Genomic DNA, 269,220 nt, shown 5'->3' with positions numbered 1-269,220 from the left:
TTTTGCCATGCGCAGGGACAAGGAATTCTTTAAAGGTTGCACATTCCAACCAGATTATCTGCCTTCGCTGGATGAGACATCCCTGGGTTATGTTTAAATTGTGAATCAGAGGAATGGGATGCTAAAACCTTTTGGTGACTCAGGAACATGTTATATACATTCCCCATCTTTGCAAAATCCATGCGGCAAACATACCCTCACTCCCACCCTGTCTAAATCAGTCCCCTTTCGAGCTTGCTGCTTTTTTTTTTTTTTGCTTTTTTCTTGGGATAAACAGCTTTTATGAAAAGAGATTCCTTCTTCAGAAGCCCAGCTCACTTATGATTCTATTACCGTATTTTGCGCCCCATAGGACGCACCGGCCCATAAGGCGCACCTAGTTTTTTTGGGGGGAAATAAAGAAAAAAAATTTATTCCCCCCCCCCAGGTGCGGAGCTGGGGGGGGGGGAAGCCCGAGCTTCCCCCGACCCCAGCCCCCAGAACAGCCTGCTCTGCGCAAGCCGTGGGAACCCTCCCGTGGCTTGCGCAGAGCTACCCAAAGTCCTGACGTGACTGCCCAGCGCGCCCAGGCTTCGGGATAAGAGGCAGCGCTGCGCAAGCCGGGGGAGGGCTCCCGCGGCTTGCGCAGTGTTTCCTGAAGCCTGGAGAGCGAGAGGGGTCGGTGCGCACCAACCCCTCTTGCTCTCCAGGCTTCAGCGAAAGCCTGCATTCGCCCCATAGGACGCACACACATTTCCCCTTCCTTTTTGGAGGGGGAAAAGTGCGTCCTATAGGGCGAAAAATATGGTAATTTATTTGGATGTGATTGAAGAGTACGTACATAGCCTCCCACTACCTCTTTTAAGGGACACGGGTGGCGCTGTGGGTTAAACCACAGAGCCTAGGACTTGCCGATCAGAAGGTCGGCGGTTCGAATCCCCACGATGGGGTGAGCTCCCATTGCTCAGTCCCTTCTCCTGCCAACCTAGCAGTTCGAAAGCACGTCAAAGTGCAAGTAGATAAATAGGTACCGCTCTCGCAGGAAGATAAACGGCATTTCCATGCGCTGCTCTGGTTCGCCAGAAGCGGCTTAGTCATGCTGGCCACATGACCTGGAAGCTGTACACCGGCTCCCTCGGCCAATAAAGTGAGATGAGCACCGCAACCCCAGAGTTGGTCATGACTGGACCTAATGGTCAGGGGTCCCTTTACCTTTTACCTGTTTTAACCCATAACCCAATTTAGTGGTTCATCACATCGGACAGTAGCCTGCACATCGCATCGGACAGTAGCCTGCAGATTATTTGTTCTCTACACCTCCTGGTTATCTATTTCAGCTGTCTGTGACCCTTTGATTCTAGCCCTTCCCTTCCCCCAGAAAAACATTTCCAAGAAACCATGCCAGTCCACTTTGCTTAGACTAACAAGCTATCCACAGCCTTGGAGAAGCCAAGTGGGAGATGAAATGAGGAATAAACACTCCTGGTGAGATAACCTCTTTGAGATGCTTTCTTTGCAACCATTGATGCAAAAGGTTTTCTGTGTGCACATACAAGGTTTTCGTCCCCCTCAGTAGCAACTGATTAGCCAAGCGGAGGAATGTGAGGGAGGCTGTTTTGCATAGCGGCCCCCAGAGACAGAGAAACAAAACTATAGAGAGGAGGTTTTTTTCTAGGTGCCAAGAGGTATTTAACTCTTTCCTGTTTGGAGTTCACCCTTTGGGCTAAACAGGGAGATGGAGGACTTCAACTCCCTCCTGCCCCGGCCAGCATGCCTAGTGGTCAGGGACAGTGGTAGGCAACAGGAGTTGTTAGATGACAACTGGAGAGATGGGGGAAATTTGTTCCCGTGCACCTTTTAATGGGAAATGATTTAATTCGCACTTCTTGAAATGATACATAAACCAGAATGAAGCCACTCTTCCAAACTTGCACGTCTCTGAATTTTGCGATGCAGTTCACAAACCAAGGGATGTGTACAAAAATTCTTATTCTAGGGTAAAGCATGCTTGAAAATAACTGACGAAAATGCCTCACGTTAAGGAAAATTGCCCTCCAATATGAGTATGTTGGATAAAGCTTGCCTACAAAAATGTATATACAGTGGTACCTTGGGTTACATACGCTTCAGGTTACAGATGCTTCAGGTTACAGGCTCCGCTAACCCAGAAATTGTACCTCGGGTTAAGAACTTTGCTTCAGGATGGGAACAGAAATCGTGCTCTGGAGGCGCAGTGGCAGCGAGAGGCCCCATTAGCTAAAGTGGTGCTTCAGGTTAAGAACAGTTTCAGGTTAAGAACGGACCTCCAGAACGAATTAAGTTCTTAACCCGAGGTACCACTGTATATGGAGAAATAGGCACTAAAATGCTGTTGAATTTTTGTGAGGACTTTTGTTTTAAAAAAATAAAAATTGCAAACTAATGTAGAAATCTGGAACAACTGAATTTAAGATGGGGGGGGATGAGGAATTGAGGCCCCATCATGAAACAGCTATGGCTTCCCCCAAGGAATCCTGGGAAGTGTAGTTTGTTGAGTTGTTAGAAGGCCCCTGTTGCCCATCTATCAGAGTTCCCTGGGAAGAAGCAGTGACTGTTAAACCACTCTGGGAACCGTAATTCCCAGGGAACGCTGGGAATTGTAGTTCTGTGAGCTGAGTAGGGGCCTCTTAACAACTCTCAGCATCAAGCAACAGTTCCCAGGATCCTTTGGGGTGCCACGCCCATTTAAAGTGCTATCACAGTGCTTTAAATGTATGGTGTGAAGGTGGCCTGAAGGAAACCGAAATGGACAAGTTTTCCCCCTCTGGGCTGTGGCGATCCTTTGAGTAGCCATGCTTAGTTGTCTGTGTAGGATAAAGATAAGTGGTTGATCCACAGTGTACCATTGACATGCATCACCTGCACACTGAAAGCTCATGACTCCCCGCAAAGAATTCTGGGAACTGTCGTTTGTTAAGGCTGTTTGGAATTGTAAGTCGGGGGGTGGGGAGAACCCCCAACTCCCAGGGTCCCTTGGGGGAAGTCACATGCTTGAAATGTGCATTGAATGCACTTTAACTTTAAGGTGTGAATGTGTGCTAAAAAAGAGACCCTTTTGTACACTCTCGCCTGCCGTGTTTTGACGTCGTGTTTGTCCCAAATCAGCAAACAATTCGCTTTGCAGCTCAAGGGGCGAAATAACTGTTTTGCTTCTCTTCATTTCATGCCTGAGGTTCTGTTTACGGCTCCTTTAAAAAATCTCCCCCAGAGTTTCAGACACTGAACAAAAAAGTCACCGCCTGCAATCTTCCTTTTTGTGTGTGCCTGTTGTTTGTTTGATGGCTTCAAGGATGTCTGGCGAGAACACAAAAACCAAGTGCCTTGTCTTGGAAAGAGCTTTTTTCCTTTTCTTTTCTTTTCACCGTTCAGTCTCCAGACGAGTTAAGTAGCATTGGGGAAGTCTCTTTCTTTTCCGAGCCAAGAAAGCATTTAGATGCTTAGTTCTTGCAAAACATAAAATCCCAATTGGATCTGAGACGAGAGGAGAACGCTTCCAGGGAGCAACCGCTCTTTCTCAAAGGCAAGACAGTCTGAGCTGCTACTGCCATTGAAGAGGAAGGAGATTGCCACCTGCTATGCTCCTGGATCTCATGGCGACAGGAGTTAGCTTCAAGGGAGGCACTGCTCTCTATTAAGGGCAAGAGAGCCAGAACCACCCCTGACATCATCTGTAAATAATAATAATAATAATAATAATAATAATAATAATAATAATAATAATAATAATAATAATAATTTATTATTTACACCCCGCCCATCTGGCTGGGTTTCCCCAGCCACTCTGGGTGGCTTCCAACAAAGATTAAAAATACATTAAAATGTCACACATTAAAAAGCTTCCTGAACATCTTCAGATGTCTTCTAAATGTTAGGTAGTTGTTTAATCTCTTTGACATCTGATGGGAGGGTGTTCCACAGGGCGGGCGCCACCACCAAGAAGGCCCTCTGCCTGGTTCCCTGTAGCTTTGCTTGTCGCAATGAGGGAACCGCCAGAAGGCCCTCAGCGCTGGACCTCAGCGTCCGGGCAGAACGATGGGGGTGGAGACGCTCCTTCAGGTATACTGGGCCGAGGCCATTTAGGGCTTTAAAGGTCAGCACCAACACTTTGAATTGTGCTCGGAAACATACTGGGAGCCCAATGTAGGTCTTTCAAGACCAGTGTTATGTGGTCTCGGCAGCCGCCCCCAGTCACCAGTCTAGCTGCCGCATTCTGGATTAGTTGTAGTTTCCAGGTCACCTTCAAAGGTAGCCCCACGTAGAGTGCATTGCAGTAGTCCAAGCAAGAGATAACTAGAGCAGTGTTTCCCAACCTTTTTTGGGCAAAGGCACACTTGTTTCATGAAAAAAATCTCGAGGCACACCACCATGCCAGATGGGGAAAGGTCACTTTTTACTTATGTAAAAAAAAAATAAAAAAATAGTAACAGCATAGAAGGTAATGGTTAGGCTAGCATCCCTCTTCCAAATATGCTAGGTTTTTATTTGCAGGGACTGTTCTACATGGGAAAGCATTCAGCACTGTCATTCTCCCATCTGCCATCTGAATTGGTACTATTCTGGGTCAACTTACTCTGCTGCATGTGTAGATGAAAATGGCACCAAGTGTGGGGGAGGGGGCAGAACAGGTTTCAGATACAGGATATTAAGCATACACGTACTTCAGATTGAACTGGTTGCTTGCTTTGCAAGTTTTCATTTCCCAAATGACTGCCTTGGCAAGCGCAATACCTACCAGGCTCAACGCCGGTCTCGCGCTGCCGCTTCCCGCGCTCTCAAGGACCCGGGAGGAGGAAGGCGTGAAGGGAATCCCGAAGGCGCAAAAACCTCGTGCATGCGCAGGCCTTCCGCATGCGACAGCCCAGTAGGCCGGCCGAAGCGAGCGGTGATGGGATGTGGGAGGGAGCTCGCTCGCCGCCCCGCGTGTGCCTATGTGGGGCACGTTACAGCCCCGTGACGTCAGCGCCACGCAGGCAGCCAGGCAGGCAGACGGCGAGAGCCCCGCGCTGGGCGGCCTCTCCTCGCCGCCGCCGCCCCGCCTCTCGCCGCCCGACTCGCCCGCCTCCCACGGCACACCAGGCAACGTCTCGCGGCACACTAGTGTGCCGCGGAACACCGGTTGGGAAACACTGAACTAGAGCATGCACCACTCTGGCGAGACAGTCTGCGGGCAGGTAGGGTCTCAGCCTGCATACTAGGTGGAGCTGGTAGATAGCTGCTCTGGATACAGAATTGACCTGCGCCTCCATGGACAGCTGTGAGTCCAAAATGACCCTCTGCCTGGTTCCCTGTAGCTTTGTGTGTGTAATCCAGAGCAAGGGCAGTAAAGTTGTTGCCGCCGTTGTTTTCAATCACACCAAAACAGCTGAGTGAACCAGGACAAATAAGGTGGTGGTGGTGGGAGCTTTCCTTCAGAGAACATTTGAGGTGTTCCCTCTTCCCATCAAAAATGTATTCCCGGAGAATTCCTCCAAAAACAAGCAAACATCCCATTGCAGAAGAAACCCAATTTGTACCTTTTCTCTTCAGGAAGTTGAAACGACACCGTCTAAGCCAGTGACCCTCACCGTTTCTGGTGGCAGTCGGTTCCGCAAGTTAACTCACCTTCCTTGTTGTAGCTGACTCTTGACCTGCTTCCTTAGGTTATCCCCTAACACCAGTTAGGGACAAAGGGATAACTGCGGGATGAAAGGGAAGGGAGGCCAGAAATGGGGCCAATTTTCTCTTTGGACAGGTGCCTTTCTTTAGCATTAGTCATTGCCATGAATATATGTATGTGTGTATATACACATACATATGATATATAATGACTTAACAGGCTGTGTGCCATTCATGTGCTTTTCTCTCCATAGTTTACATTTGAGGCTTGGAACGGCTAGTGTTTGCTTAGCATTTAAATGGCATCATTAATTCCAGCGCTGAGTCCCAGGCTGGATTTCTTCTCCCTCCCTTTCTCTTTCTCCCTCGGCCTCTGTGTGTGTGTGCTGTGCAGTAAGTAACTCCTCCATCCCCTCCATCTCCATCCATCAAACGTTGCTCATGAAAATGCCGTCACGGACAGGCCTCCGGCCAGAACCGAGCGCTGTAATGAAAACACCATTCTTCTCTGCTCAGAACCTTGCCTCCCTCCGGTGCCTGGCTGATGCATTGGCTCTGACTGAACTCGCTTTCCAGCTCAGATTGGGGGGGGGGGACCTGCCATGACGAGCGAGAGGCGACAAGACAAAAGTTCGTAAAAACCAGGCGTAGGGTAAACTTGAATCTCCCTTTCTCCTGGCGCCAGAACTCACAGGCACCCGAAGAAGCTGAACACTGGAAGATTCAGGGCAGACAAAAGAAAGCCCTTCTTCACACGCTGTGTGAAACTGTGGAACTCAGTCCCACAAGAGAAGCAGTGATGGCCACCAACTTGGACAGCTTTAAAAGACAATTCATGGGGGATAAGGCGCTCAACGGCTACTAGCCATGCTGGCTATAATGCTGAGGCAGGAATGCTTCTGTATGTCAGGATTCAGCTACATTAGAAAGAAACAGCCATTTGAAGGTGCTATAAACATGCAACACCAGATGGCGCAAGAGAGCAGGAAATTTTAAAACACGATTTTCCATAAAGATTTTTTTTCTTTTGCTATAACAATCTAATTTCTGTTTTATTTATAGCGGGGTTTTTCATGTGTTTAGATCCACCCCCAGTTGCTGGAGAAATATCGATTTACATTGTCCAAGCTACTCATTTTCCTAATCTTAATTCAGTTTTCCGCAGTTTGCCACAGTTTGCCACAGAAATTTGTGGGGGGTTTTAAAAATAAAAAAACGTCATGGAAATTCATTAGCATTTTAGTGCCAATTTATCACAATTAACATATTTTTGTATGCAGTTTCAACTAATATACATACACCTCTGCAAGCAGTCTCCCTGAATACAATGCACTTTTGCATGTTATTTCCATTAATATAATGCATGTTTATACCCACTTTACTCTAACGTATGCATTCTTGCACAAATGACTGGAAGGTGCGTTGCAACATTTGGAGGAGCGTGCATTTTAAAAGATCGCTGCGTTGCACTTCACACATTGTTTCAAGACATATGAGTTTTGGTAGGTTTGCCTTTAAAATGTGAACATAATCTAATTTCCCCCAATCTCAACATCTCAAGGGTTAATGTGTGTGTGTGTATCCAGAATACTCATTAAGGTGTGTTATTTTTTTTTTGTCCTGTTCAAGACTTGAACAGAACAAAAGATACAGCACAGCTTAGTAATTATAACTCACTTCCAGGAGGTTCTTCTTCCCTCCCCCGCCATCCCAAAAGTAGCCCATCAGTAAGAGAACAATTATAAACCTGTGAAGCCATGTAATTAAATAAGCCGTGAGTGCTTTTTCCGCAATTAGCTTCCCTGTTATTATGGGGGTGGTAGTGTCATCCGTTTTCAGAGACTTCTTATATGCTGGATTTCAGCCAACCCATTTCCATATACTACACAGCCTTTGCTTTAGCTCAGTGTTCCTCAGCCTTGGGTCCCCAGATGTGGATGGACCACAAAGCCCATCATCCACAGACACTTTAGCCTGATGCTCAATGATGATGGGAGTTGGAGTCCACACTCACCTAGGGACCTAAGTTTGAAGAACATTGTTTCAGCTTGAAGTCAAGGCTCCTTGTTTTGAGTCCATTGGCTGCTTTGGTTCACCTTCCCATCAGCAGTTTCTTCTGTTATTTTTTATATGGCCATATGTTATTTTGTATATACGTTCAGTGCTTTTCTTTGGGGGGGTGCTGGTACTGAGTACCCCTGAGTACCCCGGAAAGAAAAAAGCACTGCAAATGTTTTATGATAAATGCAATAAAAATTATAAAAGTTGTGTGGTGTGTGGGGGTGGGGGTTTAGGCTGTACGATAGACATCCCTTCCGCTCCAAATCATTTTTATTTGATTTTGCAAATATGAATTTATAACCATACCAAATACACATCCGTATAAAGAGATTACTCTGAATCTAGGGACTTCCCCGCACCCCCTCCCTCGGTCCTATTGCCCACAACTGAATATTATTTCGTAATATATATTTTGTGTCTATCCATATTCTCCATAGTATTCGTTACATTACAAGTGAGATTAAAATCCTGCTAAAGTTTTCATCTGCTTACGGTGGGCTCCTAAATAAATTATAAACTTTCCCCATTCTTTCTTGAATTTTTTGTCTACTTGGTCTCTGAGTTCCCTGGTCAGTTTTGCCATTTCAGTGTAGTCCATTAGCTTAGTTTGCCATTCCTCTCTGGTAGGGACTCTTTCATCTTTCCATATCTGGGCTAGTAGCATCTGTGCTGTTGTTGTCATGTACATAGTCTTTTCTGTTCCTTTGGGTACCTATAATTCCTAAGAGAAAGGCTTCTGTTGTTGGTGGTTTTTTTACACAAGTTATGATAGCCATCCCTTCCAATTCCTGGATCCAGCAAGGGTTAAAATCTAATGGAGGATCCCATTGTTGAATTATATAGAATATAAATATAATTTTTTATTTATACCCCGCCCTTCCCGGTTCAAAAACCGGGCTCAGGGCGGCTAACAACAAATTTAAAACACTTAATTATAAAAGCAGTATAAAATACAGTATAAAAACATGAATAACAATAAAATTCAAAAATCAATTTAGGGGAAATAAGCATTAGATAATCCCCAGGGCTAGCTGACTGAATTGGTCCTACTTGGACCAGCAAGGAGGCCAGGGGAGAATTAGCTGTGGGGTCTCAGAGTGGGTGATCTTCATAAAAGGGGAGGGGAAGGGAAGGGAAGGGAAGGGAAGGGAAGGGAAATAAAAGATCAGGCTGAATTCAAATTAAAGGCCAGGCAGAATAGCTCTGTGTTACAGGCCCAACGGAAGGAGGTTAAATCCTGAAGGGCCCTAGTCTCATGGGACAGAGCATTCCACCAGGTCAGAGCCATCACTGAAAAGGCCCTGGCCCTGGTGGAGGATAGCCTGACTTCCTTAGGGCCCGGGACCTCTAAACTATGGTTATTCATGGACCTTAGGTCCTCTGTGGGGCATACCAGGAGGTGCAGTCCCATAGATACGAGGGCCCTAAGTCACAGGTCATTTGTACAAGAAAGGAAGTTGCTTGGTGCCAGAGGGCAAATGGCAGGGGCCCCTCCCTCACTTGGCTGGTAGTTTTAAAGTCAATAGCCAGCATAGGCTAGAAGCAGGCAGAAGTCTGAGAGTGAGGGCCATGCTTGATTTCTGCTTGAATCCAAGGCTGTTGCTATGGGAGAAGCAAGACCTTCTGGGGTGCCAATGCTGTGAGCCCCTGCATCATAGGCTCAGGTTGTAAAAGGTAAAAAAGGTAAAGGACCCCTGGATGGTTAAGTCCAGTGAAAGGTGACTATGGGATTGTGGCGCTCATCTCAGGCCGAGGCAGCTGGCGTTTGTCCACAGACAGCTTTCCGGGTCATGTGGCCAGCATGACTAAACCACTTCTGGCGCAACAGAAACACCATGATGGAAACAAGAGCACACAGAAACACCATTTACCTTCCTGCCACAACAGTACCTGTTTATCTGCTTGCAGTGGCGTGCTTTTGAACTGCTAGGTTGGCAGGAGCTGGGACCAAACAACGGGAGCTCACTCCATTGTGGAGATTCGAACCACCGATCTTCTGATCAGCAAGCCCAAGAGGCTCAGTGGTTTAGACCACAGTGCCACCCTCATCAGGTTGTATAGGTGTGTAAATAAACTATAGCGCATAAAGACACCACAGACTCTGTTGTCCCTCATTCCAAGGAAACCAAACCCTGGGTAAATACCTGGAACCCGTGAAATCTCACACTGCTTTGAGATTGGAGTGGCATACAACAATATATAAAAGCTATGCTGTGAGTGAAACACACACACACACACACACACAGAGAGAGAGAGAGAGAGAGAGAGAGAGAGAGAGAGAGAGAGAGAGTGGTACCTCGGGTTACAGATGCTTCAGGTTACAGACGCTTCAGGTTACAGACTCTGCTAACCCAGAAATAGTTGCTCGGGTTAAGAACTTTGCTTCAGGATAAGAACAGAAATCGGGCTCCAGCGGCACAGCGGCAGCAGGAGGCCCCATTAGCTAAAGTGGTGCTTCAGGTTAAGAACAGTTTCAGGTTAAGAACAGACCTCCAGACCAAATTAAGTACTTAACCCGAGGTACCACTGTCTCTGTGTGTGTATAGTGTCCATCCTGAATTTACCAACATTCAGCTTCTTTGTATATTCACAAATTCTAGTGTTATGAGAGAGGGAGAAAATATCCCCTCTGTCCACTTTTGCCATGCAAGGCATCTAGTCTAGTATCTCTTTCTCATAGTGGTCAACTGGATAGTCCTCTGAGAAGACCAAAAGTGGGGCCTGAGTGCTCCTGTGCTCTCCCCACTTGCAATTCCCAGCAATTGGCATTCAAAGGCACCTTTCTCTGTTAATACGCTCCCTCTGGTTATCTTCCTCCCCCCCAAACCCTGCTGCATTTATTCTCCCCGCCCCCCCCCCCTCTGGAGGCTGTGTCTCCAAGCAGTTCTGGGAACCCATGACATGAACTACTGGCCTCATAAATACCGTATTTGGAGAATAACAAGCAGCCCACAAGTAGGTGAAACTCTCCTTCCTTGCCAACCTGTGTCCTTGTGTTTTATCAGAGATCTGGCTTCTTGTTTCGCTGCTGAAGTAAACAAAAGCTCCCTTGAGATCTTCACGCTCGCAGGCTGTTTTGTAGCAAAAAAAAAGGAGTGGGGCCCGCTCTCTCCGCAAGCTGCGTCATTTGTAAGGGGGTGGATGGAATAGCTCCTTCGCCTCATTGACATTTCCTTTGGGGGCCAAAAATGACCCAGAGAGGCTCAAGAACAACAGATGCTTATGAGCAAAAGAAGCATGAATTGTCTGGCTTTTCCTTTGTGGGTGAGGTGGGGGCACCCAAAATTTCCCCTTCCCTGCCAAAAGAATGGGAAACATTTTTCCACTATGACATGGGTGAAAGTCAAGGTTCTTGGTAAAAGGCGAAAGATTTATATGATCTGAAGAGAAACCAGAGTATTAGACAAACTAACAGGAATTAGACAAACTAACAGGAAGGATCCGAGACCGGCGGGACCAGAGGTTTACCGAAGACTGGACTAAATTTACTGAGTATTTGAAAAGTATTTGTGATGATCAGATTACGTTTGTAGGACTACAAAAAGTTCTGTGAGGAGTAATTTAAGAAATATTGTAAAAATGGAAAGGGAGAAATGATTTGTTAGAAAAGGTAAAGGCAATATTAAGTTAAGAATTGCAGGAGAAATAATCAAGACGGAAGGCTATCAGAGATGCTGAAGGAAGTCCAAACAAGGACATATGTATAATAATTTGTGTGGTATGTCTTAAAAAATTTTGTATGCTAAAAATAATCAAAAATATTTTTTTTAAAAAAAGAAAGTCAAGGTTCATGACTTGGTTTTGCGTTCAACATTGGTCTTACACAGAGTATACCCACTGAAATGAATGGGCACGGCCAACTTGAGCCCATTTGCACACGTAAATAACTTCTTCTGTCTCTCTAGCCCCAACGTCAGCTTTAAGAGAACCCGTTTGTGGCAGACATTGCTTCCCGATTCGGATTGCCTTGAACCCTCTCTGGAGACATAGACTTAAATGCCCCATTCAGGGGAAGCGAAGGAAGTCACAGTAGCCTCTCCGAAGGTACTCTATTTTTAACTTTTTGCAAGACTCCTTCCTTCTCAGCTGGGCTCCTGGCTTTGCCAAAGGAAACACAGAAACTGTGTTGCATGCATCCCTCTGGGGCTGGTTTGAAAGTGAGCGAACAGAGTCTGAAAAAGGAACTGGGCATGCCAGCCTAATAAAGAAAAGTTCCAGGGTGGCAGCAGAAAGCAAACTAAAAATGCTTTTGCAGTTCATCAAAACTATCCAGCAATATCAAGTTATAGGAAAACTGGTGATATTAACAGTAATCCTTCTAGTTGGTTAATTGGTTCGGCAACTTCCATGCACATGATGAGGGATGCTAATTATTTCCCCCAAGAGTTAGGTAAAGGGACCCCTGACCATTAGGTCCAGTCGTGGCTGACTCTGGGTTTGCGGTGCTCATCTCACCTTACTGGCCAAGGGAGCCAGTGTATAGCTTCCGGGTCATGTGGCCAGCATGACTTAGCCAAACCAGAGCAGCACATGGAAATGCTGTTTACCTTCCCGCCAGAGCGGTACCTATTTATCTACTTGCACTTTGAGGTGATTTCGAACTGCTAGGTTGGCAGGAGCTGGGACCGAGCAACGGGAACTCACCAATCACGGGGATTCGAACCACTGACCTTCTGATCGGCAAGCCTGAGGCTCTGTGGTTTAACCCACAGCGCCACCCATGTCCCAAGAGTTAAATGATAGCTAAACAGAGGCAGCGATGACAGGAGAGCTATGAGATTCAGGTGAGGGTCAGATGCCTTGTCAATCCCAGCAGGTATATAAGAGGACGACCCGGCCTGCGGCCAGGCCGCAGTTTTACTAGAAAACCAGAGGTTAAACTTTCCAGCCCCGGGAGGAGCGTGGGGAGTGTTTGTGTGACACACCTACACCCTGCAGTTGACACACTAATGTGTCATGACACACATTTTGGAAAGCTCTGCTCTAGACCTCTCTCCCTGGTCCTAGGTGACTACCCAAATCAAGAGTCCCACTCCAAGCCACATTGCTGACTGGCTCTCCTTTGCACCTCACCTTGTGTGTTCCTGCCTGGTTGAAATGTGTCCTGAGAATACCTCTTGCTCATTCGGATGGAGGATAGAGAGGGGCGTGTGAGCGTGTGTAGAAACTTGCCTCCTGTACTAAGGTGAAATCTGCATTCCTTCCTCCACCCGTCTCCTCCTCAGGTGCCGCTCGCCACTGGCATGCGGCCCTCAGAAAGTCGCCCAGAAGCAAATGCAGCAGCCAACGTTCTCCCACCTGGAGTCATGGAGAAGAGTGGGGAAAGACAGAGGAAGTTCCCATCAGATCCAAAAGAAAACAAAACAAAAGCCTTGGCCTCGGATAGCCCAAGAAGTTGAGCCTCAGATGCCCTGGAATCTTGGCTCTGATCTAATGGAGTTTCTGAAGCGTGAGGGGAACTTGGCTGTGCCTGAACAAGCGAGGCTCACCTGAGTCAGGTGCCTGCCTTTAGTCTTCAGCGCCACAGCCGCACACACCCCTTGTCCCCGGAGGGGATTTACCTCATGCGGTTTCCATGACGCTCCCTGCTCGGGCCTGGGCTCACAACCCATGTGCCCTTGGCTTGGCTGCTGAGGAACAAGTTGGCCATTATATTTTCATCCTGGCTGGGTCACAGCCCTGCTAAGCGGAGCAGGCAGGAGAAAGGGGAGAGGGCATGGAAAGGGGACCTTTTGCCCAGCCAAGGTCACACAGGGCATAGAGTTTCTGTGGCGTCTGAGCTCTGGTTTCCCAAGGGCATTACGTGGTCAGCTTCCAGAGCCTTCCTCTTCTGAGCAGAGCAATGACCCTGGAGGAGCTGCTCTTCATTATGGCCAAGCACGTACCTGCTGTTTAGCCACTCTCTTTGCGTGCAGAAGATCCCAGGTTCAATCCCATGAATAACCAGGGCTGGGGGGAAATTCATACCCCAAACCCTGGAGAGTTACCACACAATAGAGAACTTGGTGGGCCAAGGATCTGACTCGATAGACTTAATTAATTTTTATTTCACAAGATTTATATGCTGCTTGATTGTACAGTGGTACCTCGGGTTACATACGCTTCGGGTTACAGACGCTTCAGGTTACAGACTCCGCTAACGCAGAAATAGTACCTCGGGTTAAGAACTTTGCTTTAGGATAAAAACAGAAATCGTGCTCTGGCGGCACGGCGGCAGCAGGAGGCCCCATTAGCTAAAGTGGTGCTTCAGGTTAAGAACAGTTTCAGGTTAAGAACGGACCTCCAGACCAAATTAAGTACTTAACCCGAGGTACCACTGTGTGTGTGTGTGTGTGTGTGTGTGTGTGTGTGTGTGTGTAGTGTCTATCCTGAATTTACCAATATTCAGCTTCTTTGTTCATTCTCTGGAATGAATTAAGTTCTTAACCCGAGGTACCACTGTAGTAAAAACCTTGAAGCAGCATACAAAAAGATAAAACGACGAAATCAAGAAAAAATGACCACAATGCTTGAAAGTATACAGAAGTTAAAATACTAAAACCAGTTAAAATTACCTCTACTTTCTAAGCATCTGGGGAGGCTTGTCGAAACAATCTTTTTAGCAGGCGCCAAAAAGAGTACAGGGAAGGCACTCAATCGGCAGGGAGTTCCAAAGTGCCAGTGCTGCCACCCTAACCAATCAGATTCTTACATGTGGCATCTTCCTGTGTTTCCTATACTCAGTGGGACTGGTAGGGCAGAAAGCTGACCCAAATGATAGGCAGGGCGGGGCCAATGAATTCTAGTTTTGTCCCCATCCTCCTCCTCCCTGTCGGTGATCATTAGGACTGGTAGGGCATAAAGGCAGGAGGCCAACAGTAGGTGGCACTACAGCCAATGACTGGCAGAGCCAAGTATTTCTAGTCCCCCCTCCTCTACAAGGGCAACACTGAGGCTGAGGAGGAGGAAGCTGGCAGCCAAGGCCAGCCCTTGAACTGGATGTTAGTAAGAAAGCAGGCCAGTGAGGACTGACTGAGGGCAGACTGAAATTGCTGGGGCAGTGCCCCTTCTGCCCTAACGGACCAGCCTTCACTGCCGGCACCATAGAAATGGGAGAGCAGAGCAGGCAGGGAAAGAAAGGAAACATTAACAGTAAACTGTGGTTGGCCCACACATTTGGGAGCTCTGAAGACTGTTGGAGTGCTAAACCATGGTTAGGGAAATCCATGGTTTGCTGTGTTTTTTGAACTAAGCCTTTAGACAGCATCTTATAAAGCAGAGATATCACCTTGCCAACAAAGGTCCGTATAGTTAAAGCTATAGTTTTCCCAGTAGTGATGTATGGAAGTGAGAGCTGAACCATCAAGAAGGCTGATCACCGAAGAATTGATGCTTTTGAATTATGGTGCTGGAGGAGACTCTTGAGAGTCCCATGGACTGCAAGAAGATCAAACCGATCCATTCTTAAGGAAATCAGCCCTGAGTGCTCACTGGAAGGACAGATCCTGAAGCTGAGGCTCCAATACTTTGGCCACCTCATGAGAAGAGAAGACTCCATGGAAAAGACCCTGATGTTGGGAAAGATGGAGGGCCCAAGGAGAAGGGGACGACAGAGGATGAGATGGTTGGACAGTGTTCTCGAAGCTACCAGCATGAGTTTGACCAAACTGCGGGAGACAGTGGAAGACAGGAGTGCCTGGCGTTCTCTGGTCCATGGGGTCACGAAGAGTCGGACACGACTAAATGACTAAACAGATCTTTTCTGCCATTATTATGATGACTTGTTGGTTCCCTGGCACCCACCACCAACATTTGAGCCTCACAGCTAGCTTGGTTGCATGACATGGGAAGGCAGAGTTCAAGCAGAATTCCTGAGCCTACTTCACAGCTGACCATCAGTCAATCAAGGCATCCGTTTACATTCTTACGGCCCCGGTGCTGAGAAACATTTGCTCAGAAACGGGGAGCCTCTTGCCAAGAATGAAGCGACTCGCAGGAAACATTTCCTGTCGAGAGAGCCTCGGTGCTCATCAGCCCGGCAATTAAAACATGCAGATGTTCACAGCCTCGAGAAATTACGAGATGGGCCTGCCACAATGAAATGCGAAACCAGCTTTGATTTTCAGAAGGGGGTTTCCAGCATCAGATCAAGGTCAAGGCTGGGACTGAATATGGTGCCCTTCTCACTCTGCCTTCCCTGAGCCAACCCTGCTTTGGTAGGCTGGCGTCCTTCCAGCCTTGCAAAGCTGCTCAGGGCTGACGTCACTTTGGTGGCCAAGGCTGGGCTGGCGTGTGGCGGGCTCCCAGCCACGGTGAAGGCATGTTCTGCCACTGGACGGAAGTGCTCTAGGATCCTGCTGGAGCCCTTTGGGTACCTTCTTGCCTGCATTTGAGAGACAATGTGAGTGCAGGGGTGTTGGTGGGCAAATTTTGGCCTGGCACATGGCGCCATAGCATACCTGCCATCCCATTTTTTTCAGGCAAGAATGCAGTGGCCATTTTGAGTGCCCCCCAAAAAGCTCTTTTTGGGAAGACTGCGATCTTGCACAGCTCCCCCTAATGCACATCTTTGGGTTCCGTGTGAGATTTCGCCCCGAGAAAAGCACTTTTTTAATGGCAAGAGCAAGGCGCAGGTCATGTGACTTGCCCAGGGGCACGTCCCGGAAGACGCATATCCCAGTTTTGGATGGCATGCCGTAGTACCCAAGTCCATCAGTGCTTGGGGATCCCTCTCCGGGAACCTAATGCGGAGGCAAGACTGTTGGAGGGTTCATGCTGGGAGCCCCTTCACCCTGTGATCAGGTATTTTTCTATGTGTGTAAATAAGACCATATATCCTGTTATAAGGAAAACTGCTCCCTTTTCCTTTATGGGGTATTCTGGAGCCCGTATAGAGTCCTTAAGCGGATTCCTTATCGGTAAAAGAAAACAGAGGCCAACCAGAGAATATTGAGAAGCAAAGCGGCTAGTAAGCCTCATCTTTATTAAAAGAAATAAACTGTTGTAACAGGGTCTCCATTCACCGCGCACAGGGGGCGAGGAGAATCCTGAACAATGGTGTGCAAGCCCTTATATAGACCTTTGAAATTGCCCACCCTGTAGCCCAAGACCACCCCCCGAAATATCATACATACATCACAGAAGGAAGCGGTCCACAGCAGAAATCCTGTCTGCCAGGATACCTGACAATGGTCACTGATCGCTTTACCTGGGCAGCCTGGCTATCCTTTTGTGATGGTTAATGATTTAGTTCCTGAATCCAGGTCACAGGCTCACCCTATTCATACACAAATATAGCCTTAAGACAGGACTTGCAAGCAAAAAGATGATGGGAAGGCTTTCCCCATTTGCCTCCCTTACTGCAGAGGAATATTTGAGGTCATTGGGAGAGTCAAAATGGCTTCAGGATTGCTCTCCCATACTATTTCAGACACATAGTTCATATATTTAGATATGTGTGCATTTATGAATAAAGGTAAAGGGACCCCTGACCATTAGGTCCAGTCGTGATCGACTCTGGGGTTGCGGCGCTCATCTCGCTTTATTGGCCGAGGGAGCCGGCATACAGCTTCTGGGTCATGTGGCTAGGATGACTAAGTCGCTTCTGGCGAACCAGAGCAGAGCAGGAAACGCCGTTTATCTTCCCACCGGAGTGATACCTATTTATCTACTTGCACTTTGACGTGCTTTCGAACTGCTAGGTTGGCAGGAGAAGGGACCGAGCAATGGGAGCTCACCCCGTCACGGGGATTCGAACCGCCGACCTTCTGATCGGCAAGTCCTAGGCTCTGCGGTTTAACCCACAGCGCCACCCGCGTCCCTCATTTATGAATATTTACCCTATATTTGAGACCTTAAAATTCTTAAAACAATCCTAAACACATCACAGCTTCCACTGACCTTCGTTCCAAGGAAACCAAATCCTGGATAGACACAGGAACCCTTTTCACCATTTGAAGATTGGGATGAGCGCAACATTATATTCTCTCTAGGCATTTGTGGGGCTGCACAAAACACACAGCCCTCCTGGAACAAGAGTTCAACGCGCTCGCACAATGCAGCTAAATCTTCCTCTTCTTGGCAGACAGAGGAATAAATAAGGAAGGCTGATCGCCAAAGAAGGAAGCAGAACCGGCAACATCCCAAAAAGATCCCCACCTGGGAGAAAAAAATACAGTGAGCTGAGTCACTGTCGTAAGGCACAGAGCGAAGAACAAAGGATCCTGTCCCAGCTCTTTTGAAACTCCCTGATGTCTGGAGTTTGTCGCCAAGACCACCCTCCTCTCCCAGCATGGTCCCTGGTTCTCCAAGGTCCTGAAGGGTCTTGAGGAGGGTTCTTTCATCTTTGATTTATTCCTTATCACAGCAAAATGACAATAAAATAATATTTAAAAAAAAAACAGAAGGAAAAATGTAAAGGTCACTTTTTGCAGGACCTGCCGATTTCATCCCCTGGGGGTTGGGTTGGGGCTAAATGAACCAGCTGCAGCTGGGCCTCATCCAGCCTGAGTAAATATTGAATCTGGCTGGCGAAAAGAGATATTTCTAAGGTGTAGGTTGTTTAACTGGCTAAATTGGGATGTGCCCTCATGCCTTCCACTTTCTTGGTTTTTTAAAAAAGGAAGAAGTCTTTTTTCAGCCCTGGGATATTAAAGGCCCTTATTTGTCCGTATCATGGAACCAAAGAGATTCATAAGATATGTGAGAGATATGAGAGCCAGTGTGGTGTAGTGGTTAAGAGCGGTAGACTCGTAATCTGGTGAACCGGGTTCGATTCCCTGCTCCTCCACATGCAGCTGCTGGGTGACACTAGCTGCTGGGCTAGTCACACTTCTCTGAAGTCTCTCAGCCCCACTCACCTCACAGAGTGTTTGTTGTGGGGGAGGAAGGGAAAGGAGAATGTTAGCCGCTTTGAGACTCCTTAGGGTAGTGATAAAGTGGGATATCAAATCCAAACTCTTCTTCTGTTCTGTCCTAGTTGAATTACGTTTTAACTCTTATATTTTATGTGTTTTAGCTTTCTGTATTTTATCCATATGGTTTTTACTTTTTCCTGGTCTGTGAAGAAGAAGAAGAGACTCCTTCGGGTAGTGATAAAGCGGGATATCAAATCCAAACTCTTCTTCTTCTTCTTCTATGTGACATCCTGCCGCTCCCTTCCCATCCTAATCCTTGGGAGACTTGCTTATTGGCCAATCACATCGGAAAACTGCAGTGTGGTCATCGATAAGATCTATGCCACCATATGGAATCTGCAGAGGCTGGTCCATTAGGGTGAAGGGAGCACTATCTCATCAACCCGTCTCTGACTCCACTACCACAGTCCCTCGTTGAAATTAATGGACCCAAGGTAGTTATGTCCATAATATCCACTGGGTCTGCTCTGTTACAGCCATAAAAGGATTTCAGTGGATTTTGACACTTACGGTCTACAGCTATTCTTATAGTTTTTAATTTATACATGACTCAAAGGGACTTGCAAACACAAGAGAAACACTAAAACCAATTACAATAAAGACAATAAAAAAACCCAGGGGGAAACCAACAGCTATACAAATAGGCTTAGATATCCTTCCAGGCAAATGAGTCCACAAAGCCACTTCCGCACTAAGGAGGAGGTGGGGTTGCAGGCTTCATGGGCCCCCCATGCTTGTAGCGGCCCCACATGATTGGGGGGATTCCTGGCCGCGTCACCCCCTGGCCGGCCAATCGGCTGGCTTGGGGGCGGGGCCTGCCCTATAAAGGCAGGACACGGCCGGGGATCTCCCTCTTTGCCGCCTGCCAGCTGTTCCTGTTTATTTAAATACCCTTCAAACGAAGAGCCAAAAGCCCAGGTAGAAAGGAAAGTTTTCAGCTGGTGCCTAAAACTGGACAAAGAGAGTGGTAGGCAAACCTCCCTGGGGAAAGCATCCCATAAGTTGGGAGCCGGCCCTGAAAAGGCCATCTCTTGTGTTGCCATGGAGGAGGTGCATGGAGAATAGCTTTAGGTGATGATCCTGGGGTCTTGGTGGGTTCATATGGGGAGAGGCAGTCCTTGATGTGTTGGGGCCCTGAGCCACATAAGGCTTTATAGGTCAAAAGGAGCACTTTGAACTGGGCCCAGAAACTAACTGGTAAACAGTCAGGCCAGGATTGGTGTTAGGAGCTAAGACCGTCTTGCCAGGTGAGAAACCCGGCTGCTGAATTCTGCATCAGCTGCATTTTCTGTACAACCTTCAAAGGCAGCCCCATGTATAATGCACTGCAGTAATCTAACCTGGAGGTTACCAGAGCATAGCCTACCCCTGCCCAGACTGGGGAGTAGCTGAGCCGCTTGTCTAAACCAATGGAAGGGACTTGTGTCACCATAGGCAACTTGAGCTCCAAGTGATAGAAGCACCCCCCCAAACTTTGTACCTGATCCTTTGGAGGGAATGTAACCACATCAAGACCTAAGCCAAGCCCAAAGCCTACAATGAATGAGACCAGTCTGAAAACCCAAAGAGCTAGTGCCAGCCAGCACAGCCTGCAATGTGGTACCCCTCCAGATGTTGTTGGGCCATTGGCCATTCTGGCTGGGAATGATGGGAACTGGAGTCAACAACATCTGGAGGGCACCCTGGTGAACAATTCTGTCCTAGATGGTCCAATGGTCAAGAAGTTTCATTTAAAATAACTTGAAATAATGGATGAGAAGAAGATATACCAGTAGTTATGAATCTGATCATGGTTCCTAATTTGGGAGAATTACATAAGGAGAGAGAGAGAATCCTATTGGGCCCATCCATGTTGGTGGTCTGCTCACCAACTCTTCTGGGAGCAAATCCCATCCTTTCCAGAAAAGGACAGGCAGCCGCTTTTCCCTTCTCTCCTCTTTTATCCCAAGTTGGCCTTCATTGTCACTGCTTTACCCTTGTACACAATGCAGTGTTTGTCACAGGAAGCCTCTGTCACCAGCTTCCTCATATTTGAGGGCTGCCGGAGCACACCCAAAGGAGTAAACATCACACAGTCATCCCTCGATTTGTGCCACGTTTCCTGACATGGCCGGGTCATTTGTTGCCGTAACATCCGAGAAGGAGAACAATACCCCAGCATTAAAATCTGCCCTCCAGGTGACCTGCAGAGGCCGGGTGTGCTGGTATCCTGATTCTATATCTGTACACAGAACACTGGAGGCTCAGGAGGTCTTCCCGGGTCTTCTAACGGTGGAGTCAGAAGACGGCACATCCTTAGACACTGGCCCTTCCAGCTTCGTCTGGTAGCAGGGCCTCTGAGGAATAGGGATGGGAGGTCCTCACCCTCAGGTTTGGAGCCGTCACAGGACAAGGAATCTGACCCCTGACTCCTGATGCTCTCTTTGTGTCATCATGATCATTAATTTATATCCTGCCTTTCCCCCCATAACTCAAGGCGGCTCACAAAGGCACTCTACTTGCCATTGCTGCTGCCACCAGGGCCACACAGCGGCAGGAAATGAGATATCAGCTGGGGGCGGTGGTGGGGACACCTTCCTGTTTCACCTTCCTGTTTCACCTCAGGCGCTGGAACAGAACAGGACAGGCCATGTGATGGCCTGGGATTCGGACTCAGATGCTGAACCTGAGGGATCCCAGCCTGCATAGGATTCCCTGCCTCCAGAACCAGCTGAGCCGGGGCTGGGACATGAGCCTGAAGAGTCCTCACCTGTGCTGGATCCTCAGGTGCAGGCATCAGCTGAGTCTGCTCTGGCTCCTGAGGTGATGGAGGACCCATTGTCTGCAGGTGCTCCACTCTCAGCCCCATCAGAGGAAGCTGAGGTTACCTCTGGGTCCGGTAACCCTCCAGTTTCTCCTGAGCTGCAGAGGCTCAGGGCAGAGAGGCAGAGGGAACTAAGTTCCCGCAGGAGGAGTGCTCACTTCCAGGCCAGGAGAGGCGAGTCACCAGAGGATCGGGGCTGCCCTATGTCTTGGGGCAGATAAAAGCCAGCTAGCCCCAGTCCCAAGTTGCGGGAGCAACATTGTGGTTGCTAGTTCCTGCCTGAACTCCTGACCCGCCCTGGCTCCCTGCTTGCAAGCCTGTTCCTGACTTCACCTGACTCCCTGCCCTGCACCCAGCTTCAGCTACTACGGACTGCCTCCAGGTTGCACCTTTGACCACGGACCGGACTTGGCCCTCTCCTCTCGGGTAACCCACGGGAACAGCACAGGCCACCCCTGAGGGGCCTCCTTAACAAATGACACTTCCCAAGATTCTTTGGCAGAGGCCATCACTCTTGAAAGTACAGGGCCAATGGGGTCTTGTTTTAACCTCAGCCAAATTCCCGTCTCATCTCCCGGCCCCTGGTTTTTTGTTCAGAAGAGTTTGGCTCTGTTTCAGGAGCCTTTCACTGCCTATTTTATAGCCTGTCGTCCTCTTCGACCGCAGGCATCTCATTTATCGCCCGGGAAATATACCAAGATTTTTCTTATTCTTGTAAGTTGAAAGATTTGGACATGGATCCCAGGGAACAATGGTTTGGGCTGCTGAAGAGGAAAGAATCCCCGAAAGAAGCCAGTCTGCTGTGTGCTTATTTCAGAGTCTATCTCCCACGCCCCAGACAGCTCTCGAAGACACAGGCCACTTTCCCCCCTTTAAGTTACATCCAGATCGTCCATTTAAAATGTTCAAACACTCAAGAATCACCTCCAAGGATCCTAGAAACTGTAGTTTGTTAAGGGTGCTGGGAGTTGCTAGGAGAACCTTATGAAACTATAGTACCCAAGATTCTTGGTCTGGGGAGCCATGATTGTTAAGTGGAATAAGAGTGATTTAAATGTATGGTACAGGTATAACCTTGAGGACATAAGAACATGATAGCTCAGTTGGCAGAGCATGAGAATCTTACAGCAGTCTTGAAAGACCTACATTGGCTCCCAGTACGTTTCTGAGCACAATTCAAAGTGTTAGTGCTGACCTTTAAAGTCCTAAATGGCCTCGGCCTCTGAAGGAGCGTCTCCACCCCCATCGTTCTACCTGGACACTGAGGTCCAGATCCGAGGGCCTCCTGGCAGTTCCCTCACTGAGAGAAGCGAAGTTAGAGCAAACCAGGCAGAGGGCCTTCTCGGTAGTGGCGCCCACCCTGTGGAACACCCTCCCTTCAGATGTGAAGTAAATAAGCAACTATCCTATCTTTAAAAGACATCTGAAGACAGCCCTGTTTAGGGAAGCTTTTAATGTTTGATGCATTACTGTATTTTAATATTTTGTTGGAAGCCGCCCAGAGTGGCTGGGGAAACCCAGCCAGATGGATGGGGTATAAATTTATTATTATTATTATTATTATTATTATTATTATTATTATTATTATTATTATTACAGTGGTACCTCGGGTTAAGTACTTAATTCGTTCCGGAGGTCCATTCTTAACCTGAAACTGTTCTTAACCTGAAGCACCACTTTAGCTAATGGGGCTTCCTGCTGTCGCTGTGCCGCCAGAGCACGATTTCTGTTCTCATCCTGAAGCAAAGTTCTTAACCCGAGGTACTATTTCTGGGTTAGCAGAGTCTGTAACCTGAAGCGTATGTAACCTGAAGCGTATGTAACCTGAGGTACCACTGTATTATTATTATTATTATTATTATTATTATTATTATTATTATTATTATTAATCTTAGGGTTGTGGGTCCAAGCCCCACACTGGGCAAAAGTTTCCTACAACAGATTCTCCTTCCAATTCTATGATTTTGTGAGAAGAGCCCTGCTGGATCAGGCCAATGGCCCATCTAGGCTGCATCCTGTTCTCACAATGGCCAACCAGATACCCATTATGGGAAGCCCACAAACAGGACCCTTGGCAGGGGGTTGGACTCGATGGCCCTTGTGGTCTCTTCCAACTCTATGATTCTATGATTCTATGACCCAAATGCCTAACTCCCCACTTGCAATTCCAATCCACTGTTATTCAAAAGGCACAAGGTCTCCAACTATGGAGGCAGGGCAGAGCCATCAGGACTAGTAGCCATGGATAGCCGCCTCCTCCAGGAATTTGTCCAACAATCTTTTAAAACCGTCCAAGTTCGTGGCCATCACTGCCTCCTGTTTGACTATGCACTGTGTTCTGTTATCTGTCCTAAATCTTCCAACATTCCTTTGGATGTTCCCGAGTTCTAATGTTATGAGAGAGGGAGGAAAACTTTTCTCTATCCCCGTTCTCCATGCCATGCATAATTTTATAAATTTCTAGTAGCAGCTGCTGGGCTGAAGGAGGGAGAGGGCATGCCCCCCCCATTTGGGGCCCCAAATCTAACTTTGTTATTTTGGATGTCAGTGTGTGTTGTGGTTGCTACATTCCAATGTATCTGGGGTTGCAGCCCAACTCAAAGCAGGCCCACTGAAATTAATAAGCGTGACCCGTTGATTTCAGTGACCCTACTCTGAGTAGAAATTCGCCGGCAACAATCCTTGGAACCCGTTTTTGACAACTGAGGGGGAAGCTTTAAGGACGATAAATCCATTCTGATTTGTACCTCTTCTCGTTGTTTTGCTTCCACATGTAATTTTGAGTTCCATCAGAAACAAAATACAACATTATTTTTTGTTTCTGGAATACTTTTATGCTTCGTTTAGATGTATGTTATTTTGATATGCCCTAAGGGCTAATTCAATAAGATTCTATTTTATCCAATGCTATTAATAGAAGGCTGTCATGTTAATTTTGCAGAAGCAAATTAGAATGTTTAGAGATAGATGCTGGAAAATAGCCAAGAAGGAAATGGTCCTCACTGTTGGTTCTGAGCAGAAAGTTGGTAAGAAAATCAGTTCAGTTCACAATTTAATGCAAACTAATTCACATTTCTTTTTTTTAAAAAAAAGGCTGGGGGGAGGATATGCTCCTGAGAGAATTGTTTAGCTCAAATCCTGCTTGATGATGCCCTGTTCTTGCTGTAATGTTTACAGCTAACAATGCTTAATCTAACAATGTTTATTCTTAGGTTAACTATCCTTGACACTCTTTTAAACAATCAAGTATTCAAAATATCTTACATCCATTATGGTAATAATCCTTAAAACAACATTTTACGCTGAACTTGTAGTATCATTCCCACACTGCAGACTAGAGGCTGTGCCTCTGCTCACATTGCTTGCCAACCTTGCCTACCCCCCCATGTCAACCCCCCCTTACATCTCACCAAACCCCATACCCCTCCCCTTACAGATCGCCCAAACTGTGCTCCCTTCCCTTACAGATTACCTAAACCCCCATCCCATCCCTTCACAGATCACTCAAACCTTCACCTATTGGTGGCTATGCAAAATGCAGCGTGACAACAGCCTTACAGTTTTATTATTAAGTAAGATAGGGGGACTGAGAAAATACCATCTTCATAGAATCACAGAATTTGGAAGGAGACTTTGAAGGCCATCTAGCCTAGTGAGGGAGAGCCAGTCTATTCCTCTAGGGTGTATATGGGTAACCTGTAGCTCTTGACATGTTATTGAACTCCCATCAGCCCCAGCCAGCACGTCCAATAGTCAGGATGGGAACTATGGTCCAGCAACATCCAGAGGACCACAGGCTCCCCATACCTGCTCTAGGGAATTGGTTCCATAGTCCAACTGTTCTTACTGTCAAGAAACATATCCTAATGTTCAGTTGACACCTGCCCTCCTGCAGATGAAGCCCATTATCAGATCTAGACCTGACCCCTGAGGCAAGTAGCAAACAAGTCACAAGAACATCATAAGAACCTGCAGGAGCATGCCTGTGCTGGTCCCAAGGGTTAACCGTGAGGCGAGGTCCGAGTCCAGTCCGAGGTCGAGGGTGCGGTATGGAGGCTGTCCGTCAAAGCTGAAGCTGGGTCCAAGGCAGGGAGTCGGGTGAGGTCAGGAGCTCCGGCAGAACAGCAGGACAGGAGAGGCTGGAGGATTACCGGACCCAGAGGCAGCCTCAGCTTTCCCTGACGGGGCTGAGAGTGGAGCACCTGCAGACAATGGGTCCTCCATCACCTCAGGAGCCAGAGCAGACTCAGCTGGTGCCTGCACCTGAGGATCCAGCACAGGTGAGGACCCTTCAGGCTCAGGCCCCAGGTCTGGCTCAGCTGGTTCTGGAGTCAAGGACTCCTGTGCAGGCTGGGATTCCTCAGGTTCAGCCTCCGAGTCCGCATCCCAGGCCATCACAATGCCAATGGCCCATCTAGCCCAGCATTCTGCTCTCACAGTGGCCAACCAGATGCCTGTGGGAAACGCTCAAGCAGGATTTGAGTGCAAGAACCTTCTCCCATTCTCAGTTTTCCAGCAACTGGTATTCAGAAGCATTACTGCCTCCAGTCACAGAGGCAAAGCCAAGCTATCGTGTTTAGTAGCCATTGGTAGCCCTCCATGAATTTGTCCAACGCTGTTTTAAAGCCATTCAAGTTGGTGGCTGATCGCTTTCCCCTGCGGGAGCAAGTTCCATAGTTTAACTATGTGCTGTGTGGAGAAGTAATAGTAACAGTAATTTATTATTTGTACCCCACCCATCTGGCTGGGTTTCCCCAGCTGCTCTGGGCGGCTTCCATCAAAGATTAAAAATACATTAAAATGTCACACATTAAAAACTTCCCTGAACAGGGCTGCCTTCAGATGTCTTCTACATGTCAGGTAGTTGTTTATCTCTTTGACATCTGGTGGGAAGGCGTTCCACAGGGCGGGCACCACTACTGAGAAGGCCCTCTGCCTGGTTCCCTGTAACTTGGCTTCTCGCAGGGAGGGAACTGCCAGAAGACCCTCAGAGCTGGACCTCAGTGTTCGGGCAGAACGATGGGGGTGGAGACGCTCCTTCAGGTATACTGGGCCAAGGCCGTTTAGGGCTTTAAAGGTCAGCACCAACACTTTGAATTGTGCTTGGAAATGTACTGGGAGCCAATGTAGGTCTTTCAAGACTGGGGTTATATGGTCTTGGCGGCTGCCCCCAGTCACCAGTTTAGCTGCCATATTAGTTGTAGTTTCCGGGTCACCTTCAAAGGTAGCCCCACATAGAGCGCATTGCAGTAGTCCAAGAAGTGCTTTCTTTTGTTTGTCTTCAACTGCCCAACATGTCCAACTGTCCAACATCCAACCATTGGATGTCCGCAAGACTTTTAGGTTCCCCATCGCTTCTCTAGCCTTTTTCAGCAGGGTTCCCAAGCATCCACTTTGCTCTTTCTCGGTATACTTTCCTTCTAGAAGCCGAGGTAGGAAAACACAGCCTTGCCAGGCACTCGCTTGGCTGCCTGCACCTTCTTGGGTGTCAGCCTAATCTATTCAGACAACAACTTGCATCTGCGGTGAAGAAGAGGAGGACATGGATCTGTTCTGACAGCAGGTCCCTTTACAAGTTCTACCCACTCAACAGGGCTAAAAAAAATTAAAAATCACATAGATGGGAGGAGGTGAGAGCTTCAGCGAAGCAATTCTCTGGCTGACCTGGAGAACAGAGAACCTTTCAACTGCATGACTTGAGTTCTTTTTGCTTTACGGCTCTTGCTCATTGTTTATTTCTCTGGATTTTCCTTAGTTTTGCAATAGCCCTGCAAGCATCACAGAGCTGGACCCCTGCTCTCCTGACGATGTAGCCGCCTTCGTTTTTGGCAAACCATTGGTCCATCTGGCTCAGTATTTGGGGGACCATTTTCTAGCCCAAGGGCCAAATTCTCTTCTGGGCAACCTTCTGAGGGCCACATGTCATGGGTGGGTGGAGCCAGAGGCAAAAAGTGGGTGGAGCCAGAGGCAAAAGATATTGGGCATAATATAAAATTTTCATCTTGGGAAAGGTTATGGAGGGAAGATTTAAAATCTACAGCTGTACGTTGAAAGAAAACTATGGTGGTACCTCGGGTTACATACGCTTTAGGTTACATATGCTTCAGGTTACATACTCTGCTAACCTAGAAATAGTGCTTCAAGTTAAGAACTTTGCTTCAGGATGAGAACAGAAATCGTGCTCTGGCGGCGCAGCGGCAGTGGGAGGCCCCATTTGCTAAAGTGGTGCTTCAGGTTAAGAACAGTTTCAGGTTAAGTACGGACCTCCAGAACGAATTAAGTACTTAACCTGAGGTACCACTGTATATGAAAATGATGTACCGTTGGTATCTAACACCTACTCAATAAGCAAAAATGCATAGAACTGCTTCAAATATTTGTTGGAAATATAAAGAGAAAGAGGGCACATTCTTCCATATGTGGTGGATGTGCAAATTAACAAAAGCATTCTGGGGAATGATATATACTGAGCTGAAAAAAATGTTTAAAATAACGTTTTTGGGGAAAAACAGAAGCTTTTCTATTAGGAATTTTAGGTGCAGAGATACCAAAGGAACAGAAAAGACTATTTATGTACGTGACAACGACAGCACAGATACTTTTGGCCCAAAGGTGGAAGGAAGATAAAGCCCCGACCAGAGAAGAATGGCTGATAAAGATGATGGACTACGCCGAAATGGCGAAAATTTCCCCCCATCTTCTGGGAAGATGAGAAATCAAGAAGATAGAAATTTTACTAAGGAATGGGGGAAATTTATAACTTAGCTCGGAGAACATTGTAAACAATTAAAAACTTTGGCAGGACTGTAACAACACTTGTAATGTAACAAGAACTATGAGAAGATAGGGAATTTTAAGAAAATGGAGAATACTATAAGATGCAGTGGGAAAAGGGAATGTAAATGGAACCCATGGAGGGGCAGAGGAAAGTCCAAGGATTCAGGGGACCCTTTATGTGTATTAATATTATTTGAATATAAATGTAAACTGCAAAAATCAATTAAAAATTGTAAATTAAAAAAAAGGCGGCAAGAGGCATGCTCAGAATTTAAGGGTGTGTTTCAACCAGGCAAAAAAATACTATCATGGTAGAAAGTACAGTGGTACCTTGGGTTAAGAACTTAATTCGTTCTGGAGGTCTGTTCTTAACCTGAAACTGTTCTTAACCTGAAGCACCACTTTAGCTAATGGGGCCTCCCGCTGCAGCGCGATTTCTGTTCTCATACTGAAGCAAAGTTCTTAACCGGAGGTACTATTTCTGGGTTAGCGGAGTCTGTAACCTGAAGCGTCTGTAACCTGAGGTACCACTGTAAGGCCAGTGAAGGTTCTGTCCTGGATAATGTTCTGAGAGGTAGAGAGGCTTGGAGGATTTTGGCCGCTAGCCTGGGGCTCCCCACTCCTGACCTAAGCTGACTGGCCACACTCTTTCCCATCGTTCCCAGTTCTGTCTATAGATGCCAGGAATAATCTGGGGTTTTCTGGGCACAAAGCATGTGCTCTACTGCCGAGCTTAGAGCCCCCGCCTTACAAATGTAGCAGCGCTCATTCTCTTTCACCGCTTCGTAATCCTTTCGCTTCTCTTTTGCAACAGGCTGCGGAGGTAAAAATGAAAGTGAGGAAATGACAGAGCGCTGTAAGAAGAACCCCGCTGGATCAGAACAAAGGCCCATCTAAGTCCAGCATCCTGTTCTCACAGCAGCCAGTCGGATGCCCACAATGGGAAGCCTGTGAGCATCAATGGGCAAAGAGATCACATCCAGTTTGCCTCTCCTGTTTTCTCTAAATGTCCTTCAGATTCACAGACTCACAGAAGTCTCTGACTTCAGTCAAACTGACTGATTCACTGAGCAAGGCAGGAGAAAAGAAGCAAAGGGGAGGATAATTTATATATAGGGCCAGTGCTTTTTTTCTTAAAAAATATATATTTAGGGGTACTCTCATTTTGACTCAAGGAAATCACCGTTTTATAGTTCAAATCAGGGAAAATAAATACAATAAATGGACAAAAATACAAAGATTCACAAAATGTTTAGGGGTATGTGTACCCCTGGTCCCCCCAGAAAAAAGCTATGTGCAGTGGTACCTCGGGTTAAGAACTTAATTTGTTCTGGAGGTCGGTTCTTAACCTGAAACTGTTCTTAACCTGAGGTACCACTTTAGCTAATGGGGCCTCCCACTGCTGCCGCGCGATTTCTGTTCTCATCCTGAAGCAAAGTTCTTAACCCGAGGTACTATTTCTGGGTTAGCGGAGTCTGTAACCTGAAGCGTCTGTAACCTGAAGCGTCTGTAACCTGAAGCATCTGTAACCCAAGGTTCCACTGTATAGGACCATCACAGTATCTCACCCAGACACAATCCATACTACCTGAGGATGTTGCTCTGTCAAAAGGCTCTGAAGACTCTGCCCCAAACTTTCAGAAGAGGTGTGGTCTTCCCCACTTCATTGGAACTGAATGTGTCAATTTAGGTTTCGCTCAGTTTTCCAGTTTTCCATTCTGAAGTTGCTCTCTCGACACCTCTACAACAGTTTGCAAAAATTATTATTTTTGAAGTCCCTATGAAAACTCACCAGCACTTTTAAGATAGATTTTCCCCATAATATAAACATTTTGGGGTGCAATTTTCCCTAAAGTGCACATTTTTGCAAAGTGATTTCCAATGAGCAGTGCCCACTCAATTGCTTTGATAGGCAGAACTGGCGCTCCTGCAGCTGCCACATAATACCCGTTCCACATCTGTAAGAACTCAATCATTTAGTGTGGCAGCATCTACTCTTTGGAACTCCCTGCCCATTGAGATCAAGCAGGAGCCTTCTCTGTACTCTTTTCAGAGCCTGCTAAAATCATTCCTGCTTAGAAAATCCTACCCAGATGCTTTGAAAGTTGAGGCAATTTTAACCTGCTTTAGTATTTTAATTTCTCTATGTTTTAAAATGTACTTGATTTTACTGTCTTATCTTTTGCAAACCACTTTAAGGTTGTTGTTGTTTACAATAAAGTGATGTATGAATTTTATGAAAAATTAAATATAATATAATGCACTTTTGTAGGTTGTTTTCAGCAACATATGCATTTGTATGCACACATTAACCTAGAATTGTTTTTATATTCCTCACTGGGCTGTAGAACTACATTGAAAATTCAGAGAAGTGTGAATTTTAAAAGATGGCTGAGTTCAGTTCGCAAACTAAAGACCGCAAGTCTGGTAGGTTTGCCTTTAATACGTAGGTTTGCCTTTAAATCAAATTTCTCCCCCACCTCTCACTGGAGCCAAGGCCTCCAGAACTGAGTAGGGCACATTTAAGAACCAATAGCCTTTCGGGTGGTGCTGTGGTCTAAACCATTGAGCCTCTTGGGCTTGCCAATCAGAAGGTAGGCGGTTTGAATCCCCACAACGGGGTGAGCTCCCATTGCTCTGTCCCAGCTCCTGCCAACCTAGGAGTTTGAAAGCACGCCCCAAAGTGCAAGTAGATAAATAGGTACCGTTCCGGTGGGAAGGTAAATGGCGTTTCCATGCACTGCTCTGGTTTCAGTATTCCATTGCACCAGAAGCGGCTTAGTCATGTTGGCCACGTGACCCAGAAAAACTGTCTGTGGACAAACGCCGGCTCCCTTGGCCTGTAAAGTGAGATGAGTGCTGCAACCCCAGAGTCGACTGTGACTAGACTTAACTGTCAGGGGTCCTTTACATTTTACCTTTTTTAGCCTCAGCACTGGAGGTGGAGCTAGAAACCCTGACCTCCCTGCAGCCTGTTTACTGCCTCAGTCGTTTTTGAACCTTTGCTGAAGCAACATCTTAAGTCTGCTGCTCTTGGCTGCCTCCCTCCAGCCCAACTCCTGTACTGCTCTGCATGGAGCTGTCCATGGTCCTAAGTGGCCTCCAGAACTTTGCTGAAGCAACATATTCTACCTGCTGCTCTCGGATGCCTCCCTCCAGCATGATTCCTGCCTATGGAGCTATCTGTGGTCCTGTTCCCTCGCCTGAACTCTTTCTTCACCATCCTAGGCTTCCGTAAGCCCTCTGCCAAGAACAGGATAACAACACAGGATGTTCACATGAATGCTCTAATGTGTTGAATGAATTTGTGAGGGGGTTATGGGGCTGAACTACGTAACTGCCCTCGCCCAGTAAAGAAAAAGGGAACCAAAATGACCAGGGAGCAACTCCCCTAGAAGGAAAAGCTTCAGTTGGTTTTTGTTGTTGTTGTTCATTTAGTTTAGAATGGGGTGCCCTACAGATATTGTTAGATTACAGCTCCCGTCCTCCCTGCCCATTGGCTATGCTGGCTGGGGCTGATAGGAGTTGGAGGTCATCAATGACTGGGGAGCACCACGTTGGCTATCCTTAATTTAGATCACAGAGTCATCCAATGAAACCATTTGGTGGAAGATTCGGGGCAGAAAAGTGAAAGGACTTACTCATACAGCATGGAGTTAAACTCTGGGATTCGCTACCATGAGATGGGGTACATGGGTTTCATACACACAGGGGAACTTGCTTTTTACAGTGTATGTGGTTTCCCCTTTTCTCCTCACAACAACCCTAAAAGGTAGGCTAGGCAGTGAGAGAGAGAGACTGGCCTCAGATTAACCAGTAAGGGGTAGGGCCAAATGCAACCAAGAGGATTCAATTGTCTCCCCCACCCCATTATTTTATGTGTTTAATTAGGGTTTAAAATCCAGGGCTAGATCTGGGACAGTTGTCCTGGCAGGAGCTGGCTGCAAACACTCTGGCGGGGATCTGCCCTCCTCCTCTCCCAATTAACCTCCATCTCCAGGGCCTGCCTCCATGACATCACCAGGGGCCACCCCTAGGTTTCAGGCTGGGCTCTGAAACTTCAAGGCCCAAGATGCTCCTCACCTCACAAGCCTAGCTGCACATTCCAAGACAGTGTAATCCTCACACTGGTTTAATGGCAAGCCAGTGATGTGGGAGAACTTCCTCCAATGTTCACCCATCCAAGAAGTAGCGAGATCAAGTGTGACAACCCCAGCTGCCATCCACAAATCCAAGGCCTCATTTGTTCCACACAATTTGCAAGAATCCTGGATCTTCTTCCAGGCTCTGCTCAATAAAGCAAAAAAAACAAACAAAAAAAACCCTTATTCCAGCACGTTCAAATTCCAAATCATATAGACTCTTTGGAAGTTCTGGAAGCTGTTTTGCTCTGCAGACGCAGCATAAACTTGGCACAGAGAGGCCTCCTCTGATTTGGGGGTTTGTTTTCTTCATAGGTCTGCCCCCCCTTCCTCCTTTGTACAAAAAGCCCATGGTGTCCTTTCCAGCTCAGAATGAAATCATGTGTCGCTTGCTTGCCTGCCTTCAAGACAAGCCAAGAAAGCATCTGTGTCTGGAGGGGATCGTAAATATCGCTGGGCACGTCCCTCCCTGCTTTTGCCAAGCTCCTCTTTCTCTCAAAAGGACACAGATGCCATCCATAAATGCACATAAATTGCTACTGGTGGCGGCCGGCCAACCTTGCTGCTGGAAAGAGACAATGGGGATGTTCTGGCATAAAAGGAACAATCTACACGCACAGGCCCCCAACAGCGGCAGACACTCTCCAAGTGCTGCAGTGGCGGGGGCTTCAGCGGAGATGAAATACTCCACAGTACTCCATTGTGAACCAAGCAGGGACAGAGGGGGAAAAACCAGTTTAGTTCACATTTAAGGGTGCACCGAACCTAATTTGCCGAACCTCCAATTGTCCCCATTTTCCATGTGCAGTTCCGGATTTACAGAAGCCATCCTGGTTTCTGATTTGGTCCTGGAATGTCCCGCTTTTCCTTATGACGTCCCTATTTTCATCGGAGAAATGTTGGTGGGTATGGAGTTATGCGACCCCCTGAGCCAAGGAGATAAGTACAGTGGTACCTCTGGCTGCAAATGGGATCCATTCCAGAGCCCTGTTCACATCCTGAAGCAAACACAACCCGCGACTGCACGTCTGTGCGTGCGCGGGTTGCTTTTCACCGCTTCTGCGCATGCGCGTGACATCATTTTGAGCGTCTGCGCATGTGCTAGCGGTGAAACCTGGAAGTAACACATTCTGTTACTTCTGGGTCGCTGCGGAGCGCAACCCGAAAACACTCAACCCGAAACTACTTCAACCCGAGGTATGACTATAACTATACAACCTTTAGATGACATCTGGAGGCAGCCATGTATAGGGAAGTTTTTAATGTTTTACAGTGGTACCTTGGTTTAATAACAGCTTAGTTTATGAACAACTTGGATGAAGAACGCTGACAACCCGGAAGTAGGCGTTTTGGTTTGTGAACTTTGCCTTGGAAGCAGAACATGTTTGGCTTCCTGTTGAGTGTGTTCCATTTGTAAATTGAGTCCCCCGCTGCTGTGGGAAAGCACGCCTTGGTTTAAGGTCGCTTTGGTTTAAGAACAGACTTCTGAAACTGATTAAGTTCATAAACTAAGGTAACACTGTATTATGTTTTTATATATGTTGGGTGCCACTCAGAGTGGCTGGGGCAACCCTGTCAGATGGGCAGGGTAGAAATAATAAAATCATTATCATGGAATAGGACATCCCTATTTTCACTGGAGTAATGTTGGAGGGTATGAATTTGCAGCTCCAGAAACAAAGGCAGGTCCTGTGGAAATAAAATAAAAAACCAACCATGCACAGATTCACCTTAGCTCTTTACTCAGGTACCTGAGAGAGTGGTCTCCAACCCCATGGGAGTCACGGAGTCCTCAGCACGTGTAAAACGCAAGGAAGATTTTGCAGATTGTTTGACACGTGAGGTTCGACTTTTGCTTCCCCAAATTGTGCTGGAAAAGCACAAAGCAAGTTTCAACTCGCTTTCAACCTTTCCTTTAAAAAACTGTTTGCTCTGCATAGCAATAACCTTCCCGTTCCAGGCAGTTTGCGGTTACACATGTAAGAACATTCTCCACGATATTTGTTCCTTTCACAGCTAAGTGGTCAACTTCACCTTTTGTACCAGATCATGCTGCTTCACATTTTAACTCCCTGTTTTAACTGGTTCAGTATCTTGAAATCATCAATCCTAAACCAAATTGATTGATTTCCCTGACATAAGTTTTCAGTGTTCCACCTCCAGTCAGGAAGCTCTTTGTTCTTAAATGGTTCCTGCTCAGTTCTGGAGACCTTGGCTTCAATCAGGGCTGGGGGAGAAGTTTGATTCCATTTGCATTTTCAGGCAAACCTACCTAAATCACACTCTCTGAAATAATACAGGAATGAAATGGAATATACTCGGAGTCAAGTGTGGATTTCATGCTCTTTATTCAGCTCATAGTGGTGAGGAGGACTGGAAGTTCCCCCAGAATGTCTGCTTTATATACATTATTTACACAATGGGCCCCACGTGATTGGCTAATTCCGGGATTCACCTGTAGGCCAATCAGGTTGCGGATTCACTACCACCTGGAGCTGGATTGGGTGGCTCCTGTGGACCAATCAGACTGCTGCATTCTGAATCCTATTGTTCTAGGACCAATCAGACTGCTGCCGTTTGGATCCTATTCAACTAGTACATAACACGAAACACAGCCATTCTTTGAAATCTGCATTTCTCCAAATTTTGCAGCGCAGTTCTGCAGCCATGAGATGTGTGCAAAATTGCATATATTGGGGTAAAGAATTCTTGAAAATACATCATTCAGTGAAAATAATGTACAAAAATGCAATATGCTGTGGGATATGGCTTTGGGGGGAAAAAGTGTATCTGTTACATTGACGGCATAAGAAAGAAACATGTATATTAGCAGTAAAATAATGGTGAATTTTCCTGAGGACTTTTTTTTAAAAAAGTCACAAAACTAATGTGAAAAAGTGGGAAATTGAACTTAAGGTTGGAAATGTGAGAAAGTGAGAGAAAGTGAAATTGGCAGATTCACCTGTGCCCAAACTAACCTTACCAATGGATCTTTGGGCTGATGGATGTATAGTAAATAGATATAATCTCTAGTCTTTTCTTCACTTGAATCAGACCAATAGCATTTCTGCTACTTTCTATTATCTATCTATCTATCTATCTATCTATCTATCTATCTATCATCTATCTATCTATCTATCTATCTATCTATCTATCTATCATCTATCCACCTAATGTCAGCCAATTAAATAATGATAGGCTGTTTGTTCATCCAACGTTCAAATTAAATGCATTTGCATATAGTCAAAGCATTAGTGTGGCTGCTCTTTTTGAGATCTGGAAGGGCCTGTGCAATCAGATGGAGGCTGTTTTGCCTAACACACCACTGGAAGGTCTGCCTGATCCAAAATTTTCCTTGAGGGATTGCTGCAGAACTGTTTCTTTGCCAGCTGTAAACATCTGTCTTAAATCTTGCACAGTGGGCAGCTGTGGAGGTCAGTCACAGCTAAACACTAAAACCCTTTGGACTTGTCAATATTGTGTCTTTTAAAGTGTTGGAGGATTAAGCTTCTCTCAGTAAGTGATTATTTTCCCTTGGCATTTTTTTTGGCCGCTGTGCTGGGATGGGGGAGAGCTTGTGGCCTTGCAGATGTGGTTGGACCACAACTCCTGTCGTCCCTGAGCATTGGCCATGCTGGCAGTGGACTGATGAGAGCTGGCGTCCAATCACATCTGCAAAGCCACAGGTCCCCCATGCCAGGGATGATCAAATATCAGAATGTAAGAAGATTGATTCTGGACCAGAGCAGAGACCTGCCTAGTCAAGCACCCTGCTCCTCAGCCTTCATCATGTAAAGCCAGAACTGACATAAATATGCAATAATTATCATGGAAAACGAGCGAGGTCCCAACTAAAGAAGAATGGCAACTTAAGCTGATGGAATACGCGCAGCTCGCGGACTTAACATACAGAATAAGAGAACAAGAAGAACATAACGTTTAGAGAAGATTGGAAAACGTTTATTGAATATATGGGGGGAATTGTGTGCGCTTGAAAACGTTGGCAGCATTAAGATGAATTCAGCAGTGTAAATAACTTTTGCTGGATGTAATAATGAAATACTGAAGGGTTCCGTTTATGTAAAATATGCAGGGATTTATGATATGCAGGATGAACCATGGAAAGAGAAGAAGGGAAGTCATTGATATTTTTAGGATGTTTAAATGAGCATTCTAAATTGTAAAAGAGAAAATATAATAAAAATTATCTAAATGAAATAAATAAATATACAGTATTTCTCTGCTTCTCTGGTCAACAAAGCAGGATTGTCAGCTGCTATGTTTTCAGGACCAGACTCAGCCTCCAGCAGCTACATAGGAACCCTGCAGTGGTGTGTAGTGAAATTTTTCATAGGGGAACAGTTAGCGTCAGAGGCACCAGCTTGAGAGGGCAATGGGGAGTGATGTTGTGGTGTCCTGACGTTGCATGTGTGAGCATCGTACCTTCCTCCCTGAGCCAGGCAGAAGCTGCTCCAGGGGGACATTTAAGGGATTAGCCTAGTCTCCCTAGTCCACTGACCACCCGCCACTGGAACCCTGGATTGTTGATAACGCATGATTTGGGTTTGGATCTAGGTAGGTTCACACCCCTGGTTCCATCCTGACCCTAACAGAGTGAAATCTAGACCAGGCTTCCTCAAACTTAGCCCTCCATATGTTTTGAGACTACAGTTCCCATCATCCCTGACCACTGGTCCTGCTAGCTAAGGATCATGGGAGTTGTAGGCCAAAAACATCTGGAGGGCCAAGTTTGAGGAAGCCTGATCTAGACAAAGCAGGACCGCAGTTACCTAGGGGAAAGGCTGCAGCTCACCTGCCCTGCAGGCAGAAGGTCCCAGATCAAATCCCTGGGTTCTCCAGGTAGGGCAGAGTTGGAGGCAGGAATAGTTCTTAATACCCATTGCTGTATTGCCACAGGAGGGGGAGAGTTCTCTTGTGCTATAATCCTGCCTACAGGTTTCTCATGGGCATCTGGTTGGCCGCTGACAGAACAGGATGCTGAACTAGATGGGCCATTGGCCTGATCCAGCAGGCTCTCCTTTTGGCTGGGGATACCCTCTTGGTACGAACAGCTTCTCCCTGTCAGTGTAGACAGTAGTGAACAAGATGGACCAATGGCTTGACTCAGTACAAGGCAGCATCCTGTGCTCCTATGTCTTAAGGGACAGGCTGTCGCACAGTGGTAGAGCCTCTGTTTTCCATGCAGAAAGCCCCAAGTTCAATCACCAGATATGGCCAGAATTGCTCCCTTCTTGAACCCCTGGGTGCCATGATGCAAACTTCTGCTGAAAGTAGTGAATTCTCTGCTCACAAGGTGGTGCACATTCCATCAACGGTGTCACTGAAAAAATCTCTGAACTTTTTTTACACATCACTGGGGAAGATAGGCAAACTAATGCCAGTGTACTGGAAGAAGCAAAGATCACCAGCGTCAAAGCAATGGTTCTTCAACATCAACTTCGTTGGACTGGTCATGTTGTGCGGGTGCCTGATTTGTTGTTGTTGTTTAGTTGTTTAGTCGTGTCTGACTCTTCGTGACCCCATGGACCAGAGCACGCCAGGCACTCCTGTCTTCCACTGCCTCCCGCAGTTTGGTCAAACTCATGCTGGTAGCTTCGAGAACACTGTCCAACCATCTCGTCCTCTGTCGTCCCCTTCTCCTTGTGCCCTCCATCTTTCTCAAGATCAGGGTCTGTTCCAGGGTGTCTTCTCACAACAACTACTCTATTCCGAACTTTAAAATGGAAAGCGTAACGCTGGTGCTCAACAAAAGAGGTTTAATAATAATAATAATAATTTTTTATTTATACCCCGCCCTCCCCAGCCAAGGCCGGGCTCAGAGCGGCTTACAAGCAATAATAAAAACAAGATGAGTGATTACAACTTAAAAACAAAAATAAAATACAACATTAAAATAATGGAACATTAAAATATTAAAATGGAGCCTCATTGCAGGAGAAGGAAAAGAAAAAAGAAAAAGGGGGTGGAGGGAATCAAATTGGCTCCAATCCAAAGGCCAGGCGGAACAACTCTGTCTTACAGGCCCTGCGGAAAGAGATCAGATCCTGCAGGGCCCTGGTCTCATGAGACAGAGCGTTCCACCAAGTTGGGGCCAGTGCTGAAAAGGCCCTGGCTCTGGTTGAAGCCAATCTAACTTCCTTAGGGCCTGGGACCACTAGGGTGTTGTTATTTATGGACCTTGAGGCTCTCCGTGGGGCATACCAGGCGATGCGGTCCCGTAGGTACGAGGGTCCTAGGCCGTGAAGGGCTTTAAAGGTCAAAAGCAGCACCTTAAATCTGACCCTGTACTCCACCGGGAGCCAGTGCAGCTTGAAAAGCACTGGATGAATATGCTCCCATGGCAGAGACCCTGTGAGGAGCCTCGCTGCAGCATTCTGTACCCGCTGGAGTTTCTGGGACAGCTTCAAGGGCAGCCCCGCGTAGAGCGAGTTACAGTAGTCAAGCCTGGAGATGACTGTCGCATGGATCACTGTGGCCAGGTCGGGGCGGGAAAGGTAAGGGACCAACTGCTTGATGCGGCGAAGGTGGAAAAATGTCGCCTTGGCTGTTGCTGTGACTTGCGCCTCCATGGAAAGGGAGGCGTCAAGGATTACACCCAAACTCTTAACGGAAGGCAATGGCACTAATTGGGCCCCCGCAAGAGAAGGGAGTTGGTCCCTCATCCCCATGCTATCCCGACCTAGCCATAGGACCTCTGTCTTCGAAGGATTTAGTTTCAATCGGCTCCCACGAAACCATCCAGCCACAGCTTCCAAGCATCTGGTCAGTGTGTAAGGGGCCGAGTTGGTGTGGCCATCCATCAGTAGATAGAGCTGAGTGTCATCAGCATATTGATGACAGCCCAGCCCAAAGCTCCGGATAATCTGGGCAAGGGGGCGCATAAAGATGTTAAAAAGCATTGGGGAGAGAATTGCGCCCTGCGGCACTCCACACACCATGGAGTGGCGTGACGACATTTCCCTCCCTAGTGCCACCCTCTGTCCCCGACCAGAGATAAAAGAGCACAACCAAAGTTTAAAAAAACCCTCTCATGCCTGTCAAAAAAAAAAAGTAGTATAAACACCGTCAATTGGGCAACACTGGCCTGTGAGCGCTCCAGTTGGAGAACAGCCTTTACCAAAGGTGTCATGGACTTTGAAGACGCTCGAACTCAGGATGAAAGGGAGGAACGTGCTAAGAGGAAGGCACGTTTGGCAAACCCTCACCTTGATCAACTCCTGCCCAGAAACCTATGTCCCCACTGTGGAAGGACGTGTGGATCCAGAATTGATCTCCACAGTTACTTACAAACTCACTGTTAAAACCGTGTTTATAGAAGACAATCTTACTTGGCTACAAGTGATTGCCAAAGAAAAAGAAGAAGCACATTTTGCGGAGCGTGTGTTTGAGTGCAAAACTGCCCACATTTCCAAGAACGTAGCCATTGCCTTCCTCTCCTTTGGAGAGAACCACCTGACACTTATTTCACCCTGCTTCTTCTCATTATCGGTCTCCTAATCTGTTCCAGCTGGTGGGGGGGGGAGAGAAATCAGGCTGTCAACACACTACTCTTTCCTGGCCTCCTCACAAGCTTCTGTCTTGGGTTGTAAATATCCCCATCTATTTTGAAATGGAAATAAAAAGCCTTTGCATTATTAATTTTTCCCCCAAAAAAAATTGTGCGAAGGGGAAGAATGCACTCCTCACAACCTTCCATTCCGTAAACGAAACATCACAACTCAAATCAATGTATATATTTTTCCATTGCTGGGCCCGGAGGGGCTTGTGGAAAAATGTGATCATTCTATATAGGCTGTGTGACTGCGCTAGACTCTTTCAGCAGGCTGCAAGGAAGAGAAGTTTGGGTGGAACTTCGAGATTTTCTCTCCATAGGCAACAAAATAAACCTTAGGTCACATCCTAGCCTCAGGAAAACAGACAATTTGCTTGGCTGTCGCACCTTGGGAAGTCGACCTGAAATGTGGAGTCGATTTGGAAGCACATAAAAATGAATCAAGGTGGAATGGAACAATAAACACAGATCTCACCATTCAAAGCTTTCTGCAGCCAATATTTCTTTCCCCCTGCACTGAGACGTGAGAACTTGAGAACAAAGGTCCACCTACCTCTGAGTTGAGAACTGCGTGCTGGACTACAGCTAGGAAGGGGGAGACAGATTCGATTCAGCTTCCATTTAAAGGCAAACCCAAGTACCGGTAATTCACATTTTCTGAAACAATATGCAAGTGGAAATACACATTGCAAGAGGCGTGGCCTACAGGGCCTTTCAGTCTCTTCCAACCCTACATTTCTATGAAACGCAGCTATCCTTTGAAATTCACGCTTCTTCGAATTTTGCAGCCAAACAAATGGATGCAAAAATATACCAGGGTAAAATGTGCATATAAATTCATCCATTGGTGAAAATAACATAAAGGTAAAGGTAAAGGTAAAGGTACCCCTGCCCATACGGGCCAGTCGTGTCCGACTCTAGGGTTGTGCGCCCATCTCACTTAAGAGGCCGGGGGCCAGTGCTGTCCGGAGACACTTCCGGGTCACGTGGCCAGCGTGACGAAGCTGCTCTGGCGAGCCAGCACCAGCGCAGCACACGGAAACGCCATTTACCTTCCCGCTATAAAGCGGTACCTATTTATCTACTTGCACTTTTAAGGGTGCTTTCGAACTGCTAGGTGGGCAGGAGCTGGGACCGAAAGACGGGAGCTCACCCCGCCGCGGGGATTCGAACTGCCGACCATATGATCGGCAAGTCCTAGGCACTGAGGTTTTACCCACAGCGCCACCCGCGTCCCGAAAATAACATACAAACAGCCATTGTCTTAGGGGATGTTGCTTTGCAAAAAATGTGTGCATTAGGGGGAAAGTGCATACAAAAATTGTTGCTGTTGGTGGTGGTGGTGCTAGGGTGGGTAAAAATTCAGAAGAAAAGCAAATTACAGCCACGGGAAAAGGGTGGGTCCTGAAAACACCTCTCAGGTGTCAAAGGCCAGGTTAAAGAGGTGCATCTTTTAAAGAGGACTTCTTGTTGTTCCTTTGTCTTAAGGGAAGGGCTGTAGACGGTCTGCTTTGCGTGCAGAAGGCCTTTGGTTCAATCTCCAACATCTCCAGGTAGGGCTAGGGGTGAGTCCCTGTCTGATACCCTAGAGAGCTGCTGCCAATCAATGTAGACCAGGGTTTCCCCAACCTGGGTCTCCAGCTGCTTTGGGGGTGTTTTTTTCAAAAAAAAAATCATTTTATAACACAAATAAAGAACACAAACAGAAAAACAAACAATACAAACAAATTCTTATCATATCCTTATTTTCCTAAACATTGTTAAGTGGGCTTCCCCAAGTCCCACCTATCTGATTTTCATTTTACTTCATCTTTAGCAGTTTACAGTGGTACCTCAGGTTACATACACTTGAGGTTCCAGACTCTGCTAACCCAGAAATAGTGCTTCAGGTTAAGAACTTTTCTTCGGATGAGAACAGAAATCGTGCGGCGCTGCGGCAGTGGGAGGCCCCATAAGCTAAAGTGGTGCTTCAGGTTAAGAACAGTTTCAGGTTAAGAACAGACCTCCGGAACAAATTAAGTACTTAACCCGAGGTACCACTAAACATATATCATAGTTTCTAACCATCTTTTTTTTATAATACTTAAATTAACTTCACATTTTATCACTTACAAATAATATTATTTTAAAATACACTATCTTCAGCTTCTAACCCTACAGCCTATATCCACTTCCAAAGCTAGTCTAAGATTTAAATATTAACATATTTTTTTCAAATATTCCTTAAACATCTTCCAGTCTTCTTCCACCGTCTCTTCTCTCTGGTCTGGGAGTCTCCCAGTCAGTTCGGCAAGTTCCATATCGTCCATCATCTTCATCTGCCATCCTTCGATAGTTGGTAAATCTTGTTTCTTCCAATTCTTCGCTAGCAATATTCTCGCAGCTGTTGCGGCATACAGAAAAAAAGTAACATCCTTTTGGGAGATTTCACCCCCCCCCCCACTATACCAAGCAAAAAAGGCTTCTGGTTTTTTAATAAATGTGTTTTTCAACACTTTTTCCAGTTCATTATAAACCCTTTCCCAGAAGTCTTTTTACCTTGGGGCACGTTCACCACATTCCAGCTGTTTTTTTGGACTACAACTCCCATCATCTCTAGCTAGCAGGGATGATGGGAATCGTAGTCCAAAAAACAGCTGGAGACCCAAGTTGGGGAAACCCTGGTGTAGACAACACTGAGCTAGATGAACCAACTGTCTAACTCAGAATAAGGCTGCTTCCAATGTTCCTAGGTAAAGACTCTTCCTTATTCAGTGGTACCACCTATACAGTGGTACAGACGCTTCAGGTTACAGACTCCACTAACCCAGACATAGAATCATAGAATCCTAGAGTTGGAAGAGACCACAAGGGCCATCGAGTCCAACCCCCTGCCAAGCAGGAAACACCATCAGAGCACTCCTGACATATGGTTGTCAAGCCTCTGCTTAAAGACCTCCAAAGTAGGAGACTCCACCACTCTCCTTGGCAGCAAATTCCACTGTCGAACAGCTCTTACTGTCAGGAAGTTCTTCCTCATGTTTAGGTGGAATCTTCTTTCTTGTAGTTTGGATCCATTGCTCCGTGTCCGCTTCTCTGGAGCAGCAGAAAACAACCTTTCTCCCTCCTCTATGTGACATCCTTTTATATATTTGAACATGGCTATCATATCACCCCTTAACCTCCTCTTCTCCAGGCTAAACATGCCCAGCTCCCTTAGCCGTTCCTCATAAGGCATCGTTTCCAGGCCTTTGACCATTTTGGTTGCCCTCCTCTGGACACGTTCCAGTTTGTCAGTGTCCTTCTTGAACTGTGGTGCCCAGAACTGGACACAGTACTCCAGGTGAGGTCTGACCAGAGCAGAATACAGTGGCACTATTACTTCCCTTGATTTAGATGCTATACTCCTATTGATGCAGCCCAGAATTGCATTGGCTTTTTTAGCTGCTGCGTCACACTGTTGGCTCATGTCAAGTTTGTGGTCAACCAAGACTCCTAGATCCTTTTCACATGTACTGCTCTCAAGCCAGGTGTCCCCCATCTTGTATTTGTGCCTCTCATTTTTTTTGCCCAAGTGCAATACTTTACATTTCTCCCTGTTAAAATTCATCTTGTTTGTTTTTGCCCAGTTCTCTAATCTGTCAAGGTCATTTTGAAGTGTGATCCTGTCCTCTGGGGTGTTAGCCACCCCTCCCAGTTTGGTGTCATCTGCAAATTTGATCAGGATGCCCTTGAGTCCATCATCCAAGTCGTTGATAAAGATGTTGAATAAGACCGGGCCCAAGACAGAACCCTGTGGCACCCCACTAGTCACTCTTCTCCAGGATGAAGAGGAACCATTGATGAGCACTCTTTGGGTTCGGTCAGTCATCCAGTTACAAATCCACTGAGTGGTAGCATAGTCAAGACCACATTTTACCAGTTTCTTAACAAGAATATCATGGGGCACCTTGTCAAATGCCTTGCTGAAATCAAGGTAGGCTACATCCACTGCGTTCCCTTCATCTACCAGGCTTGTAATTCTGTCAAAAAACGAGATCAGGTTAGTCTGACATGACTTATTTTTCAGAAATCCATGCTGACTATTGGTGATCACAGCATTCCTTTCTAGGTGCGCACAGACTGTTTGCTTAATGATCTGCTCCAGAATCTTCCCTGGTATTGATGTCAGACTGACTGGGCGGTAATTATTTGGGTCCTCTCTTTTCCCCTTTTTGAAAATAGGGACAACATTTGCCCTCCTCCAGTCTGCCGGGACTTCGCCTGTTCTCCAGGAATTCTCAAAGATGACTGCCAGTGGTTCTGAGATCACATCTGCCAGTTCTTTTAATACTCTTGGATGCAGTTCATCTGGCCCTGGAGACTTGAATACATCTAAACTGGCCAAGTATTCTTGTACTATCTCCTTAGTTATTCTGGGCTGTGTTTCCTTTGCTGAATCATTTGCTCCAAATTCTTCAGGTCGGGCATTGTTTTCCTTATCGGAGAAGACTGAGGCAAAGAAGGCATTGAGGAGTTCAGCCCTTTCTGTGTCCCCTGTTTGCATTTCACCATCTTCTCCTCTGTTTCTTTGCTCTTCCTTTTGCTACGAACATACCCATAGAAGCCTTTTTTGTTGCTTTTAACCTCTCTAGCAAGCCTGAGTTCATTCTGTGCTTTAGCTTTTCTGACTTTGTGTCTACACGTGCTGGCTATTTGTTTGAATTCCTCTTTGGTGGTTTCCCCCCTTTTCCATTTTTTGTACACATCCTTTTTTAATCTTAACTCAGTTAAAAGTTCTTTAGATAGCCACCCTGGCTTCTTTAGGCACCTTCCATGTTTCCCTCTCATTGGTATTGCCTGACGTTGTGCTTTTAGTATCTCCCTCTTAACAAACTCCCAGCCATCATGAACTCCCTTTCCTTTTAGTATTACTGTCCATGGGATCTCACCCAGCACTTCCCTAAGTTTTATGAAGTCGGCTTTCTTAAAGTCAAGAAATTGAGTCCTAGTATGCTTGGCTGCTCCTTTCCGCTGTATTGTAAACATAGTACCTCGGGTTAAGAACTTTGCTTCAGGATGAGAATAGAAATCGCGTGGCGGCAGCGGGAGGCCCCATTAGCTAAAGTGGTACCTCAGGTTAAGAACAGTTTCAGGTTAAGAATGGACCTCCAGAACGAATTAAGTTTTTAACCTGAGGTACCACTGTACCTGTCGATTCCTTCTCTCTCTGTGCTTATCCCACCTCCATCCCAGTGGCTCTGGCGTTCCTTTGTGACTCAAAAGTGGAACGTGATTTCTCTCTCTCTCTCTCTCTCTCTCTCTCTCTCTCTCTCTCTCTCTTTCTCCGCTTCCCCGTTCTTCTTCCCCAGCTCCCTCGGAATGCCACGTCACTTTGGGTTTTGCCACTCGCCCTGAGTGGTTGGCATGGTGTGACAAGCTGGCTGCCCTCGGGCATCCTCAAGTGGCTGGCACTCTGATCCAAAGCGATTTTGCGGACCCGCCACCCGGTGCCAAAGGCAAACGGGAGACAGGAGTGTGCAGGCCTCTGTTCACTTTTCTTTGCTAGGGAGTCACTCAAGGGGAAGCAGAACTGTAGAAGTGTCCACCTAAAATAACCCCCTCTTCAAAAACTATGCATCTTATTACTGCTTCCTTTACGAGGAACCAAAACCCAGGTTGGCTTTCTTAGCAATTTTACAATACAGTGGTACCTCAGGTTACATATGCTTCAGGTTACATACGCTTCAGGTTACAGACTCCACTAACCCAGAAATAGTGCTTCAGGTTAAGAACTTTGCTTCAGGATGAGAACAGAAATTGTGCTCCGATGGCACGGCAGCAGCAGAAGGCCCCATTAGCTAAAGTGGTAGCTCAGGTTAAGAACAGTTTCAGGTTAAGTACGGACCTCCGGAACAAATTAAGTACTTAATCTGAGGTACCACTGTACTTATTAACTCCTACCCTGCACCATTAAGGTCACAGAGTGGGTTGTAACTAAAGACAGGTGAATATGTCAATTTCAGCTTTTCATTTTTCCACTCTTAAGATCATAATTTTGATATTTTTTTTTTTAAAAAAAAGGTTTAGGAAGTCTTATGAACGTAGAAAGTTGTCTTCTACTGAGTCAGACCTTTGGACTATATACCTCAGTATTGTCTACACCAAGGCCTCATTTGTGACTAGACATTTAATGCAGTATCTTCTTCTCCTCTCTTCTTTGGCGATCACTCATAACTGAGTAAGATTGTCTTCCATAAGCACGGTTTTAAAAGCGAGTCTGTGATTCTCCAGTGTTTGGACTTCACCCCAAGAAGTGCACTCCATTGTCTTTCGATAGAAACAGGTGCCAACAATACCTCTTTAAACAGTCATGGCTTCCCCCCAGAGGATCATGGGAGCTGTCCTTTGTTAAGGGTGCTGAGGGTTGTTTGAGGACCTCCATTCCTCTTCCAAAAGTTGTGTACACACTATACATTTAAAGCAAATTCTTTCCCTCGGTGAATTATGGCCACTGTAGTTTGGTTAAGTTGTTAGCAATTGTAACTCTGTGAGGGGTAAACTACAGGGCCCAGAATTCTCTGAGGGAAAGAATGTGCTTTAAAGGTAGAGTGCATAGAATTTGGTTTAATGATCAACCCCTCTTCCAAGGGAACTCCAGGAATTTTTGCTCTCTGAGAGTGAACAGGTAGCATTCTAACAATTCTCAACGCTCTTAACACACTACACTTCCCAAGACCCTTTGGGGGAAGCCATGACTATTTAAAGTGGCATGATACTGCATTAAATACATAGTGCAGATGGGACCTACGCAAACCCTCCACTGTCCCTATTTTCCAGAGACAGACCCAGATTTGCAGAAGCCATCCATCCCAATTTCTGATTTGATCCTGGAATGTCCTGCTTTTCCTTAGGACGTCCCTACTATACAACCTAGGGATGCGGGTGGCGCTGTGGGTTAAACCACAGAGCCTAGGGCTTGCCGATCAGAAGGTCGGTGGTTTGAATCCCCATGACGGGGCGAGCCCCCGTTGCTCGGTCCCTGCTCCTGCCAACCTAGCAGTTCAAAAGCACGTCAAAGTGCAAGTAGATAAATAGGTACTGCTCCGGCGGGAAGGTAAACGGCGTTTCCATGCACTGCTCTGGTTCGCCAGAAGCAGCTTAGTTATGTTGGCCACATGACCCGGAAGCTGTACGCCGGCTCCCTTGGCCAATAAAGCGAGTTGAGCGCTGCAACCCCAGAGTCGGCCATGACTGGACTTTGACGTGCTTTTGAACTGCTAGGTTGGCAGGAGCAGGGACTGAACAACGGGAGCTCACCCCATCGCGGGGATTCGAACCTCCGACCTTCTGATCGGCAAGTCCTAGGCTCAGTGGTTTAACCCACAGCAGATGTACAACATCATTATTTGGCTTGGGGGTGTCTCGGGGCATCCACAAGCAATTAAAAATAGTTTTGGTGGACCAGCCCAAGAGTGAGATCAGAGTCAACGCTGTTTCTATGTTCTGAGGTGTCACCTTTCAAACTGGTGCCCCAGCGGCTTGTGGGGGAACTTATTTCATTATTTACGGGCAGAGTTGGATTCCACGCGAAAGTGATGACAAGTGACCTGTCTGGACTTTGACACTTGTTGCCAGAAACATTGCGACCTGGTTTTCACCCTGCTGTGTCATTCCCTGGGTGATTAGTTTACAACTAGGTTGTCCATCATCAGATATATACGGACGGACGGACGATTTATTTCGTAGTTATTTCAACAATTTATATACCAACAGAGACTCCTTCTCCTCAGAGTATTGCGAAAGAATAATGTCAATCAACATTTGATGATCTCCTTCTACCGGTCCACAACAGAAAGTGTCCTTTCATACTGCATCATGGTGTGGTACGCTGGTTTGACATCAACTGATAGGAAGTGGCTACAGAGGGTGGAGAATACAGCACAAGATATTATGGGCTGTCCCATGAATCCACTGGATGAAATAGCGGAAGAACGTTTCCTCAGGAGCGTGAGGAAAATTCTCAGGGATGATTCACAATATGCTGGGTATGTGCCTTAAAGATAAAGGGACCCCTGACCATTAGGTCCAGTCATGACCGACTCTGGGGTTGCAGCGCTCAACTCGCTTTATTGGCCAAGGGAGCCGGCGTACAGCTTCCAGGTCATGTGGTCAGCATGACTAAGCCGCTTCTGGCGAACCAGAGAAGGAAACACCTTTTACCTTCCCGCCGGAGCGGTACCTATTTATTCTACTTGCACTTTGACGTGCTTTCAAACTGCTAGGTTGGCAGGAGCAGGGACCGAGCAACGGGGGCTCACCCCGTCGCGGGGATTCAAACCGCCAACCTTCTGATCAGCAAGTCCTAGGCTCTGTGGTTTAACCCACAGCGCCACCCGCATCCTGGTATGTGCCTTACCCCGTTGTAAAGCGTGGAGGAGGAGAATTATGTGTGGGCCACCTTGAGTTCCTTAGAGGAGTGGTGGGAGTCAAATATAAGAAATAAATACCGGTACTACATGTGAGATTCCCTATTTCTCTCTCCCCCGTTTAACCCTCTCTCAATAGAGTGCTTCCTTAAATTTGTGGACTTATTTTGGCTGGTCTGAATGAATGGGCATGTGAGTCTGAGTCACTCAGATAGTATTACTGAACTCAACATTTGACCGAGCCAGCTGCCACCCTAGGCCAACTCTGCAACCTGTGATTGACTTCGTATCATAACAACCAAAGGACAGGGCGCTTTTGAGTGCCACCAATTATTTGGTTTCCATCTTTTATGGGCTGCCTCAGACATGCCCATGAGAAGCTTGGGAAAGATTTCGGCAGCTCAATCTCTGGCACTTAGGCCGCAATGAAAACCTGCAGTTGCCAGCTTTTCCACTGGACTGAAATTGCATCTCTCCCTCTCTCCAGAGCAGGTTGCGTTGTTCTTTGTATCCTATCCAGGAATCTGGATTTGGCAACCCCTACCTGGATCAGGCCACGGATAGCTTGCAGATGGTACTGTGTGCATGCCAGTTTATTTCCAGGGACTTGCCCTGGATTGCAATCCAGTGCCTAATTTTCTAGAAATGTTCTGGTGTCAGTGTTTACTAGCAGATCCCCTGGGGACTGTGGGATGCCCACACTTCCACCCTAAAGTCCAACCCATACTTGAGGGAATTTAAACACTTTAAAAAACCCAAAACACCCTAAAACAAACCCTTTCATATTCTCAAAACCAGAAGGCTTTTAAAGGGGGAAAGTCAGTTGTTAAAATTCCTCTGGAATTTAATACCAGGAAGTTTGTGTTGACAAAAATGTCATTGGGGTGTGTGCGAAAATATGATCCGTCCGTAAGGCCTTAATATGTTTTTATGAAGGGAGGAGATAGGAAATTATGACAACTCTTTCAATGCCCAGGATGGATTTGCGTGGGCTGTGAGCAGAGTTTCTTTTAATGGGTTTTCTACTGGGGGAAAGTAACACGGAAGAACAAGCTGCAGATATGGAAAGATTTCTCTCCTTTAAAAAGGAAGTCAAAGGCCTTGGGATATATTGGGAGGAAAGGCAGAAGTGAAGTCGAAGGGAGCCAGGCTTCACTCCCAGGGAGATTATCAATTTTGCCCAAAATTCTACCAACTTTTTTTCAGAAAGGGCTCCGATGCATTAAGGCAGTTGTATTGCAAGCAGAAACCCATCCTGTGTCCTCACTGTGTCTCCACGCCAGGAAAAGCTTCACCTGATGAGTAACACTGACTTCCCTAGGTGCTGAAGGCATAGGAGCTTTGCCACAGGGGAAAGTTGGCAACCTCAGGACCGTGATGACACGTGTAGTCTCTTGGGAAGTAAAACCCCACTGAAATCAGTGGGAATATACCTCCAAGAGAAGAAACACACTCTCTCACACACACAAAGGTTTCAGTTGCACCAGGGCATGTTGTAGGTTTGCCATCTTTTTTAAACCAGCCAGGTTCCTGTGTATTTAAAAGTACCTGTTAGAAGTGTAGCAGGCAGAGTAGTGCAAACAACACCAGGGAACTTCACCAGCTACCAATTTTTTAATTTTTTATTTTTTTAATCCCTGTGTGTCTTAAAGGCAACAATTGCCAACTTTTTCAGTTGCTAAAGGCACTGGAGCTTTGCCAGAGGAAAAAGTTGGCAACCATTTGTGAACCTTTCTTGCAGAGGAACAACAGCTGGGTTTACAGCATTTAGCAGGTGACACTTAAAAAAATGTAAAGATTTTCCTAATGCAATTTAAGTACCCCCCCAAAAAACAACAACATTAAAACAACCCCTGAAGCACAGACATTAATTGCCTATTAATTGCCTCAAATCGAGCCGCTGCTCCAGACACAGCTACAGAATCCAGGGGGGAAGTTGGCAACTCTACTCAAAGCGCAGGAACTTTTTCTCTTTTTCTTTTTTCCAAGGCTAGCATCCCGAGGGACTGGCCTGACCATGCCTGGTTTTTAGCTGTCCGCAATTCCGCGGAGGCTGGCCTAACTTTTTTAAAAAAGAAAAAAAAGTCAGCAGCACCCACAAGAGGGGAAGGAGGGGGGTGTTGTTCTGCAAGCCACTCCTGTCAGAAAGGATTTACGACTTGGAAAAAGAAAAGGGGAAGAGAGAGAGAGAGAGAGAGAGAGAGAGAGAGAGAGAGAGAGAGAGAGAGAGAGAGAGAGAGACGGAGGAAAAAACTGACTTGGATATTTCGCAAGAGAGCAGGGGAGATTTGTGTTCTCTCTCTCTCTTTGCAAAGTCTGGGAAGGGTGGGCATCTCAGCTCAAGGCGAGAGTGGCACAGCAAGCACCAATCTGAATTCTCTCTGCGTGGTCCTCTTAACATGACTGCGCCCAGACTTCCCTTCTGTCTCTCCGGCGGCGTCAAGGTTCTGGGTTTAAGGTAGCTGCGCTCGCAGGAGTTGCTATGAGTTCCAGAGCCCTGCTCTTCCTTCTCTGGCTTCATGTTGCGCTGGGACAAACCCTCCTTCAAAGAGGTGAGTGAGTGGCTGGCTAGGAGAGCGTCTGCTTTCCTCCAGCTCTGAGTTTTGCTGCTTCTTGCCTCTGTGTGTCTTTACTTCATCTTTTTTTTTAAAAGAAAAAGGTGCGTTGGGTGTTCTCCAAAGTCAATACTAACTGGAGTTGCTTTCGCACACAACTGCGCTTTCTCTCCTAGGAAATGCCAAGGGAAAGAAAGGGTGCTTAACTTCTATTATTTATTTGTTTATTGCATTTATATACAGTACCCTCTTTTCCTCCAAGGAGATCAAAGTGGCATGCGTGGTTCTTCCCTCCTCCTCATTTATTTAATTTAATTTTTCAATTTTTTTATACTTTCCAAGTTTATACATTTCACTAATTTTTCAATCATTTTAGCATTTCAGAACTTGACTTCCTTCCCCCTCTTTGTGCGGTTCCTTCAATTTATTTTTAATATCCTCTGCATATCCAAATTAACTCAATTTGCTCATTTATTCTTCTACTTTAAATATATACTCTTATAAAACTGCAGGTTATTACAACATGGCAGGATTATTCCCCCTCCTCATTCATTCCCCGCAACAACCCTGTGAGGGAGTTTCATCTGAGAGGCAGGGACTGGCTTCCAGTGAGCTTCAGGTCTGAGTGGGGATTTGAACCCTGATCTCCCAGGTCCTGGGAATTGTAGTTCACCCCAACAGAACTGCATTTCCCAGCACCCTTAACAAACTACAGTTCCCAGAATTCTTTGGGGGAGCCATTAACTTTCAATGTGCTGTACAGTGGTACCTCGGGTTACATACGCTTCAGGTTACATACGCTTCAGGTTACAGACTCCGCTAACCCAGAAATATTACCTCGGATTAAGAACTTTGCTTCAGGATGAGAACAGAAATTGTGCTCATGTGGCGCGGCGGCAGCGAGAGGCCCCATTAGCTAAAGTGGTGCTTCAGGTTAAGAACAGTTCCAGGTTAAGTACGGACCTCCAGAACGAATTAAGTATTTAACCCGAGGTACCACTGTATTTGTTTATTTCATTTATATCCCATCTTTTTCTCCAAGGAGCTCAAAGTGGCATACGTAATTCTCCCCCTCCTCATTTGTCCCCCACAACAACCCTATGAGGTCAGCTGGGCTGAGAGTCTGTGATTGGCTTCCAAGATTACACGCAGTGAGCTTCATGGCTTAGTGGGGGGATTTGAACCCTGGTCTCCCAGGTCCTAGTCTGACACTCTAACCAATGCACCACACTGCCTCTTCTTGAGACAGCTTCTTATTTTCCTAACACACACCCCCTCTCACTGCACCTATGCTCACAGTTAGGAGTGTAACGCTCTCAGAGAAACTGAGATGAAAAAATGCTGTCCGTTATTTACGCAGTGTCGGCCACATGCGCAACGTTGCAGAGAGTCACGTAGGCAAACAAACAACAAATCTCTGCCCCAGTGAACTTACAGTCTCTGCTTCCTTGGTTCCCACCACCAGAGGAATGCAGGCCAATGCAGTGACGTGTATTTTACAACTTTGTTTTGGTGGGTGATCGTTAAGAGGGTTGTGTCTTGATGGGAGACTCAAGGATGCTTCCAGGGACTTGATGCTATTTTGCAGGTGTGATTTCATCACGTCTCGGGAAATTTAGGCTGTGCCATGAAAGTTGCTTTGGTATTTCCCCACCAAAACTGAATTTGTTTTTTTGCAATAGGGAAAGTGATGGGGAGATGTGCGTTAAGGTTTCTCAAGGCAACACCATTGAACCCCTCTGCAAACATATCTGGAATGAACACTCAGTAAATCGCTGGCAAGTTTTGTGCAAACAAATTGGGCTGAATTCTCAGTCAACAGGTCGTTCTGAAGCACTAAGGTGCTTTTTAACAAGCTAATAAGGCAGTTTCTGAACATTTGGCAAAGTCCCTTTCAGTTAGTCCAAGCCAAACAGTTTGCTGCCGGAAGATAAGTCCCATCTGCTGTGGAATTTGACATGGCCACATGTTGTTTTGTGGGTAAACCACCGACAGCACCACAGCTACTGGTAAACAAGACATCCCTGCTGGGATGGTTCCTGCTAGGAATTACAGCCAGTGTGGTGTAGAGGTTAGACTGCCGGACTAGGACCTGGGAGACCAGGGATCGATTCCCCACTCAGCTGGAAAGGTTGGACCAGTCACTATCTCTCAGCCTAGTCTTCCCCACAGGGCTGTTGTGAGAATAAAATGGGGGAGAGGGAGAACCCAAGGCACCGCTTTGCACTCATTGGAGGAACGATGAGCTATAGATATATTGAATCAAAATAAATTAGGAGACATCGAGAATCATAGAATTGTAAAGTTGGAAGGGACCCCAAGATTCACCTAATCCAACCCCCTGCGATGCATGACTGCTTGAACACGTAAAGAGAATAATATCAATAATAATAAATGTTGTTAATAATAAATATAAATCATAATAATGGGTTATAGCCGATGCTAGTCCTGCTGGGAGTAGACTCATTGAAATTAAGGAACCTTAGTTAGTAAGGACCATTGATTTCTATGTGACTGAAACTGATCTCAAACTGATTTTAAATAGTATGGGTTGTATTCTGGTCCTAGTCAGAGTAAACCCATTGGAATTAATAGCCATGACTCACTTAAGTCTGTTGATTTCAGAGGGGTTTGTTCAGACATTGGATACAACCCATGTAAGAATAATGTAACCATGTAATAAAAATTAAAAAGAAGGAGACTTTGCAGGTGGTGGTGGGAATTGAGAACAACTTGTTGAACGTGTAAAGTTGGACAGGGGAGTTCCTGCTAACTCTCACCATTTAGAGAGAGCTTTTTAATTTGGCATTCTATGCATTTTGTCCTCAGTGGTTCTCAAACACTTTGAGGCTACTCAGCACTATTTTTCTGGGAAAAGAGGTGCTGGAACTTATCAGGAACACCTCCCTTGCTCTTTTAGAATGGCAATGGCGCCCACCTGAGAGGTGCAGGAACTGAGTTCCTCTGAGTTCTGGCTGACAAAAAGTCCTGGGGCCGCCACCCCCTTGGTGCCAGAAAGTCATCCTCACTGGCCCCTACCCTATAAAAAGCATTATTCAGAATCGCCGTTTGGACAACCTGCTGAGGACGATAACAGCACAATAAAATTCAAAACAGTCACAGTTAATTGCGCACTTATTCAGAATCCAATGAAAACTATTTAGTTTAATGAATTCAGCCAAATTGAGGGACTTGATCCAGTGATACATGCTTTCCAAAGTCTGATAGTCGTTTACACCTCCGATGCCCCCCTGCCACCCACTTGCCTCTTAGCTGCCCCCTAAATAACCCCACTGCCCCCCCCCGGCAGGTAGTACTGCCCCCTTTGGGAAACACTTAGAATCATAGAATCATAGAGTTGGAAGAGACCACAAGGGCCATCGAGTCCAACCCCCTGCCAAGCAGGAAACACCATCAGAGCACTCCTGACATATGGTTGTCAAGCCTCTGCTTAAAGACCTCCAATTTTTTAGGACCCCCCCCATTTTTTTTATTCATTTTATAACACAACTAAACAACACAAACAGAAAAACAAACAGTACAAACAAATTCTTGTCTTATCCTTATTTTTTCTAAACATTGTTAGGTGGGCTTCCCCAAGTCCCCCCATCTGATTTTCATTTAACCTCATCTTTAGTAGTTTACATATATCATAATTTTAAACCATTTTTTTATCACGCTTACTTTTACCATAAAATCTTCACATTTTATCACTTACAAATAATACTGTTTTAAAATACACTATCTTCTATGATTCTACTTCTAACACTACAGCCTATATCCACTTCCAAATCTAGTCTAAGATTTAAATATTAACATATTTTTTCAAATATTCTTTAAACTTCTTCCAATCTTCTTCCACCGTCTCTTCTCTCTGGTCTCGGAGTCTCCCAGACAGTTCGGCAAGTTCCATATAGTCCATCATCTTCATCTGCCATCCTTCGATAGTTGGTAAATCTTGCTTCTTCCAATTCTTTGCTAGTAATATTCTCGCAGCTGTTGCGGCATACAGAAAAAAGTAACATCCTTTTGGGGGATTTCACCCCCCACTATACCAGGCTTCTGGTTTTTTAATAAATGTGTTTTTCGACACTTTTTTCAGTTCATTATAAATCCTTTCCCAGAAGTATTTTACCTTGGGCACGTTCACCAATCTTCTTCCACCGTCTCTTCTCTCTGGTCTCGGAGTCTCCCAGACAGTTCGGCAAGTTCCATATAGTCCATCATCTTCATCTGCCATTCTTCGATAGTTGGTAAATCTTGTTTCTTCCAATTCTTCGCTAGCAATATTCTCGCAGCTGTTGTGGCATGCAGAAAAAAGTAACATCCTTTGGGGGGATTTCAACCCCGGGAAACACTTCTTGATAAATAAACATGTGGTCATTTAACTGGAGATAGCAAGGAATGGATTGACCTTGGGGCCTTCCTTTTCCAAAGCACGGGCTCTATCACTCAGCAAAATCCTTCAAAGGGGTCTGAAAGGTCCTCAGATTTATCAGGGACTGACCTGGAGATTGTGACCCTGATACAAGGCAGGCCAGTTTTGCACACAAAGCAACACTGGTTCTAATATGCAGCCAGACCCTTTTTGTGCAGTGTGGAAATACAACTTATTTTGCAACCAGTGATGTGAATCACAAGGAACTCGGTTGTGTACTTAAAGCAGACTTTGCCAATCTGGTGCGTTCCAGATATTGAGGAGTACAGTTCCCGAAAGGTTTTTCTGCTCTCCTGCAAATCTTGGGGGCTCCTCCTGTTAGCAACACCACTTAAATAACCCAGACAGTGCCCAGAGAGAAAAGAAATCCTGACAACGCTTTACTGAGGAAGCTGAACAAAAACAATATATACTGTGAGGGGAAAGGAACAAAAAAAGGGTTTGCATTTCTTAGCTCAGGCCTTGTCCGTAGCTGGGAGACATTCAGAGGAAGGTTGCAGTGCAATTATTCTCCATTCAAGCAATGTGTGCAGAAAAGTATATATTAGGGGAAAGTGTGCATATAAAGTAGGAAAAATAGTGAGGGGTGTGTGTGCATATTTGTCAAAACTGCGTACAAACGTGTGTTTATCTGGAGAAAATTGCAGTAAAATTCTTAAGAATTGCAGTCATCATCATTTTATTATGTATACCCTGTTTTTCCTTAACATGAAGGTTCACTCCACAGATGAGGAACCTTTCTTAGACTGAGAGCCGCATTCCCTTCTGGGTAACCTTCCAAGGGCCACATGCTGGCGGTGGGTGGGGCCAGAGGCAAAAATGGGCGGAGCAACGACTGTGAAATTCTTACCTCTGTACATTCCTCTCTCTCTGTCCAAGCAAGAGTTCAAGGGCCCATTCCAGCCAGGCAAAAACCTTCAAGGAGGGTCCGGGACAAGGCCAGTTAGAGAGGTGAGGCCTGAGGAGGGGGAAGAGTCCTGAGGGCCAGCTAGAGAGGTCTGGAGGGTGTCATCTGGGTGCTGGGCCTGAGTTGCAAGGAAAGGCCAGCAGAGAATGAGCAGAGGGTTAGGGTTGAATCCTGACAAGAGAGAAGTACTGTTTTGGGGGGACAGGGGGTTAGCAGGTGTGAGAGATTCCCTGGTTCTGAATGGGATAACTGTGCCCCTGAAGAGCCAGGTGTGCAGCCTGGGAGTCATCTTGGACTCACAGCTGTCCATGGAGGCGCAGGTCAATTCTGTGTCCAGGGCAGCTGTCTACCAGCTCCATCTGGTACGCTGGCTGAGACCCTACCTGCCCGCAGACTGTCTCACCAGAGTGGTGCATTCTCTGGTTATTTCTTGCTTGGACTACTGCAACGCGCTCTACATGGGGCTACATTTGAAGGTGACCCGGAAACTACAACTAATCCAGAATGCGGCAGCTAGACTGGTGATTGGGAGTGGCTGCTAAGACCATATAACACTGGTTTTGAAAGACCTACATTGGCTCCCAGTACGTTTCCTACCACAATTCAAAGTGTTGGTACTGACCTTTAAAGCCCTAAACGGCCTTGGCCCAGTATACCTGATGGAGCGTCTCCACCCCCATTGTTCTGCCTGGACACTGACGTCCAGCGCCGAGGGCCTTCTGGCGGTTCCCTCACTGCGAGAAGCCAAATTACAGGGAACCAGGCAGAGGGCCTTCTTGGTTGTGACGCCCACCCTGTGGAACGCCCTCCCATCAGATGTCAAGGAAGTAAACAACTATCTGACTTTTAGAAGACATCTGAAGGCAGCCCTGTTTAGGGAAGCTTTTAATGTTTGATGTTTTATTGTGTTTTTAAGATTCTGTTGGGAGCTGCCCAGAGTGGCTGGGGAGACCTAGCCGGATGGGTGCAGTAGAAATAATATATTATTATTATTATTATTATTATTATTATTATTATTATTATTATTAGCCTCGTAAACTGAGCTGCTTCTGTGCTTGTTTTCTGACACCCAAGAGGGGATAGAGCACACAGCTCTGGCGCTGTGCCGGGATTCCTCCCGCCTCTGGCTGCCCACATTGCTGTTGCATTGTTGATTGCCCTCTGCCACCCATTTGCCTGCTATTATGGAAACACAGATCACTGGGCTGATGCAGCTGTGTTTTGCAACAGAAACCCTTAGCCCGGCAGCAGAAGTACATTACACATACAGAGAGAGGGAGAGAGACAAAACTGAGTTGCTGCACCAAAACTCTAAGGGCTGAACAAGACTTCTGTAGCAGCAGCTACAAAATTACTCAGCGTGGCACTTATGTGAGTGGAATTGACTGCAGGGTTTTTGTTATGTAAACTTCAGCTGCTGGGGAAGCCTGAGCACCCTCAGGACTATAGGGGTGGGTGGATGAAGAGGGTTGAATTTAACTCTTCATTTTCTTTACATGGTCACAACAAATATTGCCTCTCCTCTTGTCTGCACTTCTTCCCACATGCTTGAAAGGCAGGCAGCAGGTCATGGAGACAGTTGATATTGTGTCTCCCTGGCAGGTAGAGAGATCTGCTCAGATTTCCTCAGGACTATTTCTGTGGCATGGTGGTTTATAGCGCTGGACTAAGTCCTGGGTTCAAATCCCCCGTCTAGCTGGATGACCTCAGGCCAGTCGCTATCTCTCAGCCTAAACTACCTCACAGGGTTGTTGTGAGGATAAAATGGGGGAGTGGTGGGAACCATGTACACCACCCTTGAGCTGCTTGGACGAAAGGCAGGATGAAAATGTAATAATAAAAATAATAATTAAAAAGATTACAGGAAAAAGCAACACATTCCTTCAGCTAATGTTGTGTCTGGATGTCAGCTAGAGAAGCCACCAGACTAAGGTCCACTTTTAAAGTGGTATCATACCACTATGAAAAGTCATGGCTTCCCCCCCAAAGAATCCTGGGAACTGTAGTTTGTTAAGGATGCTGAGAGTTCTTAGAGCTACAATTCCCAGAGTGGCTTAGCAATCAATCCCTCTGAGAATTGCAGTATGTAGTGTGAGGGGATTGGTGGGGGGGAGGGATATCCTGACCAGCAGAAATGAGAAAACAAAGGATGAGTACAGCCCTCCGTGTCTAATTGAGCTTCAATGGGTGCCTGGATGTCTGCAGCTTGTCTTTCCCCGGGCACTGGCAACCCACGCTATGTCACTGAACAAAAGTCCTGCTGGATCAGAGCAAGTCTCCATTTCCTCCCAGTGTCCTGTTTCCCACAGTGGCTTCCACGAAAGAGGCCACGAAGGCAGCCACCCTCTCCTGCTGTTGTTCTCCAGCAATCGGTATTCAGAGATAGGCTGCCTTTGAACATGCAAGATCTATTTAGCCATACCTGGCTCACAGCCAGAGGTGCACTTTTCATCCTCTTTGCTTTCCTCTGCTTGATCTCGGCCGCTTTTGCCACGCATCGCAGCAGGGAGGCCCACAAGTAGATAAATTATTGTTCCATCCGCCTCGCTCTCAGATCAGCTGGCAGCATCAGATCAGATCTGGCTCTGCTCTGAGATAGTTGTCAACATCAAGCATCATTAGAACAGACCCAGCTGCTTCTGTTTGGGGGGCTTTTTGGAAAACCCGACCGTTCCTTCTGGCAAGGCTGAACTCCAGGACTGGGATCATAAAGCACAGCTCCCAAAAACACCAAGAGCCAATTGGCTCCAGGCGCACTTCGCAGAGCAAGAGACCGCTTTGCCCCCTCTCTATATTATTATGGGGAATGTGACGGTTTAATTGGCAGCCAGCATCCTGGAATCATAAAGCTGGGAGATGGAAAGCCAAGACATTAATGAAGTGGGCTTTTCATCCTCCAGAATATCCCCAAATTAGGCCCGTATAGCAGCTTCTAGTCAGCAAGTCTGGGCTTCCAACCCTATAAAAAAGAAAGGAAAAGGAAACTCTCCCTACTGGAGCCACAGAACAGCTCATCTCCCCCAACTGGGGTCTGTTTTGCTTACAGCATGTTTACATGGACAGATGTACCACTGCATCAGCTGCAGTGCATCTGCTTTGCATGCAGAAGGGCGCGGGTTCAATCTCTGCCATCTCCAGGTAGGGACTAGGAATGGTCCCCTCTCTCAACGTCCAAAGAGCTCCTGCTTGTCCGTGTCGACAATACTGAGCTATCTGTGTGACGTTGGCTACGACTTGCCCTGTTAACCCACAGACACCTTCGTTCAGTAGATGAATCAATTAACCCACTAAGCCTTGCAGAATTGGTCAAACGATCTTTCATCCGTCCTGGTTTTTAAAGCATGTCATTGTATTGATCAGGGAAGTGATGGAGGTTTGAGATAGCTTTGGATATGACAGAACAGGAGCGGGCCACCTTTTTATAGACAGGGGGCCGTATTCCCTTCCAGACAACCTTCCAGGGGCCATTCACCGCTGGTGGGCGGGGCCAGAGGAACAAGTGGGCGGGACAGTAAATGTCAATGAAGGCTGGTTTCTACGCACCCCTCTTTCTATCCTTGCAAGCAAGCAAGAGGCATTCGTAGAGTTTAAGGACATGTCCCAAGCCCTCAAGCGGGGAAGCAAGGCAGTACCGTAAGCGGTGTGCCACGGGGAGAGTCCTGAGGGCCAGACAGAAAGCCCTGGAGGGCCAAACGTGGCCTGAGTTTCCTCTTCCCTCTGACAGAACACAAGTTTGAATTGTGTTCAAGTTGCCGCTTCAAACAGACTCTGCCTTCCAGCAGGCAGAGGTGGCTGTGATAGCCCGAGGCAAGGAAGAAACAGCACCTTCTGAGGTTCCATGATGGGATATCAGGCAGTTTGTTTTCTGTTCTTCCTCATCCTACTATCCCTGCTGCTCCCTGCGGAGCTTTGTCATGTAGCTGGTATGCCTTCCTCCCCATCCTTTGATGATTAAGAGACCCAACCTGGAAAGAGGTTAATTAAACAGCTAGGTGGGGCAGCTTCCATTGCCTGAGGAGGGTGTGCCATTAACCGGGGTGGGGTGAGGAACGGCATTGCAGTGATCCCAAGACAGCTGTGTTTTGGGGTCGAGTATTAGGAAGAACCTTCTGGTGGTGAAAGCTGCTCAACAGTGGAGCAGATTCCTTTGGACGCTGGTGAACACTCCTCTATTGGAGCTATTTTAACAGAGGTTGTAGGGCCACCTGTCAGCGATTCTTTAACTGTGATTCCTGCATTGCAGGGGGTTGGACTAGATGACCCTTGGTGTCTCTTCCAACTCCATGATTCTGTGATTCTGTGAATGGGCTTTTCTTTATTCCAACTGCAAGCTCTTCACCTAGAGCAGTCTTTGTGATCCTGGCAGCTTCCAGATGATTTGGGACCTCAATGCTCATTACAGTGGTACCTCGGGTTAAGAACTTAATTCGTTCCGGAAGTCTGTTCTTAACCTGAAACAGTTTTTAACCTGAAGCACCACTTTAGCTAGTGGGGCCTCCCGCTGCTGCCACGCCAACGGAGCACAATTTCTGTTCTCATCCTGAAGCAAAGTTCTTAACCCGAGGTACTATTTCTGGGTTAGCGCAGTCTGTAACCTGAAGCGTATGTAACCCGAGGTACCACTGTAGATCCCCACGTTCCTCTGTAGATTAGAGCTGCAGAACCTGAAGAGAATCTCTTTGGAGGAGAATTTGCTCTAGCTGGTTTCGCCTGCATTCAGCAAGTCTGCTCTGGGTAGGGCTAGCATTCATTGGACACAAACCACTGCCTCCAACATTGCTTGGATCCTGCTTGGTTGGGGCTTGGTTGGAGACTATGTGGGGCTGCCCTTGAGACTGACCCAGAAACTCCAGCGGGTACAGAATGCTGCGGTGAGACTCCTTACAGGGTCCTTGCTATGGGATCGCATTCACCCAGTGCTATACCAGCTGCACTGGTTCCCGGTGGAGTACAGGATCAGGTTTAAGGTGCTGGTTTTAACATTTAAAACCCTCTATGGCCTAGGACCCTCATACCTACGGGACCGCCTCTCCTGGTATGTCCCACGGAGGACCTTACGGTCTTCAAACAAAAACATATTGGAGATCCCGGGCCACAGGGAGGTTAGGCTGGCCTCAACCAGAGCCAGGGCTTTTTTTGGCCGTGGCTCCAATCTGGTGGAACGCTCTGTCACAAGAGACTAGGGCCCTGTAGGACTTGACATCTTTCCGCAGGGCCTGCAAGACAGAGCTGTTCCACCAGGCCTTTGGCCAAGGCACAGCCTGACTCCCTCCTTCGGTAATCCTCACAGAACTCTAGCCCAATGGTTGCCATTAATTTGATTTTAGAATGAGTTGATTTTAGAATGCATTTCAATTAATTGATTGTGATTTTATGTAAATTATGTTACTTTTATTGTTGTTAGCCACTCTGAGCCCGGCTTCAGCTGGGGAGGGTGGGATATAAATAAATTATCATCATTATCATCATTATTTGGTTGGCCACTGTGAGAACAGGATTCATGGCTTGATCCAGCAGGGCTCGTCATATGTTCTTATGAAACTGGAAAGAGAGCAGAGCCATTGCTGGTCTCTTAAGTAGAACAGATGAACAGGGCCTGCTTCCCTATATTTCCTCTGCTGCCAAGCTTGATGGAATAGCTGCTGGTATGGCCACATTCTAAACATGCAAAGGATTGCAAATTTAAACCAGCACTTTAAATTTTGCTGGCAAACTGATAGCTAGCAAATGCAGATCTCGTAAGACCAGGGCAATGCGATTTGATCTTTGGACCTCATGTAACAACGTGCTGGCTGCATTCTTGACCAAGTTGACATTTCCAGGCTACTTTTCAAGGCAGCCCCACAAGAAAGCAGAGAGAGCTTATCTTTGAAAGGTCAGTCACACAGTCTGAAGAAAGATCGGGGCGGCTGGGCAGGAGGGAATGCAGGCAGGTTGCAAACTGGGTCAAACTTTCAGCAATGGGTGGTGCAGGGGAATGGAATTTTGGACTCAGGAATTGGAGGCACCCCCTGGCCTCTCTTTCCAGAGCTTGGGACTCCCCACAAGTGATGCTCCTTGCCAGTCTCCCTAAGTGCTTTCCACCTGGCTGGAATGTCTTTTGAACCACAAAGTCCCTTGCTTGCTAGTACAAAGGATGGAATAATGTTTGTGTGCGCAAGAAGTAGTGTAGCAACTTCTGACTTAAGCATGGTCTACCATACAAGGCAAGGGTGGAGAATAAATTCAGTTCTGTTCACACTGAAAACTGAATCTCTCAAATTCACACTTTCCGGAATAATATATGCACAGCCCTCCTTCAAAATTCTCACTCATCTGAATTTTGCGACCAAATTCTCCAACCGAACGATGTTTCTAAAGGTGCATCTATCAAGGGAAGGCGTGCAGAATTATGAAGATATTAGTCTTGGGCATAATCTGCAAGAAAATTGCTGTAGGAATAAGGAGAACTGAATTTAAGATTGGAAGAAAATGAGAAAGTGGGAGAACTGAAGCCAAAAGATCCTTCCATCCCTTGTACAAAAAAACAAAGTTGCATTTGTAGTTGCTCCACCCACTTTTGCCTCAGGCCCCTCCCACCATGGACGTGTGACGTAACAGTGGACGGTGTCCCAAGAGGGTCACCCCCTGCTTCCACTTGTGAAAGGTTGAAGGGTATATTGCATTTCTCTTTCCTCCTTTCTTCAGGTGCATTTTCCCCTCTCGTAGTTTCTCCATCAAATGTAATTTAAGGTCCCCGAGAGAGTCTGAGGTTTTCTCTACAGCTGCATACGACCAACCATCCATTTCACAACTGTGGTCAGTTTCCTTCATCTTCCTCCTCCCAGCACACACATTCTTGGCGTGGTAAACCTGAATCAGTTGCAACGCCAGCGCTGAAACAATATCCCTGTTTTCCTTCTCTCCATCTCCTAGTGAGGGGCGAATCTATCCGTGTGTGTGTGTGTGTGTGTGTGTGTGTGTGTGTGTGTGTGTTTTTCTCAGCTTTCCGTTCTTCCAGTTCTAAGTTCCATTTTGCACACCAGCTTGCAATTTTTCTGAAAAGTCCTCATAAAAATGCAGCAGCATTTGAGTGTGAATTTCTCCTGATATGCATAAGAAGCTGCCTTATACTGAGCCAGACCATTGGATCCATTTGATTCAGTATTATCTACACCACGGTTTCCCCAACTTGGATCTCCACCTGCTCTTGGACTACAATTCCCATCATCCCTGATGACTGGTCCTGCTAGCTAGGGATGATGGGAGTATTGGTCCAAAAACAGCAGGAGATTCCCAGGGGTTGGGAAACCCTGTTCTACACTGACCAGTAGCAACTGTCCAGGGTTTCAGACAGGGCACATTCCTGGTTCTAGCTGGAGATACTGTGACTTGAACCCGGCACTCTCTGCATGCTGAGCAGATTGTGATGGCCTGGGATTCCGAGTCTGAGAGTGAACCGGAGGAATCCCAGCCGGCACAGGAGTCCCCGCCTCCAGGGCCGGCTGAACTGGGGCAAGGCCTAGATGCTGAGGAGCCTGCACCTGTGCCAGATCCTCCGGGGCAGGCACCAGGTGAGACCATTCTGGCCCCAGAGGTGCTGGAAGACTCAGTGGCTACAGGTGAGCCTCCCCCGGGGCCCAGTAACCCTTCGGCCTCTCCTGAACTGCAGAGGCTTAGGGCAGAGAGGCGAAGGGAACTGGTCTCTCCCAGGAGGAGTGCTCGCCTTAAGGCCAGGAGAGGCGGGGCTCCTGGGGGCCGGGGCCGCCCCCGGCCTTAGAAGAGGATAAAGGTCAGGCAGCCCCGTCCCAGGTTGCGGGAGCAACGTCGTTGTGGAGTACCTGCTTTACCCAGACCTAGATCTGCACTCCCAGTGTGCCTGTTCCTCGCCCGGCTGCCCGCTGCTGACCCACCAGTGTTCCTGTTCCCCGCCTGGCTCCCCGCTTCTGCTCTACCAGTGTTCCTGTTCCCCGCCTGGCTCCCCGCTTCTGCTCTACCAGTGTTCCTGTTACCCGCCTGGCTTCCTGCTGCTGCCCTACCAGTGTTCCTGCTCCCCCGCCCGGCTCCCTGTTTCGGACCTCGCGTCTCATCTAGTGATCGTCTACCCTGCTAGTGACTCTGGACTGAACTTTGGATACGGTATTAGTACCTTTCCCCCCCGGGACCAGCACAGTGATGCTCAAACACTGAGCATCTACCCCCAAATTCTTCTGTGCAGTTTCTTCTAACAGGCTCATTTTTGCAATCTATTTTTTTCTATTATAGACGTCTCCCTACACACTTTACCCTAGTATTTGCATTTCTGTACATATTACAGTGGTACCTTGGTTTAAGAACAGCCCTGTTTACGAACTATTCAGTTTACGAACTCTGCAAAACCAGAAGTAGTGTCCCGGTTTGCGAACTTTACCTCAGACTAAGAATGGAATCCGAACGGTGGAAGGGCACTGGTGGCAGGAGACCTCATTAGGGAAAGCACGCCTCGGTTTAAGAATGGTTTCGGTTTAAGAACGGACTTACAGAACGGATTAAGTTCGTAAACCAAGGTACCACTGTATTTCTATTTCTCCTTAGAAAACTCAAGCAAAATCTAAGAGAATCCTCTTTTGACTCTGGTATTTTGACTCTCACAGTTGGCATGCAATGTTCGAAATTCGCCAGGCTCCAGGCACATTTTGAGCCTGGCTATTGGCCACTTGCAACCCCAGGATGCGGTCTGATGTCTTCACCATCTGGAGACGTATGCCTGGGGGTCCTTGGATCTTGACTGTTTTCACACACTAACAACACATCCTATAGTATTCTCCCCATGGTATTTTATCTGCACACTCAGAACGGATTTCAGGAACCCAAAAGTCATATTGAAAAAATACGACTCTCAAGCTGTCTGGCTCCAAAATGGCAACTAGATATTATTCCAGTTTGGCGACTGTAACCCTAGTTTAAGGAGCCATTTGGTGCTTAGCTTATATATCTGAGTTTCTCACACTGTTGACATGTGGTCTCCAACAGAAAACAAAGTTGCCCACCCATAATCTAAAGCAGCATTTCCAAAATATTCCCTGGGTGGAGTGAAAGGGTTTCAACTGGCAGAAGGTGGAATAATGTATTTATTTGTGTTTTTAAGCTGCAGAAAACAATTCACGGTATTATTAGAACTACCCCCAAATGTTGGTGACACTACCCCTTCTCAGGCAAATATAATTTGGGGGTAGGTTTTCCCATATCCCGCAGCAAACCCCGCTTACAACTGGAGCAAATTGACTTTAGCTTCTTCTCTCCTGTTGACACATAGGCTGAGGGAACCTATTCCCAGCTTGGGACAGTCCGTGGCCCAGCAAATTTCTTGCCTCCGGCAGAGTATGTGAGAGGATATATGCCAGGAAGTTTATGGCTGGAGACTTAAATTGCCTTTCATCGCTTCCAGGCACGATTGTCTAGCACAGAGGAGGGAAGGGATTAGTAAAAGCAAGGCACCTGTGGACACGACTTCCTTCAGACTCTGTCTGTTATTCATTGACAAGGCCTCACTGTTGGCTAAGTCATGAGAGCTATATTGTTCTGCATGGTTCTCCACGAGGCTATACCAGATCCATTTCCTTGTGAGAAGACACGTGCTGGATATGTGTGTCCCTTTTTTCGTAATACTATTTTTATTTTGAATAATAGATATTTATCAGAGGTGGGAAACTTCAGTCCTGTGGGGCCAAAAGTGGCCCTTCCAAGTCCCTCGATCAGGCCCTCAGAACTCTCCCCAGGTCGCACCCAAATCCCATTTTGTACCCTCTCTCAAGTTTTTTTCCACCTGCCTGGTGAACTCTAGTCATGTCTCTTATCCTCCTGGAGGGAAGGATTTGCTGAAGAATTGATTAGAAATTGGAATACAGAAAGGGGAAGTATGAGGAAGTCGGGGAAGTAAATTATAAGAAAATAAGATTTTGAAATTGTACCTGTTTTTTGTTTGTTGTGTTTTATTGTATTGTCTTGTTTTGTTTTCGTTGTTATAAAAATTATGGAAACTCTAATAAAAAAAAATTTTTTTAAAAAAGAAGGATAGAGAGGGGTGAGTGAGTATGGCTGAAGAAACCAGCCTAGAGGGCAAAGGTAAAATTTGCATTCATTGCTCCACTCATTTTGTTTGTTTTTTAAAAAAATATTTTTATTTGGTTGTACATATTGAAAATTATAATCACACCACAACATATCCACAGTTAAACGATTCCTCCGAAACTCTGGACTTCCCACCTTCCCCTCCAGGGATTCTGTTGTTAAACCTTTTCTGCTGCATCTTTTTTCAATAATCCAAATTTTTTATAACTCCACTATGTCCATATTTCTTGTTACATTACAAGTGTTGTTGCAGTATGCTAGTGTTTTCATCTGCTTACAGTGGTCTTTAGGGTAAATTATATTTTTTCCCCATTCCTTATTAAAGTTTTGGTCTTCCTGGTTCCCGAGCTTTCCGGTCAGTTTTGCCATCTTGGCATAGTCCATCAATTTAATTTGCCATTCTTCTCTGGTAGGGACTTTATCTTCCTTTCATTTCTGGGCTAATAACATCCATGAAGCTATCGTTGCATACATAAAAAGTCTTTTCTGCTCTCTTGGAATTTCAGCACTTACAATTCCTAATAAAAAAGCCACTATGTTGTTGTTTTATAAAAGTTATTTTAAACATTTTCCCCCAATAATAATAATCAGGTAGTTGTTTATCTCTTTGACATCTGATGGGAGGGTGTTCCGCAGGGTGGGCACCACTACCAAGAAGGCCCTCTGCCTGGTTCCCTGTAGCTTTGCTTCTCACAATGAGGGAACCGCCAGAAGGCCCTTGGTGCTGGACCTCAGTGTCCGGGCAGAATGGCCAAGGCCATTTAGGGCTTTAAAGGTCAACACCAACACTTTGAATTGTGCTCGGAAACGTACTGGGAGCCAATGTAGGTCTTTCAAGACTAGTGTTATGTGATCTTGGTGGCCGCCCCAGTCACCAGTCTAGCTGCCACATTCTGGATTAGTTGTAGTTTCCGGGTCACCTTCAAAGGTAGCCCCACGTAGAGCGCATTGCAGTATGAATTGCGCATTGCAATTCATTATATATCATTTCCCAGAATGCTTTTACACATCCCCCACATATGCTAAAAGGTGCCTTCTTTTTCTTTACATTTCCCGCAGATATTTGTAGTCTTAGTCTTAGACATTTTTGCTAACTTACTAGGAGTTAGATACCAACGGTACATCATTTTCATATAATTTTCTTTCAACGTACAGCATGCCGAGAATTTTAAATCAGCTTTCCATAACCTCTCCCAAGATGAGAGTTGGATATTATGCCCCAAATCCCTCGCATTGCTCTGCCCATTTTGACCCCTGACCCTGCCCACTGCCACTATATGGTCCCCAGAAGCTTGCCCAGAAGGGAATGTGCACCCCAGCCTGTCAGAAGGTCCCCCACCCCTGTTTCAAGGGTGAGAGTTGGAGAGGAGAGAGACTTTGTCCCCCGCTTTGCCCCACTTTCTATCCCTGAGAGCTTTCATGAGGGAAAACGCTTGACGGGACTTTCTGGCTTATTGGGCTGAGGCTTAAAAGATTTTCTCTCTCCCAATGCAGTGTCCTGACTCTCTGTTGATGCCACATGGTGTCAGAAGTGGGATATGGCTTGGGGAGGAGAGTGGCCAGGGAAAAGTCTTGAATGGCCAGGCATTCTGTCCTCCAGGGCCTGGAGGTTCCCCACTCAGAAACAATAATTCCCCCCATAAACAGTCGGAGAGTATGTTGTGGCGGGGAAGGAGTTAACGTTGCCTGGAATGGCAATATGTCCAAGGGGGGAAAGGCAGATGGGATGGAGAGCCTGGCTGGTTCTCTAAGGGGGAAAGGAAAGACCAGGTCACAGGCAAGGAATCACAGCAGCCACAAAACATCCAATCACTGCAGCTGGGAGTGGCTTTTTTTGGGAGCGGAATATTTTTATTTCATTTTATGATGTACAGTGGTACCTTGGGTTAAGTACTTAATTCATTCCAGAGGTCCATTTTTAACCTGAAACTGTTCTTAACCTGAAGCACCACTTTAGCTAATGGAGCCTCCAGCTGCCGCCGTGCCGCCGGAGCACGATTTCTGTTCTTATTGTGAAGCAAAGTTCTTAACCTGAAGCACTATTTCTGGGTTAGCAGAGTCTGTGACCTGAAGTGTATGTAATCTGAGGTACCACTGTACATACGTAAGACAGAGAGAACAATGATAACAAGAGATGAAAATCTAAAGACCAAACCCCCAAAATATGCACGTATAATAAGTGCAGTTTCAACATGGGTTAAGTAATGGAGTCTGAGCAATTAAAGAATAAAGAAGGAATATTTGTGCTATTTGATTGAGTACAGTTCCAGATTTTCCAGACTTGCGACGGGGGCTGCCTTGAAAATGGCGGTTCCGCTCTATATGTGATAAAGCAGTCATATTTTAAAAGCGTCTGGAGGTTCCAGACCTTGTTGAAATCTAAAATTATGCGTCATTTTCTCCATTATCACTATATCCCAAAACCAGTGTTGCTGGGAACAATTTGACCCAGGCAGACCACTTTGCAACAGCAATGATGAAAGATTGTATTACATTTAATGCATGAATTGAGGCAACCGGGAACCTCAGATGGTTGGATATTTTTTTCCAATCCCTAACAGAACTTTGGATTGAGTGGGTGAGGGAAAAGGTTTGATTTGAGGCCCAAAATCCAATGTGCAAAATTTAAGATTCGTTGCTCAAACAGGTCAAAGGCCCTGTGCATGTTTAGTCCGATGTAAGCCCCTTTGATCTCAACGGCTCTTACTCCCTAGTAAGATTAGAGCCTACATGTAATTTTTTCTTTATGCTCTGCTTCATTAATTCTCTTATGATTATTTGTAAAATCTTTTTTTATTAAGTTTTACGTTACAAATTTAAATTCAAGCATTAAACACCAACATCGTCATTTAGGATTCCCTGAATCCTCTGCCCTTCCATGGTTACTATTATCCATCTTTTTTCAACTACTTCACTTATTTTCTGTTTTTCTTAAATAACCCATTTTTTCCTTAGTTTTTAGTACATTACAAGCATTACTCAACTGCTGCCAAAGTTTTTAGTTGTTTACAGCAGTGTTTTTCAACCACAGTTCCGCGGCACACTAGTGTGCCGCGAGATGTTGCCTGGTGTGCCGCGGGAAAAATTAAAAAATTCGAAAGATTTTTTTTTTAAAAAAAAGTCAAATTTTCGATTGGGGCGCCGTCCCCTGAGGGAGGCGGGCGAGTCGGGTGGTGAGAGGCGGGGCGGCGGCGGCGAGGAGAGGCCGCCCAGCGCGGGGCTCTCGCCGTCTGCCTGCCTGGCTGCCTGCGAGCTCGGCGGGCAGCGCCTCCGTCCGCAGCGCCCGCCTCGCGGCTCTCATTCCCTGCCCCTGCCAAAGCTCACCCAGCCAAGCCGCGCTCTCCTTCCTGCCTCGCTTTGCTGCCTCCTCCCCCCCCACCCCCAAAGCTTGGAGGTTCCCCGGCGCCGACCCGCAGGTTTGACCCCATTCTCACACCTGTTCGCGCTCCTTGCATGGAATGGGGCGGACGGGGAGGAACGGGGCTCGCCGCTGCCTCCGCTCGCCCTCCCCCCCTCCGCCGGCGGTCCCGCGATTCTTGGATTTTTGGCGGTTGGCACAGAAGGAAGGCAAGGGGGAGGGAAAAAATTGAAACTTACACTTTCGTGCGTCCCTCCCGGCGTGACGCTGCGCGCTGACCTCACGGGGCTGTAATGGTGGTGTGCCTCGAGATTTTTTTCATGAAACAAGTGTGCCTTTGCCCAAAAAAGGTTGGGAAACACTGGTTTACAGTGTTCTCTGAGACACATTGTAAATTTTCCCCGTTCCTTCTTAAAGTTCTTCTCTTCCTGGTTTCTGATTTCCCCGGTCAATTTCGCCCTTTCTGCCCCATTAATTCTCATCCTGTGCCTGTTCTAGGTCCTCGTCCCATCACTCCGGATTTAGAAGGGGACCTTCTCTTCCTCCTGGACAGCTCTGGTAGCGTCTCCTACTACGAATTCTCCCGGGTCAAGGAGTTCATTGCGGACCTCCTCAGGCCATTTGCCTTCGGCCCACACGATGTCCAGACTGGGGTTGTCCACATCAGCACCATGCCCACGATGGAGTTCCCCTTTAACCGCTACCTCTCCACCGGGGCGGTCCAGCATGCCATTCGCAGCATCCAACAGGTGATGGGCGACACCAATACAGGCAAAGCCCTCTCCTTCGCCAAAGACATGCTTTTCAGTGGGAAGGCCGGAGCGCGGGCTGATGTCCCCAAGGTGATGGTGTGGGTGACCGACGGCTTCTCTACAGATGACATCTCCCAGCCAATGCAGCTCCTGAAGGACATGGGGGTCACGGTTTTCATCGTCAGCACCGGGCGTGGGAACTACTTGGAGCTGTCCGCTGCTGCCAGCCAACCTCCGGAGAAACACCTGCATTTTGTGGACGTGGACGACCTGACCATCATTACCAAGGACCTGAGAGACTCCATTGCAGGTAATTGGGTAGCGTGTCAAAACAAACAAATGCCCGGCCAGATCAGAACTAGATCTGTTGGGTCTTGTCTCTGGCCTGCCCAAGTCCCAGAATGCAGTTCGGCGGAAGTCCCAGTACATTGTGGGTACATTAAATTGACACATACACAAAGCCTACTATAATACATAAAAGGTAAAAAGGTAAAGGACCCCTGGACGGATAAGTCCAGTCAAAGGTGACTATGGGGTTCATCTCACTTTCAGGCTGAGGGAGCTGGCGTTTGTCCACAGACAGCTTTCCGGGTCATGTGACCAGCATAACTAAACCGCTTCTGGCACAATGGGCAGTGGCGTAGCGTGGGGGGTGCAGGGGGGGCCGGCCGCACCGGGCGCAACATCTGGGGGTTAGGGTTAGGGGGCGCAAATCCACGGGTTAGGGGGCGCAAATCCATGGGTTAGGGGGCGCAAATTACTTGCCTTGCCCCGGGTGCTGACAACCCACGCTACGCCACTGACAATGGGACACCATAATGGAAGCCAGAACACACAGAAATGTCGTTTACCTTCCCACCGTTTACCTTCCCACCGCAGTGATACCTATTTATCTACTTGCACTGGTGTGCTTTCAAACTGCTAGGTTGGCAGGAATGGGACAGAGCAACGGGAGCTCACCCCGTCGCGGGGATTCTAACCCCCGCCCTTCCAATCGGCAAGCCCAAGAAGCTCATCAGTTTAGACCACAGCGCCATCAGGCTCCCTTGGCCTGAAAGCAAGATGAGCGCTGTAACCCCATAGTCGTCTTTGACTGGACTTAACCATCCAGTCCTTTACCTTTTTTTACCTTGTAATACCTAACTATGAATTAAGAATGACTCTCTCAATTTCATTCCTGCAGTTCTGCTTTAAGAGTGGAATCCCATTCATGTCATCTACTTAGAGGTAAATTCCACAGGGTTATCTTCAGTTAAGTCCAACTCAGAGCAGACCCATTGAAACAGATGAACCTAAGTTGGTCATGTCCATTAACATCAATGGGCCTACTCTGAGCAGGATCAGCATCCGCTATACCCCATAGTTTCCAAACTGTGGGTTGTATCCAGTGCTAGACCCATTGGAATGCCTGAGTTAGGCCACATTCACACCATACTATTACAGTGGTACCTTCTTAACCTGAAACTGTTCTTAACCTGAGGTACCACTTTAGCTAATGGGCCTCCCGCTGCCGCCGCGCCACCGCCACACAATTTCTGTTCTCATTCTGAAGCAAAGTTCTTAACCTGAGGTACTATTTCTGGGTTAGCAGAGTCTGTAACCTGAAGCTTCTGTAACCTGAAGCGTCTGTAACCCAAGCTACCACTGTATGCCACTCTAAACAGTTATCTGCATCGTCATCATTTGTACCCTGCTTATCTGACTGGGTTGCCCCAGCCACTTTGGGTGGCTTCCAACATATGGCTTCCCCCAAAGGATTCTGGGAGCTGTCATTTGTTAAGGGGTGAGGAGAGCTGTTAAGAGACCCCTTCCCCCTCCCCTCCCAGAGCTACAATTCCCAGAGTTCCTAGGGGGAAAGGAAGGACTGATAAACCACTCAGGAAATTCCAATGGAAATGGCCAGTGTTTGTGTATCTGCGCCATGCCCAGAATGGAAATAAATTCAACAAACATGATCAGCGATCAATCTTGTCATTGCTTTTAGTCCGCAAACAAGGCACCCACCCACAATTTGAATTACACGTCCTTTGCTTCGAAATGAATGGGGCAGAATAGCATGACAGTGTCGCTTACATGATCCGTTACTTGAGTTACATGATTTCAGCACAGCAGACGATGAGAGGAATAACCTAACTTTTGGCAGAAGACAAATTGCAGCACAATGGAAACTGGGCGCCGAGCGCAGGGCAGAACAGGAAAACGATGCCTTCTTAAATCTCTCTCTCTTAAGAGGTCCATCTTTCGAGAAGGGAATCCAGCACGCTCCAGATCACAAGCCTCGTTCCCCAAGCAAAGGCCGAAACCCCTTGATCCAGCTTGCTTGCATGTCTATTTCCCACAAGGCACCTCCTTGATCCTTTATTGCTTTCACTCTGGACATTTTCACTGCAGCTGCAGGCAGTTCTTGAGGCTGCTAATGGTTTGGAAACTCACGAGGGTTACCATGGAGCTGGGAAAGCTTCCACCCATTCCTTGGCACCTTTGTGCTCCTTAATCTTAGGGGATGGTTTTTATTTCATGTATTTTTATTATTTTTAAAAGTCCCTTCTGCAGCTAAAGTCTTTCCTCAGCCTTGTTTTGCTCCACAGCTCTGGCACAAATTCATTTCACCAGGAATAATAATAATAATAATAATAATAATAATAATAATAATATTTTTATACCCTTCCCATCTGGTTAGGTTTCCACAGCCACTCTGAGCAGCTCCCAACAGAATATTAATAATGATGATGATGATAAAACAACAAAACATCAAACATTAAAAACTTCCCTAAACAGGGCTGCCTTCAGATGTCTTCTAAAAGTAAGGTAGTTGTTTATTTCCTTGACATCTGGTGGGAGGGCGTTCCACAGGGTGGGCGCCACCACCGAGAAGGCCCTCTGCCTGGTTCCCTGTAACTTCGCTTCTAGCTGTGAGGGAACTGCTAGAAGGCCCTCGGCGCTGGACCTCAGTGTCTGGGCTGAACGATGGGGCTGGCGATGCTCCTTCAGGTATACTGGGCCGAGGCCGTTTAGGGTTTTAAAGGTCAGCACCAACACTTTGAATTGTGCTCAGAAACATCCTGGGAGCCAATGTAGGTCTTTCAAGACCGGTGTTATATGGTCTCAGCAGTGGCTGCTCCCAGTCAGCAGCCCAACTGACTTTGAAGGACACCTTCAAAGGTAGCCCTAAATAGAGCACATTGCAGTAGTCCAAGCGGGAGATAACCAGAGCATGCACCACTCTGGCAAGACAGTGCGCAGGCAAGTAGGGTCTCAGCCGGTGTACCAGATGGAGCTGGTAGACAGCTGCCCTGGACACAGAATTGACCTGCACCTCCAAGGACAGCTATGAGTCAGTCATGGCCCAATTGGGGCCCACTAATCTTTGCCTCTCCAGCCATGTTGCTGGATGATGATGTCACTGGGTGATGACAGCCAATGTGACGTCAGCTGATGGGCAGGGCTCACTCCTCCTTGACCAGCAAGTTTGGACTCTCCACTTGTCAACTGGGGAGTGGAGGGTCTAAATCCTGTGGGAAAAGCACTTGGGAGTTAGACTCCTCCATCCATCCCTTGGGTCAAGTCTAACAGATGAGCAGGAGCGCCCACTGATCATTCAGTCAGCTGACATCATGTGGCCCTCCAAGTTTCCCTCTCTGGCCCTCAGAACTGTACCCAGGCCACACACCCTTCCCCTCGGCTCTCCACACCCTCCCTGCCCCACACCTCCAGTATGGCTTTCATGAGCGTCCCAGAACTCTGCTCCTTCTTGCTTTCAAAGCACTTAAAAACCATTCGAGATTTAAACGTCTCTCAGCAATGTACAGCATAAAAAGAAGGAACGGCGTCGTTAACACAGAATGACAGCAAAAATACCAGCAAAGTAAAATCATGCAAGAATAAAATGAATAGGAATTTAAAAGGATAAAAAATATATATATCTTGCTTCTTTGGATGTAGAATAGAGACGGGGGGGGGGGACTGTTAGTCTGTATGAAAAGCAGCTTAGTGCCCAAAGGTGCTGTAATGGGTATGAGTTACTCGTGCGTAAACTGGTGCCTTTCTCGGTTAGTTTGCCTTATTAAACCTTTTTGACTGCGCAGCCCTTCACTTCGTGGCTGCCTCAGTCACTGGCAGAATCCGTCAGTGGGCGTTTCTTGAACCTCTTCCAACATAAAAGTTGTTTGACACCCAGTCTCCTCCTCCTCTCACTGCGCGGGAGTCTTCTGCGAAGGGAAGGCATGGGTAGCGGAGGACCTGGGCTCTCCTCACTGATGTCCAGTGAAGAGTCCTGGAGCCCTCCCTCCAATTCCCCCCGTCTGCCTCCCTTTATCCCTGGTGTCGCGCTGATTGGCTTCCCCCTCTACTGAGCTGTTTCTCCCCCTGCTGCTGCGTCCTTCGCCAGCATCATCTGGGAGCCTCCCCTTCGCCTCTCCCTCCGATGTCAGTTCCCTGACAGGTAATAATCAGATTTGTTGCTCCCCCCCGCTCCCCCTTGGATGGAGAAAGGTTCCAGGAAACTGTTCTCTGTCCATTCAACCACTCTGTTCAAGAAAGGTCAGGCCTTGGAAGGTTAACAATCTCCACTGCCATGGAAACTTCTGTGGCCCTTGACTCATTTGCAGCACATGGCTGCGGCCTTCAGAGCAATGGGGGGGGCTTCCATTTTTCACCCCAAGGCCATTCCCCATCTTGCACCCACTGACACCCATCAGGACTCCTCTGAGCAGATAAAGCCGTCCTCGCCAAGCTGGTGCCCTCCAATATCTGGTCTCCCAAACCCGCTGGAGGGCACCAGGTCGGCAAAGGCTGCTGCAAAGCCACAGATCAGAATGATGACCAGCTTCTGAGCTGCGGGGCTGGGAGGGCATCCGAACCACCCAGACATGGCTGCCCAGGAGGACGCCCAGAAGTTGCACTATGATATCATAGGAGGCCTTTTTTTCAAAGGCCCCCTTTGTCGAGAGGCACAAGGCGGGCATTGTTCCGTCAAGCTGGGCTGGTTTCTCCTTGAATTCCCCGCATCTGCCAGCAGCTGGTTGGCATTGCCCGCAGGGCTGGCTCAGCTCAAGCCAAAGCTTCCTGGCTGCCCATCCCTCCCTGCCCCTCCTCCGTGGACTCCCTTAACCTGGAAGAGGCAGAAAAGAAGAATTCTCCTCGGCTGCATGTGATCTGCGCAAAGCAGAAAGGGCAGCTTGTGCTTTTCAGAGATAGACACACCACAGGATTTTGGCCTTCGATCAGAGCTGGATTTTGGAGAGCACAACCAGTTTGCCCATACTGGGTGCTGAGCTGAGATGGTGCCGCAACCATGACAACAACGGAAGGCGAGAGGCAGGAGGCACCAAATTCTGGCATCGCATAGCGAGCTGCTGAAATTTTCAAGCCCAAACTCCATCACTGCTTCCATTCCAGGGTGCAGGATTCTCCCAATACTTTCTGTTCTCTGTCTGCTGTCCCACAGGTGTAAAGAAAGAGAGGGAATGACAGGGCAGGCATAGAATTCTGAGGGTTGTTGAACTCACAGGCTGAGATATTATTACAGTATTTTGAGATCTGGGCAGTAGTGCCCTTTGGGGCTGGTAGGATGGAAAGCAGGGAGCATGACAGTAGGTGGCGCCAGAGCCACTAAAAGGCAGTGCCTACTGGTTCTAGTGTTGTCCCTCTCATCCTCTTCCCTGCTGAGTTCCACAAGGGGCAACACTGAGACTGGACAACCTCTTGGACTGGTTGTAAGAAGGCAGGCAGGTGGGGGCTGGCTTGGTGGTGCAGAACCTTTAATAATAATAATAAAATAATTTTTTATTTATGTCCCGCCCACCCCAGCCAAAGCCGGGCTAAGAGCGGCTAACAACAGTAAAAGTAACACAGTTTACAGAAAATCACAATCAATTAAAATACATTCTAAAATCAGCCTGAGGACCACATCTCCTTCCAGGGGCCACATGCCAGTGTGTGGAGGGCCAGAGGCAAAAGTGGGCGAAGCAACCAATATTGCAGCTGTCAGTCTATCTGAACAACTGTGAACGAGGTGCCCTTGACATGGTATTAGATCAGATCCATGCCATAGATTAATTGAAAGCATGTGGCTTCTCCCAAAGACTCCTGGGAACTGGATTCTGGGGATTGGAGCTCCAGGCATTTGCAGGTTTCTAAAGGAGCCATGGGACGTGGGTGGCGCTGTGGGTTAAACCAATGAGCCTAGGGCTTGCTGACCAGAAGGTCGGCGGTTCAAATCCCTGTGACCTCCCATCGCTCGGTCCCTGCTCCTCCCAACCTAGCAGTTCAAAAGCATGTCAAGGTGCAAGTAGATAAATAGGTACCACTCCAGCGGGAAGGTAAACGGCGTTTCCATGCGCTGCTCTGGTTCGCCAGAAACGGCTGGCCACTTAGTCATGCTGGCCACATGACCGGGAAGCTGTGCACCGGCTCCCTCGGCCAGTAAAGTGAGAGGAGCGCCACAACCCCAGAGTCTGTCACAACTGGACCTAATGGTCAGGGGTCCCTTTACCTTTTTAAAGGAGCCATTTCCTCAGTTTGTGAAGACTGGCTGCAAGCAGGCAAGCAGGCCGCTCACGTCGTGTCCGGGGCGCCTGCCAAGGTTTGATCACCAAGTTGACAGGGAGGCAGGGCGAGTGTCATGCCGAGAATGAGGTGCAGCAGGAAGGCACGGCCTGAGGTTCACATGCCAATTGCACGTTTGACCACCTGGATTCCACACCCCCCCCACACACACACTTGTAGCTGCTTCTTCTCAGGCTGAGTGATGTCACCTTTCTTCCCTGGGGCTGTCTGTGTCTGCAGCAACAGACCCGGCCGAGCGAGCACAGACAGCAACGGTGTAATCTCTGTTCCCCTTCCTTTTATAGCAGGGGAGCCCCCTTCATCCTGAGAGCCACCTTCATTTCTAGGCAACCTTCTGCGGGGGGTGGGGGATGCCAGGGGTGGGTGTTGCCAGAGGCCAAAGTGGGCGGAGCAAGAAATGCAAATTTGGGTTTTAAAAACATGCTAAACTACCATATTTTTCGCTCTATAAGACACACCAGACCACAAGACGCACCTAGTTTTTGGAGGAGGAAAACAAGAAAAAAAATATTCTGAATCTCAGAAGCCAGAACAGCAAGAGGGATCGCTGTGCAGTAAAAGCAGCAATCCCTCTTGCTGTTCTGGCTTCTGGGATAGCTGCGCAGCCTGCATTCGCCCCATAAGACGCACACACATTCCCCCTTACTTTTTAGGAGGGAAAAAGTGAGTCTTATAGAGCAAAAAATACGGTAGTTTCTACACACGCGGTCCTTCACTCCTCCTCATTCTTCAGCCAGGCAAGCGATGGACATGATCAGAGTTCCAGCCAGGAGAAAACACTCAAGGAAGTTGCAAAGCGTGTCTGGTGAGGGGGCGTGGCCTGGGGAGAAAATGGGTGTGGCTGGCGAGGGGTGTGGTCTGGGAAAGGGGTGTGGCCTGGATAGAGGCGCGTGGCTGGTGAGGAGGCATGGCCTGGGTCAATATTAACTCAGCGGCAAGAAGGAGGGAGACTAAAAGCCAAATAGAATGTCGAGAAGAAAATGCCCTAGAGTTTGGTTTTTTAAGAGATGCTTTGGAAACAGCTGCTTCAAGGAGGGAGAGAGCTGTTCACCAGCTCAAAGAGGAGAAACAGCACAAGAAAGCTTTAAGACAATGAGGGTTTGAAGCAGAAAGAGCGAGGACGCTATCAGGCAGAGGTGGTGAGCCTCAGTCTGAAGGGCCAAATCCGGCCATCGGGACTCTCCCCAAGCCACACTCTTCACTGACCTGGCTCAGCAACCTCCTTGGGTGTTTTCACTTAGCTGGAATGTGTGCTTGAACTCTGATCATGCCTCTTGCTTGTCTGGACAGAGGATAGAGAAGGGTGTGTTTAGAAAATAGCCTGTTAAAAACTTACATTCATTGCTCCGCCGCCTATTACCTTTGGCCCCATCCACCACTTCCACACTTTTCAGTGCAAGTCCCTGACACATCCCTTCCAACAAAAAATAAGGTAATTCCCCCACCCACCCACCCAAAGCATTTTTTTATTTTTATCTTTTTTGCACAAGAGCACCAAACCCACTTTAACTGAGCACCCTGCATTTATTTGCCTGTAGGCAGTTGACTCTCATCTGCAAAGTAACCACAATATGGGTGTACCCATGCTGCAGATGAGAGGACTGAGGCTAAGAGAGAGGAGAGGGACAGGGAGAATTTATGCATCGCCTACAGCTAGCTAGGAAGCAATTAAGTTCCGGTTTCCAAATCTCAGCTACGGAAATGAATGAAGCTTTCGACGTTCTCAGGTTTGTCAGAGGGCTTGCATCTGTCTGGACGCCTTGGGCGGGGAGGCAACGTGATCCTGCACAGTTCTAGCAACCTGGCGGCCCTCTGGGGTAATGTCTGTACAGTTTCAAGGCCTGCCGAGCGTGCTGGAGAGATTTCCGTGCCTTGGCAGGACCTGGCTTGGGATGGGCTGGAGCCTGTCTCTGTACAGTAGCGAGCAGAAAACTAGGCAGGCCAAACGCAAGGAGCTCACACGCCCCTGGCCTGCCTAGTGCCTGATTATTATTATTTTTAACTGAAGGCAAAGCAGGCTTAAAGCTTCCTCCAGACCTGCAGCAAGCCCCTTCCTCCCTCTTATTGATTTCCCTCTTTCACTGACAGCCATCAACAGGCCTGCTTAGGAGCTTGGCAGCTAAGGGGGGGGGGGTGAACAGAATATGTCCTTTAAGGGGCACCATAGGGCAGGAGTTTGAAGCATGAAACTGGGTCCCCATTCAGCAGAATAAGAAAGACATCCCACCTGCCACTATGGCAGGGCTGCCTTACAACGTATGGCGTAATAAACATTGCTTTGTTGTATCCAGTGCTAGACCTTCCCAAAGTAGACCCATTGAAGTGAATGGGCATGCCTAACAGAGGTCCATTCATTTGAATGGGTCTACACGGAATGAAACATCCCATCGCCACCTAAAACAGGGGTGAGGGACCTTTTTCACCCCCGCGGATCAGGTCCTTTTCTCTCCCACCCCACCTCTCGAGGGCCAAGTGTCACTGGTGGGCTGGGCTGCCCACCTGTCAATCAGCTGGTGTTGCACTGATGTCAGCTGACCTTTTCGGCACATTAAAGTCTGGTTTGCTGGCCTCTCCTGGTGTCGCACTCATAACCAGGAAGGGATTTAACTTGAGGGTTAATCAAGGTCTTGCTTGGGTCTGCAGGGAGATGTTCATGCAATTGAATAGGAGCCAAGGATGAACATCTGGCCGTTCACTCTAGGAGTTGGGAACATCTAACTCTCCAGATGTTGCTGAGCTGCTGTTCCCCATCACCCCCTGCTAGCATGGTCCAAGGCCAGAGGGATGCTGGGAGTTGGAGTCCAGGAAAATCTGGAGGACCACTGGCTCCCCAACCCAGTGTGGTGTAGTGTAGTGGTTAAGAGCGGTGGACTCGAAATCTGGTGAACCGGGTTCGATTCCCCGCTCCTCCACATGCAGCTGCTGGGTGACCTTGGGCTAGTCACACTTCTCTGAAGTCTCTCAGCCCCACTCACCTCACAGAGTGTTTGTTGTGGGGGAGGAAGGGAAAGGAGATTGTTAGCCACTTTGAAACTCGTTTGGGTAGTGATAAAGCGGGATATCAAATCCAAACTCCTCTTCTTCTTCAAACCTATCCTAGACCCAAGATTTAAATGCAGTGATTTAAGAGTAGCTCACAGCCCCGAGAATAGTCCCTAAAATCCAATTCTCGGGCCCAAGCTTGAGATCTGCAAACCCTGCCCCCTGGAATATCCCCAGGTGTTTATTTATTTTTATTTCATTTGTTGAATTTGTATATTAGGCATTCTCTCCCTAATAAGAAGGGAAGAGACCCACCAATTTCTAACTTTCAGATTGCTCACACTAATGTAGATGATGTTGTCTCTGCTTCCACCTGCTGGTCTTGGGGAAGAGATGCAGAGAGCAGAAACACACTTGGGGGGGATGGGGCATGTTTGACTCACCTGAGCATCTCCTCCTCCTTAATAAGTACTTTTAATCTAAACATAATATCAAGTTGTGGGGCTGTCTGCAGCACTAGTCTTATTCAGAGCGGACCTACTGAAGTTCATTGCTATTATCAGGGTCTGGAAATGTAATCGAATTGGTTTCTTTAATGCAGTGGGTCTCCAATATTTTTTTCTCTGGGTCACACTTTAAGAATAAAAATTTGCTCACGCCACACCAACGTTTTTATTGATAAGAAATACGTTGGAAAACCTAAAGAAACAACCCCCAGCAGTGCTTGATTTATAACAGAATACAACTACAGTACTTTACAATATGATCATGGGACATTGATAAAGTATAAAGCAATGCAGTTACATAAGAACACAAATCATTTCTAAAATACTATAAGCAAAGCCTCTTACATGTGCACTTTAGTATTTCTACAAACTCAAGGAGATGTGTGAGCTTGATTTTGCTGGGTAATTTCATTTATATTAGGTCTAATTTGAGACAAACATCTCCTCATCAACAGAAGAAAACCTTTCTCTTTTCTGATCTTAATAATAGTAGTAATAAGTATAATAATTTATTAATTGCATGCCACCCACCTGACTGTTGCCCCAGGTGGCTCCCAACAAATTATAAACCAAAGTAAAACATCAAACCTTAAAAACTTCGCTATACAGAGCTGCCTTCAGATGTCTTCTAAAAGCCAGGTAGTTACTTATTTCCTTGATACGTGCTCTCTCTTCGCAACAATATGTCATGGAAAACTGCAGAAGAATAGCCAATGTGTGGGTGCTGTTTCTGGTTGTAAATCCAAACAAGATTATTTTGATACTATAATATCAGTGTAGTAACCCTGACATGTTTAAATGTTTCTTTGATTGTCCTTCAATTTTTCCACCACACTTTCCATCCTCTCCTGCCACACCCTTTGAGAACCACTGGTTTAATGGCACAGTTAATTGGTTGAACAAATGGTGGCTGAGAGGAGCAAGTCGGTTTTCTTTTGCCTAGTTGTCTAATCATATTACAGTGGTGCCTCGCAAGACGAAATTAATTCGTTCCGTGAGTTTTTTCGTCTTGCGAAGCATGGTGTCGGGAAAGTTTTGGAAAAGCTTCAAAAATCACCAAAGTCTTCAAAAACCTCAAAAAAGGCTACCACACCGCGTGCTATGAGTTGCTCCTCGAAGTCAAGTCGCAACTGTATTAACGGTTTTAAGAAAAAGAAAACAAACTTGCAAGACGTTTCCGTCTTGCGAAGCAAGCCCATAGGGAAAATCATCTTGTGAAGCAACTCAAAAAACCAAAAACCCTTTCGTTTTGCGGGTTTTCCGTCTTGTGAGGCATTCGTCTTGCGAGGTACCATTGTATTTCAATACGCTCTTGTTGATTTTCATTTGTCACATTTTACCGCTTATTTTGAGGTTGTTTTGTTTCCTTGTTTGCCATGAATTTCCCTTGCTTTCGTAACTGATTTTTACATGCAATGTTTCTTTTCGTACTAAAGAAGATGCTGTACTTAATTGTGCTTCACGAAATGTAGAAACCCTCTGATATTTTGGGTGTTTGCTGTTTATTTAAGGTACCTTAGCCTATGTTGCAAACTGCTCAGAGTTTTGTTTAAACAGAAGCAGTGTGTAAATCGTCTAGATAGGCAAATACAGTGGTACCTCAGGTCAGTGGCGTAGCGTGGGGGGTGCCAGGGGTGCCGGCCGCACCGGGCGCAACATCTGGGGGGGCGCGCTCGCTGCCTCCGGAGTCGCCGAAGAGCCTCGGTCGCAGGCTGTAGTGGAGCCGCATGTCTCGCGGAACCGACGAGCTGTGCGCGCGTCCGGGCTGAAGGCGCCCAGCAGGCAGCGGCTCTCAGCGCTCGCTGCGGAGGACGCGTCAGGCAGCCCATCCTCACAGCCCCGCCTCCGCCGCTGCTGCTGCAGCTGCTGGGCCGTTGCATTTTCCTCGCCTCTCTGCCCCCCTCCTCCTCCGGGCAAGCGGCGTCATTTGGGCGGCAGCGCCAGCGGCAACTCGCAGGTTAGGGGTTGGGGGGGCACAAATTACTTGCCTTGCCCCGTGTTAGGGGGCGCAAATTACTTGCGTTGCCCCGGGTGCTGACAACTCACGCTACGCCGCTGCCTCAGGTTAAGAACTTAATTCGTTCCGGAGGTCCATTCTTAACCTGAAACTGAAGCACCACTTTAGCTAATGGGGCCTCCTGCTGCCACTGCACAATTTCTGTTCTCATCCTGAAGCAAAGTTCTTAACCCAAGGTACTATTTCTGGGTTAGCTGAGTCTGTAACCTGAAGGGTATGTAACCTGAAGCATATGTAACCCGAGGTACCACTGTAAATCATTTCATGGACATGTCTAACCCAGAGAAACTGGAACGGATATATTCACCCTTCCCTACCTAAGGAAAAAACATTGATCAATGAATCACTGTGCCTTTCTACACTCCAGGTGTCATCCAGGCCAAGCGTCTACGTGCGACCGATATCTCAACAAGCAGTTTCCGCCTCATTTGGCCCAAGTTTTTGACACGGGAGACGGGTTATTATGTCCTGGAGTACGCCCCGACCGGAGACCCCAGGCGGAAACTCACCAAGCAGCTGACAGGCGACCACACCAGCTTCCTGGTGAGCAACCTGGTGCCCCAAACCACGTACGAGGTCGCCCTCATTCCCGAGTCCAACGAGAGATACATGCCACCCCAAACCACCAGGGTCACCACCTTGGAAGGTAAGACAAAGAAGGTCTGGAGGGGGTGGGCACAATGGAAAGCCATCCTAACTGAGCCAGTGGCCAACTGAGAGGGAAAAGTTCTCTGGCCATTCTTTTTGGTTCAGCTTTCACTTCCATACATCACTGCTGGGGAAACCATAGCTTTAACTCTGAATAAATAGTAATGAATAAAATAAATTGTCAGAGTTCAAGGATACATTCTAGCCAGGTAAAAATTCTCAAGTAGCGGCAAAAGAGAATCAGTGAGGGGTGTGCGGTCTGGGGAGATTTTCAAGGGCTACTCAGAGAAGCCTGTTGGACACATTTGGCCTCCAGGCATGAGGTTTCCTCCTGCCCCAAAACTAGATGGTCACATTATCTGATGGGACATAATGCCCTTCCAATGTTCCTATGGAATTTTTTAAAAATTCCATTCAATTCATCCTTCCCAATGTTTGCTGATCCACGCAATAGATATGGAAGCGATTGGTCATGTTTTCCTTTCATTCACTGCAATGACAGCTCCAGGATTTTAAGGGCCGAGAAATAATTACCTCTGCTTCTACTGGGATAAGCAAGTTTTCACGTCAGGCACCTAATTCTTGCCATTGGTGAATCTCCTCTCAGTAGGGGGGGGGGGACCAGGAAGCAGATGGTGAGATGAGGTTTGGCACGGCTCAGTCTCTGCATTGTGTTGGAAACTGCTCTTAAGGGGGTTATTATGGGATGCTAGTGCCATTCCACTTTGGAGCAGCTCTTACACTTTGTTCACTTATGTCACAGCTGGGATAGATAAAAGGAAGGACTTCTTCATGCAGACAAGAGCCTAAGTATGGAATTTGCTCCCATGAGAGGCAGTGAAGGCCTATAACTTTTGGATGGCATTAAAAGAGGGATAGAGAAATTCACGGAGGAGGAGGAGGCTGTTGGTGGCAGCCAGCCACAGTGGCTATGACCTGCCTCAACTTTCATTTATACCTAGTTTGGGAAATAAATTAATAATAATAATAATTTTATTAATCATACCCTGCCTATCTGACTGGTTTTCCCCAGCCACTCTGGGGCAGCTCCCAACATGTATAGAAACATAATTAAACATCAAACATTGAAAACTTCCCGATACAGGGCTGCCTTCAGGTGTCTTCTGAAAGTTGTTTAGTTCTTAATCTCCTTGACATCTGATGGGAGGGCGTTCCACAGGGAGGGCGCCACTACCAAGAAGGCAACTGCTGAAAAGTTGTCACAGGAACCCCAATATCAGGAGTCCTTGCTGCAGGTTCATATTCTACGCTGTCATAGATTCCCTGAATTCTTCGCTCCTAGAAGCTATCAGTATGCAGCAGTGGCCACACCCCAGGAAATGGCTTTGACTGGCTGGCTAAACCAGATGAGGGCACCCTATGGGTCTCAAACCCAAGGCTAGGTGAGTTACAGATCTCGCCTGTCTGAGAAGACATGCTCTGGGGGATTGAGCAGACAAGACCAATACTGGGTCCAACGGTCAAGAAGATGTTTTCTGCACATGCTGTAGAGCAGCGGTTCTCAACGTGTGGGTCCCCCAGATGTTGTTGGACTACAACTCCCATCATCCCTGAGCTCTGGCCTTGCTAGCTAGGGGTGGTGGGAGTTGTAGTTCAGGAACATCTGGGGACCCACAGGTTGAGAAAGGCTGCTGTAGAGGGAAGTGAGGGGCAGATGGGGCTCATCAACCTGTGAAGGGAGGCCACCTATGAGAAGGAAGACTCAGGTTCTAAACCTCCACTGCCTTTTGGGATATCTTTGGGAGAAGAAAAGGCTAAGGAGTAAACCTTACACAAATCCAGAGTGGAGTCCCTAAGATGGTTGGATGGTGCCTTGTATAATAATAATAATAATAATAATAATGATAATGATAATGATAATGATAATGATAATAATAATTTACTTATACCTTGCCCATCTGGCCAGGCCTCCCCAACCACTCTGGGTGGCTCGTTCCGCCCAGAGTGTATACCTCATTCCAGCCAAGCAGGTGCCAAACATATTACTCTGCTTTCCTTTGGTCTACATCACTGAGGCTGAGTGGGAGGGCTTGTTTTCTGGGCAGCCCAGGAGCCCCTTACACTGCCCAGGCTTGTGCCCTGCGGGGGTCACTTTGGTGCTGCTAATGCAGGTGTGACTTCACCCCCGGAGCGCACTCCATTGTCTCTCAAGACAAGACAGATGCCGAGAACAATAGGCAAGGAGTGGCCAGGAGTCCTTCTGTTGTTGTTGTTGTTCGGAATAAAATCTTATTCAGTTGATACTACAGATATGGCCATGATTGCCCTCCTCCCATCTTAACTGAGGGAGTGTGTCAGAAGTTGCCTTGCACCAGATCTGTCTGCACTTGTCAGGCATGAAGAATCGTCCCCTCCCTTCGGTAACTTCACAGATCAGAACTAACGAGCAGTTGATAGGTTTAAAAAGGTAAAGGGACCCCTGACCATTAGGTCCAGTCGTGACCGACTCTGGGGTTGCGGTGCTCATCTCGCTTTATTGGCCGAGGGAGCCGGCGTACAGCTTTCGGGTCATGTGGCCAGCATGACTAAGCCACTTCTAGCGAACCAGAGCAGCACACGAAAACGCCGTTTACCTTCCCGCCGGAGTGGTACCTATTTATCTACTTGCACTTTGATGTGCTTTCGAACTGCTAGGTTGGCAGGAGCAGGGACCGAGCAACGGGAGCTCACCCCATCGCGGGGATTCGAACTGCCGACCTTCTGATCGGCAAGTCCTAGGCTCTGTGGTTTAACCCACAGCAGCACCCGTGTCCTTTTATTGCAGCATCATGTTGCGAGCACAAATATACAGCTCTCCACAAAGAGGGCAGTTGGCAGGTCTAATCCTCCTTCCGACTTCCGCAGCATTTTAGGCGCCAATGGGAAGTTCCTCCCTCCCTCTGACTCCTTTGCTCTATGATACGTTCGAACCACCGAGTCCGTGGTGAGTGGGGGAAGGGTCCCCCACACTCTCAAGAGACGTCTCAACTAGCTGCCCCCTCCCTTCTGGTTCTGTTGGCATTATCTCATAACTGAGTAACTCCTCTCTTCTTCTTCTTCTTGTTAGAACGTTTATTAATTTTCCAATAAAAGGCATCCAATTAACATATCAAATCATAATCCAATAAAAATAAAAATCTAAATTAAAAAAGTTCCAATTATCTTCTGAATTGTGATTTTTAATTTTACAACTTCCCACAGTCTGAACCTTGAGCATATCCAAATCTCAGTCCTGCCTCTCATCGATATTTCCATATCTCAATTTTATCTCTCCAAACTTCTTTGTCTCTGGCTCTGTGATCCTGAATCATGTCAGAAATCAGATAACCTTTCGTCCGTCGAGTGCAGATTTATTTGTGCAATGTACCTTTTCAACTGTTGTCTGGGTGACTCCTCTCTAAGCTGTCCAGCTTCTGTCTGTCTCTCTCTCTCTCTCTCTGCTTCTGAACACACTGTGAACAAGGAGGGGGCGACTCTTCCCCCTCCAGCTCTCCATCAGAGAGAAGCTGGTCTTCATTCCCCAGTCCTTGTCTTCAGACCATTCCCTGACAGTGCCCCCTTTCCAATCTGTCTACCTTCTCTCCACAGAGCCCATCAGCCCAGCAAGAGTCCTCATCTCAGATTCCAGGCCCCACAGCATCCGGGTCAGCTGGGCTCCCACCCCGGACAGCGTATCCGCCTACCAGGTCCTGTATGGGCCCCTGCCTGGGAATGCAGTCAAGCTGGTGGAGGTTGACGGGAGCCTCAACTCCACCATCTTGGATGACCTGACTGCCAACACCACCTACTTGGTGACTGTGTCTGCCATTTATAAATCGGGCAAGGAGAAAGCTCTGTCGGCCAAGGCATGCACGGCAGAAGGTGAGGAGGTACCCATGTCCTCCACAGGGACAAAATTTGGAGAGAAGGGAGGAAGAGTAGTGCTGGCAAATTAAACTGGTGGCACAGATGCATTTTCTACATGCTCGGCCCCAAACCAAAGAGAATGTGTCTCAAGATGCTGAAGAAATATGGATTTTCCCCTTTCCAAAATAGCCCAACGTGTGCCGTCTAATATGTGGCAGCCGAGGCCATACAACAATGGTCCTGAAAGGCCTACATTGGCTCCCAGTATGTTTCCAAGCACAATTCAAAGTGCTCATGCTGACCTTTAAAGCCCTAAATGGCCTGGGCCCAGTATACCTGAAAGAGCATCTCCACCCTCATTGTTCGGCCGGGACACTGAGATCCAGTTCCGAGGGCCTTCTGAAAGTTCCCTCCCTGAGAGAAGTGAGGTTACAGGGAACCAGGCAGAGGGCCTTCTCGGTAGTGGCACCCACCCTGTGGATTGCCCTCCCATCAGATGTCAAGGAAATAAACAACTATCTGACTTTTAGAAGAAATCTGAAGGCAGCCCTGTTTAGGGAAGTTTTTAATGTTTGAATTTTTATCATGTTTTTAATATTCTGTTGGGAGCCGCCCAGAGTGACTGGGGAAACTCAGCCAGACAGGTGGGATGTAAATAAATTAATAATAATTAATTATTATTGATGGTGGTGGTGGTATTGACAGATCTGCTTGTCCCACGGCAAAATGGGCGTGGTTTATGAGAAGGGGCAGAGCTTTGGGGACTAGGCTGCCAATAGCATACAGTTATTTCTGTTGACATTTGCTGATGGAAATGCGCTCTTTCTTCTTGCTGGGCAGAGAACTCCAGAATAAAGCACCTGCGCTTCGAAGACCTGAGCCCCACCACCGTGAAGGCCTCGTGGGAGCCTGCTGACGGCAGCGTCCTGGGCTACCGGGTGAGGTGCCGGCGGCAGGCTGGTTCTTCGACGCTCCTCAGCGTCTCACCGCAGATCCACAGTGTGCTGCTGTCAGACCTGGCGGAGGGCAGCACCAACAAAGTGTGCGTCAAGCCCGTGTACAGGAACCAGCAAGGGAAAGGCGTGTGCCGGATGGTCCACAAGCAGCCAGGTAAGCTGTGGGGAGACTGCGACGCCCTCCAACGTGGATGGCCTTGCCTGAGAAGGGGATAAGATGGGTCCATGGAGGAGAAGGCTGGCAGCATCTACTAGTTGTAGATGCCATTGTTGGAGGCAGTTATGCCTCTGACCACCTGTGACTGAGGAGTCAGATTTATTCATTTATCCCATAAAATTCACAAACCCCAATTTGCTTGGAACTTTGTGATATCAGTATATTAGGTTTGATTTTGGTATGGAAATCTGCTCCTATGTGCTTAGCTCTAGACATCCCCATTTACTTAATTTTATTTGGCATCTGTTACTAGTCTTTGTTATGGGATGTGGGTGGTGCTGTGGTCTAAACCACAGAGCCTAGGGCTTGCCGATCAGAAGGTTGGCAGTTCGAATCCCTGTGACGGGGTGAGCTCCCGTTGCTTGGTCTCAACTCCTGCCAACCTAGCAGTTCGAAAGCATGTCAAAGTGCAAGTAGATAAATAGGTACCGCTCCGGCGGGAAGGTAAACGGCGTTTCCGTGTGCTGCTCTCGTTTGCCAGAAGCGGCTTAGTCATGCTGGCCACATGACCCAGAAGCTGTCTGAGGACAAATGCCAGCTACCTCAGCCAATAAAGCGAGATGAGCACCGCAACCCCAGAGTCGTCCACGACTGGACCTAATGGTCAGGGGTCCCTTTACCTTTACTATACTTTGTTACACACATACATAGGTATAGATGTACGTACATGTTTCACAAAGAGAACAAAACAATAAAATTATCAGTAATAATAATAGTTTTATTATTTATACCCCACCCATCTGGCTGGGTTTCCCCAGCTGCTCTGGGAGGCTTCCAGCATATATAATAAAATGTAATAACATGTCAAGCATTAAAAACTTCCTGGTACAGGGCTGCCTTCGGATGTCTTCTAAAAGTTCTGTAGTTCTTTATCTCTGTGACATCGACAGGAAGGGCACCACTGCCAAGCAGGCCCTAAAAACCATAAAGCAAAAGATATAATCAGCAATGAACTAAAAACAGATTAAAGAGTACATCCGTATTCTACATAGCCTGCATAGGTCGATCTAAGCAAAAACGTTCTGGGCAGGCACTGAAAAGAGGACAATGGATGTGTCAGCTTGGCCTCAATAAGCAGGGAGTTCCAGGGTGTGGGTGCTGCCACACTAAAAGATTGCTTTCTTACAAAAGTGGAAAAGGTATTCCGTGGCACTCGTGACAGTGACAGGTTCCGCCTGTCGGCATGGCAAATGTCAGGGACCATGGGAGTTGTAGCTTAACATCTGGAGGGCAACAGGTTGCCTACCCCTGTAGGCCAGAAGAGCCAAGGAACTACCTTTCTTTTTTCACTTTACAAAAAGTTTGGGGCTTAATCGCCTGCCTGTCCCTTTTGCTCGCCCCAGGCGAAAGGCCAAATAGTTGTTTTGCATGTTCATCGACTGCCAGAACTAACCTCCTGCGCTTTCTCCCCCGTTTCCAGCTTCGGCAGTGGGAAGCTACAGGCACAGACAGAGAGTGTGAGAGTTAAAGAGACTCAAGGAGCACCTCTGCAGAGCAGAGGGAAATACTGGACAAGGTGGAAGGCCGGAGGAACCCGTACGAGGTGGTCACCCTGCCAAGCCTGCTCAAGCCCCCCCTGAAGCACTCTGGCTCCCTCCCCCCGGCAGCCATCTTGCCTACAAGATCCCAAGCTCCAGTTTGGTGTTCAGAAAAAGGGCTCCGTCTGGAAGATGAGATTCAGCTGCGGGGATGAGCAAAAAAAAAAGAGACTGGGACTCAAAATTCCTCTTTCCTTACTGTATTCTATTTATTTGTGTTTTAGTATGTGCTGTAGCTGGGGAAGAATGTCACAGGACACCCATCCCCTACCCTTTAAGCCAACATTTGCTATATGATGTGCTCCTTAACTGATACAGCTGCAATTCAGTCGGAGGCACGCAGTGTAGAGGTGCGAGGAAGATAAAGATGGATTCCATGAGGACCTAGTTAATGCCAAAGTTAATTAAGGATGGGAGAAGGCATCCCTTTCCATTCCGCCCTGTATTCATTGCAAGCAGCACTGTTTCCCTTCTGCTGCGGTTGGCCTTCCTCCAAACTCTACATCATTCATCTCGCTGTCTGCTGTGCCGAAATTCCGCAACTTCTCTAATTCGCGTAATTAATCATTACATAGCTTATGTTGCCGTTACTTTATCCCGCTCTATTCATTTCAGTGCAATGGAAACACAATGCAAATGGGGGAAATGTAATCAATTTCATACAATTTGCGGACTGAAAGCAGCAGCAACAGCGAATGCCTGATAGTATTTGCGGGATTGATTTCCGTTCTGGCCACGGGACAGATAAGAAGATGTCAGGCCTCCAAGGCAGATGTAAACCCTCATAGCATGTATTCCATAAGAGCTCTTTGGAGAGGACGACCTGGATTTTCCCTGCATCAAAAATGTCCCCTTCCTTATTCATTCTTGTAAGCCGGAAAGCGTTTCACTCTTTTGCACAACTCTTCCATGTGTTGTTTTGCTAATGTGGTAGAGATTGCCTCTCTGTCTCCTTATAATGCACCCCTTTGGAAGTCAGTGAATTAAACAAGAGAACAAATGACCTGTTTGATTTGGAAGGCATTTACAACTGGGACCTAAGCTAAGTGCTGGTTTCACCCCCTAGCTTTCAAATCCAGTATTTTAGGGAAAATATATTTTGGAATAGCATGGTCCATGAAAAATGATTAGTCCAGGGCTCTTGGATGGTGGCAGACAGGGGCAAGGAGAGAGTACAGGGCCAGCCTAGATTACAGTAGAATCCCAGATGAATAAATTGCTGCACTCTAGCGCCACCACTGCAGGTGGCCACAGGGTAGTATTGCAGGTACCGAATTATTACGATTATGATTTGAAATAAGGTGGGTCCTAAAAATATACACCTCAGGTGACACCCAGGGTAAAGACATGCAGCTTCAGCATTTGCCAGGAGATGTATAATGAATGTTCTATGGGGTTGGAGTTCCACAGGTTAGGAGCTGTCACTGAGAAGGCCCTTTCCCAGACCACGGACACCCCTGAGCCTCTGAGGGCAGAACTGCCAAGAGGGCCCCCTCCGCCCATCTCAGCACCTGAGGGTCTGCAGAAGTTGTTCTTTTAGATATTGAACAGGGATCAGGTGATACGAAGGACCGGTAGTTCCAATAGTCCTATAAAGCTTCTGCTTTCAGCCTTGTTCTTCAGTGTGCTCAGACAGAGGCTGGACAGCTGGGCTATCCTATCTGCTCAGTCATTTATCTAATGAGTGATTTGCCCATTCCCCTGTTCTGTGGTGTTACTACTTGCCTAGTAAGGGGTTGTGGGTACCTGTTTCTCTCCTGACCAACCGGCTTCTCAGTGGAATGGGTATAAAATATAAGACAACTGGTCAGACTATTTCAGGTCATTATTTTGTTGGCACTTTCTTGGGTATACTTTCGAGTATTCTTGGGTATACTTTCGAGTATACTTACGGTGCCCCCTGGTATAATTCTCAGTGCAAACAAGCAAGACAGCGCCTTCGTGCTATATATAATGCATATAAGACCTCAGATGCATCTACTCTGCCAGCTAGTTATGCACAAGCCAAGCAAGCTTACAAACGCACGCAGAAAACTGCCAAACGCGAGTGGCAACACAATCGCTGGCAGGCCTTGATTACCGCTTCAAAACCACATAGATCCAGGGAATTCTGGTCTTTGATTAATAGAATGGTGAGGAAATACCCAAGGGCAGTCATCCCAGCACCGACATGGGAATTGTTCCTGAAGAAATGTTTCTCACAGGCTGATGCTCCCTCCGACCATCTGATGCATCTGTTTTCCCACCTACCTATTTGGCCTCCCACCGATCCGGACGAAATAGCCAAGCTAATAGCCCAGCTGAAACCGGGCAAAGCCCCAGGGCCCGACCTGATCCCTGCTGAAGCAATCAAACTACACCCAAAATGGTGGGCTGACATCTTGGCCAAAACCTTCGACGCAATCAACGCTTCTGGTCTCATCCCCAAAATATGGAAGGAGGCCATTATAGTACCAATTTATAAAAAAGGTTCTCCAATGGAGCCGGAAAACTACCGTAACATCAGCCTCCTTTCGATCATAGGGAAAATTTATGCCAGCTTTTTGCTGACTAAACTATTGCGATGGGCAGACGAGACTAACCAGATTGGTCACGAACAAGCAGGGTTCAGAATTAAACGTTCTACAACCGATCATGCGATAGTCCTTTACCATCTGGCACGGAAGTACTCGTCGTCCCCCCGCGGCTACCTTTGTGCTGCCTTCCTAGATCTAAAGGCAGCCTTTGACAGCGTTCCTAGAAATATTCTTTGGGAGAAACTTGCGAAACAGGGCATCGATAGAAGACTCTTATGGCTTATAAGCCAGCTCCACGAAGGTACCCTTGCCAGAGTGAGACTTACTCCTGCGGGCGACCTCACAAATTCGATACCAATAAACAAGGGAGTGCGCCAAGGATGTATATTGGCTCCCTGCCTATTCAACCTATTCATCAGCGACATGCGAGCACCCCTAGTCAACTCATCTCCAAGTACACATGCGCCTAGACTAGCGGATTACCGCTGTCCACTCCTTTTATATGCGGATGACGCGGTAATTCTATCTTATACACGTGTTGGACTAAAGAGAGCTCTGAAGATCTTTGCCACGTATTGTCAACGCAACCAATTAACCATCAACCATGCTAAATCTAAGATTCTGATTTTCGCCAGAAGTCGGAGATTATACGAATGGAAGCTTGGTGGAGCAAAAATAGAGCAAGTCCTAAAATTTCAATACCTCGGAGTTATTTTTCAATACAATTTGGGGTGGAAAGCACAAATTCAACACCTACTTAACAAGGCCAAAACACTGTCATATGCGCTCCTCCGATTTTTCTTTTCGGATGGAGCTTTGCATGTTCCCTCGGCCCTAAAGGTGTTCAAGGCAAAAGTGGTTCCCGTGCTTGCTTATGCTGCCCCGCTCTGGGCCGTGATGACAGATCTTACTCCTCTTGAGACTCTGCAAAACCAATTCCTACGTCGGCTCCTAATGCTCCCCCTGTGCGTAAGCAACGCAGCCATGCGATTAGAATTGAAGATCGCGTCCGTAGAAACTTGCCTGTGGAAGCAAGTCTTCAATTATTGGTTATCATTGTGGCACAGATTACCAGACCATTACCTTGTCCAATGCTTATGGCGAGATGAATTCTCCAGCCTTTGGACTAGTAGAATTCATGCCAAACTCCTGAGTTACGGAATCTCTCCCTTAGATTCCCTTAATCTAGATCTAATCACTGCTCAAAGACTGATCCGCCAAAGACTGGACGACATCGATTTACAGCGAAACTATACGCTGGGGGGAGGTGTTTGCTCGCCCCAGAACATTGGTATCACTTTAACTTACTGCGTTCCATCATACCTCTCCTCCCTTTCGTCTGTTGCCCATAGGCTGGCCTTCACCAAAGCGAGGTTTAACGTTTTTCCCTCCAATGTCCTGAGACATAGATTCTCAAAGGGACAAGCCTCCGCCATGTGCGAATGTGATAGGGAGACGCCGGAGTCGCTTCAGCACATTATGTTTACTTGCCCCTTGTTCAATGTGCCACAGGCAAATTTGTTGGGATCAATCATACAGAAGCTAGCGGGTACCCCACCAAAATTCCACCTTGCCCAAATCCTGCAGGATAAGGATATCCATACGACCCTGAAAGTGGCTAGGTTTCTGGTCGCTGTCCTTACCCAAAAGCGCTGCCAAGGAGCACTACAAGCTAATTAAGGCGCAGTATGTCATTCCATCTTACAGTATTTTATTGTTATAGTGATGTTTTAGCGGCTGTTTTTTCCCACGTGCACAAGCTGTTATTTATGTCTTGTTTTTATCTGTATGGGCCTATGGCCGTAATAAATATCTATTCTTTCTTGGGCTGGAAGGTTCATCATCCAAGTCGCCTTTCCAGTGGTTCAGGATGAGATCAATGCATGTGAAATCCCAGTGAAATGGAGGACTGGCTTCTCAACTCAGCAAATGAGGAGAGAGAACAACCACAATTATTCAACCAGAAATCTCAACTTTGGATGAAACTCGGCTGACCTGTTAGCCCTGAAAATAATTGACTTGTACAGTGCTGCTACAAAGACACCTTGGGGGATCTCAAAAGGCACATTAAAGGCTGGCTTGCTCATTTGTTTATTTATCTGGAGAAACTGTACCCCGCTCTTCAGCCAAATAGGCTCCCAGAGCAATTACATACAATCAAAACAAGGCAGTCCTTACCTGCAGGCTTACAAGCTTAATAAACACACACACACACACACACACACACACACACACACACACACAACATAGAAGGGAAAAGGGACAAGAAGGGAGGAGGAAAATGAAAATGAAAAGCTCTGGCAATCATTTCTGAACAGTTCTCATAGAACTGTAGAGTTGGAAGGGACCCTGGGGATCATCTATCCCAGGGGTCAGCAAACTTTTTCAGCAGGGGACCGGTCCACTGTCCCTCAGACCTTGTGGGGGGCCGGACTATATATTTTTTGGGGGGGGATGAACAAATTCCTATGCCCCACAAATAACCCAGAGATGCATTTTAAATAAAAGGACACATTCTACTCTTGTAAAAACACGCTGATTCCCAGACCGTCCGCGGGCCGGATTTAGAAGGCGATTGGGCCGGATCCGGCCCCCAGGCCTTAGTTTGCCTACCCATGATCTAGCCCAATCCCCAGAAATGCAGTTGTTAGGATCAAACCTGTGACCTTGGTGTTCTCAGCACCATGCTCCAACCAACCAGCAGTAGTCAAGTTGTTCCCATACTGACCAGTCTGTACAGTTCAGGGGCAGGAGGTGCCTGGTGTAGAAGGAGCTCCATCAAAGCTGATGAAATGAGCCTTCTGCTTCATCTCTCTCCCACGGAGGCAGCCTGATGGCGTGGCTGCCCCCAAGTGACAGGGGAGGGGAGGCCCGGTGGGTCTGGTCTGTCAATGCGGAGTGTAACTCTCCTGGTATCACACTCATAACCAGAGCTACATAAACACTAACTGCTTTGCTGCACATAAACATAGCTTTGCGCAATCCAAAATCATTTGTGCTTGACCTCAACCTGCTGCTTTTAATAAAAAATTGGTCTAAGATCCTGTCATCCCACCAAGGTGGGTGTGGTTGGTTGAGGCCAGGTCAAGGCATTGGATGGTTCCCCCAAAGATTAAATTTGTTTGCCTATCCCAACTGGTGGGCCTCTAAATATTTTGGACACCCACCAGCCAGCATGGCCAATGGTCAGGGATGATGGGAATTATAGTCCAAAATTGCACCATTCAACACCATCCCCTCCAGGAGCTGCAGACTGCAACGCCCATCCTCCCTAACTGTGGACTATGTTGTCTGGGGCTGATGGGAGTTGTAGTCCTCAACTTCTGGAAGACATCCCATTGGTCCAAGGCACCTGGAGGGCACCAGTTTGGGGAAGGTTGACTTGCCCACTCATCGTTGGACCTCCACCAGCGACAAGGAATAGAGAATCAAGATCCTTACCCAACAATGCACGTTTATGAAGACTGATCTTTATTCGTGGGATTCCAGGTGGGTGGAGCAGGGCTGCTGCCGGAACTCTTTGGAGGCTGTTGCCAGCTCATGCCTGTAGTCATAGACGGACTGTACATCCTGGCTGTTTCTCAACAGTTCGTTATTCTTGCGGGCTTCATAGTGGAACTGAGAGTTCCGCATCTCGTACCTTGAGACAGGGGTGGCGGGGGGGGGGGGGAGAATTGAGTCACTTAGTCTGATCACAAATTGGGATTTCCTGAGGTTAATTCAGGCAAAGTCTCAGAGTCTGGCTGATGGTCAGGTAGGCAACCATGCAGGTGAGAGGCATGGAAAGGAAGCCCAGATCATTATACCTGTTGGATGTCAAAGCAAGCCACACAAGTCCAAGCCACAGCAGTTGGAACAATAAACCCACAGAACTGAAGCTCCAGGAAAGGCCTGGTGCTTTGATGTAAAGGAAAGGTAAAGGGACCCCTGACCATTAGGTCCAGTCGTGACCGACTCTGGGGTTGCAGTGCTCATCTCGCTTTATTGGCCGAGGGAGCCGGCGTACAGCTTCCAGGTCATGTGGCCAACATGACTAAGCCGCTTCTGGCGAACCAGAGCAGCGCACAGAAATGCCGTTTACCTTCCCGCCGGAACGGTACCTATTTATCTACTTGCACTTTGACGTGCTTTCGAACTGTTAGGTTGGCAGGAGCTGGGACCGAGCAACGGCAGCTCACCCTGTCGCGGGGATTTGAACCGCTGACCTTCTGATCAGCAAGTCCTAGGCTCTGTGGCTTAACCCACAGTGCCACCCACATCCCTTGCTTTGATGTAGGGAGGACCGGAAATGGGAAAGGCTCCTCATTTGCATAGCCCCACCTATGAAGCAAGTGGGAGGAGCAACCCATTGTCCACCACGGAAAGAGAAAAATGGAAGGGATCACAGAGGCTCTGGCTACACGTCTCCTGGGTTCTTAAAAAATAAATAAATCCCTGCTTATATTCTCACTCCATCATCATACACATCTAATCTCTCTAATTCAGACAAGAGAAAGAACAGGGGCAATTAACTACGAAAGTAAATAAGGACAGCATAAACTGGACATGGGGAATGGTGGCTCATGGCTCCAAAATCTCCCCCAGATTTCTCTGCCTGCCTCTTGGGTGGCCTTACAATTCATCAAAGGCAAAGCTAGTCTTTATGTGACTTATGCCAGCCATCGCCTAGGAATTCTAAGAAACCAAAGAATCAGTGCAGTTCTGAAAACAGTGGTTAAAATCAGTAAATCAGTGGAGTTTTGAAAAGTTCAGTCCGCCGTCTTAATTCAAAATGGCACCCAATTGTATCCAGGCATAGAAGAAAACCTGCTTCTTGGCCTCAGGAACCATCACACACAATTTCGGCTACAATATATTAAGTGGTGTCCAAATGCATACTGTAGTGACCAAAACAAATACATTGCAATCTGTATGGTAGCTATAACAATGAACCTCAGTCCGTACCCAAGAAATAAGTTGTTCTGAAATGAGGAACCAGTTAGAACCTTTATAGCTCCAAGCAGCTTTCCAGTGACCTCTGCAAAACGGGAAGCCACAATAAAACTGTCCTCCACAGCGATTGCAGCAGAGAGCAAGTCAATAGCTCCCTCTGCTGCCCAGTGATCTACCTGCCAGATTTCCTACTTTTAGACTCCCCACACCTTACCACTCCCCCACAGCCCCACCCCAAAGCTTGACAACCACCACTTACCATTTAGGCTTGGGACCTCGGGTCCGTTCCAATTCCTGCTGCCTCTTCTGCTCTAACAACCACGCCTCTTCCATACGCAGACTCTCAAGCCGGAGGCGAGCCAGCTCTTGCTGGTACGGAGACATCTCAACCAGGGCTCTGCCAACATCACCTTCAGCAATAGTTTGCAGGAACCTATGGAGCCAATGAGGCCTTGTTACAGTTTCTGCAAGGCCTCCAAGCAGCCTTGAAAGCATTTGACACAGATTTGCCAGGCAAGTGACTCTTTTCAAACCTGCTTTCAAAGCCATCTCCTAAAAGCAGTGAGGCGGGGATATTTTGCAGGGTGAATTGTTTGTTTCTTGTGGACGATAAATGACTAATGCAAGCTAGTGGTTTTTTTGGGGGTTGCCAGACCCTCCAAGTGTCCCTATTTTCCAGGGACATCCCTGATTTAGAGAAGCCGTCTCGGTTTCCTGGAATGTCCCACTTTTCCTTAGGATGTCCCTATTTTCATTGGAGAAATGTTGGGAGGATATGGGCTGCTGGGGGTTAGTCAAATGTTTTCAGGCCTGACAACCTATTTGCTATGCTGTCCACAGGGTTGAAGAGAGGGGAGTATTTCACAAATCAAGGAATTCCCCAGGGGACTTTCCTTTCCTTTCCTGAACATCATGGCACTCTAGGCATCTCTCTCTTTGGCCCTTGGGACTATCACTGGCCTTGCTTCACACCCCAGGTGTTTTTGCCTGGCTGGAATGTGTCTGTGAACTCTGATAATGCCTCGTTTATATGGATAAAGAATGTAGGCATAGCCAAACTTGGCCCTCCAGATGTTTTGGGACTACAACTCCCATCATCCCTAGCTAACAGGACCAGTGGTCAGGGATGATGGGAATTGTAGTCCCAAAATATCTGGAGGGCTGAGTTTGGCCATGCCTGGAATAGAGAGAGTGTGTGTGTGTTTAGAAATCAGCCTGCTCCACCCACTTTTGCCTCTGGCCCCACCTACAACTGCCATGTGGCCCCCAGAAGGGAATGCAGCCCTCGAACTGAAAAAGGTTGCCCAGCCCTGGTTATACAGCTAGATAATTCACCCTCTGAACCTTTCAGGGAGGGGGGACATAGAGATGGGCCTCGGATGACAAGCACAGAGTCCGGGTCAGTTTGTATGCAGAGAGGCGGTTCTTAAGGTATTGAGGTCCTAAGGCATGTTGACTGCAGATGCTGACTGCTGCTACCATCAGCCAGGATGGGCAACAGTAAGGGATGATGGGAATTGTGGTCCAGCAATACCTGGATAGCCATGATTCCTCATCCTTCCTTTAGGACATCATAATCTAGACTATCACAAGAGCAGAATGGAGAATTGTTGAGGGGTGAAGCCGACTGGGCGTTGGTGGCAAAGGTTTCCACTTACCGTTCATTGAGCTCCTGGGCTGTGGGTGAGGAAATGGCAGCAGACGGCAAGCTGTAAGGAGTCCATGGATTGCTCCGAGCTCCCCTCTCAATTGCCTTGCTGGGAATCCAGGATCTGGAGGCTAATGTCCCTGGCCTGTATATCCTTGACCGTGAACGCCTACTTGACCCGCTTTTGCTACCATTTTCCCTGGACTTGCCAAGCTGAGGTGGGGGCTGCGCACAGGCATTCGCCTTGGCCGAGTTGGGTCTCCAGGCGGGCTTTGGAGACTGAGATCGAGATCGGAGCCGGCAGGTGCGTTTGTTGGCAGGCGAGAGCGAACGCTCACGGTTGGTCCCAGAGGAACCGAGACTGAGCGAACGGCCTCTGTCGAGGGAGGAAGAGGTCCTTTTCAGCAAGGATGCTCTGACTGGGGTCTTCGGAGGCAACAAAGACTTGACGCCAATCACATGAGGGGCTCCGAGTTTCAGGGGGAAAGCAAAATCCGCCGAGGGGTGCAAAGAGTTTTGACTTGCAATCTCGCTCCCCAGCAGCCCTGCCAGCCGGTTCACTGGGGACGTGGTAAAGGTTGGAAGGCCCAGGCTCGTCAGGGCTGAATACTCTCCTACGGATCTGAGCAAGTGTTTTGGCTTCAGGAACCACTCCGTCTCCACCGGGGTCTTGGCTGGGCCTCCAACGCCTGATTCCATATAGCTCCCAGTAGGAGCCGCTGGCCACCTGGAACTGAAAGGACCTGAGTCAGCTGCAGGGTGCAGGTCAACAGTGCGTTGGTGATTTGGGTGTGAGCGGAGACTGGAAGCCAAGCTATCCACTTGGAGCTGAAGCTTCCGCAAGCTTTCTTCCAAGTTGTCAATGCTGGGGATCTCCCCCATGTGGCAAGATGAGTAACTGCCTAGGTGGAAGGAAAAGCCATTTATATAGAAGAAGCAACAACCAAGAAACGGTCAGCAGAGCAAACCTGACACTGCTCCAAAACACCTGGTTTGCATAACACCCTATGCCATGGTTTATAAAACACGGTTTAGTTAACCACAGTTAAGAATTATTGTCCAAACCCAATGGGTTAATGATGGTTTACTAACTGTAGTTAACTGGCATTCATTAACTAAGGTTTGTAGTCAGGGACGCGGACTTATAAAAAATATTGGGCCCCCCCCCCGGGAAAGCTCATGAATAATAAATAAGCTCATGAATATGCAAATAAAGTGGGTGGAGCTTTTGCTCGGGAGGGAGGGCAGGAGGCATGCAGCCCGACCCTGTGCATTTTGGGCTGGGGGAGGGGCGGCGATGGCGCTCTGCTGGAGGGGCGCCGGAGATTATTGGGGGGGCAGAGCCCCCCCAAACGAATTTTTGAGGGGGCTCGGGCCCCCTCAAGCCCCATGGAGTCGGCGCCTATGTTTGTAGTTAATTTACCCATTTTTATTCAACAATATGAGGGGGGAAATCATTTTTGATCAGTTTTGCTTGTAACGGAATATGTGTGAGACTACATGTTAATTTCATAGATGTTTTGTTGCATCATTACATCAGAGGTGAGCAGGTTACAAATTGGTTTAAAGAGGTATGGCAGATTGCACTACAGTGGTACCTCAGGTTAAGAACTTAAGTCATTCTGGAGGCCCATTCTTAACCTGAAACTGTTCTTAAACTGAGGTACCACTTTAGCTAATGGGGCCTCCAGCTGCCGCCGCGCTGCCGCCACGCGATTTCTGTTCTCAACCTGAAGCAAAGTCCTTGACCCGAGGTACTATTTCTGGGTTAGCAGGGTCTGTAACCTGAAGTGTCTGTAACCTGAAGCATCTGTAACCCGAGGTACCACTGTATTACAAAAATTGACAAATAATTCAAGACTTGCATGAGGACAAATAAAAAAAAATCACTGCAATCTGGGTTAACTTTATAGATTTTTTTAGTCGAACATGGTAATCTTCTGGCATCATCTTCATACAGACATAACATTCCTAACTTCTGCTTCTTTGGTGAACTAGGCTCACCTATGGGGGGGGAAATGGGGGACGCGGGTGGCGCTGTGGGTAAAACCTCAGTGCCTAGGACTTGCCGATCGCATGGTCAGCGGTTCGAATCCCCGCGGTGGGGTGAGCTCCCGTCTTTCGGTCCCAGCTCCTGCCCACCTAGCAGTTCGAAAGCACCCTTAAGTGCAAGTAGATAAATAGGTACCGCTTTATAGCGGGAAGGTAAACGGCGTTTCCGTGTGCTGCGCTGGTGCTGGCTCGCCAGAGCAGCTTCATCACGCTGGCCACTTGACCCGGAAATGTCTCCGGACAGCGCTGGCCCCCGGCCTCTTAAGTGAGATGGGCGCACAACCCTAGAATCGGACACGACTGGCCCGTATGGGCAGGGGTACCTTTACCTTTTTATGGAAAAAATAACATCTCTTATACCTCTAGGTGGTGCTATAGTTATGTAAATATTCTGAATTAAGGTTTCATTATTTTTGTTACTTCAATCCATCTCAAAGAATTTTTTTATTTTAAAATTTTGCACCATGGTTTGGTTTTGTTTCATTTTCTATGTGTATCATGATTTAGTATATAATATTATTAGTTTGATTAGTTTCTCAGCTTTCCAGGGCTCTCTCTCCCAGACCTACCAGCAGATGCCACTGGGAACTGAACCTGGGACTTTCTGCATGCAAGGCAAATGCTCTTCCAATGAGCTATGGCCTTCTCTCCTATCAGGCTAGAAGAATAAATCCCACCCCCTTGACTTTTACAAAGCAGGCTGACAGGAGAGGGACCCCCACCTCAGTTTGTCCTCAGCACAGCTCTGTGAGGTAGGTTAGGTTAAGAGATGATGACTAGCTCACGCTCATCCAATGTCCTTCATGGCTGAGCGGGGATTTGAACCTGGGTCCTAGTCCAGTCTTCTTACCATTTTCTCCTTCAACCAGTGATGATCTTCCCTGCTTATCAGGAGCCTGGTATCTCCCTAGGCTTGAGAAGCTAAAGTTCTGTGTAGTGTTGGTTCTTTGGCTGTTGCTAAAGCACACTTTTGGCACCTCCCTTTAAAAGAAAAAACAAACACTGTTCACCAACAATGTTCGCCAACATTTCCTGTCACCGTAAAGAAACTACTATTTGTATTAGTCACCGTAAAGAAACTACTATTTGTATTAGTTTTTATAGTGCTTCACATACTTGCCCTGTCTCCATGGGGTACCACTGAAAAAGCCCACCCATGAGTCCCCAGCCGATGGACTACTAAAAGGGTTTACCCACAGATCTTTAACACAGTGGCAGGAGGATATGGTATTTCATTTACCTTGGACCTAGTTCATTTAGAGCTTTAAATGACAACATAAGCGCCTTAAATCTGGCCCTGGATATCTGTATTTAGACCATCCCAATTTAAATTCTGAGTAGACATACATAGGACTGCATCACAAGCCTTGGTGTACTCTGTAGGTTGTAGCCAGTGTTAGTCCTACTTGGATTACACCCAGTGAAATTAATGGAAATGGCTCATTTTGGTCTATTAATTTCAATGTATCTACCCTGTGTAGGACTTAGTTGGCGGCAACTGGGATTTACTTCTAAGTAGACAACATACACAGGATTCCACTCTCAAATCGGAACTGAAAGAATGGAGCTGAGAGATCAATTCCCAGAAATTCCCCTTAGATTTAAAGCCTCAAATTGGGATAATGTATCCCTCCTTCCTAAACCAAGTCCCAGCTTTTTTTTTAAAAAAGGGGGAGTGTCTTTGCTTGTAATTTTGAGAACTGTAAGGGCATGTGTTTGAGTTTGCTTTCCCCTCTACCCTCCTATTCCTATTTTCCTCATGTGTCATGACTTTTTAAGACTGAGGGTCAAAAACAGACCCAGGAGCTGATTTGTAATACATCCTGAAAGCCATTTTTGGGGTAAATGCAGTAAATATACATAAGAAAACAAAACATACCCACCTCCATTTCTCCTATTAATTTAGTTAAATAAATAAATAAAACATACAATAAATAAAATATAGCCTTCCCAGAATCGCCCGTCCCTCTCCCAGCACCTGAGGGTGACTCCACTGCCCCGCAACCGCAAAGCTCCAGCCTCCGCCATGCGCGCCCTTCTCTGCAAAGCATCACTTTGCATCCTCCTTAGCGACAGCCTCAACATTCCCGTTGCTAAGGAGAAGGACCGCCTCCTTCTTTGCTTCAGGTTGAATTCCCCTCCCTGCCTCTCTCTCTCTCGTCCCGCCCTTCTGTTCAGATCACCCAATCGCATCACTGTTCTCCGCGGGAAGGGTGGGTTTACTGTGCTGGGAGCCAATAAAAGACGAGAAGAGTCAAAGGCACGTGATTTAGGAGTCCCGCCTTCTGCTTCTGCTTCGGCCCAATAAGCATTCCTGAAAGGGAGAACCCGCAGAGATAGTAAAAGTATAGAGCAGGCATCCCCAAAATCAGCCTTTCAGATATTTTTGGGACTACAATTCCCATCATCCCTGACCACTGGTCCTTTTAGCTAGGGATGATGGGAGTTGTAGTCCCAAAAAAATCTGGAGGGCCGAGTTTGGGGATGCCTGGTATAGAGTGACACGTTGAATAAATTGCTATAGATATATTTATATTTATATTTTTTCTCTCTCACACACACATTCTCCGTCCATCCCTCCCCTAGCCATGTCCCACCAGCATGGCCAATGGCAAAGGATCCATGGGAGTTGTAGTCTAGCAAATACTCACAGGACTTCCGGTTCTGCGTCCTTGGCTCTAAAAGGAAACTGTACAGATGAAGCCGGAACGAGCCCGTCTGTCCCCCAACTCTATGGTTCCTCACATTCTTTTTTTTTTTTTTTGCGCGCCTATGTTTCCCACCAATGGCAACGCGCCGGGAACCGGAAGGGGCGGAGACGGCGCCTGCGCAGTGTGAGCGGTGCTGGGTCCGCGTGTGCTCCGCTGCTTGCTGCCTGCCGGCTGGGCTGCAAAAAGCAGAGCGACGCTCATGTCGTGGCTCTTCGGGCTGAACCGCGGCGGCGGCGGAGATGCGGGCCTGGGAGCTCCCCCCGGGGCCCCGCCGCTGCCGCCTTCGCCGGCGGGGGCCTCTGGGGAAGGGCCGGGCGAAGGGGGCCGCCCCAAGGACAAATGGAGCAACTTCGACCCCACCGGCCTGGAGCGCGCGGCCAAGGCTGCCAGGGAGCTGGACGCCTCCCGTGAGTCGGAGGAGGGAGGGGAGGAAAGCCAGCGCCGCGGGCAGGCCTAGGCCCTACTCGGGAGTAGACCCGCTGAAGTTAATGAAGGCACGGCTAACTTGGGGCCATTGATTTCAGTGGGTCTACTATGAATAGGACTTAGTTGGATGCACACACAAAAACACCCTTTAATACGTGGGGCACGAATGCATGAGCGTGTGGTGGGCAGGTGCTGGGAGTGTATGGGTTCCAGGTGGAGCAGGGAGATGACCGTAGTGTAGAAGGAAGGTCATGTGTAATAATAATGATAATTTATACCCTGCCCATCTGGCTGAGTTTCCCCAGCCACTCTGGGCAGCTCCCAATCAAATGTTAAAAACAGTACAGCGTTAAATATTAAAAACTTCCCTGAACAGGGCTGCCTTCAGATGTCTTTTAAAGATAGGATAGCTGCTTATTTCCTTCACTTCTGAAGGGAGGGTGTTCCACAGGGTGGGCGCCACTGCCGAGAAGGCCCTCTGTCTGGTTCCCTGTAACCTCACTTCTCGCAGTGAGGGAACCACCAGAAGGCCCTTGGCGCTGGATCTCAGTGTCCGGGCTGAACAATGGGGGTGGAGACGCTCCTTAAGGTATACAGGACCGAGGCCATTTAGGGCTTTAAAGGTCAGCACCTTTGTAAGGGGGGGGGTGATAGGCTGGTTGGATCTACAGGGCTGGAGCGCTTCTTTGAAAAGCAGGGTGTGAGGGCAATAAGAGTGTGTGCGTGTAAAGGGTTAACTGGATCTAAAGGATGCCCACCCTCAAAAATCCATTCTTTAAAACGCTAGGGTGGCAAAAGCCACATGTGAGCTGCATCTGCAAGGTCCTCTCTCGTGTTCCCCAGCAGCTCTGTTTTTACAGGACAGAAATGGGAAATTCATAAACCAGGCTCCAGAAACTGCTGCAAAATGCCAGAAATGTGAGTCTGAGGGCACATTTCTGAAGCGGCGTTTGTGCCCTCATGTTTCAAACTCTGGAGAGCCGTGTTGCAGTTTCCCCAACAGTGGTTGCATCAGTGCTCAGCCGAGGGAGGGTTGCCCTTTGACCTTGCATCTGTCATGTGACTCCAGCAGGCTCTGTAAATGTTCAGCAAATGTTCAGCAGCTCTAAGATCTCTTTGTTACAGCAGAGGTTAGCCAGAGGGGCTGCGTTGCCCCAGAATTATTGCTATTATTATTTTATTTATTTACTTTCTGTACCACCCTTCATCATAGGATCACAGGGCAGTTCACAATATAAAAACACAAAAGCATGTAGCATAGTAACACAAAAACCCAAAAGGTTGTATAGAAGAGAATGAGGCCCTCAGGTCAAAAATTTTCTGAAACTCCTGATTTATAGGTTTGGTCCATACTTAGTTATGCTTAGAGTAGGCCTATTGGAGTCAGTGGGGCCTGGGAGAAACCTGCTCCGTCTTAACCTCAATTACCTTTGAGAATTACAGTGGTACCTCTGGTTACATACTTAATTCGTTCCGGAGGTCCGTTCTTAACCTGAAACTGTTCTTAACCTGAAACTGTTCTTAACCTGAAGCACCACTTTAGCTAATGGGGCCTCCCGCTGCTACCGTGACGCCAGAGCATGATTTCTGTTCTCATCCTGAAGCAAAGTTCTTAACCCGAGGTACTATTTCTGGGTTAGCGGAGTCTGTAACCTGAAGTGTATGTAACCTGAAACGTATGTAACCCGAGGTACCACTGTACTTATTTCTTGTTATTTGTGCTGCCTGAAAACTGTGCCTCAATGTCTGAACTGCAGATGAGAGACAGTGTTCCAACTTCACTCACCTACCTTGAAGGGCCAGCGCAAGCTTTGCAGAGGAGCTTTCATTCCTAAGAGAAGACTGTGAGTTAGGCTCGAATTAGGCTGTATCTGCACCTTACATTTAAAGCAGCATCATGCCACTTTAAACCGTTGTGACTTCCCCAAAAGAATCCTAGGAGTTGTCGTTTATTAACGGTGCTGAAAATTGTTAAGAGACCCTCTATTCCCCCTCACAGAGCTACAATTCCCAATGTTCCCAGGGAAGAGGGATTGATTAAACCACTAAGGGAACTGTAGCTGCTGGGGGGGTGGTGGTCTCCTAACAACTATCTTCTCCTGTGGGAAACCATGCCTACTTGACGCAGTGTTGATACTCCTTTTAAATGTATAGAGCAGATGCTACTAAGGGAACTGTAGCTGCTGGGGGGGGGGGTCTGATCAGAACCTTTGCTGTGCTCACACTAGGCTGTGGTCACCCAGCTCTTGTACAGAGGAATGTCAGGTGGCGGTGGGTCAATTTCTTTACAGCTTAAACGGACTAACTGGGACACGCTCTTTTCTAGGACATGCGAAAGAGGCCCTCCACATGGCCCAGTTGCAGGAACAGACCCTCCAGTTAGAACAGCAATCCAAGCTGAAGGTAAGCCCAGTTCTGGTACCCAAATTGCACTGTGTGATCGCCTTTACCTTTTGTTGTTGTTTCTTTGTGGCGTCATATCTCTGTTCTAGAGGCCATGCTCTCAGATTCTGTGTCTGGCATCTTCAGTACCAAAGATCACAGCAAGGCTATGAAAGACCTTTGCTTTAGCAGACAAGCCATGGCTTAGTTGCAGGGCATCTGTTGATGTGCAGAAGATCCTGGGTCTAATCCCTGGCATCTCCAGGTAGGGGTAGATCTGAAACCCTGGAAAGCTGCCATTCAGCATAGACAATCCTGATTCAGTATAAGTCAGCATCCTACGATTCAACCCTCAATCGCTTTCCCTTTAAATTTTGGCGGAAGGGCCATAGCTCAGTCTACGGTTTAGTCCCCAGCATCTCCAGGTAGGAATGAGATAGACTCCTGGCTGAGATCTGGGAAGATACTGCTGGTCAGCGTATTCAATGCTTGGGTAGATGGACAAAATAGACCAAGCATAGGCAAACTCGGCCCTCCAGATTTTTTGGGGCTACAACTCCCATCATCCCTGCCCATTGCACGTGTTGGCTAGGGATGGTGGGAGTTGTAGTCCCAAAACATTTGGAGGGCCGAGTTAGCCTATGCCTGAAATAGACCAATAGGGGAAGGGCTATAGCTTAGCAAAAAAGCACCATGTAGCATGAAAATGCCTCAGGTTCAGTCCCGGACATTTCCAGGTACAGCTGGGAACACGCCCTGTCCAAAGCGCTGGAGAGCGGCTAGCAGTTAGTGCAGACTATACTTGGTTAAAGGCAGATTCCCGTGTTCTTGGAGAAACCCTCAGAGCTTTTGCCAATGAGAAAAGACAGTGAATAAAGCATTTTTTATTTATTTTGCAGAATATTTTTATCTCATGTTGCTTACTCTGCTGCCAGTATTTTTGTTTCGTTTTTAAGTTGGCTTCATTAGTTGTTGTTCTTTAGTGTGTGTTTTTTAGTGTATTAAATGCGTTAATGTATTTTATTATTTCTGCCTGTGTTTGTCGATTTGGCATACTCGTATCCTGCTGTCGAAAAGGCTTGCATGACAGTTACTTAAAGCAAGACAGCCCCCACCCTCACCCTGGCTTAACAAACTAAAAACTACACAACACTAAAGGAAAAAGGAATGAGGAGGGAAGAGGAAATAAACTTTGATCCTAATTCTTAAAAGTTAAAACAGTAGTTATTTTAATGACTGGGTGGAATGGATATAGTTCAGGGACAGGAGGAATCTAATGGGACTGGACTTTTCCCACTGTGGCAGCCTGCTGGAATTCCATGTTATCATTCATATGATATATAAATGAGGATCCTTCAGCATTTCGAAAGGAAAGGCGGTGGTGATGACAATGGTATTAAGTTAAGATAATTGGCACCTGGATAGGGTGCTCCAGTTTTCAAAGCCCTTCTAGTGCATTATTTAGTTGTAATTCTTACAGCAACCTTGTAAGGTAGATCAGTATTATCTCCCCATACAGTGGTACCTCGGGTTACATACGCTTCAGGTTACATACACCAGGTTACAGACTCCGCTAACCCAGAAATAGTGCTTCAGGTTAAGAACTTTGCTTCAGGATGAGAACAGAAATCGTGCTCCAGTGGCGTGGCAGCAGCAGGAGGCCCCATTAGCTAAAGTGGTGCTTCAGGTTAAGAACAGTTTCAGGTTAAGTACGGACCTCCAGAACAAATTAAGTACTTAACCCGAGGTACCACTGTACTGCAAATGGAGTGACTAAGAGAGAGTGAGAGCACTTTTCCTATGACCACCTAGAAGAGCAGGTGTGGGGAAACCTCTGACCCACCAGACATTTGTGCTGAACCACAACTTCTATCATCCCCAGCCATTGAATAGGCATGCTGGGGTTGATGGGAGTTGTAGTCCAGCAACATCTGGAGGGCCAGAGGTTCCCCACACCTGACCTAGAGAGTTCATGGCAGAGGCAAGATTCGAACAGGGAACTTCCTGATTTACAGCTCATTAGCCTCCAATATTATCCTTTTTTTCCAGCGAGGCACCCCTCCCCAACTGGAAAAGAATCCTTGGGGTCTTTTCAGAGGTTTGTCATTGACTAGGACCATAATAGTGGACAAGGTTCCATGAACAGGCCGTGCATCTCCTATTGATCTTTCTCTTCCTATCCAAAGGAATATGAGGCTGCCATAGAGCAGCTGAAGAACGAGCAGATTCGTGTGCAAGCTGAGGAAAGGAGGAAGACGCTTACCGAAGAGACAAGGCAGCAGCAAGCGGTACAAGGCTGGCTTTTGTTATTTATTTCGTTAGTAGCATGGATAAACTTTTATATTTGTGTGTGTGTGTAAAAAAATCAATGTGTAATATATTTATACACATGTTTGTTAAAAAATACAGTATCATTAACTAACATGGAAAGGCAGACGGGAGTAAAAAAAAAACCCCATTGATAGGTATTTAATTTTATGTTGTAATGGCTTTGAAGGCAGGGGTTTTTTGTACTTAACAGAATTAATTCATATTGCTATTTTAATTTCATCATAAAGGTTTGAAAAAATTCATAATCAAAGTTTGAAATTTTATTTTACCTTTATAAAAAATGCTTGAAAATTATATATATTCCATTAATCCAGAGGTTACTTCGCAAAACCGTGTTTGCTTGGTTCACTGTGTTCTTGTGTATGGAATTGATTTTCCATGTATGTTTTTTCCCCCCTACCACCATGAAGAGAGCGCAGTACCAAGACAAGCTGGCCAGGCAACGCTACGAAGACCAACTGCGACAGCAGGTCAGTCCCGTCCGTCTCCTGAAAATGTCCTCCCATTTTTCCATTTGTGCTTAGACTGCCGTGAGTTGCAGGGACAAAATCAAAGCTTTTGTTGCCGGAAAAGAGGGAAGGTCTAGAATTCTTAATTGAAATATGCCTCTAGAGCTAGCAACCCTGAACCCATCTACTTCTTCTTTGAAAACGTTGTGCAAATAGGGTTCCCTGCGATTTATCAGCATGCTTTGAGTCATACAGTCACTCACGCAGAGATGCGGCAGAGAGCTTCCTTTCTGAATGCACTGTTATTTGCAGGATTTATGTGCTGTTTCTCGGAAAGACTTCACAAAGAAGTTTCACCAGATTATGAAAGGAAAGCATCAGCTTGTTTGTTTTTTAAAGAAAGTTGCAAAAAAATGGAAAAAATAAGTTGTTTGTTTAGAAAAAAAGCTTTTATTGCTGCTTCTCCCCCTCAGGGAAGGACGGTCCTTCAGGTGGTAGTTGGGAGAAGAGAGGCCACGATGGGAACTGGTTGGCAACAGTTCCTGCTTCCATTAGCCTTTGGTCCAGGGATGGGGGAACCTTTGACCCTCCAGATGTTACTGGACTCAAAGTCCCATCGTCCCTGACCCCAAGAGCCATGCCAGCAGGGGCTGATGGGAGATGGAATTCAACAATATCTGGAGAGCAACAGGTTAGGAACATATGAAGCCCCCCTTTTGCAGAGCAAGGACATTAGGCCTGTCTACACTGACTGGCAGCAGCTCCCCAGGATTTCAGAAAGGGGCTCTCTACCAGCCCTACTTAGGCATACTTGGGATTGAAGCTGGACCCTTCAGCATGCAAAGCAGATGCTCTACCACTGAGCTGTGTCCCTCCCCACCCACTTTAAATGGAATCCGTTTAGCGCCTTCCCCTCCTTCAGGCTTTGAAACGACACTAAAGGCTCCCATCTTAATTCAGAAAATATGTGCTTCTGCTGTCAAGAGTTTGGGTAGCCCTGGATTCGCATTTTCCACTGACCTTTCAACTCCTGTGACAAACTTAGAACACACAAACAAGTGCCTATAAACGTAGACTCGCCATGCACAAATTTAACGACACTTGGAATTCATTTTTTATAAACACTGTATTAGGTTACATCAGGGGTCAGCAACCTTTTTCAGCTGTGGGCCAGTCCACCGTCCCTCAGACGATGTGGGGGGCCGGACTATATTTTGGAGAAAAAAATCTGAACGAATTCCTATGCCCCACAAATAACCCAGAGATGCATTTTAAATAGAAGCACACATTCTACTCATGTAAAAACACACTGATTCCCAGACCGTCGGCAGGCCAGATTGAGAAGGCGATTGGGCCGGATCCAGCCCCCGGGCATTAGTTTGCCTACCCCTGGGTTACATTTAGGTAAACTACAATAACAATCATGTAATGTTTATAAGTCCCCCCCCCCCTTTTTCACATCTTATTTTACCTTGTGCCCTTATAACTTTGTACTTCTTATTTCTCAATAAAGAATATAAAAGAAAACCTCTTGGTTGACCCCACTTTGTGATTTCTCTCCCTCCAGCAACTCCTAAATGAAGAGAACTTGAGGAAGCAGGAGGAATCAGTCCAGAAGCAGGAGGCAATGAGGCGTGGTAAGTGTCAAATCTTAGGAGTGGGTCCTCTTTGGCGGCTACAAGCCACAATGGCCATGCTCTGCTGCCACAATGGCTATGCTCTGGTATATGCCTCCATATACCAGCTGCTGGAAAACACAGCTCTTGTTCTCGGGTCCTGCTTGTGGGCTTCCAGTTAAAGGCGTCCAGCTAGCTACTGCAAGAACAGGATGCTGAACTAGAGGTGCAGGGCTATCCTTGCATTCTGATGACGCTGGAAGCAAAGCAATAGGACTCCCATAGCCACGCAAAGAGACACCATTTGCTCTTTCAGTTACGGTTTGGGGGCGAGGGTGTGCCACCCACATTTTCTGAGCCGCGAAGAGCAAAGAGCCTCCCACAGGCCCAAGGAAGGCAAAGCTGTTTCCTTTTTCTTTTCCGGGTTGGCGGGGGGGGGGGAGGGACAGCTCACACAGGCTAGTAGTTGAAAAACCACCTTTAGCATCCTTGGTGGATGAAGGCAGATGCTAGCGGTGCCTCTGTCTGCCGTTCTTCCAGCTACCGTGGAGCGGGAGATGGAGCTCCGGCACAAGAATGAGATGCTACGGATCGAGGCCGAGGCACGCGCCCGTGCGAAAGCCGAGCGGGAGAACGCCGACCTCATCCGGGAGCAGATCCGGTTAAAAGCAGCCGAGCATCGCCAGACGGTGCTTGATTCCCTCAAGTACGTTTGAACAAACCTATTTCATTCCTTTGCATGCAGGCCTGTGGTTTTGCAACTGCAGCGTCTTTCCTTTCCAGACACCCCTCCTTCCTCTTCCAGCTCCTCCCCATCTCCCATAATTGGGAGCTGCCCTCTTCTCCACCATCAAACTCTTTACAGTCGTACCCTGGATCCCGAACGCCTTGCGAGTCGAACGGTTTGGCTTCCTAACACCGCAAACCCGGAAGTGAATGTTCTGGTTTGCAAAAGTTCTTTGGAACTAAAACATCTGACAGGGCTTCCGCAGCTTCTGATTGGTTGCAGGAGCTTCATGCAGACAATCGGAAGCTGCGCCTTGGTTTGTGAACATTTTGGAAGTCGAACCGACTTCCGGAATGGATTCCGTTCAACTTATGAGGTACCACTGTATTCACTATTATTGATTAATTAAATTTGTATACTGCCCTGTACTCACAAGTCTTGGGGCAGTTCACAACATAAAATCACAAGATAAAAACACAAGATACGTAATAAAAAATAAATAAATGTACAACCCAAGATCCAAACCCTTGACTGAAATGAACTAATCAAGCCACCGAGTTTATTTATTTATTTGATATATTTATATTCCACCTTTCTCTCAAGCTTGGATTCAAGGCGGCCTACAGCATTTAGGAACACTGGCTATAAAATGCAGAGTAATGAAAACGAGCTAGTTGAGAACAATAATCAAAGTAGAGTACGGCGTATCTGATACCAGGGATTAAAATGTAATTTGCCCTGATAGCAGCCCAGAGACCAGCATCGTCTGAACCTTAGTTTCCCATAGGCCTGTCTGAACAGGAAGCACTTAGGCTGCTAGTGGAAAAGATAACAAAGAAGGAGCCAGTCTTAACTGTTCTTGGGAGGAAATTCCATGTTGTGGGAGCGACCACGGAAAAGGCCCTGTCTCGCGTCATCACCAACCATGCTCCTGGTGTTGATGGGACCGAGAGGAGGTGCTCATTTGAGGATCAGTTCCAGCTTGCGGCCTGATGTGAGGGTGATGGTAGCTCTCTTTGCCTCCTTCTTGACATCTCTTGCTCGTTTGTCTCCCTAGGACTGCTGGGACGTTGTTTGGAGAAGGGTTTCGTGCCTTTGTGACTGACTGGGACAAAGTGACAGCTACGGTGAGCCAGGGTCTGGTGGGCAGAGGCACTGTGCAAAGGTCAAATACTCGGTTTCTCTCTCCGTGGCCTGGGAGTGGGAGGTGACCAGGGAGCTGCTGAAGTAGAGAGAGAAGGGAAGCAGAAAGAAATTGGGAGGGGACGTAGCTTACTGGCAGAGCACTCGCTTTCCATGCAAAAGGTCCCAGGTTCAATGCCCACAGCATCTCTCTTAGTAGGTGGGGAAAGCTGCTCTGAAACCCTGGAGAGCTGCTGCCAGCCAGTGTAGACAGTACTGAGTTCGAGGGTATAATAAGTTACGAGAATACTCATATCAATATACTTCACTGGGAATACTTTTAAACGTTTATCTAGTTAAGTTCAGTGTAACAAATTTTATTCCTTCTTCTTTATCTCTCTGTTTAGTTTTTGTTTTGCATTGTCTTTGTATGATTGCAAAACAGTTTCATGGTGGGTGGGATACAAAATGTCTTTATATTAGAATATATACCATTTATTAGAACATATAAACACACACACACAAATGCACGAGATCGGACACAGTTTTGCACAGAAGGTAGGCCATGGCTGGCCCTCCCATTATAAGAAGAGCAAAATCTTCACACAGAGAAATAAACAGTCCATCTGTTCTCAGCCAAAGTCTTTCCCACTTCTTCCTTTGGCTTTTCTTTAACTCATCACACAGCATTAAATTCCAAGCTTTAGCATAGGGTAATGCTATATAACAGTTTCACCAAATCATTGAAACACACGCAATTAAAATGTGCAATAAAAACCAGCCCATTGCAACAGCGCAAGGGTTTAGAACAGCAATTAAAACAATTAAAGCAGGAGGATTTATGTTGGGAGATCAGGGGGATGCTTGTCTGAACAGGTGCATCTTCAAGAGCAGATGGGATGTCAGTAATGTATTTTCAGCCGGGAGAGCTTAAAGAGCCTGTTTAAAAAGATGTAAAAGGCTGGGACAGTCACAGGATCAAGTGTTTCCTTGGCGTATGTATAGTTCTGGGTTTTTCCTAGCATGCTGCCCTTATGGTGGAATGAAGTCAGCCTTTCCAAAAAGGGCCTTGAGTCTTCCTTGAGATGACATTCTTTTTTATTTTATATCCTGCCTTTCTCCCAGTGCAGAACCCAAGGCGGTTTGTGGTATAAATTAAAATGAATACAGCTAAAGGCACACCATACATATTTTAAAAACAATAAAATAAGTAATGCTATGAACAATAATAACCATTGGAGCAGCACCCAGGTAAGGCCTAACAATGAGGGCCTGACTCTACCAGGCCTCAGGTATTGGCCTGATCAAAGCCAGAGTAAAATTATCTTTTCACAGATGGTCACTGAAAAGGCCTGGACAGAAAACATAGCGTGTCTGCGGCCTCAGCATTTATTAAACCACAAACCTCATGTACTGGACCAATCAAAGCGGGCATTAGCCTGAGAGCATAGGAGCCAACTCCTTGGGGCCGAGGAGTTTTCATCCCCCCTAATATATTTGAGGGGGCCGGTGCCTCCCCAAAGTTGATGAGCGTTGCCATTCAAATGGTGTGTGCGCACTGCATCATGTGATGGATTATGTGGGGTGGGGCTTCCCTGGCCCCCTCCCCCAATATTTTATTCAGCTTGGCACCCCTGCCTTACAGTAATATACGGTCCTTCAGATAGATATTAAGCGCTACTTGAGAATGTGGGCCCAGACCTATAGGGTTGGGTGGAGGACGGTTTCAAACTGGCTCCAAGCAGTCCCTGTTTCATCAGATATTACGCTGGTGGGAGCTCTATATTTTCGGGAGCGCTAATCAAATGCTGGCTGGTAAGACATAGGAAGAGAATTGTGTAGCAAGCAGCTCTTCCCAGGGTTTTATATAGGAATAGAAACAGGCTTCCCAAAATCCTTCCATGTCTGTTGGGAGTTATTTATCTGTTACAAGGGCGTTGGAAGCTGCCTTACGGCGAGTCATACCATTGGTTTGCCTAGTCCAGCATTGCCAACACTGACTGGCAATGGCTAGGGTTTCAGGCCCAGAGTTTTTCCTAGCCCTAGCTCTGGAGATGCCAGAGATTTGATTTGATTTGATTTTTTTTGAGATGCCAGAGATTGAACCTGGGCTCTTCTGCACACAAATCAGACGCTCTACCAACTGAGCTGTGCCCCTTCCATTCACACTTCCTCCAACGAGTTCAAAACAACGTGCAGTCGTACCTTGGAAATTGAACGGAATCTGTTCTGGAAGTCCGTCCGACTTCCAAAACGCTCAGAAACCAAAGCGTGGCTTCTGATTGGCTGCAGGAAGCTCCTGCAGCCAATCTGAAGCTGCGGAAGCCCCGTCGGACGTTCGGGTCGCAAAGAACATTCGCAAATCGGAACACTCACTTCCGGGTTTGCAGCGTTCAGGAGCCAAAACGTCTGAGTACCAAAGCGTTTGGGAGCCAAGGTATGACTGTACTTGGTTCTCTTCCCCAGCTCCCTCTCTTCTCAAGAACCCTGCAAGGTAGGCGAGGTGGACTGTGACTCCCAGTAAGTCATTTGATGAGTTTCATGACCAAGTGGAGAGTTTTGAGCTTGGGTTTCCCTGGTTGCAGTCCAGCAATCTTAACCATTATAGTGGTACCTTGGGTTAAGAACTTAATTTGTTCTGGAGGTCTGTTCTTAACCTGAAACTGTTCTTAACCTGAAACACCACTTTAGCTAATGGGGCCTTCTGCTGCCGCCGCGCCGCTGGAGCACGATTTCTGTTCTCATCCTGAAGCAAAGTTCTTAACCTGAAGCACGATTTCTGGGTTAGCGGAGTCTGTAACCTGAAGCATGTGTAACCCGAGGTACCACTGTATACCACACTGGTGGTTCCAACAAACCTTTACAATGGGGCAAAAATAAAAAAAAAGGTTTCTTAGAGCTCGTATTTCACCTTGCAGATGGGACACTGAGAGAAGCATTCAGAGAGATGACACTCTTAAACAGGCTTCCTCAAACTCGGCTTCCAGATGTTTTGAGACTACAGTTCCCATCACCCCTGACCACTGGTCCTGCTAGCTAGGGATCATGGGAGTTGTAGGCCAAAAAACATCTGGAGGGCCGAGGTTGAGGAAGCCTGCTCTTAAAGATGGGAGGTCATTGGGGTGGAGAGACATGGTGCGACCTGAGTTTTCTATCCCTCCCTGCATTGGGTTTTTGATACGAACCGTAATTGCATTTTAGGCACACTAGGTAGCGCCTTTGCCGTTTTAGTGGCGCGATCCACCTGCACACAGTCACTACTCCTTCCCCCCTTCCTCCTTTTTTACCACTGCCGGCCTGGTAGTGGAGCTCGAATCGTGCCTTTCGGCTTGCAACTGATCATCAGCTGCTGCCGCAGCGGGAAAGCTGTCGAAGCAACGCTTTTCCCCTCTCTCCCCAATGCCAAAAATATAGCCCTTGTGTAACACTTCGGGCATTAAATGGAACAGGCATCTCTTGAGGCTGCTGGTGTTTCGGATCCCAGCTCCTCCTCACCTCCAGCTCCTTCCCAGCCTGTTTTTGCCGAAAGCCGATGGGCAAGGGAGAGAAGGGGGCCTGCCGCAGTTGCCAGGCAACCGCCAGAGGATTTTCCGCAGCTGCTTCTTGGCCCAGGAGACACTCCCTATCTGTTGTCTGTTTCCAGGTGGAATGAGAAATCCCTTGTGGTGGGAAGACTCAAGCAGCCTAACCCCAGAAAAGGCCAAGAACGGCCTCAGCAGTTTGCTGGGAAATGCACCGTGAATCTCTTGTGTCTCCCCCAAAGGTTGCAAGATTCTCAGGGCAGGTCCCCTCTTGCTTACGTGACTTTGCCAGGCAGGAGTGGGGAGCCTCAGGCCCGGGGGACAGATGTGGCCCTCCAGGCCTCTCTGTCAGGCCCTTGTAACTCTCCCCCAAGCCACACCCCTTGCTGGTGCTTTTTTCACAACCAGAGTGCTTATTAAGCCTGGTGGGAATGCAGCCTGGTAACGCTGATAAGGCCTCTTGCACATTTGCAAAGCTAAGCAGGGTCCGGTATGGTTTCACAGTGGATGGGAGACTGTGTGTTGAGATCCCTGCGTTGCTGGGGGTTTGACTTGATGACCCTTGGAGTCCCTTCCAACTCTACAATTCTGTGATTCTTTTTGTAAAATACAATTTTTATTAAATTTTCAGAATTTCACAAAAACTTAATCACATCTTCGTTCATAGATAGACTTCCCACCCACACCTCTGCAGTGTTTTTATTCAAACCCTTTCCTACTGCATTGTATTTCAAGCTCTTTATCAAAAAACAAGTCCCTCTAATACAATTATTTTGTCATTTTTCTTCCCCTGCTCATATCTCAAATCATGCCAGTGATTTCATTTGACTACAATATTTTTTATAATAGTCCACAAATCGCTTCCACTCTTCTCTAGAAAGTTCATCATTTTGATCAATTAATTTTGCTGTTAGCTTTGCTATTTCTGCTCCGCCCACTTTTGCTTCTGGCCCCGCCCACCACTGCCATGTAATTCTCTCTCCCAAAGGCTGTCACTGCTTTGTTGCCTGTGATTTAGCAACTTGTTTCTAGCCACACCCTCTTTCCAGGCCACACCCCCTTCTCACATTTGCTTCATACCCTCCTTGAGAGTTTTTGCCTGGCTGGAATGTGTCATTGAACTCTGAGCATTTCTCTTGCTTGCCTGGATAGAGGATAGGGAGGCCTCCTATTCTGCTGTGCAACGCTAAAACATATTCTCATTGTTCTGCCCAGTGGCATGTGGCGGAAGGTTGCCCAGAAAGGAATGGCAGTGACTACAGATCACAAGTAGGGGGAACAGAATGCTGGACTACATGTGTCAGTCGCCTGATCCAGCAGATCTCTTCTTATTTTCTCAGTGCAGTCCTTGAGGTGGGGGGCGAAAAAACTCTGTAGCGTGCATGTCAACTTTATATACTGTCTTCCAATGCTTAATGTGCAAGTTGGAACCACTTCAAAACTGACAACAATAAAACAGCAGTATGAAAATCCCCCAATTAATCCGCAGTAACGTATAGAACAGGGGTCAGCAAACTTTTCCAGCAGAGGGCCAGTCCACTGTCCCTCAGACCTTGTGGGGGGCCAGACTTATATTTTGGAGGGGGTGGGAGAACAAATTCCTGTGCTCCACAAATAACCCAGAAATGCATTTTAAATAAAAGGACGCATTCGACTCATGTAAAAACACGCTGATTCCCGGACCGTCCACGGGCCAGATTTAGAAGGTGATTGGGCTGGATCCGGCCCCTGGGCCTTAGTTTGCATACCCATGGTATAGAACAACGCAACACACTGTTCATAACTGGCAAGGACAGTTCAGTGTCGAAAGCCGTCCGTTAATCACCTCTGCAACTTTTTTCTTTGGAACCATGCGATGAAAAGTATTCCTAAGCAGTCAAGGAGACACAAGTTTCGAGATAATTAAACAGCAGCAATCCCTTTTCCATTTCACCAAAATATGGCAGCCAGCTTCTTCCTCCTTAGTCTAAGCATTGCTCTTGTAGAAACCGGCAGCGGGGAGGAGGATGGGGACAGAACTAGAATGAGTTGGCTCTGGCGCCATCTTACTGTTGGGCTCCCTGCTTTCTGCTTCTGAATATCAGATGCGGGAAACCGCAGGAGTAGAGAATCTTGTGCTTCAATCCTGCTTTCAGACTCTGTACTTGAGAGCAGTACATGTGAAAAGGATCTAGGAGTCTTGGTTGACCACAAACTTGACATGAGCCAACAGTGTGACGCGGCAGCTAAAAAAGCCAATGCAATTCTGGGCCTCATCAATAGGAGTATAGCATCTAGATCAAGGGAAGTAATAGTGCCACTGTATTCTGCTCTGGTCAGACCTCACCTGGAGTACTGTGTCCAGTTCTGGGCACCACAGTTCAAGAAGGACACTGACAAACTGGAACGTGTCCAGAGGAGGGCAACCAAAATGGTCAAAGGCCTGGAAACGATGCCTTATGAGGAACGGCTAAGGGAGCTGGGCATGTTTAGCCTGGAGAAGAGGAGGTTAAGGGGTGATATGATAGCCATGTTCAAATATATAAAAGGATGCCACATAGAGGAGGGAGAAAGGTTGTTTTCTGCTGCTCCAGAGAAGCGGACACGGAGTAATGGATCCAAACTACAAGAAAGAAGATTCCACCTAAACATTAGGAAGAACTTCCTGACCGTAAGAGCTGTTCGACAGTGGAATTTGCTGCCAAGGAGTGTGGTGGAGTCTCCTACTTTGGAGGTCTTTAAGCAGAGGCTTGACAACCATATGCCAGGAGTGCTCTGATGGTGTTTCCTGCTTGGCAGGGGGTTGGACTCGATGGCCCTTGTGGTCTCTTCCAACTCTATGATTCCCAGGGGCCTCTGGCTGGCCAGTGCGGGAGCAGGACGCTGGACAAAATGGGCCATTGGCTTAATTCATCTCTTCGTATGTTCAGCCTGACCATTGGGGGGTAGATGGGATTTGGAGCCCATCAAATCACAGTGCCGTTTTGAGCAACTTTGCTGTACTGTTGCTTCCCCCCTCCCCTGTTTTCCGTACCTCCTCTTGATCCGGTGTGTATTTTCCTTTAACGAGTGCCGCCGGGCATCAGGAACCTTGGCAAGGGGAGAGAGTGTTTTATGTAGCAGCAGCCAGCCTGAGACTCTTTGATGGCATCGGAACTGCCCGTAGCGAAACAAGGGAGGTCGGGCACCCCATCGAGCCCAGCCTTGCAACCCCTGTGACAGCCGTACCCTGGAGGCGGGTTGAGGAGAAAGGGGGCACGGGTTCATTTGAGCGTGTCGTGGAAGAGAAATCGCCTCTGGTGGGCGCGAGGAAGGAAGCGGGAGACCGTGTTCCGCATCGTGCCTGCGACTCTGGTGAAGTTATTCTGCATAACTCAACAGGCACTGCGAACATCCTGCCAACTGGGACCCTCTGCCTGCAGCTGTAATTTGTTGATGCTCGTGTTAAAAGGGAAGAGAGGAGAGGGAGAGAAGCTCTTAGCGACATCAAAATGGCCCATTAATCAACCCTGGCCTCCCTTTGTTTTTATTATGATTCCTTCAGCTTGAGCAGAGAAGCAAAGAGCATCTGCAGTGGAGGAGCTGGCAGGTTTTTGTTCTCCTAAAGGACAGGAACTGAGATGGAGGGGGGTTAAGGGGCCTTGCAGCATGCGTGTTTCGGGAGCAGAAAGGGGGGAGCAGGGGCTGTGATGAGTCATGCACGCAAGAGACCCGTAAGCCTATCATTTTTGTGCGCATGCACACACACACCAGCAATTTAGGATTGGCTGGCTTAGATTGGAAGTCTGAGGATCCTAGCGTTTTGTCTTTGTCTCAGGTTTCTAGTCCTCACTTTTGCGGTGCAAAAAAATAAAACCTAAGAGGGTTCTTCAGGGCAAGACTTCCACCGTTTCAAACAGAACCGCCTAAGGAGAGCTTTTTCAAACAGCCCAATAGTTTCTTGTCGCATTGCAGGGAGAAAGGTGGGGTGGAATAATAATAATAATAATAATAATTATTATTATTATTATTACTATTATTATTATTATTATTATTATTTAATACTATATCATTTATTGGACTTATTAGTCACATTTTAAACAAAATATAAACTTAGAGCGACTTCAAACATAGAATAGGTGTTATCCATTGGGTGGTATCGAACTTCTGCCCAGCATAGATCCATTGAAGTTAATGGACCTAAGTGAATTATGTCTATTAATTCCAGTGGGTCAGCTCTGGGGGGTGCAAGGCAAACTCCAGAATTCCCCACTCCACCCCAAAACGAAGGCTTTCATTTAGTTTGTATGAAATTCAGATTTGCCAATATCTGCCCATGCCACCCCCAAAAAAGTCTGATTTAAAACATGTTTGTTTGTTTTTAAAAGAACAACAACCATCAGGCAGGTTTGGGGGTTTGTTTGCTTTTTCGTAAATTAACCTTGAACAAAACCGGCAAATCTTCTTTTCCTTCCTTCCTTCCTTCCTTTGACAGGTGGCTGGCCTGACCCTCCTGGCTGTTGGCATTTACAGCGCCAAGAACGCAACTGCGGTCGCTGGACGGTACATTGAGGCCCGCCTGGGCAAGCCGTCGTTGGTGAGGGAAACCTCTCGTTTCACCATCCTGGAAGCTCTCAAGCATCCCATTAAGGTAATCCTTTCTAACATACTGCACGACTCCTCTCATGAGGGGGTGGAATAACCAGGTGGAAGGTACATTCAGCGACATCATAATCAAACGCATTTGTACTTAACTTATTTGTGGCATTTATGTTCCACCTTTTCCCCCAAAAGAGTTTGTCGAGTTCGTGGCCATGCCCTGCCACTACAGATACAGGCAGGAATGCTCCTGAATACCACTTGCTGGAGCCCTCAGGAGCGGAGAATGGTCTTGTCCGCGTGGTCCTGCTTGCAGGTTTCCCCACACACAGTTGGTTGCCCAAGATGCTAGACTAGATGGACTTGATCCAGCAGGACTGTTAGGTTCTTAATTTTCAAGCCCAGGATGATTCTGAATTTATAAACAGAAGGGATTTTACGGGCTGAAACTAATGCACCTGTTATTTAGTTCTATATATGTATGGAGACTTCACTCCGGATTTGTGTAGGGTCTACTCCTTAGCCTTTTCTTCTCCTGAAGATGTCCCTCAAGACAGCAGGTACATACCGTATTTTTTGCTCCATAAGACACACTTTTTTCCTCCTAAAAGGCAAGGTGAAATGTCTGTGTGTCTTATGGAGCGAATGTGTCGATCGCTGGCTCCCTTTCTGGCCCTACCCCCTTGCCCAGGCCTCCATTGCTGAATGTTCTGCAGACGGAGGCTGTTTGTTTCCCCGGCGACATGTGACTGGTTGATTAGATTATCTGTGTGTAAACTGTAGAAACGGCTCCCTTTCCTTTCCTAAAGAAGCTGCAGAACTGTGAGTTGAACCCCATAAAAACAGGATTGTTTCCCTTTGCAAAGTAAGCTCAACAACTTAGAGCTGATCCCCCCTAAGACGGGCTTCCCCCCTTTCCTCCTCTAAAAACTAGGTGCGTCTTATGGAGCAAAAAATACGGTACCTCCTTCTGGCAACTCCTGCAGCCAAGCTGGTGCCAAATGTATTGCTCTGTTTCCCTTTGGTCCACATCAACAAGGCCAAGAACGGGGTCTTGTCGTTTGGGCATCCCAGGACCTCCATACACAGCACTCCAGGTTTGCACCCCAGAAAGGTCATTTTGGTGCTGCTAATGTTGCAAGAACAACATGGGAGGCAGCAGCTACAAGTTACCAGTCACTACAGCCGCAGCAGGTGCTGTGATCCTCAAGCGGCTTGCCTTCACCCCCGGAGACACAACATAGAATCATAGAACTGTAGAATTGGAAGGGATCCTTAGGGTCATCTAGTCCAGGCATAGGCAAACTCCAGCCCTCCAGATGTTTGGGGCTACAACTCCCATCATCCCTGACCACTGGTCCTGTTAGCTAGGGATGATGGGAATTGTAGTCCCTAACATCTGGAGGGGGGGAGTTTGCCTATACCTGATCTAGTCCAAACCCCTGCCATACAGGAATAGGCAGCTGTCCCATTTGGGGATCGAACCTGCAACCTTGGCATTATCAGCATTCTCTCTGGAGACAGACAGATGCCAAAAACAAGATATATGGAGATTAGTCCTATCCCGCCACAAATACCTTTCGGTATTCATATCGCCTATAGATATGTTGACAATATAAACTGAAGGGGGAGGAGCTTAAGATATCGTTTATGTGATTGCCACCTAGTGGCCAAAAGGTGAAGTGTTATAAAGTGAAGGGGAGGAGCTTAAGATACCGTTTATGAGACTGCCACCTAGTGGCCAAAAGGTGAAGTGTTTCGGGGGGAGTTGGAACAGCATGCTGCATAACAGAAATTTAAGAAATTAAAAACGGGTATTGGTGTTGCCTGCGTTACAAAATTCACGGGGTGAATAAGCTATATTCTACCGCCATTGTCGGAGGTAGTGCGACTCTGAAGACCAGTTGCTGGTGCAAACGGCCAACCAGATGCCCCGTTTGGAAGCCTGCGAGCAGCAGCAACTGTCCCCACCTGCAGTGACCAGTAGCTGGTATTCAGAGGCATCCTCCCTCTGGCAGTGGAGGTAGAGCAAAACTATCATAGCTCATGGCCACTGGCAGCCTTCCGTCCCATGAATTTGCCTAATCCTCTTTCAAAGCCATCTTGGTTTGGGGCAGTGTGTCCCCACCAGTGGGAAATAGGCTTCTCCCATGCTCTTTGTCCATCTCCCACCACAACAGGTAACCTGACTGCCTTCACTCTCTTTCCTAGCTTGGCAAGCGGCTCACCAGCAAAGCCCAGGATGCCCTTGAAGGAGTCATTCTCAGCGTGAGTAGTTTTTTAAAAAAATTAAAATTAAAAAAGACTATTTGTATAAAGAAGGGGTGGCTAACCTGTGGCCCTCCAGGCATTCCTGGACTACAACTCCCATCATCCTCAGCTAATACATCCAATGGCTGGGGTTGGATTAGGTGGGCCATGGCTTGATCCAGCAGGGATGCTTTTGTGTTACATTTTTGGGTCCCTGCCCAGAGCGGTGTGATGGGGAAGAGGTGCCAAATTCCAACAGTACCTCGGTTTTGGCCGAATTCGAGCCACATCTGCCAAGGGGCCATTGGGAGTGCACACTAAAGGCTTTAATTTTCCTGTGCCAGCCATCAGCTAATTCGCCAAATGGTGTGAATTGCCCCCAATGGCCGTAGGATGAAGGTTTCCCCACCTCTAGTAAGTTCTCAGCCAGGGCGAGATTTGAACCTCGGCTTTCTGCTTCAGCTGTGCCAACTCCTGAAAGAGGAGTTGGTCTTCTCCTTCTGCTCCCCTTGAAGATTGCAAAAGCAGCTTCCTCGAGGTCAAAAAAGCGTTTCCCAGCTTTGTTTCATTGCCAAGACTGTTGGAGAGAAACGTCGCTCAAGAGGGGTCGAGTGAGTCTTTACTCCGAGCCAAGAATCCACATGTGGGGAACCTTTGCTCACCTCCGCACAGCAGCCAGTGAAAAAAATCCCTGAGTCAGCACTCACAAGCTTTCCCCCCCCCCTCTTATGCCAGCACCTTAATGGGCTAATAATTTCTGCCCGGGCGCCGCTTGTCGTGGATAATTGTGGGAATAACGCCACAGTCTGACGACTCTCTTTTCCAACAAAAAAGCATGCTAGTCAAAGTTGAGGCTGCCCTTTGCTCTCGCTTTGTTGTTTAGTCGTATCCGACTCTGTGTGACCCCATGGACCAGAGCACGCCAGGCACTCCTGTCTTCCACTGCCTCCCGCAGTTTGGTCAAACTCATGCTGGTAGCTTCAAGAACAGTGTCCAACCATCTCGTCCTCTGTTGTCCCCTTCTCCTTGTGCCCTCCATCTTTCCCAACACCAGGGTCTTTTCCAGGGTGTCTTCTCTTCTCATGAGGTGGCCAAAGTATTGGAGCCTCAGCTTCAGGATCTGTCCTTCCAGTGAGGACTCAGGGCTGATTTCCTTCAGAATGGATAGGTTTGATCTTCTTGCAGTCCAGGGGACTCTCAAGAGTCTCCTCCAGCACCATAATTCAAAAGCAACAATTCTTCGGCGATCAGCCTTCTTTATGGTCCAGCTCTCACTTCCATACATCACTACTGGGAAAACCATAGCTTTAACTATACGGACCTTTGATAGCAAGGTGATGTCTCTGCTTTTTGTCTCTCACTAATGGCACCTTATTCAGGAATTTTGCCATTTCTTCAAAAAGAGCCATGTGTCTACACTTAAAAGCAAGGGTGGGGCACTGAGTCGGGCTGACGGGTCGGACAGTTATCTCCCCCACTGCTTGTGGGTCACTTTTGGCAGAAGGGCATCAGGTGTCTGACCGGATTGTATGGATCACTTTGCTATAGGGCTTCTCAACTGATTGTTGGGTCTCGCAGAGCACTTTGCAAGAGGCTCCACAGAATCCGACCACAATCAGCTGACTGCACAGGGGCTTGGCAAGACCCTCCAGTCATCTGTCTTGTCAGAAGTTGCACAGGGTTTGTGCCTACGACCCCCGTTCTGGCTCACCTGGTGTCAAGTATAGCAGGGCAGGCAGCCCGCAGTTTGGTCAAAACGACCTTGCGGGCCAAATGCGGACTGATTGAGCCTGCCAGCTGGAGGTTCCCCACCCCTGGCTAAAAGAGCCCTAGGCATTCCTTTTGCCAAAAAGCTCCAAGGATACTTTGCGAGAGCATCACGCACAGGAGCCGCTCCCGCCACACATCAGCATACACCTTCGCTGTTCAAACCACCCACAAGCAAGCCTGCGCATTCACAGGAGCAAGTAAATGTAAACAAGGCCATAGGCAAGAGCATGCCATCTGTTCCCAGCATGCACCAGGAGCTGCTCATCCCACACGCTAGCAAGCAACGAAATGCAAGCGCGTTCATTTATTTATTTTTAGTGAAAACTGTTTGCCCCTCGATTGTAAAGAAAACTGCAAGGTCGTTTATGGAAAGAACAAAACGATGCAATTGCTGGGGAAAACAGCTATTTAAAACATTTTTTTTTCCAAAGTTAAAATCAGTTATAAACTATACATAGATCAAAACAAGTGTCAGCTCGCCTAAGGTTTTTGAGCAGTACAGTGGTGACACCTGCCTGGTGTCAGTAGGCAGGGAGTTCTAAAGCGAAGATGCTCTCTAAAAGAATTATTTCTTACAAATGCAATGCCATGCAGCCGCTATAACAGCGCCAGATCCACAGATCAAAATGGTCAAGTGGGCAGATATGGGGGGAAAGCACTCTCACAGGTCCCAAGCTGCTCAGGGCTTTACCTATTAATGGTAACAGCTTGGTAGCAAAGAGTATGCTGTGTGGGTCTCTGAGCACAGCTACTCCATGCCGACCAGGTCTCACTCCTGCCGGCAATCGTGCTGCAACATTCTGCGCACTCTGCAGCTTGCGAGTCAAGCACAGGGGAAGCCCCACGCTGCTTCTGGCATGCATCACAAGAACACACGCATGAGCAAGCACCAAAGACGGTTTCCTCCATGCCCTGATTGTGGGCGTCACAGAGGCATCACGACAGAAACAGGATACTGGGCTGGCTGGAAATTTGGCCTGAGCCCAAGGGCTCGTGCGTGGGTAGAGTCCCTGACCCACCCGGTTTTTATTCTGTGTCTTGTTAGTTCAAGCTTGCCCTTTTTTCCATATATTTTTTTGCAGCCAAAGCTGGAGGAGCGAGTGAGAGACATTGCCATTGCGACACGGAACACGCGGAACAACAAAAGCTTGTACAGGAACATTCTCATGTACGGCCCCCCTGGGACGGGGAAGACTCTCTTTGCCAAGGTAGTCCCAGTGGCATCATCGCGATGTGATCACTGCCAGCAGCTCAATTGACAGCCTCTGGGGTCACCGCTCCTGAAGGCAGGGGAGAGCTCTTCGCATCAGGGCACACTTATAAATCCTGCTCTGGTCGGCATCAGACCTGAGGGTTGGGGACCTCTGGTCGGCTTAAAGTTGAGGGTCGGGGGCTTCTGGCTAGTCCTAGTAACTAAGCCTTTGATAGGACCACCTGAGAGTGTTTCTGTGACCTTTATTCATGAGGGCTAGGATGCTTTTTAATTTTTTTGTAAATGATACTTTTGGAATTTGGGGTTTTGCAATAGATTCTACAGAGATGTGTAAACACCACAGGGCAAATGTTTATTATTTATTTATTTATTTATTTATTTATTTATTTATTTATTTAAATTCGTATACAGCCCTATACCTGCAGGTCTCAGGGCAGTTTACAAGACAAGATCACAACATAAAAACACAGAATACATAATCAAAATAAAAACAAAAACAGTCCAATAACTCCCCCCAGCCCAACACATTTTAAAGGGGCTTTGGGTGTCAATGTTTATCGTTGCTTGATTTTCTTTCTCTCTCCTCTAGTTGCTGAGCCTTTGATGGGGCCCCTGAGTATGTTTCTGTGTTGTTTAGATATGAGGACTAGGAGCCTGCTTTTTTAAAATATTTTTTTTAAATAGTCATGGGAAGATAGTTTGTAGATTCTGCGGTTATGTAAATATAAAGGTAAAGGACCCCTGACAGTTAAATCCAGCTGCGAATGACTCAGGTTTATAGGCTGAGGGAGCAGACGTTTGTCCGCAGACAGTTTTTCCGGGTCATGTGGTCAGCATGACTAACCCGCTTCTGGAGAACCAGAGCCATTTACCTTCCTGCCAGAGCAGTACCTATTTATCTATTTGCACTTTGATATGCTTTCGGACTGCTAGGTTGGCAGGAGCAGGGACCGAACAACGGGAGCTCACCCCATTGCAGGGATTCGAACTGCCAACCTTCTGATCAGCAAGCCCAAGAGGCTCAGTGGTTTAGACCACAGTGCCACCCACGTCCCTTTATGTAAATATCACAGGGCAAATGTTGATTGTTATTTGATTTCTCCCTCCCCCCCCCCCTTTTCTCTACTCCAGAAATTAGCCATGCATTCTGGCATGGATTACGCCATCATGACTGGTGGTGACGTCGCCCCCATGGGGCGGGAAGGAGTTACTGCCATGCACAAGGTCTTTGACTGGGCAAACACAAGCCGGAGAGGGTAAGCTTGGATCTGTTTCCCACGACTTTCTCAGATCAAGAGTTCCATCTTGCTTTTACACACACACACACACAAAAGATGTCGCTTTCCTTTCAGTACACAATCCGTTGCAGTTGTCAGTTGCTTCATTTAATCTCGGTGTGGTCTGGGCGGCTTCCAACAGAATATTAAAAACACAATAAAACATCAAGCGTTAAAAATCACCAAGCGGTGATTGCAGAACTGTTCATGGGCCGGATCCGGAGGGCAATTGGGCCAGATTCGGCCCGCGGGCCTTAGTTTGCCGACCCCTACCTTACACCGAGTCAGGCCAATGGTCCATCTAGCTTGGTTCTGTCCACACTGACTGGCAGCAACTGTCCAGGGTTTCAGGCAGAGACACTCTCCCAGCCCCACCTGAAGATAGCGTTCGGGATTGAACCCGGACTCTTCTGCGCACGCAGCGGGTGCACTGCCCCTGAGCCACGGCGTTCCCCCAAAACTTAAAGCCTACTGTGCAGAGGTTAAGTTGACCTTCTTGGCCCCGCCCACTTTTGCCTCTGGCCCCGCCTGCTGCTCGCATGCGGCCATCGAGTTGAAAGAGGTTCTACAGCTCTGCTGTTGTGGTGCCCAGCATGTTCTCTACAATACAGTGGTACCTCGGGTTACATACGCTTCAGGTTACATACACTTCAGGTTACTGACTCCGCTAACCCAGAAATGGTGCTTCAGGTTAAGAACTTTGCTTCAGGATGAGAACAGAAATCATGCTCCGGCGGCGCGGCAGCAGCAGGAGGCCCCATTAGCTAAAGTGGTGCTTCAGGTTAAGAACAGTTTCAGGTTAAGAACGGACCTGCGGAACGAATTAAGTATTTAACCCGAGGTACCACTGTAAAGGGAAAGCAAATACCTTCCGCAGTGATGGTGCTGTTTGGCTCTTCGTCTCTTCTCTCCTGAACCTCCCAGAGACCCATTAAAACCGAGTAAGAGGAACTGGGGGTCCGGCGCTGTGTGCCTATGCCGTCCTATTTTGTGGGGGGTGCCGAAGGAGGGAGGTTCGGGGATGGCGCTGAACGTGGCTAATTGATGATGTATGTGTCCCTTGATTGGCTCCGACAGACATTCGCTCCCTTTGTCCAAACTGATACGCAGCCACATTCATCACCAGAATGTTTCTATTTTCCACCTTTTTCTTTCCTTAAAAAGAAAGGAAAGGGGGGGGAGAGAGAGAATGGAAAGCCACCCATGAAATGAAATATTTAGAGCACTGCAAAACAAACTTCCTTTTGCAGAGGGTTTTTCGTGGCCCACCTTTTTGCGGGGGGAAAGGGCAAGAAAAGCTGAAACGCTGCATGTGTTTAAAAATGCATTGGCGGTCCGTGTTAAATTATTCACCGACTGGGGGGGGGAGAGAGAAAGCCAGCAGAATTGCAGATCCCAGAATGTGACAAAGCAGCCTCTCATCGCTCCCTGAGTGACTTCTGAAACCCTCCTCCCCTTTGGTACTTTACAAGCCAAACCCTAGAGCTATGGTGTGTTTTCATGCTATTCCATCCTTAAGGAGTCTTTTTAAAAATAAAAAAAGCATTGTGGTTTGTATGCCAGGGAGCATAGTAACACAGAAAAACATATCCATGGTTTTATCAGTCTAGTTCACACCTGGCCATTGGACATGCTGGCTGATGGGAGGAGTTTGTTTTTGATCTACAACTCCCATCATCCATGCCTATCGGCTGCGCTGGCAGATGCTGGCGAGAGGAGCTGTTGCTACTGTTGTAGTCGCTTTATTTATTTATTTGAATTGTTTCCGTGCATTGTTGTCGCTGCTGCTGTTGTTATTTAATCTCAAAAGCTGTTGACAACCCAGTTTAAAGCACAAAGTTAAAAAATTGCACAATATCAGAACGAAACCTTAACAGACGAAGCTTGCGTATATAATGTGCCTTTAAAGCAGCGTAACGGACCAGAAAGCAAAATTCTCTCTTAGACCGTATCATGGATAAAAATCGAAGGCTTTCATGCAGTCCTCAGAGCTGCCCCATGGAAATTAGCGGACCTAAGTTACTCATGCGCGTGTTAAATTTTAACGGGCCTACTCTGAGTAGGACTGACTAATGTGGGCGACAACCCAAAAGCAATAGATGCCACAAAATCTACTCTGAGCAGATGTGTTGAATGAATGAACTTGTCTAACTTAGGTCCTCCAGTGGGCACGCTCCAAGGAGGTCTTGGTTAGGCACAACCCCATATTTGTTATTTTTTTACACCCAAGCGTATTGAGTGAACTTTGGATTGGTAATGGCCCAACTCTGCAAGGATGGTGGGCCCATTTGCTTGACCTACTGCTCCTGCCAAGCTCACCCAGGTTTTTCATTTTCTTTAACAGCCTCTTGTTGTTTGTGGATGAAGCTGATGCGTTCCTGCGGAAGAGGTCTACGGCAAGTACTTCACACTCCCTTCTCTCTCTCTTTCTTGCATGTTGTACACATGCTATCGTTTAGTTTTTAGTTTTCCACTGCTTTTTGTGGAATGTTTCGCAATCGTAGGGTGGGGAACCACGAAATAAAATAATTAAAATATGGCTATACAGAAAACACACACACATTTAGTTAGTTTCGTTATTACCTGCTTGGGATTGTGAAATATTCTGTGAAAAGCAGGTTATAAGTACTTGATAATAGCTAACTGAAGGAGTATGTGTTTTCTGTATTTTTATATTTTAATGCATGGTTAATTTAATTGTGATTTCTCCTCCTTGCAGGAAAAAATCAGCGAAGACCTACGAGCCACGTTGAATGCCTTCCTGCACAGGACGGGGCAGCACAGCAACAAGTAAGATTCAGGGGAAACATAAGAGCCATCTTCCAATATCTGAAGGTGTGTCATGCTGAAGATGAAACAGAGTCTTTGGGTTGTGTCCAACATTTGTCCTACTCAGATTAGATCCATTGACTTCCAAGGTCGCCTTACCTTCTATATACAGTGGTACCTCGGGTTACATATGCTTCAGGTTAAGAACTTTCCGCTAACCCAGAAATAGTGCTTCAGATTAAGAACTTTGCTTCAGGATGAGAACAGAAATCAGGCTCCGGCGGCGCAGCAGCAGCAGGAGGCCCCATTAGCTAAAGTGGTGCTTCAGGTCAAGAACAGTTTCAGGTTAAGTACGGACCTCCGGAACAAATTAAGTACTTAATCCGAGGTACCACTGTATAGCTCCACCCACTTTTGCCTCTGGCTCCGCCCATGTGGCCCCTGGAAGGTTGTCAAGAATGGAATCTGGCCCTCAGGCTGAACAAAGTTTCCCCCATACCATAGACATATGCATTACTCTTGGATTTTGAGCCTTCTCTGGGCATAGCCAACCCATTTTGTTTTAAAATAAATAAATGATGAAATGGGATATTATCTCAGCGTTGCTTTCCACTGCAGAATTCCTTATTGCCCGCAGGCCTGTCTAATTATACATTTGGCTTCACTCTAGTTATCCTGTTTTGATGGTTCTACTCTCCCCCCCACACACACACACACAAAAAGCAAATTTGATTGGTGCATATCTTCATTTAGGGAATAGTTCTGGGTTCCCTCTTAAAAAAACAATGTTCTGCAGAGCCTGTAAGGAATTGACTCCAGTCACTCAACGCCACAGTAACGGGAATTGTAGTCTAGTGACATCTAGAGTTGGAGAAAGCCAGTCTATGTTGATAGGCAGCATCTCTCTAGAGTTTGTGGTCAGGGTCTTCCTCAGCCCTGCATGGGGATTTGAACCCTGATCCACGGCCCTCCTGGTACCTGCTGTTCAAGCCAGCCACTCTGAGGTTCTTCATTTCAGGGCCTGCACTAGGAGTGTGCTAAATGTGAAGCGGAACAGCTCCAGGACAGTCTAAATAGTTTTCTTGCTCTTATACTTTGCCTTAGGCTGGAAACATTAAATAATAATACTACAGATTCTGCTTACGTTGGTTGGGAAGGGAAAGGGAGGATGTTTCCAGTTTGTACCAAGTGTGCACATCCCTAATAAACTATTTATTTATTGGCCGCTGTATAAGCCAAGCTATATTTGTGGCCATCTTGCCACGGATTAACTGGAACAAAATTTACAGTAAATCAGTATAATGCAGTTTATACACCATATAATACGCCTTGTAAAATAAGGTATCACTATAAAAAGGCAGAAGAGAAGGAGATTTTTGTTGGGTTAAAGCCATTGAAATGAAAGGAGGAGAAATAAAAACTCAACCGGGCTGCCTTTGAACTGTAATAATGCTTCTTGCTTGCCTTGTTTGTGAGTCTGTGTCGTGTGTGTGTGTGTGTGTGTGTGTGTGTTCTCTCCCACTCCAAGTAGACCCCTTGAAGCTAATGCATATGACTAACATAGAAATAATAATTTTGTCTGCTCTGAGTAGAACTTAGCTGGATGCAACGCTAAGATTTCTGCATGAGTTTTGCATCGGGAAGGGTGAAGTCCATGGCTCCACCAACTTTTGGCTCTGCCCTTGCCCAGCCCTGTTATGTGGCCCCCACAATGTTGCCCAGAGGGGAATGTGGACCTCGGGCTGGAGAAAAAAAGTTCCCTACCCCTGAAATAAATAAATACATTCTGGGGTTTATTGTCATTATCAGAAACAGTCTGTTAAATATTGTGCATGTTAAAAGGATGTTATTTAAATACCGTATTTTTCCATGTACAAGACTATTCCCCCCCCCCATTTTTTTAGTCAAAAATTGGGGGGTCGTCTTATATGCAGATTTATACGATGAGTCTTGGGTGAGCTGGCGGCTTCTGGCAGCTCCTGAGTCACTTGACTGCCAGAACAACTTTTTTTGGGCGATTTTCAAAAGAAAGAAAAAGCAATTTTGGGCGATTTCCTCCAAAAGCTCAACTTTAAAATACTGATTTCTTAATTTTGGACTCCCCAAAGTAGGGGTCACCTTATACATGGGGTCATGTTATACACGGAAAAATACGGTAACAGGTAAGAAATTGCCCCCTTTTTTGTCATTGTTGTCTGGGAAAGCATTTAGGACTTTGGGTCATTGTGTCTGTCCCTCTGGGATCTCGTCAGGGCTGCGTAGCCGCAAGCCAGGAATGGGGAAATCAAGAAAAGTAGCCAGTTTCCGAATGAATGTGGAGATGGTGGCACCCCCCCTGGCCTCCCCCCCCTCCCCCCGCTGACCCCAGGGGGGCCATCTCTGAGCAGATGGTGAGAGTGTCGCCGCCAGCGCCCATTAGGAAAACAGGCTGATTCAAATCATAATGCGCCATTAAATCAGGGCTTATTGTCAGTCGGCGAGAGAGAGGGCCGGGGGTGGTTGTGGACAGAAGAGAGGTGGCAGGCGCTGGCTGTGAAGCAAAAGGATGCTTAAAGCACTGCGTGAAGTTTTGGGACGGAGCTGGGAGCGCTTTGAGAGAAGTAAAGGAGGCAAGAGAGGGTGTGCCTTAGTCTGCGATGCTAAACACACAAGTCCTGGGAAGTGAGACCCATGGGATATAAAATAATGAGTAGATAGGCATAGGATTTTTGCTTTTAAGCTTCACCAGCATACACTCATTGTGTGTGTGTGTGTGTGTGTGTGTGTGTGCGCGCGGCGCGCACGCGCCTTTTTTTTTTTTTTTTGGTAAACCACTTTGAGGGTGTGTTTTTTCACCTGATAACAACACAAACAACATAACAGGCTATACAGTCCTACCTTCGGTTAAATATGCTTCAGGTTGAGCGCTTTCTGGTCGCGCTCCGCGGTGACCCAGAAGTAATGGAACACGTTACTTGCGGGTTTCGCCGCTCGCGCATGCGCAGACGCTCAAAATGACAGCATGCGCGGAAGCAGTGAGTCGCGACGCGCAGGCGCGGATTACGTTCGCTTCAGGATGCAAATGGGGATCCAGAACGGATCCCGTTCGTATCCAGAGGTACCACTGTATGTGACTATATAAATTCTTTTTAAATGCAATTCAACATATATCAAAATATATCATTCTGTAGACCGACATGTCATATAAATGAAACATATTATGAGAAATTAAAGTCCAGCAGATTCATCAGGAAATACAATCTATTCAGTTCTTATATTGGCAATATCCACGGTGTGGAATTCTTATATCGATCTTGTACTGTTCCACATGAAGATGCTTTTAAGAATTCTAGCGTTCCTTGTATGCAGATACTTCATCTGATTAGTGTTGTTATCGGTTTTGTATTTACGTGACAAAGGGTATGGTAGTGTTTTGAATGAGGTTTTTTTGGGGGGGTTAGCAGCAAGTGGTGTATAAATTTTATGAAATAAATAAAAATACTTTGATTCTGCAGAAAAGCAGGATGTGGTATTATTGGTTAAGAATGAGGGAGAAATTTGGTTTGATTAGCAGTAGTGTGCTGCCAAAACTTTCTGCAGTGGGAGGAGTGTGTGTGTGTGTGTGTGCGCGCGCGCATTTATTAGGGACTGCCTTTTAAAGGGAGGTGGGGGAGGTGCTTCTGAGAGCAGTTGTTGGAAGAACCTCAAACCCTCTGTTAGACCTTCCTGCAGCCTTGCATAATCGAGGGGACAGGCAGTTCACTGCAGCCATATGAATTGCATCCTGACAACAGCCTGACATTTTTATGCCTCTATGAAGATATTATGGGTTGTACCCAACCAAGTCCCATTGAAATCAGTGGACCTAAGTCCGTGAACTTCAGTGGATCTCATCTGAGTAGGGCTGGCATTGGATAAAAGCCTACACACACACACACACACACACACACACACACACACACACAATGTGTGCCTTTCTGTATTGAACGAATGAGTATTGAATGGTTTTATGGTGTTTGGGGGATGCGCTCTTGATCACTGGTACAGTCCCTCGAAGTATTCCCACCCTCCCTGCGTGCACAACTCTGTTTGAAGTGGAAGGGGTTGCTCATGTGGAGGATGAATCCCAATAGAACTGCCTTGCTTTATAAGAGAAGGAAAAAAATGATGGTTCTCCTCTCCTCTCCCCAGGTTCATGCTTGTCTTAGCCAGCAACCAACCGGAGCAGTTTGACTGGGCCATCAATGACCGGATAGACGAAATGGTTAATTTTAAGCTGCCAGAGCTGGAAGAGAGAGAGCGTCTGGTCCGGATGTATTTTGACAAGCACGTCCTGAAGCCAGCCACTGAGGGAAAGCAGTCAGTATATTTATTTTTTTAATTAATTGCCATATTTTTCAGTGTATGACTAGGTTTTTTTCCCTTAAAAATAATGTCGAAAATTAGGCATCTTATACACGGATACATCTCCCCCCATTTTCTTAAGTCTGAGTACCTCGAGTTACAAACGCCTCAGGTTGCAAACGCTTCAGGTTACAAACTCTGCTGACCTGGAAGAGTTACCTCAGGTTAAGAACTTTGCTTCAGGATGAGAACGGAAATCGTGTGCTGGCGGCGCAGCAGCAGCAAGAGGCCCCATTAACTAAAGTGGTGCCTCTAGTTAAGAACAATTTCAGGTTAGGAATGGACCTCCGGAACGAATTAAGTTCATAACTAGAGGTACCACTGTATTCGCATGAAGTCAGGCCAGGGTAGGTGAGCAAAAGGGAACGACAGCAGTGGCTGCACAGGAGCATTTTGTTACAGGCCTAGCTTTGAAGGTTGGCTAATGTTACTACTGGGCCCTGCTGCTCCCAAATATATCCTATTTGGGATATAAAATCTGTTGAGAACATGAGTCACTTGTCATCGTTTGCAACTGAATAGCGGAAGCAGAATTGACAAGAGGATTCCCCCTGTATCGGGCAAAGATCTCTTGCAACAGGGAGCGCATCTTAAACCTTTTCCGGTCCACTTCATTCAAGATCCCGCAGGAGTGGGAGGAGGGGTGGCCTTGTCAAGCTCGTCTCCTGCAGTCGCGTGGTCTACCCAGGCAGATTTTCATTTGTACAGGGCCGGAGTTGGCTTGGCATCAACAGTCCCTGTCTGAGTAGCTACAGCCTCTTGTGGGAGCGAATTCCATCGTTCTAACTATGCGTGAAGAAGTATTGTATTTTTCGCTCCATAGGGCGCACCTAGTTTTTAGGGGGGGGGAACAAAGGGGGGAAAAATTATTTCCCCCAGCCCCAAAGAGCAAAGAAGCCAAGATAGCGAGCGGGATCCATCCTGCTGGCTGTCTTGGCTTCCTCTTTAGCCGCGCGCAACCTCTCCAGCCGGGAGAGGCTGCGTGCGGCTTTGGCAGAAGCCAAGACAGCCAGCGGAATGGATCCCGCTCGCTGTCTTGGCTTTGTTTTTAGCCGAGGGGCTGGGGCAGGGGAAGCCCAAGCTTCCCCCAATCCCAGCCCCCAGAACAGGTCCGGGAGCCGCGGTAAGGTTGCGCGCAGCCTTGCCGCCGCTCCCAGAGCTTGCGGGGCTGGGGGCACGCTCCTAAGGCTTGCGGATAGCTGCCTGAAGCCCGGGGAGTGCAGCGGGAGTTGGCACTGCGCTCCCCAGGCTGCAGGCTGCTATCCACAAGCCTTCGGAGTGTGGTGGGAACTCCCGCCGCACTCCGAAGGCTTGCAGATAGCTGCCTGAAGCCCGGGGAGTGCAGCAGGAGTTGGCGCTGCGCTCCCCGGGCTGCAGGCTGCTATCCGCAAGCCTTAGTACTCCCGCCGCAAGCCTTCGGAGCGTGGTGGGAACTCCCGCCGCTCTACTAAGGCTTGTGGATAGCTGCTTGAAGCTCAGGGAGTGCAGCGGGAGTTGGTGCTGCGCTCCTCAGGCTTCAGGCAGCTATCCGCAAGCCTTCGGAGCGCGGCGGGAACTCCTGCTGCGCTCCGAAGGCTTGTGGTTAGCTGCCTGAAGCCTGGAGAGCGAGAGGGGTTGGTGCGCACCGACCCCTCTCGCTCTCCAGGCTTCAGCGAAAGCAACAAGAAGCCTCCGGAGTGCGGAGGGAGCGCTCCCTCTGCGTTTTGGAGGCTTCCCGTTGCTATCGCTGAAGCCTAGGAGCCTGCATTCACTCCATAGGACGCACACACATTTCCCCTTCATTTTTGGAGGGGGAAAAGTGCGTCCTATAGAGCGAAAAATACGGTACTTACTGTTGTCTGCCCTGTATCGGAAAGCAATATCATAAAATGGAGTTCCCCATAAATTCAGCTGGAGGACATCTGCTTGGCATGCAGAAGGTCCCGGACCATCCAGCATAGGCAGTACCTAGGAAGCTGGACCACTGGGCCTGAGTTGGCATAAAGCTTGCCTCACGGTCCCTCCTTTGTTAATCCTCACAACAGTCCTGCAAGGCGGGTCTTTCTGAAGGAATGACGAGCCAAGTTGTTGCAGACTGAGCAGGGGTTTGAACGTGGGTCCTAACCAAACTGCTGCACTGGCTAGCAAATCATATAATAGATTTATTTACTGAATAAAGGGTTGCATCCAACGTTGGCCCTACTCAAGAGTGCTTTCATAAATTAATCAAAGTGATTTAATTTATTCCCGTTAATTTCAGCGGGTGAACTCTTTTGATGGCTACGTAGTTGAATACAACTTATAAACCCTTGACCGGGTTTTTCCAAACTTTGGTCTCCATCTGTTTTGGGACTACAATTCCTATCATCCCTGACCACTGGTCCAGCTAGCTAAGGATGATGGGAGTTGTAGTCCAAAAACAGCTGGATACCCAGGTTTGGGAAACGCTGCCTTAGACCCTACCTACGGTGTTTCCCAGCAGCTTGCAATAAATATAACATGGCAGTGTTGATGCGAACTGGTGTGCTTTTTCCTGTCCAGGCGCCTGAAGCTCGCCCAGTTTGACTATGGGAAGAAGTGTTCAGAGATCGCCAAGCTGACCGAAGGCATGTCTGGCCGAGAGATCTCTCAGCTCGCCGTGGCCTGGCAGGTAAGTCCAGCATCCTATGACAGAGCCGGTGCTTCGACCGCAGTCTTGCCTGCTCAGACCAGTCTGCTTGGTTTCACCTAGCTTTGGCTGAGCTCAGCACTGGGGAACCTTTGGCCCTCTAGATGTTGCTGAACATGCTCTTTCTTCCCTGTAACCATAACCCCACATACACCTGGGACCAGGAGAAAATTGCTTCTGGTAGCCCACTTCGCAAAATCATTGTGATGATGGAATGGAGTGGGGAGAGCTGGGTTTGCTGCCTTGACCTTGGAGGAAAAGCAAGATATAATTGCAGTAAATGCATGGATTCAACACAGGAATGGGCTAAGCACAGAGACTGGCTTCCAGGCAGCATTGCTTTTTTGTTGTTGCTAACTCTTGTTGCCTGGAGGGAGACTAGAGACGGGAGTATTTGTTTATTTTATTTTGCTATTTATTAAATTTGTATACCACCCTTTACCCATAGATCTCAGGGCAGCTCGCAACAGAAAAACACAATGTGAAAAAAGCACAAAATACATGATCAAAACAAAAACAAACCCATAGCTTTCACCCCACCCCCTCCTACAACACATTTAAAAGGGTATCGGGTGTTAAGCAGCAAAAGGCCTGGTTGAAGAGTAACGTTTTCGCCTGGCATCTGTAGAACCCTGGTAAGACTGATGAAAACGTTCCGTGCAGTTTATAAATACATTTTGAAAAATAAAGCAAGCCTTAGGCAGGGCTGGTGCTGCCACACCTCATCCAAAATATTGCAGGTTTTCTGTTTGAGAGTTCAGTAAGGTGCGCGAGCTTGCAAATTTGCTGTGCGCAAGCTTCAGTTGGTCTTTTTTTAAAAAAGAAATAAAACACTGCCTTGGCGCATCCAGCCCCTTGGGACCGATTAAGGCAGCCGCAATAAAATTGCCCATTGACTCCTTTTTCCAAAGAGCCTCGGGTTGCGTAATGCCTCCTGAAAACTCTTGTTTCCATCTCCCATCCTCTTGTCGTATGCTGAAGACAGCACCTTTTTACTCTGGCCTTAGACGTGTGAGAGAGGAGTTTGTGTATACCTATATTCTTTATTTTTAATATTTTGTTATTCGTTTGCAAATTATTATGGAACCACAGGGGCAAGTAAACAATAACAAAAATTCAACATGGATATAATGAGGGGGCATACCAATGTACCTGAACATATTAAATAATAACACCCAGTCTAAGACCAGAACAACCATATTATCTCTAAAAATAAATCCCCACCAAACTGGATATTTATTTATTTCATTCATATCCTGCCTTTTTTCGTCCAAGGAGCTCAAGTTGGTTCCCCCCACCTCCTCATTTAATCCCCACAGCAACCCTGTGAGGTAGGTTAGACTGAGGGAGACGGTGGGTTCAGGTTGTACTTTCGAGTTAACGGTATAATTTGTGTGTTTTATGTTGTAGGTCGCTTAGAGATTTTTAAAATATTATAAGTGGTTTATAACAATTACGAAATATCAGCAAAAAGTAAAGACAATGTGGGCCAGATAAAACTGTATAATTAATTTTGAAAAATACATTAATAAAACAGCAGCTTAAACTTCAGTAAATAAGACATGACACTAGAACATTCAGCATTCTCCCGGGGCAAATTTGTTTTTAAATAACCGCTTGTGTTGTCGGGGGTCAAACATCAGCAACTCCACAGATACAGAGCTTGTGAGATTTCACACGCTTTCAAACAAAACTTTGCAGTCGTAAGGACTGCTTTTGGAAAGAAGAGAGAGCTGACATTTTCTACAAGTTCATTTCCTTGCCCAGTGTTACATTATGTTACATTGCAAGAGAGAGCGCACTTGTGAGATTTCACATGCTTTCAAGCAGTCATAAGGACTGTGAACGTAGTTTTGAATAGAAAAGAGAGCCGAAACTCTTCATAAGTGCAATTTTGTGCAGTTTTTGCTTCTATGGAATTGCATCACACACAACTGACTAGTGCTGAGATGAAATCCCTCCCAAATTCATCACCCCAATCACAACCATGGGGAGAATGGGGGACTATTGGTGGTGGCGGGGAGGTCATGAAGAGTTTCTTGTGTGGTGACAGGAATTCTTGCCGCCAGTGGGGGTGTCACTGGCAGCAGTGTTGTTATCCTCGGGGGGGGGGGGGGAGAGAAACAGCCAGCCATCATCAGGAACTGTGGCAATTATATATATAGAATTTTGGGGCACCCCTTAAGAACCTAAGATGAGCCCTGCCGGATCAGACCAAAGGCCCATTTCATCCTGCATCCTGTTTTTACAAGAGCCAAGCCCCCGACGAGCAGAACCTGAGCACCATGGCACTTTTTGAGGGGTTGTTGCTGTTTAGTCGTGTCCGACTCTTCGTGACCCCATGGACCAGATCACGCCAGGCACTTCTGTCTTCCACTGCCTCCCGCAGTTTGGTCAAACTCATGCTGGGAGCTTCGAGTACACTATCCAACCATCTCATCCTCTGTCATCCCCTTCTCCTTGCACCCTCCATCTTCCCCAACATCAGGGTCTTTTCCAGGGAGTCTTCTCTTCACATGAGGTGGCCAAAGTATTGGAGCCCCAGCTTCAGGATCTGTCCTTTTGAAGGGAGGGGAGCCTAAATCCACAGGGGGAGGGAAATCAACCCCTGAAATTTGGTCTTGATCCAAACCCATAGGGTGCTGGGCTGGGGAGCCTAAGCCCTCCAGACATCGAGGGACTACAAAGCCCATCATCTCTGCCTGTTGGGTCCAGGCTTATCTCGAGGGCCACAGGTTCCCCCAGCCCTTCATCCTAGGGCTAGGTAGGGATTGAATTTAGAGGGGAGGGGAGGCTGTTCTTTGCCTCTTCTGAGAACGCTGGACATTGACGCCCGCCAGTTTGTGACGTTATTGGGTGGCGCAGAGTGACTTTGTCACCTTCCCAGGTCCCTTTCCCTCCTTGTGAGCGTGCCTGCGTTTCCTGATCTTGACAAACAGCAGCTGTGGCGAGCCAGGTGCGGCTGTGCGTATCCTTCAAACAGCCTTGACGCAAGTGGATGCCTCGTGGAAGGTGTTTTAGAATTCCTTCCCCTGCCTCAGTCTCTCTCTCTCTCTCTCTCTCTCTCTCTCTCTCTCTCTCTGCCTGCCTGCCTGCCTGCCTGCCTGCCTTGGTCTGTTTCCGACAGCCTTGGGGCGGGGAAAGAAGGGCACTGCGGTGCTTTAAAAGAAAAGAGTGTAACCAGGAATGAAAGTTCACAACCTGTTTTTTAGCCAGCACCTCAGGTCAGCGAAAGCCACGATTTCTGCCTCCTGGAGCCAAACGATTTAATGAAGCAATTTCTCAAACCTTCTCTTGGTCAGAGCACCTTCGATATAATCCCAAAGGGGGGGGGGAGGCTTAATTGCTGCTAACGACTGCTGCTTAATTCACCTCCAATTCGTATTTTCAATTACTTTGCCTCGCCACCATCCACACTGCAGCATTCTCTCCCCCCACCTCATTTTGCAGGCTTAGAAAACCTCTCTGGCAGACTACAGTTCGGTCCTACTCTAGACCAATGTAGGTTCATAAAAGGGCAGCCAGAATTATCAAGGGACGGGGCAGCACTTCTGTACGTTGCAGCATCTGGGACTTTTTAGTTTAGAGAAAAGGCAAGTGGTGTGAAGTAAGTTCACTGAAATATGCATATTATGGAGAAAATCGGTAGAGAAAGGTTTTTCTTCCTCTCTCATAACGCTAGACTTCGTGGCCATCCAACGAAGCTGAATTTTGGGATGAAATAAAGTAACTTATCTATGCATCCCATGGTAGGGTTACCATATGTCCTCTTTTTACCGGACACGTCCTCTTTTTCATGAGTGTAGAGTCATCACAGCGATCCATAGTTAAAAGTAGAAGTCGGCAGATGTCTCCTCTTTTTTGCTCTTCAAAACCCTACCAGTTAAACTATGTAAGTTTTCTGTGGAGGTTTTCCATAGGCATCTCAGCCGCTTTGAGGACAGTGGATTAGGTGGGACATTGGCCTGATCCAACAGGTTCTTTTTATGTTTATGTTCTTTGGCAACTAGGGACGTGGGTGGTGCTGTGTTCTAAACCACAGAGCCTAGGACTTGCCAATCGGAAGGTCGGCAGTTCAAATCCCAGTGACGGGGTGAGCTCCTGTTGCTTGGTCCCTGCTCCTGCCAACCTAGCAGTTCGAAAGCACGTCAAAGTGTAAGTAGATAAATAGGTACCGCTCCAGCAGGAAGGTAAACTGCGTTTCCGTGCGCTGCTCTGGTTCGCCAGAAGCGGCTTAGTCATGCTGGCCACATGGCCCGGAAGCTGTACACCGGCTCCCTCGGCCAATAAAGTGAGATGAACGCCACAACCCCAGAGTTGGTCACGACTGGACCTAATGGTCAGGGGTCCCTTTACCCGTTACCTTTACCTCTTTGGCAACTAATTCCTACTCAGAGTAAGCCCATACGAAACAAAGGAACATGACAGACTTGGGGCAATTGATTTCAGGCAATCTGCTCTGAGCAGGGGCTTAGTTTGAGGCAACCCATTGAAACGGATGCGCTTGGCGAATCCAGGTTGATTTCAATGGATCTGCTTCAAGTAGGACTTAATTGGGTACTGTGCCCACCCATCAAAGCTGGCCCATGGAAAGGGTTGAAAGAGACATGGATGGGTGGCACAGCAGAGCCAGTTCCCTGCTGTGAACCCTCTTGGGGCTGACAACAATGTGCACTGGATAATGCCGTTGTTTCGTTGCGCGGCGTGTCAACCAGACCAGGAAATCTCATATGATTTATTTATGATTCCTTTTTTCTTTTCTGCCCTCCCTCCCAGAGGAGCCCTGTGCGGGGAAGGCTCAGAGTGTTCAAACAGTGCAATTTTAAAATAAAAAGGTAATTTAAAGCATTTCAGAGCCATTTAGAACCGTTTGACACACGTCAAACGCATCTTATGAAAGCTGCCGCGTGCCCTCACAGTTGCACCATTGCAAAGTTGCTCTGCACGGTATTTTGCAAGCATTTGGACAGCAGAGCAGAGCAGCAGCTCTCTCCTCCTGCCATGCTGACTTTGCTTCTTCCTCCACCATGGGCAATATTTCTGAATATCAGTTACCGAGAGTCACAAGTAGGGAGAGTTGCTTTTGTACTCAAGCAGGCTTCCCATTGGTATTTGGTTGGTTAGATGAGCTGGTGGCCTCATCCAACAGGCTTCTTGCTGCTCAGTGTGGTGTAGTGGTTAAGAGCGGTAGTCTCGTAATCTGGTGAACTGGGTTCGCGTCTCCGCTCCTCCACATGCAGCTGCTGGGTGACCTTGGGCCAGTCACACTTCTCTGAAGTCTCTCAGCCCCACTCACCTCACAGAGTGTTTGTTGTGGGGGAGGAAGGGAAAGGAGATTGTTAGCCGCTTTGAGACTCCTTAAAGGGAGTGAAAGGCGGGATATCAAATCCAAACTCTTCTTCTTCTCTTCTTCTCAATTTGCATACTTCGTGCAGGCCTAAATGTCCTCTAGTTGCAGAATATATCTCTCTCACACACATAGTACAGAATGATGTTCTTTGGGGAAAACTTTACAACCTTTTACTCGCGGAAGAGGCGGTGGTTGAGGAATTGGAAGCCAATGGGGCAATTGTTCTGTGTTCCCACAGTTCCTCTGTGCCACACAAAATCCAGCTTCTTGGAAACACAGCTTTTATGGTTGTTTCTAAGTTTGTAGCCCTCGTTATTAGGATGATAGAAGTAGAAGGGGGGGGATTGTTGAAATGACAGGATAAGAAGTCCCAGAGCCTTTTTGTCTCAGTGAGAAGTCCGGCCTGGTGAGTGGTGCGGTGTTTGCATCTTAAAAAACGGTGAAAAAGCCTGGTGTGTTCAATTTCAAGGAGTTAAAGCTCCTCCTGGAAGGGGCATCTGCTTTCTCCCACTCCTTTCCTGACAGTCGGGGCCCCAGGCAGGTCTATTTTTAGAAAGTCATTGAGAGAACCAGCCAAGCGTGCATCGCACGGCCCCAGCTGGAGTCTTCACAATAAAAATTTGCAGGCGGTCTGGCCGGGGGGGATGAAGGTTGAACCCTTGTGTGCACACACACACACCCTGCAAAAAACACAGCAAAGGGAAAGCACTCGGCAGCCATTGAACAAACACTGGATTCTTCCTGGCGCTGAGCCCCGTCTCGCCAGGGAGCACCTGCATTTTGCAGCTCCATTAGTGACGGGCACCTGGGCAAGCTTTGAGCATGCCAAGCCATCAGTGGCTGCCTGCCCCGGGCATCTTGCATTGTGAAGTGCTCTTTTGAGGCAGCGGCTCCCAAGCATCATTGGGCTGTCACTCCTCTAGGTGACAAATCCAGGGTGTAGAATTCTACAAAATGTTGCATTGCAGAGTGCCCGTAGCCCAGGTTCCCCCTGGCCATACCCTCTCATGGGCTACTCCATTCCATTCTAACCTCTCCTAGGCTATTTCATTCCATTCCTCCTCCCTCTCCCAGGCTACTTCATTCCATTCCTCCTCCCTCTCCCAGGCTAGTGCATTCCATTCCTCCTCCCTCTCCCAGGCTATGCCATTCCATTCCTCCTCCCTCTCCCAGGCTATGCCATTCCATTCTTCCCCCCTCTCCCAGGCTACTCCATTCCATTCCTCCTCCCTCTCCCAGGCTACTCCATTCCTCTCCCCTCTCCCAGGCTACTCCATTCCATTCCTCCCTAGTTTTCTCAGATTTTTTTCCTCCCCCCCCCCAACAGTTGGTATGAATGTCAAGCCCGCTGTATGCCCACAGACAGACCTCAATGGGATTTTTCTGGGGTTCCCACCCTTTAAGGCTCTCTCTGGAAAATGGTTTCAATTTGTACTTCTCCAAACCTTCTCCCTCTTGCTCTGGGGTGCGCGCTTGCGTTTCGTCTACACCAGGATCCATACACTTGAGGAGGAGTTCGCTGTTAGTGTGCAGCAGAGCGGGAAATGGTTTTCAGCCTGAGGGCCACATGCCAGTGGTGGGAGGGGCCAGAGGGAAATGTGGGCGGAGCAATGGGTGTAAATTTTGCCTTTGTGCGCTGGGCGGTTGGTTTCTGCGCAACTCGAACCCCTCTCTCCATCCGGCATCCAGGCAAGAGGACACATTTTAGAGAGGCATGAACACTCAAGGGAGCATGCAAAAGCTAGGCCACTGTGGGGTGCGGCCTGCAGAAGAGATCCGGGGGCCAGACTGAGAAGCCTGCAGGGCCACCCCCCTGCTCTGTGTTGGGGGAGTGGCAGCTTTGTAAGTCAGCAGTGAAGGATCCTGGGACAGAAATGAGGCTCACTTAAAAGGCTTATCGAGGAACTGATTTATCCATGCCATGCAGAAAACATTTTTTTCCACTTCGCGGGTGCCATTCAAGGAATGACCAAACCAGGTTTATTTCCCTCTCCTTCTCCTCTTCAGGCCGCAGCGTATGCCTCCGAGGACGGCGTCCTCACGGAAGCCATGATCGACGCCCGGGTGGCCGATGCCGTTCAGCAACACAAGCAGAAGATGGAGTGGTTAAAAGCTGAGGGGGTGGAGCCGGGCAAGAGCCAACCGTTGCCTCTCACGATGGGGAAGGGCCTATGAGGAAGCTTTGGGGGTGGGAGAGGGAAGGACAGAAGAGAACGGGGAGGACGCCACAGACCATTGCGACGTGTGGAGCAAAGGATGCTGGGGAAACCGACTCTCGCTTTGCAGCCGCGGTCCACCTGGAATCATGTCGAAAGTGAACACAGCGTCGCGCTGGTGAAAGGGAGGGCCAATCTTTGGCGTCTGCTTTCTTGGGGGGGTTTATATATATATACCTCAGGGTGACACCTTGAATAACCATGTGCGTGTATGTGTGTGTATCAACCAATACATTAAAAAAAGAGAGTTCTTTTTGCCAAGCGGCACCCCACCTCAGCACCTTGTTCTTCTGTGTATCTGTTTCTTTTGAACACGACCCCCATGAACCATCTTATGCAGTCTTGGTTTAGATTCTGCTTGGGAAACAAAAGAGGCATTTTTCACTCAGTAGATTTTTATTTTTATTGGTCTTTTCGTTGCAGATTAAGTCTTGCAGGAAATTCATGGAGCCATGGCAGCTATATTTCTCCCTCCTCTGTTGGAGGCAGTAAATAGAAGACATCTGAAGGCAGCCCTGTTTAGGGAAGCTTTTAATGTTTGATGCAATACTGTATTTTAATATTTTGTTGGAAGCCGCCCAGAGTGGCTGGGGAAGCCCAGCCAGATGGGCAGGTCATAAATAATAAATTATTATTATTATTATTATTATTATTATTATTATTATTATTATTATTATTATTACCTCTGAATGCCAGTTGCATTCAGAGATCAGCTCTTCTGCTCGTGTCCTGTATGAGAGCTTCCCGTCTGGGGCATCTAGCTGGCCACTGTAAGTGCTGGACTAGAAAGGACACTGGCCTGATCTAGCAGGGATTTTCTTCTGTTCTTAGCTTTCTAGCTAGGAGCCCTGGCATCACAGTTAATCTAGCTCAGTTTTATTTACAACAACTGGCAGGATTTTCCAGCCCTACCTAGAGGCCTTGTGATTCCACGTGGGGCCTTCTGCACGCAGATTTGCAGCTCCCCCCAAATTTTAGGATTGCAGCACCAAAACATAGGAAGCAGCCTTCTGCCGGGTCAGACACTTGTTCCAAGTAGCTCAGCATTACCTACACTGACTGGCAGCAACTTCCTGGGGGTTGAACCTGGGACCTTTTTTTTTCTTTTGCATGAAAGCTGTGGCTTGTACAGTGGTACCTCTGGATGCAAACAGGATCCTCTTCTGCACATGCGCGTGACGTCATTTTGAGCCTCTGCACATGCGTGAGTGATGAAACCTGGAAGTAACCCGTTCTGTTACTTCCGGGTCGCTGCAGAACGCAAGCTGGAAAAGCTCAACCTGAAGTGTCTTTAACCCAAGGTATGACTGTAGGGACGCAGGTGGCGCTGTGGGTTAAACCACTAAGCCTAGGACTTGCTGATCAGAAGGTCGGCGGTTCGAATCCCCGCGACGGGGTGAGCTCCCATTGTTTGGTCCCTGCTCCTGCCAACCTAGCAGTTCGAAAGCACCTCAAAGTGCAAGTAGATAAATAGGTACCGCTCCGGCGGGAAGGTAAACGGTGTTTCTGTGCACTGCTCTGGTTCGCCAGAAGCGGCTTAGTCATGCTGGCCACATGACCCAGAAACTGTACACCTGCTCCCTCAGCCAGTAAAGCGAGATGAGCGCTGCAACCCCAGAGTCGGTCACAACTGGACCTAATGGTCAGGGGTCCCTTTACCTTTATGACTGTATTATGAAGCTGTCATACCAGTTCAGACCACCTAGCTCAGTATTGCCTTTGCTAACTTAAGAGTGGCTCTCTGGCTATTACGGTTTTCAAAGAGGTAATCATTCATAGTCTTTCCTGTGCGTAATGGCTGTACGGAACTGCCACGTTCAGTGTGCCTCAATGCCAGAGAACAACAGAAGAAGGTTGTTGCCCTCATGTCCTTTTGGGTTTAACAAAAGGCATCTGCTTGGCCTCTGAAAAAGAAGATTCTGTACTAAATGGTGCTTTCAGCAGGGCTCTTAGCATTGATTTCTTGAAGCTGCGGACATGTCCCTTTGATGTGAGGGCGGCTAATCATTCCTCTCTGGACTAACAGCCTCATAGGCAGCTGTTTATGTGTTGCAGGGCAGCTTAAGAAAACAACTACCTCTTAATTTGGAGTTGAACGCAGGCTGACCCAAGAGTTCCTGGGGGAGGAAAGCATGTTCCTTCCTTCCTGCCCATGCCATGCAACTTTTTATGTTTACCTTCCTTACCTCTCTGCCTCCCACACACACCTGGCATCAGATTTTTAGACTACTACACTAAGTGACAGGGTTCTCTGCTCTGGCCACTTTGCTGAGAAGTGCTGGACAGCTCTGAGGAAATTGGCCTTGACAGGAGCTCTGGAAGGAAGCGAGGAGGACAGCCGAGGGCAAGTGGAAATAACTCATTTGGCACCTTTCTTGCATAATCACGAAAAGTAAAAAAGTTCCACTCTTCTCCACAGCACAGAGCCTGCTGTTCTGGTTCTAACACTAGATCATACATGACCGATATATCCAACCCTTGCTTAAAAACCTCCAAGGAAGGAGAGTTCACCAACTCTTGTGGGACTCTGTTCCACCATCAAACAGTACTTCCTGTTCCTCCTAACGTTTAGTCAGAAACTTCTTTCTTGTGACTTGAATCCGTTAGTTTGGGTCCTACAGGCTAGCTTCCAGGAGGCAACCCTTCAGATATTTGAAGATGGTTATCATATCATCTCAGTCTTCTCCAGGCTAAACAAACCCCTCCAGATCTTTTTTCATCTTGGTCACCCTTCTCTGCACACATTCCAGATTGTCAACATCCTTCTTAAGTTGTGGAGTCCATAACTGAACACAGGACTCTAGGTGTGGGCCGGCCGAGGCAGAATAGAGCGGCACTATTGCTTCCCTTGATTGGGACACTAGATGTCTGTCAATGCAGCCTAGAATAGCATTAGCCTCTCTCGGTGCTGCATCACACTGTTGACTCATGTTAAGCTAACGGTCTACTAAGACCCCTAGATCCTTTTCACATTTACTATTGGCATGCCATGTGTTCCCCATCTTTTATTTGTGCAGCTGGTTCTTCCTGCCTGAGTGGCTCCAGATCCTACATAATGCAGAATGTACCTCCTGATTTACCTTTTGAATTATGGTGCTGGAGGAGACTCTTGAGAGTCCCCTGGACTGCAAGAAGATCAAACCTATCCATTCTTAAGGAAATCAGCCCTGAGTGCTCACTGGAAGGACAGATCCTGAAGCTGAGGCTCCAATACTTTGGCCACCTCATGAGAAGAGAAGACTCCCTGGAAAAGACCCTGATATTGGGAAAGATGGAGGGCACAAGGAGAAGGGGACAACAGAGGACGAGATGGTTGGACAGTGTTCTCGAAGCTACCAGCACGAGTTTGACCAAACCGCAGGAGGCAGTGGAAGACAGGAGTGCCTGGCGTGCTCTGGGGTCCATGGGGTCACGAAGAGTCGGACACGACTAAACGACCAAACAACAACACTGGCAAGCCAGGTATTCCCCAAATTACATTTGTGCAGCTGGTTCTTCCTGCCTAAGTGGGTCCAGTTCCTACATAATGCAGAATGTACCTCCTGATACCATAGTTTCTGTATGAGGCTCTCACCTGCAGTGATCAAATGGAAAGATGAAATGAGATTAACTTTCAGGGCTCTGTGTACCAAACGCAGCACCTTGAACTTCACTCAGTAGCTCATTGGCATCATCTGCCTTGGTCAGGGTAAGACATCACCACAGATTCTTGCTCCTCTGGCCGCCAACTAATATTTTCAGGGGGCCCTCACCCCCCCCCAAAAAAAATAATGCACCAAGCATCTCTCCAACAAGGCGTCGCTTGGCACCTTAGAAATAGGCCAATGTTGACCTGGCTTTGTGTTTCTGGCTTCCTGGCACCTGCTACAGCAACAGATTGCCCATCTTTTATACCTGCCAACGTTATCCCGAGCAAAATACAAGCCTGTGATTGATGGCGAAGCCGAGAGGTGGCATGAGAGAAAGAGAACCAATTAGTCTGTCTCCACGATGTGATGCTATCCCATGTCAAAGGTACATTGAGCTGGTATTGGTGGTGACTGCTTGTGATGGATAATCTCATTTCCCTCACCTCTTCCCCACATTCAACCAGCTGGCAGGGAATACAGTTATAATAGGCTTTCTCTACAAGCTCGTAAGTCAAATCATGTCTCCAATTTCAGAGGAGTTCTTTCTCTCTCCAGTGCTGGATTACTTCCATCCTGCTACTGGGCCTGCTTATTTGGTAGTCAATTTAGCACCCCGTTTTTTTAAAAAAAAAACGGAATCCAAGAAGGAAAAAAACACTCCAAGAAATTAGACCCACTTGGATAATTTCCGATCCAGCTAAACTGGAGGGAAGGAATGTTAAAGCTACAATCCTTTAGTGCCTGGAAGAGCCAGCCTTTGCTGGGCAAAAATGTAGACTCCCAATATTTTAGTAAGCAGAGAAGGCAAACAGGAATTTGAAAGGTATTCAGCCTGGGGGCCACATTCCATCATAGGCAACCTTCTAGTGGTGGGTGGGGCCTGGGGGAAGTGGGTGGAGCAATGGATGTGACCTCAATATTATAGGCTAAATTTCAACCACACACAAGTCAGAGAGATCCATACACACAGAGTGGGGACTCTCACCCCCTTTCCCGCCCTCCACCTGGCCAACTCCTTCCTAAAGGGGGAACCATCTCACTTTAGACTTCACCTTTCCCTTCACAACTCTCTCAAACCTCTTTTAAGGAAGGGGGGAGGAGCTTCGGAGAGTGGTTTGGCAAACAGCTCTTTGAAATGCCTTCCCCGCTTGCCTGGGCTGCCTGCTACCTGCTTGTTCTCTCACCTGGCATTCTGTCATCATGCTGGAGTAGAGGTGGCCGCATGAACTGCTGCGTGACGACAGCCTTGCCTTTATATATATATATAGGAAGATAGCGTACTAGAAGAGCATCAAGCAGCACTTTATGCAAGCTTCCTCTGGATTGTCGGGGATCGCAGTTGCTCAGCCTCACTTATATACACACACAAGTGGCTGTGTTTTTAATCCTGCCACTAACACCCACTTCCCTCAGGAGGCTTCGCGACCTCTTAGGAACGTGGCTAGGCTTGATGTTGGATGTGAGATGAACACCACTACCAGAGGCAGGATAAATTTACAAGTGGGCTTATTAAGGGGATCTTTATACACAAAGGGAAAAACTAATATCCATATTGGGGACCTGGATGGCACTTTCCACATACTCAAGAGCCACTGCTACTGACTCTAGCCTCTGAATGTCTAGTGCCTTAAGCTAATACTCCACCTCAGCCAATTAAGTTCTACACCTCTCTCCAAACAGGCATCACTGTTCAAGGATGCCTTCCTGCCAAGCAAAAGCAATAGTGTGCTGCAGGTTGGGTGAGGGGTCTGGCCTGGGGAGCCGGAGGGCAGCCCAGGGAGAGTTCTGGGGGCTGGATGGAGAGGTTTGCAGGGGCACATTCAACCCTGGGCTCAGAGCATTGGTGTTTTCTCATCTCCTCACTGCAAGAACTGCATCCTCCTAGTGGCAGCAGGGATGTGGGTAGCGCTGTGATCTAAACCACTGATTCTCTTGGGCTTGCTGATCAAAAGGTCAGCGGTTCGAATCCCTGTGACGGGGTGAGCTCCCGTTGCTCTGGCCCAGCTTCTGCCAACCTAGCAGTTCAAAAGCACGCCAGTGCAGGTAGATAAATAGTCAGTGCTGCGGTGGGAAGGTAAACGACGTTTCCGTGCGCTCTGGTTTCCGTCACAGTGTCCCGTTGTGCCAGAAGCAGTTTAGTCATGCTGGCCACATGACCCGGAAAGCTGTCTGTGGACAAAGGCTGGCTCCCTCGGCCTGAGATGAGTGCCACAACCCCACAGTCGCTTTTGACTGGACTTAACCGTCTAGGGGTCCTTTACCTTTTTACCTACCTCCTAGTGGTGCAGCAATGAAACTGCTAGCACATTTGCAAAGCTAAGCAGGGTCTGATGGGGTTGCAGATTGGATGGGGGACTGTGTGTGTTGAGATTCTTGCATTGCAGCGGGTTGGGCTAGATGACCTTTGGGGGGATCCCTTCCAGCTCTATGATTCTGTAGGCCTGAATGTTCGAAAGAAACGACTTCTTCACTCAGTACCTAGTAACTATGGAACTCACTCCCAGAGGAGGCAGTGATGGCCACCAATCTATGCTCTTCCTGCACAGAGGCAGTATGTTTCTGAATACCAGTTGCTGGAAACCACAGGTGGGGAAATGTGCTCTTGTGCCCAGGTCCTGCTTGTGTGTTCCCTTTTAGAGCATCTGGTGGGTTGCACTAGATCAGGGGTCAGCAAACTTTTTCAGCAGGGGGCCGGTCCACTGTCCCTCAGACCTTGTGGGGGGGCCGGACTATATTTTGAAAAACAACAACGAATTCCTATTCCTCACAAATAACCCAGAGATGCATTTTAAATAAAAGGACACATTCGACTCATGTGAAAACACGCTGATTCCTGGACCGTCCATGGGCCGAATTCAGAAGGCAATTGGGCCGCATCCAGCCCTCAGGCTTTAGTTTGCCTACCCATGCACTAGATCTGTCAGGACTCTCCTGCCGAAATCACCTTCCATCATCCCCTTTTTGATCCGCTCCTCGCTCTCGTTGCATCAGAGCACTTTTAATGTGACGGGCGTTTTCTTAATCCTCTTCGAGGAAAGCCAGTTCCTTTGAGGCTGCCTTCGGAATGAAAACAGATGTACTTCTTTATGACTATCCTTGGAACCAAGATCCTCTGCAAGCACCATTAAGGAGAGCTCACAGCCTGGGCAGAAAAAAGGGGCGAGTTGGCACAAAGGCCCTTCCCTGGCCACCAGGGAGCTGGCGCAACCATCGCCTGCCCGTTCAGGTTGCCAAATCGTGACGCTGTGGAACAATCGTACACCTTGAAATCTCCTAAGAATGGCAGCAGGCAAGTTGGTGGTGGTCTCGCCTGCCCATTCCCTCCACAGCCAATGCACCTGGAGAAGGGTAGCCATGCAGATCTGCATAATATTTGTGCATGTATTGGTGTGTATACGGAAGCACTTGCCATCATGTAAACAGAAGGGCAGTAAATCTTAGGGGAAGGCATCCTTTTTCTGTGCTGAAGGACCAGGCACTCTCACCTGCTTCCTACACCACACACACACCTGGCCAGCTCCTCCCACCATTTGGCCCCCAGAAGCTTGCCCAGTAGGGAATGTGGCCCTCAACTATTTTTAAAAATGAGGGTGCTGTTTGAAGTAAGCCCTGCAGATGGAACCAAGAGGGAAGCAGGTCTTCAGACATGTCCCCACCCGCTCCTTTCCAACCTGCTGTTCCACCCTGCCCTTGTGTTCTCCATCTTTCTGTTGCTGAAGCTTTTTGACGTTAGTGTGTGTGTGTGTGTGTGTGTGTGTGTGTGTGTGTGTGTGTGTGTGTGTATCCCATGATCAAGAACTTCTGGGCTGCTCTGACAGTAGCATTCACCCCAAGGCGAAGGAACTCTCTCTTGCAGAAGCAGAGAAGCATTTTTCTGCATGGCGTCTTGCGAGAACATAAGAAAAGCCCTGCTGGATCAGGCCAAAGGCCCATCTACTCCAGCATCCTGGCCAACCAGATGCCTCTGTCGGAAAGCCCAAAGCCCGACCTGAGCACCACTGCGTTCTCCCCAACCTGCATTTTCCAGCAACTGGTATTCAGAAGCATAGCTGTCTCCTGCCATGGACCAGGCAGAGCACGGCCATTGCGGCTGGCAGCCCTTGAAAGTGTTACGTCTCCATGAATTTATCTCATCTGCTTCTAAAACCAAATCCAAGTTGGTGGTGCTCCTGCAGCAGCGAGTTCCATGGTTGAACTATGTGCTACATGAAGAAGTCCTTTCTTTATCTGACCAGAAACTTCCAACTTTCAACTTTGCTAGGTTTCCACAAGTTCTGTCACGAGGAGAGAGGGAGAAAAACTTCTCACTTTCTCCAAGCCATGGTGCCGGCCTGCTTTACCTCTAGAGCAGCAATTTTAAGGAGAAAGGTTCATGGGGATGTTAAATTGTTTTCCAGAGGAGCAAGCCCTTATCTGACAGAATGCCTGGTTTTAATAAATATTCTAATTGTGTGATATGTTTTATTTTGTAACGTGTTTTATTTCGTCTTATGTCTCTGTCTCTCTTTTTTGGGGGGGTAAAGCCTTCGGCTACACAAAAAAACAATATTTTTATTCATACCCTTGCCATACATAATGTTGCAAACTTCTATTGTGCCCTCTCAGTGGCATTTAAAGTGAGCTTTGAAATTCCAGCGGTGTGCCCTGTGCAACACCAGAAATTTGGCGCAACCCCCTACCTCTCACCTTCCATTGTTTATCATTGTCACAGTGTCCTCTCGGCTTGGCACCAAGTGTGGGAGAACCAGTTCTGCACCCCTAAATCCGCTTCTGGCCCTCCTTCCCTCTTCTTTTCTCTAAACAGAAGAGCCTCAAATGTTGTAAGGTTTCTTCACAGGAGTTGTTCCACCCCCTTGATATCTGTTTTCCCCGTTCCGAACCTTTTCCAGCTTTTTCCCCTAAGGCGGCTTCTCAGCAAAATACCGTCCTTGCCATTGTTCCCTGACAACTATATTCAGTGGCAATCTGTGACATAGGCTAAGCTGAGAAAGACTGTCTGGCTTGTGAGGTCACCCAATCAGGTTCATAGTTTAGCGGGAGGATTTGAACCCCAGTCCCCTGGGTTACAGTCCCGACACTCTAACCACTTACACCACCCTGGTAATAATGTATAGATAAATATATATATAGGATATCAAGAGACGAAACAAAAATGTAGCTTTTATGCAATGGGTTGCATATAATTCTACTCTGAGCAGATGGATCAGAATTAATGGGCATGGCTAACATGGGTCCATTCATTTCAATGGGTCTAACTCTGACCTTGATACAACTCCAAACCTTTGGAGTAGCCTTCCACATCACACACACATTCACAAATCTGCTCTCTGACAGGAACCATCGAATCAAATGAGCCGTCAGATTCATGGGGTTAACTTTGGCAGTAGATTTCTCGTGTTTCATTTTGTTTTTCCTTTTAATCACAGACACTGCAATCAAACAATAGAGTAATCACAGACATTGTCAATATTTTTTTCAGAAGGAGGGTCTGTCCAATTCCCCCCCCCTTATTATAATTTTTTTGGTAACATTTAACAAGGGGGCAGCTTCTCTTTCTTTTTTTTTTTCAAAACACAAAGCCTGCAACATTTTAAATCATAATAACAATGGTGGGTTCCCCCCCTCCTTTCTTTGCCGTGTCTACTTGAAAGTGAGAAGGGTGGAGAATTGGGTTTCAGAGCCCTGATCCTAAACAGATTTCACTCGGAAAGTCCTTTGTACTGGACGGACCTTACCTCCAAGTAAAGCGGACGCACAAGACGAGAGTTAAATGTGCTTAAACCAGAGCAGCCACCGGGTATATTTAATATTTATTTGGCATTCCCCTTATCAGGTGTTTGTCTTCAGCAGACCAGGTACTTTGAGGCAATGAGAAGATTTATTTTTATCAAATGTATCAGCCCGCTAGTCCTGATTGGTGCATCTCTGTCCTCCGGAAATATGCAAAGAATGAGAGGTTGGACTCTGCAGAAGCAAAACAGCCCCAGGCAGAGAGACCCATTGGATAATTTTCTTTAAAAAATAAAATAAAAGCAAGCCCCTTTCCCTCTTCCTATTGCACTGGTTCAATCCTGCGAACTCCCAAAGTCTTTACTAGGTTACTCACCTCCACACCCAACCACCCAGAAACCAGCTCCGGCCCTACTTCCATGGCAAACCTCAGATTTCGTACATTAACGCTGCCTCCATCCCTTCGTGGCAAGAGTGTGTACACTTGTTGCTTCGGAGGGCATTTGTATACAACAGCCGTAAGAACAGGCACACAGACCGTACACTCATTGAGCACCACGTGCAAATAACTAGGGGTACACAGCTTGCACAATCTGTGTTCGCAGATTGTACACATTTTGGACGTAAGGTATAAACACCCCTCAGGTGGAAAGCTATCATTAGCATTTGCCAGGGCACACGTAAAGCCACTCAAATCAAAGGCTTAAGCACACTCAACTCTGTGTCAGATCAGGGTCTTCCGCTCCCCTCCCCACCCCACCCCCCAAAAACCCCAATTCCCCAAATCAGCACAGAGACAACATTCTCAATATTGCCTGGCGAGGATGTTCCTTGTTTTAACATGGGTATTCATCCGCACTAATGCATGCATGCAATTCCGTTTGGATTATTATTGATTTTTTTTCTTTTCTGTATAATTGTAAGCCACCTAGAGTCTATATTTCTTTATATATATAAAAAGAAAGAAAAGTTAAGCGGGATATCGTTTCAAATTTCAAAAATAAATAAACGGTCGAAACGGTTGGCTGGTGGGACATCCGGCATTTGGAAAAAGGAAAAGACGACAGATGCAAATGGCTTTGTCTGCATTCAGAGTGGGAGGAGTTTGTGCCTGGCAGACAGGAATTCAACAGGTGCAGTTGCTTCCGCTTCCTTCCCCCCCCCCCCAGTAATGATGGATGAGTCAGCACCTGTTTGATATCTGCCTGCCACATAGCTCTTGCAGGTATGGCAGCAACTTTAATGTCTGGCGGTGGAATTTCTGCCTCGTAACAAAGTCCCATGCCCCTTTATGAGCCAGGGCAGTCAAGAGACCACCCCCTGGTTGGATGAGGCCATCTGACACACAAAATGGGACCAAGCCTTTCCCCATAAATACGCATTAAAAAAATAAATAAATCACTCTTCATATGAATCCTGGTTGGTGAGTTAATAAACAGGCAGCAATGGAACTGGGAGTTATCTCCGCATGCATGAAAATGGCAGGTGCCCACTTCATGCGTCCAAAAGAAGAAATGAGGGATAAAGTGTCAGAGGACCAGCACCGTTCCTAAAGTCCTCACCAACTCCACCTCTCACCTTCCTGCAAGGAATCTGGCTGAATGAGCTCAGAAGCTGCCTTGCAATTGAGCAACTGACTGAGGATGCGGGGAGCCCTGTGCCACCAAGGAATGAACAGATCTGTCCATTTCCCCCCTTTCTCCCCAGCTTTGGACACCCAAAGATTTATATTTTTTAGGACACAGCTTATTCTCTGTGGCTGGAAGCTGTTTTAAATGCGTTTTAAACATGGCATTCCCATTGTTGAAACCCGCCCTGCAGCCTTAGAAGGTGAAGAGCAGGTTGTTACTATCACTATTCTTATTATTCTTAAGAATAATGAGAATTAATAATTTCACTTCCCCCAATTTCTCCTTTTTCCAAGCCTAAATTCAGTTCTCCACATTTTCTGCTAATAATTGCGATTATTATTTTTAAATCCTCACGGAAATCTGTAAGTCTATAATCTATAAGTGTAGAAGTGGCTGGGGAAACCCAGCAAAATAGGCAGGGTATAAATAATAAAATTATTATTATTATTATGAAGAAGAGAAGAGTTTGGATTTGATATCCCGCCTTTCACTCCCTTTAAGGAGTCTCAAAGCGGCTAACATTCTCCTTTCCCTTCCTCCCCCACAACAAACACTCTGTGAGGTGAGTGGGGCTGAGAGACTTCAGAGAAGTGTGACTAGCCCAAGGTCACCCAGCAGTTGCATGTGGAGGAGCGGAGACGCGAACCCGGTTCTCCAGATTACGAGTCTACCGCTCTTAACCACTACACCATGCTGGCTCTTAAGTCTTTCCAAAATTCATACGCAATTTCCCCTGAAATCTGCATGCAAATTTCCTTGAAATAATGCATTTTGCTGGGTTCTTTAAAAACAAAAACCCTAATATATGCATTTTGATGCAGGCTTTCCCCTAATGTACACATTTTGTTATGCACTGGAGAACTGCATTGCAAAATTTCAGAATTCCGAAAGGCAGCTGTGTCTTGGTTTGCATCCTGTTTTGGGAAGTCCGAATCAGGTAGGTTTGCATTAAAATCCTAAATGAAGCCAATTCCCCCCCCCCCGCCCTTCGTTTTCTCGCTCACACATAAACTCCCTCCACACTTGATGCCTCACATGTCCTTTTGAGTGCATGAAAAGGTCTACGGCCAACTCACACAACGATGGTTTGTTCCTTCAACATCCTGAAGCCACTGCGGAGTTAAGCCTTGGAGGTAGCTGGTCTTAGAAATGCTACAATAGTTAGAGATGGCAGTCCCTGACTGTCTGGTCCAGGCGTAGTCTCAATCTCCAGCTCCCATCAGCCTCAGCCAGCATTGCCAATCAGGAATGATGGGAATTGTGGTCCAGAAACATCTACTTGTTGGCTACGCCTGGACTCTGGGCCCCATTTTCCGTCCAAACAGAAGATTCCAGCTATGGTAAGCTGAAAATCACCATGGTCTAAAACAGGGATGGGGAACCTGTGACCCTCCAGGTGTTGTTGGACTGATGGGAGTTGTAGTTGGACAACCTCTGGAGAGCTGCAGGTTTCCCCACCCCTGGCCAAGAAGACCTTCTGAATCTGGCCAGCAAATCTCTACATAAAACAGGCACGGAAGAACTTTGAGCCCTCTGGGTGTTGCGGAACTACAACTCCCATCATCCCTGGCTCTTGGCCATGCTTGCAAGGGCTGCTGGGAGAGTTGAGAGTTCAGCAACATCTGGAGGACCCAAGGTTCCCCACTCCTGAGTGAAAAGGACAGCGTGATGGGGAAGACCCTTCTCTGCTTGAGACCCAGGAGAGCGGCTGCCAGTCAGTGCAGACAGTACTGGGCTGGATGGACAAAGACTTGGTATAAAGCAGCGCTCTCCATTCTCAAGAAACTTATTCTAGCATTGTAGGGAGTTGGACTAGATGCCCCTTGGGCAGGCATGGGCAAACTCGGCCCTCCAGGTGTTTTGGGACTACAACTCCCATCATCCCTAGCTAACAGGACCAGTGGTCAGGGATGATGGGAGTTGTAGTCCCAAAACATCTGGAGGGCCGAGTTTGCCTATGCCTGCCCAAGGGGGTTACTTCCAACCCTACAATTCTACAATTCTACATTTACAAGACCAGTCAGCAACACACACACACATATACAGGGCTCAATGGTTTCAGCATGAGACCAATGGCTGCCTGAACTAGCTCTCATTGCACTGCCATGCACCCTGTCAGGTGTTCTGGACAAGTGGTTAAGTTATTACAAACACCAACAAATGCCGTTTGGTAATCGACGCGTTTTGAGCTCCTAACGCATTAGCGACGCAACGTTTATCAAGGGATAAATCATTCTCAAGGCAGGGTGAGGCGAACAGTTGGCAGAGACACCCAGGGGGGCTGACGTGGTCAGAGATAAGAATCAACAGGCCCTCAAACACATTCCACAAAAGCCGGTGTCCTTCCGCCTGGCTTCTAACCTGCTTAACATTTTTTTTCCACGACAAACCAGCATCGGTTGCTTCTTCCGAGCTAGTAAAAAAAACAGACAGGATGAACTACAGATCCCATTAATTTAAGAAACAGAACAAAATTGTAAAAATGGGGAGGGAGAGGGTGTCGTGACAACAAGCTAGCAACTTGGTTCCAAAGGAACCAAGAATGGTGCGCCGTCTATTGTACGCAACAGAGCTACCGGGCGTTATGAACCTCAAGCCAAATCTGCAACTGGAAACGAGACGCGTTCTGCATCCGGGAAGGGTCTGGGGGGTGGCGGCAGCGGCAGGGCTGGGGGTGGGTGGGGGACATGGACACACTTTAGGCTAAACATTACATCTTCTGTCCAAACTCACCTACGAAGACTTTGAACAACAACAGATTTCCGGAAAAGAAGAAGAACCCCCCCAAAAAAACAAATAAATAACGAACAAAACGCAAAAAGGGTACATCGGCGTTGCAGGACACACCATCGAGGAGCTTGGTGGGCTGCGGAAGTACAATGCAAATTCTCTTTCCGGTTTTGTGTTTGTTTTTTTGTTTACATATATACAGGAGTCCACCAATAAAATGGTAACCACAGTGCAACGTCCCGGGAGCCTCGCAGCCGGGACAGGATTGGATTGTGCATTCTCTGGGTGTGCCGGGCTGACACACACCGATAAGGGTAACTAAACGTAAGTCCTTAAAGTGGCGTCCATTGAGGAACGGGCGGGGCCCCTCGACAGACGGCAAAAAGGCCAAGTTCTACAACCCCTCGACAGTCTTGGGTTTCTTAGAGGTGTCTGGGGCTGGGGTGCCCGTTATGGTACAACTTCTGTTTGATGTGCACCATGTTCCCGGTCGGCTCTTCGTACTGCCGGTGGTGACGTTTCCTGAACTCCTTGAAGTTACAAAATTTTGGAATCCAAGACCAAGTGGTGTCTGTCAACAGAAAGAGAAAGAGAGAGAGAGACTTCAGCAAAAGCTTAGGTAAAGGGTAAAGGGACCCCTGACCATTAGGTCCAGTCATGGCTGACTCTGGGGTTGCGGCGCTCATCTCGCTTTATTGGCCGAGGGAGCCTGCCAACAGCTTCTGGGTCATGTGGCCAGCATGACTAAGCCACTTCTGGTGAACCAGAGCAGCGCACGGAAACACCGTTTACCTTCTCACTGGAGCGGTACCTATTTATCTACTTGCACTTGACGTGCTTTCAAACTGCTAGGTTGGCAGGAGCAGGGACAGAGCAACAGGAGCTCACCCCGTCGCGGGGATTCGAACCGCCAACCTTCTGATCGGCAAGTCCTAGGCTTTGTGGTTTAACCCACAGCGCCAAAAGCTTAGCCATGCTTAAAAACCCAGCCCATGATTGTTAAATTTGGTGGTAGACTTTGAGAAGCATTTCTTGTTTCTGACTACTTTTGCTCAATTTGTAATAGGGGCTTTTTTCCAGCCGGAACTATTATTATTATTATTATTTACTTATACCCCACCCATCTGGCCGGGCCTCCCCAGCCACTCTGGGCAGCTTCCAACAGAATATTAAAAACATGATAAAACATCAAACATTAAAAGCTAAAAAGAGTGAAGAAATTCCTTGCTGATATACATCAAATTATCCACTGATCTACCAATAGATCCCGATCTATGATTTACCTATCATGATATATGGAGTTTTGGGCTTTGAAACTCTCCTTTAATTTATATGCAAATTTAATCAATTAGCTCAATTTAATTCCTATGATTAGTTAAGATTTACTTAATCAGGCAGCCATCCTACTTTGAACTACAGTCCCCAAAGAGAGGAAACACATCTCCCAAAAATCAAACCCACAGGTTTGAATAAAATTTTAATGGACTAATGTACATGTTTGCATGCTAGACTCTCTCAGTGGAGAACACCAGAGATCTGCACTTGCGGCTGATTTGCTACTGGTCCAAGTTACAGGTGCTATTATGGGCATAAAAAAGCCCTTAACAGCTTGGGACCAGTTTATTTCTGATTTGCTGCACTCTTGATGGGGTTATACAGTGGTGCCCCGCAAGACGAATGCCTCGCAAGACGAAAAACTCGCTAGACGAAAGGGTTTTTCGGTTTTGCGTTGCTTCGCTAGACAAATTTCCCTATGGGCTTGCTTCGCAAGACGAAAACGTCTTGCGCTTTTTTTAAAAAGCCGCTTGAAGAGGCGCAGTTGCGACGGACCGTGCTTCACAAGATGAAAAACATCGCAAGACGAAAAGACTCACGGAACGAATTCTTTTCGTCTTGCGAGGCACCACTGTATTCCCTCTGAAGGAGCAGGCACGTAGCTTGTGGGTTCTCCTGGATCCTCAAGTGACAACTTGAGGCTCAGGTGGCCTCAGTGTCACCAAAGCCTTCCATCAGCTTCGGATGGTGGCCCAGCTGCTCCCCTCTCTGAGCAGGGATAGCCTAATTTTTGTTGTCTGTGTTTTGGTAACCTCTTATACATGGGGATGCCTCTGAAGATGGTTCAGCTGGTGCGGAATTAGGCAGCCGGGTTGCTCAATCCGGCAAGATGGTTTGAGCATATAACGCCACTCCTGGCCTGAGCCTACTGGCTGCCAATCAGTTTCCAGGCCCAATTCAAAGTGCTGGTTTTCAGCTATAAAGCCTTAAGACGGCTCAGGACCACAAGCACGGCCTCTCCCCATATGAGCCGCCCCAGACCCCGAAATCATCTTCTGAGGCCCTTTTTCATGCACCTCCTCTGCAAGAGGTCTGGAGGGCAGCAACAAGAGAACGGGGCCTTTTCTGCAGTGGCTCCCCATTTGCGCAATGCTCTCCCCAAGGAGGCTTGCCTTGCGCCTTAATTAGACATCTTTAAGTGGCAAGAAAACAAGACCTTCTAACCTCCAGCCCTTAACTTTCTGTGGCCTTTGAGAAGTGGGTGGGGTGTTTTTTAATCTATTTTAATCTATTTCTTTTCCCACTTTGTTTTAATGTATCTATGTGGTGTTTGCAGGGGGCAGCTGTTTGATTGTAAGCTGCTTTGGGTTGTAAGTTGTTTTGGGTTGCCCTGGGCTAAATAAAAGGGCTAACAAATTTAATTAATAAATAATAATGTTTTTTTGGTTTTTTTTTGTTTAATTGCTTGTTGTGACATTCGGTAGTTGTTGCTTTTAATTACAGTGGTGCCTCGCAAGACGAAATTAATTCGTTCCGCAATTCTCTTCGTCTTGCGGTTTTTTCGTCTTGCGATGCACGGTTTTCCATAGGAATGCATTGAAAATCAATTAATGCGTTCCTAGGGAAACCGCCTTCTTCTGAAGGCTGGGGGGGGGACAAGGGCTTTTCTTCCCACCCCCAGCATTTTAAAAAACCCCGGGACAGCGGAGGACTTCTCCGCTGTCCGGGCGATCTTAAAATGCTGGCGGGCGGCATTTCAAAATCGCCCCGGACAGCGGAGGACTTCTCCGCTGTCCGGGGCGATTTAAAAGCCCCTGGGAAGGCAGGCAGGGGGGACAAAGACTTTTGCCCCCCGCCAGCCTTCAGAAGAGGTCCTGGACCTCTTCTGAAGGCGGGCGGGGGGCGAAAGTCTTTGCTCCCCCCCCGCCTGCCTTCAAAAGGTGTCCCCGCGGCGGCGGGAGGTGTCCCCTGCCCCCCGCCCGGCTTCGGAGCACCGGGAGAAGCGATCTCCCCGCAGCCCCTTGCTGCAAAAGACGTCCGGGGGAAGCGGGGAAGAAGCGCTTCGCTTCCCGCTGCCCCCGGACCTCTTCTGAAGCAAGGGGCTGGGGGGAGATAGCGATCTCCCTGCAGCCCCTTGCTGCAAAAGACGTCCGGGGGAAGCGGGGAAGCGAAGCGCTTCGCTTCCCGCTGCCCCCGGACCTCTTCTGAAGCAAGGGGCTGGGGGGAGATAGCGATCTCCCTGCAGCCCCTTGCTGCAAAAGACGTCCGGGGGAAGCGGGGAAGCGAAGCGCTTCGCTTCCCGCTGCCCCCGGACCTCTTCTGAAGCAAGGGGCTGGGGGGAGATAGCGATCTCCCTGCAGCCCCTTGCTGCAAAAGACGTCCGGAGGAAGCGGGGAAGCAAAGCGCTTATAAATGGACATGAATAACTTTGGCCCACTAATTTCAACGGGTCAACTCTTGAGTAGGGCTTTGTTGGAGGGGACAACCCTTCGTTTCTGCTGGACATCTTTTAGCTCAGAGCCAGAAAGGTGACGTTCGCCTGGCTTTCCCTTCAACATAAGCACATTTTCACATCCTTGAGGGCTAGAGACGTGATCCTCAAAATGGGGACGAAAGCTTGAGGAGCATGAACGAGGTACCCAGAAACCAGAAGGAACCTGCTCCCCCTGGGGCATGCGAAAACACCTCCCCTTGGGGCATCGCCAGCGACAGCGAAACCCCTCCGGCAACAGGCCGGTGAGCACTCACTTACCATACCGTCGGCTTGTCCGCCAGGCCCGTACGGCGTAGTGAAGCACTCCATCCATCCACACCAGAAACCAGCTTATGCAGAATCCCAGCAAGAGTCCCAGCATCAGGTCGATTTCCTGCTTGGTGACATTGTCAGTCACAAAGTAGTTCTCCGACGAATCCACCACGGACTGGTCTCCGTCGTAGGGGATGACGTAATGAACATGGTGCCTGTGAGGTTAGGGAGGGAGGGAGAGTGAGAGAGAGAGAGAGAGAAAAGGAGGAAAGCATCAAAGATTGGAGGGCAAAAAAGGAGAACAAATGGATTTGCAGCCATTAGGGATTCCGCCCAGGTCCTAGGCCGGTGCCATCAGGTGGAATCCTTGAGCAGTTGTCTGGGCTCTTGCAATGAAACAGGGCCTACAGCTGATCAGTAGGATACTGGATCTGGTATGGCATCGTTTAAAAACATCAATGCGTGTTAAGTCCACCCCCTCTGCTGGCTCACTAGCTCCCGTGTCACTGGCTAATACTGCCTCAGATACCTAAACAGGGCTAAAAGGTAAAGGGACCCCTGACATTTAAGTCCAGTCATGAACGACTCTGGGGTTGTGGCGCTCATCTCGCTTTACAGGCCGAGGGAGCCGGCGTTTGTCCACTTCCGCAAACAGTTTTTCCGGGTCATGTGGCCAGCATGACTAAGCCGCTTCTGGCGAACCAGAGCAGCGCACGGAAATGCCATTTACCTTCCCGCTGGAGTGGTACCTATTTATCTACTTGCACTATGTGCTTTCATACTGCTAGGCTGGCAGAAGCTGGGACAGAGCAACGGGAGCTCACCCCGTCATGGGGCCTCGAACTGCCGACCTTCTGATCAGCAAGCCCAAGCGACACAGTAGTTTAAACCACAGCGCCACCTGCATCCCTGCCTACCTACATCTAAAGCGTTATGAAACAGTCATAGCTTCTCCCAAAGGATCCTGGGAGCTGTAGTTTGTTTAGGGTGCCGGGACGTGTTAGGAGACCCCTGTTCTCCTCACAGAACTGTAATTCCCAGACTGGTTTAGCCATCAGTCTCTCTTCCCAGGGAACTAAGGGGTTTGTAGTTTTGTGAAGGGGAATAGGGGTCTCCTTACCACAATGACTCGCTTTGGTCCGTTAATTTCAACAGGTTCGGGGTGTCCATGTGACAGAGGGAGGGAATCCAAATAGCACAACCCACAACCAACTGAACAATGTGGAGCTGATCCAGAATATTTCCCTGCAGGAAGCATTTCAGTTCAACGAGGCTTGCACTGGTAAATGTCCAATTGGATGGTGTCCCCTTAGCAGAGCTGGTCACAGGGCTCAAAGTAGTTACAGTGGTACCTCTGGTTAAGAACTTAATTCGTTCTGGAGGCCCGTTCCTAACCTGAAACTGTTCTTAACCTGAGACACCAGTTTAGCTAATGGGGCCTCCTGCTGCCACCGCGCAATTTCTGTTCCCATCCTGAAGCAAAGTTCTTAACCCGAGGTACTATTTCTGGGTTAACAGAGTCTGTAACCTGAAGTGTCTGTAACCTGAAGCATCTGTAACCTGAGGTACCACTGTATCTTTATTTTATTTACTGCATGACTTAGTTGTGGCATATCTTCCTATACACATGAAAATGTAAAATGCTGTCACACTGCAGTTCTTGTGGCCACCAGAAGGTGGCCGCTGCAACTGCAGCATGCTGAATAGCAGGCATGCAGGCAAGTATTTCGTGAAACAAGCCTGCTGCGAGGTTTAATGGAAGGAGGGAGGTGGGTTGTGGTGGGATATGTGAGAGGGGCTGTGGGGGCTGTGGCAGGAGGGTGTGTTGTTACATGTGGGGGAAGGGCAGCAGGCAAAAGAGTGAGCAGGGTTGATAAGCACAGCAAGCAGGGGTGGCAGCCCTTTGTGTGTATGTGTATCTCCAAGCCACCTAACCAGGTAAAATACAACCAGGGAAACATAAAAACCAGAAAAACAAAATGCACAATACAAATCCATTAAATGGATCATAGAATCATAGAGTTGGAAGGGACCATGGGAGTCATCTAGTTCAACCCCCTGCAACGCAGGAATATTTTGCCCAACGTGGAACTTGAACCCACAACCTTGAAATTAAGAGTCTCATGCTCTACCAGCTGAGCTATATGGATTGCTCTATAACAGAGGTAGGCAACCCGGGGGCCGGATGCGGCCCAATCAACTTCTCAATCCGGCCTGCGAATGGTCCAGGAATCAGTGTGTTCTTACATGAGTAGAATGTGTGCTTTTATTTAAAATGCATCTCTGGGTTATTTGTGGGGCATAGGAATTCGTTCATTCCCCCCCCCCCAAAAAAATATAGTCCGGCCCCCCACAACATCTGAGGGACGGTGGACCGGCCCACGGCTGAAAAAGGTTGCTGACCCCTGCTCTATATCATCCAACAACCTCCCACCCACTAAAATATGAGCAGTGCAGAGTAGGAGAGGCTAACTTAACTACAGTACTTTAGGTAAATTACTGGGGAGGGGTGTGGAGAGAGGAGGCCCCTTACAGGTTTTGCAAGGTTACAGGGGAGGCTGAAATTTGGCAATGGGTAGGAGGGATTAAGGGGGTAGAGCTCATGGGTACCATTAAAGGGACCCTGCCCTTTCCCTCCTCCCCAATAATTTGGGCCAAACGGTTCAAGGTGAGGCTGCAGCTCCAGGACAGAGCATCTGCCTTGCACACAGAAGGTCCCAGTTTCAATCCCTAATATAGGATTACCAGATGTCCCCAGTTCCCGGGGACAGTCCCCAGATTTGCAAATCTGTCCCCGGACAAATTCCGTCCCCAGAATGTCCCCCAATTTGCAAATTTGTCCCCGGAAAATGTGGCAGAAGCAGCCTCAGCAGTCCAGAGCCAGCCTGGTAGCGCAGTGGGCTCTGGCTGGCTTCAGGAGCTGCCCGCTGCCCTGGCGCTCACTATTTTTCCTTGCTAGAACTTCCGGCGAGGAAAAATGGTGGGCGCCATGGCAGCGAGCAACTCCTGAAGCCAGCCAGAGCCAACTGTGCTACCAGGCTGGCTCCAGACTGCTGACTGCCACTGCCACCACCACTGCCAGAGGTGAATCGGGGACGTCCGGCGGTACAAACCTCCTGCCTCCTTCCCCCTTTCTTTTGACTGATGGGGGAGGCTTGGGAGTTGCAGGCGGGTGGCTGTTGCCCTGTTTTTTAAAAACTCTGCGCATTTATGTTTCACAGGGTGTGAAATAAGGGCTTTGCACCTTGCCTGGCAGGGAACCCGCACACCTTGCGCCCCTCCTGGGCAATGGCCACCTGCCCTTGACTCCTGAGCCTCCCCCAATCTGTCAAAACAAAGGGGGAAGGGGGCAGGAGATCGGGGAAGGCTCGGGAATCACAGGCGCGCGGCGCACCGTTGCCCAGTTTTTTAAAAACTCTGTGCATTTATGTTTCACAGGGTGTGAAAGAAGGGCTTTGCACCTTTATATAATATGCATGTGTGCTTGGGCCCAGGGTCTTTTGCCTCACCATCCCCACAACTGACTCCCTGTTGCTACTCAGCTTCAAAGAAAAAGAAAAGTACCCCCGAATTCATTGGAAAAAATCTGGTAACCGTACCCTAATGGCATCTGCAAGTAGAGCTGGGAAGGTCCCTTATCTGAAACCCTAGAGAGCTGCTGCCAGTCCGTGCAGGCAACATTGTGATCTGACTCAGCACAATCCCTGGCATCTCCAGGTAGGGCTGTTTGAAAGCCTGGACAGCAGCTGCCAGTCAGTGCAGACGACACCAAGCTGGATGCACCAATCAACTGACTCCACATCCGGCGCCTTCCTAAATCCCTGCGCCTAAGTGCCTTGTAAACGGTGTCCAGAAACGCTCCACTGAAGCAGCTTTGTCACCTTGCGTCATGCCACAGCCACCTCGACCGCAAGCCCCGTTTGGAGGCTCAGGCACGGCTGGGAGGCGTGCTGTTTTCCCTCCCCAGCCGTCGACCCTTCCCCGGTTCCCTCTCTGCTGCGCTCCCGGCCTCTTCGCTCTGTTCAGCCAGCCCCTGGGACCACCCTGGCGGCGCACCTCGCTCTGGCAGCCGGACAGCCAGGCTGCAACAGAGAAGAAGGACGCTCAGCACCCCCCACATCCCCTTCGGCAACGCAACAGCCCGCATCGAGCCACTGCAGAGTCAAACTTGGTCACTGCAGCAGCAGCAGCAGCAGCAGCAGCAGCAGCAGCGAAAGAGCACATCTCCCGATTACTTCCAAGCACAGCGGCAAGAAAGCACTCCCTCGACTCTCGCTCCCTGTTTTGTCAGGGACAGGCACGGCTCCTCTTTGCGCCCAAGGTGGCGAGATGCTAGGGGGGTCCCTTAAAATAATGGAAAGTGATTCTGCATCTCCATATGGGCACAGAGCTTCTGACTCTCGCTCCCTGTTTTGTCAGGGACAGGCACGGCTCCTCTTTGCGCCCAAGGTGGCGAGATGCTAGGGGGGTCCCTTAAAATAATGGAAAGTGATTCTGCATCTCCATATGGGCACAGAGCTTCTGTATCAAGTCACAACCTTGCCCAGATGTCAAAGAAGTTAAGTTTCGGTGGAGTGGGTGTGCGTTTGCAAACCCTCCAAGTCTTCCTGTTTTCCAGGGACAGTCCCAGATTTAGAGGAGCCGTCCTGGTTTCTGATTTGATCCCAGAATGTCTCACTTTTCCTTAGGATGTCCCTGTTTTCATCGGAGAAATGTTGGAGAGTAAAGAGTTATGTGACCCCCAAGCCAAGGGTGTATACAACCTTTAGAATAACATCTGAAGGCAGCCCTGTATGGGGAAGTTTTTTTAATGTTTAATGTTTTAAACATTAAAAATGGCTCCATAATCACCGCAGATGGTGACAGCAGTCACGAAATTAAAAGACGCCTGCTTCTTGGGAGAAAAGCAATGACAAACCTAGACAGCATCTTAAAAAGCAGAGACATCACCTTGCCAACAAAGGCCCATATAGTCAAAGCGATGGTCTTCCCAGTAGTGATGTATGGAAGTGAGAGCTGGACCATAAAGAAGGCTGATCGCCGAAGAATTGATGCTTTTGAATTATGGTGCTGGAGGAGACTCTTGAGAGTCCCCTGGACTGCAAGAAGATCAAACCGATCCATTCTGAAGGAAATCAGCCCTGAATGCTCACTGGAAGGACAGATCCTGAAGCTGAGGCTCCAATACTTTGGCCACCTCATGAGAAGAGAAGACTCCCTGGAAAAGACCCTGACGTTGGGGAAGATGGAGGGCACAAGGAGAAGGGGACGACAGAGGACGAGATGGTTGGACAGTATTCTCGAAGCTACCAGCATGAGTTTGACCAAACTGTGGGAGGCAGTGGAAGACAGGAGTGCCTGGCGTGCTCTGGTCCATGGGGTCACGAAGAGTTGGACATGACTAAACGACTAAACAACAACAAAATTTTCATCAGAGAAATGTCGGAGGGTATGCATTTACCCAGAGGGCTCCTCCAGATAACCTGTTTCTTGAGCCTTCATCCTAATTTGCTCGCCCAAAGCTTACACAGAGGTTATCTGTGCTTATGGTGGTTACAGAATGGTTCAATGTGAAGATACTTCTTCGCTTCCAATCGGTGTCTGTCCTGCAACTTCCTGCTGAAATAATTGTTCTGGCTTATTTCTCATTGTAAGAACCTAAAAAAAGAGCCTGCTGGATCAGACCAGTGACCCATCTTGTCCAGCATTCTGTTCTCACAGCACTGGCAGACTTTGGGCTCTCAAATTTCGGCGGCGCCTTGTGCTGTGCTAAAATCCTGTGCCCCCTTGCCTCTCTTGCTCCATTCCACAGCACAGTTGTGGCACCCCCTGCAGCACGGCACCCAATGCACCCGAACCGGTCACGCCATCCTAAACTTCCTTTGCTCACAGTGGCCAACCAGATGCCCCCATAGGAAGACCAAAGCAACTCTCCAGCAACTATGGTAATATTCAGAGGCAAGCTCCCTCTTCTGGTGGAGACTGAACATAGCCACTGATAGCCTTGTCCTCATGAACCTGCCTAATTCTCTTCTAAAGCCATCCAAGAATAAGAATATGAGGCCTGGTAGCAGTGATGTAGCATGGGTTGTCAGTACCCAGGGCCATGTGGAGGGAAATGGGCAGAGTACACATGCGCAGTCAACTGTCTGCAGCACCCAGGAGATCGCAACCGCAGAGATAAGAAAAGAAGAGTCGTTCCATTATCTGGAGAGGTCACTTCCTGGTTTGCATGGAGAAGTTGTTTTCAACGGAGCCCAGCAACAGAAGCATGCAGCTGTATTGAAAGTTTGCGCCCCCTAACAATATTGCGCCCATAGGCGCCGACTCCATGGGGCTTGAGGGGGCCCGAGCCCCCTCAAAAATTCGTTTGGGGGGGCTCCGCCCCCCCAATAATCTCCGGCGCCCCTCCAGCAGAGCGCCATCACCGCCCCTCCCCCAGCCCAAAATGCACAGGGTCGGGCTGCATGCCTCCTGCCCTCCCTCCCGAGCAAAAGCTCCACCCAATTTCCTTCGGAGCTGATTAATAGGCACAGCACGCTCTCCCCTATTCGCTCACGAGGAGGCGGTGCCACTTTATTTGCATATTCATGAGCTTATTTATTATTCATGAGCTTTCCCGGGCCCCCCCAATATTTTTTATAAGTCCGCGTCCCTGATTGCGCCCGGGGCCCCACCAATACATTACGCCACTGCCTGGAAGATCGAGCCAATGGCCCACCTAGTCCAGCTTCTTATTCTCACAGTGGTCAACCCAGATGCCTGTGGAACCCACAAGTAGGATGGAAGCACAAGGAGCGTTATTCCTCCCTGTGGTTTCCAGCAACTGGTATTCAGAAGTATATTCCGACAGTGGAGGCAGAGCATGGCCATCATGGCTTGTAGCCCTTGATAGCTTTGTCCTCCATGAATTTGTCTCTCCCTCTTTTGAAGCCACCTAAGTCGGTGGCCATCGCTGCCTCCTGTGGCAGAGAGTTCCATACTTTAACAATGCACTTTTGCCACACTGCGATGCAAGAGTGTTCCCCTGGATGGCAATCACACGGTTATACGGAGGAAGCATCGCAGAACAAGTAGTAGAGCAGAACGCTGTGTGGACAGTCCTGAACAAATCTACTGCTAATACGCTATTATGGCGGCAATGACATGTTGCAGAATACGCCCACATTAAAAACCCCAGAACTGGAAAGACACTAGGCCTGCTCCTTATCAAGTCTTCTTTCTGATTTGCTTGCAGGGCATGTAGAAGCCTTTCTATTAATCATGCCTTCCTCTCACCCTTTCCCCCATAGAATCATAGAATTGTGGAGTTGTGTGGGACCCCGTGGGTCATCTATTCCAACCCCCTGTGATGCACTTTCCTAACCGCATAAGGCCTGTTTGTTTTTAAGTGGATTGGTTGCGCCAGAGGGCGCTTTGATCCACTGTAAATTGAGTGAACTTCCATTTCCGCGGTGGCCTTGGCAGTTTGCTCCTTCTAGGCCAGAGGTCAGCAAACTTTTTCAGCAGGGAGACGGTCCACTGTCCCTCAGACCTTGTGGGGGACCAGACCTTTTTTTTAAAAAAAGGAACAAATTCCTACACCCCACAAATAACCCAGAGATGCATTTTAAATAGAAGGACACATTCTACTCATGTAAAAACACGCTGGTTCCTGGACCGTCCACAGACCGGATTTAGAAGGCGATTGGGCCGGATCCGGCCCCCAGGCCTTAGTTTGCATACCCATGTCCTAGGCACACACTTGCAGAGACTCTGAACTGCTGGAGAGAAGGGGCAGTGCACTGAGATCTTTGATGCAGAAATACGGAAACATTGCTGGAATGTATTTTGAGGGTCAGCAAAGTATATATAGCAAAGACCAACTCCATTCATTCTGGGATTCAATGTTCTATGAAACCTCTTTCTCTCTCTTTTTAATAGAAAAAGGGAATTGTCAGGTGAACTAAGGCAACGTCCCTTGCTTCAGAGGCCAGCCCAGGACAGGCGATTGCTGGGTCAATGAAGAGAGGCAAGAATGGGGAACCTGTGGCTTTTCTGGTTGCTGCTGGGATTTTAGCTCCCACCAACCCCAGGCAGCAAAGCCAACAGTCAGGGACGATGGGAGTTGTAGTCGACATCTGGGAGCTTCCCAACCCTGAAATAAGGCCCAGATAGAATAAAGCCTGCTTCTGTGTGTGTGGAAATGGAATTGGAGGTCTTTGGTGTGGAGCATAAGAGATCCACCATTTTCATTTGTGGAATCAACCTCCAGGCACCTTCCAAAGGGGGGGAGAGGCACTGCTGGTGTTGCAGTTCAGTCCCAGAACAGCTGCTTTGAATTCAGAAGGTCCCAGGACCACCCCTTTGCCTTCTGAGACCTTAGCAGAACTGCTTGCACATTTTCATAAGGACTAGATACTTGGGCTTTTTAAAAAAATAAAATGAAATGAAAGCTGAGATTCCCAACGACAAGGATAAATAGGATTCAGAAGGAAGCTGCCTTCTATCAGTTCAAGCCACTGGCCTATCTAGAACAATACTGTCCACACTGACTGGCAGCAGCTCTTTGGGGTTTTAGGCAGTGGTTTTCCCCGGCCCTACTTGGAGATGCCAGGAATTGAATCCGGGACCTTCTGAATGAGAAGCAGGTGCTCTGTCGCTGAGCTACAGCTCTTTCTCTACAGCCTGCCAAACTCCTTGGAGAACCCCCCTCATTTCTGATGACCCTCGGAGCCCCTTCCAATTCTATGATTGCTTGATTCTATTCACATTTTGCCTGGGGAGCTATTAATGGAACAGAGACATTGGTGGGTGGACAGGGGTTGGGGGAGAGGTACAGTCCTGGCTCACACCAAGGGAATCTGATTATGGAAGGTGGAATTTGCCAGCTTGCATTGGCAACCAAATACTTCCTTATGAGCAGTGAGCCCAAGTCACAAATTCTCCCAGCCAGTTTCCCATTTGCTTAAATTAGCATCGTTGGTGAGAACCGGATCCATTATTACAGGGGGTCAATGGTACTTCTTGTTTCTGCAAAGCCTACCCATTCACTGCTCTCTTTGGCAAGAGTTGGTGGGGAAGAACCACAGCTCAATGGGACGATCGCCTGCTCTGCATGCAGAAGGTCCCAGGTTCAATCCCCGACGTCTCCAGGTAGGAGAGACAGACCTCTGCCTAAAACTCTATACAGTGGTACCTCGGGTTACAGATGCTTCAGGTTACAGATGCTTCAGGTTACAGACTCCGCTAACCCAGAAATAGTACCTCGGGTTAAGAACTTTGCTTCAGGATGAGAACAGAAATCGTGCAGCAGCAGGAGGCCCCATTAGCTAAAGTGGTGCTTCAGGTTAAGAACTGTTTCAGGTTAAGAACGGACCTCCAGAACGAATTAAGTTCTTAACCCGAGGTACCACTGTAGAGAGCCGCTACCAGAGAGTACAGACAACACTGATCTCACTACACCAATGGTCTGACTCGCAATCAGGCAGTTTCCTTCATTTCCAAGAGCCTTTTGCGAGCTTTGCAGTGCTTTCCTCATCGGGAACAAGTTCCACTGCATTTAATCCTTCCCAGAAAGTGTGTTTCAAATTGCAGTCTTCGTTCCCCTTTCTACAAACGTACTCAGAGCAACGTTAGATCTCCATAGCACACGGCGCTTTAACCGGTGATATTTAAAACACAAGTCCTTGCCCCGAGGAGCTGAGAAACTCAGAGGAAATCAGCTTCCAAGGCAGCCTTTCCAAACCCAAAGCACAGAAAACTGCCACAGACATCACACAGGTTCCAAGTGCAAGAGTCGATCTTCCCACTTGTGATTCGCAGGAGGGAAAACGTTGAGATCAGGGTTAAAAAGGTAAAGGTAAAGGGACCCCTAGGGACGCGGGTGGCGCTGTGGGTTAAACCACAGAGCCTAGGACTTGGTGATCAGAAGGTTGGCGGTTCGAATCCCCGTGAGGGGTGAGCTCCCATTGCTCAGTCCCTGCTCCTGCCAACCTAGCAGTTCGAAAGCACGTCAAAGTGCAAGTAGATAAATAGGTACCGCTCTGGCGGGAAGGTAAACGGCGTTTCCGTGCACTGCTCTGGTTCGCCAGAAGCAGCTTAGTCATGCTGGCCACATGACTCGGAAGCTGAAAGGGACCCCTGACCACTAGGTCCAGTCGTGACCGACTCTGGGGTTGCGGCGTTCATCTCGTTTATTGGCCGAGGGAGCCAGCGTACAGCTTCCAGGTCATGTGGCCAGTATGACTAAGCCGCTTCTGGGGAACCAGAGCAGCGCACGGAAACGCTGCTTACCTTCCCGCAGGAGTGGTACCTATTTATCTACTTGTACTTTGACGTGCTTTCGACCTGCTAGGTTGGCAGGAGCAGGGACCAAGCAACGGGAGCTCACCCCGTCGCAGGGATTCAGCAGCCCTCAATTGCCTTCTCCTCCCCAAATGTGCTCCCCTTTCAGAGCCACCCAGAAGCTTCAAACAGCAAGAAGCTGCTTACACAAGCTTCATCTAGGTCTATTTTTTTGTTTAACTCAATGGATTCACAGTTGTCGCCAAACTGATTCCCAGAAAGTTCTATCTGAATATGAAAGTTATCCATCGGCAAAAGCCCAGTTGAAAAACCAAGAGAGGGAATGTCAGCATTTTACTTGGGCCACCGCATCTGGAAAACAAAACAGCTCCATCAAATCAGATCAAGGAGGTGGCGGATTGATGCTTATTTGAAAAGCAGAGATTCCTGCATTGCGAGGGATTGAACTAGATGATTCCCATTCTATGATTTTGCATGAAAAGGATTCTTCGGCAAAATGCCGCTACCCTGCAGTGGACCATGTCGTAAGAACATTAGAAGACTGTGGGTGATGGATCAGGCCAAAGGTCCACCTGGCCCACCAGGTGTCTGTATGGGGAGCCCAAAAGCAAGACATGAGAGCAACAAAAACTGTCCCCACTTGCGATCCCGAGCAACTGAGGTTCAAAAGCATATTGCCTCCATCGGTGGAAGGAGACCATAGCCATTAGGGATAGTAGCCAATGACAGTCTCATTCCCCGTGAATTTGTCTAGTCCCCTTTTAAAGCCATCCAGGCTGACCACATAACACCTACATTGGCTCCCAGTATGTTTCCAGGCACAATTCAAAGTGTTGGTGCTGACCTTTAAAGCCCTAAATGGCGTCAGCCCAGTATACCTGAAGGAGCGTCTCCTCCCCCATTGTTCAGCCCAGACACTGAGGTCCAGCTCTGAGGGCCTTCTGGCGGTTCCCTCCTTGCGAGAAGCAAAGTTACAGGGAACCAGGCAGAGGGCCTTCTCGGTGGTGGCGCCCACCCTGTGGAACGCCCTCCCATCAGATGTCAAGGAAATAAACAACTATCTGACTTTTAGAAGACATCTGAAGACAGCCCTGTTTAGGGAATTATTGTATTTTAATATTTTGCTGGAAGCCACACAGAGTGGCTGGGGAAACCCAGCCAGATGGGCAGGGTATAAATGATATATTATTATTATTATTATTATTATTATTATTATTATTATTATTATTATTACCATCACAGCCTCCTGGGGCAGTGAGTTCCATAGTTTAAGCACTGTGGGAAGAAGTCATTCCTTCCATTGGTCCTGAATTATCCATCCAGCTTCGCCAGATGTCCACCGGTTCTCAAGTTACGAGACAGGGAGAAAAGCTTTTCTCTGTCTGTTCCTACGCTTCTGTCATGCCTCCACTTTTGGCTAAAGTAATTTCCAAAAAGCCCCAAACCTTTTCTCACAGGGGAGTCACCCCACCTCCTTGATCACCCTGGTCTTCCTCTTCTGAACCTTTATAATATCCTTTTCTGAGGCAACCAAGTCGTTCAAACGACAAATGCGACAAATGCGTCCACTGACAACAAGGTTGGAGGGGGAGCAAAATGCACAACGCAGGAGAAAGCCATCTGGGGAAGGGGGGGCGGACATCCTCTCTGCCAGCGTCCCAAAAGACGAGGTGAATTAAAAGGCAATAGAAGTTTCCATGGCTTTTTAAAAGGGCCGATCGATGGGATAATTTTCCTAAGTTGATCGCTGCTGATAGCAGCAAAAGCCAGCGCATTAAGACAGGCTGGGCACTGCCCGCCTTCTCCCTGCGCCTGGCTGCTAACAAGGTCATTGGAAAGACCCCCACAAGGCTGTTCATGCTCCATCGTGTTATGTGGCGATTACACGAATCCATTAGTGGCTGCGCTTATTCGCAAGGGGCTTCCCGGAGTCACCCTGCTTGCAGATCTCATCCTGCCTCTCTCTCTCTCTCTCTCTCTCTCTCTCTCTCTCTCTCTCTCTCTCCCTCTCTCTCTCTCTCTCTCACACACACACACACATACTGGAGAAAAATAACAATGATAACAATTCCATAACTGGACATCTGCGGCTCTCCGCTGCCAGACAAATCAAGCATCTGTCCTACCCGGAATGGAGTATCCGGTGAGGAATTTGGCACGCAAAGAACCTCCAGTGAACCTCCCTAAATAAGTTTTTAGTCCTCATGGCTTCCAACTTTGGGCACCTGTATCTTGCTTGCCAGGACAGAGGATGAAGAAGGGTGTGTTCAAGCATATGCACGTGGGAACCAGCCTATTGGACAAAGGCAACGTTTGCATTTGTTCCTCCGCCCACTTTTGAGATGGGTGGACCAATGGTGAGGCAGGCGCCTATATCTACACGCCTCCTTACCCCAGGATCTGACTCTTTTCACCATTGAGCCCTGTATTAGCCACCTTGAACTTTTAAGAAAGGCAGGAGAGAAGAGTTTTCAAGAAATCAGTGCCCTCTGTGCCCAGCTGGCAGCAAGAGGTCGCTGCCATCTTTCCTACCACTTGGAATTGAACCAGGGAAAATTCACATCCACAACTGACTCCATGGCCACTGCCTCTCTCCTCTGCGCAGAAAGATGCCTTATAACAAGCCACACCATTGGCCCATCAGGCCCCATACTGTCTACACTGACTGGCAGTGTTTCTCTCTGGGGCGCAACCTCCTCCTTTGATGAGGAAGGACTGTAATTCAGTAGTTCGAGCAACTAAGCATAGAGAAGGTCCCAGCATCTCCAAATAGGTCTGAGAAAGAGGCTCTCTCTAAAACGCTGCAGAGCTGCTGCCAATCTGTGCAGGCAATACGGAGCTCAATGGCACAATGGTCTGACTCAGTATAGTTACAGGCTGGGAAGTGCCCCTCTCTGAAAGGCAATGAAAGGCATTTATTAGTCGATTTCCCAAGGTTTAAGGTGGCTTGAGTTTATCGTTTAAAACAAAACTTAAATAATACAGAAAACACAGATTGACAGAAACACCCAAATAGACTAACCAGCCAAGCCAAAAGCTAGACAGAAGAGCTGTAAGTGGGTTATTGTTTCAATGTTTCGTTTTTAATTATTTACTTGTTTTTATCCTGTACAGTGGTACCTCGGGTTAAGTACTTAATTTGTTCCGGAGGTCCGTTCTTAACCTGAAACTGTTCTTAACCTGAAGCACCACTTTAGCTAATGGGGCCTCCCACTGCTGCCGTGCTGCCGGAGCACTGTTCTCATTCTGAAGCAAAGTTCTTAACGCGAGGTAATATTTCTGGGTTAGCGGAGTCTGTAACCTGAAGCGTATGTAACCTGAAGCGTATGTAACCCGAGGTACCACTGTATTTTGTTCTGTGAACCGCCCTGAGATCTCAGGATGAAGGGTGGTCTGTAAATCAAATCAATAAATAAAAGTAAATAATTAAAATTTTAAAACCCTGGAGAGAGACACTGCCAGTCCGTGCAGGCAATAACAAACTCAAGGCACCGGTCCTCTGACTCCACACAAGGCCACTTCCTACGTCTCTAGAAGCAGCCGAGCCTTTCGCAAACCCGGCAGTGCGCCGGAGGCCGGCGTTTGTTGCTCGCGGCGAACATGCCCCTCCATGTCACTCTCAGAACAAGATGCTCCCATCACAGGTGGCTCTGAGGACCAGCCGATCGTTATCGCAGCCACTTTGCCAGATTTCCCCAGGAGCAGGGATCCAAATTCGATATTATTATTTTTCCAGAGTGCAAGAATGTGGAGAGAGAGAGAGAAAGAGAGACAAACCACCCAGATCGGCTGGTAGGCCTCTCTCCTGACACACGGGTGAGCATAACGCCGGCTGACAACACAAGATGGGGAACGCACAAACGGTCTTGAATTCATTAGCTGGGGGAAAGTGTGTCACTCTATAGAGCCGGGCCAGGAAGACAAGAGACGAAATCAGACAAGGCTCCACACACTTCCCTGCTTCTAATTCACTCCCTTGTCATCGCTCCTGCCCACCCTCCGGGTTTGGTCTTTTCTGGTTCTCGGCAAACATCTTGATGCTGCCCCGAGAGAATATGCAGGCCTCCACGTGCGGCACTTGACACAAGGCTAGCCCGGCTGAGCCCTGAGCCAGGCAAAATCCACACTCCGGCACTGAGCGACAGTATAAGTCCTTAAAAACAAACTGAGGTTCTAGTCCTCAAGGTTCTGAATCAAGGGCAAACGTCAATCGTCTGGGAAGATCATACCCTCCAACATTCCTCTGACGAAAATAAAAAGGTAAAGGGACCCCTGACCATATGTCGTGACCGACTCTGGGGTTGCAGCGCTCATCTCGCTTTACTGGCCGAGGGAGCCGGCATACAGCTTCCGGGTCATGTGGCCAGCCTGACTAAGCTGCTTCTAGCGAACCAGAGCAGTGCACGGAAACGCCATTTACCTTCCCGCCAGAGCAGTACCTATTTATCTACTTGAACTTTGACGTGTACTCTAGGTGCATTTTGCGACAAGGAATTTCATTAGTGCGAGCAGTTTCTGAGCTCTGAGCGCCTAAGATTTCAGATTAAAACCACAGAGTGGAAGGAAAGGAGGAGCTTTTACTGCCTCCCCACTTCCAGCTACTCTCTGAAGACTAGAGAAAAGACCCTCTCAAGAATATTAGGGGAATGGGCAGGGGAAGGACTAGACCATGTGAAAAATGAACATAATATTTTAGCTGCAGTTCATTCATCTTCAGCTTTGTATTCTTGCTACAAAAAAAGCACGCCTAGGCATTCCGTTGTTGCGTCCCTAACCTGGGTTTAAGGTGCCGTTTAGCTCCTAGCTTTCATAGCTCAGTTTCTAACACTGTAAGCATGGCTGCCTTCAGATGTCCTCTAAAAGTTGTATAGTTATTTATCTCCTTGGCTCAGGGGTTGCATATCTCCATCCCCTCCAAACTTTCTCCGATGAAAACAGGGACACCCTAAGATTCCGGGATCAAATCAAAAACTGGGACGGCTCCTATAAATCCAGGACTGTTCCTGGAAAATAGGGACACTTGGAGGATCTGGAAGAAGCCTGGAACTCAGCTGAAAATATAACATTTAAATGCATTATACAAATGTGACACTAGATGGCATGGTTAGCTTATGGCAAATTCAATATATATTTTTAAAAGATTTTTTTTAATGCATTTTCACAGCGTTTTTTATTTGTGTCTAGATTCCACCCTAGAGGGACGCGGGTGGCTCTGTGGGTTAAACCACAGAGCCTAGGGCTTGCCGATCGGAAGGTCGGCAGTTTGAATTCCCCGCGCCAGGGTAAGCTCCTGTTGCTCGGTCCGAGCTCCTGCCCACCTAGCAGTTCAAAAGCACGCTAAAAAGTGCAAGTAGATAAATAGGTACCGCTTCAGCGGGAAGGTAAACGGCGTTTCCGTGCGCTGCTCTGGTTCGCCAGAAGCGGCTTAGTCATGCTGGCCACATCACCCGGAAGCTGTTCGCCAGCTCCCTCGGCCAATAAAGCGAGATGAGCACCGCAACCCCAGAGTCGGCCACAACTGGACCTAATGGTCAGGGGTCCCTTTACCTTTACCTTTAGATTCCGCCCTAGTTGGTAATGACTGTTAGCACTTTAGAGGCAGCCCTTCCTGGACAGACTGGAGATTGAACCTGTGATCTTCTGCCTGCCAGGCAGCTGCTCCAATCCTGATCTGCGGTCCTTTGCTGGAGACACAGGAAGTTGCCTTATCCTGAGTCAGACCACTGGCCCAGCAAACTTAGTATCACCTACACTGAATGGCAGTGGCTCTCCAGGGTTGCACTTCGGGGGCAATCCTTGCTGTCCTAGGAGGTGCCAGGGAATTGAATCTTCTGCAGGCATAGCAGGTGTCCTACCACTTGCCTTCTTTAATCCCCCAATCGGCCGTGAAGTTCCCTGGGCAACCTTGGGCCAGTCACTGCCTCTCAGCCCAGCCTACCTCACAGGACTGTTGTTATAGGGATTAAAGAAGGAATGGGAAGAACTTTGGAGGACATGCAATACATTTACAGATGCCTCAGGGTTGCATTTTTGGGGGTTACAGACTTGCCAAAACCCGGAAGTACTGGAACAGGTTACCTCCGGGTTTCGGCGGCCACGCATGCACAGAAGTGTTAAATCACACTTTGCGCATGCGCAGAAGCGCCGAATCACAACCTGCACATGCGCAGACGCGGTGCTGCGGGTTGCGAACGTGCCTCCCGCACAGATCACATTCACAACCCGAGCGTCCACTATACAGTGGTACCTCGGGTTACAGACACTTCAGGTTACAGACTCCGCTAACCCAGAAATAGTACCTCGGGTTAAGAACTTTGCTTCAGGATGAGAACAGAAATCGTGCTCCGGCAGCGCAGCAGCAGCAGGAGGCCCCATAGCTAAAGTAGTGCTTCAGCTTAAGAACAGTTTCAGGTTAAGAATGGACTTCCAGAACAAATTAAGTTCTTAACCCGAGGTACCACTGAAAAGAATAAAAGAGCCTGGGAATGGAGGAAGAAACTTCACCAACTTCTAGGCCAGACTTCACCAACCTGGTGCCCACCAACCAGATGTTTTAGACAGGCATTGAGGGCGCCAGGCATAGACCCCATCCAAAAATCCGGTACGGAAGCTGCCTAGGCCAGGGTTTGTGGAGCTGTACATCGACTCCATCTCCCCAGCAGGGCTAGGGATTTTCGTTTATTCAACAAAATCCATATACCACGACTGTAAAGCAGCAACCACAGCAACGAACAAACCGCTAAATGGTTTACAAAAGCTTTAGAATCATTGATTAAAATGACCAGTGCAAAACCAAATATTTAGAATGATGCAGAAGATGGCGAAAATCAGCAGAGATGGAGATAAAACATCTACATGTCTGGACAGACTTCCCTAAACGAAAATATCTGAATCTTATACTCAGCTCTCCACAACCCCACATCTGTTTGCATTCTGGTGCGATTTTCTCACCTTTTTTCGCATGCAGTTCTTGCCCATTATTCATATTGTTGCAAAGCAATTTCCCCTTACGTAATGCATGCCTGGATTTAATTTTTACGAATATATGCATTTTTATGCACACTGTATCCTAATAAGATGCAATTTTGGTACACATTCATCAGCTCGACCTGCGTAGCAAACTTCAGAGAAGCACAGATTTCAAAGGTTGGGGCACTTTGGTTCTTGTACTTTTTCCAGAAAGTGCATGTAAATTCACCTCTCAATGTGAACTCAGTCAGATTTCTTCCCCACCCCTAAAACACGGCCAAGGGTCAAAGATGACAGGAGTTGTGACCCTCTCAATATTGCTGGACTACAACTCCCATTGCCCTCCATCAATAGTCATGGTGGCTTAGGGCTGATGGGAGTCAGAGTCCACCAACATTCAGAAGGTAATATGACTCTCATCCAAGACCTAGACCTCCCCATACACACTGTGGGAGCCTTTCCTACAAGGGATGCAAAAGCCACAAGGTTATTTGGTTCTTTCAGGGAGACATATTCCAAAGGGGTGGGAAACGGGGTGGTAAGAATGACGCATCCTGTGCCCCAGGTTGTCAACAGATCAAAACAAACCTTGCTATAGCTGGAAAAGTAGTCATGAAAACAATGTATAATTGGTTCCTAACTCCTACTAAAATAGCAAAAAATGTATAGGACTGCTACAAATATCTATTGGAAGTGTAAAGAGAAGGAAGGCACATTCTACCATATGCAGTGGGCGTGCAAGATGACAAAAGCATATTGGGAAATGATTTATAATGCGTTGAAGAAAATGTTTAAAAAACCAGAAGCCTTTTTATTAGGAATTTTAGGTCCAGAAATACCAAAGGAATAGAAAAGTCAGTTTATGCACGCTACGACAGCTGCACAGATGCTGGATGGAAGGAAGATAATGTACCTACTGAAGAAGAATGGTTAACAAAGATGATGGACTATGCTGAAATGGCAAAAATGACCGGGAAGATCAGAAACCAAGAAGATGATAAATTTAATAAAGAATGGGGGAAATTTATAAGTTACTTAAAAGAACGCTGTAAACAATTAAAAACATTGGCAGGATTTTAAAAATACTTGCGATGTAACAAGAACTATGGTAAGAACTGAGTGTTAAGGAAATACAGTGGTACCTTGGGTTACATACGCTTCAGGTTACAGACTCCGCTAACCCAGAAATATTACCTCGGGTTAAGAACTTCAGGATGAGAACAGAAATCGTGCTCTGGCGGCACAGCAGAAGGAGGCCCCATTAGCTAAAGTGGTGCTTCAGGTTAAGAACAGTTCCAGGGTAAGAGCAGACCTCCGGAACAAATTAAGTTCTTAACCCGAGATACAACTCTATGGAGAACATTATACAATGCAGTTGGGAAAGAATAACTATGGAACCCGTGGAGGGAAGTCAAGGGATTCGGAGAACCCTATGTGTTTGTGATGATTGATTTACGTCTGATTCTAATTGTTAAATGTAAAAACTGAATGAATAAATATATATATATTTAAAGGAAAAGTAATTAAGTCAGATGTGTGCACTGACATCCGTGTGCAAATGCCAGCTTTGGGTTTCAGAGGGTTTGGGGGAGAGCTCTCCTCAATGGCTGCTTAGCGGGGTTTCACTGTAGGTCCCCCCTCCCTCAGTCAGCAGGCCTACCTCCTCCATGCCGCCACAGTCGCCAGCTGCTGCTCCCCCTTCTGCTTGCTCCTGATGCCACCCACACGCTGGCCAGATGACAAGGCGGCAAACAAACAGATGGAGGACGCTTCTGTTAAGCCCCCACCTCCATCGCCCCATTGCTGACATTCACCTGCCCACCCAATGGGAGCCAGAGGAGGAAGAGCAGGCAGGCAGGGACTGCAGAGCCAGAAGGGTCCCTATTTTCCAAAGACAACCCCAGATTTACACAAGCCATCCCAGTTTCTGATCCCAGAATGTCCCGCTTTTCCTTCGGATGTCCCTATTTTCATCGGAGAAATGTCAAAGGGTATGGAGTCTTGTACCCAAAGACATAAGATATAATAAAAACTTGAGAAGACATCTGAAGGCAGCCCTGTATAGGGAAGTTTTTAAATGTTTTGTTATGTTTTTATATACAGTGGTACATCGGGTTACATACGCTTCAGGTTACAGATGCCACTAACCTAGAAATAGTACCTCAGGTTAAGAACTTTGCTTCAGGATGAGAACAGAAATCATGCTCCAGCGGCGCGGTGGCAACAGGAGGCCCCATTAGCTAAAGAGGTGCTTCAGGTGAAGAACAGTTTCAGGTTAAGAACGGACCTCCGGAACGAATTAAGTTCTTAACCCGAGGTACCACAATATGCTGGAAGCTGCCCAGAGTGGCTGGGCCTTCCCAGTGAGATGGACAGGGTATAACTAAAATGATGATGTTGATGATGGAATAGGACGTCCCCATTTTCATCAGAGAAATGTTGAACACGCCAGCCCTGCTCAAAGGATTGCCTCAGTTTCCCAAGCGTTTCACAAAAGGTTCCATTCTGCCCCCCCACCCCCCAGCAAAATCTGCTGCTTCTGTTTGTTTGTTTTGGCAACCTTCTTCGGCTCTGAGACTAGCTGTTCATTTGCAACGTGAGATGCAACTGGCGCCGCCTCGTTTCTCTGGATCGCAATCTGCTCTTGAGTTGCTTTGCACCCAGTGGCAGACCATATGCCCATGCTGCCCAGAGTGGGCACTCTCCCGAGGGGGGCATGGCACGGAGGGTGCCCTCCCAGGTGCGGGATAGCCACTTAGGTGACCAGAGCAGTGTTCGTGCCCTGCAGCCAGGGGCGGAGTGAGCCCCCGATGGTGGACATTTGGCGCACCGCTCTCCACAACTCCCAAGCAGCCAAAACGAAGGGGGAAGGCCGTTGGCAAGGCGGCACAGCTCTGCCCCTTCCCCCAACGGCTCGGGGAAGGCTTGGGAGATGCGGGCAGGTGGCACGCCGAATGACCCCCCTCAGTGAGGGCACCCGGGGCAGTCCACCCCCGCCGCCCCCTTCCCCACGCCCCTGTTTGTTTCCAAAGATTGCTATTCGGCGGCAGCGGCAGCAGCAAATCTCAGACCCAGGACAGGGGTGTAAATTTGGTCCTCCGGGCTTCTCTGTTGGCCCCTGGAACTCTGCCCAGGCCACACTCCTCCCCAGCCCTGCTATGCTCCCTCCTTGAGTGTTTCGGCCCTTGAACTCTGACCATCTCGGCTGCAAGTCCTGGAAGACCTGCAGGCCTTTTCCCACCTGGCTTGGGAGGACGGGGCCCAGACTGACTCCAGCTACAAAAACAGAGGCTGCTGAACAGACTCTTGGGCTGCAGTATTGTTTAGGGAGGGTTGTTCGGTTTTTTTTGTTGGGTTACCGATATTGGGTTACCTGGCCACAATTCAGCCAGGCCAAAGCACTCAAAGTAGGGCTGGAGAGGGTTGTCACCTGGGGGCCAAACAGAGTCCTGGAGGGCCGCATTCTCCCTCCCTCCCTTTCAGTCAGAAGAACTGGAGAGAAGTGAAATCAACAGATCCATCCCAGGAACCAAGTTATTTTATCCCCCATATTAAGCACCATTTCATACTCCAAATTTTGTGTGTGTGTGTGTGTGTGTGTGTGTAAACTACAGTCTATATGTGCACAGGGTAGGGGTAGGTGTGCAATCCATAACTGATCTTGAGAGGCAGTATGGTCCAATGAGTAGAGCTTGGGAAAGCAGGCACTAGATGGGGGAAACTGTCACTCTCCATATGTCTTTGGACTCCAATCTCCCATCAGCCTTAGCTAGCACAGCCATGGATCATGGATGTTGGGAGGAGGAGTTAGTAACATCTGAAAGGACATAAACTCCTCATTCCTGCGCTAGGCCAACCTGAAACCTGCAGTTAATTGTGGAAGCATCACAGCAGGACTTAGGCAAAATGGTGCACCACTTTAACAAGCCACACAGATATTTAAGACACGAGCCTGGAATTTTCTTTCTATCCTGCTTTTGGCAGGGTCTCTCTCTCCCTCTCTGTCTCTCTCTGTCTCTCTCTCCCTCTCTCTCTCTCTCTCTCTCTCTCTCTCTCTCTCTCTCTCTCTCTCACACACACACACACACACACACACACACACACACACACACACCAGATCTGAAGTTCCTCACCCTTATGTAACCTGATCCTCTTTTAAACTGGAAACACCAGCGATTGACTTTCCAGACAGCGATGGTCCTTTCCCCCAGGTTTTAAAGAACAAGGAACCCACATCACAGGACCATAAGTTATGGGTCCATCTAGCTCAGCATTGTCTACACAGGCCGGCAGAGGCTCTCCAGGATTTCGGACAGGGAAGCTCTCCCAGCTGAGATTTGCCAGAGCTCCTGGTCTGACCTGAATTCTCCATCTGACCGGCTGGGAGTGGGGGGAGCTCGACTCGGCAAGTGGGAGAGAGCCCCTTTAATAAACATATAATAAATATATATGTGTACTAAGAAGGCTGTGCATGCAGCTAGCAAGCTATAGCCCCGCAGGAACCATCTGCGAATTACATGCTCCTCATTCCCAATTAACCTCCATCTCCAGGGCCTACCCCTGTGACATCACCAGGAGTCACCCCTAGGTCTCAAGTTTGGGCCCTGAAATCTCAAGGCCCTACTTGGAGATGCCACTGGGTTGTGAGCCTAGGACCTTCTACATGCCAAGCACGTGCTCTGTCACGGAGCAGCCCTTCCTCACCCCTTTGGATCCTGATCTCCACATACATGTGTATGCCTCTCTCTCTCTCTCCTGCCCCCCCCCTCTCTCTCTCGTAACGCAGATCAAAACGCCTGCAATGATTTGTTACACGAGGCCTGTGTGTGTGTGTGGTTTTCTTTGGCTCTTTCAAAGAAATTAATTGACCATTCCGGTTTGAGGGAAGTCAAAATTGGCTTGAAAGACCAGTTTTCCTCCTAAAGGCTTACGAGCGAGCGACATCCATAAAGGTAATACTGTAGAAAGGGGGAAGGCACTTGGCTCTCAGTGGGAGAGCTATTCCAGGAGACTACGGGGAAACAATGGAGATTTAAAAACATAAAATAAAAGAGTGTGTCCTCCTAAGAAAGCACAGATGGTTAGAGCAGGTCACCTCTACATGGTAACAGGTAAAGGCAAGGAACCGGGGGGTCTTTCCCCCTTTAAGCTGCTCACACACACCCCAAACATACACACCCATAAGGATGACAGAATATATATTTCTCATCATGATTTAATTTTTTTTGGAAATAATTGGTGCTCTCAAAGAGCTTCAAGTCTACGCATCTTATGGGAATGTTCTGAACAATTTTTTCAAATACTGTTTTACCTATTTAGAGAAACCATTTCATAGAATCACAGAATTGTAGAGCTGGAGGGGAACCCAAAGGTCATCTAGTCCAACCCCCTTGGAATGCAGGAATGTGACAGATGGCCACCATCTAACTTTATCCATCGATAAAGTGCTCCAAGGTCGTACAAAGAAAGCAACCTTCTACTATCACTTCTTCCTCACGGTATGGCTGGCCCTTAACCATTTTTTTTTAAAACGCAGCACGTGATCGTCCAGACTTTGAGTTGCATCCAATGCCAGTCCTACTCAGAGTAGACCCACTGAAGTTCATGGGCATGACTAACTTAGGTGTGCTGACTTCAAGGGCTCCGCTTTACTGAGTAGGGACTTAGGCCCCATCCGCCCTCTCAGCATCGTGATGCTTCGCCAGTGTTTCCCAACTCTTGGTCTCCAGCTGTTTTTGGACTACAACTCCCATCATCCCTGACCACTGGTCCTGCTAGCAACAAGCTCCCCTCCCCGTTTGCCCCCCAGAACTAGCAGAGGGCTGAAACGGGCAGAGCAGCAGCAGGCTGCACACAGGCACAGTCTCAGATTGCTTGGGGGGAAACCCTGGAGTGGAGAGGACTTAAGACAGCTGATGGGAGGTGGGGACATTCAGTCTCAGCAACTGCTTCATGGGGGCAAGATCTAATGCATGCATAGGCAAACTCCGGCCTTCCAGATGTTTGGGACTACAATTCCCACCATCCCTAGCTCGCAGGACAGTGGTCAGGGATAATGGGAATTGTAGTCCCAAACATCTGGAGGGCCGGAGTTTGCCTATGCCTGATCTAATGAGTTGCTGTGTTCATTAGGCCTGCACAGATCCTGCTGTTGCTAATAAAGGGTTAACTCCAACAAGCCTGATGTGATTTATTGCTGGCTCGCTCCTGACACCGCTGGAGACTGAGCCTGGGATCTTCTCCAGGCAAGGCAGATGCTCTACCTCTAAGCTCCCATTGAGACCACAAAGCCTGTGTATAAGGCAAATAATAACTGTTGGAAATGTAAAGAAAAAGAAGGAACATTTTATCATATGTGGTGGGAATGTAAGAAAGTAAAAAACTTCTGGGAAATGATATACTGTACAGTGGTACATCGGGTTACACATGCTTCAGGTTACATACGCTTCAGATTACAGACTCCACTAACCCAGAAATAGTGCTTCAGGTTAAGAACTTTGCTTCAGGATGAGAACAGAAATCGTGCTCTGGCGGTGTGGCGGCAGCGGGAGGCCCCATTAGCTAAAGTGGTGCTTCAGGTTAAGAACAGTTTCAGGTTAAGTACGGACCTCTGGAATGAATTAAGTACTTAACCTGAGGTACCACTGTATAATGAGATGAAAAAGATGTTGAAATATACATTTTTTTAAAAAACAACAGAAGCATTTTTACTTTGTATTATAGGTGAGGATATTAATAGACAGGATGTTAAATTGTTTTTATATGCAACAACAGCGGCAAGAGTATTGTTAGCCCAGAAATGGAAGCAAGAAGAGATTCCGACGAAAGAAGGATGGCAGGCAAAATTAATGGACTACACAGAATTAGATAAAGTGACAGGAAGGATTCGAAACCTGCGGGACCAGAGATTCACAGAAGAGTGGAAGAAATATACGAACTATTTGAAGAGCAACTGTAATCAACAAATTATGCTAGTAGGACTACAAGAAGTTTTGTAAAGAGAAATATATGAAACATTGCAAAGTAGAGAAAGAATAGAGATATTAGTTATGAGATTTAAATGTAATAGTGAAAGTAAGAAATGTATATTAAGCGAATAGATTGGATGTGATTGATGGAAGTCCAAAAACAGTATAAGATGTAAAAGTATGTTTAATTATTGTTGAAAATGGTATGTTAAAAGAAACCTAATAAAAATTTATATATGTATAAAAAAAGAAACCACGAAGCCCAGAGTCCAAAATGACCTTACCGCACCCCTGAAGCTGGCAAACCTACCAGGGCTGGATCATGTCACCACTTACCACTGGGTAGCAATGCCCAGCCTGGTAGCTGAGATCAGAAACCGGGGATCCTCTTGATTCCCCTTCAGATACAACTGCTGAATTGTGTCCAGGCCGAGTGAAATTGACCGTGTGACCGTTTACAAATTTGGGGGAGGGGGAAAGGCTTTGGGGCAACCAGGACACATTTTTGGCTCTTGCGGGAAACATTACGGCAATTGGCCCAGAGAAGGAGGGCGAGGAACGGGCCAGGTATTATTTTCCTAGCCAACTGGCCAGCTTTGGAAAGAAAGGACATGCAAGCAGCCAATTCACACAACCAAGCTGGCAAGCGGAGGATTTGGGTGTTGGGCAGAGCGGCCCTCAGGGAAGCCAAATGATATATCGGCCTCCTCTTCACCCCACATCTCAGAATTGAGGACACAGCGGCTACACTCTGGCCAAGCCAAGCAGCTGGGCTTGTAAGTAGGCAGGCAGGCAGTGCCACGTTTGGCCTCGCCTCCGAAAGGTTATTGTGGAGTTGGAAAAGGTTGGCAGTCAAAATGATTCAGGGGATGGAGGACTCTCCTGTGAGGAAAGGCTGCAACACTGGGGACTTTATAGTTTATAGAAAAGGTGACTAACAGGAGACATGACAGACGTTTATAAAATCATGCGTGGCAGGGCAACAGTGGGCAGAGGAAAGTTTTCCTTCTGCTCTCATAACACTGGACACCCAACGAAGATGAACATTAGAAGATTCAGGATAGGTAGCCAAAAGCACTTCTTCATAGTTAAACTGTGGAACTCACTGCCACAGGAAACGGTGATGGCCACCGACTCGGGTGGCTTTAAAAGAGGACAGGGCAAATTCACAGAGGCTACCGACCATGACGGCTATGCTCTGCCTTCACATTCACACCAAGACCTAATGGTGCGGGGTCCCTTTACCTTTACCTGGGACGCAGGTGGTGCTGTGGGTTAAACCACAGAGCCTAGGACTTGCCGATCAGAAGGTCGGCGGTTCAAATCCCCGTGACGGGGTGAGCTCCCGCTGCTCGGTCCCTGCTCCTGCCAACCTAGCAGTTCGAAAGCGCGTCAAAGTGCAAGTAGATAAATAGGTACCACTCAGGCGGGAAGGTAAAAGGCATTTCCGTGTACTGCTCTGGTTTCGCCAGAAGTGGCTTAGTCATCCTGGCCACATGACCCAGAAGTTGTACGCCGGCTCCCTCGGTCAATAAAGCGAGATGAGCGCTGCAACCCCAGAGTCGGCCACGAACTGGACCTAATGGTCAGGGGTCCCTTTACCTTACCGGCCACGATGGCTATGTCTGCCTCCACATTCAGAGGCAGCAATGTCAGTTGTTTGAAACTATAGGAAGGGAGAGGGTTCTTGTCTTCGGGTTTTGCCTTTGGGCTTGCCATAATGGGCATCTGGTCGGCCACTGTGAGAACAAGACGCTGGTTGGGCCACTGGCCTGATTAAGCGGGGTCTTATTTTCTTATTTGCCTTGAAGCATCAGCCTCCACTGACCCTCCAGTAAGGGTTTTCCCTGTTCTGGCTACTAGAAGCCCTTTGAGTGGAAAGCGCAGTGATTTGAACCACAGCTGTCAACCTTCCCTTTTTTGTGTGGGAAATTCCCTTATTCCAGCGCCGTTTCCTGCTGCTTCCTGCTGCTATCCGGGATTGTTAGATATCCCCTAGACTGTCCCCCGGGACAGGTGAGGCTGCTTATCCCTTATTTTCAAATCTGAAAGTTGACAGCTATGATTTGAACCCACGTTCTCTCACACAACAAGTTTGTGCCTCTGGACGCCAAGCACCTGTACCCCATGCCGTCAGTTCTCTACTGGTCACCACTGCCTACCTAGTTGTTTCTGGGGCCCATTAGAAGGGTTAGTTTTGTCCTTTGAGGCCCTTATATTGAGGATGAGGGACCTTTACTCATGCTCAGCTCTTGAAATGGAAGAAGGCAACCTTGAGGTCCTCCCCTCTCTCATCCCTGCCCCACCTGAGGCCTTGTCAGAGGGCGGACGACAACCGCGAAGACCGAGTTTCTGACTGCAGCCCAAAGCAATTGAGCAAAGTCCAGTTTAATTGCTCACAGCAAGTGGGGAGACGTTTGTTTGTTTGTTTGTTTGTTTGTTTGTTTGTTTGTTTGAAAGATCCTCCATTAATATGTCTCTCCCCCCCCCCACGCTAACCAATGACCAGTAGAAAATCACCGCAAGCCCACTGGCACGGTGGTCCACAGTGGAAGCAAAACACATGGACCGCGATAACAAAGTGAGATTTGCGACTCTTCTGACATTACAGTCCTGAATCAATTGACGTGGAAGCAATTCTCATTCTCTCTCTCTCATTATTTCCACCCAGTGATCTGTCAAGCTAAAGGTATCTCTTGTCTAAAACGAATCTCAAATTATTATTATTATTATTATTATTATTATTATTATTATTATTATTATTATTATTTTCATGTCTTTCAAGGGAAGGGGTCAAAATCTGTTTGCCGCTCACACTCTGTATTTGATGGCCTCCGTGGGCTGCTTAAGGAGGAAGGCCTAGATATAAGGAGGGGGTAGTTGGTCTAGTGGTTAGAGTGCTGGACTAGGGCCCGGGAGACCTCTCTCAGACTTTTCTACCTCACAAGATTGTCGTGAGGATTAAATGAGGAGGGAGAAAGCCCTGCATGCTACCGGGAGATCCTTGCAGAAAAAGGTGGGATATCAATGCATAACAAATTAATTTGATCAATCAAGTAGCATAAAAACGTGGATATTTTTTAAATGAAATAAACGCAGATATCTCTGGTTCAGGTCCCACAAATCCGCCCACTGTACCACACTGCCTCTCCCGCAAAAAGGACACAGGGTCCGTGGCTCTGCTCTCGTTCAACTTCCTGAGATAACTCCGCCATGCTGCTAATTGCTGCAAAACGTTGTCCACGCCATACATTTAAAGCACATGGTTCTCTGCCAAAGCATCATGGGAACTGTAGTTTGTTAAAGGTGCCAGGAGGTGCAAAGGTAAACTGCAGTTCCCAGAGCTCTTTGGAGAAATGTATGGCATGGACACAGCACAGCCAGAATCCAAACTTTACATGATGCGCGTCGGAGTGCCAACTTGAATAAAATATTTTTTTGGGGGGAGAGGTAAGCCCTGCCACACATAATTGGGAATGGCAGTGCTGATCAACAGGGGCCAAACCCCCTTAAATATTTTATTGGGGGGCCCCAAAGGGACCTCGGCCCCTACGAATTGGCTCCTTGGCGGCGCGCATGAATGTTCCTTTTCTCCCAAGCGAAAGGAGCACAATGCGCCTGACGCACAGCTCTGTAAACCACCTCCTCACTTAGGTTTATTTGCGGTGCATTTTTCACCTTAAGTTGACCACAACATGACAAGAAGGTTGAATGATCACCACAGCATCACACGCTCTCCTTTTCGAGCCCAAGAGTTCCCCCCAAAGAATCCTGGACACTGCAGCTTCCCAAGGCTGCTAGGGGTATACTACAGTTCCCGAGGGGTGCACTACAGTTCCCAGGATTCTTTGACGGAAGCTTTCAATGTGTTTGAAATGTACAGCGTCGCTTCAGAAGGCAGAGCTAGAACAAATGGGTGGAAGTGACAGGTTTTGGCTAAACGGTTGGAGGCCAAATTTCAGTCACCATACTCAACATACGTTTAAAGTACATGGTGTCCCCACCAAAGAACCCTGGGAACTGTAGCTCTGCGGGGTCAAACACCACTTCTTTGGGGGGAAGTTATGTGCTTTCAATCTATGGTTTGTACGTAGCTGTAGAGAGTCTTGTAGGGAATGTACTTCGCCCCTCCGGCTTCAGCAGGAAAATCAGAGACCAGGGCAACCCCAATCAGGGGTGACCGGTGACCGTTGCAACTGTTTGGGCGGAAGGCTGGGAGCTGAACAGTAGGTGGCACCAGAGCCCACAAGAAGCCAAACCAACGCAGTCCAGCTTCATTGCCATCCTTCTCTTCCCTGCTGAGCTCTACAAGGGACAACCCTGAAAATTAGAAGGAAGAAGCTAGACTGGATCTTAGTAAGATGGCAGGCAGGTGGGGCTAGCTGAAGTTGGCAGGGCAGGACCCCCTTTGCACTAGTGCACCAGCCTCCACTGTCCCAGCCAGGGAATGCCCACTGGCTCAATGAGGGATCATTCCAGTTATCGAACGGCTCTCACCATCTCCTAAGATTCAGCCACACACTGCCCTCTGGCAACGTGAGCCCATTAGAGTCGTACCTGTGCCCTGGTGCAGCAAAGGCCCAGCCTTCGTCCTCCTCAAGGCCACAGTGCAGCATACAGAAGGCTGTGGGTGCCTGCATCTGAAAGGGAGGGCTTGGAGAGACCCTGGCGAGCTGCTGCCAGTCAGTGTAGACAACACTGTGTTACATACGCCAACAGTCTGATTTGGTATAATGCAAGGGACACGGGTGGCGCTTTGGGTTAAACCACAGAGCCTAGGACTTGCCGATCAGAAGGTCAGCGGTTCAAATCCCTGTGAAGGTAAACGGCGTTTCCGTGCGCTGCTCTGGTTCACCAGAAGCGGCTTAGTCATGCTGGCCACATGACCCGGAAGCCGTACGCCAGCTCCCTCGGCCAATAAAGCGAGATGAGCGTCGCAACCCCAGAGTCAGTCACAACTGGACCTAATGGTCAGGAGTCCCTTTACCTTTATGTTCCTATGCTGTTGTTTCATTGGGGAGGGGCCTTGGGTACAATAGGCGCCATTTCCAAGGAGGTCTGAGAGAGACCCCCATCGGAAACCCTGGAGGGCTGGCTGCTGGTGGTCAGTGTAGGCAGCACTGAGCTAGATATGTCAATGGTCTGATGCAGTACAAAGGCAGCTTCCTGTTGGAAAAAGCTCATGTCTTAGAAACATGAGGACTAGGGGCTTACTTATCTTTAAAGAAAGGGATCGCAGGTTTGAGGCAGAGACCTGCTTTGGCCCCAGGTTTCACCCCCAGCATCTCCAGGTAAGGATTCCCATCTGAAACCTTGGAGAGCTGCTGCCAATCAGAGCAGACAATACTGAGCTGCTTAGAGTCCCAGGGGTCAGCAAACTTTTTCAGCAGGGGGGCGGTCCACTGTCCCTCAGATCTTGTGGGGGGCTGGACTATATTTATTTGGGGGGGGGATGAATGAATTCCTACACTCCACAAATAAACCAGAGATGCATTTTAAATAAAAGCACACCTTCTACTCATGTAAAAACACCAGGCAGGCTCCACAAATAACTCAGAGATGCATTTTAAAAGGACACATTCTACTCATGTAAAAACACGCTGATTCCCAGACCGTCCGTGGGCTGGATTTAGAAGGTGATTGGGCCAGATCTGGCCCCCGGGCCTTAGTTTGCCTATCCATGACTTACAATCTGACTCATAAGCCATTTTGCTGTGTTTCTATGCATCAACACTTTAGGTATGCAAGTCCCCCTCAACTCTTCCCCAAACCTAGTTCCTTCCACCTAAGACTCGTTGGCCGTACACTTGATGAGCAAAGGCTTTTGCCTTCCGAATCTTGCTGAGCTTCAACTTTCATCTCCTCTAGCCAGCATGGCCAATGGTTAGAGGCGACGGGAGTTGGCACCTAGCGGCACTTGGAGATGGGAAACAGAGGGTTCGGGCCTCCTCTGAAACCCATTTCACTTCACCTCTCTCTGCTCTGAAAGGGCATCACCTGCCCTTTGAATTCTTTGAATTTGAATTCTTAAAAACAGAAGCTCGTTCCGACACTTCCTCCAACACCACCATCAAAGAAAGACACCACTAAAAATGTGAGGAAACTGTAGATCTTGAAAGGAAAGCCCCGAAATGGGAGCAGGGAGAGAAAGCCTGGGAGCCAGGATGCTCAGCTGATGCCAAGAGCTTATAAAACACAGCCAAAGGCTGTAGCTCAATGGTAGAGCATCAGCCTTGCATACAAAAGGTCCCAGGTTCAAATCCCTCCAGGTAGAGGGAGAAACCTCTGTTTGAAGCCCTGGAGAGATGCTGCCAGTCAGTGTACACAGTACTGAACGAATGGTGTGACTCAGGATAAGGCTGCTTCGTACATTCCTGACCAGCTCCCGATTCTAACTTCTCAGATATCCACAAAACACCCTTAGGAAGTGGCACTGTCTTTGAACTATGGGGGTGGGGGGGACACACCAAGTGTTTTCAAAGGAAATTCAGCCTCTCTTTCACCACCACCACTGCCGCCCCATTTGTGTGCCTGCCACAACTGCTCTTATAAATCAGGCTTGTCGAGTCAGATCAAAGATCCACCGGGTCCTTACATCCTGTCTTCCAAGAGCGGGAAGTCAAGATGTCACTGGGGAACTCAGAAGCAAAAAAAAACCAAAGCGGACAGCCTTCCCTGATTGGCCGTCCCCCCGTAATTCGGCGCTGGAGGGTAGACTGCTGCTGGCAATGCAGGTTCCATTTTCTCCTCAAAAGTAAACAGCTGCCGATTTATTCTCAACGAATCTGCTTGATGTCCCCCTTGTGGGTTTTGTTGTTTTTTTAAAGTCGTCTAAGCTGCCAGCCATCACCACAAACCTTGCAGAGGTATATCCATACGTATATTATTTGCACATCGGTGGATGGGTTAAATGATGAGAACAAACAAACTCAGCAACGGGCACCCTAGCAGCTGAATCTCACCTGAGGTAAACTCGCCAGGTAAGGCCCCCAACAACACCGCCCTTTCCAGACTGCAGTACAGACACTGCCATCGTGACCTACCTCACAGGGTTGTCGTGAGGAATAACTACAAGGGAGTGTACGGCAGAATGGCTAAGGGTGATTCCTGTGACCGTTTGAAACATTCAAGAGATCCCTGATGACATCCACTTTCCAAGGCAACGGATTCCCTAGAATTTGGCAAAATACCCAAACAGTACATCCCTCATCCTTCCTTGTTCTGCGTGGCCACATTTCTCTCTGCCTCTCTCTTTCTCACCACCACCCCTGCACTCCCAATGGGAGGTGAGAAATGCAGTGTACAAACTCCCCCCCCCCCAAGAAATGGGATGGGATGGTGCATGGCCGCTGGCCGCTGGCCTTACCTTCCACAGTTGCAGTGACAGACTCTGTCTTCACCTCTCAAATGCGGTAAGATATAATTGTGAAATCGGTCCAAAAGTGCGTTCATATCCATCAAGCACGCAATTGCCTGTTTCAATAATAATAATAATAATAATAATCACACAACCCCATAAGGCTAGAAGTGTTGGAATAAAACAGTCTCTCGTGTTTGATTGCTAATACATATTAAAGGAAACCTAGGCCTATGAAAGAACGACTTGCCCTCAGAATTATATATTGCACACACACACACACACACACACATACATTGAAATGGGGCACACAGATCTGACGTTCCACAACCGCACCTAAGAATTTGGGGAAGGGGAAGACGAGAGAGAGAAGGAAATAAGAGGAAATCGAAGTGTCTCCTTACCATAACAATTGAGGCCCCCAAGATCATAAATATCATGGTGTTTGTATTCATGGACATCAACTGGAAATGGACAGCCGCTGTGTCACTACCCCCCAGCCCACCCCCCACCCCCTTGCCCAGAATGAAAAAGGAGAGAAAGGGGTGCCAGCTTTTCCTATAGAGGTCAGAGATGGTCAGGTACAAGGTCTTCAAACCGATCTGCAGTCCTGAAGGGGGGGCAGGCTCCTGGCCCCCCCAATTTCCAAGCATACACAAATGCACTCCTCTATTTTCTTATCCAAGCTGAACCTTCTGGCTGGTTTGTTGGTCTGTTTGGGTCTTTTGCTTTCCACCCCGCTCTCCTCCAACTCCTCCTCCTCCTCCTCTTCTTCTTCCTCGGATTAGTCCAACATATATCGATAGATAGAAAAGATCGGCAGGTAGGCAGAAGAGAAAGATTCCTAGGGCAAATCATGCGATCCACTCAAGCCGTCCAAGCGAAAGGTCGACCACATCACAGCGGTGCACCGCCAACACCAGGCAGAGGAATTGATCCAGCCCCCCAAAATAATAATTTGTGGGGGTTTTTTGTTTTTTGTTAAGAAAAGCAAAACACGAAACCAAGTAAGAAAAAAATAAAAAAATACCCAACATGCAGAGAGAAAGAGAGGAGGGGGGTGGAAAGGAATGATAAAGAGTAGATTCTGCTTCTGGGGCCATCAGATGACACTCTGGAGCTTCACGGCATCCTCTGCTCAAAAGAAGGATCCATCCTTTTTTGGGGAGGGGGAAGGTATGGGTGAGCAATTGGTGCAAAGACGACTGGGAGAGGGAAGGCTGTTAAAAATTGCTTCCCCTTTCTGCTCTCTTTTTTTTCTCTCTCTCTCTCTCCTCCTCCCCCCCCCCCCTTAGCAGGGGGGAAAATGGAAGAAGGCGGCTGGCAAGATGAGATGTTGGTGGGCACGGGGTGGCGTCATGTTGGAGTCTTTTAAAAAGATAGTCGCCTGGTCTTGTTCCATTTGCTGGGGAGGAGACCCATCGCTGGGGAGGAAATGCACGCGCACACGCGAGAGCGCGCGCGCACACACACACTCAGAGAGAGAGAGAGAGACCCCAGGCTCTGCTGCCTGCCTGGAACTGCTGCTGTGTTTTTTCCTCCCGGGGGGGTGGGATGGAGAGGAGGAATGAAAAACCCCACAAAACGTGACCTGAGGATGGATTTTGGCAGCTTCTCTTTCTCCACCCACCCCCTGTCCCCCTCCCTCCCTCTCTCTGTGACATTGAAGCTGGAATAAATACCTCCTGCACCATCTAAGTAGTTAGAGGCATTTTTGTTTAAAATGGATGTTTTTTTAAGAGAGAGAGAAATTATTATTATTATTTAAAGACAACAACACGCTAGTGCTTTTGCAAAGTCAGCACGAACGATTCCCACCCCCACCCCACCCCACCCCCCAAAATCAGGCTCTTTAAATCATCATCATCATTAACCATAATCATAATCGTAGCCCTCCTTTCCCCAGCCCACCCATCCACCCACCCACCGCACCAAGCCAGCCCCGCCCCGGGACTTTAAGATGTGGGACGGCAGGGTGGGTGGCACCCTCCTTTTGGGTTGGGGGGTGCTCTCGCCGCTTGCAAGAAGGGGCTTGCAACTGGGTCTTGTCGATTTCATCCTAGGAAATTAGCAAGGTGGTTTTTTTGATCCCCCTGCTCGCGCGCACTCTCTCTCTCTCTCCCCTTCCCACCCACCCGCTTGCATAGAGAAAGGATTTTTTTACCTATTTGAGGTGGCGCCGCTCCATCTTAAAGGCTCGTTGCTTAAGGAGGGAGGGGGGGTGGGTGGGTGGGAGGAGGGACAGAGGTGGGGGGGAGAGAGGAAAGGGGGGGGGAACCCTCCACGCTGCAGATCCTGTGCTCTCTCTGTGTGTGTTTACTAACCTCCCTCCCTCTCTCTCTGCACAAATTTCCCCACTCTCCCTTCCTTTAATCAAAATGGTGCTTGATCAAATTTGGAATCCTTCTCTCTCTCTCTCGCTCTCCGCTCTGCCTTTTCTTCCTAGGATGTCTAGCTTGGTATTAGCACACACCAAGAAAAGAAACGGGGGAGAAAAAGCCATCACACCTCTCCTATTTTGCCCTGGAAATCCCCAGTGGAAAAGAGGCTCCGTTCATCTCTCTCTCTCTCTCCCTCTCCCCCTCTCTCTCGCACAGATCTTCACTGACACCTCTCACCTGGAGACAGTAGTGCCCCCCCCCGCCCACTCCTCACACCCACAAAAGTGATTTCACCATCAGAAAGGGCTGGTTTTGTGTGCTGCTGCTGTTGTGAAAGGGTGCAGAATTAGAAAAGGAAGGAAATTTGAGTCGGGGGGTGTGGGGAGGAAGGGAGGGGGTCTCGTTTATGGGTGGAGAGTGTCTTTCGTTTATGGGTGGAGAGCTCTCCATTGCAAAAGTTACGACCCAAGTGCAAAAGGACACGAAGCACACCTCCGCTCCTTAGGCAGGGACCTGAGCGACCTCTCCCCATAAGGCTGAGAAATTGAGATTACCAGATGTAGGAACTGCTGCTCTCCTGGGCGTCCTCTGCTGGACGCTCTCGGTACGCTCAGAGATCAGGCTCACTAGAAATGAGCTTGCTAGGCTAGAGATGGAAGCATATCTCGCCGCTCTGGGTTCCTTTCAATCATCCCCCCCTCCCACAACCGATCCAATATTAAGTTCAGGTTGCTTCATTTGCACATCAGGCGCTGTGGGTTAAACCACAGAGCCTAGGACTTGCCGATCAGAAGGTCGGCAGTTCAAATCCCTGCGCCGGGGTGAGCTCCCGTTGCTCGGTCCCAGCTCCTGACAACCTAGCAGTTCGAAAGCACGTCAAAGTGCAAGTAGATAAATAGGTACCACTCCGGCGGGAAGGTAAACAGCGTTTCCATGCGCTGCTCTGGTTCGCCAGAAGCGGCATAGTCAGGCTGGCCACATGACGTGGAAGCTGTACGCCGGCTCCCTCAGCCAATAAAGCGAGATGAGCGCCGCAACCTCAGAGTCGGCCACGAATGGATCTAATGGTCAGAGGTCCCTTTACCTTTAGGCTTTAAAGGAAAAAAGAAAGATCCACACACAAAAATTGGCTTGCAACCGAACGCTAGTCCTTGAAATTAGCAGGTGCGAGTCGCAACTCATTTAGGCCCCATTCATTTCAGTGGGTCTTCTCTGAGTCATCCAAAACCCAGCAATGCAGGGATCGCAGCTCAGTGACCCCTGACCGATGGCCGTCCAACCTCTGCTGAAAACCTCCAGCAAAGGAGATTCGGCCGCCTTCCAAGGGAGTCTGTTCCACTGTCAAAGCATCAGAAAGTTCCTCTTAAACGTTTAGTCGGAAGAAATGGAGAGAAGCGAAATCGACAAATCCATCCCTGGAACCAAGTTATTTTATCCCCCATATTAAGCATCATATCATATGCAAAATCATGTGCCTGTTTGTGCGTATAAACTACAGTAAGGTTAACAGACATCCCCATTTCCCGGGGACAGTCCCCGGATTTACAAATCAGTCCCCTGACAAAATCCATCTATTTAGGAGGAAGTTGAAAAGTGTCCCCAGATTCATTGCAAAAAATCTGGTAACCTTAAACCACTGTCGATATGTGCACAGGGTAGGGGGAAGTGTGCAATCCATAACTGATCTTGAGAGGCAGTATGGTCCAATGAGTAGAGCTTGGGAAAGCAGGCACTAGATGGGGAGAACTGTCACTTTCCATATGTCATTGGACTCCATCTCCCATCAGCCTTAGCTAGGACAGCCATGGATCACGGATGATGGGAGGAGGAGTCCAGTAGCATCTGGAAGGACATAAGCTCCTCATTCCTGCGCTAGGCCAACCTGAAACCTGCAGTTAATTGTGGAGGCATCACAGCAGGACTTAGGCAAAATGGTGCACCACTTTAACAAGCCACACAGATATTTAAGACACTGGCCTGGAATTTTCTTTCTATCCTGCTTTTGGCAGGGTCTCTCTCTCCCTATCTCTCTCTCCCCCCCCCCCCCAATTCCTGGAGTTATTTGTGCTTTAATTTGAGGACAACATTTAATTTTAATGATGCATCTGTATTTTGGGCGCCTTGCAATACAGTGGTACCTCGGGTTACAGACGCTTCAGGTTACATACGCTTCAGGTTACAGACTCCGCTAACCCAGATATAGTGCTTCAGGTTAAGAACTTTGCTTCAGGATGAGAACAGTGGCAGCCGGAGGCCCCATTAGCTAAAGTGGTGCTTCAGGTTAAGAACATTTTCAGGTTAAGAACGTACCTCCGGAACGAATTAAGTTCTTAACCCGAGGTACCACTGTACTCTGTAATAGGCAATTGGGGTTCCCCCACTTCTCCTTACAAAAAGAGATTAAAATGAATTCAGGTGACAAATAAATTCCATGATGTGGCTGGAAGACATACATTTCCCTGAGATGAAATTATTATTCAAGGGAAAAATAGGAACACACAAACACATGTTTTCCAAGAGCAAAACCATTGGAAGCCAAACAGGCGGATGCCTCCCAGAGAGAAAATTTTCATTTCAATTTCCTTTTTTTTTTTTTAAACAGTGCGGTCTTACACACATTTGTTTGGAGCTATGTGCCCATGATCGCCACGGGCCTTACGCCATCCCAGGTCAAGCATCCTTAGGATTTACAGCCTAACACAGCAATCCTGGGCAAGAACCCAACCCTAGAGAGCTTACGGTAAGTGTATTGCCACTGCTGGCCCTACTCAGAGCAGACCCACTGACCATGGCTAACTCAGTTTAAGTGGGTTTCTTCTGAGTATTGCTTACACAACCCAGAGGCCTCAAATATCTGAAAGTCTGTTTCCATCTGTACTGACCTTCTTAAGGCTGGTAGAGGAGGTCCTCTTGGTAGCACTGCCACCCACAGAGGTTTGAGGATTGGGAACACAGGATATGGGCTTCTCTGCAGCAGCTCCCAGATTCTGGCACTCTGAACCCACAGACATGCACCTTGCATCTACCATAAGCTGAAGAAACACCTCTTTGACACTTAAGGTTGTGTGTGTGTGTGAAAGAGAAAACCTCTTCTGCTGAATTTATTGGGCTGTGTTATTTTGATTATGCATTTTGTTTTTCTATGATGTTTTTTATGTTAAAATAAAAAAATTCCTTCCAGTAGCACCTTAAAGACCAACTAAGTTAGTTCTTGGCATGAGCTTTCGTGTGCATGCACACTTCTTCAGATACACTGAAACAGAAGTTGCCAGATCCTTCTATATAGTGAGAAGGTGGGGAGGGGTATTACTCAGAAGGGTGGTGGGAATGGGAGATTGGCAGATAGCTGAGATGAGCCTGTTGACGACTCTTAACGACTGCAATAGGTCTTACAGGAAAAGGCAAGGGGTGAAGAGGTTTTTTATGTTGTTACTGCCCAGAGACCCACGAGTATAAAGCGGTATAAAAATTTAATAACTAATAATAAAAAACGTCAATCCTACTCAAGAGTCATCAAAAGTAATGGACAGGACTAATTTAGGTGCATTGCCTCCAAAGGCTGTGCACTTAGTGGAAGAAAACTCGAATTGTTCTGTTCCAATTTGAACCGTTTTATTTGTTTTGACGATTACATCGGCCTTATTTGTTTTGTTTAAAAGCATTTTAAAACCACCTAATATATTTTAAAATCCCCAAGTGGTGTAGGCTACATGCAATAGAAAAGCAAGATCCATTTCAACAACAACAACAAAAATATAGCCTAAAAATCAATAAAACAGGATAGAAAACTGGAGAGTCCAGGGGCTCACTCACATAAATCAGTGTCTAGTCCTATGGGTCACGGAAAGTCTGGACGAAAAGATAAGTCGTTACAATATGTCGGAAGCACCAGATGGTTGCCGTTTCATGTATGGCAAGGGGAAAGGACATGACACAGAATGTTTTCATCTGGTTTTTTTTTATATACCTCGATACTGCATTGTTGAAGCCTGCCCTGGGTCACTATGGTGAAGTGGGTTGGGGTAATAAATATTACAGATAAATACAAACACAAACCTCAACAGCTGTCAGGAATTTTGGTCAAGCCTCTTCGAGTTGCTGTGAGTTAAAGTCTTGGAAAACACAGAGAGGTAAGCTGTAGGTCAGGAACTCCTTTCTGCCACCTCCTGTCCTTAAACTACGAGCACAGATCATGTGAGGATCAGCTGGAGCAGGCTTGCCAAAAGCCACTGGTCCAGAGCCCAAATTAGGAAAGAAAAGCGGAGATCAAGGATGCTCAGTCATTAGAAGCAGAAATATATCATTGGCTCACAACAGGAATCATTCGGAGCCAGGATTTGGTGTGTAAATTGGAGTGCGTTTTTTTTAAAAAACACAACACTCTCAAAAACTTTATCCAGAGAATCAAGACTCTGTGCAGACCACACTCCCCTATTCTTCAGCCTGTATACATATATATTTAAACAGTACCTTTTCTATTTCTCTTAATTCAGGAGCCCAAGAAATTGTCCAATACCAGGTCAGGCTAAAGATGGGTCAAATCTGCCAGTTTCATTTTCTCTCCTTTTCCATTGTTTCCAAGCTTAGGTTCAGTTTTAAGCCAAATATCCTGATGGAAATTCACCAGCATTTGCGTGCAATTTTCTCCAGATATATGCCCTATTTTCACTACTTTATGCATGAACAGATGTTCTTTGGAGACATTGTTTAGTTGGAGAACTGCACCTGCAATCTTAGGAGAAGCACATGCTTTGAACTGGGGTTCTGTTTTGGTCCTCTCGTTTCAGGAACTAGGGAGTTCCACATGAAAATGCAAACCCAACCAAATTTCTCCCCTAACCCCTAGGAGAGGTTATCTGCTCATCAAGTCCTGTGCTCTTTACCCTAGCAGAAACTCTCCATGGATCTCAACAAGCGCATCACCTTTCCCATCACCCAGTGAAGGCTGGTTCAGTGGGGAGAACAGGGCATTGCTCCACTAAGCTCAGCCTGCGCTCAGCCAGCCTACCTTACAAGGTTGTTGGAAACCCAGCCAGATGGGCGGAGTACAAATAATAAATTATTATTATTATTATTATTATTATTATTATTATTATTATTATTATTATTAAGTGGCAACAAGTTAATATAAGTGAGGGGCTCTGTAAATGCCCAGTATTATTAATTGTTGTTCTTCTTATCATTGGCAACTTGTGTCCCTTCAGAAACCCAGGCTGAAAATTCTGTGTACCATACAAACTACTATAAAGTTTCCAAGTGCCATCTATCTGTCGGTCTGTCTATCTATCTGTCTATCTATCTACCTACCTACCTACCTACCATATTTTTTGCTCTATAAGACTCACCTTTTCCCTCCTAAAAAGTAAGGGGAAATGTGTGTGTGTGTTATTGGAGTGAATACAGGCTGCACAGCTATCCCAGAAGCCAGAACAGCAAGAGGGATTGCTGCTTTCACTGCGCAGCGATCCCTCTTGCTGTTCCGGCTTCTGAGATTCAGAATATTTTTTTTCTTGTTTTCCTCCTCCAAAAACTAGGTGCATCTTGTGGTCTGGTGCGTCTTATAGAGTGAAAAATATGGTTATCTATCTATCTGGCCCATTGTAGGATTCCCTTCCCCCTGCCACACACAGCATAATCCATTAAGTTTGTGGAGTGTTGCCATGTTCTTGTAACAAATTAGGACAACTCATCACTTTATGCTCATGCCTGCCACTCTCAAAATTTATCTTGAAAGGTATTTGTTGCTGTTGGAAGGATTCCTGATCTTGAAATGTCCCAAGGTCAGAACGGATCTTGATAAGGTATCTTTGAGTGGCAGAATTCACGGTGAATTAAGCATAATGGTAATTTCAAAGGCTGCAAACCCAGAGCAAACAAATGAGTTTTAGTCAAACACTAAATGGTATTTAAAACAACCAGATTCTTTCCTTTCAGTGTAGCTCCATTCTAGCTGTACTCAAACTATGTAAATTTGAGTAAAGCAGGAGTTGGAGAAACATTGAGGGATTAGTTTTTAATCAATTCCTTTTAACAAGGAGAAAAAGCAGAGATGGGTACAACACAAAAGCGAACACCAAAAAGCTAAAACAGGACATATTTCAGTTTCCTTCTCGCTGTGCTCAAGCCTTGTTTTAAACTGTCACGTCCCCTCCTTGGGTCAACCCCTGCCTACTTTACTGAAACCTCTGCCATTGTTGAAAATTGCCACATTTTCCATTTCCCTCCGTCCCTGCTGTTGTTTAAAACAGTCACCTGTTTTCCTTACAGTGTAACTCCCTTCTCACTGTACTCAAACTTCTGCCTCTTCCATTCCTCATTGCCTCGTGTGAGGATACAGGATGAAGAACCCTCAAATACTCTACTTTGTGAAGGTACTTTTCTCAAACACCTGCCGTTGTTTAAAACCACCAATTTCCCCATCAGTTTCTCCCTCATCACATTCTCATGCTATGGTCGCTTTTGTGCAACCTGTCTTCAGTCTTGCTCCCCTACCGCACCCTAGCTTCATGAAATTCTAGGATTGCGATGTGGCACTACAATTCCTCTGACAGTGGCTGTGCGACGATAACCTTCATGTTTACATATATAGGAAGATATATTAGACATCTCTATATGAACACAAGGAACAGGACAGAAATGGCGCAGTTTATATTTATTGGACACTTCCAATTTTCATTCCTAATATTATACAGATATTAATTGTCCCATTCATACCTTTGCATATCCCAGCCGTTCAGTTCTGTTGCATTAAAAGAAAAACATCTCCCCTTTGCTGCCGCCCCCCCCCCATACCCAACAACTGAAATAAGATATTTACGGTGGAAAATATAAATGATATCATCTGCATATATTCTCTTTATAATTAAAACCCTACTTATAACAATTAAAGAAGGGCATCCAAGAGAGGGAGGCGGAAAGACAGGAGATGGGGGAAGAGTTAAACAAAACCTTGATTTCCTTTTCTTTTTCGTTAAAAAAAATCTCTTAAATAAAGCAGCGTTTCATGTAAAGAATTTCTTTCATTTTACACACAAAATTCGTTTGTGTTTCTGCGTGGAAACATCCCACAAACAATTTAAAAAATAACAAAAAACGAACACACACGCGGGTTGGGGAGAGAAATTAAACAGCAACAATGAAAGAGGTTGTTAAGTCGACTTCTCCGAGAGGAAGGGAGAAAACAGTCCAGTAGATTCAGAACTAACACATGCTTCTTTCGTCCGCAAGTAAGGCCTAAGAGGAAGAGGCGGGCGTGCTTTTAATAAAAGCAGACCGTGTGCAGAAAAGTCCTTCCACTTTTCTCTTCAAATTCTTGTAACAGCTCGTCTATTTCATTTTCCATGTCTTCCGTATGCTGTATCTGGAAGCAAACAGGCAAGAGGGGAAGGGTTAGGGCTCAAGTATTTATTTTGAAAGGAGGGTTGTGCTGCTCTGTTCTCTTACAAAAAAAGAGAAGTGCAAACAAAACAAAAAAAAAAAACCCAGTGGAAAGCACCCATTGAAGAAGAGGAGTCCCGCCACCACCTGCCTTAAAAAAAGGACCTTTCCTGTGCACCAGGAGGGCAGACACCTCTTCTGAAACAATGTCTGCTACTTAGAAGACCATGTGCTATCTTCTCAAACAGGTGCGGGGAAACCCCTTCTGAAACAATGTCTGCTACTAGAAGACCACGTGCTATCTTCTCAAACAGGTGCGGGGAAACCCCTCCAGGTGTTGCTGAACTAAAATGCCCACCGTCCTGGGCCAACGGCCATGGTGGATGAGGCTGATGGGAGTTGTAGTTCAGTGACACCTGGAAGGCAAAGGCTCCCCACCCTGGATCTAATAAGGAACAGGGATGGAGAACTCGGTGATGCTCCAGATGTTGTTGGGCTTGGGGCCAACCCCAGCCAATGATCAGGATGCAGTTATGGGAACAACTGGAAGGCCCCAAGACTCCCACCTCTGCTCTAAGCCTGGGATAGTCAACATGGTGCCCTTCAGATGTTTATGCAGAGATTGGATGGTCATCTGCCATGAATGCTCTAGCTGAGATTCCTGCATTGCAGGGAGTTGGACTAGATAACCCTTGGGAACACCTTGCAACTCTTACGATTCCGTGATCTCCCATCAGCCCCGGCCAGCAGAGCCAAAGGTTAGAAGTTATGGGAACGGCATTCCAAAACATGTGGAAGGCACTGCGTCGGCTAACCCCATGCCTAAGAAAGCTGCATAAGCTTTGCCAAAGGAACAGGCCCCAGGACTGTCCCCCAAGCCAGCGTTCTTCAACCATGGGCCCCAACACTGGTTAAGCAGGCTGGGGTGATGAAAGTTCTGAAACATCTGGAAAGACCAGGTTTCCAGGTTGAAGAGCTTGGCTCTAAACCACTCTGACTTTTTATATATTCTAGCAGCCTCTGGACCTGCTTCGAAACACACGCACGCAAATCACACACCACCGGGAGTGAAAGCAGCCTTTCCCCATTTGGCCCAAACAAAGTGCCTCCAGGCTTGACAAGCGGACAAGGAGCTCAAGCCTTTCTTTCATTTTCCTCGATGCTCCATTCAGATGCAGGCAGAGTGGCCTAGTTTCCATAGGAGTGGGGCCAAGTGGAGAGGAGAGTTCTATTCCCAAGTCTGCCCTGGGCTGGCTGACCCACTTTAAAAACAAACCCAACACAGAAGTGAGCTGGTTTCTTTTCTTCTCTTTGAAAAGCAGAGAAAACGCCTCAGCTCCGTTCAGGGTTCGGGGTTTCGCCTTAATTCCCTACATGCTCACAACGGCAGGCTGGGCAGGTAAAAAGCCACGGTGGCTGCAAATACAATGCCCTTTGCTCAAATTCCGCACAGAGCAAGCAACACCCTGGAACGGAGCATAGTGGGTCAAGGGTCAATGGCCAATGGGCAGTGGAGGGAGGGGACTTCCATGCTTGCCTCCTAGATTCTACAGCAGGGGTGGGGAACTGGGGCCAAACACAACCCTTCAAGCTGCCTCTCTCCCTGGGCACCCTTCCTAGTGGCTCTGCTCAGCACCCTTCCTGAGTGTTTTGGCCTGGATAGAAAGCGCCCTTGAAACCGTGACAATGCCTCTTGCTTGCTAGGGCAGAGGATAGAGAGGCGAGAGCTGCTCCTTTGGTGTTCCAGCTGCTTTCGCCCTCTGGCTCCGTCCAGTATACCTGAAGGAGCGTCTCCACCATCGTTCAGCCCGGACACTGAGGTCCAGCGCCGAGGGCCTTCCAGTGGTTCCCTCGCTGCGAGAAGCCAAGTTACAGGGAACCAGGCAGAGGGCCTTCTCAGTAGTGGCACCCGCCCTGTGGAACGCTCTCCCACCAGATGTCAAAGAGAAAAAACAACTACCAGACTTTTAGAAGACATCTGAAGGCAGCCTTGTTTAGGGAAGCTTTTAATGTTTAATAGATTATTGTATTTTAATATTCTGTTGGAAGCCGCCCAGAGTGGCTGGGGAAACCCAGCCAGATGGGCAGGGTATAAATAATAAATTATTATTATTATCTGGCTGCAGCCGCCCCTGGCAATCGGCCCTCAGAAGGTTGCCCAGGAAGGAAGGCAGCTTGCCTTATGATTTTGTGCACTCTTTCTCACACACACATGGCTGCCAAAGGTAAGACCTGGCTGTGCGATCTGAACTTCCCAAGCAGATGCTGGGGATGAATGGGAGGGAGGTGTGGCCTCTGGCTTCAGATCACGCCGGAGCAGAGACCTTCGACCTTTCCAGAGCCAGCACAAATGCATTGGGGGGCCCATTGCTTCAGCATCTGCATGGTAGAAGTGCTCCCGTTGCAGCCTGCCTTGGATCACGGCAGCAGCCCACTGGTGGTTCCTAACTCACCAGCAGAAGGCCACTGTCCTGGAGGGATCAGACCGGCTGCTGCAAGGCTGCTGGTCCAGGTGGGTGTCTTTATGGATAGCGAGTAATGGAACAGCCATGTTCAGGGGCAGTGTACCTCTGAGCAGCAAGGAGGGGAAGCGTTTCACTTTCACCCCCTGCCTGTGAGCTTCACAGAGGTTTCTTAGGAGCAGAAGGACTTAGCAAGGGTTCAAAATCACCACAGGAGAAAGGCATCCTCTGGTACCCCAAAGAGGAAATTGGAGTAAAAAGGTTAAAATAAAAATACTTACACATTGACATAGTTCGCAGATAAGGAAAGCTCCCAGCGTTGCCTCTTCATGATTATCCTGAATGTCCACGTTGATCACATGTACAGGCTGGCATGTCTCCTGTTCTCTAGAATTTAAGTCTGAGGGGCAAAAACAAAGAAAAGTGGTTTGGGGTGCAGGTTGAAATCAAGCCTTCAAACTGGCAGTAGGCAACCCGTGTCTCCTCTGGATGTTGCTGGGAGTCTGATTCCTATCAGCCCCAGCCGGTGTTGGCCGACCGTCAGGGCTGATGGGGAGTTGGGGGTCCAACAACGTCTGGGAGTTGCCAGGTTGGCAAAGGCGACATCAGGGGAAGGAAGGGAGCAACATTTGCATGTCTTGGGCGACTGGAATTAAAATAATGCAAAGGAGTGCAGGAAGTGGCCTTAGACAAGTCCACACTCTGCCTGTTTAGGAACTCGACTGCCAGTGGCTCTCCACAAATGCAGGCAAGCTCTTTTCCACGGCTTGCTGCCCAAACTATTTTAAACAGGAGGTGTTGGGAGTCTGAACCCTGGGCAAAGTAGGGCCTCTGCCACTGAGCTAAGGCCTCTTTCCCCAGGCTCTTTGAAGAAACACTCCTTGCGTTGGGTCTGACAGCAGCACAGACATTGGTGGAATCCCAGTTTTGAGGCTTCTAATCTGGTGGCCACTTGGCTGGTTCTTTTGAATGCAAGGATTGGGAAACCAAATGTGGCCCTCTATAAACTCTGGCCCTTGGTCCCCAAGCAACACCTGCTCCAAACTCTCCTGGAGTGCTTCGGCCTGGCTGGAATATGTCCTTGAGTTGCGCTGAACACCTCTTACTCATCCAGGTAAATAGAGAAGAGCGAGCGTAGAAACCAGCCTACTGTTTTTTTAAAAAGGTAACACACTGACATTCATTGCTCGGCCCACGTTTGTCTCAAGCCTTGCCTATCACTTGCATGCAGCCCCCAGAAGGGCGCTGAGAAGGGAATGTGGGCCTAGGTTTGTGTTGTACTGCATCTCTCTTAATATAACTGCATTTTCTCTTGTTCCGCCAACGGAACCCACAGCAGGACAGGAGATTTGCTTATTTTTAAGACCGGTGTGCAGACAACGCCGTCACGTACACGGATCCGGCACAGCCAAAGAGACACGGTTTCCCAGGCAGCGTTAAGGAGCCTCAAGATGCTGACCTGCAAATGTAAAGCTCAGAAACTGGTCCCCCTCCTCCTCCCTGAACAGTGTTTCCAGCAGATCAGGCCAAGCAAAGCGAGGCAGTCCAGCTTAAAAATCTCATCATCTGTTCATAGCGGGGACTGCCAGCGGGGATTCGGGCTCTCTCCTGTGCCACTTATGTGAAGAATTGCATTCAGAAGAGAGAGGGAAGAGGGTAAAGAAGGTGGAAATTAGCAAGCAGACGGCCTTCGCCTTCCCCAACTGCTGCAAAATGAACCCTCTGTCTCAAGGAGGACGGCTCCCCCCGAAGCAAAGAGTGAAGATTTCATTCATCTCTCGGCACGGCAACTCATTAAGGAAACCGGCAAAGGCTCCAAGACGGCTCCCTGTAATGCACTCTGAGCTCTGCGGCAACTGAGTGGACAGCCCTGGAGCGAAGGCAGAGTCTGGCCGGTGAGGAACCCACCTTGCCCCTGAGCATTTTTTATTTATGAGACACCACTGTGTCCACTCGGCTGCTTCCTAAATTTGAAGAAGATCTGCCACATCCTAGCGGGGGTCGAGGCAAAGCCAGGGAGCTGGAGAGACGTTGAGCGGCAGATCTGCCAACACCACCAACCAGGCTGGTTTTTTTTGTTTTTACGGCTTAGCCAGAGTTGCTGCACGGGGGTTGTGTAAATGCCTAGTTTAAATTTAAAAAGCGAGGAAGAGCCACAATAAGAGCCTGGCTGCTGGATCAGGCCAAAGGCCTATCTAGTCTAACATCCTGTTCTGACTTTGGCCAAACACAGCAGCCTCTATGGCAGTAGGTCCCCAGCTGTTGTTGGACCACAACTCCCATCACTCCCAACCACTGGTCCTGCTAGCCAGGGATGATGGGAGTTGTAGTCCAGCAACAGCTGGAGACCCAAGTTTGAGAAACACTGTTCTATGGGAAGCCCGCAAGTGCAACAGTGTCTCTTCCCGCTTGTGATTCAGGCAAGGCCATCCTTTTCTCCTCCCCCTTGCGATGGCTGCCTGCTGGCCTCACTCTCTTTGTGTGGGCAGTGCTGGGTGGCCTACCAGTCACTGTGGGCATGTTCTCCCCCTCTGCACTGTGCCTCCAAATGCCAGTTATCTGCAGGGCACTTCTTATGAGTGACAGGGAGGGCCATTGCCTTCCTGCAGCCATCTCATTGGCCACTGTGGGATATAAGAAGGCGGAACTAGACAGACCTTTGGACCCAGTGAGGCCCTTCTGACGTACTCAGGGAGAGGGCAAATGAATGTGCAGGGACAATAATGGGTCCATTCCATTGTGAGGAAGGCCCAGACCTAAGATGGCCACATGGCCTACTTTCCAGAGGGCAGTCCTCTATTTGAAGAGCAGCCTGTCCCATGCGTGGTTTGTAAAGGGAGAGGAGGGGCCCTTGAAACTGCTCATCAATGGAGACCGGAGGCAAATCTGTGCTCTCTCCTGTCTCCTAGGGGGAGGTGCTTCCTAGGTCTGTAGTTCCCAGAAAGGATTCCCTCTTCGGAACTTCTGCTGAACCACAGAACACACAACCCCGTCCGAGTTTGAGCCCAGATTGTTTCCATCACATTTTTACGCCATCCCTTCTTCAGAGAGTTCAGGGGAATGGTAGGCAGTCTCCACTGCCCACTCTCAACCCTGTTTGGAATCATAAAGAGCCTTTGAGTAGACGAGACCAACCCCCTGATTGATGGACGTTCTGCAACACGAGTACAGATGGCCACCCAGCCTCTGTGAAAATTTTGCCTTCCAGCAAATCTTCACGACAACCCCTGCAAAGTGGGCCAGAAAGAAAAAGAGCGACTGATTGCAGGTCACACCGCAAGCTTGAGAAGGGAGCAGCGATTTGAACCAAAATCTCTGCGGTTCTAGTCCAATACGCCAACAGCTAAGGAACGGTGGTGAACGTTCTTAAGCTTGGGGGCCACTTCCCTTACAAGGAGCATTCCGGGGGCCAGAGGCAAAACACATAAACACCCCTCTCTCTCCATTCAGGCAAGCTAGAGGGATGAACAGTTCAAGGACACATTCCAGTTATGTTAGAAGAATTCCAGGAGGGTTGTGGCCCAGAGAGTGCCCGAAGGGCCAGATAAGAAAGTCCGGGGGGCCATATTCAGCTCCCCCACCCCTGGCACCATAGCATACTGGTCCTTGCCATTAAAGCAAACAACTTTCATCTCCTTACCTTCTACTACTTGATCATAGACCCTTTCTTCGCACGTCAAGATCAAATCAAAGACGTCTTTACAGTTCTGGAATCTCTCCGGCCGTGGTTTGATCCGCTTGTTTCTGTCCAACATGTGCAAAATCCCATTCTGTGTATAGCTGAGGTTACCAGGGTTAAGGAACTTACAAGTCAAAAAGGTTGCTGTCGTTGGGGTTGATTTTAGTGGTTACATTTTGTTTGTTTGGGAATCACTTAGGACAGTTGTGGGGCGGGGGATAAGGTAAATTTGGAACAAGCGATGCCATCAGATTTCCCCTTGCCCTCTCAAGTTTAACTCTTTGAACGTACAAGACAATCCCTTGCGTTCCTCCTAGGATATGAAATCTCAGTGTGGTAAAATAAGGCTTAGAGATCAAAGAAGCCTTGAAATGGTTTAGCTGATTAAAATGACAAGTGTGCGGATTGAATTCGCACACAAGTAAAACATTTCTCACACAAGAAACACAACATCATTTTTTTTCCTGATAATGCATGCCGTAGCAGCCGACTTCATGGAAACAGAACCCCCACCTATCTGACAGAGAAGGAGGAAAGCCCTCTTTTTTATGACGATGCTTGCTACCTCAATTTTTTTAATAAGCGTTTCTGTTGTAAAATAAAATAAAAAAGCTTCATTTTGCTTTTAAAATCTCCCTGGCGCTCTTGGTAGTCACAAGGACTAGAAACTTGCTTTCTTGCAAACCAACCTGAAATAGTCAGGAACCTGAGATTTCACACGCATCGACTTGGTCCAATGTGCTGTCTATAGCTGGAAATGGGGGACCTGAAAATCTTAAAACAGCCATCCCCAAACCAGTGCCCTTCTGACGTTGTGGTCTACAAGACCATCCGGCCCATCCATCAAGGCCAGTGACTGGGGATGATGAGAAGATGGAATCCAGTATCTGCAACAGCCCCTGGTTCCTGATCCCTGAATTCAACAGTGAAGTCCCAATAGCATCACATCAAAGTCCATATAACCACATTCATTTGTTATCTGATCACAACCACTTTTATCCCAACCTCCTCCTTTACCAAGTCCTGAGCAGCAGGCATCTATCTTTCTGCAAATGCCCCCCCCCCAGCAAAGTATATCAAATGGAGTTTAAAGATTATCAAATGTGCCGGCCAGCTGTGAAAAAGGCTGTCTGAAAAGTCAAATTCTATTGCCAATTACTTTTTTCTTTTGCAGGTAGGCGTTACACTACAGCTTTAGCTAACAGAGCCACAGATACAACACTAAGCACACTTCCATGATGGGAGAAGGGCTCAGTGGTTAGAGTATCTGTCTTGCATTGCAAAACACCTCGGGGTCCCAGGTTCAATCCTTGGCATCTCTAGATAGCGCTGGGACAGACTCTGGGCTGAAATCCTGGACAATTTCTGCCAAGTGTGTAGACAATACTTAGCAAAACAGACCACAGGTCTTGCTTGGGATAAGGCAGCTGCCCGTGATTCTGTTTGGGCAAACGTCGTACTGAACCTGTTGAACTCACTAAAGACCAAGCACGCAGAGCTTCAAATAAACTCAGCTTTCAAAATCAGTACCCAAACATTCCATCACACTCCAGCACAAGCAAGACTGCAATTCACAATACCAGTGTAGTACAGTGGTTAGTGTGTTGGACTAGGACCTGGGAGACCAGGGTTCGAAACCCCACTCAGCCACAAAGCTCACTGAGTGACTGTGGGCCAGTCAGTGCCTCTCTGCCTAAGCTACCTCCTAGGGTTGTTGTGGGTGTCAAATGAGGAAAGGGAGATCTATTTACACCGCCCTCAAGCTCCTTAAGAGAAAAATATGGGAAAGAAATGCAACAAATAGATTTAGCCTCAAAGGACACAGTGGAATTTATTTCTGGATCTATTTGTAAAATGTTGAATCATCACAGGTCCACTTTGATAGCATCCCTTTGATTTTTCCACTTAGCTGTTGCCGTTGTTTACACTGTAAGCTCCTCGGGGCAGGGGACTCAATATTGTAACGCTATGACAGAGAATCACACCAGACTTTCCCTTTTGACCTGTGTTTCGGTCATGCCATACCCACCTACCCTAGATTGGAAAGAACCGCATGCACCAACTTGAAAGGTTAGCTAATGGTTGCCGCTTGCTTCTATAAACCTAAACATACCCTTTACTGTTCTTGGTAGGACTTCCAAAAAGCTGCCCCCTATATAGATCAGGCTTCCTCAACCTCGGCCCTCCAGATGTTTTTGGCCTACCACTCTCATCATCCCTAGCTAGCAAGACCAGTGGTCAGGGATGATGGGAACTGTAGTCTCAAAACATCTGGAGGGCCGAGGTTGAGGAAGCCTGATATAGATGATGCCAGATGGATGGCATCAAGGAACAGGATCCTACAGTTCCTCCAGGGCTCAAGCCCTCTCTTCTGTCTCCCGCACGGCACCTGGAAGGCATTCACTGTGCAATCCTATCCTGGTCCCCTTAACATAAGAACAGCCCTGCTAGATCAGGCCAAAGGCCCGCATAGTCCAGCCTCCCGTTCTCACAGTGGTTATCCACATGCCTATGAGAAGCCTGAAAGCAAGACCTGAGTGCCAACAGTGCTCGAACCTAGGATTCCCAGTATGCTGCCTCTGACAGTGGAGGTAGAACAAAGACATTGTGTTTAGTAGCCATTGATTGCCTTCTCCATGTGTGGCTCCATGGCCGGGGCAGCTCATCTGGAGCTCTCCAGCTACTGCTGGACTGCAACTCCCATCACCCCTGACGACTGGCCCTGCCGGCTGGGGCTGATGGGAGCTGGAGTCCCTCAATTTCTGAAGGGCCGCAGGCTAGTCACAGCCCTACCTGAACATTTTCTAACAGCTGCGTTTGCAACAGAGTATGTTGCAGGCCAGTTCGCATGCAACACTAAGCCATGGTTTAAAATAAAACTACGGTTTGACGCGCACGAGCACTTGGCTGGCAACTGTGCAGAACGGGGGAAGAAACAAGCCAGGGTCTGGCTCATTGTGATAATGCAAGCCTGCACTTGCGGTCCATCTCCTCCAAATCAATCACGAGCCGCAAGCCAATAACACATGGTGGTTTACTTTTCGTGAGTTGTTTACAGCAGGGATGGAGAACCTTTGCTCCTCCACCCCAGGCTCCCGCTCCCCAATGTTTTAGACAACAGCTCCCATCAGCCCCAGCCAGCACGGCCAAAGGTCAGGAATGATGGGAGTTGCAGTCCAAACAGATCTGAAAGGCCACGGGTTCCCCATCCCTGGTTTAGAGGGGAACAAACCACAAGCCCGGGTTTGAACATGGCAAGAGGCCAGGCTCCCAGGTTATTTCCTCCCCTGAATGGCCCAGTTAGGAGCAGCGGAGGGGCAAAGTGGTTGTGAGGGTTGCAAACCATAGTTTTATTTTAAACCCTTGCTTCACTTTGGGTATAAATTGAGCCAAAGCCACCATTGTGTTGTTCAAAATAGCCTCTAGGGGAGGGGGAGAAACTCACCCTTGTCCCACCCTGTCCATGGAGAATCTGCCCTGTGGGCCAGAGCCCCAGTCCAGTTCTCCCAGAGCAGAGATTTGCAATGTAGCGATTATCATTCCCTCGTGGTGAAAGTTTGCCAAGTTTCACATGCAGCTAAAATTTCACCACCACCACCATTCCAGCAACCCACAGCACAGACCCCACTTCTTTGGGCTGCCTTGTGGGTTAAGAGCGTACGCTCAACAGAAACCTACAGCGCATCCCAGCTCCTCAAGTGTGTATGACGCACCTGTACGCAAAACATGTCTCGTTCACCGTTTCAGAGCAGGGGCATGGATAAGAGTCATCTCGTGGTCAGAAGAGCAGAACCGAGTCCTTGTCTTTTCACTGCTGCATCCCTTCTGGAACATGTTTATCTTCCTTCTCTTATCTTCTCCCAGACACTGAGGGCAACTAGTACTGTAACTGTACAGAACTATCTGGGAATGTTTTGCTTGTGTTATCCCACCACTACCCCATCTTCTTCTATTGATGCAGCAAAATCTCTTGTTTTTCAAAGCAAACCCTCTGTGTTATTTTAGTAGGAAGTTAATTCCCATCAAGTTCAGCTCACTCAAGAGATAAATCAGTGAAGAATTCCCTTAGATGCTCCAGTTTTTGAGAAATGACAGTGGTGGGGAAGGAATGTCAAGTAACTACTTCGAATTGTTAAAAACATGTTTAATCTAAATTGATTCTAGCAAATTATTACTACTCATAATAATAAATTGTTAATAATAAATCTATGATGTTCTTTCAAACAGTCATATGTCAGTTTTCTGTTTGGATTAAGTCAGGCATTCTGCATTTGCCAAGTGAAAGTGAAACTCAAAATTTAGCATGCCAATTCTTGTTTCTCTTTCATTTATTGATGAGGAAGGATCACATTTCTAGTCATACAATCATAGAACTGTAGAGTTGGAAGGGGCCACAAGGGTCATCTAGTCCAACCCTCTGCAATGCATGAATCTTTTGCCCAACATGGGGCTCAAACCCATGACCCTGATATTAAGAGTCTCATTCTCTAGCGAATGAACCTTAAGACTGTGAAGATGAACTCAAAGCCTTATCAGCAATGCCTGTGAAAATCTCAAAAAAACAACACAAGTGAATGCTAGACAGGAGCTCCAGTGGTGAGAAGTCTGAGTTACTGCCATGACTAGTAAAGCTGGAATAAATTATATAATATCAGAAAACATGTTTTATAAGAAGGCATCAAAATGAATTAATTAAGGCTTTTAAGGGAGGCTGTAAACTAAGGGCCTTTTAAAAACAATTTTCACTCTGCAATTTTACTCTGCAAAGGGAGGCTGAATATTCCCTTCCAGTGCAACTAAGGGCTGTCAATCTAGCACATGAAACCTGTCATATTAAGGTGTATAATAGATAATTAGTGATAACCTGATCTCCTAATCTTCCTAAACTCCTGCTTATTAGGAGAGTGCGCAAACTCTTTTTCAGACCCTGAAGTGGCACTTTGGAAAACAGCCCAAATTGCTCCTAACCTATTCGGAGGATGCCCGAATCAGCTTAGGGTTTCCAGCCAAATCCTGATTCCAGGGGGTGAATCATGCCTTCCCCCCAATTCACTCTTTTGGGGTAATTTTAAAAGAAGTTTTAAACCTACCCCCTTTTTGATGGAATTGGGTGAAATGTGCAGGCACAGTACATGCAAAGTATATTTTCTTCCTTGTGGCTTTGTGAGAAATGTGTCTTGCTATGTAAAAGGTATATATTGGGAGAGGTGTCTCTAGGAAAGTAGCCTGCAAAATTTCAGAAAGGTGGGTCCAAGGGCTAGGGAATTACGATAGAGCAGAAAATGAAGCGATCCAGTTAACTTCGGGACACTCCAAAGAGACTGCCTTAAGCTCAAACCTTCAACCTGCTTGAAGTAGCTCACTTGGGATCCATCTAAATATGACCTTGACTTTTACCACTCTGCAAGAGTACAGTGGTACCTTGGGTTACAGACGCTTCAGGTTACAGACTCCACTAACCCAGAAATAGTACCTCGGGTTAAGAACTTTGCTTCAGGATGAGAACAGAAACTGGGTAGCGGCAGCAGGAGGCCTCATTAGCTAAAGTGGTACCTCAGGTTAAGAACAGTTTCAGGTTAAGAACGGACCTCCAGAACGAATTAAGTTCTTAACCCGAGGTACCACTGTATTAGCACCCACGGCACCCTCAGTTCAGAAGGAAGCTGATCAGTCAGATAACTGATCCATCCAGCTTTTCGGGTGCTGGCAAGCATACAGGGCCTGTCTACAAGACCAGCTTCAGCATGCCACTAGTGAAGTGTCAAGACTAGGACCTGAGGGTCTAGGGTTCAAAGCCACACTTAGCCATGATGAAGCTCACTGGGCTGCACCCTGGGACCAGGCACCTTCTCTGCGCAACCTACCTCACAGGGTTATTGTGAGGATAACAAGGAGAGAGGCATGTGTGCCACCTTGAGCTTCTCGGAGGAAAAAAGGTGGGATGTCCATGTTGTTACTTTGCTTTGCTGCGGAGAAGGAAATCCTTGTGGCGCCCCCCGGCTTCTTCCTATATACTTAAAAAAACAACAACCCCATAATGCTTCTGGGTCCAAGATGGTAATGCTTAATGCCAAGAGCCCTGCCGGCAGTGTCCTGCCAGGTTTCCAAGCAGCCCACAACGAAAACATGAATGTGATTGGCTGCCAGTTGTGGTGTGGCCCTACAGGTATACCGCTGCTGAGCCTGGAGGCTCCGTTCCATTGGGCTACTCTCAAAACGCTTGGCCTAGTCATAGCTGTATAGTTAAAGCTATGGTTTTCCCAGTAGTGATGTATGGAAGTGAGAGCTGGACCATAAAGAAGGCTGATTGCCGAAGAATTGATGCTTTTGAATTATGGTGCTGGAGGAGACTCTTGAGAGTCCCATGGACTGCAAGAAGATCAAACCTATCCATTCTGAAGGAAATTGGCCCTGAGTGCTCACTGGAAGGACAGATCCTCAAGCTGAGGCTCCAATACTTTGGCCACCTCATGAGAAGAGAAGACTCCCTGGAAAAGACCCTGATGTTGGGAAAGATGGAGGGCACAAGGAGAAGGGGACGACAGAGGACGAGATGGTTGGATAGTGTTCTTGAAGCTACCAGCATGAGTTTGACCAAACTGCAGGAGGCAGTGGAAGAAAGGAGTGAATGGCATGCTCTGGTCCATGGGGTCACAAAGAGTTAGACACGACTAAACGACGACAACAACAAAGTCACAGCTGTGTCTTAACCCCCCTTTAAAGGGCACTAGGAACATTGCAGCATTGTCTGTGCCCCTCTCCCATCCCAAGCAAGGAAGGGACAGAGGCAGTCCTATGGCAGCAATGGGGAAGCTACAGTTCTCCAGATATCCCTGGGCTACCAACTCCCATCATCCCTGTTAGCCGTGCTGGATGGACATGATAGAAGTTGGAGTCCAACAACGTCCTCGTCCTGCCACAAGCAAGGCAGCCCCCTTTCACTGGGACAGCCATCAACTGTCTAGCTGCCACAAGAGTATTTCTTCTTCACACTAGGAACAAAATCCTCCTCTCATGGAAATCTTTCAACCCCAGCTGGCCACTACAAGAATCCAGTAAATGGGGAATAAAGCCCAGTGTTGCTTTTCTCCTCCTCCTCCCTTTCCTGTTGTGACTTTTAAGATTGTACGCCTAAGGACTGAGACTGTCTTATCACTGGCATTTGTAAGCAGCCCCGGGGAGGGGGGGGGTTGGCTTGGCTGAACAGCAAAGTAAACATTAAAAAAAAAGCTTTCAGTAAAATAAAATAGCAAGGGACCATTGCCGCATACACCTCACTTGCTTTGCATAATTAATTATAAGTTAATCAGGAAGGGTATTTTTGTTAAGTTATTCATGACCCCAAACTAGTGCATGATTGGGTAGACGTAGGAATGCATTTCACAGGGCATGCACTGAAGTAGTTGTTCCTGCTCCACGGAGAGCTAACCGGCAGTAAGGTGAACACTACTGTTAAGATTAACTGAGAAACGGCTGCCAAATATATTTTCCCCATCTTTGGGCCTGGCAGAAGCTGCCAAAAGCTTAAAATGGATTTCCTGCAGCGACATAGGAAGCTATTTGGCCACAAATAGGGGGCTGCATCCAACATTCTCTGTCCACTAATGCAAGACCCCTTTGCACTATGGATGGCAGTTTTAAAGCTGGCACAACAAAGGAATCCAACACAAGAAGCTGTGCTGGCAGAAGCTTGTTGTGCAATCCATAGTGCAACCGTCTAGGGCAGGCATGGCCAAATTTGGCCCTCCAGCTATTTGGGGACTACAACTCCCAGCATCCCTAGCTAATAGGGCCAGTGGTCAGCGATGATGGGAATTGTAGTCCCAAAACAGCTGGAGGGGCAAGTTTGGCCATGCCTGGTCTAGATGTTTGCACTGTGGTCTAGAGGAATGTACTCATGTTTCCCACTGCACAACCGGTTATACCAGTGCAACGAGTATACCACTAAGTGACTTAAATAGAGTGCTACAGTGAACGTATTCCAGGGTTTCCACAAGTGTGGGGTTGCTAGGGCTTGCAGAGGAAGGGAAGGCACTCAGTTGGATGCCAAGGGTGGATACTACATTACTGGCAACTGAGGACTGGTTCGACCTGAAATATGAAACTCACTTTTAAATCTGTTTTTATTACTGTATATTTCTTCCTCCTCACTTTGCTCCCCTCCCCTTTAAAGAAACAACTGAAAAGACAGTGGTGGCACCCCCAGTGCGATTCACGTTATTTCATGATGCCTTCACCAAGATGAAATTAACTTAAGAAAATCTGTTCACTTTCATTTCTCCTTGCCAATGTTTTCCCATCTCCTCTCCCATCATCATCATCATCATCTGCCCCACAGTTGAGAGTTAGGATTGTCGTCTCCTTGGGGCAGGGATCTGCTTTTGCTTCCCTCTCCTCAACTTACCAGTTGAAGACAGGAAGGCTGCAGAAGCATTTGTGGTCCAAGACCTCCTGATCTCTCTAGCTTTTCCTCAAATCTTTTAAGACTCTCCTCACTCCTAACTTCTTTCCACCAAACGCAGATGATGCAAAGCTTCCTCTTTGCAGGACAACTTGACGTTATAAATCTAACACAGATTATTCTCTCTCTCAAGGAATGCTGTGGGTTCGGGAGTTTGTGAAGGGAAGGTGGGGTTTGATGTTTCGGTTGGAGAGAGTATTAATTGTAATGCTATGCTTTAGGACATAACATGTCTAAGCTCCCACTTTCATTGAGGTGCAGTATACTATTGAGACCACTGGTGAAATCAAAAAGCTTCTTAAACAAGTGGCATTTCAGCTAGGTTTATTTGTAGGTTTAATCTGATGGATGCACAATTGTCAAGCCCAATTAGTTACCAGGAAGCAGAAGCCCAGTTGAAAAAACATCAGCATTTTACTTGGGCCAGCTGGCAACCCTATCAGGAAAATAGAAGAGCTCCACAGGGATCGAAGAAGAGGCAGGCTGACATTTCCAAAGTTTTAAATGAAAATGAATCTTCAGCTAAATGCCACTACCCTGCAGTAAACTGTATTGCAAGAATGTAAGAGGAGCATGGCTGTTAGATCAGCCCAAAGGCCACCTAAAATACCACCCTGTTCTTACAATGGCCAACTGGATGCCTACATGTGAAGACCCATAGCAGGACCTGAGCAACTCTCCCCACAGCAACTCTCCCCACTTGTGATTCCAAGCAACCGGTATTCAGAAGCATGCTGCCTCCGACGGTGGAAGTAGGACATAGCCATTGTAGATGGTAGCCACTGATAGTCTTCTCTGCGAATTTGTTTAATCCACATTTAATGCCATCCTAATTGGTCAAAGGGATGCGGGTAGGGCTGTGGGTTAAACCACAGAGACTAGCCGATCAGAAGGTCGGCGGTTCAAATCCCTGCAACGGGGTGAGCTCCCGTTGCTCAGTCCCTGCTCCTGCCAACCTAGCAGTTCGAAAGCACCTCAAAATGCAAGTAGATAAATAGGTACCGCTCCGGCGGGAAGGTAAAAGGCTTTTCTGTGTGCTGCTCTGGTTTGGCAGAAGCGGCTTAGTCATGCTGGCCACATGACCCGGAAGCTGTACACTGGCTCCCTCGGCCTATAGGGCGAGATGAGCACCGCAACCCCAGAGTCGGTCACGGCTGGACCTAATGGTCAGGAGTCCCTTTACCTTTAAATTGGTCAATGCTACATGTTGTGGGAATGGAATCCATAGTTCAACTATACACTCCATGAATAAGTACTTTCTTTTCGCCTTTCCTGAATCTTCCGACATTCCAGCCTTGCTGGATGATCCCAAGTTCTAGGACCAAGAGGGAGAACTGGGGTCTATCCAATGAAGCTGAAACATCATGTAACTCCAGGAAGGCAGAAGTAAGATTATGGGCCTTCAGGGCTGTTTTTTCTTTTCTGCAAATGATGGATCAGAACTTATGTATACTTACTCCACCTCATTCCCCTCTGTGCTCACCAAATATAATTCCATCTTACCCTGTACATGGATACCTACAGCTCAGGATAATGCTAAATATATCTACTGAAGATGACTGTGACCCACAAAAATATGTCAGGTGTGGGGAGCCTCTGGTCCTCAAGAAGTTGCTGAACTATAACTCCCATAACCCCTGGCCATCGACCATACTTGCTAGGGCTGATGGGAGCTGTGGTTCAACATCTGGAGGGCCAGAGGTCCCCCGTACCTGGCTTATGCCATAGTAAATTTGCAAGTCTTTTAAATGTGCTTTTACCAGTTTTGCTGCAGCAGACCAAGACAGCCGCCCACCTGGAATATGTTTGGAAGTGAGAAGGCAGACAGAATCACTTATAACTAGTCTACGTTAAGAGATCCCGAATAGCAATGGACTGAGGGAATTCAGGCTGGGGGAGAGAAAACGGGGGAACCATACAAGACTGAAGCCAGCCCACCCAACCGAACTCAAGTGTTTCCAGATGGAAAAAGACAGTCCAACAATTAAATGCTGCATCACTTTCTGCAGTCACACATTATGGCCACAAAATAAAAGGGGTGCAAACAACTGGTTTCATGTGTAAGGCAGATTTGTGGCAGAAAACAGGACGGTAACTGGGTGCAATTCTGAGGAAGCTGACATGCATAAGTCCCATTGGACTGAATGGGATGCTAGTCAGAACTAATTTTCCCTGGCATAAAACCAATTGTATTTACTTTATGTAAGTAATATTGGAAGACACAAGATCTAGCCACCTTGGAAGAATGGCAGATGAAGGCGATGGACTATATGGAACTGGCAGAAATGACTGGCAGAATCCGAGACCAGGGAGAAGAGTCGGTGTAAGAAGATTGGAAAAAGTTTAAAGACTATTTACAGAAATATTGTAAAATTAATGAATGTTAGAATGATGTTGGATAGAAACTAAGTGGTTTATAGCTGTAATGCTACAATGGAATATGAGAAAATGGGCTATTAATAGGTAAGAATTCAATGTCACAATATTTTAAGATTGAAGACTAGGATAAAGAAAGAGGGGAGGGATTTGCTGAACCAACAAATTGAACTGGAATACAGAAAAGGGAGGTGTGAGGAGGTCCGGGAAATAAGCAAATGAAAGACAAGTTAATGAAAGATTGAATTGTTTTTAACTATTTTTATTTTGTATTTATCTTTTTTCTTTTTTTTTACTTTGTAATATTTTGAAAATCTTAATAAATATATTTTTTAAAAAATACTTTATGTAAGTAAAAATAGATGGTGGCCAAGAATCACAAGCATGGTGCAGTAGATCAGCTCCATGTTTGCATGGGATAGAATTTGAACAGGCACATGTTACAGGGCATGCTATGTCACAGAGCAGGTGGAAAGCAGGGGAACAGCCTTCTCGGTGATGGCCCCCTATTGTGGAATACTCTCCTCAGGCACCATCTCCAATGTGGCACTCCCTACAGGCAAAGACCATTTGATTCTTGACTCTGCTCCAGCAATTGTTTGCTCTTTATAATGCCTATTTAAGACTGCACTGCTGCTATTTTATTCTACCCTTTAATTTTGGTTTTATTAGTGTTTGCTGTTTCTAAAGTGCCACCTGAAAAGTCCAAGAAACTAAAGAAAGATTTAGGTCCAGCCGCTGAGCATCTATTCCACCACACACTGTGAAAATGAGCGGCTGGTGTAAACATTTTCATGAGGTCTAGCAGGGAAGTATGTTGCAGATACCACAATCTGAACTCTCCCAATAAAAATGATAAACAGGAGACTTGTAAGGGACCTAGCAAGCTGCCTTATACAGAGCCAGACCACTGGGTCCATCTAGTTAAGCACTGTCTGCAATGACTGGCAGCAGCTCCCCAGGGTTTCAGGCGGGTCTCTCTCGGCACTAACTGAAGACGTCAGGGATTGAACCTGGGACCTCCTGCATGTAAAGCAGATGCTCTAACACTTGCAGACAGCACAGGGAAGCCTCTGAGACTTTTAAAGAATACATATAGGAAATGGAGGGATTTATAACTAAGGAGGAGCACAATAAAGAGGTCCAAAGCTGTAAGGATGGTATCAGGGAAGCTAAATGAGCAGAGGCTTTTAAGGGACACTCAGAACGACAAAAAGAACTTCTCAGGCCATGGTTGGGGGAAAAGGACAAGGGAGGATAATGACAGTCGCTTAGGGATGGTGGAGTAGTGTTAAGAGTTGACAGAGAGAGGAGGAACCATTCAATTCCCTTTTTTTGGTCTTCTCCCAAAAAGGGAACAGAGTTTGATCGGGAAAAGCAGGACTAACGATGCAAGGAGGGATTTGCAACTCAGGATTGCTAAGGAGGTAGCTAGAGAACACCTAACTACTTTAAAGGAGTTCAGGTCTCCAGGGCCAGAGGAATCCTCTCCCAGGTTGCTGAAGGGGCTTGCAACAAGATTTTATTTCAGGGTACAACAGCTGTCTGGTGACTAGAAATGAATGTTGTCCCTATATATCTTCAGAAGGGGAGGAAAGGGGGGGGTTAAATCTGGGAAGCTAGAGAAAAATCAACTCAACGTCAATAACAGGCAAAATTCTAGGACAGATTACACTGTCTGTACGTGAGCAACTAGAAAAGAATGGATTACCGGGAGCCAGGGAAAGCTTTATAAAGACTGAGTTGCGCCAAATTAACCTTATCTTTTTTCCCTTCCTTTTTTTTTTTTTTGGATAGAGTTACTAAGGTTTATAGATAAGGAGAAGGCTAAGGACAGTAGTTTATCTTGATTTCAGTGAAGGATTTCACAAGGTCTTCCATGACATCCTTGATGATATACTAACAATACTACTGTTAGGTGGATCCCAATGAGTGATCATGAATAGTTCTGAATCAATCTGTCAAGAGTACCAACGGAACTCTAGGTTGTACCCAACATTACCCCTACTCAGAACAGACCCATTAAAATTAATGGATGTAGCTAACTTACTCCAGGATGGACCTCAATAGAGATTAAAATGTAAAAACCTGCATTTAGATATGAAGAATCTGTGGGACATCTATCAGGTAAAAGAGCTCTGGAAGGGCAGTCATACATGTGAATAGGATCTAGGGGCATCTAAGGTCAAAAGTGAAAAACACAAGCCAGCAATGTGCAATCCAAAGCAGCTTAATGCAATCTCAGATTGCAGAAGTGGTATCCATGTCACAATCAGTAACAGTCCAGACAGCATCTGTAGTACTACTGTATCAAGAAAAAGAAAAAGAAAAAAGCCAGAATGGTGAGGGGGCCTGGAAACTATGAAGGACAGTTGAGGAGAGCTGGGGTACTTAGCCTGGTGAAGTTGGAAAAAATATCTGAAGGGCTTTCACACTGAGGATGGGAGAGACTTGGTTTCTCTGTTGCTCTGAGGAGTCAAATGCTTAGGTCTGCTGAAGTGACCCTGTTACAGGTGCCACATGAGATCCATTCCACACTTGGAAGAAATCCACCTTTCAGTGTGGCAGCACCCAAACTTCGGAATTCCTTGCCTATTGACATCAGACAGGCACCTTCCCAGTACTTTTTGGCTCCTGCTTAAAACATTCTTATTTAGACAAGCCTATCCAAACATGGAGAAGTTTTATGTGTGTTTATCACATTTTAGTGCCTGTTGGTTTTAGTCATATTTTGAATGCTTTTAAGTACAGTGGGACCTCAGTTTTCGAATGTCTCAGCTGACGAAAATTTCGGTTAACGAATGCCACAAACCCGGAAGTAAATGCTTTGGTTTTCAAACACGCCTCGGAAGTTGAACATGCCACGCAGCTTCCGCTGAGTGTAAGATTCTGTCAGCTGTCGAGTTTTCGGTTTTCGAACGTTTCAGAACGGTCTTCCGGAATGGATTACGTTCAAAACCTGAGATACCACTGTACTTGCTTTCAACTGTTTTTAATTACTGAGAATGTTGATGCTTTACTTTATATTTTTGCAAACTGCTTAGATATGCTGGGAAGCATATCTTGGCTTAAAAGTTAGGAGAAATTTCTTAATGGGATGAGCGGTACAATGATAGGAACAGACCACCATGGAAAGGGGAGGCTCTCAACCAGAAGCATTTGAGCTGAGGATGGATGATGAACCTGCCAGAGATGCTATAGCTGCAGGGAGTTGGAAGAGAAGATCACTTAGGTCCCTTCTTGCTAGCAGGTGTTCTTCACTTCTCTCTCGACAGGAGCTGAAGCACAGAAGTTACCCCACATAAGAGGAAGCTACCTTTTCCAGGTCTGTGTAACTGTCCCATCTAGCCTTGCATTACCTAGTTTGGGTGTGGGGAGCCTTTGACCTTCCAGGTGTTGCTGAACTGCAAGGCTGCTTCAGCCCAAGCAGACATGGCCAGAGACCAGAGATGATGGGAGACTGTAGTCCAGCAACATCCGGAGGGTCAAAAGTTCCCCACACCTGGTCAAATTTGTCTGGCAATGGCTCTCCAGCATCTCTAGATCATGAAGGGTGTTTGCTCATCACCTGGCACCCAAACCTTTCAACAGGAGATGCATGCAGTCTACTATAGAGATGTGGGTTTCATGCCTGAACTGCCTGGGCTGAGTGTGGAGAAGGGGAGAAACAGAGTTCATGGCAGAAGCGAGATTTGAAATAGGGTACTTCCCATACTCCCCTAACACTGGGAACCTCAGAATCCTGACCACCAGGTTTTGTGCTGGTGCAGAACACAAAGCTCTGGCTTAAGTGCTTTGGAAGCAATGTAATTGGCCCAGCTCTTCCCCCACTTCTGTAACCGAAGGAGGTTGTGATGATCCATCACCACCATCACTTGTTAAGATTAGCATCTACCAGAGAGAAAGTATGCAGATTGGGGGGGGGGTGTTGTTGCTGAAGCCCATCCCCTTTTAAAGGAGACCTGCCAGATCATCTCTACTGGCCCTTTGAAAGAGAGCAACAATTACTTTACTGGGTTTTGAATTATAAGCTGCTGGGGGTATGAAGTGATATGGTCTTCTTTAATTTTACTCCTTTGTTTTGATTCTGCATTGCATTTTATCACTTTGTTAGCCATCTTCTGGCCCAAGGATTGCCCTCTAAGCAGGAGGATGAAAAAGCCTGAAACACTGATGCAGCCGAGATCACACAATGGATCAGGAAGTCCCTATGATTAACGTACGTGTACGTACGTGTGTGTGTGTGTGTGTGTGTGTGTGTGTGTGTCTAACATAGGAAGCTGCCTTATACTAAGTCCATCTAGCTCAATATTGCCTACATTGACTGTCAGCATCTCTCCAGGCAGGGGTCTCTCCCAGAGCTACCTAAAAATGGCTGGTATTGAATGTGGGACTTCTTGTATGCAAAGCAGATGCACTACCAGTGAGCTGTGGCCATTCCTCAATTCAAGAAGTCTCCTGCAGCATCCCACCTCTCCCTCCTGCCATGTGCAATTTGGGAAAATCAGCCTCTTACAAAGGCAATGGTTAGAATTACAGGATAAAGTGAGTGAAATGCCTTGAACACTTGAACTCGCCATATAAACTGCAGTAGTATGGTGAAGTACAAAGTGCTACCCTTCCATCGTCATCAACAGCGCTCAAGGGGGCTTACACATAATTATTTTTGCACAGATACTGTCAGGGCACACTGAAGCCAACCAGAATGGGCCACACTGCTGGAAATGCACATTCAGTACATAACAAAGTAACTTTAACCCATTTAAACTAGCTTACCGCAGTGTGCACGCACATGAATATGTGTGAGAGACTTACATATAAGTAATTTAAAAAGCATTATTTCCAACCCAAGTTGAAAACCGTTTTCCAAGAGCTAAAGTTATGGCCAATCATGTTATTTTAAGATTTTGGTGGCTGGGTCTGAGAAAGAGGGAGATAAAAAAAAATCCCTACAACAAACTTTTAAAAATAATTAATCAGCTAATCTTTCATGTTCTGAATTTTAAGGGGGGTGGGAATCTAGCCTAAAAGTTTCCCCAATTACAGAGATCCCATTCAGCCAAATGGTTTATGAAGCACTTCTAATATAGCTGAAAAACCAAATCCATGGGCATAACCTAATTCAACTGTCTTTTACGCACAGTGATGCTATACATCAAGTATTTTAAGCAAACGCTTCATGGCTGGGCAGTGTTAGAAAGGTTACGGAGGGTGAAATCAATATTGCTTTTTAAAATCAGAAAGGGAACTCACTGACTGCAAAATTTAAAATCAGCAGACTGATCAACTAAAGCTTTTGATTCACCTGTGCAGGACAGTTTAAAGTGATGGAGTTAAGTCTGCGATTCTTGTTTTTGTGGTGCTGATTTGGTTCTGGAGGAAATGACGAGCAACGGAGATACCTCGCCTTCTTACCAAAGACTCATAAAGCTATGTTTTACTACATTTTAAGTTCTTACACACAGAAGCTCCTTCAGCCTCTCAAGAAGAAACATGTACTGGTGTTATAGTAGCATGGAAGCTTCACTAAAAGCTGCTCAACTCCATGGAATGGTACACCCAGTGTGGTGCGTTGGCCAGAGTTGGAGCAGCACCTAGGAGACTGTTCAGATCCCCACTCAGCCATGAAGCTCACTGGTTGACTTTTGAGCCAGTCACTGTCTCTCAGCATAACCTACCTCACATGGCTGTTGTGAGGATAACAGGAGGAGGAAGAGAAGTATGTATGCCACCTTCAGCTCCTCGGAGGACGGGTGGGATCCAAAGGCAATAATAAAAATAAATGCTTAATAGGTTAAGTGCTACCTGCTATGCTCTTGTCACATGACCATCTGCTGCAATGAGAAATGGGCTTTGTGTGTATCAGTGCTAATGGGCTGCAGAACTGAATCCCTCAGCAATAGCTTTCGCTAAGGGTGTTCTGTCTGGGTTGCTAACTCCATAAGCTGCTCTGGCAGGATTTGGGTGAGCCTTGCTCACCCATAGCCCTTTCCAGCAGGGATGGGAACTTCTGGCCCCACAGCCGGCTCTTTATCCCAGACTACTCCCCATGCTGGCTGAGTCAAGTTGGAAGTCCAACAACATTTGGAGGGCCACTGGTTTCCCCAACCCCACCTTGAAGCTTCGTCAACAACTGCCTTTTACCATTTCCTCCTATCCATCCAAATATGCTTCAGATTGTTCGTGTTCAAACAGGCTGCGCCATCTTCCAGTGTAGGAACTGTCCTATACAGTGGTACCTCAGGTTACATACGGTTCAGGCTACAGACTCTACTAACCCAGAAATAGTACCTCGGGTTAAGAACTTTGTTTCAGGATGAGAACAGAAACCGTGCTCCGGTGGCGCGGCGGCAGCAGGAGGCCCCATTAGCTAAAGTGGTGCTTCAGGTTAAGAACAGTTTTAGGTTAAGAACGGACCTCCGGAACGAATTAAGTACTTAACCCGAGGTATCACTGTATTAAAATCAGATTGCTGGTCTATGTAGCCCAGCACTTGGGAATCCTCCTGACAGGGAATTGCTCTCTGTGGGGTCTTTCCCATATCTCCAGCTCAAGATCCTTTCACTAGAAAGATACCAAAGATCAAATCTGGTACCTTCTGCAGTAAAGCGTGTGGTCTACCACTGAGCTATGGCCACTCTTCATCCTCCCAAGTACATATGGAGATGCCTACATTTCCACACCTTCTCAAAAGAGGAACAGGGAGCAGCCCTGCATGTATGACTGTGCATCGTGCATCTCAGCCAAAACAACGACTATCTTCAATTTCCTTTAAACACCAAATGGGGTTCATTCCCCACCCCTGCCCGTTTTCCCTATAAAGGGTAGAAAAAAGTTGTTGTTTTTTAAACATACATGTTGCCATTCTAAGCAGCTGTTTCTTTTTCTTTTTTTACCTTGGTTTCCTGATGTAAGTCGCTGTAGCGCTTTTTTCTGCCTGGTTGGGATGGCTGCTTCCTTGACTGACCAGATGGACTGGAGGGGTGGGTGGGAGGTGGGGGGGAAGATGGGTAGCAGAAGCCTTTCCACAAACGTCCACCGTGTACCCTAGTTTCCATGCTCTGCTAGGGCAGGGAGACCCCCTTCTGGTGCCGAGACACGGACCTGTTTCCACACACCATGGAGGCGCAGACACAAAACGTTTGCCCATTTATACACAGAGGAGCTGCTCTTTTCAGACACGGAAGGCTGGAAGGAGAAGCCCTCACCTACCTGAAAATGAGCAGAACTTGGGGAAGCAGGAGTTGCTGGAACTCCAACTCCCATCATCCTTTGGCTACTGGCTGATGGGAGTTAAAGTCCAGTAATGGCTGGAGGGCCACAGGTTCCCCATTCATGAGCTACAGCTTCTGGATAACGGTTCCCCATCCACACTTCTTTTGAGATACCCCACACAACTTGCCCATCTTAAGATGGGCTCTCCCATCTAAAAAGCAGAGCTCCTCAGTAGCCATTCTTCTCTGCCCAAGTATCCTGCAGGAACTATTTTATTAGAATAATTCATCTCATTTCCCCCACCCCACCAGGCCAAACATAGATCTGCCCCCAAAATGACAGCGGGTGGGAGTGGGGGGTAGAGAACTGGTAATTTATAGTGAGTGGAAGATTGCTCTTGCCTTCTCAACTGCAATCCAAAGGAGGACTGCCTTCTGAACAAGAGGTCAGAGCCCCTAAAAACTTTTTGGTGCCTTTCATAGACCCTTAGGGCCCCAAATGCAACTGACTGCTCCACTTCCCCCACCCCACCCCATCGCAAGGAGTGCTTGGTGGCCACAGTTCTGCCTCTCAATGCAGCGCTGAACTAAGAAAAAAGCAACTCCAGGAGCGTGGACAGGGGGCCAATTGTATTTCTTTTTTAATTGTTATGTTCTCAGTACAACAAATCATTTTAACAAGAAAGGCAACCATCACATAGATCCTCAAAATGTCTATGGTCTTCCCCATTTTCTAATAGAATCGCTAGTGCCCCACTGAGATGGTCACCACCTCAGGAAAAAAGTATATTTAAAACAAAAACCAGCCCAACCATATGAGGTATGTTATGGGACCAGTCCTTTTTCGTAGTGCTTCTCGGGTGCTAATTCTCACTGAGGTCTTGACTGTGTCTGGACAGTATTAACGGAGGCTTGTTGGCATGAGGTTTGAATGATGGAGTGGTCCCCCTCCCCAAATCCCTGCACACGGAATGCCAAGAAGGGGCACTAATCTCACCTTCTCCAAAACCAGCTACATTTCCATGTACAGGGCAGGAATGGGGAAACTGTGGCTCTCCCGATGTTGGTTGGATCACAACTCCTATCACTCTTTTGTGATGCCATAAAGTTTCCCATCCCTGGCTAATTTGGGACAATTTAATTTGGGGGGCAGATCACCAACATGGGGAATGATAGTAGTAAGATTGTGTGTGATGTGGAGAAAAAACAAGGATACAGAAATATTCGTCTCTTCTGTCACAGCACTAGCACTCAGGTCACCCACTGAAACTGAGTAGCAGCAGAAGTAAGACAGGTAGAAGAAAAAGCACATCTTTCAAGCAATGCATAATTTACTTGGGGGTGTGACAACCGGCAGTGACTCAGGTGGCCAAGAAGAGCAAATTCATGGAGGATTTGTCTGCCATTAGCCATGATGGTTAAAGAGAGACACTCAACTGTTCAGAACCAGTATTACCTCTAGTGGGACATGCCCAGCTTGTGATCTGGAGCCATCTAGGCACCATGGCAGACAAAGCGTGGTGCTTGATGGACCCGTGGTCCATTAAATGGATTATATTCCATCAATGGATTCTGCATCCCCCACCTCCCAGCTTACAGTAGAAGGGCCCAGACACAGTTCTGCAACCTCAGTGAGAACTATACCTACATGAGAAGCTCAAGGGCTACAGGCTCCCAGTTCAATCCCCACCACAGTCCTTCCAAGTTTCCTCAAGCCCTGGCACATACAGCATTACTGGTGATGGGGAAATCCTTTTATAAAACGAGACACCCCCTAAATGAAAAGCTCCAGGTGTGGTGTATGCGGCCCCCAAAGAGAAACGTGGCAATGCAGGTTTAAGGAAAGCCTGAAACAAAATGAAAACCGTAACTACTGGGAGCTGTAGGCTCTCAGGTTTAATGGTCTCCCACCAGTTAACACACGCACACAGAGCTGATAACTCTGCCCAAAAACATGTGGATTAATGGACCCCCTGATGTCTCCCTCAAGTCTTCTGACAATCACTTTAACGATATAAAGCAAGACTAGGAGACGAAATGAGGACCTGTTACTGCTAGACTGTTCTCTGTACTGACCTTGTGGGTATTTGGTTATCAATATCCTCTAAACTCAGCAGCCTGGGACCAGCTTTATGCTAGTTTTTAAACATCTACTTCTGGATGCCATCTTCTTTTAACCTATTTGAGCCTTCTGAGAGTGTAAACAGTGCTGTCCCTCCTGGCCAATCCCTTTCATTACTTCCTATTCAAGCTCCAGAGAAAAAGGAAGTAGCAGGAACTACTGGCCCCAGGTTTCAAGCGAGGCAGACTTTCCTGGCTGTCATCAGCTGCTAAGGCACCTGGAAAGGTTACTTTTAAATACCACTTCTCAAAAGATGTGAATTTCATATCTGGTATTAGAAAGGTTCCAGGGCTGCTACATCCTAAACCGTTGGCTGGTAATGAACTCATTAAACCCCCTTTATTTCCAAAGTGTATGCAGTTTTCCTGTTTTTGTTTTTAAAATTCGGCCAGGTAATATCTGAGATGAAGGGGGAACCCCATTAGACCAAACACACCTTTGAAAGCGTGTCATTCTTGTTACAAATGCCATTAGTTAATCCTAGGAAAGGAGCAGGCATGCTTTTGCTTAAGCAGGGGTAATTCCCCCCCCCCAAGGTTGACAAAAACACCACCCCAGTAAATCCAGGATACCAATGGATCCTGAACACTTTGAGATGCACCAGAAAGAACATCTAAGTCTATATGCTAGAGTTGAATATGGATGAGTGTACTGAAGAGTTGCAGGACCTGCATTTTAGCTGCTCTGAAAGGGGTGGTGACACCTAATCACACACCTCCGTCTTGGTCAAGGTACAGGCTGGTCTACTTTTATAGTTCTTACCTGCTTCCTTGCCTGAACTGTCGTCCACAGCCAGTTCATTGCAAAGAGCAAATCTTTGCCAGGCCATGTGGGAAAGGTGCCAGACCCTCACACTGTTTCTAAGGATGCATTCACACCACTCGTTGTACTGCTCCAATCCATTCACAGTAGGGTTCACACATCCAATGGGAGGTATATTTTAAACCTGTTAGTGCAGGACAGATGCTACACTAGCTCTGATCATCCTGGGGGAACCCACATTGAACTGAATTATTCTAGGACAAAATGCTTCTACTTTAGCTCTCTCTGAAGGACAATGTCCAAAGTGCTTTTTCCAGTACAACTGGGGGGGGGGGGAGAGAAGATGCTTAGCATCTGAGCAGTTCTATATATATATTGTAAAGAAGATTTTGTAGTTGTGGTCTCTGGCAGTCAGTGGCTGAGCTACCCCTGATGTCACAGAGAGGTGGGAAAGGCAGAAGGGTCAACAGGAGCCTGGGGGTCAGGGCTGGCCAAAGGGGGCAGGGGGATTCGGGGAGATGGGAATGGTTTTGAGGGAAAGTCTGGGAGAGGACAGAAAACTAAGAGGGAGAATGGCCAGAAAGGAAAGCAGCTGTGTACGGTCAGGAATTGGGATATCAAGCCAAAACCTTCAGCTGTCAGGTTCCTAGTGAATTTCATGACTATAGAGCTATTGCCGTTTGAGTAGCCAGTTATGGGGGGCAACCCAACATAGTCATCCAGAGCACAGAAGTGCAAATCACATCCCAAGAAAGTGTCAAATCTCCTCTACCGCATGCACCACTACTTAATGGACCAGGGGTTGGAGGGTAAAGAGAGCATTTAAAGGGATGTGGTAAGAGCCCTTCAATCATGTGAAGCACCTGCCTAGAACTGGAAAAATACCAAGACCTTGCCACAGTCAAGTAGCAGCATATTCCTTATGCAAACGTGCGAAGAACAGCTTTCGGAAAGGTGAACAGCAGGGTTTTGAAAGGGGCATTCCACAGGGATACAGTTCTTTGTCTTTCCTAAGCAGGTCATTGTACATCTGATCGTATGTTGTTTTGAAATCATAAACGTTTGGCTTGTCCGGCGCTGGTCCTGGAAGTTTCACATGAGTCCCCGTCCCAAAGGATCGAACAATGAAGCCACGCTTACTGAAAGACAAAAAGGGGAAAAAAGAGGGAAGCTTAATTATTCTGGATGGATTCATGTTTACATGCCAAAACAATACGTAGTAAATAGCATCTACACAACCCTCTGGAATCCAACAGGTGCCTAGTATTTTGATGCTTAGGAAGCTACTGAAGATATATTTGTTAAATAAGCCTTTCCCTGAATCACTTATGGAATATTAACTGCACAAATTTAAGAATTAGTTTTATTGTTTAAGTGTCTGCATCTTTTGTGCTTTACCTCATTTTATCTTATTATGCACTGATTCAATAGCTTCTGGCTATGACGCAATTTATAAATCTGAAAGATAAATAAGAGAAACTCTGGAAAATACTGAGGTTACTGCACCACTGGAAAGTTTAATTCACAGGTTCATTCTACATTTGAAGTGCTCCAGCCCACTTTTAATGGTCCCAGGGCGGGTTACAAAATTGTCACCATTGAAAATCAAGTATAATTTTACATTGATAACATAAAATAAGACCACAACCCACCAATGACAGAAGGAAAACAGCAGGACAGGGCAATAACCAAAGGCCTGGGCACAGAGGTGCACTTACTGCAAAGAAAGCATACAGAGATGGAGCAAGACGCACATCAGAAAGGAGGTCATTCCACAATCTGAGAGCCCGCCTCAGAGAAGACCCTCTCAAGCATCACCACTTTTTGATCGCTTACGGCAGAATAAGCAATCTAGAAGTCTGTGCTGGTTATTCAGGTTCTGAATATGACAGCTTCTGATTTTGCTGCTTATTCCCAACATAATCAGCTATTTTTAACTTTGTTGCTCTCATAAGAGCAAGCAAGACAAGAATTTCACTCAATGAGAGAGAAAATGGCACAAGTAGAGATCTTGTGTAACTTTTCTATGGCTTCACATACTTTTTTAAAAAAAATACTCTTAATCACAGCTCTTTCAGAAGACTGGCCGATTTTAAAGCACTCCTCAATTAAGCCATTAAGCAGAAAGCAATTCTGACCCTCAAAGACAAGTCTTCCTCAAGGGCCTGGATCTGCCATTTCAGAAAGAACATGTGGCGTTTCAAAAGAGAACCCAGCAATCTCCGAAATAAAGTCAGCTGTGCAGTGAATGCCAAGCACTATTTTTAGTTACTTTTCTCCTTCTACATGAGCAAACTGGATTGCAGAAGTACCAGCACAGAACATTTCCCTATTGCAGATCATGCCGGGGGGGGGGGGGCACTTTAAACAAGAGACCCACTTGTTTAAATGAACAGAAGGCTGTTTTTTCCACCAGGGAACAAAACGAAAGAATTTCTCTCCCTAAAAATATTTCGGCCATTCGGAAGCTAGCAGCTTGTCAACTTGGTTGGGAAGCGGATGTAGAGCCACGTAAGGGAATGAGAGGGAAAGAATTATGGTTGATGCAGGGTGTGGATGCTCCTATTATTACTGTATCTTCATTCTGAACCACAATGTTCTTTCATGCACACGTATCAACAAATCCATTTCTCATGAGCAAGTCCTCACTGCCTTCTAGTGACCACGACACCTCAGCACCACAGATCTCTCCTTTTGCATTCTACGCAGTTAACTACTTTGAGAGGCGTTTTTGTCTCTTACTCCCACAGGTCTCATTTCAACTGTATTTTGAAGCATGATGCTCTTTGAAGCAGCCTGGGAGGATCAACCCCCCCCCCCCATTTCTTGCTTACCCCATATCCTACAAAAATAAGGCAAGAATCAAGCCCCCTTTGTATGCCAAGAAGAAGGGGAACTAGAAGCAGTCAAAAATAATGGCTGACTAGAAACACTTCTGGACTGCTATGTGACATAGAACTCCATGTGCATTGCTGCCTAGATAGTTGTTGTCAGCAAAAGGGGTGGGTGTCAGAAGATAGTAAAGTAAAACAGAACAGCCTACTTTATTATCTAGCTGCTACTTGGTTAGGAAGTCAAGTGTTCCGCTTGGTTTACCAGCCAGTCATTATTTAGCGTTACCACCAATTCCTTCCCCCACATTCTGCAGTATGCAGATAGGGAAAGAGGCACAGGGCTATATCCAAATTTCACTCAGAGCAGACCCACTGGACTTCCTGTGTTAGCCATGCCTATTCATTTCAATGGGTCTACTCCGAGTAGGGCTAACAGAGGGTACAAGCCAGGGTCTTCTCTTATCCTGTACTGGGAACTAGACCTCTAGATAGGAATCTGTGGAATGGTGGGTGTTCTGTTCACCAGTAGGCCGGGACCAATCCTGGCGAGCCACTAGGCGGGTCCTTGGCCTTAGATCATGAATATATTTCTGATTCAGTGATATTCTCAGTGTTGGGAAAATCTAAATGACAACCAGAAAGCGAGCTTTCCCACAATCCAAAAACCAGATCATGGGTTCCCAGAATTTCTAAGGTGCTTGTTATAAGTCACAATAAGATGGTGGTTACAGGCCAAGCAACTTTAGGCGAAAAATTAGGAAAGGGCACTAGACTTACTGCATCTGGTTTGTCTCCATAGCCTTGCCATTCCAGAATCTCTGCTTTGACCTCCCAGCCTTGCTACATTAATTTCAAACCTGCATTTAAGCATCTCTGTAATTTTTTAATGGGGGGAGCGGGAATGCCACAAGACCAGCTGCTTGCTCACAAGTAGTTCAACCAGTAATCAGCAAGGGGGCATAAGGGCCAAGCTGAAAAGAGGCTCCCAGCTCCTCCTCTTGATCTATAAGCCTCAGGGGGAATTAGGGAAAGGAGGAAGCGGAGAGTCCTGAAGAAGGTGGAGGCTTAATCTTGAGGGAGGATAAAATAGGTTAGGCTATCTCTCTTCACGCACTCAATGAGACATAGAGAAAGGAAGGACCAGCTGCTCTAAGTCAGGGGTGGGAAATCTCAGGCCAGGGGGCAGAATGTGGCCCTCAAGGCCTCTGGTCCAAGGAACTCTCCTTAGACCACACACCCTCATTGGCCCTGCTTCACCCCCCTCCTGTTTTTGCCTGGCAGGGATTTGTCCTTGAACTCCAATAATGCCTCCTGCTTGTCTGGATGGAGGCTACAGCAGGGTATTGTGTAAAAATCAGCCTACTGTGTACAAAGGTTGTATTTGCTTCTGTTGCCCCACCCCCTTTGGCTTGAGGTCCTGCTCACCCATGGCAGGTGACCCCTTGAAAAGCTGTCCAGCAGGGAACATGGCCCTCTGGCTGAATAAAGATTCTTCACCACCCACTATAACCTCCGAAGGGTCTGAGAACTCTTTGACTGTGACACTTAGGTTTTATTAAATGCTTTAAAAACACAAAGCAAAGCTATAAACAGGAAGCTGAAGAACGCTGGACCACAAGCCTGAACTAGAATTATGACGTCTGTGTTTTGTGCTCAGTTATTAGTGCACAACAGGAGCTCTCAACTTCTTCCACTCACAATACTATAGCCTGGAGTCGGTTTTCAGCACATCACCTGGCATTAGCTGTTATGAATTTTCGCCCCATTGCTGCAAGGCAGGCAACTCTTTTGACATGCCACTTCCTCTCAACAGAAACTGGCTTTCAACAAAGAGATCATTTGAAATTAGCTTAAGTCAGTTGCCCCACACTGGAGCGCTGTTATGAAACATGCACCAGGGTTCAAACTTCCTCCCTGCTAAGCAACTCACAAACCGTTTTGGACCAATCACCAAGTGCTTTTCCTACTGCTTCGATCATCAAGTGGAAATATTTAACCACTCAAGACCAGCAGCACTGCCAAGGAAATTCGTTCTGCCCTTATTTTGTGGGGAACGTGTTTCTAGACGCTTTCTCACCAAGGGGAACCGGAACCACTTTTGTTCTTTCATGTGTACTTAAAATTTGTTTAGCCCTTATGATTGCAGGGATAATTTCTGAAAACATCCCAAGCATAAACCAGTGAATCATTAAACGAATGACTTAGAACATGAGTAACTACTGTTGGTAAAGGTTTTTTTATTATCATCGCCGCCTGTGTCACTTCTAGGAAATTATTAGCCTCACTCGAAGCTGGAAAATAAGTGGTTTGGAATTGTGTTAATGCCACTCGGTGGGAGAGCCACAATGCAGAGGTTGCATAAATGCTTACCAAACAGTGTTACACAAGTGCCATTGCTCATGGAAGTGCTCTCCTGCACACAGATAATTGCCACTTGGACACGTAACACATTCCCAACAGGGAGCTCTAACACCGGCGGAATAACCAAGTGTAAGCAGTCAAACATAAATGATTGGATGCACACTGTGAAAAAAAATAAACTTCACTTTTGAATTCAGGACACATTCATAACCTCAATCTATAACAAATAAATGGAGGTTGCTGTTCTTTTGCTGTGTTTGTCCACTTCTCTCTTTTGCTTTTATTTCCAGATTTAATGGACATTGGTACAGCCTTGTAAACAAGCAAAAAAAAAAAAAAAGTCTACTAGCCTGTTGTGAACTGGCAAAGGAGGGAGGCCTTCACCCCTGCTCTGCCAGCCCAGTGACCTGCCTCCATGGAACTGTTTCACCTGTGGGTATCAGGCTAGCACTGATATAATACAAGGCTGCCCCAAATAGGTACTGCAGAGGAAATTTTTTGTCAGGCTCAAGCTTCTCATATTAGGTGTTAAGTTGAACAATGTCCCTCTATCTAGTCACCCTCCATCCTCCCACCTTTAGTCAGCTTCCCACCAAACTGTTTTTAACATGGTAGTAGAACCACTAACGCATCCCACCTGAGGTCAGGGTGAGACTCCTCTGTGGGTCTTAACCACTACTTGAAATAATGGTTACCAGATGCTGGAGACAAGGAGATATAGTATCAAATAAATCAGCTACATCCCCAGGGATGGAGAACCTGTGATCCTCCAGATGTTGCTGGACTACAACTTCCATCATCTCTAACCATTGGCCATGGTGGATGGGATTGATGGAAATTTTAGTCCAACATCCAGAGGGCCACATGTTCCCTATTCCTATCATAGTGTTGTGTAGAAAGCACCTAAATATCACCTAGATGTGGTTCCTACTTCAGCTAGTTTTTAAGAGAGTGAATTTCTAATCCATGTTGCTACAAATATTACGTAATGTCTGCTAAAATCTCAGAGGCTAGGGAGATGGCTGAATAAGATCCCCGAGGTTGGAAGTAGGGCTACTGCTCACCATGACCAGCAAAACCAGACTTAAGAGAAATTTTCTGAAGTTACTCAATAAACGTGTATGTAAGCCACTCAGAGGGCCTTTTTGACTAAAGAGCAGGGTCCAAATACTATAAATAAATACTGCAAATAGCACAGAATGTTGAACTTTTAGTACAGACAGCATGAAAGGAAAAAGGTGATATTCTGCAGTGAGGATACCTGCCTGTTGTCTGAGATCAAACAAAATAAGATAAAAGCATACATTCTGGCACTGCTGATTCAACACTTCCAAGCCTCTTACCCATGGTTAGATCAGGAGCGACTGCCAGACATTAACGCTCCCTTCCTTTCCATCTCACCGAAGTCCACACCTTCACCTACAGTGTTAATGTGTAATGTTGTGTCTACAATGAAGTTAGCCAGTGTGTACATCCACTTTAAATCCCACACCTCAAACCCAGATTTAAAGCTAACCATGGTTAGCGTCCAACATATCCACAATCATAATTACACCACCAATGCTGTGGAGGGAAGAGAAGAATAGACCACCTCTTAACTATGGCTAAGACACAAGGATATTTCCACCTGCGCTAGGCCCATGTGGTGGTTTTCTAGTCAATTAAGTTGACTAGGCACATAAGCTACCATCCGCCTTGGGCCTGCCCATAAAAAGCAAGTCTATAGTAAGAGACTAGGGCGATGGCTGCTGTTTACAGGAACTCTTCTTATCATGATACTTTTCTGGGTGAGCTGAGTTTTGTTTGGACCCTGGGTTAGAACCCGGAGGCTGAGAGGGAAGTTGTGTCAGAAGGAAAATGAAACAATATAGATTTTTATATATTGGTAACTTTGTACTAATGTACAAAGTTTCATATGTAACTGTGTATTTTTGTAGTATTTTTGTTTCAAGTTGTCTGTTGTCGCTTCAGTTTTTTGTACACCACTTAAGAAAATTTAAAAAATATTAAGTGTCACAAGAATGGTGTACATATAAACAAACAACTAAAACCTGCAGATCATTTTAAGATACTTTGTGATGCACTTACCTTGAGAGAAGCCCACTACAAAGGAGTCAATGCCTTGCACTTCTGATGCCCAAGTGGTGTGCTTGGCACAAAAGAACTCTCAGTGTGTTCAATCCCACTTTACTCCAGGATGTGTTTGCTCTTTTGCTCAAGCTGACTTTCATCTTGAATGCTCACTACAACTCACTGGCAAGCGCCATTCACTTATCAATCAACAAGGCTACTTATACCCTTTACTAAGAGACGGTATACCACATCAACACAAGCCAAATTCCACAACCTGTTCCACGCACGCATGCGCTATCATTCTAAATTCTAAAATGTAATTTATTCTCCTTGTTATAGGAAAGGGCAAAAAGCTCTGTCTACTTAGCTCTTACTGGGCAACCTCACTAGCTTTGTGGTAATTCAACCAGATGCTGCCCATACACTACCAGCATAGTCACAGAATAAGGGCCGCTAGATACTTTGCTATTACAAAAAAGCAGAGATTCCCCAAAAACTAAATATTATACTCTGTGTTTTAGCAGAATCAGACAGATAGGCCTAAGAGACTGCTGCATCCACAGGAAACTGCCTTATACAGAGTAATCTCAGTGGTCCATCTAACCCAGTATTTTCTACCCTGGCTAAACAGTTTTTCCAGAATCTGAGAGAGGGCTGTTTCCTAGCCACATCTAGGAATGCCAGAAACTGGGACCTTTCATGTGCAATGCAAGTGCTCTTCCATATAGTTACCAGCCCTTTTTGTGACTATCAGAGACCTTTTATGTTGCTGGAAATAAGAGTCTCTCCTTGCAGGTCCAGGAAAGGGTTTTTTGGGGGGAGTGGAATTGGGGTGAGATATAAAAAACAATTTCCTAGACTCCTGTTTTGGCACCTTTCTGACTTGGCCGCCAATATTTCCCAAGTTCACTGCAAGCTTCAAGTCACTCATTTTGGAAACTGTACATGACAATCAGTGAAATTGAGCTGAAGTAACCTAAAGCAGGGCCAGACAGTGTTCAAATTTTAAAGCACCAGCTTTTGAGGCAATCCAATGAGAGGGATTTCCCACCACTCCTACCAGAAAGGGGTCTGGATAGCAGCAAAACACTTTGCCGAGTCACACAGCTGCTGCAGTACCAAAAATGGAAAATGAATGAATTTGGCTGCTTTTAATACTTGTAATTTCATTTTCCCTCTGCTGGCTTTTGTTGCTGACCATGTGAGAGGGGGGGAAGATGCAGGGAAGCAAGAAGGCAAGTTGATTAATGTATGCACTCTCCCACATTACATCTGCCTAGGCCTGGACCAAATAAAGAATTATACATGGCAATTAATCTCAAGCTTTAAAAACTAGGGCCTATCTTCTAAATTTAATGCAGCAGTGTCACTAACAACCGCCCGGTTCGATTGCTGGCATTAGGCCAAAACCATGGCTTAGCACAGGCATCCCCAACCTATGGCCCTCCAGATGTTTTGGCCTACAACTCCCATGATTCCTAGCTAACAGGATCAGTAGTCAGGGATGATGGGAATTGTAGTCCAAAACATCTGGAGGGCCAAAGGTTGGGGATGTCTGGCTTAGCGCTATTGCAGGCTCTCAGAGAAACTGGCTACTCTGCTCCTCACCAATGAGTCATCCAAGCCAGGCTTAATGAGTTATCCAAACCTGGGCTTATGGTTTTGCTCTCCAGGACAAACTACAAGCCATAACTCCTAGGACCAACCTTGGTTATAGCTCACAGTTAGTCCTGGGAAAGCGTGCAGAACCATGTCCTGGTTTGGGTGCAGCAGCAGAATGACCAGAAAGAAGGAAATCCTCTCCCAGAGCCTCAGCCAAGCTATGGTTTGGCTTAGCATTACAAGCAAACCAGACCAATATTTGTATCTGCAGGCACAAGAGGAAGGCCACTTAGTACTCTGGCAGATGGCAGGGGCCTAAAGACCATAGGAATAATACATAATTGCCCCCTCAACAAGAGAAGCAACAGGGAAACATAAGCCTGACCCCACAACAGAATGTAAAAGCCTATCTCTCATTTTTTGCTGGCACTGCCAAGTAGATCCCACATCCAACTCCTTTCACCCTCTACTCCCTTCCCCCCTCCCATTTTATTAGTTCACAAGCCTGGTGGCAGAGCCATGTTTCAATTTACATACAGAATTGTGCATTGAATTTTTAAATGCTGAGACTTGCTTTAGTTTTGCCTGAGAAGCAGTATTTCAAAATATACTAGCTGACAGCTACCAGAAACTAGAAAACTGGCTTGGGCAAGCAAGCGGCAGCTCAAGAGTTCCTGATTTACAGCACATTCCCCAGCATGTGTCTTGGGATGCATTCCCACCATACATTTAAAGCATGCCCCTACCAATCCTGGGAACTGTAGCTTGTTAAGGATGCTGGGAACTGTAGCTCTGGGAGGAATAAACTACAGTTCCCAGGCTGTAGTGGGAGTGCTTTAAATACAGTGAGTGTACACAGCCTTGGTTTTTATAACTCAGTGGGCATGCAGTACTTTGCTAAGCAAAGCAAGAGACTTCTATTGTGAAAGACCTCTGCTGCTTTTTAAATCTTTTGCACTGAACAAGACCCAGTGAAGCAGAGACCAAACGTGATTCCAGATGGGAGCCTAACAGGCTATTCAGATAACACAAATTGGTCGCTGGCAATTGGTTGTTTTTAAAACATCAGATTTTTCACAAAAGGGCTAATCTGAGTTAAATGGAAGAAAACACAGGCTGGCGTTTTGATGCTGACAATGTCACATGGACACCGAAAAATCTGCACATGTGAGCAGCACAGATCCCACAACACATCCACCCAACTGGAAGCCCCCCAAGTCAACAAACTGCTTGGCACTCATCTTTGAAAAGAACATTTATCCCCTATTTACCTCTGCCTTGCCAGAGGCTGCCCTCAGGGAAAAGGTGTGAAGTGAACTCTCAATTAGCTGTTTGCCTTTCCTGCAGAACAGTAATAGGCAGAGCCAAGTAAAAGTGCCAATGCCATTTAAGAGACTGGATTGCGGATTTCCCAATGCAGTTGACAGTACTGTCTTCGAGAATACATTATATAGCAGTTAAAACATAACTGGATCATTTGACAGGAATGCAGCGTTGCCTTCCTTTGCTATACTGTATTAATTTCTCCTGAAGATGGCATTTCAAACAGGAATATAGCACCACAGCATTTAACTGATACAAAATATGAGCACCTATATGACTCTGCCTGCTGACCATATGCTATTGGGATTGATCTCATACCTCTTTGCTTAAGCAAAAAACAACAGCCAGCCAGGACAATGCAATTTCCTTCTTTACTAAAGAAGGCATTTTAGTAGTGCCCAGAGATCACTGCTTTCTTCATGTATTCTGGAGCTGAAACCCTGTTGCATTGCATCAGTTTTCGTGAACCAGCTAACTTCTGTAAACATATTTCCAAAGCTACTTAAGTCACCCCTTGTGGTGGGAGAGACTGACTTATGGGAGTCTTCTCTACCACAGAATGCACCCTGCGGTGGAAGACTATCAATAAAAACCCTAGATTTTAGTGAGGTTCTTTCTCTTCCCCTCACTCCATCCTTTAGTCTAGCACAGAGGTAGCTAATGTAGTGCCTTCCAGATGTTACTGGACTCACAACAGCCACAGTCCAGAAAGGCCAAAGGTCAGGGATGTTGGGAGCTGGAGTCCAGCAGCATCCAGATAGTACTACAGTGATTAATCCCTGGGTTAGGAACAGAGACCAGTGAAACAGAGCTACAGGTTTGAACTCTTACTCAAGACTCTCAAAGCACCACTCACTGCTCGTCTCCCAACAGATGATCACACTCAAAGCCCAGCAATGCTCTTCATCCACCAGATCCCAACTGAGTTTATTATAGCACAACACCCAAAACTGATTCAACCGACCTAGAACTGAGAACAATCATTCCTCATGAAAGGCTCATTTGCTCCCCCCTCCACACAACACACACTCATTCACACTCCTAACCACACCACAGTACATAATGCAGTCCTGTTCTACAAACTGAGAATGCCATCCAGAGAGAACACTGCGTCTCATTCCAAATGTAAATTATGGGACTAATTATAGGACGTGAGAGATGAGTCAGGCTTCACCGAGAATGGTTTACAGATGGACATCTGCTGTGACAACTGAAAACACACATTGCAGAAAGTTTATCTGATGATGTTTCACCTTTGGTGTTAGATTTTAAGCAGCCGTCACTAACAATAAGGCCTGTGTTATCCAGGAGCAGCAGACTGCACACTGCAAATCTGAAGCCGAACACCAAAGGTTAGGTGGTTTCAGAAGAATAGCAAAGGATATGCATGAGAAACAATCTGCACACAACGGCAAAATTCACTGAGAAATGAACAAGTTAGAATTGATGCTTGGGAGACCAATGGAAGTTCTCAGCAAAGACATCTGCAGAATAGCACTTAAGTTACTGAGCTGCCTAGAAATCTCAGACTGATAGGTGCCATCTTCCACATCTGGTATTCCCCAGAATCATAGAATTGTAGTGCTGAAAGGGACCCCAAGAGTCATCTAGTCCAACCCCCTGCAATGCAGGAATCCTGCTTACCTTCCTTTAGGATAGGGAACTTCAGATCAGGCCTCTCTGTCTAGCCCTAGGGACTTTCTCCCCAGGCAACATCCCTCATTGGCCTTGCTTCAAACCTTCCTTGAGTGTTTTTGCCTGTGTGGGATTTGTCCTTAAACTCAGGTAATGCCTCACGGTGTTCAGGATGGAAGGCAGAAAGGGATGTGTGAGTGTGTACAGAAACTAGCCAACTGCAGAGTGGTAAAGTTTACATTTGTTGTTTTGCCCACTCTTGCCTCTGGCCCCATCCACCACTATGATGTGGCCCTTGGAAGTTGGCTCAAAAGGGAATGTGGCCTTTGGGCTGCAATTGGTTTTCCCCAACCCCACCCCTGCCTTAGGGCTTCCCACACATCAGAAGGCGGCCAGTGTCTTTGAAGACAGGCCTGTCTGAGTAGGTGGGTGGAGAGCATAGAACACCTCTGCATCACCCACTGCTTTGTCCCCTAACAGTAGAGTTCCACTAACGATGAGAAAAACAGCCAACCTGCTATAAACTACACCTCCCTACACAAGTACACAAGTGTCTTGGCTGCTCTCTTGCTGCATTTGAAACTGAGGGCCCCGTTTCAGGAGAAATCAACAATTTAATTGGAGCTGAAGACAACCAAGATGACTTGGTGCCCTTTTAAAAATTTATTCTTCCTAGGAAGCAAAGACTGCAATTCATGTCCATCTGTGCAGAAGGAAATATTCACATCTGCAAGCAACTGTAGGCATAGAAGCATGCCGACGGTGGAAGTCGGCACTGAAGTAACATCAGAACTAGTTACTTCAGGGGCATAAAAACAGCTTATAAAGGAAGTACTATAATTCACATTTCAAACACGCACAAAGTGGTCAGTCAAGCAATCTATATACGTGTGCGTGTCACAGATTCACCTGGTAAACTATTGGCTGTTTGTCCCCCAAAACATTTTTGTTAGATCTGGCATAACAGACACAATGGTTCAATTCAGACACCATGCCAAACCATGGCTAAAGAAGCTTGATCATGGTGCAGCTCATCATCCAAGTTTTGTCACAGGCCAGCAAGTCAGAACAGAGGACCAAGATTTGCAGTGGATTTACAAAACATGGCTTTGCATAATGTCTGAGTTGGCAACTATTTTCAGCCATCTCCTCTGTCTCCCTGGGACACTATATTATGGGAGGGAGCGGGTGGCACTGTGGTCTAAACCACTGAGCCTCTTGGGCTTGCTGACTGGAAGGTCGGTGGTTTGAATCCACGTGATGTGGTGAGCTCCCGTTGCTCTGTCCCAGCTTCTGTCAACCTAGCAGTTTGAAAGCATAGCAGTTCAAGTGGATAAATAGGTACCACTGCGGTGGGAAGATAAATGGTGTTTCCGTGCGCTCTGGCTTCCGTCATGGTGGTCCATTGCGCCAGAAGCAGTTTAGTCATGCTGGTCACATGACCCAGAAAGCTGTCTGTGGACAAATGCCAGCTCCCTTGGCCTGAAGCGAGATGAGCGCCACACACCATAGTCTCTTTGACTGGACTTAACCATCCAGGGGTACTTTACCTTACTTATATTATGGAATGTGAACAAATGAAGTGCCGAAGGTGGAAATGAAAAGCAGACAATGAAATGTAAGCCTTGGTTTGCCTGTGGCCCATTTGGAAACTCAAACCATGGTTGGGTTTAAAAATAAAGTAGGCATAAATAACAATTTAGCACAATGTAGAAACTGAGCCAGAAGATCCACAATTTAAAGGTCTAGATATACTAATAAATGTTCACTGTTTATGCAGGTGTGGTGATTACAGATGTAGTGCGAGTCCAGGGCTGGCTACTAGCTCAAATCCCCACTCAGACACAAACTCACTGGGTGCTAATGAGCTAGTCAATATCAATGTATCTCACAGAGTTGTTAAAATAAAAATGGGGAAGGAATCTTTGAATGAAGAGCCAGGATACAAATCAATAATCAATCAATAATTGATACACAGAGAATAAATGGCACATTAAAACATGCAAGTCCCTTCTGTGTCAGAGAATGCTAAGAGTGTGAACAGTAGAGGGTTGTGTGTGCAACAGGCTAGTGAAGCAACCTGTTCACCTGATGAAATATAGACACAGTCAAAGCCACAAATAGCTATACAAAGCTTTCAGAGGCAAATCAGATGCAACAGAGTGTTATGTGTATAACTCATTGTTATCTTATTCTTCCAAGCTGCCTGTCATAGCAAGTGGGTGAGGAAAGAATTGTTCAGGCCCTATGTGAAAGATATTGTCCAGAGACTCACCACAGGGTGGGGCCTGCAGAACTTCCAAAGCCCTCCCCCTAAAAGTAGCTGCCAAGTGCGCAGAGTACCCCAATTCCATGTCCAAAAGGAAAACCAGGATTCCACTGAAGGGTGAAGAATTGCAACCAAACAGCATGGAGGGAAGCAGGGTCCAAGAACAATCAAGACTTGAGTGGAAAAGAAGCATTCTCCATTTACACAATAACTCTTCCCACACCTTCGTCTCACACTTCACTCCCCCCCTCTCTCTCACACATACACACCCCTACCTCTGTCTCTATACAAATCCCAAGGGAGGAATGAAGGGATCAGAAAGCAGGGAAAATTTTGATGTGGGGAAAAGGGACACCCACTGCCCTCTAGATACTGGGAACAATGGGGCATTGGATATGTATGTACTCCCTACACCAATGGTTTTCCTGACTGCCCAGTCCTACCTTTTTGCTCACCAAGGCAGTGTCTATTAAACAATACATTTGTAAATAGACATTTGTGGGGGCTGTTTATGTGCATGTGAGACAAGATAGATTTCTGAGCAAAAATATCCTTGAATTTGCACAGGTCTCCAATGATTCTCGCCCAATGAAGAAGCTGGGATTGGGAAGACATATCAGAAAAGGAAAAGAGCCACCAGTTAGTCTGCAGCAGTAACATTCAAAATAATGCTGTGGCAATTTAAAAGCTAACTTGATTATGTTCCGAGCTACTGTAGGCAATCACCTAGTGGTCCATGTTGGAAATGAACAGAGGGATCTGGGTTCAATTCCATAGTCAGTCATGAAACTCGCTGGGTAACCATGGCCAGTTAGAATATCCCAGCTTAACCCACCTGCCTGGGTTGTTCTGAGGAATAGTGAGAGAATATCCATGTATGCAATCTTCCTTGGCAGAGCAGGATTTTTTTAAAAAAGAATGAGAAACAGTCAATAATTCAAGCCCACTTTCTTCAAGCATCTGACAAATTAAGGAGCTACAGAAACTAAAGCAAAGAAATTAGGCTGGAAGGCACAACAGCAATAACCAGGATAAATGCTGCATAAAACTAGGGATGTGACAAATCCCTGCAATACCAGTGTAGAGAAACTAGTGTGGCAATAAACACAACCTACTCACGTCCACCCAGAATGGAGTTTAAGACATTTATAGAAATCTTCTGATGCTAAGTAATCTTACATCATCTGCTTAAAAGGGCACCAGCTTGAAATTTTGGGACATGATTCATCTTATACAAAACTCTTACATTTTGCTTTGAAGCCGTTTTAAGAAAGCACAGAACACCCTGTACATGGAAGGTGCTTCTAATGTTTATCTGGACTGCAAAAAAAGCACATGTTCTCAAATCAGATAGGTGGGTGAAGTGACAACTACTCATCGCTATGAATTCTGATGGAGCCAGTATCAACCCAAATCTCTCACTGAAGTATATAAGCAGCCCAATCCACTGGCACTTGAAAGCTAAGGAATTGGATTCAAGGCTATTTAAGTTTCGTGAAAGATGTGGAACAAAATAGGCTTGACTCAAAGCAGTCAGGTTTAACTGGCTTGTTCACTGGGACAATCTTGTAAGTAACAAGCCTGGTCTCTACAGGAAGCAAGGAATTCCATGCAGGTGAGAGGACACACTGGCAGGCAGAGAAGAAATAGAATGCTCCATCACTCCTTCTGCAGCCTGCTTGATTTCCATGTTAGAGACAGAAAAGAGCCCCTTGCCCTGCACCCAGCACAAAATCCAAGTGGGCTGGCAGAGGAGTAATAGAGCATTCTATCTTTCTTCTGCCAGCCTACTTAGCAGAAGACAAAGCTTTGAACCCTGAGTTGCCATGTTGTCTGCAAAGGAGGAGTCATCCCTTTCTCCATGGCTAGCAGAGAAATGCAGGCTTCGCAGATGGGATGTGTAGGCCAGTAGCTTATAAAGGTTTAATTACAAGGCTGCATTTAGTACTAGACACCACAATGAAATGTACAGCCCATCTCTCATACAAACCACCAACTTGAAAAACCAAGTTTGGGTTCAATGTAGACCAACCCTCTTCTGGCGCACTGATCCTGTCAAACTATTGCTGTGTTGTGCCAATCATATACTGCACGGTTTGAGAAACAGCACTAACTATAGCTAACTGTAGTTAAGAATCATTATAGTGTTGGACTAGGACCAAGACAACTCAGTCATAAATCTGGGTGTGGGTGACTATGGCTCAGTCACATATTCAGCCTAACCTTCCTCACAGAGGTTGTGAAGGAAAAAAGAGATAAGAGAGAACAATGGACATCGTCTCACTGAGTTTTTGGGAAAAGTGCAGGATTCAAGTGTAACAAAAGGTGTTGCCCCAACTCAGATCACACCAAGCTATGGTTAGAGCAAACCAGGAAATGGAGAGTGTCTGAGTCTGTACCCACTGAGTAAACAGCCTGATTGAATGCAGGCCCACAGGGAATTTTAAAAATTCATGGAAGATTAGGTTATTAATGGTTAACTATGATTGGTTAATCTCCAGGTTCAGAAACAGTGCATCTCTGAACACCAGTTGTTGAAGAACAGACATGCCCTCTTGTCTTGTATTGCCCAGAGCCATCTGGTTGGTCACTGTGGGCAGAAGGATCCATGCTAAATAGACCTTTGGCACTTTGTAAGTTCTTATCACCTAAAAGCCATGGGGAGGAGGGTGGATACTGGTACTTCCTACTTATACTGTAATGTGCGCAAATGGCTGAAAAAGGTCAGTTGGTGCTGGTAAACGAGCAATCATTCTCTCACCGAAAGAGGCAGCTTCCTCTTCAAGGAGAAAACCCCACCCTCATCCTAACACCCATAACTGGCTTGAACTGTGCAGCTGTTCTTTGGTGAAACGTGAAGAGATGAAGGCAGATAAATAGTCTGAAGAGGACTTTATAACAGTAATCCTAAGCAGACCCATTAAGCCATGGTGATGAGCAGTAGGCTGTCCGGTTGCCTAAGCAAGGCCCCAAGAGAAGTTATACAGAAGCTGGCTTTTGTTTTTCCTTTCAGGCCAGAAATGAATGCGTGAGCAGATAAGACTCTATTACAAAGCTCCCTTGAACAAAGTGGGACTTCTGAGAAAGCATACAGAGGATGATGCTAATCTGCAAGCAACGCTAAGAACTCAAAACTTATTTTTCCAACAGGACAGTTCACTTTATGAATAATGTGGAATATGAGCCTCCTGATAGTCAGTGGTAATAGTGGCGCTTGTCTCCTGGGATATCCTCCAGCTAGCAGGAAGCCTGGGGGCAGCCAGCTTCAACTGTCTCTACAGAACAGAGCTGTCTGGCCTCATCTAATACAGGGTACAGAGGTCAGCTGAGCATAAATATTAGCTAAGAGACTTGTATCCTAGTTTGGGATGGCTGTAGCACCCCCACAGAGGGAGGGGAGTCTTCTTCAGGTGGCAACAGAAAATGCCAACCCCTTGGTGACAGTATCAGCAATTGTACAGAATGAACTAGTAGGTCTAGCAGGGGACAAAAACTTGCACATTCTATCTCACTAAATCCAAACTCCAACCTCTGTGCATTTTCACATGCTTCAAAGAGAAGCCATATTTCCTTTTAACAGCTGCCCTTCATAAGAGTTTTCATGCCAAAAGGAGACCTATCTTAGGGGACTTTTGGAAGGAGGTGGCACTAATATGGGGAAGCTCATCCACCCAAAGCATTTTTGGATCCTAGCTGCCAAATACACAGTCACTATGCAGAGGAGGCCAATAATCAACAAATCTGGTTAGATGCAGCAAAAAGACAAGACGGTTTGTAAATTGATGAGGACACCCGTCAGGAGCAGAGAGTCCTTACAGGAAATGGTATGTGATAAGAGGAGACAGGAGGCTCAGCCACACATCCCTCCAAAAGATCAGGATCTTATCCTAAACATCAACAGCTGTCAGCACTCACCTGGAGTTTAGGATTGGAGGGATTTAAGCACTTCAGAAAGAATATGCACACATTTATTGGATTAAATATTATCAACCCTAAAATTTGGAGCCACTCAAAGCCACATGACCATCAGTTCTGGGGTCACTTAATCAAACATAAAACATCACTCTTTCTTCAGTTAGTGTCTCAGATGTTCACTGGTACCTACTTAACTAACTACAAACATAATATTAATTAGCTACCCAGACGCAAACTATTGAACAAATGCTCAAGCAGCAAAAGGGTAGACACCCTCCCTCTCCAATGATCCCTAGCTAGCAGGACCAGTGGTCAGAGATGATGGGAATTGTAGTCTCAAAACATCTGGAGGGCCAAGGTTGAGGAAGCCTGATATATGCTTACCCATGCAGTAGCAAAAATTCTAATTTGCATCTGTTGTAGTTAAGCATGGCTGAAGATACCAAGTTGTTTGAGAGTAAATCAATCAAATTTAAGACACTGGGCTCTGGGACACATGTCCTTTGATGCCAACTAGAATCTGGAATAGGTACAGGATATGTGTGGGGTTTGTAAAGTGCCCCCTTGCATTCCCCACATCCACTGTATGAAACCTGAATATGTCCAAATATTTTAATATGTAAACTGTGAAACCTTCTAAACACTTAATCCTTAAGAGCAAAGCTAACAATTCTAAGAAATATGCATTACATGGCCCCATGAGTCAATGCCTTACAGCCAGTTCCTTGTTGTGAGTTGCTCCCCCACACCTGGTACTTCCACATTGTCTGGGGAGTAGTACTTAATGAGTCAGACTAGCAAGTCTCCATATCATTAAGCATTTCCAGAAGTGTTCCTCAAATACAAAGCAATTATCCCATGAAAACACACATCTTGCCTCCATCCCACAGGTAGGTTGCTTGCTGCATCCCTCAGGTGCTTGTGTTTGTGTCTGTTTAGAAATGCTGGAGTGTGGTGCGACCACACTTGGATTTTGTAAGGATTGTGTGTTTGGAGGACAGAAGTGTTCAGAGTTATGGCTAAGAAAGTGTGCTAAGAAAAATCCTTGGTTTGAGCCTACTCTCTTATCAGTCACTCACTGAGATCCTTAGGCAAGACCAGGGGTCAGCAACCTTTTTCAGCCATGGGCTGGTCCACTGCCCCTCAGACCATATGGTGGGCCTGACTATAATTTTTTTTGGGGGGAGGGGGGATGAACGAATTCCTGTTGCCCCACAAATAACCCAGAGATGCATTTTAAATAAAAGGACACATTCTACTCATCTAAAAACATGCTGATTCCCGATGGGCCGGATTGAGAAGGCGATTGGGCCGCATCTGGCCCATGGGCCTTAGGTTGCCTACTCCTGGGCAAAACACTCTCACCCCTCCTCAGCTCACACAATTCAAAATGTGATGATATTCACCAAACTCGTAGGGTTGTTGTAAGGATTGTGGAGATAACAAGTGGGACGTAGGACAAAATGAAGTGGTGTCTCTTCACCCCTTAGGCAGGAGTGCGCCTATTTAGGATGGCTGACAACCAACCAGTCAAGCTGCCCTCCTTCTGGATATTCCATTCCATTCTACTCCACCCTTGCTTTTCCTATGGATTCTCTAGGGTGTTTACACACCTGAAAATGTCAGGGTAGCTCCTAAGCATATACTTCCCTCCCATTTCTCAGTTGTCCTCTTTTAGCTACATATCTCCAGGTACACATCACCCCCACAATTCACTATTAGAGCATTGTTGAACATTTGTAAGCAAAATATAAATATTGTATTTATGCCAAGACTGTAAGGTGGGAAAAGACATGATGAAAACACATCGGTCCTACCTAGGAACCTTAAGTGGATTTGAAGAGAAGAGTGGAAAAAAAGAGAATAACAGCAAGTAGAGAACCCTCAAATAAGGGTTCAAGAGCAGCATCTTTTCCTTCTGCCGCCCTTCAACCAGAGTGGGGAGGGGAATCTATAATCACATTAAGGTCGCAGTTCCTTTACTTCAAGATTCACATGCTGGCATCCGAGGAGGAAGTAAAAATGAGACAGAAAAGGAAACTGCCACATCCTTTAAAGATTGTATCAACACTATCTCTTCTCTTTCCCTCACTCTCATTTTACATAAAGCTTATCAAGAACTGTGACACTGCCACAGCCTCAAATAAAATAAAATGAGTTTTATTGAAGGGCAGTATAAAAACCCTGTAATAAAAAATATATTAAATCATGTCAATGACAATTATGAAATCCCACCCCTCAATATTTGCAGAGTCTTATAATGCAACAGCCTTGTTTTCAAAATCTCCCAAGGATTGTCATGATACATAAACCCCACCCCACAAAATAAGCATAAAGCTGATTTGTTCTACTTGCCAGATTGCTGTATTTTGGTTCTGTTTTAATTTTGGTTTATGTAGAATGTATTGCACAACACATCCTGGAGTACATATTTTTTTTATAAACAGAAGTCAAGACTTGGCTCCACTGTGATCGGATCAGCCCCTACCCCCTTGTGTCAAAGAACATCAGATATGGCTCTTCTCCAGTAGGCAGAGGTTCAAGGGCAGCACCAGGGAAGAACCAGGATGAAGAAAGGAATAATCCCATCACCACTTGTGTTACTTCCATTCTTGATACCAGATTTTAAAATGCTTTGTTGTTGTGTGAAAATATTTTCATAAGACAGCCTCTCAGGGATATAAAGTGGGATAAACGTACTCTTCATCCAGGCCTTTAAGAGATATGTTTTAAAAGACCACGCTCTATTCTTATTATTGTTAAGTGTTGTAAACATTTTCAGTATTGCATGTTTACACTGTTGCAACCCACGCCCAGGACTTTATGGTGGATGGCAGGTAAGAAACCTAAATAGTAACATAAGGGAAGCCTGCTGGATCCGGCCAATGGTCCATTAGTCCAGCGCCCTGTTCTCAGTGTCCAAGCAGATGCCCCAAAGGGAAACCCTCAAGCAGGGCCAGAGCACAAGAGCACTCTCCCCTCCTGCTACTGGCATTCAGAAGCATTACTGCCTCCAGCAATGGAGGCAGACCACAGCCGCCATGATCAGCAGCCATTGACACTGCTCTCCTACATGAACTTGCCTAAGTCTCTTTTAAAGCCAATTAACAGTAAGCAATATTCGTTTTAATCGAATCTGAAAGTGGCATCTTCACACTATTGGAACTCGTCCCGTGACCTTACAGGGAAGGGCAGTTAAGAAATGTAATAACTACAATAATAATAATAATCCACCGCCCAGCTTCTTGACAAAATTGGGAGTTCGATCTACGTCACGGAGCCCCTTGCCGTAAATTATTCCACCCGATGTGGAAAAGCTTTCCTTGACGTTATCTCCCGCTACCAAGAGAATTGGGGGGACTGTAAGGGTTGTGACGTCACTGTGACGACGACGAGGATGAGGAGGCCCCACCTTGATCCAATGTGGCGTCAAACACCCCCCCTCACTTCAAACGGGAAACCAGAGAACGGAATTGGAGAGGGGTGAGGTAGCTGAGCGAGGCCTACCCAGGCCCAGAGTTGCTTTACCTGAGGATATTGTGGGCCTCCATGCTGCGGTTTTGGTTGCTGGAGCAAACCACAGCCACCCGGAGCGGCGAGGAGGGCATGGCTGGACGCCCGGCGGCGAGGAAGGGGCCGGGGCGGGGGCCTGGGGAGGGGAAGGGTCGAAGAGGGAAAGGCGGCGGGTGACGGCAGCGAAGGGCCCGCGGTGAGGTTCCCAGGCGGTGGCGGCGGCGGCAGCAGCGGCGCTTCCCTTCTCGTCTCTCTCACTCTCACATACACAAAATGGCGTCCGCTGGGACCGGAAGAGGCGGGGCTGGCCGACGTGTCCGGCTCTATGAGCCGCGCCCCGCCTGCTTTCGCTGCGACCTTTTTCGCCTTCCCTTTCCAATCATAGAGAAGCGGAAGTGAGGGACAGAGTGTCTCGCCAAGGGTTTTTGTTTTTTTTAACCTTTCTCCTCCCCCACCTCCTTCTCGTAGTTTCCCATGACAACGACGACAATGAGCGGGAAGTTGGGTATTTATGCGCCAGGGGGAGAAAGCCTCCTCCCCCGCACTAGCGGAGTGACATTTGCATATCTCTATGGAAACGGGTAGAAGGGCAAAGGGCCTAGCGAGAACCTTTGAAAAGGGGCGGGGAGTAGCCGCCGCCGCCTCAGTTTTAACTGTCATTGCTTCCCCCAAAGAATTCTGGGAATTGTAGTTTAGGGGGCCGCATGAAACAAATTCCCTGGTAGGAAGTCCTTCGGGTCTCACGACTACATTTCCCAGTTTGCTTTGCCCTCCACTCAGGAAACCTGGGAAATGTAATCCTCAGAAAGGCAAAAACATATCTGAGGGGCTCTCAGAGGAAATGGCAGTTAAAGCAGGATTAACTCTGAGTGGGAAATGTGTGGCCCTTCCGAAACTGAAAAGGTTATTAAAACTTTTACGCCTTATCACAAAGGATGCTGGGAACTGTAGTTTTTTATTTTAGTTTTATTTAACATTTGTATAGCACTTAAGCAAAAGCTTTAAGTGCTTTAGTATAAGTATTAATATTATCAATTAAAAAGTTAAAAATGAGGCATTAAAAACATAGTTGGAAGGTGGTGCAGGAAATTCTCAGTAGTGATCCCTCTCTTTTGATTAACCTATGCAGAAGAGTTTCCCAAGACCCTTAAAAAGCTAAAGAACCGCTGACAGTTAAATCCAGTCGCGTTATCTACTTGCACTTTTTTGGCATGTTTTTGAACTGCTAGGTTGGCACGGCTCAGTGGTTTACACCACAGTGCCACCCGTATCCCTCGCCAAGACCCTTAGGGAAGGGTTACAGCCCAGGATTACCATGAAGACAGTATCCCAAAGCTAGTGGTGTCACAATGCAGGGCCCTGGTGATGTTATAAGAGAGTGCCTGTGGTGTCACAAGGCTTCCAACTCTGGAAAAGCACAAAAAATATTGCAAGAGTTAAGGCAGAGCCCAGAAGGTGAAGGAAGGTGGTATGAAAGCGAAAAAAGGGATATTCGTGGGAAAATTGGATTCATTCTGTTAACGGAAAAATCTGAGGGCTCCCTTGGACAAAAAGTAAAGACACCAACCAGGATAACTTGAAGCAAAACAGCAGCCTGTAGGCTTGGCCTTTATTGAACTGTTGCAACAGGGTATTCCCTTCACTTGCAAGAGAGAGGAAAGACCCAGAACAATGGCCTGCAAGACCTTATAAAAACTTTTGAAATTCCCCTCCTCTAGGTCAAGCCCACCCCCAGAAACATCATGCATACATTACAGAAAGGAGGGGTTGACATCATGCATACATTACAGAAAGGAGGGGTTGAGGGAGGAGTTGTGGTGGTAACCTAAGTGTCCTGTCACCTGGCTGGTTCCTCCTTTCCCCCTCCCCATGAGTACTTTCCAGGTGACAGAAAGGAGTTTGCAGTTTCCTGCCCCCAGAGGGAAAATCTGATTATTGTCCTTTGTTTCAGTCTGTGCTGAATCCATTCCCATATGCAAGTTCTTTGTCATTTTGATTGTCTTCTGTCTGGGGTTATCAGGGCTGACATAGCAACTGGGCAGGGCTCCTGTGGATGTGCTGGTATGCTGAAGGGATTATGGCCGGACCAGAAACCAAGCCACCCTCCTTTGATAGTAAAATAAAAATGGAACAGTGCAAATCCGATGTATGGTTGATTTTCTATGAATTTATAACAGAAATGTGGCGTATGTAGTGTGTGAGTGTGAGTGTGTGTGTGTGTGTGTGTGTGTGAAGTTTGTACAAACAGAATGATTGGGGTGGGGGGGTTCCTGCTACAGTTCCTCTCCCCCTTTTGATTTTCATTGAGAAGAATTGAAAACCGGGAGAATTAAAAAGAAAAAAACCTCATGCCCCCTGCTTTTTTCAGAGTAATGAGTGAAAGCTATCCTTTCACTGTCTCAAAAGCCCCTTCAGAACAAAATACAGTACAAACATAATTATCATAACATGAAGGTCACACTCATAAACACAAAGAGAAAGAGACTGGAGAACTGAACACTCTTTGTACTTTTATTAAAGTTACAATCTTGCAGATGAGCTTTATAATCATCATAATAAGTATACATCCTTCTTAAAAGCACTTTCGGTGGATTGCACCCGCACCAAATTCTTGGTAGTCCTCACTGGTAATCCACATGGGTACAAAAGAGTCCAGGTGAGTTAGAATGGATCCTCCCAGCCAGGCAGCGCACATAGTATCTGGAGGTGCTATGATTCGCAGCGGAACCCCCTGTGGGACTTGGTGTTCTATCTCTTTAAAAACCCTCTCCTCAAGACCCTGGAAAAGTGATGATCCGCCTGAGAGGACCAGGTTCCCATAGAGGAGGCTGCAAATATCCCCGTCACACTTTCTAATGCTCTTGGTGATCATGGCTTGGATGCCCAGCGCCTCAACACCGATTATCTTTGGCACGAAAAGGATTTCTGGTGCTTGGCAGAGGTGGAGATTGAGTGTGATGGTGCTTCCATCTGGCAGCTTGAAGACTTCAGCTTTTCTTTCTGCTTCCTGCTTGGGATCCAAAGCCACATAGCAGGACTTCTCTTTGATGCTCTGCACCATGATTTTCTTGGCCCTGCTTAAGGAAGGCTGGCTGTTTTCCAAAAGGAGGCTGGTGAGGTAATTGGTAATGTCCCTCCCCGCCACATCAAGTCTGGACACTCCGTGGGGTAGGCAATATCCTTCATAGATGGGGACAGTATGAGTTACTCCGTCTCCGCTGTCCATCACCAACCCAGTGGTGCGTGCGGACGCGTAAAGGGCCAGTGTGGCTTGGACCGAGAGGTACAAAGCTGGAACCTGAAAGTGTTCAAACATCATCTCTGTTGTTCTCTCCCGATTCAACAGTGGATTCAGTGGTGGTTCAGAGAGCAGCACAGGCCTCTCGTTGGCTTTCACTTTAAGCTCCTGTTTATAGATGTGTTTCCAGAGGTTCTCCATGTCATCCCAAGACGTAATCACGCCACGCTCAACAGGATAATTCAGCAACACGGCACCATTCTTAGAGAAAGCCTTCTCCCCAATGTAGTAATCCTCCGTGTTCTGTTTAAGGTGTCCAACAACGGATGTAATAAGCGATCGTGGTTCAGACTCACCTGAGATCCCAGCTTTGCATGACCCAGATCCATTATCAATTATCACGGCTGGCGTTTGGAGCAGCTTGATATCCAACATTGCACTGTTGGCAAAAGAACCCAAATACTAAGAGCTCAGTGATTTCCATGAGGCATCTCTAAAAGATGCTGCAATGTCTGACCATAGAACATTCTAGAATCCTGGCATCACAAACAGGCAAAGCTGCTTAAAATTCCAGCTCTATTTACACCCTGAACTCATACCTCTCAAGTGTCCCGATTTAACCGGGACATCCCAAATTGACAGAAGCCGCCCCAGCTTCTGACCCCAATCGTGGATGCCCCTTTTGGCTCCTGTGCTCCAGCCACGCCAGAGCGTGGGACCAAAAGGCGGGCTTTTTTCAGTTCTGGCACGAGTCAGTTGGCTAAAACCAGATTGCAAGACCAAGAAACGGAAGGAAAAGTTACCTTCCCCCCACGTGTCATCTCTCCTCTTCCTCCCTCCGCCATGGCACTTTTGTCTGTGGCGCTGGTGGAGGAGGAGGAGGCAGGTCTTGTCCACTCTGTGTCTCCCGAAGCTGCACAGGCTGGGTCGACCATTCAGTAGGCTTCTCCGGTCCACACAGCATCTCTAGATGCAGTGGAGGCCAGCATGACTTTCTGGTAGGCTCCTCCAGTCTGCACCGTGCCTCCCGAAGCAGTACAGGCCTGGGAGACCTTCCGGTAGACCGAATTTTCATCACAAAATGTTGGCAGGAATGTGAACTGATCTTGCACTTGTCCCACTTAAATTATCTTGGGGCCCTTACTTTATCATGGGCGCTCCTTCGTGTGTTTTGCAGGTATATTCTGCAATTTGCCATTGACACAATAAGCATGTTGCTGGGAGACCTATACATTCACACATAATTCCACTGTATTAGTTGTTCTGCGGTGCTTCTCCAGTGTTACCATAATACTGCTGTCTAGAAGGGAACTCCTGTGCTATAGCTTGGTGGTCTCCTCAGGGAGACTCGCCTGGCTCCTTCATTACATTATCTCTAGACGCGAGACAAAAGCATTCCTCTTCTCCCAGGCCTTTGGCTAATTAAACTGTGGTTGGGTTATTGTTTTTGTTTGTTATTATGCTATGTATTTCTGTATTTTTATATTGTTTACCACCCTGTAATGAGTGGATGAAGGGGGTATAAAAAATAAATAATACTAATTAAATCATCATCATCATCATTTATTACTTATATCCCACCCATCTGGCTGGGTTTCCCCAGCCACTCTGGGCGGCTTCCAACAGGAGATTAAAAATACATTAAAACATCAGCCATTAAAAAAACTTCCCTAAACAGGGCTGCCTTCAGATGTCTTCTAAAATTCAGATAGTTGTTTATTCCTTTGACATCTGATGGGAGGGCGTTCCACATGGCGGGCGCCACTACTGAGAAGGCCCTCTGCCTGGTTCCCTGTAACTTTGCTTCTCGCAGGGAGGGAACCGCCAGATGGCCCTCAGCACTGGATCTCAGTTTCCGGGCCGAACAATGGGAATGGAGACACTCCTTCAAGTATACTACTACTATTACTACTACAGCTCAACAAAAGCAGAATGTACACAAACACAAAACCGCATTTGTGGTGTTTCAGAAGTTATGGGACACGCATTTCTGGAAACATAGCAGTATGTACACCCTGAAACATGTACAGTATTGAAAGCAGAGTCACTTAAAACTTTCCCAATGTCATCATGAGCACAAATAATCATGAATGCCCAGTAAAAAGGATGTATGGGTGGGTTTCAAGCTTCTTCCAAAGAATCCTAGGGATGCTAGTTAAGTGAGGTGGCACATGGCAGGACAGAGTCTCAAACAAATATGTGCTCTGCCAAGCTCACACTCCCAGCATGTTCGTCTCAGGAACGCCTGCACGGGCTTGGTCATCTTCACAGAATGGAAGATGTCAGCATCCCTAAAGATGTGCTCTATGGGGAGCTAGCTTCAGGCGCCAGGCCCATTGGCAGACCAACTCTGTGCTACAAAGATGTCTGTGAATATCACGTGAAGGATGGCAGTGTCAACCCTGCCTAAAGACAGACATAGCAGTGAATAGAGGAGAGATGCCTGCTGGGAGGAGCACAGGAAAAAGAAATACTGCGGCACATCTGCAGCAGCACAACCATTCGCCTCCATCTGCCCCAGCTGCAACAAAACATGTCTCTCCCGGATCAGTCTCTACAGCCACAGCAGGCGCTGCAACCTTCCAATATTTTCCTTCACCTCCAAAGGTGCACCCCTCCATTTTCTCCTTGCACTTACAAGATCCCTGGCTGCAGAGATTCAGGATCAAAGTTTTCCTTCTCCCAGATGGGCTACCTTCCCAGGTTGACAAGCCCCATCTGCCCCTCACTTCCCTCTACGGATGATTGTAGCCAAGCTGTACAGTGGTACCTCGGGTTAAGAACTTAATTCGTTCTGGAGGTCCGTTCTTAACCTGAAACTGTTCTTAACCTGAAGCACCACTTTAGCTAATGGGGCCTCCCACTGCCGCCGCACGATTTCTGTTCTCATCCTGAGGTAAAGTTCTTAACCCGAGGTACTATTTCTGGGTTAGTGGAGTCTGTAACCTGAAGCGTATGTAACCCGAGGTACCACTGTATATAAATTGTTTAAGTAAATAAAACAATAAAAAACTCACCTATCAGTTATTCTACATTATTTTAAATTCTATATGTACACACAGAGAGAAGTTTTTGAAACAGAGGTTAGATGGTCATCTGTCAGGGATTCTTTAGCTGTGACTCTTGCATTACAGGGGGTTGGACTAGATGACCCTTGGGTCCCATTCCAATTTACAACTCTATGGTACGTGGGGTGTGTGTGTGTGTGTGTGTGAGAGAGAGAGAGAGAGAGAGAGAGAGAGAGAGAGAGAGAGAGAGAATTACAGTTTCGAGGGAGATGGGTTTGGGGGAGAAAACCTTTGGCTATCACAGCACTGTATCACAATGTGGAAGCCTATAAGAGTAATGTTTTTTCTTTCATTTTTGAAATGAACTATGTGGAGAAAGCCTTGGGGGACTTTTAGCATCACAGTGCGGGACGTATGGAAGCAGTCAGTAAAAGGGTTTTTTTGTGTGCCCCCCCCTTGATTAAACAGTCATTACAGTGGTGCCCCGCAAGACGAAATTAATTCGTTCCGCAAGTTTTGTCGCCTAGCGAATTTTTCGTCTTGCGAATCACGAAATCCCATAGGAATGCATTGAAAATCAATTAATGCATTCCTATGGTCAAAAAAAGTCCAAACAAAGCCAAATTTGGTACAACAACAGTTTATTAACTGCTCTTTAAAGTCACACATACTGTAAAGAGCAGTTCAAAAATTGAAGGGAAAATAAATTAACTTTATAAACATGACAGAAAAACATTTAAAAATCAACAAAGTGCACAGTACATTTTCTAAGACTCTGGGGGACCACTCGAAGAAGGCTCCTCTTCCACTCTTTGCTTCTTGGTCAAGAACCTGTCCATAGTCTGCTGCTTCATCCGCCTTTTCAGCAACTCCCTGAAAGGCGACATGACCCTCGTATCATAAAAGTTCCCAACGTCATGTGCCACGTGCTTCTCAGGGTGGTGTAGATCTGCAAAAGTCTGCACCTCCTTCCACTTCAGGCAAATGTCCCTCAGTTTTTCGGAGGACAGCCGTTCCTCAGTTGCTTCCTCCTCTTCCAGTGAGGCCTGCTCCTGCGCAGCCTCTGCCTGCAGTTCGACCAGCTCCACGGTGGTAAGCTCGTCGCGTGCACCTCCACCAGCTCGCAGACGTCCTCCTCCGTGACCTCCAGGCCCATGGTCCTCCCCAAGGCAACAATGTCCTGCACCACTGTTGACTCTGGTGCATCAGAGTCACTTGGTGCCACACAGTCCGGCCACAGGCTGCGCCAAGCGCAATTCAAATTTCTCTGGCTGATCCCGTTCCAGGCCGTGGTGATCATCTTCAAGCAGGTGACAATGTCGAAGTGGTCCTTCCAGAATTCCCGCAGGGTGATGGTGGTGCAGTCAGTCACCTCGAAGCATCGCCTGAAAAGCTCCTTGGTGTAGAGTTTTTTGAAATTGGCGATGACCTGCTGATCCATCGGCTGGAGCAGTGGCGTGGTGTTAGGCGGCAGGAACATGATGTTGATGAAGCTGAACTCCTCCAACAAGTCCTCCTCAAGGCCTTTAGGATGGGCAGGAGCATTGTCCATCAGAAGCAAAGCCTTCAGCGGCAGGTCGTTGTCCAGCAGGTACTGCTTGACAGCAGGGCCAAAAGCAAGATTGACCCAGTCCACAAACAGCACACGTGTGACCCAAGCCTTGCTGTTGGATCGCCACATGACACTCAGCCGCTCCTTGTCGATCTTGTGTCTCTTGAAGGCCCGTGGGTTCTCCGAGTGGTACACCAGCAGGGGCTTGATCTTCAGGTCGCCGCTTGCGTTGGCACAGTAGAGCAGGGTCAGACGGTCCTTCATGGGCTTGTGGCCAGGCAACTTGGCCTCCTCCTGTGTGATGAAAGTCCTTTTGGGCATCCTCTTCCAAAACAGCCCGGTCTCGTCGCAGTTGAAGACCTGCTGTGGAACGTAGCCCTCCGTCTTCACAACCTCCAGGAACTCCGCTGCAAAGTCTTCAGCCGCAGGAACATCAGAACTGGCAGCCTCTCCATGCCTGACCACGCTGTGGATGCCAGATCTTGTCTTGAACCGTTCAAACCAACCTCTGCTAGCCTTGAAGACTTCTGGCTCGGCTGAGGTTCCTGGCTGTTCCCGGATGAGGTCAGCGTGCAAGGCCTTGGCCTTCTCACAAATGACGGCCTCAGACACTGTGTCCCCTGCACGCTGCTTCTCTTCTATCCAGATGAGCAGCAACTTCTCGACCTCCTCCAGAACAGCTGGGCGGTTCTTCACGATCCTGGTGACTCCCTTGGCTGCATCAGTCGCCAGGATCTTCTCCCTCATCTTCAGGATGGTCCCGATGGTTGATGGATTCCTCCCGTACTCCCTGGCGATGTCCGTCACACGCATTCCGCCGTCGTGCTTCCGGATGATCTCCTTCTTCATTTCCAGCGTCACCTTCTTCTTCTCGCCGGCCACCGCAGCAGCAGTCTTCTTGGGTCCCATGGCAGCACAGCTCTTACCTTCGTAAACTCAGAAGAAAAAAAAAAATCAGTGATGTGCTTCAAATCCAAAAAATTCAAAAGCACCCAGCCACCCACCACACAGAAATTAAAACCCAGAACCAAGGCCTTGAATCCCAAGCACCCCAACCCAAAATCCAAAATCCAAAAACCCCCAAAAAAGTTTTAAAAGTTTAACTTACCAAATGGATGCAAGAGAAGTTCTGGAAAAGCTTCAACAATCAATCACCGAAGTCTTCAGAAACCTCAAATCGCTGCAAAATAAGTTTTGGAAAAGCTTCAAAAATCACCAATGTCTTCAAAAACCTCAACTGCTCCCACAGACACCCACCCACCCACAACACAGAAATTGCAAACCCCTCCCCAACTGCTCCCCCAGCCCCTCCCCAACTGCTGCAAACCCCTCCCCAACTGTTCCTCCAGCCAGCCAGCACTCAGAAATTCAAACTCAGAAAAAAAAAATTGAAAAAAAACACCCTTGCCCAATGGTCACAGAAAATCATAAAAAATCCAAAAAAAGGCCCACAAGCCCCCAGATTCCTGCAGAAACCTCCCCAACTGTTCCCCCAGCCAGCCAGCACTCAGAAATTCAAACTCAGAAATTTTTTTTGAAAAAAAACACCCTTGCCCAATGGTCACAGAAAATCATAAAAATTCCAAAAAACGGCCCGCAAGCCCCCAGATTCCTGCAGAAACCTCCCCAACTGTTCCCCCAGCCAGCCAGCACTCAGAAATTCAAACTCAGAAATTTTTTTTTGAAAAAAACACCCTTGCCCAATGGTCACAGAAAATCATAAAAATTCCAAAAAAAGGCCCACAAGCTCCCAGATTATCGCAAACCCCCCCACAACACCAAGTCCTTGAATCCCAAACACCCCAACCCAAAATCCAAAACTCCCCAAAAAAGTTTTAAAAGTTTAACTTACCAAATGGATGCAAGAGAAGTTCTGGAAAAGTTTTGGAAAAGCTTCAAAAGTGAGCAAAGTCTGAGAAAAGGCTACCAAACCACGTGCTAACAGTTGCTCCTCGAAGTCAAGTCGCAACTGCAGCTCTTCAAGCTAAGCACCCTTGGTTTTAACGGTTTTTAGACAAAGGAAACAAAGTCGCGAGACGTTTTCGTCTTGCGAAGCAAGCCCATAGGGACATTCGTCTTGCGAGGCAAATCGAAAACGGAAAAACCTTTCGTCTAGCGAGTTTTTTGTCTTGCGAGGCATTCGTCTTGCGAGGTACCACTGTACTGCATCACCGTCTGAAACTCCTGGAAATGGTCAATATTTTTTAAATAGTGATTTAAAAAAAATTAAGCATCTTTTTTATTTTTTTGCCGGGTGGGGCATATGGCCTGCAGGCTGTGATTTAGCTACCCCTAAATCCTGCCAACCTAGCAATTTGAAAGTGGAAGTAGATAAATAGGTATCACTCCAGCGGGAAGGTAAACGGCGTTTCCATGTGCTGCTCTGGTTTCGCCAGAAATGGCTTAGTCATGCTGGCCACATAATCCGGAAAAACTGTCTGCAGACAAACGTTGGCTCCCTCGGCCAGTAAAGCAAGATGAGCGCCACAACCCCAGAGTTATTTGCAACTGGACTTAACTGTCAGGGGTCCTTTACCTTTACCTAAATTAAGATCAAACCAATCCATTCTTATGGAAATCAGCCCTGAGTGCTCACTGGAAGGACAGATCCTGAAGCTGAGGCTCCAATACTTTGGCCACCTCATGAGAAGAGAAGACTCCCTGGAAAAGACCCGGATGTTGGGAAAGATGGAGGGCACAAGGAGAAGGGGACGACAGAGGACGGGTGTTCCCGAAGCTACCAGCATGAGTTTGACAAAACTGCGGGAGGCAGTGGAAGACAGGAGTGCCTGGCGTTCTCTGGTCCATGGGGTCACGAAGAGTTGGACATGACTAAACGACTAAACAACAACAACAACAAAATTAAAATCAATGCTATCTCTGTTCCTTTCTCTTCAAATTATACATTGCTCCCCCCCCCCAATTCCTCAGTAGAGTTGTCGTGATGATTTCTTCTCTCCCTAGACTCTGCCTGCATTATTTAAGTGCCTTTGCTAACACAAAAAGGAAGAAAAAGCCCATCAAAGATATTCAGGGGCATCCTTCCTTTAATGCAATCAGCCGGCCGTGCGGGCAGCTGAGGAATGGCCGTAATTAGACTGCAGTGGAACGCGAAGGGCCGGCCATCTGGGGAAGGACAGTGACTACGTTAACCTAATTAAGGGTTTCCATCAAAAACTGACGTGCAAAGCAGCTTTGGTGTGGTTTGAGGGAGAATTACTGTGTCTCCTTCCCCCACCCACTTCCACCTCCGCTTCCACCTCTTCTTTCTGTGCAGAAAGTTGCCCAACAGAAAAGAATTCAAAGAGCTGCAGCAAAATTTTCAGAAACTGGTGGAACGCTGTGAGTAAATTATTTGGCTTGGACAAGGATGGGGCACCGTAGGGCAGGGGGCCAAATGCGGCCCCCGGCCTCTCTACCTGGCCCTGGGAATTCTCCCCTAGCCACACCCCTCAATGCCCCCCACCTAGCAAGTATTCTCATTCTCTCTTTTTAATTTTATTTATTGATACTGTTGTAAATAAAAATTGCCCTTTTCCCTTATGGGGTATCCAAGAGCCCATATAGAGTCCTTACATAGGTTCCCTATTGGTAGGAGAGAATAACAGGGGCCAACCAGAGAATATTGAGAAGCAAAGCAGCTAGTAAGCTTGATCTTTATTGATCTGTTGCAACAGGGTGCTCCCCTCACACGCAGGAGAGGAGGGACCTAGAAAAATGGCGTGCAAGGCCTTATAAAGACTTTTGAAATTGCCACCCTGTAGATCAAGACCACCCACAGAAACATACATCACAGAAGAGGCGGTCTAAAACAGAAAATTGAATATTGTTTTTCTCCTGTTGTTGTTTATCTCCTGTCTGGCAGGTTACTTGATTGGATTGCCTGGGGAGCCCGGCCCCTCTTTTGTAGTGATAAATACTTAGTTCCTGCGCCAGGTCACAGGCTCACGCCCTATTCATATCTTAAATGTGCCCTTAAGACAGGATTTGTGAGGAAAGAGACAATGGGGAGGTTTCCCACTTTGACCTTACAGAGAAGACATTTGCTCAGTTTGGGAATCAAAATGGTTCCAGGTTGGCCTTCCTGTGCTGATCTATGTATGTGCTTGGTTGGTACACTTATGAACATTACCATATATCTAAGACCTCAAAATTCCTATCACAATATCTATTCAAAGATATACAAAAAGGCATACAGTCACACCTCGGGTTACAGATACTTCAGGTTGCATTTTTTCGGGTTACGGACCCACCGAAACCCGGAATTACTGGAAGAGGTTACTTCTGGGTTTCGGTAGTCGCGCATGCACAGAAGCGCTAAATCAGGCTTTGCACATGCGCAGAAGGGCCGAATCGCAACCCGCACGTGCACAGACGCGCTGCTGCAGGTTGCAAACGTGCCTCCTGCATGGATCACGTTCGCAATCCAAGCATCCACTGTACCCATTACAAAGTATCTTTTTATAATACACTGAGATAAAACTCTAGGTGGCTTCCAACATATTTAAAAACATTAAACATTTTTTAAAAAAAACCCTTCCCTGTACAGGACTGCCTTCGGATGTCTTCTAAATGTTGTATAGTTACTTATCTCTTTGGTTCGGGGGTCACATAAAGTCCAATTAAAATAGGAATGTCCTACCATGCCCTCCTGCCAACCTAGCAGTTCGAAAGCACATCAAAGTGCAAGTAGATAAATAGGTACCGCTCCAGCGGGAAGGAAAACGGCGTTTCCGTGCGCTGCTCTGGTTCGCCAGAAGCGGCTTAGTCATGCTGTCCACATGACCCGGAAGTTGTATGCTGGCTCCCTCAGCAAAATAAGCGAGATGAGCACTGCAACCCCAGAGTCGGCCACGACTGAACCTAATGGTCAGGGGTCCCTTTACCTTTACCTTTACCATGTCCTCCCACATTTCTCCGATGAAAATAGAGACATTCTGGGTTCAAATCAGAAACCGGGATGGTTTCTGTAAATCCGGGGCTGTCTCTGGAAAATAGGGACACTTGGGAGCGTCTGAAAGCGGGGATGGTGAGAGGAATGGCCTGGGGAGAGGAGACGTAGCTGGGAAAGAGTCCTGTGGGCCAAAGGTAAAGATCGGGGGGGGGGGCATTCCCGTCCCTTGTATAAGGTGACTCACCAACATAAGGGGAGCCAGAAAAAATTTCTGAATTAAGCCTTCTTCGCTGCTTCTATATTTCCAAATTGTTGCAAATTGTTAATTCCCCAGCTGGAAAAGGTCTGTATACAGATGGTTAAGAGGCCAGGTGACCACTAGATGGCACCCTGGTGCCACAAACAGGGGAAGATAAACAAGCTACATTCAATTCTATTACACACACACACAAACAGAGTGCTTTTTTCTGGGGGGGGGGACGACGCAGGGGGACGCATACCCCTAAACATTTTGTGAGTCTTTGTACCTTTGTCCATTTCTGTATTCTCCCTGAACTGAACTATAAAAAGGTGATTTTCTTGAGTCAAAATGAGAGTACCCCTAAACATTTTTTTAGAAAAAAAAGCACTGATTAATATACAGCGGTACCTCGGGTTACATACGCTTCAGGTTACAGACTCCGCTAACCCAGAAATAGTACCTTGGGTTAAGAACTTTGCTTCAGGATGAGAACAGAAATCGTGCTCCGGTGACGCGGCAGCAGCGGGAAGCCCCATCAGCTAAAGTGGTGCTTCAGGTTAAGAACAGTTTCAGGTTAAGAACGGACCTCCGGAACAAATTAAGTACTTAACCTGAGGTACATATAATATAATATAATATAATATAATATAATATAATATACCGTATTTTTCGCCCTATAAGACGCACCGGCCCATAGGACGCACCTAGTTTTCAGGGGGGGAAATCAAGGAAAAAAATATGATTTCCCCCCCGCAGCTCTGGGAGCAGCGTACAGGCTGCACGCAGCCTGTGCGCTACTCCAAGACCTTCTCCCTGCTTTTGCGGGAGGTGGCGGAATTCCCCCACCTCCCGCAAAAGCCCACAGGAGCCCCACTTGACTCCTGCGGGCTTTTCGACTAGGAGGGAGAAGGGACTGAAAGGGCCAGTCAGTCCCTTCTCCCTGCTTGGGGAAAAGCCCCCAAGAGCCGCTTGCTCTTTAAAGGGTGCCCGGCTCCTGCAGGCTTTTCTAGGAGGTGGGGGAATTCCCCCACCTCCTAGAAAAGCCGGGGAGCCCCTTTAAAGAGCACACGGCTTTTGCGGGCTTTTGCGGGAGGTGGGGGAATTCCCCCATCTCCCGCAAAAGCCCAAAGGAGGGAGAAGGGACTGATTCGGCCAGTCAGTCCCTTCTCCCTCCTTGGGGAAAAGCCCCCAAGAGCGGCGCGCTCTTTAAAAGGTGCACGGCTCCTGCAGGCTTTTCTAGGAGGTTGGGGAATTCCCCCACCTCCTAGAAAAGCCGGGGAGCCCCTTTAAAGAGCGCACGGCTTTTGCGGGCTTTTGCGGGAGGTGGGGGAATTCCCCCATCTCCTGCAAAAGCCCGCAGGAGGGAGAAGGGACTGATGCGGCCAGTCAGTCCCTTCTCCCTCCTTGGGGAAAAGCCCCCAAGAGCGGCGCGCTCTTTAAAGGGTGCACGGCTCCTGCAGGCTTTTCTAGGAGGTGGGGGAATTCCCCCCCCTCGTAGAAAAGCCAGCAGAAGCCGCGGAGCCCCTTTAAAGAGCGCACGGCTTTTGCCTGCTTTTGCGGGAGGTGGGGGAATTTCCCCATCTCCCGCAAAAGCCCAAAGGAGGGTTGGAGAGCAGCGGCAAGGCGTCGCGCGCCTTCCTGCTGCCCCCCATGCTCTGGGGCTGGCGATGGGGGAAGCGCTGCTTTCCCCACCGCCAGCCTCAAACCCGGGTTGGAGAGCAGCGGCAAGGCGTCGCGCGCCTTCCTGCTGCCCCCCATCCTCTGGGGCTGGCGATGGGGGAAGCGCTGCTTTCCCCACCGCCAGCCTCAAACCCGGGTTGGAGAGCAGCGGCAAGGCGTCGCGCGCCTTCCTGCTGCCCCCCATCCTCTGGGGCTGGCGATGGGGGAAGTGCTGCTTTCCCCACCGCCAGCCTCAAACCCGGGTTGGAGAGCAGCGGCAAGGCGTCGCGCGCCTTCCTGCTGCCCCCCATCCTCTGGGGCTGGCGATGGGGGAAGCGCTGCTTTCCCCACCGCCAGCCTCAAACCCGGGTTGGAGAGCAGCGGCAAGGCGTCGCGCGCCTTCCTGCTGCCCCCCATCCTCTGGGGCTGGCGATGGGGGAAGTGCTGCTTTCCCCACCGCCAGCCTCAAACCCGGGTTGGAGAGCAGCGGCAAGGCGTCGCGCGCCTTCCTGCTGCCCCCCATCCTCTGGGGCTGGCGATGGGGGAAGCGCTGCTTTCCCCACCGCCAGCCTCAAACCCGGGTTGGAGAGTAGCAGCAAGGCGTCGCGCGCCTTCCTGCTGCCCCCCATCCTCTGGGGCTGGCGATGGGGGAAGCGCTGCTTTCCTCCACCGCCAGCCTCAAACAGCAGACTCTCCTGGCTTCAGCGGAAGCAACGCGAAGCCTCCGGAGCGCAGGCTTCGGAGGCTTCGTGTTGCTATCGCTGAAGCCAAGGAGTCTGCATTCGCCCCATAAGACGCACCCACATTTCCCCTTCATTTTTGGAGGGGAAAAAGTGCGTCTTATAGGGCGAAAAATACGGTAATATAATATAATATAATATAATATAATATAATATAATATAATAAACTGGAATCATCTGTCACTACTTCAGTAAAGGCAGACTCAAATCGTCAAAGCAGAAAAACATGTGAGTAGAGGAGGGGAAATGATGGGCTTTATGGCCACTCTAGTAGTAGCAGTAACATCAATTAATTGGCTAAAAACGGCAACAAGAACCATAAGAACAGCTGTACCCAATCTCAGTTATACTTAGAGTAGAACAGTGAAAATTTGTGCTCATGACTAATTTAGATCTGTTAATTTCAGTGGGTCTGCTATGGGTCAGACTTAATTGGATGTGACCCAATAATACCTGTTTCCCTTAGCTACACACCGATAATCAATATTTTAGTAGAGATTTTCTGATCACAAATCCAAGTATAGGCTGGGAAGAAGTATATTTCTTTCCTGTGGAAATTGGGTACATGCTGAAGCAGTTTTAGCAAGTAATCAATCGTAAGTAGCAGCATATAATAAACCATGCGATTCCTTTCTGGAGAAAATAGAAGGCCAGAAAGTCTGATTAGGGAATATCATCTTCCCCCATTACAGCTTTCAATTGTGGATCCTTGGCAGTTAAACCCTGCAGTAATAATGCTTGCAGGATACTTGATGCTAACCCAAAGGCTGGGAAATTAATCAACCCAGTTCATCTGCTAATCATAATAATACTGAAACTGCAAGTAATATTAATAATTATACGAATCGTTCTGCATGACTTTTTGTATTTTCTGCTCGCACATCAGTGATCGGTAATGGTGTGGAAGTCAAGATAATGTAATTGGGAGGGAAATCTATTGGCTGGGGAGAGATCATGCAAGGTAAGAAACCCCCCTCTTGAATAATTATAAAACACAAGGCAAAACAAAATCCATGGCTCTTGGGCTGCTGGCAAGACATTTTCTATGACACCCAGAGAAACCATTCAGACACCATTTCATCCTCCTCTAGTCCAGGCAGCGGCCGCATTGAAACACCACAGACCGCAATCCGTTTGCAAAGTCTATCTCCAGCCTGTGGGATCGCTCTTGAGGAAAAATCAATCTGCTATTCAAATTGTCTTGTCAAAATTAAAAATGGAAAAGCCCCGATCTGGAAGGGAAAACCTGGTGTTGAGAACTACTTGTTTGGAGTGCAGATCAACTGAGTCAGAAGGTGTGTGTGCTGAAGCAGCCTTCACCAAGCTGGTGCCCACCAGATGTTTTAGACTGCAACTCCCATCAGCCCCAGCCAACTGTGCATCTTTTGTCTGTGTGTGGGAGGGGGTGTCAATGGAGACTATTTATAACTTCTAATGGTTATGGGAGCACATGACTCCCTTGTTACAACAGCTCAGCTGGTCTGTTTCTGGACACAGGTGAAAGTGCTGTTTATGACCTATAAAGTCTTATATGGCTTAAAGGTAAAGGTAAAGGGACCCCTGACCATTAGGTCCAGTCGTGACCGACTCTGGGGTTGCGGCGCTCATCTCACTTTATTGGCCGAGGGAGCCTGCGTACAGCTTCCGGGTCATGGGGCCAGGATGACTAAGCCGCTTCTGGCGAACCAGAGCAGCTTCTGGCGAACAGAAACGCC

General features: G+C 47.3%; 6 protein-coding genes across 9 annotated transcripts; 2 read left to right on the top strand and 4 right to left on the bottom strand.

Annotated features, from left to right (window-relative positions):
* The first annotated feature begins 50,469 nt into the window (after nucleotides 1-50,469).
* VWA1 (von Willebrand factor A domain containing 1) lies at nucleotides 50,470-90,630 on the top strand. Its single transcript, XM_081201573.1, has 6 exons — nucleotides 50,470-50,803; nucleotides 70,097-70,660; nucleotides 82,790-83,068; nucleotides 86,659-86,931; nucleotides 87,757-88,026; nucleotides 89,510-90,630. Exons 1-6 carry the CDS (start codon nucleotides 50,734-50,736, stop codon nucleotides 89,548-89,550), a joined length of 1,497 nt encoding a protein of 498 aa, XP_081057699.1. The 5' UTR covers nucleotides 50,470-50,733; the 3' UTR covers nucleotides 89,551-90,630.
* A 4,961-nt stretch (nucleotides 90,631-95,591) lies between these two features.
* LOC308591052 (uncharacterized protein) lies at nucleotides 95,592-103,453 on the bottom strand. 3 transcript variants are annotated; one of them, XM_081201602.1, is made up of 5 exons: nucleotides 103,373-103,453; nucleotides 101,626-101,756; nucleotides 98,734-99,625; nucleotides 97,335-97,508; nucleotides 95,592-95,783 (listed from the first exon to the last, which is right to left on the bottom strand). In XM_081201602.1, the coding sequence occupies exons 3-5, from the start codon at nucleotides 99,603-99,605 to the stop codon at nucleotides 95,615-95,617; spliced, it is 1,215 nt and encodes a 404-aa protein (XP_081057728.1). In that variant the 5' UTR covers nucleotides 99,606-99,625; nucleotides 101,626-101,756; nucleotides 103,373-103,453; the 3' UTR covers nucleotides 95,592-95,614. The 3 variants fall into 3 exon arrangements, with proteins under 3 accessions (XP_081057728.1, XP_081057729.1, XP_081057727.1); XM_081201603.1 differs by lacking the exon at nucleotides 103,373-103,453 and adding an exon at nucleotides 102,754-103,078; XM_081201601.1 differs by lacking the exons at nucleotides 101,626-101,756; nucleotides 103,373-103,453 and adding an exon at nucleotides 102,754-103,083.
* A 177-nt stretch (nucleotides 103,454-103,630) lies between these two features.
* On the top strand, nucleotides 103,631-144,769 carry ATAD3A (ATPase family AAA domain containing 3A). Its single transcript, XM_081201773.1, has 16 exons — nucleotides 103,631-103,893; nucleotides 106,239-106,315; nucleotides 108,481-108,582; nucleotides 109,036-109,095; nucleotides 110,642-110,711; nucleotides 111,231-111,396; nucleotides 112,475-112,544; nucleotides 120,514-120,669; nucleotides 122,829-122,885; nucleotides 125,720-125,845; nucleotides 126,982-127,106; nucleotides 129,472-129,523; nucleotides 129,847-129,917; nucleotides 134,067-134,234; nucleotides 136,800-136,908; nucleotides 144,284-144,769. The coding sequence occupies exons 1-16, from the start codon at nucleotides 103,686-103,688 to the stop codon at nucleotides 144,449-144,451; spliced, it is 1,785 nt and encodes a 594-aa protein (XP_081057899.1). The 5' UTR covers nucleotides 103,631-103,685; the 3' UTR covers nucleotides 144,452-144,769.
* Nucleotides 144,770-153,261: 8,492 nt separating this feature from the next.
* On the bottom strand, nucleotides 153,262-196,377 carry TMEM240 (transmembrane protein 240). Of its 2 annotated transcripts, none has more exons than XM_081201721.1 (4): nucleotides 195,979-196,377; nucleotides 193,824-193,930; nucleotides 162,240-162,448; nucleotides 153,262-158,783 (listed from the first exon to the last, which is right to left on the bottom strand). In XM_081201721.1, the coding sequence occupies exons 2-4, from the start codon at nucleotides 193,913-193,915 to the stop codon at nucleotides 158,635-158,637; spliced, it is 450 nt and encodes a 149-aa protein (XP_081057847.1). In that variant the 5' UTR covers nucleotides 193,916-193,930; nucleotides 195,979-196,377; the 3' UTR covers nucleotides 153,262-158,634. The 2 variants fall into 2 exon arrangements, with proteins under 2 accessions (XP_081057847.1, XP_081057846.1); XM_081201720.1 differs by lacking the exon at nucleotides 195,979-196,377 and adding an exon at nucleotides 194,219-195,324.
* Nucleotides 196,378-202,832: 6,455 nt separating this feature from the next.
* Nucleotides 202,833-252,620, bottom strand: SSU72 (SSU72 homolog, RNA polymerase II CTD phosphatase). The gene is made up of 5 exons (XM_081201746.1): nucleotides 252,189-252,620; nucleotides 231,644-231,787; nucleotides 209,675-209,814; nucleotides 206,316-206,434; nucleotides 202,833-203,555 (listed from the first exon to the last, which is right to left on the bottom strand). The coding sequence occupies exons 1-5, from the start codon at nucleotides 252,266-252,268 to the stop codon at nucleotides 203,454-203,456; spliced, it is 585 nt and encodes a 194-aa protein (XP_081057872.1). The 5' UTR covers nucleotides 252,269-252,620; the 3' UTR covers nucleotides 202,833-203,453.
* A 2,046-nt stretch (nucleotides 252,621-254,666) lies between these two features.
* LOC308591643 (actin-related protein T2-like) lies at nucleotides 254,667-255,950 on the bottom strand. Its single transcript, XM_081202474.1, has one exon. The coding sequence runs from the start codon at nucleotides 255,844-255,846 to the stop codon at nucleotides 254,746-254,748; it is 1,101 nt and encodes a 366-aa protein (XP_081058600.1). The 5' UTR covers nucleotides 255,847-255,950; the 3' UTR covers nucleotides 254,667-254,745.
* Nucleotides 255,951-269,220: the final 13,270 nt, after the last annotated feature.

The sequence above is a fragment of the Podarcis bocagei genome (genome assembly GCF_964188305.1).
Source record: "Podarcis bocagei genome assembly, chromosome: 7".
Lineage (NCBI taxonomy): Eukaryota > Metazoa > Chordata > Lepidosauria > Squamata > Lacertidae > Podarcis > Podarcis bocagei.
This window is presented reverse-complemented; position numbering and strand designations above follow the sequence as displayed.

Coding starts and splice junctions, on each gene's coding strand:
- SSU72 (XM_081201746.1), bottom strand. CDS start 252,268: ATGCCCTCCTCGCCGCTCCGGGTGGCTGTGGTTTGCTCCAGCAACCAA. Junction 206,435..209,674: donor CTATGATCAAGTAGTAGAAG/GTAAGGAGATGA, acceptor TTTGCCCCTCAG/ACTTAAATTCTAGAGAACAG. Junction 203,556..206,315: donor TCTGCGAACTATGTCAATGT/GTAAGTATTTTT, acceptor GTTTGCTTCCAG/ATACAGCATACGGAAGACAT.
- ATAD3A (XM_081201773.1), top strand. CDS start 103,686: ATGTCGTGGCTCTTCGGGCTGAACCGCGGCGGCGGCGGAGATGCGGGC. Junction 109,096..110,641: donor AAGACCAACTGCGACAGCAG/GTCAGTCCCGTC, acceptor CTCTCCCTCCAG/CAACTCCTAAATGAAGAGAA. Junction 120,670..122,828: donor CTCTCAAGCATCCCATTAAG/GTAATCCTTTCT, acceptor TCTCTTTCCTAG/CTTGGCAAGCGGCTCACCAG.
- LOC308591643 (XM_081202474.1), bottom strand. CDS start 255,846: ATGTTGGATATCAAGCTGCTCCAAACGCCAGCCGTGATAATTGATAAT.
- TMEM240 (XM_081201720.1), bottom strand. CDS start 194,467: ATGCTTGGAAATTGGGGGGGCCAGGAGCCTGCCCCCCCTTCAGGACTG. Junction 162,449..193,823: donor TGTCACTGCAACTGTGGAAG/GTAAGGCCAGCG, acceptor CTAACCTCACAG/GCACCATGTTCATTACGTCA. Junction 158,784..162,239: donor GCGGACAAGCCGACGGTATG/GTAAGTGAGTGC, acceptor TTCTGTTGACAG/ACACCACTTGGTCTTGGATT.
- LOC308591052 (XM_081201603.1), bottom strand. CDS start 102,968: ATGCGATTGGGTGATCTGAACAGAAGGGCGGGACGAGAGAGAGAGAGG. Junction 97,509..98,733: donor GCCCAGGAGCTCAATGAACG/GTAAGTGGAAAC, acceptor TTGGCTCCATAG/GTTCCTGCAAACTATTGCTG. Junction 95,784..97,334: donor CGAGGTCCCAAGCCTAAATG/GTAAGTGGTGGT, acceptor CCCTGTCTCAAG/GTACGAGATGCGGAACTCTC.
- VWA1 (XM_081201573.1), top strand. CDS start 50,734: ATGAGTTCCAGAGCCCTGCTCTTCCTTCTCTGGCTTCATGTTGCGCTG. Junction 86,932..87,756: donor CAAGGCATGCACGGCAGAAG/GTGAGGAGGTAC, acceptor CTTGCTGGGCAG/AGAACTCCAGAATAAAGCAC. Junction 88,027..89,509: donor GATGGTCCACAAGCAGCCAG/GTAAGCTGTGGG, acceptor CCCCGTTTCCAG/CTTCGGCAGTGGGAAGCTAC.